The sequence below is a fragment of the Pseudorca crassidens genome, chromosome 12 (genome assembly GCF_039906515.1).
Source record: "Pseudorca crassidens isolate mPseCra1 chromosome 12, mPseCra1.hap1, whole genome shotgun sequence".
NCBI classification, from domain to species: domain Eukaryota; kingdom Metazoa; phylum Chordata; class Mammalia; order Artiodactyla; family Delphinidae; genus Pseudorca; species Pseudorca crassidens.
In genome coordinates this window covers 9,586,083-9,830,887 of record NC_090307.1, presented here as the reverse complement: position 1 = coordinate 9,830,887, position 244,805 = coordinate 9,586,083, and the positions used below count along the sequence as shown (strand labels likewise).

Sequence of the window (244,805 nt, the reverse complement as noted above, 5' to 3'; positions counted from 1 at the left end):
AGTGGATTTCCTGAGAACAGAGACTGTGCACTGTACGTGTGTGTGTGTGTTTCTATGGCAAGAGTCTTCTCTATAGTGTACAGAACCTGGGAAAATTCATGCCATATGCTTTCTTACTTCACTACTCCTGATATTTTTGTAAAGATTATACTGCACTAAAACAGGTGTATAAGACAGCTTTGAAGACAGACAAAACCAGTTAAAAACAATTGGGGTAGGGTGATATGAAAAGACCATCTGTTGAGAGCACAAGCCCCTTGTCTTTGTCAGTTGGGAGCGTGGTGTTTGCGATGGAGAGCAGATACAAGCTTAATGGGAAGCAAGATGCAGATACAACTATTTCCTCTCCTTTCTCAAATGTCAACAAGTCAAGATCCTACAAAACTCAGGGAACAGAACAGGAGACCTGATTTATCATATCCCAGTATTTTTAATACCTGCTGTCTTGAAGTGAATAATTGTGGTTTGAAGAGCTATATTGAGTGTGTGTGTGTCTGTGTGTGTGTGAGTGTGCTTGAGCACCTTCAGTTGTTTTTCTATGTAACATAATTTTTCTTAAGACAAAAATATGGGCAAAAAGAATGGACATAAATGTTCAGAATTCATTGTGGATTTATGAAATAATTCTTAAATCTCTAAAGAGCAATTCAGTATACTCATTTATACTAAAAAACAGGTCATTTTTCATTTAACATGTTTTGTTGGTATGTTGCATACTTGTGCTCAGGGGGGTGCATTTATCATCGAAGACAATACGAATGGTAATCTCCGGATTAGTGTAGCCTGGCAGCCCTGAGGTTTTTCAATGGAGCCAACAAATAGCACATTTCTCTGAGGTATGAATTAATTGCTGAATAAGAAACAAACACACTAAATAGTCAGTAAATAGAGAATGAAAATAATCACTCTACTGATACTTGAAATACTTAACAACTGCACGGTGAAGGCTTAGAACATTTAGAATAGTAGCATCCAAGCTTAACAACTGCAAGGCCACATGGGCCATATTTGCTGAACATGAGCCCTATGTGTGTTGGTCAGAGTGACCTTGCTCTCTCCTACCCACCAGAAGAGTCAAGTAAAGACAAACCACGGGGAAGAAAGTTTACAAAGCTGTTACATCTCACCCACTTACATCTTGGTCCTTGTGGGATGAGATGCAGAAACAGATCAAACAATCCCCCTGGGAGCTCAGGACTATGGAGGAATTAACTCCACTCACCCAAGAAGGGGACTATTGACTTTGAAGAAACAACCAGGTAACATATGTTACATCCAGGGGAGGAATAAAGGCTGAGATGAGCTTAGGAAGGCTTAAGAAAGAACCATCCTCCAGAAAGAAGTAACAGGAGAGGATGAAAGTGTTCCTTCCTACAATATCTCATCTTTTCTTTTTCTTTTTTTAAGATGTTGGGGGTAGGAGTTTATTAATTAATTAATTTATTTTTACTGTTTTCGGTCTTCGTTTCTGTGCGAGGGCTTTCTCTAGTTGTGGCAAGCGGGGGCCACTCTTCATCGCGGTGTGCGGGCCTCTCACTATCACGGCCTCTCTTGTTGCGGAGCACAGGCTCCAGACACGCAGGCTCAGTAGTTGTGGCTCACGGGCCTAGTTGCTCCGCGGCTTGTGGGATCTTCCCAGACCAGGGCTCGAACCCATGTCCCCTGCATTAGCAGGCAGATTCTCAACCACTGTGCCACCAGGGAAGCCCCCAATATCTCATCTTTAATGTTATATCTATAGCATGAATAAAATAAATAGGAAAGCTAGAGGAAAACTAGGTCAAAGGAAAGGAATATTGACTCAACCATACCTGGCATGTTTAGTTGACTGGACATTGATTTTATTTAAAGGAATACAACTGTTCTAAAAAATAGGGCTGAATTATCCCCCAAATATAGCAATTTTATCAATTACTAAAATATCTTAAAATGTATAGGTATGGACACAGAACTTTATAATAGACCTACAGAATATACAATTTTCCTATGTAAGTAAGCTCTTGCTTTCTTTTACATCAACTTTGAAAGGCCATTGTATATTGTCCACATTTTTAACAATAAAGATACCTGTATTTTTAAAAATTAATTAATTAATATATATATATATATATTTTTTTACTGTGTTGGGTCTTTGTTGCTGTGTGCAGGCTTTCTCTAGTTGTGGCAAGCAGTGGCTACCATTGCGGTGCATGGGCTTCTCATTGTGGTGGCTTCTCTTGTTGCAAAGCACGGTCTCTAGGCATACAGGCTTCAGTAGTTGTGGCACGTGGGCTCAGTAGTTGTGGCACACGGGCTTAGTTGCTCCATGGCATGTGGGATCTTCCTGGGCCAGGGCTCGAACCCGTGTCCCCTGCATTGGCAGGCAGATTCTTATCCACTGTGCCACCAGGGAAGTCCAAGATACCTGTATCTTAAAAAAGTTTTAGTATGGTAAAATGCAGCAAAGTCAGAGCTAGAAGACACACGTGCTGTTAATACTTAATAGTAACAAAACAACAAATGCCAATAACTACAGGACACTTGATATGTGACAGGCACCAAACTGAGTACTTTATATATATATTTACCTTTTAACACTTGTAATTATCCTATGAGATAGATACGATTGTTATTCCATTTTATAGAGGAGGAAACTGAGTCATAGAGGCATTTTGGAGATTACATAATAATTCCACTTGGCAAAGTTATTTCCCACTGGGGCATGGATAGAATTCTTAAACTGCTATACATGTATTCTGAAATTGAACAATTATGTAAACAGATGAAGGATGGTAGAAACCAGAGTTCTCAGTGTTGGAGTGGGAGATAACAGGTAAGCCAGGGAGGAGGCCACAATGACCCGTATGGTTGTGGATTAGAGCTGGATACAGCAGTGTGATGTCATGTTTTGCTTAATACACACACAGATGGTTACATACAGACACATTTATAGATAATAATATGTACACAGGTTAGTACACACATATATTTCCTTGCTCTGTCAGCTGGGATCACCCAGATCTTGGTTTATGGTAGCTCTCTCCCTGAAAAGGAAATAGGACTCCTTCGAGATATGGCTGGTTCTAGGACTACGGTAGGAATATCCAAGATAAACCTGGAGCATCTTATAGTGCCAAAAAGGAAGAAAGTGCTAAAAAAAACTATCATAATGTCAACAGGGCACAGGAGAAAATGAAAGATCACAGGTCACAGGGCCACATGACCGATGGCCAAACCTGGAAAATTTGAACAACAAAATAGAAAAGAGGTAATTGGAGGATAATCCAAAGTATATAATACCGGTGAAGCAATACGGATAGCGTGAAGGAAGAAATGATTGTCGGAAATTGTGGGGATGACAGGTGTTCTACTTCCATTAAGTATAACTAGAAAGAAAAAAAAACTCTGTCTCTTATCCATGCTCCCCTCCCACCCTGTTGATTTTACCAACTCAAAACAGCTTCCTGACAAGGCAGAGCCTCAGGCTGCCAGGCTGTGTTCACTTTTAATGACTGTTTTCTTTTTGAAGTACGAGCCAAGATCACCTACTGAGAGTGAGGTGACTTAGAAAATAGGAGTGAATTAACAGGACTAGTGTTAAGAATAGCTGCTCTGGGGAAAAGAATGGAGATGTGACCAGGGTCCTAAGATACATTTTTGAATGTCATTGAGGGCTTAGCTGAGATTAGAGGCAGTTATTTAAAAGAAGAACCATTTGTATTATAATGTGAATATTTTCGATCAAGTTCCTAAATTGTTCAAAAATAATCTCTAAAGTCTACACTTGAGACGTAATAATTATTATATTTCCTCCTATTCTGAAGTGCTCTTAACTGTAAAATGCACCATCATTCTAACAACTGCTTTTTATTCTTTCATGCAATAAATGTTCCATGACCTCATGAAGCTCACTGTCTATTGAGGTGAGAGGGTGGCTCATAAAGTAAATATGTAATTATGATACATTTCAAGTGATGATCATTTCTACTGAGAACTGTAAAGCAGGAATACAGGAAGGGCAGATGTTCAGTTTTTCTGCTATAACTAGGTTGGTGTATTAGACTTCATCACAATGGTCGCTTGTGGGCAAAGACCTAAAGAAAATGAGGGAACAGGTGTGCAGATTATCTGGGAGGCATGTATCCAGGTTCAAAGGAACAGAGAATTCTGTGCAGCTGGAGAGTGAGCAAGGGGTAAATAGTAGCTGGTGAGTCAAGGGATTAGAAGGTTCAGGTACCCAGGGCTTTATGTGCCATATGAAGACTTGGCTTTTACTCTTAATGAGATGAAAAACCATGGAGGGTTTTAAGCAGAGAAGTGACAGTCTGACATGTTATAAAAAGGTCACTCTAGTTTCTGTATTAAGAGCAGACTGTAAGAAGGGAAGAAAGGAAGCAGGGATATTAGCTAGAAAACTATTAAAATAAAATAGACAAGATGTTCATAACCTTGTCTAGTGTGATAGTAAAGGAGAGGATAAAAAGATGAATTATTGTTATAGTTTGATGATATAGACAAGAGAATACAATTACCATTTTGGTCTAAGCATCTGGTATAGAAATGCTATTAACTGGGGAGACAGAGGAATGGGGTGATTAATTCAGTGGTTAAAATTTTGAGATGATTATTAAACATCCTAGTAAAGATGCTGAGTGCACTCCTGCATATGTCAGCCAGGGAGAGACCCAGGCACTACATATAAATTTGGGAGTTGTTGGCATATGAATTAAAGCCATGAGAATAAGATAACCAATAGAATAAAGCTATATGGGAAAGTAGGTCTGGGACATTCCAATGTTTGAGGGATAGGAATAAAGGGGGAATAAGCCAAAAAGACTTAGAAGGATCAATGGAGATGCGGTAACAAAAACATCAGAGTATTGGTACTTTGGAATGCAAGTTATAAAAGGGTATCTGAGGGGACTGAGGGACCATGCCTTCAAATGCTACTTGTAAGTCAACTAAGATGAAGACGCCAAATATACCGTTTGATTTAGCAACGTGAACGTCACTGGAGATTTTTTCATAAGTGTTGGTGGAATGGTGGGGGCAAAATGTGGTTAAAATGGATTAAAGAGAAAGTAGGGGGAGAGAAATTAGAGTGAGTCTAGTTCACGCTCTTTGGAAGTTTTGCAGTGCCTGGGAGGAAATTAGAGAAGTTTCTGAAGGGAGATGTGGAGATAAAAGGACTTTTGTGAGAGAGATCAGAGGTATTATTACATGTTTGTTGCTAAAGATAATCATTCAGTTGGCTGAGAAAATTTCACAATGCATGAGAATCCAGAATTATATGCTTGGAAAAGTGGGAGGGAATATGGTATCTAGAGTTCAAGCTTAATTTTAGACAGTGGCGGAAAATGCATCTGGATTAATATGTTTGATGGCAGGATTCATGGACAGCGAGCCTGGGAGGTGGGTATTGTGATGTTAAGAGCCTATGGATGTTCTCTTCTGATTGCTCTTATTTGCTTAGTGAAGCGAGACCCAGTTATATGTGAGAATAAGCTTAGATGAGAAGGTATTAGGTATTTAAATAGAGAAGGTAAGATACAAAGTCATCATCTAAGAGATTGAAGTATGAGTGTATTAGGAAAATACAGAATGAAAGATGGAAACTTTAGTAACTTTTGGAAAAAAAAAACCTCTCCCATAGTAAATGGACTCATCAAACATGAAGTTTTAGAATTCTGTGGAAAAAATTCTAAGAATCAGATGAATATGGCAATGAGTATTCTTAAATACTCAGAATTATCTATTTTTGCATTCCTGTAGTCTCATAGAGGCTATACTCTTCTCTTCAATCAGAAGATTGTTGGAAGCCCATAAATCAAGCTCTGAAAAGCTTTGGCTCTGACTCTGGTCCTGCGCTTCGGAGGACTCTGTCACATTCTTTTACCTTGATAGTGTTGTCTTATTGATTAGATGATACATGTGATTTAAACGTGGATTCAAGCGCTTATAAGAACCCTGGGTTCCAAAGTGGTGAGTTGTGATTGATCCAAGTTTGTGCCAAAGGGATCTTAGGTACACACAGGCGAGCAGGGACATTTTAGTGAGGGTCACAGTGAAAACCATTGAGCTCAGGATCATTTGGCAAATAGACAGTGACCAGATTAAGGCAGAATTGATGCAAGTTAATACTTGTGTTGCAAACAAATCATTATAATTCCAAGAAAAAATATATAAAAAGATGGGATTGGACTTGATGCTTATTTTTGCATTCCTTCTCTTAATGCTGAGATTTTAGAAAGATATTTTAGGGTCTATATATAATTCTATTATTTTAAAGTGATTTCAAAGTGTTCTAAAAGAGAGTATGTTCTTGAAGTCACTTTAAAATATCTTTTCAAAAATGTATGCAAATTTATTATAGGATTTGTTTTCCTGGACATTTTTAGTGTTATTTTAGCAATTTCATATATTTTCTGCTTAAATATGGACACATTTCTATGACTCATCTATGTTTTCTGATTGTGCAATATAATTATCACTATTTTTCATTTGTGTTAATAGTCCCTTGGAAATTAAAATAAATTGATCTCACATTTTTCAACATTTAATTTTTGAATACATAATTAAAAATGAAAATTATATGGAATATATATGTCTTAGTTCATTCGGGTTGCTATTACAAAAATTCCATAGCCTGGGTGGCTTAAGCAACAAATATTTATTTCTCACAGTTCCGGAGGTTGGGAAGTTTAAGATCCAGGAGTTGGCATATGGTGCATAGATGGCCGTCTTCTCCTTGTCTCCACACGTGGTGGAAAAATCAAGAGACTCAGAGGTCTCTTTTAGAAAGGCACTAATCCCACTCACAAAGACTCCATCCTTATGACCTAGTCACCTCCCCAAATCATTACATTGTGGGAGGGGGGGAATGCAAACATTCAGTCTATAAAAATGTATAGACATATTTATATACCTATGTATACACACAAATACATAATATACCTTCACTCAAATACATATATGTATTATGTGTATATGTGTGTATATGTATACACACATAATACATATTTAGTATATGTGTGATATGGTATGTGTATGTATATGAATACATATACATATTCAGTAGTCATGTCACAAATACAAATAAAACTAGTTTCCCTAAACATATTAATTTATACACTAAATCCCTTTTTCTGGATAAGCAGTAATGTTATCTTAGTTTCAATTTTCTTAGGGTTTCAGTTAAGTCCTGTGACTGCTCCAGCACCTCTGCTGTACAGCAGGCACAGAGGGTGTAGATGTCTGGTGTAGAGGTCATCCAGCCTCTATTCACCCAACACCTGGTCAGGACTGCTCCGTGACTGCTTCCCACAGACCCCACAAACTCCTTTTGAGCCCTGTCGGCACGCCCGCTTCCAGGCGGTAGCTCCTTCTGTGCTTCCCTGCTCCTTTTGTGCACACATAGATCATCGGCTGCTCCTGGGCCATGGAGGTTGGGGGAGTTCGGTGACCCTTTAAGGTCCTGTCTACTTGGATCCAATATGAAATTGTGGAAGATGCTGTCTTCCTGGGTACAATACTCAGGGGGCTTTTTCTCTGAAATTTTTCCATCTTCACTGAACTTTACTAGGAAGCAAAATGCAGGTCCCTTCTGCTTGTCCTCTTTCCTTTCTTTTCCTTTCTTTCTTTCTTTTTCTTTCTTTCTTCCTTTCTTCCTTCCTTTCTTCCTTCCTTCCTTCCTTCCTTCCTTCCTTCTTTCCTTTCTTCTTTCTTTCTTTTCTTTCTTTCTTTCTTTCTTTCTTTCTTTCTTTCTTTCTTTCTTTCTTTCTTTCTTTCTTTCTTTCTTTCTTTCCTTTCTTTCTTTCTTTCTTTTTTTCTTATTTCAGAATCTCATGGGCAACATGATGTGTGTAACTATTTAGCTATTTCTTTTAAAGTAGCAAGTATTAATAAAAATATTGGCATCAAATATGCAACCCTCCAATGTAAAGTGAATGTCATCCTATAGTATGGAATTTTGTATCAGTTTAATCCCTTGCTTCCTTTTATATACCTATCAGATCTGTGTGTGTGCGCGTGTATATGGATGTGTATGTGTGTGTGAAAAAGAGACGGGAAAGAACAAGTATACAAATGAGCAAACATTGGTAACTGTGGTTGTAGCTTTTTTGTTTTTTATTGCTTATTTGATTTCGTCCTTACATCTTGAGGGTTTGTTTTAAAGGGAAGTCTCCAAACCAAATTATTCTCTATTTTAAAATTTGAGATCTAATCCAACACATAGTAATATTGCAGTCTAATAATATGGACATTCAAGACATGAAACCTTTAGAGTTTATCTTAATATAAAAATTATATAAGCATGTGTTTTAAAGAGTTAAAAAAAACTTGAGTTTTTACTATAAACTTTTTTTTAATGTCAAAAATAACAGTTTCCCTGTGTCTCCTTTCTCATATGTTTTTCCATTTTTCTGGACATATTTTTAAAATAGTATGCTTATATTCAAGTACCTCAACTTCCCACTTGCAGACAATGCTTACTAACTAATTTGAAAGATGAGGATTAGCTCTCCTTCATTACGACCCCCCTCCCATGCCTGTCCATTTCCAGGTCTGTGCCATATCTTCCTGTGCTGCATATTCAGAGCTGATGGTCAAAATACTTAATCACAGGTACAGCCCTTGTTCTGGCCAATCAGAGTGGACACAGCCCTGAATAACTGGATTGGCAGTACCAATGCTTAGTGGTAAATAACATCTCTCACTGGATCTTAAATGTTGTTATATGAGGATTCAGTGTTTGTATTAATATAATTATGTAAATGTTCTTTTTTTGAGCCATGTAGTAATCACTGCTGCTTTTCCTTTCCTGCACAACCATGTGTTTTGACTGGAACTAATTATTGTCTTGTTTTGCTATGGTTGTAGTATGTTTGCATGTTTAGTTTTCTATTTATTTATTGCTAATTCAAGATATATTTTCACATATGAAAATTTGTTCACATGTATTAAATACTCTATTTCTTTTTTTTGTAAGAAACATCTCACAGATCCTCTGTGTTAACTCTGACCTTAATGACGTGTTGAAAAACTTTGGCTGGAAATAATTTGCTCTTGGATTTCTGTCTTCCAGTGTTACTATTTAGAAGACTGAGTCCATTCTGATTCTTTAAACTTTTCATTAATCTTTTTTTTTCTTCTCTGGGGGAGATTGCAAATTATTTTCATTGCTCACAGTGTTCTAAAATTGTATAATGTGATTTGGTTCTATTTTCAATCATTGTGCTGAATGCTTAGAAGGTCCTTCTAGTGCAGACACTTAGGGCAGCAAGTCTTGATCCCAGCAGACCTAGCTTCAGGCTCAGTATATTCTAATGTGAGAGGAAATATTTCGTCACTTCTCATCATGGACCTGTATCCAAAGTTACCCACTGTTCTGATAAACTGAATGTCATGATAACATGGTAATTATGATCTTCAGCAGAACAGTCAGAAAAATCTCCATATTTGTATAGAACAGAGCAGAGGGAGACAGGAGATAGTTCTGATAAGGTTTGGAAGAAGCCATCAACAGGCAGGCTGACTCCAGAAGGATTACTTACTGGACATGCAGAGATGTCCTCGTGTCCTTCAGTCTTTTAAGTGTCCTCGGTTTGATTCATTCTGGGGGGACTGATTCACACAATCTCCACAGGAGGTCGGAGACTATGAAAAAGAATAACCTGAATATATGTATCCAGAGCATTTCTTTCTTATATAAGAATGACCAGAAAGCTTAATTAATAATAATAAGGCTCCTAGCAGAATGAGGTCCGAGACAAGGTTGGTGGATAGCTTTCATAGATACTAAAATATAGAAAAGTGTACCAACTGTTGAAACAAGTGAGAATGCAGTGAGTGCCATGAATCACCTGCCCAGGTGAGAACAGCTACATTCAGGAGGCACATGCTCAGCTAATGGATTAGTATGTGTCCTTGATGAGAGGCACCCCAAGCCACGTCTCACTAATTTAGGGGAGAAATGGAATTTGTTATTAGGATTTTGCATAGTTCACAGTATCTGGGAGGGTAGGAGAGCTAAGGCTCAGGGGAACCGAATGAGAAGCAAGGTCCAATGTCACATCCCAGAGCAGAGCCCTTGATGCTGCTGTAACCAAATGGTCCAGTCTCAGCGACTGACTGGCAGCTCTGAGGGCTCGGGCAGCTTGGGGACTGGGTGCCCCTCAGAGAACTGCTCCAGCAGGAGCCACCACTGCTGCCACCTTGAGTGCAGAGCAGGTCCTGCCCTATCCCCCCTCCTCACCAGAAGGCTGTTCGGCTGAGTCAGGCGGGGGTTTCTGAACCCACATCTCAGGCTGGCAATGTCATGATAAAGAAGGCTGTGGAAGCAAAACTTTGACATCTTCATATTCTCTTTATACCCTTCAAGGAAGGAGTGTCTAAAAGGTGGGGATCTCCAACACTGGAGAGTATACAGAAGTGAGGTGACCAAAAAAACCTTTGATCACTCAGGTGCAAGAATTTTGAATGTGATCATTAATTTTTTTTAACATCTTTATTGGAGTATAATTGCTTTACAATGGTGTGTTAGTTTCTGCTTTACAACAAAATGAATCACATATATATACATATGTTCCCATATCTCTTCCCTCTTGTGTCTCCCTCCCTCCCACCCTCCCTATCCCACCCCTCCAGGCGATCACGAAGCACCGAGCTGATCTCCCTGTGCTATGCGGCTGCTTCCCACTAGCTATCTACCTTACGGTTGGTAGTGTATATATGTCCATGCCACTCTCTCGCTTTGTCACAGCTTACCCTTCCCCCTCCCCATATCCTCAAGTCCATTCTCTAGTAGGTCTGTGTCTTTATTCCTGTCTTACCCCTAGGTTCTTCATGACACGTTTTTTTCTTAAATTCCATATATATGTGTTAGCATACGGTATTTGTCTTTCTCTTTCTGACTTACTTCACTCTGTATGACAGACTCTAGGTCTATCCACCTCATTACAAATAGCTCAATTCAGTTTCTTCTTATGGCTGAGTAATATACCATTGTATATATGCGCCAATTTTCTTTATCCATTCATCTGATGATGGACACTTAGGTTGCTTCCATCTCCTGGCTATTGTAAATAGAGGTGCCATGAACATTGTGGTACATGACTCTTTTTGAATTATGGTTTTCTCAGGGTATATGCCCAGTAGTGGGATTGCTGGGTCATATGGTAGTTCTATTTGTAGTTTTTTAAGGTACCTCCATACTGTTCTCCACAGTGGCTGTATCAATTTACATTCCCACCAGCAGTGCAAGAGGGTTCCCTTTTCTCCACACCCTCTCCAGCATTTAATGTTTCTAGATTTTTTGATGATGGCCATTCAGACTGGTGTGAGATGATATCTCATTTTAGTTTTGATTTGCATTTCTCTAATCATTAGTGATGTTGAGCATTCTTTCATATGTTTGTTGGCAGTCTGTATATCTTCTTTGGAGAAATGTCTATTTAGGTCTTCTGCCCATTATTGGATTGGGTTGTTTTTTGTTATTGAGCTGCATGAGCTTATAAATTTTGGAGATTAATCCTTTGTCAGTTGCTTCATTTGCAAATATTTTCTGCCATTCTGAGGGCTGTCTTTTGGTTTGTTTATGGTTTCCTTTGCTGTGCAAAAGCTTTGAAGTTGCATTAGGTCCCATTTGTTTATTTTTGTTTTTATTTCCATTTCTCTAGGAGGTGGGTCAAAAAGGATCTTGCTGTGATTTATGTCATAGAGTGTTCTGCCTATATTTTCCTCTAAGAGTTTGATGGTGTCTGGCCTTACATTTAGGTCTTTACTCCATTTTGAGCTTATTTTTGTGTATGGTGTTAGGGAATGAAATGAAAAATACTCTAGATGGGATCAATAGCAGAATAACTGAGGCAGAAGAATGGCTAAGTGACCTGGAAGATAAAATTGTGATCATTAATTGAGGTCCTATCAGATGTCATATATATATATATGTAGCAATACATGAAGGCTTCATTAACTAAGGAATCTTTAAGAACTACAAAATATTTGTTGAGAATGACAAAACCCGTACTGTGTGATGAACTATTTATGTTTTATTCAGTAGTTAACATAAATAGGAATGTAAACAACTAGCATGCAACATAGAGAATAGATTTAATAGTATTTTCCAATTCATCCTCATGGAATTCATTCCATGATGTGACCCAGTAGCACAAAGCCTGCCTGTCTATAGAAGTCCCAGGCTTAGAGGTTTTAAATGCACAGCAGTACGTAAATAGAAGAATAGGGTTTCTTAAGATAGAGTTTTTGCGTAAGCTAGTATTTTTGTCTCTAATTATAGGAAAAGAAGGATGTCAGTATTTCCAGATATTGTAGAAATAAAACTGATATTATTTTCTCCCAATTTTTAAAGATTTCTTATCAGAGGAAGTTAGCTCAACTGGTTCACAAGACTTAATTTTTTAAAAATCTGAAAGATATGAAATGTAGCTTGTTTATAAGTCATTATTCAGCAAACAAAAACATGATAATTTTCAAAATTTTGCCAGTGAAATTGACTACAGGAAAAAGATGAACCAAACTACTTAATTCTAATTGTCCAGGTATTACTATATTATTTCTGCTAATAATTTACACTAATTTCTCAAACCCTAAATCATCACTGTTTGTGTAGTTTATGTTTGCTGTGTGCCAAACACTGTAATTAGTGTTTTACACATACTAGTTTATTGACGCAGCATTGACTAAGGTAGATGCTATTATTCCTATTGTTAACTAGTTTGTAAATCAAGACAGAGTCTTTAAGTAACTTGCTAGTAAGTTGTCAGGCTGAAGCTTGAACCGAGACAGTCTGACTGTTTTACTGCTGAATTTGTGCTACAAGGTCATGATTAGCTATGCTGGTTTATGCATCAGTGCTTTATAAGTCTGAAAAGTTTGTGTTAACAATCTGAGTCAGAGTACATCAATATGGAGTATCCACTGGGTTTCTGAGATTTCTAGTGACTTACCTTCTTCTGGGAATCAAGAGAATTCACTGAAAGGCAGAAACCAAAGAGAAATTTATAGTATAATTCCAGAATCCTGCACCTGCACTATTCCTGTCCAGTGACTCGACTCTCATTTGACATGTGAGTCAACCCCCTGGGGACAGGACATGGACAGAAGCCCAGTAAGATGTTTTTCATTCAGGTAACCCCACCTTCATAACTGCAGTCATTTTCTCTGCTACACTCTGGTGTTGTGATCTTGAGTCTGTCTGATCTGTTAAACAGAGAAGACACGGAATAACATTTCAACATAGCTTATAGTTTAAACAGAGTACAATTCATACTTTCAGGATCTCATTAAATCTAGCCCATATCCTTGTTCTTTCCTGCCTTACCATTTAATAAATGTTTAGTTCCGAGGTAGATTTTTCCTATAACCTTGGTTAGTACAGGATTCTTTACAATACTGTGATGACTCTAGTAAGTATTTGAACTATTGAAGCTTCTCAGTGTTTCATTATTAAACTGTAGCCCCCATGTTTTCAGGAAAGCTGGTCGACCTCTAGCTATCATAGGACTTTTCATGTAACAACCTCCTTGATTCTTCTGGTATAGGTACATTTTCCTTTCTCTTTCTGTAAATACCACACGGTGTTGTTTTTTTATATTTAAATTTATACTACAAAATGATAAGCTTTTATTGCATACATTTATTTGAGAATGCAGTGAACAATAAGAAAGAATAATGATCTATAAAATTTAGAGAAAAAAGGGCTTTTAAATACTGAATAATACAATTATTGACATGATTTATAGATACAGTTACAAGTCTGCACTGCATTTTGCCAGAGTAGGCAAAACCAGAGCTTATCTACATAGATTTAATAGGAGATTTGTTTCAAAATGGTTATTATTTAACTTCACTTACTTTCCATTTATATTTTTATCATAGCCATCTTTTCCAATATAAGGTACACTTTTCTAAAGAAATCACTCAATGAACCTGCAAAATATTATAGCTTATTCGAACATGATTTTTAAATTGTTTTGTGGAGGTGCTATATTTACTGGTTAAGTATAGCACTGGGAAGGACCTTCAAGATGGCAGAGGAGTAAGACGTGGAGATCACCTTCCTCCCCACAAATACATCTGAAATACATCTACATGTGGAACAACGCCTACAGAACACCGACTGAATGCAGGCAGAAGACCTCAGTCTTCCCCCAAACCATGTGGCTGACAGGGTCTTGGTGCTCCAGCCAGGTGTCAGGCCTGAGCCTCTGAGGTGAGAGAGCTGAGTTCAGGACATTGAACCACCATAGACCTTCCAGCCCCACGTAATATCAATGGCGAGAGCTCTCCCAGAGAACTCTGTCTCAATGCTAAGACCCAGCTCCACTAAACGAACAGAAAGCTCCAGTTCTGGACACTCCATGCCAAACAACTAGAAAGACAGGAACACAACCTGACCCATTAGCAGAGAGGCTGCCTAAAATCATAAGAAGTTCACAGACACCCCAAAACACACCACCGGACATGGGCCTGCCCACCAGAAAGACAAGATCCAGCCTCATCCACTAGAACACAGGCACCAGTCCCCTCCACCAGGAAGCCTACACAACCCACTGAACCAACCTTAGCCACTGGGGGACAGACACCAGAAACAATGGGAATTACACATTTGCAGCCTGCGAAAAGGAGACCCCAAACACAGTAAGTTAAGCAAAATGAGAAGACAGAGAAACACACAACAGATGAAGGAGCAGGTAAAAACCCACCAGACCAAACAAATGAAGAGGAAATAGGCAGTCTACCTGAAAAAGAATTCAGAGTAGTGATAATAAAGGTGATCTAAAAACTTGGAAATAGAATGGAGAAAATAAAAGAAACGTTTAACAAGGACCTAGAAGAACTAAAGAGCAAACAAACAATGATGAACAGCACAATAAATGAAATTAAAAATTCTCTAGAAGGAATCAATAGCATAATAACTGAGGCAGAAAAATGGATAAGTGACCTGGAAGATAAAATAGTGGAAATAACTACCACAGACCAGTATAAAGAAAAAAGAAGAAAAGAATTGTGGACAGTCTCAGAGACCTCTGGGACAACAGTAAATGCACCAACATTCGAATTATAGGGGTTCCAGAAGAAGAAGAGAAAAAGAAAGGGACTGAGAAAATATTTGAAGAGATTCTAGTTGAAAACTTCCCTAATATGGGAAAGCAAATAATCAAGTCCAGGAAGCACAGAGACTCCCATACAGGATAAATACAAAAAGAAACATGCCAAGACACATATTGATCAATCAAAAATTAAATACCAAGGGCTTCCCTGGTGGCACAGTGGTTGAGAGTCCACGTGCTGATGCAGGGGACGCGGGTTTGTGCCTCGGTCTGGGAAGATCCCGCATGCCGCAGAGCGGCTAGGCCTGTGAGCCATGGCTGCTGAGCCTGCGTGTCTGGAGACTGTGCTCGACAGTGGGAGAGGCCACAACAGTGAAAGGCCTGCGTACTGCAAAAAAAAAAAAAAAAAAAAAAAAAAAAAAAACAAAGAAAAAATATTAAAAGCAGCAAGGGAAAAGCAACAAATAACATACAAAGGAATCCCCATAAGGTTAACAGCTGACCTTTCAGCAGAAACTCTGCAAGCCAGAAGGGTGTGGAAGGACAGATTTAAAGGGATGAAAGGGAAAACCCTACAACCAAGAATACTCTACCCAGCAAGGATCTCAGTCAGATTTGATGGAGAAATTAAAACCTTTACAGACAAGCAAAAGCTAAGAGAATTCAGCACCACCAAACAGCTTTACAACAAATGCTAAAGGAGCTTCTCTAGGCAGGAAACACGAGAAGGAAAAGACCTACAATGACAAACCCAAAACAATTAAGAAAATGGTAATAGGAACATACATATCGATAATTATCTTAAATGTAAATGGTTAAATGCTCCAAGTTAGAGACATAGAGAGGCTGAATGGACACAAAAACAAGACCAATATATATGCTGTCTACAAGAGACCCACTTCAGACCTAGGGACAGATACAGACTGTAAGTGATTGAAAAAGATATTCCATGCAAATGGAAATCAAAAGAAAGCTGCAGTAGCAATTCTCATAACAGAAAAAATAGGATTTAAAATAAAGACTGTTTCAAGAGACAAAGAAGGACACTACATAATGATTAAGGGGTCAATCCAAGAAGAAGATATAACAATTGTAATTATTTATGCACCCAACAATGGAGCACCTCAGTACATAAGGCAAATGGTAACAGCCATAAAATGGGAAATCGACAGTAATACAATAATAGCAGGGGACTTTAACACCCCACTTTCAATAATGAACACTCATCCAAAATGAAAATAAATTAGGAAACACAAGCTTTAACTGATATAAAACAAAATGGACTTGACTGATATTTATAGGACATTCCATCCCAAAACAACAGAATACACTTCTCAAGAACTCATGGAACATTCTCCAGGATAGATCATATGTTGTGTCACAAATCAAACCTTGGTAAATTTAAGAAAATTGATATTGTATCAAGTATCTTTTCTGACCACAATGCTATGAGACTAGATATCAATTACAGAAAAATAAAAGTGTGAAATATATAAACACATGGAGGCTAAACAACATGCCACAAAATAACCAAGAGATCACTGAAGAAATCAAAGAGGAAATCAAAAAATATATAGAAACAAATAAAAATGAAAACACAATGGCCCAAAACCTGTGGGATGCAGCAAAAGCAATATTAAGAGGGAATTTTCGACCAATACAATCCTACCTCAAGAAACAAGAAACATCTCAAACAAACAACATAACCTTACACTTAAAGCAATTAGAGAAAGAAGAACAAAAGAAACCCAAAGTTAGCAGAAGGAAAAAAATCATAAAGATCAGATCAGAAATAAATGAAAAAGAAATAAAGGAAACAATAGCAAAGATTATTAAAACTAAAAGCTAGTTCTTTGAGAAGATAAACAAAATTGATAAACCATTATCCAGACTCATCAGGAAAAAAAAGGAGAAGACTCAAATCAACAGAATTAGAAATGAAAAAGGAGAAGTAACAACTGACACTGCAGAAATACAAAGGATCATGAGAGATTACTACAAGCAACTCTATGCCAATAAAATGGACAACCAGGAAGAAATAGACAAATTCTTAGAAAAGTACAATCTTCTGAAACTGAACCAAGAAGAAATAGAAAATATAAACAGACCAATCACAAGCACTGAAATTGAAACTGTGATGAAAAATCTTCCAACAAACAAAAACCCAGGACCAGATGGCTTCACAGGCGAATTCTATCAAACATTTAGAGAAGAGCTAACACCTATCCTTCTCAAACTCTTCCAAAATATAGCAGAGGGAGGAACACTCTCAAACTCATTCTATGAGGCCACCATCAGCCTGATACCAAAACCAGACAAAGATGTCACAAAGAAAACTACAGGCCAATATCACTGATGCAAAAATCCTCAACAAAATACCAGCAGTCAGAATCCAACAGCACATTAAAAGGATCATACACCATGATCAAGTGGGGTTTCTCCAAAGAATTCAAGGAATATTCAATATATGCAAATCAATCGATGTGATACACCATATTAACAAACTGAAGGATAAAACCCATATGATAATCTCAATAGATGAAGAAAAAGCTTTCCACAGAATTGAACACCCATTTATGATAATAACTCTCCAGAAAGTAGGCATAGAGGGAACTTACCTCAACATAATAAAGGCCATATATGATAAACCCACAGACAACATCATTTTCAATGTTGAAAAACTGAAACCATTTTCTCTAAGATCCGGAACAAGACAAGGTTGCCCACTCTCACCACTATTATTCAACATAGTTTTGGAAGTTTTAGCCACAACAATCAGAGAAGAAAAAGAAATAAAAGGAATACAAATCAGAAAAGAAGAATACAACTGTCACTGTTTGCCACTGACATGATAATATACATAGAGAATCCTAAAGATGCTACCAGAAAACTACTAGAGCTAATCAATGAATTTGGTAAACTAGAGGATACAAAATTAATGCATTAAAATCTCTTGCATTCCTATACATTAATGATGAAATATCTGAAAGAGAAATTTAGGAAAGATTCCCATTTACCATTGCAACAAAATGAATAAAATACCTAGGAATAAATGTACCTAAGGAGACAAAAGACCTGTATGCAGAAAACTATAAGACACTGATGAAAGAAGTTAAAGATGATACCAACAGATGGAGAGATATACCATGTTCTTGGGTTGGAAGAATCAACATTGTGAAAATGACTATACTACCCAAAGCAATCTACAGATTCAATGTAATCCCTATCAAACTACCAATGACATTTTCCACAGAACTAGAAGAAAAAATTTCACAATTTGTATGGAAACACAAAAGACCACGAATAGCCAAAGCAATGTTGAGAAAGAAAAACGGAGCTGAAGGAATCCGGCTCCCAGACTTCAGACTATAATACAAAGCTACAGTAATCAAGACAGTATGGCACTGGTACAAACACAGAAATATAGATCAATGGGGCTTCCCTGGTGGCGCAGTGGTTCAGAGTCTGCCTGCCAATGCTGGGGACACGGGTTCGAGCCCTGGTCTGGGAAGATCCCACATGCCGTGGAGCAACTGGGCCCGTGAGCCACAATTACTGAGCCTGCGCGTCCGGAGCCTGTGCTTGGCAACAAGAGAGGCAGCGATAGTGAGAGGCCCGTGTACCGCGATGAAGAGTGACCCCCGCTTGCTGCAACTAGAGAAAGCCCTCGCACAGAAACAAAGACCCAACACAGCCATAAATAAATAAATTAATTAAAACTATTTAAAAAAAAAAAAAAAGAAATATAGATCAATGGAACAGGATAGAAAGCCAGGAGATGAACCCACACACGTATGGTCACCTTTTCATTGATAAAGGAGGCAAGAGAATACAATGGAGAAAAGACAGCCTCTTCAATAAGTGGTGCTGGGAAAACTGGACAGCTACATAAAAGAATGGAATTACAACACTTCCTAACACCATACACAAAAATAAACTCAAAATGGATTAAAGACCTAAATATAAGGCCAGACACTATCAAAAGCTTAGAGGAAAACCTAGGCAGAACACTCTATAACATAAATCACAGCAAGATTATTTTTGACCCACCTCCTAGAGAAATGGAAATAAAAACAAAAATAAACAAATGGGACCTAATACAACTTAAAAGCTTTTGCACAGCAAAGGAAGCCATAAAGAAAATGGAAAGACAACCCTCATAATAGGAGAATATATTTGCAAACGAAGCAACTGGCAAAGGATTAATATCCAAAATATACAAGAAGCTCATGCAGCTCAATTCAAAGAAACAAACCCAATCCGAAAATGGGCAGAAGACCTAAATAGACATTTCTCCAAAGAAGATATACAGATTGCCAACAAACACATGAAAGGATACTCAGCATCACTAATCATTAGAGAAATGCATATAAAAATTACAATAAGGTATCACCTCACACCAGTCAGAATGGCCATCATCAAAAAGTCTACAGACAATAAATGCTGGAGAGGGTGTGGAGAAAAGGGAACCCTCCTACCCTGTTGGTGGGAATGTAAACTGATACAGCCACTATGGAGAACAATATGGAGTTTCCTTAAAAAACTAAAAGTAGAACTACCATATGACCCAGGAGTCCCACTACTGGGTATATATCCTGAGAAAATAATAATTCAAAAAGTGTCATGTACCACAGTGTTCATTGCAGCACTATTTACAATAGCCAGGACATGGAAGCAACCTAAGTGTCCATCGACAGATGAATGAATAAAGAAGATGTGGCACATATATACGATGGAATATTACTCAGCCATAAAAGGAAACGAAATTGAGTTATTTGTAGTAAGGTGGATGGACCTAGAATCTGTCATACAGAGTGAAGTAAGTCAGAAAGAGAAAAACAAATACCGTATGCTAACACATATATATGGAATCTTAAAAAAAAAAAAAAAAAGTTTCTGAAGAACCTAGGGACAGGACAGGAATAAAGACACAAAAGTAGAGAAGGGACCTGAGAACATGGGGAGGGGGAAGGGTAAGCTGGGACGAAGTGAGAGAGTGGCATGGACATATATACATTACCACATGTAGAATATAGATAGCTAGCGGGAAGCAGCCACATAGCACAGGGAGATCATCTTGGTGCTTTGTGACCACCTAGAGGGGTGGGATAGGGAGGGTGGGAGGGAGATGCAAGAGGGAGGAGATATGGGGATATATTATATGTATAACTGATTCACTTTGTTATTAAACAGAAACTAACACAGCATTGTAAAGCAATTATACTCCAAGAAAGATGTTAAAAAAAAGGAGTAATGATACACACAGCAACTTGAAGAACTGTAGGTATTTTTCCTGAGTGCAAAAGAGATAATCCCAAAGGTTACAGTCTACATGATGCCGTTCATGCAACATCCTTGAATTGACAAACTTACAGAATGTAGAACAAATTAGTGGTGGCTATGAGTTAAGAAGAGGATGGCGTAGGTTGGAAGTGGATGTCACAATTAAAAGGCAACTGTTCTTTGACTATATTAATGTCATTTTCCTCTCTGTGATATCATACTATAGATTTGCAAGGTATTGTCTTTGAGAAAACTGGATAAATGGTACAAAGAGTCTCTGTGTTATTTGTTATAACTGTGTGTGAATTTACAATGATCTCAAAATAATAATGTTAGTTTAGAAAAAAAAGGTAAAGAGCAAGACAACTTTTTCCAACATATGATATCCAGGCAAATCCTGGTCAAGAAAAAAACATTTCTCATGTTGTCAACTCTAACATAGCTAGAACGCTGAGCTGAAATGTGGGATTGGTGAAAAGAATCAATTAATCGTTAAATGCACTTTTGCTTTCTGAGATGTTCCTCTCCTGCTTTTCACTTCCCTTTTGTGTGAGCAATCACTTTCCTGGCATGTAACATCTCCATTTTGTTGTTGTCGTTTGTTTATTTTTAATTTCAAGCTTTGACTTGGAAGGAAGCTTGAACTTTGAGTATGCAAAATTCACAGGGCTCAGATCACACCCACACCATTCAACTTTGCCAAGATTCTCTTTACTCCCAGCAAAAGGTGTAGTGAAATCCTCTCCCAGTTTTACCTGCTGTTTCCAGAATGTCCAGCTGTGCTTTCAGGCTGTTAGGATCACTTCAATTTGGGGTATTGATTTGCTTATTTTATTCTTGGTTTTCTAGTTCATGAATCCATTTCTCTGCTATTCAGTTCCTCTAACATAGTTGCCAGAATGATGTGCCCTTTCTTCTATTAGTGGTTTGACAGTACCTACCTCTCCCTCCAAACACATACACCTCACAGTTTGGAGTCTGGGAAGATAGCTGATGATGTCATTTTGTGGTATACAATGGGTGTGGGTTAGGTACTATATAGTTTTGTTGTTCAAATTGCTCTTTCTACATTTGTGCAAGGACTTATTTGTGAAGATTCAAAACGATGCCACTGCTACCCCTGCCATCTTATCTGAGTTATGATTTGTGGTATTTCTCTGTGATGCTTACGCACTTGTTTCAAATCTTAGGTGATCAAAGAATGAGATCGACATTTTTTTTCATCCTTCTTAAACACTTAGCTGGAGTTCAATTTTTTTTTTTTTTTTTGCGGTATGCGGGCCTCTCACTGTTGTGGCCTCTTCCGTTGCGGAGCACAGGCTCCGGACGCGCAGGCTCAGTGGCCATGGCTCACAGGCCCAGCCGCTACGTGGCATGTGGGATCCTCCCGGACCAGGGCACGAACCCGTGTCCCCTGCATCGGCAGGCGGACTCTCAACCACTGCGCCACCAGGGAAGCCCTGGAGTTCAATTTTAAGATAAAAGCTGAACCTCATATATAGGAGATCACCCACCAGAAAAAAGACTATGCAGAGACTAACACTATAAAATGCATCTTATTACTTACTTGTATCCAGTTTTAGCTCTAAACTATCTCTGGAGTTCAAGAATCTTGGGCCACACCATGGGAAATGGCTTTGAAGTTTTTTATCTAATAATACTTTATGAAAATAATAGATTTTTAATAGCCCCCTCCCAATTTAATTAGTTGACAATAATGGAGCACAGTACTTTGGAGTAAACCTGTGCTTTAAACGTGCTAATTTATTATCCTGAGTGTCTTACTTTTATTCGAGATTTCAACAGTTGTGTGGGGGGGTGGTAACTGAGTCAGCAGGCACACACACTGCAGTCAATGTGAAGAAGTGCTTACACTTTCAGATCTGTCTCCATGAAATGCAGAAAATTACTTAAAGTTAGCTAAGAAGAATGAATGAATCCTTGACTAAAGGAGCATTTTTAAGGAAACCGAAATCCCAGAACAAATTACAGTGCAGAGAGCATGGCAGGCTGTTTCTCATTTTTCATTTCACTTACTCTTTTACCACATTTTTTTAAACCAAAGTAAAATGATTTAGGAAAAAGAAGAAACTCAAGGAAAATCTTAAAAATCAAAACCAAAAGAGTAGACCTCAAAATCAGTAGAAGCGTCGCATGGAAAATATATCCCAGGCTGGCCCTAATTATATTTTGGCTGCTACCTGATCTCTCTTTCTTTCTTTTCTGTATGTTTCAGACTCAGATTCCTCTAACTATGTCTGAGAATGGTTCTGCTGAAGTGTAGGCTTTCCTTTTTCTTAACTTCCAAATGCAACAACATACTGTTGTCAAATTTAATTCAGAGACTTTCTAAAAATTTGATAAATCTGCACCTCATTTTTCCTCTACATTGTGATAGCTCATTGGCTTATTATGTAGTACATGTACCTAAGATTGAATAAGTAAATTCTGCAAATAACATTGTGAGATGTGATAATAATGCTTTCGTGTAAAAATATTTAATGTTTTCAACCAACCTTCTAATCCACTCATAGTCCAGCTCTTCTGCACTTACAGGGCTTAAAGTGTGAGTGAGGACAGGACAGATGTGACCTGTATCCCTCAATGACACACAGGGAGAAACTAGACTCCTTTATTGTCATCCTTGTGCACCAAGGAATGAATGCTTACCGGATTGCCTGCTGTGGTATCACCATAATGTTCCTCTGAACCAGATAATCTCTAACCTAACTAAACATATACAAGAAAACGAGTGTCGTCTTTTTTTTTTTTTTTAAGGTAAGAGAGATTTTATTTCTTTTTCAGATTTTTTCAAGTTACATTTATACAGGTTTAATTTACATACAAGAAATTTCACCCTTTTAATGCTACAGATTGAGGAATTTTGACAAACTTGTACAGGGATCCTTGTATTTTTTATTTGAATTTTATTTTATTTTTTTTATACAGTAGGTTCTTATTAGTCATCCATATTATACATATCAGTGTATATATGTCAATCCCAATCTCCCAATTCATCCCACCACCACCCCGCTGCCACTGCTTTCCCACTTTGGTGTCCATACGTTTGTTCTCTACATCCGTGTCTCAATTTCTTCACTGAAAACCAGTTCATCTGTACCATTCTTAGATTCCACATATATGAGTTAATAAATGATATTTGTTTTTCTCTTTCTGACTTACTTCACACTGTATGACAGTCTCTAAATTCATCCACGTCTATACAAATAAACCAATTTCGTGCCGTTTTATGGCTGAGTAATATTCCATTGTATATATGTACCACATCTTATTTATCCATTCGTCTGTCGATGGGCATTTAGGTTGCTTCCATGACCTGGCTATTGTAAATAGTGCTGCAGTGAACACTGGAGGGCATGTGTCTTTTTGAATTATGGTTTTGTCTGGGTATATGCCCAGTAGTGGGATTGCTGGGTCATATGGTAGTTCTATTTTTAGTTTTTTAAGGAACCTCCATACTGTTCTCCATAGGGGCTGTATCAATTTACATTCCCACCAACACTGCAAGAGGGTTCCCATTTCTCCACACCCTCTCTAGCATTTTTTCTTTGTAGATTTTCTGATGATGTCCATTCTAACTGGTGTGAGGTGATACCGTATTGTAGGTTCGATTTGCATTTCTCTAATAATTAGTGATGTTGAGCAGCTTTTCATGTGCTTCTTGGCCATCTGTATGTCTTCTTTGGAGAAATGTCTAGGTCTTCTGCTGATTTTTTGAGTGGGTTGTTTGTTTTTTTTAATATTGAGCTGCATGAGCTGTTTATATACTTTGGAGATTGTCTGCTGATTCGTTTGCAAATATTTTCTCCCATTCTGAGGGTTGTCTTTTCATCTTCTTTGTAGTTTCCTTTGCTGTGCAAAAGAGTTTAAGTTTCATTAGGTCCCGTTTCTTTATTTTTATTTCCATTACTCTAGGAGGTGAATCAAAAAAGATCTTGCTGTGATTTATGTCAAAGAGTGTTCTTCCTATGTTTCCCTCTAAGGTTTTATAGTGTCCAGTCTTACATTTAGGTCTTTAATCCATTTTGAGGTTATTTTTTGTATGCTGTTAGGGAGTGTTCTAATTTCACTCTTTTACATGTAGCTGCCCAGTTTTCCCAGCACCATTTATTGAAGAGGCTGTCTTTTCTCCATTGTATATCCTTGCCTCCTTTGTCATAGATTAGTTGACCATAGGTGCGTGGGTTTATCTCTGAGCTTTCTACCCTTTTCCATTGATCTATATTTCTGTTTCTGTGCCAGTAACATATTGTCTTGATTACTGTAGCTTTGTAATATAGTCTGAAGTCAGGGGCCCTGATTCCTCCAGCTCCATTTTTTTCCCTCAAGATTGCTTTGGTTATTCAGGGTCTTTTGTGTCTCCATACAAATTTTAAGATTTTTTGTTCTAGTTCTATAAAAAATGCCATTGGTAATTTCATAGAGATTGCAATGAATCTGTAGATTGCTTTGGGTAGTACAGTCACTTTCACAATGTTGATTCTTCCAATCTAAGAACATGGTATATCTCTCCATCTGTTGGTATCTTTAATTCCTTTCAACAGTGTCTTGCAGTTTTCAGCATACAGGTCTTTTTTCTCTTTAGGTAGTTATATTCCTAGGTATTTTATTCTTTTTGTTGCAATGGTAAATGGGAGTGTTTCCTTAATTTCTCTTTCCGATTTTTCATCATTACTGTATAGGAATGCAAGAGATTTCTGTGCATTAATTTTGTATCCTGCTACTTTACCAAATTCATTGATTAGCTCTAGTAGTGGCATCTTTAGGGTTCTCTAAGTATAGTATCTTGTCATCTGCAAACAGTGACAATTTTACTTCTCTTCTCATTTGGATTCCTTTTTCTTCTCTGATTGCCATGGCTAGGACTCCCAAAACTATGTTGAATAATAGTAGAGAGAGTGGACATCCTTGTCTTGCTCCTGATCTTAGAGGGAATGCTTTCAGTTTTTAACCAATGAGAATGATGTTTGCTGTGGGTTTGTCATATATGGCCTTTATTATGTTGAGGTAGGTTCCCTCTGTGCCCCGTTTCTGGAGAGTTTTTATCGTAAATGGATATTGAATTTTGTCAAAAGCTTTTTCTGCATCTATTGAGATGATCATATGGTTTTTCTTCTTTAATTTGTTAATGTGGTGTATCACATTGATTGATTTGTGTGTATTGAAGAATCCTTGCATCTCTGGGATAAACCCCACCTGATCATGGTGTATGATCCTTTTAATGTGTTGTTAGATTCTGTTTGCTACTATTTTGTTGAGGATTTTTGCATCTATATTCATCAGTGATATTGGTCTGTAATTTTCTTTTTTTGTAGTATCTTTGTCTGATTTTGGTATCAGGGTGATGGTGGCCTCATAGAATGAATTTGGGAGTGTTCCTTCCTGTGCAGTTTTTTGGAAGAGTTTGAGAAGGATGGGTGTTAGCTCTTCTCTAAAGTTTTGATAGAATTCACCTGTGAAGCCATCTGGTCCTGGACTTTTGTTTGTTGGAAGATTTTTAATCACAGTTTCAATTTCATGACTTGTGATTGGTCTGTTCATATTTTCTGTTTCTTCCTGGTTCAGTCTTGTAAGTTTATACCTTTCTAAGAATTTGTCCATTTCTTCCAGGTTGTCCATTTTATTGGTATAGAGTTGTATGTAGTAGTCTCTTAGGACGCTTTGTATTTCTGTGGTGTCTGTTGTATCTTCTCCTTATTCATTTCTAATTTTATTGATTTGAGTCCTCTCCCTCTTTTTCTTGATGAGTCTGGTTAATGGTTTTTCAATTTTGTTTATCTTCTCAAAGAACCAGCTTTTAGTTTTATTGATTTTTGCTATTTTCTTTGTTTCTATTTCATTTATTTCTGCTCTGATATTTATGATTTCTTTCCTTCTGCTAACTTTGGGTTTGTTTGTTCTTCTTTTTCTAGTTCCTTTAGGTGTAAGGTTAGATTGTTTATTTGAGCTTTTTCTTGTTTCTTGAGGTAGGCTTGTATACCTCTAAACTTCCCTGTTAGAACTGCTTTTGCTGCATCCCATAGGTTTTGTATTGTCGTGTTTTCATTGTCATTTGCCTCTAGGTATTTTTTGATTTCGCATTTGATTTCTTCAGTGATCTCTTGGTTATTTAGTAACGTATTGTTTAGCGTCCATGTGTTTGTGTTTTTTACGTTTTTTTCCCTGTCATTGATTTCTAATCTCATAGCGTTGTGGTCAGAAAAGATGTTTGATATGATTTCAGTTTTCTTAAATTTACTGAGGCTTGATTTGTGATCCAGGATGTGATCTATCCTGGAGAATGTTCCATGTGCACTTGAGAAGAAAGTGTAATCTGATCTTTTGGGATGTAATGTCTTATAATATCAGTTAAATCTATCTGGTCTGTTGTGTCATTTAAAGATTGTGTGTCCTAATTAATTTTGTGGTTGGATGATCTGTCGATTGGTTTAAGTGAGGTGTTAAAGCCCCTACTATTATTGTGTTACTGTCAATTTCCTCTTTTATGGCTGTTAGCAATTGCCTTATGTATTGATGTGCATCTATGTTGGGTGCATATATATTTATAATTGTTATATCTTCTTCTTGGTTTGATCCCTTGATCATTATGTAGTGTTTTTCCTTTTCTCTTGTAACATTCTTTATATTGAAGTCTATTTTATCTGATATGAGTATTGCTACTCTAGCTTTCTTTTGATTTCCATTTGCATGGAATATCTTTTTCCATCCTCACTTTCAGTCTGAATGTGTCCCTAGGTCTGAAATGGGTCTCTTGTAGACAGCATATATAGGGGTCTTGTGTTTTTATCTATTCAACAAGCCTGTGTCTTTTGGTTGGAGCATTTAATCCGTTCATGTTTAAGGTAATTATCGATATGTATGTTCCTATTACCATTTTCTTAATTGTTTTGGGTTTGTTTTTGTAGGTCCTTTAATTCTCTTGTGTTTCTCACTTAGAGAAGTTCCTTTAGCATTTGTTGTAGAGCTGGTTTGGTGGTTCTGAATTTCCTTAGCTTTTGCTTGTCTGTAAAGCTTTTGATTTCTCCATCGAATCTGAATGAGATCCTTGCTGGGTAGAGTAATCTTGGTTGTAGGTTCTTCCCTTTCATCACTTTAAGTATATCATGCCACTCGCTTCTGGTTTGTAGAGTTTCTGCTGAGAAATCAGCTATTAACCTTATGGGAGTTCCCTTGCATGTTATTTGTCATTCTTCCCTTGCTGCTTTCAATAATTTTTCTTTGTCTTTAATTTGTGCCAATTTGATTACTATGTGTCTCAGTGTGTTTCTCCTTGGGTTTATCCTGTATGGGATTCTCTGCACTTCCTGGACTTGGGTGGCTCTTTCCTTTCCCATGTTAGGGAAGTTTTCGACTACAATCTCTTCAAATGTTTTCTCGGGTTCTTTCTCTCTCTCTTCTTCTTCTGGGACCCCTATTATGCTAATGTTGTTGCGTTTAATGTTGTCCCAGAGGTCTCATGCTGTCTTCATTTCTTTTGATTCTTTTTTCTTTATTCTGTTCTGCAGCAATGAATTCCACCATTCTGTCTTCAGGTCACTTATCCATTCTTCCTCAGTTATTCTGCTATTTATTTCTTCTAGTGTATTTTTCTTTTTAGTTATGGTGTTGTTCATCTCTGTTTGTACTTTAGTTCTTCTAGATCTTTGTTAATAATTTCTTGCATCTTCTTGAGCTTTGCCTCCATTCTTTTTCTGAGGTCCTGGATCATCTTCACTATCATTATTCTGAATTCTTTTTCTGGAAGGTTGCCTATCTCCAATTCATTTTGGTTTTTTCTGGTTTTTTTTTTTTTTTTTTTCCTGTGGTTTTATCTTGTTCCTTCATCTGGTACATAGCCCTCTGCCTTTTCATCTTGTCTATCATTCTGTGAATGTTGTTTTTGTTCCACAGGCTGCAGGATTGTAGTTCTTCTTGCTTCTTCTGTCTGCTCTCTGCTAGTGTCAGAGGGTCTCCTGCAGAGGCAGGAGGTGACTGTGGCTCACTGCAGGGACAAGGACACTGGCAGAAGAAGGTCTGGGAAGTACCCCTTGGCATGAGCCCTCCCAGTCTGCCATTAGCTACACCAAACAATCTGAATCCTACAAGATCTTTTTTGATACACCTCCTGCTAGTGTTGGAGCGTCTCCTGCAGAGATGGGAGGTGGCTGTGGCTCACTGTGAGGACACTAGCAGCAGAAGTTCTGGCAAGTACTCCTTGGCGTTAGCCCTCCCAGAGTCCGCCATTAGCCCCACCAAAGAGCTGGGTTGGCTCCAATGTTGGGTCACCTCAGGACAAACAACCAAGTGTCTTCTTTTAAACTTGATAATTTATGAGGGCTAAGGGTGTTGCTTTGTAAACTTATTCCAAAAGTCTTGCAATTCTTCAGGATATTTCATCAAATAGTTTTCTTAATAATCTCCTTATGTTCACTTAGTGATGGAGTACTCTTTTATTTAAATGTGGGTTTCATTGTTGGAAGGGAATAAGGAAAACTCATTTTTATGACATGCTTATTATGTGCCAAGTACATTCCTTTTACATTGTCTAAATCTGTTCCTCATGGAAAACCTTTAATGTACATATTATTTACTTTTTCACACATGATGAAACTAAGGTTCAGAGATTTTTAAAAGCATACTCTAATTCATCCAGCAGAACAGGAATTCAAATTCTAGGCTGTCCCTAAAGTTCATGCTGTTAAGTAATCTGAAGTCAGGCAAGTGAAAATTATATTTTTCAAAGGCAGCGTTTGAATGTGGTACAGTGCAAGATTGTGTTACATGGTTCTTAAACATGGAACAAGTTCTGAAGTCAACAACTTTTCACACGTCTTGAATAGCACCATCATGGATTCTCAAATCTTCCTGAACCATAAATCCCCATTAATAAATGGCGGCCATGTGCACACACACACACATTCTTGCATATTCTATTAGGAGGTATACTGATTCTGGATTAGGGATCCTTGAAATAAATGAACAGTATCCAAAGGCATTTAATTTCAAAAGACATCGCTGATTTATATTGTCTGTCTTGAAAGATCATGCTCATTCCTAGTCACAGTTTAAATAGACTCTATACTTGATACAATCTGTAGAAAAATGTTTACTACTCAAAATTCATTGTCTTCATGATTCATCAACAGTCTTTAGCATTGTTTGTTCACCTTCAGTTTCTGCTACTGTTTACAAATAGTTTGGGAAAGGAAGTGGGGTGCTCTACCGCCAATAATATTATTATCTGTATTTTCTTATGGTTTCTTGTGAAGTTCAGGTATAGGAGGTGGTTGAAACTAATAGCTAAATGAGCTATGATGGTTTTGCTGTGGATTTCATCAATCCAATACTTTAATGCCATTAATATAGATAGTTGAGAGCTATATAAACATCCACCTTGCAAATGGATTTAAGTTAGAGATTTTAGAGCCATCAGAAATTACATACATCTTCCAACCCACTAATATGGACTGGTGTCATAGAGTGGGGCTAGTCCATCATTGAAATATATTAAATAAGAGAAAGAAGACACATTTTTCAGGCTTAAGAAGATACACTCTTGATTTTTGTTTTTAATATTTATTTATTTATTTTTGGTTGCATTGGGTCTTAGTTGAGGTACATGGGATCTTTCATTGTGGTGCATGGGCTTTTCTCTAGTTGTGGAACTCGGTCTCCAGAGCATGTGGCCTCAGTAGTTGCCGCATGCAGGCTTAGTTGCCCCGTGGCATGTGGGATCTTAGTTCCCCGAACAGGGATTGAACCTGCATCCCCTGCATTGGAAGGTGGATTCTCAACCACCAGGCCACCAGGGAAGCCCCCTGGGATATACACTATTGTTGATTATCAGCAAACTAAATTAAATGTCAGCTCATCTCAATGTATAAAAATACCATCATCATTATCACAACTTATATACCTCTTCTGTTGTTCTGGTTTAGTATTAAAAAAAAAAAAGTTCAGCTCTACCAGTGTTATCTTGGGAGCACAAATGAGCCATGGGTGAGACAGAGATAGATTCTAAGTACTAGCAACATTGCTATCATGCTGTTAACATACTCTGTCTCTCTCTGTAGGGTAGAAATATGTCAGTGCTGTTACTTTTGCCAACATCCTACTCATATCACCAATCTTTGATGTTACAGCTAAAGAAAACAATGCTCATAAAGTATTTTCAGCCTCATTCCTTAATCAGTAGCTGAAAATGTTGAACCTTTTCACAATGATCTTAAAATTGAGCTTATTAGAATAGGTTTTAATAACTTACCTTTTTTTTTTTTTTTTTTTTTTTTTGGTGGTATGCGGGCCTTTCACTGTTGTGGCCTCTCCCATTGCGGAGCACAGGCTCCAGGCGCGCAGGCTCAGTGGCCATGGTTCATGGGTCCAGCTGCTCTGTGGCATGTGGGATCTTCCCGGACCGGGGCATGAACCCGTGTCCCCTGCATCAGCAGGCAGACTCTCAACCACTGTGCCACCAGGGAAGCCCCATAACTTACCATTTTTAAGTAATTTGTATGTGTGGTGGTGTGGGCAGCCCTATGAGTTTTATGACTGATGGTAAGAACTTAACTTGTCTTAAATGCATTCTTACTTTACTGTGAAATTTCTCTTCTATTTCACTTGATGGAAATATACTTATTGAGATTATAAAACCTAAGTAGCAGAGAAAAGAATTTCTAATCTTTTTTTTCTTGCCTCCCTTTCACTTATTTTTTACACACTTAAAATATTTTAAGAAAAATAAGTATAAAGAAAATATGATCCTACTCTATTTTTAATGCATTTCTGAGAGGTACTGCTATTTTTCTCTTCTATCATAACACACTCTGGGATCACGGTATTTAATTTCTCTGATCTCTCTGCTGTTTCAGTTTAGCATCACAGCTCCACATTGTGTTGGCTGAAGATCATTTGATCTTTTACTTTTTTCCATATTCACCCCTTCCACATTGTCCCATTTCTAAGTCTGTTGGATGAAGATCATTCGATCTTTTATTTTTTTTCCATATTCACCGCTTCCACATTGTCCCATTTCTAAGTCATAAGTATTGAATTATTATTAACACTTTCAAGCTGTTTTTTAAAACAATAGGCGTGGTGATTTGAGGGCTTTCTATCTTCGGAGAGAAAAGAAAAAAGCTAACTAGAAAATACAACTCTGTATCTCCAGGACCATATATAGAGAGTTAATGTAAGCAGTGAGTTAGTGAGAACTTGTGAATAAAGGAATAAGAGAAAAAGTAAAGATCTCATGATTTTTTTTTTTATTATGGGAACTATTTCAGTGTCCATAAATTGTATAGTACTTAATGGGAATGAAATAATTCACTTGGGACCATGTACATTTACCTGAAGAGAACAAAATATCCTTTACTGCAAGATGTCTGTGTGTCCAGCTGGAAAGCTCAAAGGAAAGAGGAGGTTACTTCTTGCTTATATACCAGTCTGGATTGGGTGCTGCTGGTTGAGAGAGTGTCTTCTCCATCTGGTCATTCAGGGACCCAGGCCCGTGGTGTGCAGTTGCCTTCAACTGGTTATTTCTAAGGCTTCTAGGGTCCTCAGAGTTCCAGCCTACACAAGGCAGGAAAAGAGCTTGGCGGAAGGTGTTTGAGAAGTTGTGCGGGTTTTGTCTGGAAGTAATGATGTTCCCATCGTTGAAAACATAGTTACAAGGATGTTGATGCTTACATGCAAGGAAACCTGGGTGACGTGGTCTAGCCACACACTTGGAAAGGGGAGAAAATTCTTACGTAGAGAGCTGGCCGTCTCCAGAGATGTTTCTGAGAGTACCTTATTAGTCTCTTTAATCATCTTCTTACATAACTAAAAGAATAAACCTGTTTAAAGAACAAAAAAGATGCCAAATCACAATCAATACATTTTGTCTATATAGTTTTGCTATTTCTCTCTTTAGAGATTCACTGAATGAGTGAATATTGTGTTTTTAATATGTATTTTTTTGTTTATTTTGCCCAGAGGCAAAGTAGTATAATTATGTTTCTTGAGTTTATGTCTTTTCTTCTTAATTCAATTATCAAGCCTTTGGAGGCAAGAGGATTTTTTCCTCTTTATATGCATAATGGCAAAGATTGAGGCATGCAGTAATAATCTCTAAATGTAACTGAATTATTCAGAGCTTCTTATTTTATTTTTCAAAGAGAAAATCAGACTTAAGGGCTATTTATAATCCTTCAATGTGCTTATGAACTTAAGTGACATCTGCTGATATTAGAAGTTACCTTTAATCAGGGTGGGGTTCCATGATTAAAACACTAATTGTTGCTGATACGCTGCTAATCAAGGATTAAATTACAATTCAGCAGAACAAATTTAGTCATCAAAAGAAACAGAAATGCCTGCAACATAAAAAGGAGACTATACCATTCAGCTGAACAGTTTATTTTGTAGCTTCATAATGGGTCCTTTGATCAGGTCTAGGGCAGAGATTCCTGTTCACTCTGCATCATGGCACACAGAGATAACGATAATGTAAAAGGCAAGGTTTTTCATGTCCACTTAAGTCTGGCCTAGCTGCTCTGTCGTGTGCATACCTAGTATTTTAGGAGTCTAGATGGGAATTTCTTGTGTTGACAACAATTCCAATTTCTTACCATTGAGATGCTGAATAGATACCATCACAAAATGTTTGGGTGCTATGTCATAATTTTAGGAAAGAAAAGAAAAAATCTTACACTGACATACATGTCTTGTTTTTGTTGAATAGGTGATAGTAATGGAGAAACATACTCAAAATTCTCCATCCGTTGCTATACAGTAAACAATAAAATTAAATAGTAAGTTTAAAATTTAACCTGAACTTGTTGAGACTCATTGTCACAGGATGGCACGATTACCTTGTAAAGTTGTTTTCCTGTCTTAGCATGACTTATTTGATAGAGACCCAGGCATAATAAAGATTAGAAAAAGTTTTCTGTGCTGTTGGCTCAGCAGAAATGGAGAGGTGATTTGTCATTATAAACCATATTGTTGATATTCAGAAATTTTTTTTTCCTTACTGAGAATATGAGTTGCCTAATGGTAGCATCTGTTGTTGGCCCAGTAGGCAGGCAATGGGCTGGAAGTGATGACAGCTTGGATGCATGAACCCCTGGCAGCTCTTGAGTGGAGAGCTGGCCCAGGCACTCTCAGGGGGTTAATAGTTCAGGCTCTCCAGGACCAGAACATGGAAACAGTGGATTTCTTGTGTGTGTGTGTGTGTGTGTGTGTATGTAGCTTGTGGGATGCATGGACAGCAGGCGCAGCTGTTCAGAAGCTACAAAGTACCTGCTGCCATGAACTTCATGATGGTTTATAAGGAGGGAGTTACTGAAAGATTTGAGCATTGCTCTATGTCACTTCAGGTCTCAGAAAGGGACTCCATTTATTTACTGACAGTAATGATACCAACAATTCCTGAAATTCAGTAAATTATATAACAAATATTAGAATGAATTATTTACATTAAAATGTATGCCTAACAAACAATTTTGTAATGTATCTTTTTGTTTATATTGAGACTAAAAGAGAGCATATTTACTCATATGTTAATCTATTTTAGCATGCAGGGTGATAAATATAACATTGTCCCTTTGTATAAGCATGTGTAGATGAAATAGGATTATTCTATTCACATAAATATGACCATCGTTTTGTAAATTAAAATACCGCCTGTTTACCTCATGAATCAAAAAGTACAGGCTTAATTAATTTTTGTTAGTCCTGTGTGATGTTCCATTGTATAGCGTTGTGTATTTAGTCATTTCTCTATTGAAAAATATTTTTCAATTTTTAAACAATTGTTGCTTGCTTTTTGTCACCATCAATATAATCAGTTTTCAGTATACACTCTTGAGCTTATATTTTATATTCTAGCATTTTAATTTCTTTTGGAAAGTTTTCCCAAATAGAATTTCCTGATTATTTTCTGTTTTTGCACATCCTTGTCAAGACTAGTTATCAATTTGTGTTTTGTTTTCTTTTTTAATTTTGGCAAGCTGGTAAGTAAAATTATAATATCACTGTTACTTTAATTAACGTTTCTGTATTATCTAATGGAGTTAAACCTATATTCGTATAGGTATTATCTATATAAATCAACTCTTCTGAGAGTTTCCTCGTCATGGGCTTTTTAAAAAAATTTCATTTTAGCCCTTTTTAAAAAAAATAAATTTATTTTTTTATTTATTTTTGACTGTGTTGGGTCTTCATTGCTGCCCACGGGCTTTCTCTAGTTGTGGAGAGCGGGGGCTACTCTTCGTTGCTTCATTTTATACAAACTATTTCTAAAGAATAATGTATACCATTTACTAGTTTAATGTATTACATATCTATTTTTTTCTTTTGCTTTGTTTATGGTATATTTCTCCATGCAAATATATTATGTGTAATTTGTAGTTAAACTACTATTCCCCTTTATGACAACTCTATTCTCTGAATAGCTTAGAAACCCCCAGCCCCCCAATGTTATAGAAATATTCTCCTAAACATTTTTTATTACTTATTTTAAAGATGTTTATATCTAATCTACAATAATTGACATGAAACTTATTTTTCTATATTTTTACAAGGTGAAGGGCTAATTTTCTTATTTCTCTTTGAGCAGCTACTCTTAACCACATCCTATATTTAATAACTTTTTATGTACCGAACTGAAATGATACCTTATCTTACACAATGCTATATACTATATTTGGATCATTTCCTAGACTCTCTATCCTGTTCAACTAATCCATCCATTTTTTTCTTAATACCATATCATTTAATACAGTCACTCATATTATAATTTAGTATCCTTTAAAGTAAGCACTTTCCATTTTTATTTTAATTTAAATTATCTTATAATATTCTGATTAGAATTATAATAAGTTTACATGAACATTTAAATAATTAAATCATGACTGATTTCTCTGTTAAGGACCTGTTACTTTATATTCATTCAATAAGATTTGATAACTCTCTTTGTCTTCATATATATCCTATACTTTTCCGATTTAATTTATTCAGGGATATTTTACACATATTTTTCCATTTTTATTAAAATGTAATTTCCATTTGAAATTCAAAAAGATTCTTGCTAATGTATTAAAACTGTTGATTTCTGTATATGCAGCTAGTCTTCAGCCACATTAAAAATATCTAGTTCATCATGTTTGCAGAGAAGTCTTTTCTAAATTTATAATCATAGGGTCTTCCCTGGTGGCACAGTGGTTGAGAGTCCACCTGCCGATGCAGGGGACACGAGTTCGTGCCCCGGTCCGGGAAGATCCCACATGCCGTGGAGCTGCTAGGCCCATGAGCCATCGCCGCTGAGCCTACACATCCAGAGCCTGTGCTCTGCAACGGGAGAGGCCACAATAGTGAGAGGCCTGCGTACCGCAAAAGAAAAAAAAATTTATAATCATAAAATGCAGTTAAATTTATTTTGCTAAACATTAATTTTCTTACCTTATTGCACTGGCTAGAACCCCCAAAATAATACCAAAAATCTCTGGTGAGTTTTATTCTTGATTTTACTGAACCTGGATTTAGCAATTTATTATTTGGTATGCTATCTTTTGGAGAACTTCAGCTAATATTCTTTATAATATTTCATTGTTTTATCTATATTCTGATGCTACTGAGTTTTAAGCTGGGAATAACTTGTATTTTTTCTCTTCTATTGGTGTATATTGAATAAACATTAGTATGTTTATAGATAATATTGTTACATGTGAAGTTTAGAAGTTACATGGATACTGCATGTATAGAATACTAATGTAAAGAAAGCACTAAGATGAGCAGGAATTTATATACAATTTAAAACAAAGATGTTTTGATTTTATCTCAGAATGATAAATCTCAAACAATTTAAGTTCTATAAAGGTTTTAGCCTTGTCAGATGGTCTATGCGTTGAGGAACAAAAATACTTAGTTTGGAGTTATTTAAAACATTAAAAGCCACTATACGATTTAAAATAAATAAAGGTTTATAACCTCATCCCACAAAATAACTTTTAGGTTTTACGTAATTTTACGAATTATTCTAGCTTCAACAAGTATTAGAAGATTCTCCATTATATTAAAGAATGTTGGAGAATTTTGTTAAGATTCTTAAACTTTGTTTCAGATTTGCTTCAAATTCTGAAAAGGTATTTTTGCATCAAATCTTCTTAAAAAGAATTCAATATTGTTGTCTCACTCTCTGTGACAAAATATTCATATATATATGTACATTAATATATATATTTTTTTTTAAGTTTTAATTACCAATTCCACATTCTTTTAAAACTTTTAGTTTAAAACTTAAGTACTATGGAAGAATTTTCTCAGCAGAATGGAGATTTTCTCCATTAGTTATTTGACACCCAGTGTTCTGTCCTGTTTCAAAAATCCTTTCTTGAATTTTATATAACTCTTTTAAAAAATGAAGCTTCTAAAAGGCTTCACTTAAGTCATTCTTCAATACAGCAGACATATATTAAAGTGTGAGCAATTTCTTTGAAAAAATATCAGACTCATTCAAACCATTCTGGTGATTCAAATGGATTGATACTCAGAGAATATAACTGTGTGGAGGATGTAGAATAGTTTTTGAACCAGTTATAAATATTTATAAATGAATTGTGAGGGAGATCTTTACGAAGAAAATGAAATGTGTTGCCATTGGCTAAATACCATTTTCTTTGTTAATTATAAATATTGAGGGTTCTGTAGGTTCATTCATGTTTAACCTAATCCCTGGATAAGCAAAATATATGACAAATCGTAGTTCTGAAATATTGAAAACACTGTGACATTTTTATTTTCCCTTAAGCATGAATTGTACATTAATAGGTAATTTTAAGAAAGAAATAATGCAATTAAGCATTTAAATCATCTTTTCCTAAATCACATGTTTGGAATTTGGAATTAAAAAAACAAAAACAAGAGCAAAAACAAAATCATGGTTAGTCATGTTGTTGAAGTTTGCAATTACCCAAAGCAAAGAATTGTTTACTTTAAATCTTAACCTCCACATCCTGGTAGGCAGAGCAAAGTCAGTGTCTCACAGTCTCTCTTCACATTATTTTGTCTTTGCTCCCAAAAATCTTAACTCTGATTATGTGCTGTAGAAATAAAACAGATATAAAATCAGTTCAAAAACAACGCCCCAAGCCAGTGAAAACAAGTCGAACATTTTTTTTCAGAGAGAACATTTAAAATGTTGCACTAAATCAACTAAATAATGTAAAGATAATAGCATATTGCTACTCTCATTTGCTACTCTAATTGTTCCACATTTATGGAGTTCTGCCCTGGGTAGTTTTAATAGCAGCTGTTAACCACTGTCATTAATCAGTAACCTTATTACAGTTCAAAATGGAATTGTAATTGAAACACTTGAACAAGTTAAAATTGACAATAAACTTACAGTCGGATAGGATTTGCTTAATGAACTTGATGTAATAAAATTTTAATTGTTGTTGAGCATTTACAGGATATATTGCCTAAAAGTTTTAAAATTTATAATTAACCCATAACAATTCAAGGGAGTAAGTTCATACCAGAAAGCAAAAGGCAAGTTACAATTAAACATAACGTTATTCCCAATTTTATGGAAATAGTAATGATTTTACTCTTCCTGCAGTCTTCTACTCTTCTATTTTTTTTCTTCTTTTCTTGATAGGTGAATTTTTTTTTTTTTTTTTTTTTTGGCTGCCTGTGAGATGTAATTTGTGTGGCAAGAAGAAATCTTGCTTAACTCCACATATCTTATTCACTGGCCACAATGTCTGAATATTTATGAGAATACATTATATCCAAGTTATTAGATCTTAGAGTCAAATGTATGGGATCTGTTTCTCCACACACCACATTCACGTTTAATACCTGTGGACACCAGTATCTGTATCTCTAAAATAGCAATAGCTATCTGTTTGTTGTGAGAATCAGAGTAGATGGTAAACATATAATAAATGTTACTTTATTATTATTTAAAGTTTGGAATTTCCACTTAAGTGATCTCATTTAATCTTTAAAATAAATTAAATCCGAGTAGGTATTTTCAGGTGATTGTCAAGAAACTAGCTGATTAACTGAATAGAACCCATATTAGGTACCTGGTGACCTAGCAGGATTGAGATGTAAGTTGTGAATAAAAAACGCCAATCTTTAGAGTATGAAACACAAAGTCTGACCATGCAGAGCACTGCAGAATTATTCTTGGTTAGCAGGGTGGAAAGTGAGGTTTGTAGTCCACAAAAGAATATAGAGTTGGGGGCTTCCCTGGTGGCGCAGTGTTTGAGAGTCTGCCTGCCGATGCAGGGGACGCGGGTTCGTGCCCTGGTCTGGGAAGATCCCACATGCCGCGGAGCGGCTGGGGCCGTGAGCCATGGCCGCTGAGCCTGTGCGTCCGGAGCCTGTGCTCCGCAACGGGAGAGGCCACAACAGTGAGAGGCCCGCGTACCGCAGGAAAAAAAAGAAAAAAAAAAGAATATAAGAGTTGCTGAAAGTGAATCCAAAATGTCTGAAAAGAAGGTAGATATTGAAAGCTGTTCATTCATTCATTCATTCCTTATTTAGCAATGTCCCCCACCCCCTTCCTAGAAACTCAGCTGACTTTAAAAATGTGGGAAACATGCCTTGTTTGCCTGAGGGAAGAAAGGTTAAACAGATAAGCTTTTGATCAAATATTTATTATTATGTTTCTTAAATACCTTTCTGAAACTCTCCATAGTCTAGAAAAGAAAATAGACTTCATTAGAAGACTGTACTTAATATGTCATTTTTCTTTTTAATTTACAAAAGTATTACATGAACCATTTTCTTTAAAGTTGTTTCAAGCAATGTTTAGTCACCTACATGCAGTAAATGCAATGGATTCTCTTTACAGAGATATACACTCCTCCTACTTCTGTGCCCTTTTCCAGATAAAACTCCTAACAGTTTGTTCAAGAAAAAACTTCCTTGTCTCTTGGGAAGCTCTCTCTACCTCTGATTTTGCTTACATTGTTATAAATAAATAATATGTAAACAAATACTTTGTAATACATTTTGTAAACAAATTTGCTGAGTTTGGTGATTTGACTCTCTCCTTTAAATATATATCTTGGGAAGCTTTCATGTCAATACAGTATTTTTTTAATGTGATATGTATGTGTGTGTGTGTGTGTGTGTGTGTGAGAGTATTTATATATAATACTGTGTAACATAATTTATTTAAGCACTCCCATAAAGATGGCACTAAGTTTGCTTCCATTTTTCAGGTGCTGCTCACCCACATCCTTACCTTTGAGCATAAGCATAAGCCTTTCTGTAGTGTATACTTCAGAAGCAAAATTACTCATCTTAATGGTGTTTATATCATAATTCTGACAGATGTAGCCATATTCTCTAAAAAAGTAATTAACAGTCCACAACCCCATGAAAGTATATCATTCACTAACAATGGATATTATTCATGTATTTTAATATTTGCCAATCCAATAGAAAATTAATTGATGCTTCAATTTGTGTTTTCTCAGTTATTAGTGATCTGAAGCATATTTTTACACTTGATTATTTGTATTTTTATATTTTGTGCAATACTATTAAAACCTGAATTATATTGTTTTGTCTTTTTATTGATATTTAGCCTTTTTTATGTATCTACATATATTCTGAAAATCTTTTTCTTTATATGCTATGATTTTTATGTCTTTAACAGGAAGAGTTCTTCAACTTGATGATTATGAAAACACTGTCCAATAATTTTTATTTTCATAAACTTAGACCTTTTTTCTTTCTTTTTTTTTTTTTTTTTTTTTGCGGTACGCGGGCCTCTCACTGTTGTGGCCTCTCCCGTTGCGGAGCACTAGCTCCGGATGCGCAGGCTCAGCGGCCATGGCTCACGGGCCCAGCTGCTCCGCGGCATGTGGGATCTTCCTGGACCGGGTCACGAGCCCGTATCCCCTGCATCGGCAGGCGGACTCTCAACCACTGCACCACCAGGGAAGCCCCCTTTTAAATATAGGCATTTAATCCATCTAGAAATTATATCTTTGGTTGCTGAAGATAGAGAGTACATTATTAGCCAGTTGTCTGAGATACAATTATTGAATATATCATTTTATCAGTAAAATGAAACGACATTTCATCACATACTAAGAATCCTATGGACCCTATGTTGTGTCATATTGATTTACTTAAATATTTATGAACAAAACAATGTTTTAATTAGGAAAGATTTGTGGTTACCTCATAGGTAACAACTCATTCATTTTGTTTTACAAAGTTTTCATAGTTATTCATGCTCATTATATCTTCCCAGTGAATTTTAGTATAAGCTGACTGAATTATTCATAAAATATTTTTGGTTTGTTTATTTTGGTTAGCTTATTTCGAGAAAACTGACTTCTTTACATTAAGAATCTTCCCATCCAGAAACATACATGTCTCTCCATTTGGTTACATTGTCTCTCATGCATTTCGATAGCATTTAATATATAATTCCCATGGGTATGACAGCTCTTATGAGGTATCTTCCAAAGTACTTGAGTGATCTGTGTGCTCTAGTAAGTCTTTCCTTGTTTGTTGGTTCTTTCAGTTGTCTATATTTGCACCTCACTTTATGGTGTTTGATTTTTCTCAAAAAATGTGACAGATTTTGGATGTTTGCTCATCTTTTCATTTTACTCTGCATGAAAATCATGATGTTCTATTAAATGAAGTGTCCATAATTTGGTTACTTGGTATCAGATATCTCTTTTATTACTGAAAATATTTATTTGGACATAGATTTTAAATCTTCTTGAAGTGTGTCTTAATGGATAGCTTCATTTACTTTCATCTGTTTTCTATTCATCTCAATTTTGAATCACATATGATCAAGCACTTTTCATTTACTTTGGAGCTCCTAAAAATACTATAGACAATTTATTTTCTCAGGAATAAGTATATTTTTAGAAAGAAGCTCTTTATATGCTATTTTTGTCTCTTTTGTACTTTGCAGATTCTTTTAGGCTTCATATTCCTGTTGATTATTTTGAAGTGCTGCAAATACATTTCAGCTCACACTTTCTCATAAATATTGTGGGTGGCTTTTATTTAGATTACTTCAGTTTTTACAGCTGGTATAAGAATCTTATTCCTTTGAGCTGAGATATGAGGATTACATTAAATGAATTTTTATTGTCAGTTTAAACAATTAGTATCAAGAAGAGGACTAACCTGGATTCATGAGATATTTTGTAAAGCAATTTTCTCTACATTGAAACTTCATGAGCAGAGGCAAATGTTTCCATATTTGATTATTTTAATGTCTCTTCTATATTCAAAGTATAGGCTAAGATTTTGAGATTCCATTTCTGCTTCTTTTATTGCAGATTCAGGAAAGTGACTAGTTCTCTTAAGATGTACCCCTCTCACAGCAAATGTACGTCTGTGTAAGGGTGGATGTGAGACAGCAGTTGGAAGCTGCATAGATGGGAATTTGCCAAAAAGTTTTATCTTTGGTGGACTTAGCACACCCCTACAGAGCACATCTGCTGCTGTTTTACAAAGTTAACATGATCACAAATGTGCTTTGTTTATCCTAAAGTCTTGTCTTCATCTGTCACATCTAAAAGTAAGTCAGAATGCTCAGCTTTTCAGGAAAGTAGTGTCCTTGATTGGAGTAAAGTCATGTGCCAGGACTACATTGTTTAGCGCTTAGCCCTGCTATTCATTGGCTTAATATTTGTTGTGTTTATGGTTAATTTTTCATTCTTGGTAAGTAACTTGGAAGTTTTCTGATCTACATAAAATTGTCTTCAAATGGATTCAGGCTATATTTCCTAAGATTCACCTTTTCCTCTACCCCGGCTCTCCAAATAGCAGTCGTTTAAGTTATTTTGCATCAGTTTACTTATTTCCATAGCACACACTTAGGTGTACACACATTCTTTCTTGATTAACACTACCTGATCCCATCTATAATATATTTAGAATATATCAATATGTGTGTGTGTGTGTGTGTATTCACATATAGAACAACATTAAATACAGGGAGATCATGTTAAAAGGACAATAAGTCAACAATGAGATATTGAGTACCTTTTACATACTATGTGCACAGTAAAATAAAGAAGGAAAGGAGGGAGGGAGGGAGGGAGGAGAAAGAAAGAGAGAGAAAGAAAAAGAAGAAAGAAAGAAAGGGAGAAAAAAGAGAGAGGGAGGGAGGGAGTGAGTAAGAAAGCGTGTAAAGACATAGATATATAGGTATATAGGCAGATAGATAAATAGATGATATCAGGCTGACTGCAAATGGGTATGAAGGATCTTTTAAAGTGATAGAATGAATAGAATAATTCATTTTGGTGGTATTTGCACAGCTCTGTAAAGTAGCAAAATAAGCTTAGTGTATAATTTAAATGGGTGACTTTTATGGTATGCAAATTATTTCTTAATCTGTTATTAAAAGAACACTTGAAATCTTGCAATAAATATATTAAAAATTAATAAATCTATTCAGTAAACAGAACTTTATTGAGTATACACCTCACACCAAGCATTGTGATAACGATTTTAGACTTGATCAGGAATAAAAGTGGTTATTAAAAGTTTTCAGTCCAGGGCTTCTCTGGTGGCACAGTGGTTGAGAGTCTGCCTGCCGATGCAGGGGACACGGGTTCTTGCCCCAGTCCGGGAAGATCCCACGTGCCGTGGAGCAGCTAGGCCCGTGAGCCACGGCCGCTGAGCCTGCGCTCCGCAACGGGAGAGGCCACAACAGTGAGAGGCCCACATACCGCAAAAAAAAAAAAAATCTTTCAGTCCAATAGAAGCCTACTATTGAGCCTGTCAAAGGTTTTCCTCATTTCTTTTAGCAATTTGTCTTAATCTAGTACTTCCATTTATCTTTTTCCATCTCACTGGTGAAATCCTTCATATGGTCAGAAAGTTTTGCACCTTTTCCACTAGTGCCTTAACCTATTAGTCACAGTTATTTTAAATTCCCTGGCTGACAGTTCCAGCATCTGGGTCATATCTGAGTCAGGTCCTATTGAATTTTTGTCTATTGATACTAGAGTTCTTTTTTTTCTCCTTGATTTTTTGTCTTTCTGAAAAAGTTTGGCTGAAACACAGATAGTGTGTCTATTTATTCCTTGAAATGAACCTGTATTTTCTTTGCTATGCTTTTGAAGAGTATGAGAGTGGGGATTTGAGTCCATCTCATCAGGAGTTGAGCTGGGTTTGAGTTCTGTTGTTATAATGGCTTCCTACAATGAATCACTGGCTTCAAATTCTTCTAGCATTACCTTGCCCATAGGGTGGGGTCTAATTATCACAGGCTTTTTCTTATTGTCCCCTTCACTCTCAGGGTTAGGCTAGTCCTTTGTGTCGGCAGCTCGAGAGGGTCTTTCTGTAACCTCTGACCCCTCTCCAGAAGTAGAGTGCTGTTGCCTGTTTCTGCTTCTAGTCTGGTGGAGGTGGGCAGAGGCAGTCTGTTGTCATGGTTCAGCCTCAGGCTTAGGAGGGTCCTGAGTCTCGAAAGAGGGACTTTTTCAGTAATCCTGACCTTCCCTGGTGCTGGGGTATCTCTATGTGCTCAATATGTTGTCCTTTTCTCCACTCAGGGGTAGAGATTATTTTCTTCCTATTCTCTGCTCTATTCCTGGGAGTGATGTTTCTCTTCCCCATGAAAATTAAGACTTTTGACCCATATGCAAGAAGAATACAAATGAGATGTATTACTTTTTCACTACGGTGTCTATTCTTTTCTTCTAGACTTTCCTATTTGAGAAGCTTTCTCCAATCTTTTATTGTGAATATTCTGTCAGCGTCCATGAATAGGTGCCAATACCACTTTTGCCCGCAGTTTGCTGAGGTTCTATACTCTCATGGTCACCTACACTCAGCTTTTTGGAATTTGTTTTTAAAAATTAGCTGAATTATTACTTGTTGCTTAAATAACAGTCCCTCTCCCTCCCAAGTTCATCTCCATGTGAATCAGTGTTGATGTCTCCAGAGAGATGGGAAAAAAAAATTAAAGGAATAAAAAGATAGTAAACAATGTCAGTAAACTGAAGTCTATTCAGCAAAGAATGATGAGGATAAAAAGATAACTAAAAATCAAGGTATAAAAGAAACAACAAATTAACTGGGGATGTGTGATATGTGAGAAAATAATTTCAAGAGATGATAGAGAACTCATGTGAATGTAAGGGTACATTTTGCCCTTGTAGTTCAATGGAACAGAACAAAATATATAAATTTGAAATTGTGAGAATATATATTTTAATTAAATATAAAGAACATTTTTCTAAAAGTGAATTGCACAGTAATTCAAAGGAATGTTTTAGAATTTCATCACAGCATATTAATCAGGATTGGAAAAAGTGCTTGTTACTGGTAACCTATGGAAAGGAAAGCAGGACTTGAATTTGCTGAGACAATTTTCAAACAAAATAAAAAGTATTAAAGTCTTTATGACTACATGACCAATTAATAGTCTGTGTGTCTCTAATAAAACACTATTTTTTAATAGACCTTATTATATTGTGCAAGTATATTAAAGATAGAGCCTTATCTCCTAAGACAAATCATCTGTGAGTAGTGTTTTTTCCTGTCATTTTAATATACTAGAAGCACAGTGGAATTTCCTGCTGTGGTTTCTTGCAATGCAATTTTAGGATAACCTTTGGTCACTGGAACATCCATCAAAAATAGGACAGACAGTAATTTCTCTCAACTCCAACTCATTAAGTCATCAGTTCTGACTAATCAGATTCTTAAAAAATAGTTTTCTAATGAACATTACTTTATATTGACCATGATAGAATATTTATGTAATTACTATTTAATCTAACATGTCACTCATAATTTTCTGTAGCATAATCTATTCTTCTCTTGAATAATGCAACACTTTGAAAACTAAACTAAATGATTCAACTAAATACTATGATTCAGGACGTTATTTACCCTTGAATCTTTTTAGTCAGTGACTGACAGACTCTAGCCCTATGCAATTCAGCATGTACTCTCACAGTGACTTCTGTATTATAAAATCAATATTTTCTATTCAGAATAAGAGTGGTTAACAAAGTTTAGCTTGAACAAATTCTCAAATCATACTAGGTAAATTTACTGATAATTTATGGAAGCGCGAATAGCAAACCTAAGTATTCTAGAGCAATGTAAACAATGTGTTAAATTTCCCTTGTAAAATGGACATAGTGCAGATAAAGGACAGAAATCCAGGACATTTGGGTTTAACAAACATAGGCTCATTAAGTTTTACTATCAGAAGTTTATTGACATCCAGGATAATTTTGCCAAAATAAATAACACACTCAATTGCCCAAATAAGGGTGAAATGACAAATAGTGCCTACATTGCTTCTGGAAATTTTCTTGTGTCAATGCATAATTAGAATTTTTTAAATGGTTACTTATACTAAAAGAGGAGTATCTGAAGTAGCAATCACATACTATAGCCAGACATAGAAATCGTAAAACAATTTAAGTGTAAACAATTAACTGCATACAGATACTTTATGATTTTGTGGGGGGAGAGCTGGGTAGATTGTTTTTACATTCTAAGTTTTTGTATGTGATTAAAAAAGAAGAAACTTACTAGAATGATGCTAAGATGGTTCACGGAATCCAAGCAAGAGCTGACAAACCTGAATAGGGCAAAGGTGAAACCCAAGGTCACATCTTTCATTTTACTAATGGGAGTCAATGCACCTCCCCTATTGGACAGGTATCTGGTGTTAACAGGATGTTAACATCTTACGACTCATGACTCAATGTGGATCAGCTTGAAACAATAACCCAGAGCTGAAGACCACCCTGTGTAGAAGGAGAGCAGTCACAAGAGTCAAGGAACTCGGCACAGATACAGATAATATCAATAGATCCTGAGATGGATCAATTGATTGAAAGATTTTTATTAATGTAAATTTTAATATATAGAAAGAAGTGCCTAAATAATGTACAATGTGTACATAATTTTATACATATTATCATTAATTAAATATTATTAAAGTGAATACCAGTAATCCACCATGCAGGTAAGAGATTTGATTGTGGCTAGATTCTCCTTTTATTATTGGGGTGTTAAACAGAATCCAAAATAAAGGCCATGCTTTGAATAGACCTCTAGACTATACACTCACAACCAGGTAACTGAAACATAAACTCTCTTGGTTTCCCTGAAATGCTGACTCTGACCGTAACCAAAACTTAAGCTTTCTTCATGTCAGCGTGACCTTCCAGCTTCCTAGTCAATCCAATACAGACAAGTAAGCTGAGTGCTGCCACCCTAAAAGGAACATAAGTTTCTAGTAACTAAACACAAAACTATGTACTCCCTCATTCATGTCTGTAAACTGAGCAGTAACTGCTAAGAGCCAAGCTTCTTAACCACTTTTGGTTTTGAAATCCCCCTGTTCGGGAACAATCTGTTTCTCGCTCAACAGAATATTCATGTCAAGTGAAGCTCTCTGGATTTTCCTTAGAGAGAGGCAACCCTATCCTAAACTGCTTACATAGAGGTTTGCTTGATTTTCCTTTTTTAATTTGCTTCACCGACTACGCATATAACACTAAACAATATACATGTCTGCAGTTTTCATTTTTCTTTTTCTCATCATTATGTTCCTCGGTTCATCAGTATTGGTGTAATAGCTATAGTTCTTTATAATTACTTTTTCCTGTGGCTTTACTAATTTTCACTCCAGCAGAGATATTCTTGTTGCTCTATATCCTGACCAACACTAGATATTATTGGACTTTTTCCTTTTCAACTATTTTCCCTTCTTTTTGCAGAAAAGTTAAAATCTAACCCAGGTTTGTTTGAATTAACTATTTCCCTCAGGGCAAAGCAGTTTCAGAATCCCGGTCCCTCACTTAGCCCTTTTGATTCTCATTCTCCATTATACTTTTGTTTTCTTTCTTAGTTTAATAGTTTCTTAGTATTTTGTCAATTCTTCAATGATTTTAAGTACCTGATATTTCGGAACACCCACTGTCAAATTTTTTAAATTGTATTCATTTGAGGGTTCAGCCAAATTAGTTACCTTGCCGTTGCTAGGAATAGAAGTCCGGGCCTTTATTTTTCTCCTTTGAACTTGATATAATTGTCAAGTCATATAAGTAACTGTATACTTTTTTTGAATCTTCTATTTCATATGTATGGCAAGTGTTTTATAAATCCCTCCTACATTATTTTTTATAAGAGCCTTGTTCACACACCATAAAATTCACCAATCTAAAGCATGTAATTCAATTGTTTTTATATATTCATAGAATTGTGCCATTTTTACCACTATTTCAAATATTTGAGAATATTTTCATCAAACCCCTCCCCCCATATTTTGAATCTTCATGGCCATTTACAATCCTAATTCCCCTCTGCCCTTAGCCCCTGGCAACCACTAATTTAACTGCTATTTCTACAGATTTGCCTATACTGGATATTTAATATAAAAGGAATAATACATTATGTGATCTTTTGTTACTGGTTTCTTTCATTTTGCAAAATGACTTCAAGATTTATCCGTGTTGTAGCATGTGTCAGTACTTCTTTTTACTGCTGAGTAATACTTCAGTGTATGGCTGTAACATGTTGCATTTAAACATTCATCAGTTGATGGCCATTGTCTTTCCCCCACTGTTTGGGTATTTTAAATAATGGTGCTATAAATATCATGCGCTAGTTTCTTAACACAGGCTGACATTGTTTCTTAAACTCTGATACCATAGAAGTCTATAGACGTTTACAATTTAATATTCGATAATTTCCCTTTCTTAGGCACTCTTTGAACCAAAAATACTCTTTCACATCTTTACATTTCCAAACACATTATTTTCCAGGCAAATGATGTGATTTTAGTAACTGTTTAAAAATGCTCTATTAAGATGAGTTGCCCTCTCTTACTGTCTGCTATACTCTTTTTCTTTCTTCGTGTTTTTTAATTTAATTTTATTTAGTTTTTATACTGCAGGTTCTTATTACTCATCAATTTTATACACATCAGTTTATACATGTCAATCCCAATCGCCCAATTCATTACACCACCACCCCCCACCCTCCCACCGCTTTCCCCCCTTGGTGTCCATACATTTGTTCCCTACATCTGTGTCTCTATTTATGCCCTGAAAACCAGTTCATCTGTACCATTTTTCTAGGTTCCACATATATGCGTTAATATACGATATTTGTTTTTCTCTTTCTGACTTACTTCACTCAGTATGACAGTCTCTAGGTCCATCCACGTCTCTACAAATGACCCGATTTCCTTCCCTTTTATGGCTGAGTAATATTCCATTGTATATATGTACCCCAACTTCTTTATCCTTTCGTCTGTCGATGGGCATTTAGGTTGCTTCCATGACCTGGCTGTTGTAAACAGTGCTGCAATGAACATTGGGGTGCATGTATATTTTTGAATTATGGTATTCTCTGGGTATATGCCCAGTAGTGGGAATGCTAGGTCATATGGCAATTCTATTTTTAGTTTTTTAAGGAACCTCCATACTGTTCTCCCTAGTGGCTGTATCAATTTACATTCCCACCAACAGTGCAAGAGGGTTCCCTTTTCTCCACACCCTCTCCAGCATTTGTTGTTTGTAGATTTTCTGATGATGCCCATTCTAACGGGTGTGAGGTGATACCGCATTGTAGGTTTGATTTGCATTTCTCTAATAATTAGTGATGTTGAGCAGCTTTTCATGTGCTTCGTGGCCATCTGTATGTCTTCTTTGGAGAAATGGCTATTTAGGTCTTCTGCCCATTTTTGGATTGGGTTGTTTGTTTTTTTTAATATTGAGCTGCATGAGCTGTTTATATATTTTGGAGATAAATCCTTTGTATGTTGATCATTTGCAAATATTTTCTGCCATTCCAAAGGTTATCTTTTTGTCGTGTTTGTAGTTTCCTTTCCTTTGCAAAAGCTTTTAAGTTTCATTAGGTCCCATTTGTTTATTTTTCTTTTTATTTCCATTTCTCTAGGAGGTTGGGTCAAAAACAATCTTGCTGTGATTTATGTCAGAGTGTCCTTCCTATGTTTCCCTCTAAGAGTTTTATAGTTTTATAGTGTCCGGTCTTACATTTAGGTCTCTAATACATTTTGAGTTTATTTTTGGTTAGGGAGGGTTCTAATTTCATTCTTTTACATGTAGCTGCCCAGTTTTCCCAGCACCATTTATTGAAGAGACTCTTTTCTCCATTGCATATCCTTGCCTCCTTTGTCATAGATTAGTTGACCAGAGGTGCTTGGGTTTACCTCTGGGCTTTCTATCCTGTTCCATTGATCTATATTTCTGTGTTTGTACTAGGGGCATACTGTATTGATTACTGTAGCTTTGTGGTATACTCTGAAGTCAGGAAACCTGACTCCTCCAGCTCTGATTTTTTCCTTCAAGACTCCTTTGGCTATTCCAGGTCTTTTGTGGCTCCATACAAATTTTATGATTTTTTGTTCTAGTTCTGTAAAAAGCACTACTGGTAATTTGATAGGGATTGCATTGAATCTGTAGATTGCTTTGGGTAGTACAGTCATTTTCACAATATTGATTTTCCAAACTAAGAACATGGTATATCTCTCCATCTGTTGGTATCATCTTTAATTTGTTTCAACAGTGTCTTGCAGTTTTCGGCATACAGGTCTTTTTTCTCCCTAGGTAGGTTAATTCCTAGGTATTTTATTCTTTTTGTTGCAATGGTAAATGGGAGTGTTTCCATAATTTCTCTTTCAGATTTTTCATCATTACTGTATAGGAATGCAAGAGATTTCTATGCACTAACTTTGTATCCTGCAACTTTACCAAGTTTATTGATTAGCTCTAGTAGTTTTCTGGTGGCATCTTTAGGATTCTCTATGTATAGTATCATGTCATCTGCAAACAGTGACAGTTTTACTTCTTCTTTTCCAATTTGTATTTCTTTTATTTCTTTTTCTTCTGATTGTCATGGCTAGGACTTCCAAAACTATGTTGAGTAATAGCGGTGAGAGTGGACATCCTTGTCTTCTTCCTGATCTTAGAGGAAATGCTTTCAGTTTTTCACCATTGAGAATGATGTTTGTTGTGGGTTTGTCATATATGGCCTTTATTATGTTGAGGTAGGTTCCCTCTGTGCCCCATTTCTGGAGAGCTTTTATCGTAAACGGGTGTTGAATTTTGTCAAAAGCTTTTTCTGCATCTATTGAGATCATCTGGTTTTTCTTCTTCAATTTGTTAATGTGGTGTATCACATTGATTGATTTGAGTGAATGGAAGAATCCTTGCATCCCTGGGATAAATCCCACTTGATCATGGTGTATGATCCTTTTAAAGTGTTTTTGGATTCTGTTTGCTACTATTTTGTTGAGGATTTTTTGCATCTATATTCATCAGTGATATTGATCTGTGATTTTCTTTTTTTGTAGTATCTTTGTCTCATTTTGATATCGGGGCGATGGTGGCCTCTAGAATGAGTTTGGGAGTGTTCCTTCCTCTGCCATTCTTTGGAAGAGTTTGAGAAGGATGGGTGTTAGCTCGTCTCTAAATGTTTGATAGAATTCACCTGTGAAGCCATCTGGTCCTGGACTTTTGCTTGTGGGAAGATTTTTAATCACAGTTTCCATTTCATGACTTATGATTGTTCTGTTCATATTTTCTATTTCTTCCTGGTTCAGTCTTGAAATGTTATACCTTTCTAAGAATTTGTCCATTACTTCCAGGTTGTCCATTTTATTGGCATAGAGTTGTCTGTAGTAGTCTCTTAGGATGCTTTGTATTTCTGCGGTATCTTTTGTATCTTCTCTTTTTCATTTCTAATTTTAGTGATGAGTCCTCTTCCTCTTTTTCTTGATGAGTCTGGCTAATGGTTTATCAATTTTGTTTATCTTCTCAAAGAACCAGCTTTTAGTTTTATTGATCTCTCTGCCATTGTTTTGTTTCTATTTCATTTATTTCTGCTCTGATCTTTATGATTTCTTTCCTTCTGCTAACTTTGGGTTTTGTTTGTTCTTCTTTCTGTAGTTCCTTTAGGTGTAAGGTTAGATTGTTTGTTTCAGATTTCTCTTTCTTGGGTAGGCTTGTTTTGCTATAAACTTACCCCCAAAAACTGCTTTTGCTGCATCCCATTGGTTTTGAATTGTCGTGTTTTCATTGTAATTTTTCTCTAGGTATTTTTTGATTTCCTCTTTGATTTCTTCAGCAGTCTCTTTGTTATTTAGTAATATATTGTTTAGCCTCCATGTGTTTGCAGGTTTTTCTTTTTTTTAACATCTTTATTGAAGTATAATTGCTTTACAATGCTGTATTAGTTTCTGCTTAAAAACAAAATGAATCAGTTATATATATGCATATGTTCCCATATCTCTTCCATCTTGCATCTCCCTCCCTCCCACCCCTCCAGGCGATCACAAAGCACGAAGCTGATCTCCCTGTGCTATGCGGCTGCTTCCCACTAGCTATCTACCTTACATATGGTAGTGTATATATGTCCATGCCTCTCTCTCGCTTTGTCACAACTTACCCTTCCCCCTCTCCATATCCTAAAGTCCATTTTCTAGTAGGTCTGTGTCTTTATTCCTGTCTTAACCCTAGGTTCTTCATGACATTTTTTTTCTTAAATTCCATATATATGTGTTAGCATACGATATTTGTCTCTCTCTTTCTGACTTACTTCACTCTGTATGACACACTCTAGGTCTATCCACCTCATTAAAAAGAGCTCAATTTCGTTTCTTTTTATGGCTGAGTAATATTCCATTGTATATATGTGCCACATCTTCTTTATCCATTCATCCGATGATGGACACTTAGGTTGTTTCCATCTCCGGGCTATTGTAAATAGAGCTGCAATGAACATTTTGATACATGACCCTGTGAATTATGGTTTTCTCAGCGTATATGCCCAGTAGTGGAATTGCTGGGTCATATGGTAGTTCTATTTGTAGTTTTTTAAGGAACCTCCATACGGTTCTCCACAGTGGCTGTATCAATTTACATTCCCACCAATAGTGCAAGAGGGTTCCCTTTTCTCCACACCCTCTCCAGCATTTATTGTTTCTAGATTTTTTGATGATGGCCATTCTGACTGGTGTGAGATGATATCTCATTGCAGTTTTGATTTGCATGTCTCTAATGATTAGTGATGTTGAGCATTCTTTCATGTGTTTGTTGGCAGTCTGTATATCTTCTTTGGAGAAATGTCTATTTAGGTCTTCTGCCCATTTTTGGATTGGATTATTTGTTTTTCTGTTATTAAGCTACATGAGCTGCTTATAAATTTTGGAGATTAATCCTTTGACAGTTGCTTCATTTGCAAATGTTTTCTCCCATTCTGATGGTTGTCTTTTGGTCTTGTTTATGGTTTCCTTTGCTGTGCAAAAGCTTTGAAGTTTCATTAAGTCCCATTTGTTTATTTTTGTTTTTATTTCCATTTCTCTAGGAGGTGGGTCAAAAAGGATCTTGCTGTGATTTTTGTCATAGAGTGTTCTGCCTATGCTTTCCACTAACAGTTTGATAGTTTCTGGCCTTACATTTAGGTCTTTACTCCATTTTGAGCTTATTTTTGTGTATGGGGTTAGGGAGTGATCTAATTTCATACTTTCACATGTACCTGTTCAGTTTTCCCAGCACCACTTATTGAAGAGGCTGTCCTTTCTCCACTGTACATTCCTTCCTCCTTTATCAAAGATGAGGTGACCATATGTGCGTGGGTTTATCTCTGGGTTTTCTATCCTGTACCATTGATCTATCTTTCTGATTTTGTGTGAGTACCATACTGTCTTGATTACTGTAACTTTGTAGTATAGTGTGAAGTCAGGGAGCCTGATTCCTCCGGCTCCGTTTTTCGTTCTCAAGATTGCTTTGGCTATTCGGGGTCTTTTGTGATTCCATACAAATTGTGAAATTTTTTGTTCTAGTTCTGTGAAAAATACCAGTGGTAGTTTGATAGGGATTGCATTGAATCTGTAGATTGCTTTGGGTAGTAGAGTCATTTTCACAATGTTGATTCTTCTAATCCAAGAACATGATATATCTCTCCATCTATTTGTATCATCTTTAATTTCTTTCATCAGTGTCTTATAATTTTCTGCATACAGGTCTTTTGTCTCCTTAGGTAGGTTTATGCCTAGATATTTTATTCTTTTTGTTGCAGTGGAAAATGGGAGTGTTTTCTTGATTTCACTTTCAGATTTTTCATCATTAGTGTATAGGAATGCCAGAGATTTCTGTGCATTAATTTTGTGTCCTGCTACTTTACCAAATTCATTGATTAGCTCTAGCAGTTTTCTGGTAGCATCTTTAGGATTCTCTATGTATAGTATCATGTCATCTGCAAACAGTGACAGCTTTACTTCTTCTTTTCCTATTTGGATTCCTTTTATTTCCTTTTCTTCTCTGATTGCTGTGGTTAAAACTTCCAAAACTATGTTGAATAAGAGTGGTGAGAGTGGGCAACCTTGTCTTGTTCTTGATCTTAGTGGAAATGCTTTCAGTTTTTCACCATTGAGGACGATGTTGGGTGTGGGCTTGTCATATATGGCCTTTATTATGTTGAGGAAAGTTCCCTCTATGCTTACTTTCTGCAGGGTTTTTATCATAAATCGATGTTGAAATTTGTCGAAAGCTTTCTCTGCATCTATTGAGATGATCATATGGTTTTTCTCCTTCAGTTTATTAATATGGTGTATGACGTTGCTTGCTTTGCGTATATTGTAGAATCCTTGCATTTCTGGAATAAACCCCACTTGGTCATGGTGTATGATCCCTTTAATGTGCTGTTGCATTGTGTTTGCTAGTATTTTGTTGAGAAGTTTTACATCTATGTTCATCTGTGATATTGGCCTGTAGTTTTCTTTCTTTGTGACATCCTTGTCTGGTTTTGGTATCAGGGTGATGGTGGCCTCGTAGAATGAGTTTGGGAGTGTTCCTCTCTCTGCTATATTTTGGAAGAGTTTGAGAAGAATAGGTGTTAACTCTTCTCTAAATGTTTGATAGAATTCGCCTGTGAAACCATCTGGTCCTGGGCTTTTGTTTGTTGGAAGATTTTTAATCACAGTTTCAATTTCAGTGCTTTTGATTGGTGTGTTCATATTTTCTATTTCTTCCTGATTCAGTCTTTGCTGGTTGTGCATTTCTAAGAATTTGTCCATTTCTTCCAGGTTGTCCATTTTATTGGCATAGAGTTGCTTGTAGTAATCTCTCATGATCTTTTTTATTTCTGCAGTGACAGTTGTTACTTCTCCTTTTTCATTTCTAATTCTATTGAGTCTTCTCCCTTTTTTTCTTGATGAGTCCGGTTAATGGTTTATCAATTTTGTTTATCTTCTCCAAGAACCGGCTTTTAGTTTTATTGATCTTTGCTACCATTTCCTTCATTTCTTTTTCATTTATTTCTGATTGGATTTTTATGATTTATTTCCTTCTAAATTTCGGGGTTTTTTGTTCTTTTTTCTCTAATTGCTTTAGGTGCAAGGTTAGGTTGTTTATTCGAGATGGTTCCTGTTTCTTAAGGTAGGATTGTATTGCTATAAACTTCCCTCTTAGAACTGCTTTTGCTGCATCCCATAGGTTTTGGGTCATCGTGTCTCCATGTCTATTTGTTTCTAGGTATTTTTTAATTTCCTCTTTGATTTCTTCAGTGATCACTTCGTTATTAAGGAGTATATTGTTTAGCCTCCATGTGTTTGTAATTTTTACAGATCTTTTCCTGTAATTGATATCTAGTCGCATAGCGTTGTGGTCGGAAAAGATACTTGATACAATTTCGATTTTCTTAAATATTCCAAGGCTTGATTTGTGACTCAAGATATGATCTATCCTGTAGAATGTTCCATGAGCACTAGAGAAAAATGTGTATTCTGTTGTTTTGGGATGGAATGTCCTATAAATATCAATTAAGTACATCTTGTTTAATGTATCATTTAAAGCTTGGGTTTCCTTATTTATTTTCATTTTGGATGATCTGTCCATGGGTGAAAGTGGGGTGTTAAAGTCCCCTACTATGAATGTTTTACTGTCAATTTCCTCTTTTATGGCTGTTAGTATTTGCCTTATGTATTGAGGTGCTCCTATGTTGGGTGCATAAATATTTACAATTGTTAATATGTTCTTCTTGGATCTGTCCCTTGATCATTATGTAGTGTAACTATCAATAAGGTAATTATTAATATGTATGTTCCTATTCCCATTTTCTTAATTGTTTTGGGTTCGTTATTGTAGGTCTTTTCCTTCTCTTGTGTTTCTTGCCTAGACAAGTTCCTTTAGCATTTGTTGTAAAGCTGGTTTGGTAGTGCTGAACTCTCTCAGCTTTTGCTTGTCTGTATTGCTGGGTAGAGTAATCCTAGTTGCAGGTTCTTCTTCATCACTTTAAATATGTCCTGCTAGTCCCTTCTGGCTTGCAGAGTTTCTGCTGAAAGGTCAGCTGTTAACCTTATGGGGATTCCCTTGTGTGTTATTTTTCCCTTGCTGCTTTTAATATGTTTTCTTTGTACTTAATTTTTGACAGTTTGATTAGTATGTGTCTTGGTGTATTTCCCCTTGGGTTTATTCTGTATGGGAGTCTCTGTGCTTCCTGGACTTGATTAACTATTTCCTTTCCCATATTAGGGAAGTTTTCAACTATAATCTCTTCAAATATTTTCTCAGTCCCTTTCTTTTTCTCTTCTTCTTCTGGAACCCCTATAATTCGAATGTTGGTGAGTTTAATGTTTTCCCAGAGGTCTCTGAGACTGTCCTCAGTTCTTTTCATTCTTTTTTCTTTATTCTGCTCTGCAGTAGTTATTTCCACTATTATATTTTCCAGGTCACTTATCCATTCTTCTGCCTCAGTTTTTCTGCTATTGATCCCATCTAGAGTCTTTTTCATATCATTTACTGTGTTGTTCATCATTGTTTGTTTCATCTTTAGTTCTTCTAGGTCCTTGTTAAATGTTTCTTGCATTTTGTCTATTCTATTTCCAAGATTTTGGATCATCTTTACTATCATTATTCTGAATTTTTTTCCAGGTAGACTGCCTATTTCCTCTTCATTTGTTAGGTCTGGTGCATTTTTATCTTGCTCCTTCATCTGCTGTGTGTTTTTCTGTCTTCTCATTTTGCTTATCTTACTGTGTTTGGGGTCTCCTTTTTGCAGGCTGCAGGTTCATAGTTCCTGTTGTTTTTGATGTCTGTCCCCAGTGGCTGAGGTTGGTTCAGTGGGTTGTGTAGGCTTCCTGGTGGAGGGGACTAGTGCCTGTATTCTGGTGGATGAGGCTGGATCTTGTCTTTCTGGTAGGCAGGTCCACATCTGGTGGTGTGTTTTGGGGTGTCTGTGGACTTACTATGATTCTAGGCAGCCTCTCTGCTAATGGGTGGGGTTGTGTTCCTGTCTTGCTAGTTGTTTGGCATAGCATGTTCAACACTGTAGCTTGCTGGTCATTGAGTGAAGCTTGTTGCCGGTGTTGAGATGGAGATCTCTGGGAGATTTTTGCTGTTTGATATTATGTGGAGCTGGGAGGTCTCTTGTTGACCAGTGTCCTGAAGTTGGCTCTTCCACCTCAGAGGCACAGCACTGACTCCTGGCTGCAGCACCAAGAGCCTTTCATCCACACGGCTCAGAAAATGCAGAACCTTGGGGGAAGAGTGAGACGGTTCCTGCTCTCTGGAACGCCACCTGCTGGAATCTGTTTGTGTTTTTTATGGTTTTTTCCCCTGTAATTGTTTTCTAATCTCATAGAGTTTTGGTCAGAAAATATGCTTGATATGATTTCAGTTTTCTTAAATTTACCAAGGCTTGATTTGTGACCTGGAGAGTGTTCCGTGTGCACTTGAGAAGAGAGTGTAATCTGTTGTTTTTGGATTGAATGTCCTATAAATATCAATGAAATCTATCTGGTGTAATTTTTCATTTAAAGCTTGTGTTTCCTTATTAATTTTATGTCTAGATGATCTGTCCATTGGTATAAGTGAGGTGTTAAAGCCCCCCCCCACTATTATTGGGTTACTGTCGATTTCCTCTTTTATAGCTGTTAGTATTTGCCTTATGTATTGTGGTGCTCTTATGTTGGGTGCATATATATTTATAATTGTTATATTTTCTTCTTGGACTGATCCCTTGATCATTATATAGTGTCCTTCCTTGTCTCTTACAACATTCTTTATTTTAAAGTCTACTTTATCTTATGAGGATTGCTACTCCAGCTTTCTTTTGATTTCCATTTGCATGGAATATCTTTTTCCATCCCCTCACTTTCAGTCTGTATGTGTCCCTAGGTGTGAAGTAGGTCTCTTGTAGACAGGATATATATGGGTCTTCCTTTTGTACCCATTCAGTGAGCCTGTGTCTTTTGGTTACAGCATTTAATCCATTCACATTTAAGATAACTATCAATATGTACATTCCTATTACCATTTTTCAATTGCTATGGGTTTGTTTTTCTAGGTACTTTTTAACTATTGTGTTTCCCACGTAGAGAAGTTCCATTAGCATTTGTTGTAGAGCTGGTTTGGTGGTGATGAATTCTCTTAGCTTTTGCTTGTCTGTAATGCTTTTGATTTCTTTTTTGAATCTGAATGAGATCCTTGCTGGGTAGAGTACTCTTGGTTGTAGGTTCTTCCATCACTTTAAGTATATCGTGCCACTCCCTTCTGGGTTGTAGAGTTTCTGCTGCGAAATCAGCTGATAACCTTATGGGAGTTCCCTTGTATTTGTCATTTTTCCCTTGTTGTTTTCAATAATTTTTTTTTGTCTTTAATTTTTGACAGTGTGATTACTATGTGTCTCAGTGTGTTTCTCCTTGGGTTTATCCTGTATGGGATTCTCTGCACTTCCTGGACTTGGGTAGCTATTTCCTTTCCCATATTAGGGAAGTTTTCGACTACAATCTCTTCAAGTATTTTTTCGGATCCTTTTTCTCTCTCTTTTCCTTCTGGGACCCCTATAATGTGAAAGTTTTTGCGTTTAATGTTGTCTCAGAGGTCTCTTAGGTTGTCTTCATTTCTTTTCATTCTTTTGTCTTTATTCTGGTCCATGGCAGTGAATTCCACCATTCTGTCTTTCAGCTCACTTATTTTTGTTGTTTCATTGTTTTTGTTTAGGAAGACATTGATTAATATTCAAATGAAATCCAACCATGAATATTAATTTTTGCATTTTATCAACATTTAACAAAAGGATATATATCCTTTCAATAAGTGTACATCTATGTATTTTCCCAAATTGATGTCACCTGTGTAACCAGCTCCTAGGTTAAGAAATAGAATATTATTGGTACCACAAAGGCTTCTTTCATGCTTCCTTGTAGTCTTCCTTTCCCCCCCCAAAAAACACCATTTAGATTTCTAACAGCTTAAGTTAGATTTTCCTATTTTTATCCTGTATTTGGATACAATATACTGTATACCTTTTTTTTTTTTGTGTGGTACATGGGCCTCTCACTTTTGTGGCCTCTCCTGCTGCAGAGCACAGGCTCCGGACGCACAGTCTCAGTGGCCATGGCTCATGGGCCCAGCCGCTCCGCGGCATGTGGCATCTTCCCGGACTGGGGCACGAACACGCGTTCCCTGCATCGGCAGGCGGACTCTCAACCACTGCGCCACCAGGGAAGCCCCACTGTATACCTTTTTTGATTTACCTTATTCAAAATTATATTTTGTGACATTCATTCATGTTGTTGTGAAGCATTTTAGATTATTTACATCATTGCTGTTCAATGTTATTTTGTGTCATTGCATGACAGCTTATCCATTCTTCTGTTGATGGACATGTGTATAGTGTCTAGTTTGGGACCATTACAAATCATGCTGCTATGAACAGTTTAGTATATTTTTTGTAAGCATATGGACATATTTCTTTCAGATTTGTATCTAGAAATAACATTGCTTGGTAACAGTGTAAGTGTATTTTTAACTTGAGTTGATGCTGACAAGCAGTTTTAAAAATATCAATTTATACTCCCACCAGCAATTTGTGAGTGTGGTTGCTCAACAGCATCCTCCCTGATACTTGGTATGTTCTGATGCTTTATTTCAGTAAATCTGATACATGTATATTGCATTGTGGTTTTCGTATTTATTTTATTTTGTTTTGTTTTATTTTATTTTTTCCTAAATGTCCATCAACAGATGAATGGATAAAGAAGATGTGGCACATATATACAATGGAATATTACTCAGCCATAAAAAGAAATTGAGTTATTGGTAGTGAGGTGGATGGGCCTAGAGTCTGTCATATAGAGTGAAGTAAGTCAGAAAGAGAAAAAAAAATACCGTATGCTAACACATATATATGGAATCTAAAAAAAATGGTACTGATGAACCTAGTGGGAAGACAGGAATAAAGACGGAGACATAGAGAATGGACTTGAGGACATGGGCCAGGTGGGGAATGGGAATGTATTTTTAACTTGCATTTCCCCGATCGCCAATGAAGGTGAGGACTTTTTAATATAGTTATTAGACATTTGGGTATTTTTTGTGAAAACGTTCAAATCTATGAACGTTTTGCGGGGGGATGATATTTTTAATTTTTTTTAAAGAAGGTCCTTTATGTGTAGTGAAGTCTGGGACAATTTGGTGGATACATGTATTGCAAATATATCCTTCACTGTTGACGATGTCTCTTTTAGTGCCTAGCAAATGACATCAAAACTTACAGTTAAAAAATAAAAAATCATCAGTTTAGCCAGGTGGTCCCATCTGGTCTGCGGCAGGCTCCGGTGACCTTGGTTGGTCCCACGTGTCAGTTGTAGGCGCCGAGCTTACTGATTCTGGTCTGTGACCTTGGTTCTTCTTTACACGGCCTCTCATTTTCCAGATGACTAACTTCAGCCCCTTCACATGGCAGCCAAAAGGTTCCAAGTGCAGTAAGAAAGGGCGAGCCCTGATGCGCAAGAATGGCTCTTCAGTTCTCTCTTGCTTCATGTTTCCCAGCACCCTATTTGGCCAGATAAAGTCATGTGGCCAATGCAAATTCAAGGGGAAGGAAAACAATTGATGAGAGAATCTGCAGTGTCAGGATAAGGATGCAGAGAGAGAAAGAATATATCCCATTTTTACAAGCTACCACTGTCTCTGGTTGCAGATATTTACATTCTAGGCTCATGCAAAATATACTCGCTTTTATGCATGATCCCAAAGTCATCAAATTCTGGCATAAAGCTCAATGTCTAGAATTTCACAATTTGTATTAAATTTGACCGTATCTCCTCAGAGATGGCTGCTGTTGATCTAAGGAATATGAACTATTAAACAAGCTATCTGACCCCATCACACCCACCATGCAGTGGTAAGAAAGCAACACGATGACTGTAATAGACTCTTCCATTCCTAAACGGGAGGAACAAGAAGCACATAACAGTCTGTAGCTCCATAGGAGTGCTGAAATTCCACAAGGTAAAAAGGTGACAAGACCCCCATCTCTAGGGACAAGAAACATTCCTGATTAGACCCTGCTTCTAAGTTCAGGAAGTAGAAGCTGGATATAATAGTAAAAATAAAAGCAAAAGTGACAAAAAGATAAACTAATTTCAACAGAGAAAATAAGCAGGCACATACTTGCAGATGACTTGGCGTTTTCTGCTTGCTTTCAGCCTCCACCAATTTGGGGGCTTGGAATCTTCTTGAAATTTGATAAATCTTGTTCCTTTTTGGTCCAAATTGGTGGTCCAGTTGCTTTCCAAGTCTTTTAAAATTATCTATCAAGACTTCAGCTTTTGTGAAGAAGGAGTAGATATAATTTTTGCTTTTTCTCTTTCTAAGTACAATTAAAAACCCTGGACATTATATATAAGACAAACATTAGACTCTGAAAAGTGGAGAAAAAGCAAACTGTCTATGGACATTGGGACTCCAAAATGGTGGGGCAGGGATTTCACTGGATTTTCTTTTAGTCTTGTATAATTTGAACAAGGAGCTAAAGAAGGCAGGAATTTTGAAATATCAGAAGGGTCAGACTCAAAAATCTCCCCAAAGGCCTTCTCTTTCTCACCATAGAACCAGGAAATAGGCAGCCTAGCAAGATGGTAAACTTTTAGAAAATAAGCACTGTAGTTAAACAGTCCTCCAAAGACAAGACTGTGACCCTGTCCAATTGAGCAAAGGCCAAGGGACCACCAGACCTCTACCTTCCCCAGACAGTAACAAGCTGTGGGAAAACTCCTGCCAAGGTGGTGTCAGAAAAGGCCAAATAGGGAGGCAAAGCTTCTTTAGCTTATGGTCATTATTATTCAACCTAAATCTTAACAATATTCACCGCTTAATAAGGAAACAGTCTTCATCAACATTTATCATGAATATTATTACGCTAGGGCTTTCTTGTGACCTTCTTATAAGTTTTATCAGTAGTATATTTTCTGTTTTTAAAATTTATCAAATGTATTTTTCTTTCATTTTGTGGAATTGTTTTCATGTCATTGTTTTTATCTTGAAGGTTGCATGTAACAGATTATTATTTTTTTTACTTTCTGTAACGGTTTACCGAGAATAATTAACCTTTTCTCTCAATTTTAAGGATCACATGGAACTCTATTTATAAATACACATATGCACACATACACGCAACTACAAACAAAAGTAGAGGGTGTATATGTGTTTGTGCATCTTTGTGTGTCTGTATCATACATAAGAGTAGGAGATGAGAGGAAGTCATAAGACTGGGAAATAGAAGTTCAGATTGGTCATGTTTGCTGATTATAAATATGGTTGATACGACTTGCCATACAATGTTTCTCTAATGGAGGGGAGGTATCAGTTGTTATTACCTTTAAACACCAATAACAATATATCCTAATAAATATGCATAAGACATGCATGACTAATATCAGTAGTTCACAAATACAGACGATTATCTATATGCAGATTTGGGAGATAATATGAAATTCTGATATTTTACCTTCCAAAAAAAATTCTTGATAAACATTGGAAATTTGTAAAAGCATTTTTATGTTATTTTATTTTTAGAGTGTGCATAACCTAATCCAGTCCTTTTTTTCCCATAGTAATTATATTTAAACTTCTTAATTAGCAGGAGATTATAACTCTTGTAAATAACATTATGCTAGTGTTTTAAATAAAATTAAGAAAATATGATTTTACAACGTATAAATATTTATGCACTTTAAATAAATAATTTATATTAATATACTCAGAGAAAATAGTGCTTTAAATTGATTATGGAAAGTATATGCTTTAGGGCTTCCCTGGTGGCGCAGTGGTTGAGAGTCCACCTGCCGATGCAGGGGACACGGGTTCGTGCCCGGTCCGGGAAGATCCCACATGCCGCGGAGCGGCTGGGCCCGTGAGCCATGGCCGCTGAGCCTGCGTGTCCGGAGCCTGTGCTCCGCAACGGGAGAGGCCACAACAGTGAGAGGCCCACGTAAAGTATATGCTTTATTACACAGTAAAATTATGACCATGTAAACATAACTAAACCCCCCCAAAATGCAACCTTGAAGAAAATATAGCACAATAAGATTTCCTAAAGTATATAGGCAATAATAATCTGTTGGTTTCTCCTTGCTATTTCTAAATATTTTTAAAAGATCAATTTTTCAGGGTCTCCATGAGATTTCATGGAATTTGATGTTTCACAGATTTGATAGCATTTTTTCTTATTGAGTATAGCTGTGTGAAATCTAAATTGTCCTCAGGTATTCTGTCTTCGAATGAAGTTATTGCAAGTACTTTTCTCATTTTTGACATTTCTCTGACAGAAAAATCCTCTCTACAGAAGTAATGGAGAAAAGCATTGCTTCAAGAAAAATAATTATAAGCTGTGGTTTAAACATTAAACACCAGGTTTGAGTTTAAAAAGAAATCTGAAGTTGACCTTTAAGATAAGGTTTAATGTCTTTTATTAAAACTAAAACACAGAGGCTGAGGGGAAGATGGCGGAAGAGTAAGACAAGGAGATCACCTTGCTCCCCACAGATACACCAGAAATACATCTACACGTGGAACAACTCCTACAGAACACCTACTGAATGCTGGCAGAAGACCTCAGACCTCCCAAAAGGCAAGAAACTCCCCACGTACCTGGGTAGGGCAAAAGAAAAAAAGAAAAAACAGAGACAAAAGAATAGGGATGGGACCTGCACCAGTGGGAGGGACCTGTGAAGGAGGAAAGGTTTCCATATACTAGGAAGCCCCTTCATGGGCGGAGACTGTGGGAGGCTGAGGGGGGAGCTTCGGAGCCATGGAGGAGATCACAGCAACAGGGGTGCGGAGGGCAAAGCGGGGAGATTCCCGCACAGAGGGTCAGTGCCGACCAGCACTCACCAGCCCGAGAAGCTTGTCTGCTCACTCGCCGGGGCGGGCTGGGCTGCGAGCTGAGGCTTGGGCTTTGGTTGGAGGGCAGGGAGAGGACTGGGGTTGGCTGCATAAACACAGCCTGCAGGGGGTTAGTGCACCACGGCTAGCCGGGAGGGAGTCGGGGGAAAAGTCTGGACCTGCTGAAGAGGCAAGATATTTTTTCTTCCCTCTTTATTTCCTGGTGCGCGAGGAGAGGGTTTTAAGAGCGCTGCTTAAAGGAACTCCAGAGACGGGCGCGAGCTGCGGCTAAAAGCGCGGACCCCAGAGACGGGCACGAACCACGGCTAAAAACGTGGACCCCAGAGACGGGCGCAAGCCGCGGCTAAAAGCGCGGACCCCAGAAACGGGCATGAGATGCTAAGGCTGCTGCTGCCGCCACCAAGAAACCTGTGTGCGAGCACAGGTCACTCTCCACACCACTCTTCCAGGGAGCCTGTGCAGCCCGCCACTGCCAGGTTCCCGGGATCCAGGGACAACTTCCCCGGGAGAACGCACGGCAGGCCTCAGCCTGGTGCAACGTCACGCCGGCCTCTGCCGCCACAGGCTCGCCCTGCACTCCGCGCCCCTCCCTCCCCCCGGCCTGAGCCAGAGTCCCCAAATCAGCGGCTCCTTTAAACCTGTCCTGTCTGAGCAAAAAAGACGCCCTCCAGTAACCTACACACAGAGGCGGGGCCAAATCCAAAGCTGAGCCCCGGGAGCTGTGCGAACAAAGAAGAGAAAGGGAAATCTCTCCCAGCAACCTCAGAAGCAGCAGATTAAAGCTCCACAATCAACTTGATGTACCCTGCATCTGTGGCATACATGACTAGACAACAAATCATCCCAAATTGAGGAGGTGGATTTTGAGAGCAAGATTTATGATTTTTTCCCCTTTACCTCTTTTTGTGAGGGTGTATGTGTATGCTTCTATGTAACATTTTGTCTGTATAGCTTTGCTTCCACCATTTGTCCTAAGGTTCTATCCATCCCTTTTTTTCCTAAATAATTATTTTTTAATTTAATAACTTTATTATACTTTATTTTACTGTATCTTCTTTCTTTCTTTTTTCCTTCCTTCCCTCTTTCCTTCCTTCCTTGCTCCCTCCCTCCTTTCTCTCCTCCTTTTCTTCTTTCTTCCTTCCTTCCTACTTCTACTAATTCTCTCTCTCTACTTTTTCTCCCTTTTATTGTCAGCCATGTGGATGAAAGGCTCTTGGTGCTGCAGCTAAGAGTCAGTGCTGTGCCGCTGAGGTGGGAGAGCCAACTTCAGGACACTGGTCAACAAGAGACCTCCCAGCTCCACGTAATACCAAACGGCAAAAATCTCCCAGAGATCTGCATCTCAACACCGGCAACAAGCTTCACTCAACGACCAGCAAGCTACAGTGCTGGACATCCTATGCCAAACAACTAGCAAAACAGGAACACAACCCCACCCATTAGCAGAGAGGCTGCCTAAAATCATAGTAAGTCCACAGACACCCCAAAACACACCACCACACGTGGACCTGCCCACTAGAGAGACAAGATCCAGCCTCATCCACCAGAATACAGGCACTAGTCGCCTCCACCAGGAAGCCTACACAACCCACTGAACCAACCTTAGCCACTGGGGACAGACATCAAAAACAACAGGAACTATGAACCTGCAGCCTGCAAAAAGGAGACCCCAAACACAGTAAGTTAAGCAAAATCCACAGCAGATGAAGGAACAAGATAAACATGCACTAGACCTAACAAATGAAGAGGAAATAGGCAGTCTACCTGAAAAAGAATTCAGAATAATGATAGTGAAGATGATCCAAAATCTTGGAAATAGAATGAACAAAATGCAAGAAACATTTAACAAGGACCTAGAAGAACTAAAGATGAAACAAACAAACAATGATGAACAACACAATAAATGAAATGAAAAAGACTCTAAATGGGATCAATAGCAGAATTACTGAGGCAGAAGAACGGATAAGTGACCTGGAAGATAAAATAGTGGAAATAACTACTGCAGAGCAGAATAAAGAAAAAAGAATGAAAAGAACTGAGGACAGTCTCAGAGACCTCTGGGACAACATTAAACACACCAACATTCGAATTATAGGGGTTCCAGAAGAAGAAGAGAAAAAGAAAGGGACTGAGAAAATATTTGAAGAGATTATAGTTGAAAACATCCCTAATATGGGCAAGGAAATAGTTAATCAAGTCCAAGAAGCACAGAGAGTCCCATACAGAATAAACCCAAGGAGAAATACGCCAAGACACATATTATTCAAACTGTCAAAAATTAAATACAAAGAAAGCATATTAAAAGCAGCAAGGGAAAAACAACAAATAACACACAGGGAATCCCCATAAGGTTAACTGCTGATCTCTCAGCAGAAACTCTGCAAGCCAGAAGGGAGTGGCAGGACATACAGAAAGTGATGAAGGAGAAAAACCTGCAACCAAGATTACTCAACCCATCAAGGATCTCATTCAGATTTGATGGAGAAATTAAAACCTTTACAGACAAGCAAAAGCTGAGAGAGTTCAGCACCACCAAAACAGCTTTACAACAAATGCTAAAGGAACTTCTCTAGGCAAGAAACACAAGAGAAGGAAAAGACCTATAATAACGAACCCAAAACAATTTAGAAAATGGGAATAGGAACATACATATTGATATTTACCTTAAATGTAAATGGACTAAATGCTCCCACCAAAAGACACAGATTGGCTGAATGGATACAAAAACAATACCCATATATATGCTGTGTACAAGAGACCCACTTCAGACCTAGAGATACATACAGACTGAAAGTAAGGGGATGGAAAAAGATATTCCATGCAAATGGAAACCAAAAGAAAGCTGGAGTAGCAATTCTCATATCAAACAAAATAGACTTTAAAATAAAGACTATTAGAAGAGACAAAGAAGGACACTACATAATGATCAAGGGATCGATCCAGGAAGACGATGTAACAATTGTAAATATTTATGCACCCAACATAGGAGCACCTCAATACATAAGGCAAATACTAATAGCCATAAAAGGGGAAATCGACAGTAACACATTCGTAGTAGGGGACTTTAACAGCCCACTTTCACCCATGGACAGATCATCCAAAATGAAAATAAATAAGGAAACACAAGCTTTAAATGATACATTAAACAAGATGGACTTAATTGATATTTATATGACATTCCAGCCAAAAACAACAAAATACACATTTTTCTCAAGTGCTCATGGAACATTCTCCAGGATAGATCATATCTTGGGTCACAAATCAAGCCTTGGTAAATTTAAGAAAATTGAAATTGTATCAAGTATCTTTTCCGACCACAACGCTATGAGACTCGATATCAATTACAGGAGAAGATCTGTGAAAAATACAAACACATGGAGGCTAAACAATACACTACTTAATAACGAAGTGATCACTGAAGAAATCAAAGAGGAAATTTAAAAATACCTAGAAACAAATGACAATGGAGACACGACGACCCAAAACCTATGGGATGCAGCAAAAGCAGTTCTAAGAGGGAAGTTTACAGCAATACAAGCCCATCTTAAGAAGCAGGAAACATCTCAAATAAACAACCTAAACTTGCACCTAAAGCAATTAGAGAAAAAAGAACAAAAACCCCCAAAGTTAACAGAAAGAAAGAAATCATAAAAATCAGATCGGAAATAAATGAAAAAGAAATGAAGGAAACGGTAGCAAAGATCAATAAAACTAAAAGCCGGTTCTTTGAGAAGACAAACAAAATAGATAAACCATTAGCCAGACTCATCAAGAAAAAAAGGGAGAAGACTCAAGTCAATAAAATTAGAAATAAAAAGGAGACGTAAAGATTGTCACTGCAGAAATAAAAAAGATCATGAGAGATTACTACAAGCAACTCTATGCCAATAAAATGGACAACCTGGAAGAAATGGACAAATTCTTATAAATGCACAACGTGCCAAGACTGAATCAGGAAGAAATAGAAAATATGAACAGACCAATCACAAGCACTGAAATTGAAACTGTGATTAAATATCTTCCAACAAACAAAAGCCCAGGACCAGATAGCTTCACAGGTGAATTCTATCAAACATTTAGAGAAGAAGTAACACCTATCCTTCTCAAAATCTTCCAAAATATAGCAGAGGGAGGGACACTCCCAAATTCCTTCTACGAGGACACGATCACTTTCATACCAAAACCAGACAAGGATGTCACAAAGAAAGAAAACTACAGGCCAATATCACTGATGAATATAGATCCAAAAATCCTCAACAAAATGCTAGCAAACAGAATGCAACAGCACATTAAAAGGATCATACACCATGATCAAGTGAGGTTTATTCCAGGAATGCAAGGATTCTTCAATATATGCAAATCTATCAATGTGATAAACCATATTAACAAATTGAAGGAGAAAAACCATATGATCATCTCAATAGATGCAGAGAAAGCTTTTGACAAAATTCAGCACCCATTTATGATAAAAACTCTCCAGAAAGTAAGCATAGAGGGAACTTTCCTCAACATAATAAAGGCCATATATGACAAGCCCATAGCCAACATCATCCTCAATGGTGAAAAACTGAAACCATTTCCACTAAGATCAAGAACAAGACAAGGTTGTCCACTCTCACCACTCTTATTCAGCATAGTTTTGGAAGTTTTAGCCACAGCAATCAGAGAAGAAAAGGAAATAAAAGGAATCCAAATCAGAAAGAAGTAAAGCTGTCACTGTTTGCAGATGACATGATGCTATACATAGAGAATCCTAAAGATGCTACCAGAAAACTACTAGAGCTAATCAATGAATTTGGTAAAGTAGCAGGATACAAAATTAATGCACAGAAATCTCTGGCATTCCTATACACTAATGATGAAAAATCTGAAAGTGAAATCAAGAAAACACTCCCATTTTCCACTGCAACAAAAATAATAAAATATCTAGGCATAAACCTACCTAAGGAGACAAAAGACCTGTATGCAGAAAACTGTAAGACACTGAAGAAAGAAATTAAAGATGATACCAACAGATGGAGAGATATACCATGTTCTTGGATTGGAAGAATCAACATTGTGAAAATGACTCTACTACCCAAAGCAATCTACAGATTCAATGCAATCCCTATCAAACTACCACTGGCATTTTTCACAGAACTAGAACAAAAAGTTTCAAAATTTGTATGGAAACACAAAAGACCCCGAATAGCCAAAGCAATCTTGAGAACGAAAAACGGAGCTGGAGGAATCAGGCTCCCTGCCTTCAGACTATACTACAAAGCTACAGTAATCAAGACAGTATGGTACTGGCACAAAAACAGAAAGATAGATCAATGGAACAGGATAGAAAGCCCAGAGATAAACCCATGCACATATGGTCACCTTATCTTTGATAAAGGAGGCAGGAATGTACAGTGGAGAAAGGAAAGCCTCTTCAATAAGTGGTGCTGGGAAAACTGGACAGGTACTGAAACCTGTCCCATACACAAAAATAAGCTCAAAATGGAGTAAAGACCTAAATATAAGGCCAGAAACTATCAAACTCTTAGAGGAAAACATACGCAGAACACTCTATGACATAAATCACAGCAAGATCCTTTTTGACCCACCTCCTAGAGAAATGGAAATAAAAACAAAAATAAACAAATGGGACCTAATGAAACTTCAAAGCTTTTGCACAGCAAAGGAAACCATAAACAAGACCAAAAGACAACCCTCAGAATGGGAGAAAATATTTGCACATGAAGCAACTGACAAAGGATTAATCTCCAAAATTTACAAGCAGCTTATGCAGCTCAATAACAAAAAAACAACCCAATCCAAAAATGGGCAGAAGACCTAAATAGACATTTCACCAAAGAAGATATATAGACTGCCAACAAACAAATGAAAGAATGCTTGACATCATTAATCATTAGAGAAATTCAAATCAAAACTACAATGAGATATCATCTCACAGCAGTCAGAATGGCCATCATCAAAAAATTTAGAAACAATAAATGCTGGAGAGGGTGTGGAGAAAAGGGAACCCTCTTGCACTGTTGGTGGGAATGTAAATTGATACAGCCACTGTGGAGAACCATATGGAGGTTCCTTAAAAAACTACAAATAGAACTACCAAATGACCCAGCAATCCCACTACTGGGCATATACCCTGAGGAAACCAAAATTCAAAAAGACGCATGTACCAAAATGTTCATTGCAGCTCTAGTTACAATAGCCTGGAGATGGAAACAACCTAGGTGCCCATCATCGGAAGAATGGATAGAGAAGATGTGGCACATATATACAATGGAATATTACTCAGCCATAAAAAGAAACAAAATTGAGCTATTTGTAATGAAGTGGATAGATCTAGAGTCTGTCATACAGAGTGAAGTAAGTCAGAAAGAGAAAGACAAATACCATATGTTAACATATATAAATGGAATTTAAGAAAGAAAAATGTCATGAAGAACCTAGGAGTAAGACAGGAATAAAGACACAGACCTACTGGAGAACGGACTTGAGGATATGGGGAGGGGGAAGGGTGACCTGTGACAAAGCGAGAGAGAGGCATGGACATATACACACTACCAAACGTAAGGTAGATAGCTAGTGGGAAGGGGCCGCATAGCACAGGGATATTGGCTCGGTGGTTTGTGACCGCCTGGAGGGGTGGGATAGGGAGGGTAGGAGACGCAAGAGGGAGGAGATATGGGAACATATGTATAACTGATTCACTTTGTTATAAAGCAGAAACTAACACACCATTGTAAAGCAATTATACCCCAATAAAGATGTTAATAAAAAAAACACCAAAAACTAAAACACAGACAAAATACTTTTCTCGCTAATTTAAATAAAATTTCAACGTGCTGACACTTTAATAAAAGGAGATTATTTAATAAATGCAGACTTTTCATTTACTCAAAGGACATAATAAGGGAGTTAGAGATCTTTAAAGGATATAAAAAGGTTCCTGAATATTTAGTTTTGGGATTTTTTGGTCAGATCTATAAAGGGAAAGTGAGAAGTAAACTTACAGAGAATAGCTCTGAAATCTACATTTATGCATAATATTCATCTCATAAAATAAAAACCTCTCTCTAATTTATTCCAGTTCCTGTTGGAGGTGAAGAAATTATATATTGGTTTTAGAGTGAAAATGTTAGAGGCAAAGCAAAACTTTAATGATTGCATATAAATTTGGATAATTTACATAACTAATATTTTCAATTAAACCAAAAAATGTTTAAAAAATCACTATAGCTATAGCTTTATACCATGTTCCTTCAGAGAATGCCAAAGCATGACTTTTCATCAAAGTCACATTTAGATTCATATAAGTTCTGGCATTAGAAGTTTAGTCACTCTTTTGAAACTGATGGAAAAAATATAGCATTTTTTTGTTTTCTGGAGCATCTCTGCCCTTCATGCTAAGGAGTCCTGCATGAAAACCAGCTCTCTCTTTTTACCAGATCATTAGCCCAATTCTGTGGTTTAGAGCAAGAGTCCAGTTATTATATTACTTGAATGTGGTTTATCTCTTGTTTTATCGTCTTTACTTCCTCTTGAAATTAGAGCTGCAGAAACTGCAGGCTGAGCCCTGGGGAGAAAGGGACAGTGCAACTTATTTAGTAAGATGCCCTTTTGTCCTTCAAAAGGGTAGGCTTTAAAGTGCTGTGGGCAATGTTAACAAGTATATTTTAACTTCTTTTCAACAGAGGACATAGGACAGTGATCAGCCTTTTTCTTCCCTTTGCTACTGTGTTTTCACACACTAGTGGAGAGGGTTTTTGGGGGTCACTGCCCCCCACGCCCCAATGGACCCGTCCTCCAGCCTCACGTCTGACTGGACATGTCCTCTCTCAGAACTGGCCCATGCAGGTGTGACCTCCGCTGCTGCCCTTACCTCTCCAAAGTGTCCTACAGAAGCCCCAGATTCTCCATATTAATCACAATGCTTCTATCACAGAACAGCGTATGAAGCTTCCATTATCCTTTACAACAAAACGTACCTCACTGTGTTTTGAGGGGGGAGATGAAGTTCATGACCCAGAGATTAAGAAATGAATATTTAACTAAATCTACAGCTAGAGTGACTCACAACACTCTCCTGTAACATGTAGCTGCTAGAAGCATGTATTATACTCGCTGACATGGCATCCAGAAAAATAGGCACAGGGAATGATTTTTAAAAATTCTCTACATTACACAACGCTAATATTTTCTGAACCTTCTGCTTTTTCATTCTCCAACTTCTATTATGTGAACCATCAATGCCTTCTCTAATCACTGTGTCCCCTCTGCACTCATCCCTTAATCCTTTGTTCTCTGTCACCCACCTCCAGCACCCTTGGATGTTCTGGCCACCAAGACACTAAAGGCTTTCCTGACTTGTCACTTCATTTTTGCAGGGAGCAGTTAACTGCAGTGCACTCAGCCTCCCTTGAAAAGCTGTTTCCTTGCCAGTTTCTTCCATGATTCTTCAGTTCCAGCTTCCTTCCTATCAGACTCTTCTAAGATTCTTTTGTTGGGTTGAATTACCATTGCCAGTTCCTAATTATAAAATTACTTTAAAACTTTATACTTAGTTGTATATTTTTCCTCACTTTTATTCCCTCTTCCACAGAACATCCAAACTATGATTTTTAAATTTTTCAGCTCTTCATAAACAAATATCTAAAACACTTTTCTAAAGCTTAATTCTCTCACAGTGTTTAGCCGTGTCTAAGTGGCATCTCCATCAAGAATAGAGTTGTTATTTATTTATTTATATTTATATATATATATTTTTTGCGGTACGCGGGCCTCTCACTGCTATGGCCTCTCCCTTTGCGGAGCACAGGCTCCGGACGTGCAGGCTCAGCGGCCACGGCTCACGGGCGCAGCCGCTCCACGGCATGTGGGATCTTCCCGGACCGGGACACAAACCCGTGTCCCCTGCATCGGCAGGCCGACTCTCAACCACTGCGCCACCAGGGAAGCCCAGAGTTGTTATTTTTAAATGGAGGTAGTAGCTTGATAAGGAATGTGGTCGAAAATATGTTAAAATCACCTGTGGAACTTTTGAAATCAAATTTGAAACTAGTGAAAATGAGCTGCAGGCATTTTTGTGAGATTCAGCATGAACCCATCACCTCAGGTTACCCCAAATACTCAAAGAAGTAAAAATGCCTTTATTACAAGAACAGAGAGATTTCAGGGATCCCCATAGCAAATCTCACTAAATGCATTAAAACACCACCTGCTAAAAGTACTATTTCTCTTTTGAGAACAGTCCTCAAAACGGAATTCTTCTATTATAGTTTCTCCTTTTATCTAAAAAAATGCACTTTCTATATACCTTCAGAGTATGATCCACGTTGCTAATCAAGAGTATGACCATTCTAGGGCTTCCCTGGTGGCGCAGTGGTTGAGAGTCCGCCTGCCGACGCAGGGGACGTGGGTTCGTGCCCCAGTCCGGGAAGATCCCACATGCCGCGGAGCGGCTGGGCCCGTGAGCCATGGCCGCTAAGCCTGCGCATCCAGAGCCTGTGCTCCGCAATGGGAGAGGCCACAACAGTGAGAGGCCTGCGTACCACAAAAAAAAAAAAAAAGAGAGTATGACCATTCTAAATGATTCACACATTTCCATGAACGTCTCATGTCATTGCCTATATAAGCAACCATTTATTTTTACTGAATGAAGATTTCCCATTACCACAGGCATTTGACTTCACTATCTTTAAACTCAAGAATTTTCCTGCACATGTCAGAACCTTGGAAATCATGTCTACATGTAAAATATTTTTTCATTTGTTTCCTTATGCCTGTTGCTTTTCATTAAGTATGATTATAATTAGATAACTCATAGAATATACCTCACAGGGAGGCTGTCTCCTTTACCTTTTTTATGTTTCAATATGTTTTCATTCTTACTTTTATAATTCCATGCCTTTAAATCTCCCAACATCAGGGTTCCAGAAAGCTCTGGACTGATTACTCTTACTTGAAAAAGTGAAATCGTTTTCTATCTCCTTAGGTGAATATAAATCAAACGGTGCTCTGGTTTTAAAGCTTTCTTGACTTTTTTTCTTTCTCCCTTTTTTATGGCTCCCTTGTTGGATGTCACCTCCTGTAATCAGATGTTTCATTTTTTGGAAATTCATTCTTTATTATTCAAATACTGACACATTTTCACTCTTTTAATCTTTCTATCTGAATTCTTTCTTATCAATTATTTTTCTGAGTCGCAATGTGATTCTTTACAGTAGCTTTCAAACCTGGATATATACCAGAATCACCTAGGAATCTTTAAAAATATAGATTTCTGGATAATACCCTAAGATTAGATTGAAACTTAACAATCTGTGTGTTTAAAAAGCTCTGCTGGTGACAACAAAGGAGATAGTCTGTCACAGTTCCAGGAACTTGAATTTAGGAATTAAAACTGAAGAAGAAACCTGGTTTTCAGAGTATTATTGATTTGGAAACAGACAAACGTATAATAAATAACATGCAATATTCAGTAATCTCCACAAATGAAAACTAGCTTATTTAGAAAAATGCCTTTGCTCAATTAACCAATGACAATGGAGGCAAGACTATAAAATGGAGGAAGGACAGCCTCTTCAGTAAGTGGTGCTAAAAAAACTGGACAGCTACATGTAAAAGAATGAAATTAGAACACTCCCTAACACCATACACAAAAATAAACTCAAAATGGATTAAAACCTAAATGTGAGACCAGACACTATAAAACTCTTAGAGCAAAACATAGGCAGAACACTCCCTGACATAAATCTCAGCCATATCTTTTTTGATCCGCCTCCCAGAGGAATGGAAAATAAAACCAAAAATAAACAAATGGGACCTAACTAAACTCAAAAGCTTTTGCACAGCAAAGGAGACCATAAACAAGATGAAAAGACAACCTGCGGAATAGAAGAAAATATTTGCAAATGATGTAACTGACAAGGGATTAATCTCCAAAATTTACAACCAGCTCATGCAGCTTAATATCAAAAAAAAAAAAAAAACCAATCAAAAAATGGGCAGAAGACCTAAATAGACATTTCTCCAAAGAAGACATACAGATGGGCAAGAAGCACATGAAAAGCTCCTCAACGTCACTAAATATTAGAGAAATGCAAATCAAACTACAATGAGGTATCACCTCACACCAGTCAAAATGGCCATCATCAAAAAATCCACAAACAATAAATGCTGAAGAGGGTGTGGAGAGAAGGGAATCCTCGTACGCTGTTGATGGGAATGTAAATTGATACAGCCACTATGGGGAACAGTATGGAGGTTCCTTAAAAAACAAAAAATAGAGCTACCATATGATCCTTCAATCCCACACCTGGGCATATATCTAGGGAAAAACACGGTCCGAAAAGAAATATGCATCCCAATGCTCATTGCAGTGCTATTTACAATAGCCAGGACATGGAAGCAACCTAAATGTCCATCAATAGAGGAATGGATAGAGAAGATGTGGTACATATATACAATGGAGTATTAGTCATTAAAAATAATGAAATAATGCCATTTGCATCCAACATGGATGGACCTAGAGACTGTCATACTGAGTGAAGTAAGTCAGACAAAGAAAGAGAATTATCATATGATATCGCTTATATGCAGAATCTTAAAAAAGTGATACAAATGAACTTATTTACAAAACAGAAACAGACTCACAGACTTAGAGGATGAAGTTATGGTTACCAGAGGGGAAGGGTGGCAGGGAGGGATAGTTAGGGAGTGTGGGGTTGACATGTACACACTGCTGTGTACATTTAAAATGATAACAAACAAGGACCTACCGTACAGCACAGGGAACTCTGCTCAATATTATATAACAACCTAACTGTGAAAAGAATTTGAAAAAGAATAGATACATGTATATGTATAACTGAATCACTGCTGCACACCTGAAACTAACACAACATTGTTAATCGACTATACTGCAATATAAAAGAAAAAGTTAAAAAAAATTAATCACCACAGATGAAACTAACATATTTAGAATGATGCCTTTGCTCATTCCCCAGCCTTTGCTTTTGCAACAACATTGCCAGGCCCATAACTGACATCCCTGACACTCAGCTCTGCCCTCCGTACATGACCCATGCAGGTTCCAGGACGGTGATAACTTTGGGAGTTTCTTCACTCACTCTGCCCTAGACTTGGAGGGCTCTGCAGATACTTGGTAATCCTCTCTGTTGAACTGCTGTTAAGATTCTGCATTCTAGTGCCAACACTGAGATTTTATGTTAGTTTCCCAATTTTCAGTTCATTCTCCTGGAAACTTACATGCCAATAATAAAAACCTCACTGCCTGAATTGAATTTGCAAAGCCTTATTTCAAACCCATGTGCTCCAGTTTGAAAAATTTTGGTTTCAACTTTAGTCTGCATTCTGCGTTTCTTGTCTAATATATAGCTTTGATTTAGTCCTGCCATTTTCCATCCTTAGTCCTTATTTCTAATAATAACTGTTACCAGTTACTACATTTTTGCCTGTAAATAGCCTGTCTACCTAGGCTTATAAAACTATTCCTTAACTTTAGTTCCCATCATCATTTGCAATGTTTATTTGAGACACTGAGTATTTTGGACTGGACTGCAATAAACACTGCCTAAATTGCTCTTAGTTTAGGTGAACTCTTGGGCATTCTTCCTTGACTACTCGGGATAACTTCTATTGTGAGTTAGTCTTAGTCAGGAAATCCTGCCCTTGGCCAGAAGGTGAGGGTACTACTATCTCTCACTATCTTTCCATGAGAGTAAACTATGATGCATCACAGAAATCTATGAATATATTAAGAAAAGTTTAAGGCAGTATGTAGTATTTGCCCTTCATATTGTCATGGCCTTGTGAATATCACGTCCCTATGTACTCCAAGTTAAGTAGTTCTTTATACTATGAAATCAATTAGGGGATGCAAATTGAGTCATTAGATCAATGGCAATACAGAGGAATCAGTTATATACAAAACACACATCCATGAGACAGAAAGGTACAATCCAAAAATAGTTTAGTTACAGATGTAAATGGCAACAATTTGTTGCCTCATGAAATTACTAACAAAGGTTTTGCTTAGCTATCACATACACATCCTCATTTTTAATGAGCGAAGTTTGCAACAGTTACACACTGTGATAATGTAGGGTTTAAACTGTGAACAGCCTTTTAAGGGGTTGTGTGACTGCATAGCTAATGACTTCAGTATCTGATTGCTGTGTACTTCACATGCACATGTTCAATTTTTATCTGGAATTTAGAAGAACACTGAGTTGAAGCAATTACATCCCGCATAAAGGAATTTTAAATGCTTTTTTTTGGTAATGTCGTGAAGGCAAATTGGCTTGCTGCTCAGCAACAAAGATTTAATACGTGAAATAACAGATGGCGGGCAATCATTTCAAAGGAGAAAGTCATGACTAACAGCATAAAGATACTTGATTGCATGGATCTGAGCCTTTGAAACTGTCATGGCGAGCACCGATCACCCTGGAATCTTCATAAAATATATTTTCTGTTCAGGTTCTATGTTGTGTTATAAAGCTAATGGGAACTGAACAAGTAAACAGAACTTATACGGGAGTAAAACACTTTTAAAACCATGGCTCAGAGATAACAGTAAAATGTAGAGCAAGGATGTATGTAACATTAGCTGAGCAATGATTTTCTTATATAAATATAGGTCAGCCTTTGAGTGCTAGTGTCACTATTCCCAGGTAAGGATTTCCTGACCCCAATATGGCAGGTGATAGTCCTTGTTATAATATGAAGAATATGAGTGAAGGATGACATTTTTGTTCACCGTCTCCAAGATTCCATACTACATGCTAAGATAGCCCCTGGGGAGCTGAAAAGAAGCCTGAGGACTGTGAGCTGTGCTGTCATTTGTTGCTGTCTTGAATACAGTGCTACAGGGAGCTCTGTTCCTGTCCCAGCCAGCGCACCTGAACACGTATAAGACACGTGCAGCAAGTATATAACTTCACTAGAAAAAGTCTTTTCTGTATCCAAGTAACTGGAAAAAGTATAGATCAGACAATCATGTATCCTGCTGAACTGCAGATGCTAAATCTCATCCTAAAGGCAGTAAACTATCAAAATGTTGGACCCTAGATGTTAGAATCAGATACTAAAATACAGAACACCAGGGGTTCAAGGGAAATCTGGGAATCCTACCCAACCTCCAAAGCAACAAATGTAATGAAAGGGCTGTAGTATACTGAAGATAGAAATGACTCTTAAATCACCATGGCTGATTTTATCAATTATTTTCTTGAAGTGGTAGAATGAAAAGTTGGTGCAGTTCTGATTTAAGAGCAAAGCTGGATATAATTTCTTGCATTAGTACATGTCCAAAAAGTTCCTCAACGTGAAACTGGCAGCCAGTTGGCTCAGTTTGAAGAGGTACATATTGCCAAGGAAGCTCAGGACCAGGGACACATGAAACAAGGTATTTCAACCACTATGGCCTTGTTTGAGTCACTATTTGGCCTAATACAAAGTAGGGTGCTAAGAAGGTGAAGGACAAAATCTAAATATTGCCATTCAAGTCTCTGTCAAAGGCAACTAATTAGAAACATTTTATTGAAAAAGGGCCTTTCAGGTTACTCAGCTCATGCAATGCCCTAGGACTTATTCTTCATGTTAGTATTTTCAGACACTAGTGACCTTCCTTTCAATCTTCCTCTTTTCTCATCTATTGCTCTGTATCCACTATTATGTTCCAGAGTGGGTCTTCTGTTCCTTTCATCAAGCAGCTTGATGTTAAAAAAAATTCTTAAAAAGACTTCCACTAAGATCAGGAACAAGACAAGGTTGCCCACTCTCACCCCTATTATTCAACATAGTTTTGGAAGTTTTAGCCACAGCAATCAGAGAAGAAAAGGAAATAAAAGGAATCCAGATTGGAAAACAAGAAGTAAAGCTGTCACTGTTTGCAGATGACATGACACTATACATAGAGAATCCTAAAGATGCTACCAGAAAACTACTAGAGCTAATCAATGAATTTGGTAAAGTAGCAGGATACAAAATCAATGCACAGAACTCTCTGGCATTCCTATACACTAATGATGAAAAATCTGAAAGAGAAATCAAGAAAACACTCCCATTTTCCACTGCAACAAAAATAATAAAATATCTAGGAATAAACCTACCTAAGGAGAAAAAAGACCTGTATGCAGAAAACTATGACACCGATGAAGGAAATTAAAGATGATACAAATAGATGGAGAGATATACCATGTTCTTGGACTGGAAGAATCAACATTGTGAAAATGACTCTACTACCCAAAGCAATCTACAGATTCAATGCAATCCCTATCAAACTACCACTGGCATTTTTCACAGAACTAGAACAAAAAATTCCACAATTTGTATGGAAACACAAAAGACCCCGAATAGCCAAAGCAATCTTGAGAACGAAAAACGGAGCTGGAGAAATCAGGCTCCCTGCCTTCAGACTATACTACAAAGCTACAGTAATCAAGACAGTATGGTACTCACACAAAATCAGAAAGATCAATGGAAGAGGATAGAAAACCCAGAGATAAACCCACGCACATATGGTCACCTTATCTTTGATAAAGGAGGTAGGAATGTACAGTGGAGAAAGGACAGCCTCTTCAATAAGTGGTGCTGGGAAAACTGGACAGGTACATGTAAAAGTATGAGATTAGATCACTCCCTAACCCCATACACAAAAATAAGCTCAAAATGGAGTAAAGACCTAAATGTAAGGCCAGAAACTATCAAACTCTTAGAGGAAAACATAGGCAGAACACTCTATGACATAAATCACAGCAAGATCCTTTTTGACCCACCTCCTAGAGAAATGGAAATAAAAACAAAAATAAACAAATGGGACCTAATGAAACTTCAAAGGTTTTGCACAGCAAAGGAAACCATAAACAAGACCAAAAGACAACCCTCAGAATGGGAGAAAACATTTGCAAATGAAGCAACTGACAAAGGATTAATCTCCAAAATTTATAAGCAGCTCATGAAGCTCAATAACAAAAAAACAACCCAATTCAAAAATGGGCAGAAGACCTAAATAGACATTTCTCCAAAGAAGATATACAGACTGCCAACAAACACATGAAAGAATGCTCAACATCACTAATCATTAGAGACATGCAAATCAAAACTGCAATGAGATATCATCTCACACCAGTCAGAATGGCCATCATCAAAAAATCTAGAAACAATAAATCCTGGAGAGGGTGTGGAGAAAAGGGAACCCTCTTGCACTGTTGGTGGGAATGTAAACTGATATAGCCACTATGGAGAACTGTATGGAGGTTGCTTAAAAAACTACAAATAGAACTACCATATGACCCAGCAATCCCACTACTGGGCATATACCCTGAGAAAACCATAATTCACAAAGAGTCATGTACCAAAATGTTCATTGCAGCTCTACTTACAATAGCCTAGAGATGGAAACAACCTAAGTGCCCATCATCGGATGAATGGATAAAGAAGATGTGGCACATATATACAATGGAATATTACTCAGCCATAAAAAGAAATGAAATTGAGCTATTTGTAATGAGGTGGATGAAGTCAGTCAGAAAGAGAGAGACAAATACTGTATGCTAACACATATATATGGAATTTAAGAAAAAAAAATGTCATGAAGAACCTAGGGGTAAGACAGGAATAAAGACACAGACCTACTAGAGAATGGACTTGAGGATATGGGGAGAGGGAAGGGTAAGCTGTGATAAAGCGAAAGAGAGGCATGGACTCTACCAATCTCTATACACTACCAAACGTAAGGTAGATAGCTAGTGGGAAGGGGCCGCATAGCACAGGGAGATCAGCTCGGTGGTTTGTGGCCACCTAGAGGGGTGGGATAGGGAGGGTAGGAGGGAGGGAGACGCAAGAGGGAAGAGATATGGGAACATATGTATATATATAACATTCATTTTTTTGCAAAGCAGAAACTAACACACCATTGTAAAGGAATTATACTCCAATAAAAATGTTAAAAAAAAAAAAAGACTTAGGCTAAAAAGATAATTATTCCTTGAAAAATACAAAGTTTAAAACCTTATAGAAGACCTTTCATTTCATTAACAGTGACTAAAATTGAGGAAAGTCTTGCCTACCAGGCATTGTTGAAACGATTTCCAGTTTGTCAATTCATAATCTCATCTTGTGCTTATTCATAGAGCTGTTTGCTCAGTTTCGATGATTACATTTTAATTGTTCCCTTATAAGTAACTGAAAAAGTAAATATTTATTTTTTCTTTTTTTAAAATCAATGAATGAGCCTAAATATAGTGACACTATTCGCAAAGAACGTTCAGAGAAGTCTCCTACCGTGTGATTCTGTCTGGGCATTTAAAAGTTAATAACCCTGGGTCAGTTTGGATCTTCTCAAGGTTCATTGCTTTTAGAATTCAATGAGTTCCTTTTCTAAATCTAACTGAGTGACAAATGGGTGAGTGTTCTGTGTATTCTTTCAGCATCTTGTTGGTTCTCTTTATGCAGGATACAATATTTAATGAAAGATCAATATTTCCTGGCCACATTTCCTTTTACTTCTGTCATGTAGGAGTTGGTGGCTAGCAAGTCACTAATATCATCATTACCATGGTCTCCATCATCACTCAACCAAAGAATTAAATTATATAATGCATTTAGTACGTAAAGTGGTGCCTGATATATTGTATGTACATGTTACGGTCAGACAATAATCAATATTGATGCAAATATATAATGTAAAGATCATTGAATGGGGAGAGAAAAACATGGTTCCTATGTTTGAACCTACCACTTATAAGCTTTCTTATTGTGATCATGGGCCAGAGTCACCTGCCTTCTTGGATTCCCAATATCATCATCTCTAAAATCAGAAGGGTGAATAATTAGTTGACTACTGATGTTCCTTCCAGTTCTGTTAGTCCATGATTCTATGCATGTTCCATGCTGCTGAAGAATATCTATGGGCATTAAAAACTTTCAGGTATGTGTGTGTCTGATAATCTCTTTTGCGTTTCTATTCTGAACTGTGGATTTATCTCCAGAATGCACAAATGAACATCTGCACAGGTTTTGCATTCAATTTCAGACAGTCCATCTCTCTAGAAAAGACTTTTTGGTCCATCTGCAACCATGGGTCCCCAGGGGGATCCCCTGTTCTCTGTGCTTTAAGTGCCCAGAGGTGAAGGACATCGCTGATGGTTGTTTAGAAATCTGCACATGTCTTTTCAAATTAAGTGCCAAGGCAGCTGCTCAGTCCAAGGGAGGTCCTGGCCCCCCCTTGCTCTACTTCCTTTGTTCAGAACAGGGACACAAAGTGCTCTATCTTTTTTCTCCTTAATAATGCTCTGATGCATTCCAACACATATCTGTCCACCACTGCATCTCACAGCTGAAATAGGAGAAATAATCCCTCCAGTTCACCCCTCCTGATGCCCTAGAAGACCTTATCTCTTTCTTTCTTCTTTCTTTCTTTCTCTTTCTTTTCTCTTTCTTTTCTTTCTTTGTTTCTTCCTTTCTTTTTTGTGGTACGCAGGCCTCTCACTGTTGTGGCCTCTCCCATTGCAGAGCACAGGCTCCGGACACGCAGGCTCAGCGGCCATGGCTCACGGGCCCAGCCACTCCACGGCATGTGGGATCTTCCCGGACCGGGGCATGAACCCGTGTCCCCTGCATCGGCAGGAGGACTCTCAACCACTGCGCCACAAGGGAAGCCCTATCTGTTTATTTTGATGTGATTAATAATAGTTGAGAAAGCAGGAGATGAAAATGACCACAGAGTGCAATTGTAAAGCCTGAGTTGCTAACTTCTGGAAGTTGACTTATGTTGCTCCCAAGAAGAGGGTCATTGGAAGTCTTTGGATTCAGCGTGTTTCCACTGAGGATGGGGCTCACTAAGCATTCAATATTCACTTCCTTCCCAGACTTTCTCTGAATTACACTAACCTTTTCTATCATTTATGTACAAAGTACTGAAGGGAAGGTCTTTGATTAGAAAGATTTATTGTGTGAAAGGCTTTTTAAAAAATTCATAATTACTTTTTTTGGCTATGGAAAAAACTTTTTATTATTTACTTTTCAAAATGTTTCTAGGATATATATTCTGGACTCATATAACATTAATATCCTTTTTATTACTTGTTTAATTAGTTGCTTATTTACTAGTACTAAAACCATTATTAATAATGAGCATTTATTAATGCATACAAAGCTCTAGGGTAAGTATTTTGTGTTCTCTCATTTAATTTTCAAAACATCCCTGTAGGTCATGTACTATTATTATTTCACTTTGTTGTCTTGTAAAAGGAGATAGAGAAAGGTTAGACAACGCCAAAAGATCATAAAGTAGCAAAGGATGAATTGGAAACTGAATCTATCTCTGTCTCCCCAAATGCCCTGCTCTTAATTGCCACAGACAGTCACATGCGGCCAAGAGACTGGGGTAGAGCAGGGTAATTGTTTGCATAAACCTGTATTCCATGTGCTCTTTTCTTTCTTTCTTTTATTTTTTTGAGCTGTAAATTGACTTCATTCAGAAAATAAAGTTTTTAAACTGATATTTTGACTGCCCCCCCACCAATTTTAGGGTTTTTATGGTAATTTTTTCCTCTCTAAATAAAGTAAAAATCAAATACTTTGTGGGGAAAACAAAACATGGATCATAATGAAATGAGTATTAAAATAACATAGGTCTAATGAAAATAGATGAGTATTACTCAAGGTATCCAGTCTTCATTTGTGTTTATTTTCACCATGCCCCCTTTGGTTTATGTTCAAGTTTAGATTTCTTTGTTTTCATGATCAGATTTGAATTAAACATTTTGCTTAGACTGCCCAGTTATTGAGTATAGGGATGTTTGCAGATCAAACAATTATTAGTAGGCTATAGGCTATATGGGAAGAAATCAAAAATGCTCTATAGAGATTCATCTGATGTGATGTTTCTGGTGATTTTTCCACCAACTTATCTAAGAATCAGTGTATCCTGTAAATAGAAACAATTTGTTATAAACAAATATATAAACTGAATAGATTCAAAAGAGAAAATATAATAAATCTACATGAAATAAATTGATTCAGCAGACTAATAAGCATATCATCAGAGACGCTTCTAAGAACCCTTAACATTCTTCTTTCCTTTAGAACACCAGCTTTATTAGAAATTAATATGAAAACATGAGGCGAACACTGCTACCAACAATAGTAAAGCTGGTATGGCTTTCAGTTAAACATCCATGATTTGCTTCATTAAACATATTTCGTTGTACTCTCAGGTTTTTAAATATGTCTCCAAGAACATCTCATAATTTTTAAAAGATATTATAAGCTAATTTGCTTCATAGAAAGCATAATTTCTACGCATATTAAGAATGATGCTGCATTTTCAGTAACCGTATGTATCCATCAAGAGCTTCCTTAAGACGAGAATCTCCCTGTTCCCAATTCAGCTTCTCATACGCTATGAGGATGATAATTTGAAGTCAGCTTTTGAACATTCACTTTAAATGAAAGTCTCTTAACTGCATAAATAGATTAGCAATCCTTGGGTATCTTATAAGAAGAACTAATTATATGAAACGTGGTAATAAAATGTTAAATGTTTAAAAAGTCCTTTAAACATTAAAAAGGAAAAATCACACGTGTTCTAGGAAGATGAGAGAGAAAACATTCCAGATATCATACTGTAGGTTATATTTGGATGCAATCACACCATTCAGATAAGACTTCCTGAGTGAATTTGCGTATTTGTGGAGATTCTACCTAAAAATCAGAACATATATTTTTAAAAATTTTATAACAACTTAATTTTTTTGTGTGCATGTATTTTTTTTAAACTTTTTATTTTATATTGGAGTATAGCCAATTAACAATGTTGTGATAGTTTCAGGTGCACAGCAAAGGGACTCAGACATACATATGTATGTATCCATTCTCCCCCAAACTCCCCTACCATCCAGGCGGCCACATAACATTGAGCAGAGGTCCCTGTGCTATACAGTAGGTCCTTGTTCATTATCCATTTTAAATATAGCAGTGTGTACATGTCGATCCCCAAATCCCTGACTATCCCTTCCCCCTGGTAACCATAAGTTCCTTCTCTAAGTCTGTGAGCCTGTGTCTGTTTTGTAAATAGGTTCATATGTATCATTTCTTTTTAGATTCCACATATAAGGGATATCATACAGTATTTCTCTTTCTCTGTCTGACTTCACTCAGTGTGACAATCTAGAATGGATAAAGAAAATGTGGTACATATATGCAATGGAATATTACTCAGAATGAAATAATACCATTTGCAGCAACATGGATGGACCCAGAGATTGTCATACTGAGTGAAGTACGTCAGAACACATATTTTTAATTACACATTATACTTTCTGATCCATTTTACCTACAGTCGTTAAAACCGTATACATTTATAGGAGGGAGGTGCACAAATGTTAAAGCCCTGTTCAGGAGACCTGTGTGAGCTGGTCAGAACTGTTACTAACTTATCCCTTCCTCCTTACTGTGAGCTAGGAGCTTTGCGAACAATTGTGTTGTTTATCTTCTCTTCCTAAATCCACAGGAGGTTTGAGAAAACAAAGCAACTAAAGTCTTTAGAGTCACAAAGGTTTTGAAAATCAAATACAGCCAATTTCAATTGTGATTTAAGCAATTTCAAATGTATCCCCTTCTCCTGCACCTGGTATTGTTTGTTTACCCAACGAATATGATTATCATCTGTCTCATAGTCAGTAACACCAAATTCACTGAGGCCGGAGCCTCAGAGCCATAAGCGAGCAAGTGTGTGAAAAGTAATCAGAGGAAAGAATAAGATTATACGATTTTAGCTCCAGGACCATGGTAAGTAAACAGAATTAGATGCTTTCATTTATCTAGCATCTATGTTTTACACCAAAATATCTCTCTGAGTTTTGTAATACAGTATAAATAAATGAGACATTCTCACACCATTCCAAAGCAAAACAGACAGGCAAACAAAGAAACAAAAACCTAAGTCACTCTGAAATGTACGAAGCATTTTTATACCATTTTTAGGACAAGATGGAGACTATTTTGTGAGTTTAGGCTATTGAATGAGAGCTGCTTAGAAAATTATTCCTCCATTTCAATAAGAATAATTTTTTATTCCTATTTTTAAATCAATGATTTTTTTTTGCATTTAGACAAAGGCAATTGCTGTAAAACAAACTCTTTTTAAAAACAACACAACAGCATTATAATTAGTTATTTCTTTTCACTCAAAAAATTCAGTCAATTTAACTGTTTACAGAACAGTTTATATGTTTAACTTCAGTCATTTAAATATAATTTAAAAAGTGACGTAAGAAAGAACATTGAAATAGTCCTGCTTGGGAAGAAATGAATGGCAATTTTAGCTCTAGCAACAAATCCCCAAGAAATCAGTATTCACACGGTGTTATTTTCTGAGCTATATAATAGTTACTGGATTTTGTTTTCCTGTTGTTTACATGTACAGGTTTCCAAAGTAGTTTTCCACATTGCAAATATCTAGGTAATATAATTCATTATTTACCATGGGTTTTTAGAGAGCAATAGATTTTATTCCTAGATGTCCCTAAGGACGATTCTGATATGCTCTGAGCTCATTTGTTAAAAATATGGCAGGGAACTGGCAGGTAAAATCTTAAAATCGTTATGGCAATGCCTGTCCTCCATCTTTCAAAGTCCCTATTTCCCAAATGAAGCAAATACCAAGAGTGACATGAACCATGAGCGTGGCTTTCCAATTGCTGCACTTAGGATTTGTGGAGAAGACTGATTTACGTTGTTTGAGCAGTCCTTTCTTACTTTCACCGTGATAAACTCTTGAAAAGTGGGGTAGGCACTTTGTAGCACCATCCAACCAAGTTTGAGTGAATGGCTTCCTTCGCCATATTTACTGCAGGAAGCAGACACATCCACTTTGCAGAGTGCTTTCAGAACACCTCCTGCTCTGCTCTGTATGAGGATTAGGAAGCCCAGGTTCTAAGTTACGGTGCTGTGTGATTGTGGTCAGAACAGTCTCCATGTGCTTTAGCTTCTCATTAGTAAAAGCAGCGGGAAGGAAGATAGCTCTAAGCCACTAGTTCATTTTGAGACTTTTAACTGGAAGGGTTTGAAAATCAGAAACTTCTTTTTTATCTTATTCACAACTTTGTGTTGACTTGAATAGGATAAAGAAAACCATGAAGGATTGATGTCAAAGAGCTATGCGGTAGGCTTCTCCTTTGCTTTGATGTTGTTGGTTGCTGGTAAGGGAAGCAAAAGCATCTCAGGGTTTGTAACCACCAATGGATCAATATCAGCTGATTGATTCCTCTCTCACTGTCTCTGTGAGTTGCTGCCCAGATTAGAATCTGATACAAAAATTAGTCATGGTGTGACATTCAGAGGCAAATATAGATGTTAGAAGATATAAATACACTGAGCACTGACAGAGGAATATATACATAACATTGTATTTCCTTTATACATTCAAATTAATTAATTGATAGTAGTTGGAATACATGAAAAAAGAAGGATTTAGGCCTGGGGTGTCAATGTATATCATTTTACAATAAGTCCCTGAATTCAAGATGAACCCTTTATGTAATTATTTACATATTTTAGCAATCAAACTGAACAGAAGTCTTGGTAATTTCCAAATTGCATTTTTCAAGTCTAAGCTCTACCTACGACTATTATGTCTAAATCTTAAAGTTGAAGTATGGGGAGGGAGAAGATGCAAGACTATTTTACTTGCAGACAGAATCGAGGATAGAAAGTCCAAGGTGACTCTAAAGGCAGGAGTGAGAGGAAGATGAATGTGTTTGAACACATTCATTGTAAGAGAGGGAAAAAAATGGGAAGGAGAAAAAAGGCAGGAGAGACAAGAGGGTGAGAAGTAATGCATCTTAGTAAATTATCAAAAGTGCTAAAGGCAAAGTAATCTTGAGCCGTGACCTACTCGCAAGAACCTATTATTTAAGTTTTTCCTTCTACTCTAAAGTGAATTTTCCTGCAGGGTCAATTTATTATGTATTTTATCTTCTCAGTTTTTAATCTAGTTATTCTAATTGTGATGATGCTTTATGTCTCTCCCTACCTCTCCAATAAATATTCAGAGATAAAGGTACTACATTCTTAACCAAATGTTGTTCAGTTATTTCCTTGATTAATCTAAGTACAAATTTAGAACATATATTATGGTTGTCAGTTTTACATTATGTAAAAATAAAAATGTGTCAAATTCAGTAGGCACAGCAATAAATGTTTGAGTGATTTGATGAATAAAAAAACATCTGCCTGACGTCAGTAAATATAGAAAAATTAACAGTGAGAATCTTCATATTAACTGTTCACATTTTACTGTGACTTTGTGTAAACATCTTACTAAGAAATGATGAAACACAGTATCAGCATTTATCACCTGTCCATAATTCATTAGTCTAACTCAGAGTTTGGCAAACAGCCTGTTGGCTAAATCTATCCTACTGTCTGTTTTTATAAAGTTTTATTGGAATACAGCCATGCTTATTCATGGGGCCTTTCGCGCTACTACAGCAGAATAAGGTGGCTGAGACCACTTTTATGGCCAGCAAAGCCTAAAAGATTTAGAGACGTACCTCTAAGATGCTATGAGTTTGGTTCCAGACCATGGCAATAAAGTGAATATTGCAATAAAGCGAGTCACACAATTTTTTTGGTTCCAGAGAGCATATAAAAGTTATGTTTATACTATATTGTACTCTATAAAATGTGCAGTGCATTATGTCTAAAAAGACCAATGTTCATACCTTATGTCTAAAAAATACTTTTTTTGCTAAAAAAGTGTTAACCATCATCAGAGCCTTCAGTGAATCACAGTAGTGACATCAAAGATCACTGATCACAGGTCACCATAACAAATATGACAATAAAAAACTTGGACATATTGTAAGAATTACCAAAATGTGACACAGAGACATGAAGTGAGCAAATACTGTTGGAAAAATGGAGCCCATAGACTTTCTTGATGCAGGGGTGCCACGAACCTACAATTTGAAAACATGGAAAATCTGGGAAGCACAATAAAATGAAGCACAATAGGGGCTTCCGTGGTGGTGCAGTGGTTGAGAGTCCGCCTGCCGATGCAGGGGACACGGGTTCGTGCCCCGGTCCGGGAAGATCCCACATGCCACGGTGCAGCTGGGCCCGTGAGCCATGGCCGCTGAGCCTGCGCGTCCGGAGCCTCTGCTCCGCAACGGGAGAGGCCACAACAGTGAGGCCCGCGTACCGCAAAAAAAAAAAAAAAAAAAAAAAAAAAAAAGAAGCACAATAAAATAAGGTATGCCTGTACTGTCTGATCGTTTACAGAAAAGGTTTGTTGACCTCTGACAGCTACTATGCACAGGAGGGTTCTCTTTGTCCTGACTGTGGCTCTAACTGATTCAGGCCAGAAAATATGCCAAGGGGTTTGGCAGTGGCATTTTTACCACATAACAGCTACATTATTGATAGCTCACTGTGAGCCGGAATGGTCTAAGCAGTGTACATAAATAATAACACTTAATCCTTGTAATAATGAGATAAATATTATCACTATGGCCATCTTAGAGGTGAGGCAACCAGAGAGATTTTGTGACTCACCGTCAGTGTGTTGAAGCCAGGAATGGACCCTGAGTAATTTGATGCTGAACTTAAAAAAAAAAATAACAGAGAGATTTGAGTAAAAGTTATTTTGGGGACTTCCCTGGTGGAGCAGTGGATAAGACTCCGCCCTCCCAAGGCAGGAGGCCCGGGTTCGATCCTTGGTCAGGGAACTAGATCCCACATGCATGCCACAACTAAGAGTTCATATGCCACAACTAAGGAGCCTTCCTGCCACAACTAAGACCTGGTGCAACCAAATAAATAAATAAATATTTTTTTAAAAGTTATTGTGTATCCTCATGTTTTTCCTATTTTGCTGTCTTACAACACTTGCAGCTGGGACTAGACAACACAGAAAACACAGTCAAGAGTCTTTTTGAGAAAGGATTATGGGAGGGCGAAGACTAGGCTGCTGTGACAGAGATGACCCAGAGAAAAGTGAAGTTCATTCCCTCACTTCTAACAATCCCAAGGTGAGTGGTGCGGGTGGATCGATGGCTCTTTTCCACACTGCCCTTCAGAGAATCAGAACTACTCCCATCCATGGCTCTGCCATGTTCTAGGGGGCTGATGTGTCTGCATGGCAGAAGATGAGTGACAGTCATGCCCCTTCTGTCTGCAGATGTTGAAGAGTGTGTAAGAGCACACATCTGCTGTCCCAGAACCCATACCTAGTTGTGGTACATGTGACTTCAGCTCACAGACATTCAGGAGAATTTAGTCATCTGGTATCCTCCTGCCTGCAAAGAAGACTGGAATATTTAGGCTCCAGCTGAGCAGCCATGTGACCAGCCATGACCCTATTTCTGTGGGAGAGAGATGGATTTGGGGTTGACAAATGGCAATTTTCTTAAGAGCAAAAGAGTAAAAATTTTATCTTTTTAAGGTTTTTCAGTGGCATAACTGGTCCATCTGACTTTTGGTTCAGTTGTTCTTGAGCAGGAAAACTTTCATGATAGTTTATGAGGGGGAGAAAAAGCAAATGGACTGTTGAGTTTTAACTGGAAGAGGATCAGAGTGTGGGCCTTTCCTTGGGTCATCTCCAGAGAACATCCTTGGGTTATCCATCCGCTGTTCTACTTTGATTTTCAAAGCTCTATTATTATTACCTTTTTCCATCTCTCTGTGATCTCAATTTTTTTCGAAATACTTAATCTTATTAGACTACAGTAATGTGAAGTATACAAATATGTATTTTTAGCAAGTGTGTATCAATATATTTATAGTCTTCATATCTAACTTGTTTACTAAAATTATATTAAGTGATATTTATAGTTTATATTTCTTATGTGTCAGGAAGTTTTAAGATACTGATGGTGACTTTTCTTCTTATTTTCAATCTAATTCTTATTGTTCTACTGTATTTTAATTCTTACTGTGCATTAGCAAAACAGATTATTAGAACTGAGTATTTGGGAGCTGGAAAAGTGTGAAAAAGCTTCATAGAGATCAAAACAGAAATGAGTTGAGTCTTGAAGGGAAAATAAAACTAACAACTAAATATATGTGCAATATACACACATATGCACACATTTTCTAAGGGAAATTAAAAAGCTCTATAGTAATGAATATTACAGAGTACCAGTGACTTTATATCTGAATTTCATTTTCCTCTGATTAAAGTGACATTTTCCTTTGCCTAAGTAAGCTTAACCTGAAACTGTCTACATGAAATCATGTAACTATGGATCTCTCCTCCAAATCAGTGGAAGCTGCTTGATTATCTTGCTTTTCCAGGCATTGCATCTCTCCCATTTCCCTCTGCAGGCTCTTGGAGAAGTCAATGAAAATAAATGTATGAGTTGATACTTTCTTTTCTTCCTTTGATGTATACAGTGAGATACTCACAATGTAGCAACCCTTATACTTTTAAAAGAGAGAATCCTGGTGGGAAAAAAACCCTGAGGTATGCATCCCTGTAAAGCAAACTGTGCTTTAATTTGTTTCCTTGTTTTCTTTTTTAACATCTTTATTGGAGTATAATTGCTTTACAATGGTGTGTTAGTTTCTGCTTTATAACAAAGTGAATCAGCTATACATACGTTCCCAAATCTCTTCCCTCTTGCGTCTCCTGTTTTCTAACTGTTGAGAGGCATTTGAAAATACGTGGAGTGCTTAGATTAGAAAATACGTGGAGTGCATAGATTTCTATGCCTGGTAATTATTTCCCAGGTCAGGGTCAGATATGACAAAGTCCTGCAACAGAGAAAGAGGCTCGCAGGTGCACATCAAAAGACTGGCTTGCCTAGGATGCCGGAAGCACTGGTGTGGACGCTTGAGTAGAGTTAAGCTCTCCGGCCCAGGATGCCTCATTGGTCGGGTGGGAAAGAGCCGGGTATGGAAGTCAAGGAACTACCTTAAGGATTCAGTGAAATGATCCATGCAGAGTGCTTCGTGTTTGGCTCAGAATAAGCAGTGCATATTCTTAACCCTTGGAGTAAATTTCTAACATATTTTTGTAAAGCAGCAACGATCATACTTCACAGGTTCCTTCTAAGGCTTTAAAGATTATTATTGCTATAAAGTATCTCACCCTTGGTAGGTTGCAGATATTCTTATTCTCACCAGTCTCCACAGTTTTAATATTTTAGTTCTATATTTTTTAAAGTGCCTTCGATTTCTGAAAACAAAGTACACGTTTATGGTTTTGCATTTCTGACTTCTGGTTAATACTACATTAGTGTGTTCTCCTCATCACCTGCTGGAATTTCTTCAACCCATCAGAATCTTCTTTGTAGTTCTCCTCCTGCCACCTAGTAATGCTCAGTCCCTATATTCTGGGTTGGAAGCTGTGATATTACTTACTAAATCATCCTCTCTGTTCCCCAGTTATTCTCCTAAAAAATATCCTTTAGGGTGTTTTTGTTTTTTTTTTTTTTCCCCTTTTAATCTGTCCTCTTACCTTCTCTCTTTAGATAACATGTCATATATGTCTTGGGAAAGTTTCCTTTTACTGACTCAAAATTTGTGATTTTACTTTTTTAAAGACTTTGTATTTCACCCTCTCTCAAAAATCCATTTTAACTCAGATTTCTAACCCCCAAATTCACAATTGCTTAATTTTCAAAGGCTTTCTAGTGACATCTTAATAGAAAGAAGAAAAGATGGAAGAGGTAACATTCAAAATGTGTTATTTGGATTCTCAAGATTAGACCCATTATTCTAGAATTTCCTGAAATATGCATAGAAGTTCTTTGGAGAACCCATTCCTTTATGATTTTGTGAAACAGTTTTCATTGCTTTTTGGTATCTGTTGATCTAGAAATTACTCAAATATAGTGTGGACTTTTATATTTATGATAATATACAATTCAACTGAATATCTGAATAAATACATCACAATTTACTCAGAATTTTAAAAATTTACTATGCCTCAATGGCAGTTACAGCCAAGGTCCTTCCTCAATTACAATTGACTGTGATATTTTTCAAGAAAATAATTTTGCAGTTTTACATACAATGATGTATAGTATCTTTATGCAGTACTGGTTTTAAGTGTGATTATTTAAATTATTTTTAATATCATTACTTTCTAAGTATTCCAAGTGTTTTACTACATATATCAAAATATTTGAATTATTTTTTGATATTTAAGTATTTTTCTTTCTCATTCTGCTTGATTAAATATTCTTACATTCCAACCAATGCCAAAACTTAGCCCAGTTTTTCTTCCCTTTATCTTAACTACTTTTCTGTAAATGGGAATAATAATAATATAAACCTCAAATGTTGAATTCAGTATTAAAACTAATGCATATAAGTTGCATAGCATAGTGACTTGTATAAACCAGGCAATCTGTAACGATTTTGATGTAGAAAGTATAATCAATTCTATCAGTTTTATTCATGAGGGTTACAGAGTCATGACCCAAGCACCTCCCAAAGGCCTCACTTCCTAAATACCATCATGTGGGGCATTAGGATTTCATCATATGAGTTTGGGGAGGATGCAAACACTCAGACCATAGCAGATTCCTTACTCTGTTGTTGGAAATATAAAGTCTAAGTTGCACTAATCTACTAAAAAACACCTAAATCGATGATTTTCTAAATTTTTACACTTTATAGGTTTTGAAATCTGCTTCCTTCACATTTGTAGTTTCATCATTTTTAAAGTGTACAGTTAGTATCTGAACTCTTTATTTTGCTTTATATTTTTTTCTTAGAAAATAGCAGAGAACCATCTGAATGAAACATAAAATTAATAATAAACTGTTCCAAAAATTCAAATGGAGAAAAATGTCAGCTACGTAGGCGTCAAGAATAGTCGGAACTTTAAAAAATATCTATTTATTCTTTTTGGCCAGGGGAAGCAGTAATGGTAACAGAACATCTATATGGTTAATGATAAAACACATAAATAGAAACTAGAATCACCTTGTAGTACTCAAATCCCTGCTATACCCACCACGTACATTGTTTTTGGCTTTTGTTTCTTCAACTATAAAATAGTGGCTACAATATTATTTCCCTCATAAATTCTTGTGCAAATTAAATAAATTAATATAAACAAGGTGCTTAAAATAGTATCTAGCACATAATAAGCACTCAGCAATGTTACATATTATCCATGATATTGAAAATAAAATATAATATAAAATTTGATAATGATATTTGGACATTTTTGAAAAATGAAAATCAACCATGATCTGCCATCAATGTTTAAAGGGACAGAAATAAAATAATGATATTATTGGAATTATTTTGCTTTTCTAACACTTAACAGTGATTTTCTGTCTTTCATTCCTTGCTTGGACAAGAAAATCAGTTAATTTTTCAGCTTAGCCGTTTCCTTCTCTCCTTAAATAAATATATTCGATGAAATTAAGTTATGAAAAAGGAAGTAAAATTCCAACTGAGACTGGTATTGAACTTAATTCTCTAAACAAACAAGAAAAAAACGAAGAAATACATAAGGGTAATAACTTTCTAAGTAAATACTGAAACTTTCTGCTCTGGTTAAAATATAATTATATTCAGGAAGTAAAAATTATACTGCCTTTCAATACACAGTATTTTTTCTTTAAACATCTTTATTGGAGTATAATTGCTTTAAAATGGTGTGTTAGTTTCTGCTCTCTAACACAGTGAATCAGCAATACATATACATATATCCCCATATCTCCTCCCTCTTGTGTCTCCCTCTCACTCTCCCTATCCCACCCCTCTAGGTGGTCACAAAGCACGAAGCTGATCTCCCTGTGCTATGTGGCTGCTTCCCACTAGCTATCGATTTTACATTTCAATACAGTATTTTGATAGTATTATTTTATCTCCAAAACACGTAAGTGCACTGTCCAACTCTCCAGAACGAAAAAGAGAAATACATACTGAGAGCAGAAATATTGGTATAAAAGTTCAAACTGGTAGACCATTTATTCAGTACTGAAAGCAAGTGAGTTGTAATAGCCTCCAGTCTTGGCAGTGCGAGCACTAAAGGAAAACGCAGCGGAACCAGAGGAAATGAGGTCATGCAAGAGGGCAAAGGACAAAGATTAACAGTCACCGTTGCTGGGTAACAACAGGAGGGATTCGCAAAGACACTTACAATTCCATCAGTCTGGTCTTGTTTTCTTTCATCATGTACTCATTCTGGATAAACACAGTGCTCATTCTGGGAGAACATGAAAAACAAAAGCATACAAATGAATATATTGTGTCCATTATATAAAACATTTTATAATTCACCAAAGCAACAGTTGTTCCTTCTTTGTGAAAGTACTGAAAATATACTAAACTATTAATAAAAATCATTTTTCTTTAGCTTAAGTTCTGTTTTTTATCTAGAATATACAGAATCAAGAGTGAAAGATTTAACATGATAAACCATGTCATTTGAATGCAACCCCAGTTTATTACTGCACACTATGAAAAAATAACAAAGCTTAATGCTAAAATATAGATACTCCAGTGAAATAAAAGAAAAATGCATTTTATATGTATGAAAAACAATATTTACCTAATAAAATCCTGGAATGGAATAGGTGCAAAAACAGTAAAATAGGCACTGAAGAGAATAAGTTTTGAATACAGAAAGTATACTGAATATAGAAATATTCAGCATATATATAGATTTTCTTGAACGATTAGCATATAAAGCTGTATGCTTATATGTATGTGAACTGTATCGCTGATTTACAGTTTTTGATAATGACCAGGAAAAAAAATCACATTTCCCCACATTTCCTAAATTCTTCTCACGTCTTTCTACTCCATCGTTTACACGTTTGAGATAATACAAGCCACATGGCATTGTTTTTAAATGAGAGAAATAAAAAGGGAATAGTAAAAACTTAATCTCACGAAGTATCTCTAAAACACACTTTAGCAGTTTTCTGACAATGTGAAGAGAATTTCTGCCTCATACGAAGCGTGTATCACGATTACCCACTAATTTAATGCTAAGCTAATTTAGTAGCTATGTTTTCAGATCAGAGCAACTTTGCACAGTATCATGTAGGTATTACATTTTCCTTCTAAGCGTCACTCAATGAGTTCTTTTAATAATGAAATATTATTTTAAAGGTAAACAATGGGTACAAATATCATTTGTAAAAACAAATAAGGCAATTAAAAATAATGGTTCCTAACAGACTGAAGTATTAGTAGAGTGCAGTTGGTCACAAGAGAAGAGGGAAGAAGCTGTTGGTGCTCAAAGGAAGGTAAATGTGAGCAACAGTGAGCTAGTACAGGAAGGAGTGCAAGTAAAGTCTTGCCATGTGTCCTCGTCTGAGCACAGAGGGATGTGAACTTTGGTCTCTCCTGGGCACTAGAGGCTCAGAGAGTGGATGGCTGTGAATTTTCATCTGAAGCCAGACACGAAGCCACAGAACGATGACAAAAGAAAGTCAAAGTGACTATTGCCTCGAATTCATTGTGCTTGCAATTACGCAACTCTTGAAAACATGACACTGCTTGATATTTTTTAAAACTCTGTATTTTACAATGCTTTTTCCCCCCAATTTTTATCATGGCTATTTTAAACACACAGAAAAATAGAATGATAAAATGAATGTCCCTGTTAACTCTATTTGATAATTGTTAACATTTTACCATATTTGCTTCATCCTTTCTGGCTTGATTTCATCTAGAATCAGAACAGCCTTATTTGTCAGTTTTTCCTTCTCTGTGTATTTAATAAATGGTAATTGCTCACTTATCACACAATTATTGACTAATATCTTTATCATGCAAGTTTTATGATTCAAGGAGCTGTAAGTATTACTTTAAAAGCTTCGGGATTTTTAGAGAGATTTTCCAACAAGTGTTAGTATAATGTAAGTGCAATCTCCATCTAAAGCAGTATTGGCCTCTCTTTGAATGTTTTATGAACTGGAGCTTTTTATTTTCTTCTCTGAAAATGTTCATTCATAGAAACAATTAAGCATGCCTTCCATGATCGGATCTTTCATGGATTGCTATATCTCAACACACTATCATTTGCTCATTTATCTCAACTGTATGCCCTTAGCTAGGCCTGTTAGACTCCTTTAATTTTTTCACAAGCTTTTCCTCTTTCTTAGAAAGATATTATTCAAATAGTCTCCTATCAATAGACATTTGTGTTGTTTTCATTATTTTTCTATTACAGATAGGGCTACAATTATTAATCTTGCTCATATGTAATTTTATTCTCATGAAGGTATATCCTTGGAATTGATTTCCAGAAATGCACTGACTGGGTCCAAAGCTAAATGTACTATAATTTGTAAGATATTGACAAAATTCCCTCCCTGCAGTTGTACCGTTTGCCTGTTTCCTCAACACTTGCCAACAGAAAGAGAAATGTTATCTAAAATTAATGCTAGTTTTAATTTGCATTTTTAATTTGCATTTACCTTTTCATGAGGGGAGGGTGGCAAGAGCCTTGGTCCAAAGATGTCAATAATACCATGGTACTGGGAGGTGAAATGACTACTCACAAATTCTCTACACAATAGACCAACAACAGAATGCTCTCCAAGAGCATCCTCTGGCATCAGAAGAGCTGTGTGTTTTACTATCATTATATTTAGAATTTATACTTATTGTTTATTAAGTGATTTATGAATTTTGTTAGATGTTATTTAATATTATATAAATAAGATAGATTTTCAAAGCATTTAGCAGCTTTTTCGTTAAGGTGGTTTTGAGTTGACAGCCATATAACAGGTACTCTTCAGTATTCCCTCATGGATCTTTTCATTTTCAGAGTGATTCACCAAATAAAGTTTTATATAACCTCACCTTCCATCTGAAAGCACTGTTAGCCCATCTTTGAATGCTTTATTGCCAAAGACTTCTTGCTTCTCATCCTAAAGTTTCTCATGCATGAAAAAATCAAGCATGTTCTTTATGCTCAAGTCACTCATCTTTCACATATTTCAATTCACTATCATTTGCCCCAATTTTTATTTATAATATAAGCACTTTTCTAGGCTGTGAGACTCACATTTTCTTCACAAGTTTTTTCTCTTCCATAGATGATATTTTCGCTGCATATTGTGGGAAAATGATGGTGATTATGCATAATATTTTAAAGAATGCAATCCAATTCAGAGTACAGCCGATTATCTATTTGGATGATGAATTTTTAGGAAAACTGGTGTTGTCATTATAACAAATAATAACTTCATGTAAATTCAACTAGCAAAGGATATCTTTATTATCTCAATAATATCGACTAAAATTTCATTATTTTAAATTAAGTTTTTAACATCTTATTTGATTTTAAAATTGTCTAGAATATATTCGCTGCATGACAAATTACCCCACAATTTAGCAGCTTAAAAATTCATTTTATTTTACTCATGCTTTTGTGTACTAGGTATTTGAAGGTTCTAGCTGAGCACACTTCAGGTGTCTCATATAGCTGTAATCAGATGTCGTCTCGGACAGCAGTGATCTGAAGGTTTGGCTCAGCTAGATATTCCAGAATGGGTCATTGCAATGCTGGCAATCGACGCTGGCTGTCTGCTGGAAGCTCACCTGGGCTATTGACCGGATCACCTGCACATGGCTTATTAACCATGGCAGTAGGGGGAGATAACTGTTTCAACCATCTTTGGAAAGGACCATCTGCCACGTTAAGCTCCTATCGGTATGTATTTAATATTATCACATTAAACCAACACATTAGAAAGACAAAGACATGTGTATGTATATATATATATACATACACATATCTTGATTTACACCTTCCTTAGGGCTGAGGAACATGGGTACACTGCTTTGCTGTATCTCCTGACTGCTGCAGTGATTAGTCAGTTCATTTCTAACTTGATCATGATTTTTTCCCATGTAACTGATGACTTGAACTACTGTTGTATCTTTCTATCCCTTCCTGAAATTTGAACCGAACAGGCAAATACATGTAACTGTCAACATAAATGCAAATGATTAGTTTTCCTATAAAATAATGGCATAGTTATCAATATTGCAAAGCATAGAAAGGATTTATACTTAATTCAGATGAGTCATTGCATCTAGAGGAGTTTTGGGATAAGAGTGGATGGGGCAAAATGTTATCCAGTCTCTTCTGTAATGTATATTGGTTTTGGAAATTCTGGGTTATGAGAACACATTTTAGTTTAGCTACTCTCTTTGTATGTACTTTCAAAAATTTTCAATATAACATGGAACGTTTACAGTTATAATAGTAATAACTGTGTATAATATTTTTTTCTTTAACACATACAATTTCACTTTTTAAATACAAGGTATAATTTAAATTATATATTACCTTATTTTCATTTTGCTTGCTTTTTAAATAAATATGTATTTTGTTTTAAATTACTATTTCCATGTATTAGAAATATAATTACCAAATATTTCGATAAAATAATTGGTATTATATTTTAAATTTAATCCTGTAAAAATATTATACATATATTTTACAGACGATTTCTATCAAAATAACTGCAAGTAGAATGATATTATTTTTCCACTTTTATCATTTCAACCTTAGCAGTCATGGCTCCTTGAGTTTGAGTACATTTCTTCCCTCTAATCTGCAAAACTTTCAGAATCAGAAGAGTCAGACTAATGACAATAATGAGACTCCTGTCTGGAAAGCACTGATAATGCTCCATGTGCATTAATGACATCCATGTAACTGAACACTGTGAGACTTAAATGGATCTTGGAACCATAAAACTGTAGCAAGCAATTTCCCATTTTTCTGCCGTGTGGAATGGTGCTTCTTAGCAGTATTTACCTCCTATGAGCTTCTGAATTCAATATGCATGGAAAAGCAGATCATATTTAATGGGGTCACTTTATTAGTTTAAGAGCTAAAATGTTATCCTAACTGAATACTGATCTGTTCTCAAATATATAAATATAAATAACTTCCTCTAGAGGGGTCATTCTGATCAATATTGAGTCTGACATGGGCTCTTTTCATAGAGGTAATGGAATAATGGTGAAAGGTGCTCTAAGCCCAGAATTTTAACTGAGTTAATGGTAGCTAGTTCTCCAGAACCCAGAGGAAAACAGAAAATGACCGAGAAAGGCAGGGCAAAGTAAAGTTTAATTCCACAAATGGTAGTAATTTAGTAAATAGTTTGTAGCATTATTTAGGATGTGTCCAAATACATTTTAGCCTTTAAACATGAATGTCCAACAGATTTTTTACATTCTTTGTATACCTTTCCAAATGAGTTATTTTGGTAATACCATCTCCTCATCTATAACCCACTGCATATTTTAGACCAAGTATTAAGAGTAATTCTTAATTAGAGAAAAGGGCTGGTGTTGACACTGCACTGTCCAGGTCCTCCATCATCTAATAATAACAGTGGACATTTATAGAGTGCTTATTAGGTGCCATATCTGATCCACAGTTCAACGCATTTTATATACATTCTTATCCACTCAAATTTTAAAACAGATTGTAATATTTGGCAAGGTACACAGCTGCGATTTTTGCCATGCAAATTCAAACTGAAATCCAAGTCTGAACTATTGCTTCACACTATCCCTCTAGTTTCTTTATTAATTCCCAAGTCCCAGAATTATATTTCCCACAACTAGACAATTAACCATCTGCCCTTCTCTTTCTACTTGAATTTCTGAAGAGTCTACCCCTGCCATTATCTTCAAATTTCACCCAAAGTCTTTGGACCCCTTATCTTCAGTTCTAGTGCAGGTTTTTCACCCTTGGTCTGCTCTTATAGTCATGCATCCAAATCGTACCATCACTTGGCTAACTGGCCATTGTCTCAAAGTGAACACACTTCAGATCAAATACATTTTCTAATTTCTGCAGTACTATTTTTTCTATTCATTAACATTTTTTAATCAACACCACACAGTTTCAAAAATCTCTGTATTATTTCTAAATAGCTTAAGGTGGAAAGAGACTTGGAGAATAATCCTGGGTTTAATGCATGACTCTAGCCATGATTGGGTTTATAATATCTACCAGGCAAAGTTCATGCTCTCATGGAACTTAGTATACTATAATCGGAGAAATAGATTTGAAACATGTATATATACAAATATCTGTAAAATTAAAACATAATACTTGCTATATATGAAAATTTCACAATTCTGTCATATAGCACAACAAGCGGACTTTAAAATGAAAATAGTGCAACAAGGGAAGATATTAAGAGGATTTAATATTTAGTATGGGGAGGTATCATATAACATATCTCAAGGCAGTAACATCTAAACTGCGACTTGAGTGATGACTACAAATTCAGTGAATTCAGTAGGTGGTCAGTGTGTGTTTGTGTGTGTGTGTCTTTAGTTGGATAAGTTGAAAAGAGAGCTGAAGAATGACTCCCTGGTATTTTCCTTGCACAATTCATTTCATGAATGGTGGTGCCTTTCACTCAGCACTGGAGAGGATACAATTTTAGAGTAAAATTGTGATATGAGGCAACAATAATTTTTTCCTAAAATGATATTTTTTTCACATATATTCTACTGTTAAAATTCTTCTCCAGGCTATCATCTTGTGTCTAGATGACTTAACATAGCCAACTCACTTTTAATTTTAAGTTTTCCTCATCTGCCACTTCCATATCCCTAAACATACAATTTGATACGATTTGACCTACAGAACCTATACAGATTTCTATTATTTTAGGGAAAGAATATATGTTTTCTTTCAGTGTCCTTGAACAATTAATCTTGAATGAACTGTGTCCTCAGGATCTTAGATCTTCTCTAAGCCACATGGCTGAAATAACACTGATATTTTTACTTCTTAATATATACTAAACTTATCCCTTTGCACCAGGAACTGACCCAGGCTTTTAATGTTGTGGAACAGCTCTCTTTCTTCTGTTCACTTGCCTCTTCTTTCCTTAGGGAAGACATATTCATCCCTCAGGTTTCAGGTTATATATCTTTGAGGCATTTTGATTCATTCTGCCCAATCTCAATTATACTCCCTTATCATACCTTGAGTTTTCTTTGATAGCAATCATTACTATAGTTTATAATTATGCATTTATTTGTATATTTATGTTTAAAGTCTATTTTCTCCAACTAGAATATAACTGAGCACCATGAGAAAAGAATCTGTTGTGTTACCAGTGTCCAGCACATACCAGGGACTCAATAATAGTGGAAGAAGCTTGAGATAGGCATATTTTATGTTCCCTTCATGCATAACATGTGCTTCTTCATATTTCTGTGGGTTTGATTATATGAATTTTTTTGTCAGAAATATCCTCTCATCCTTTTGCCCATTCTCCTATCCATGCTTTAAAATTCAAACCAAGATTAGAGGCTTCATAATATCTAACACAGATGTCTCAAGCATAGTTTCTTTCTACCAATTTCTATGGCGCTTGCAGTCCCTGTCATATAATTAAATAATTATCCATATGTTGTCCTCCAATTGTTCCCTTGCCAAAACTATGAACACGTGGTTGATGTCCTATGTATTCTACATACTTTTGCACGTCTCTCAATACCTGCAGAACTACTTTGGATAAATGGTGCTTTATAATAATCTTTATTTTAATTAAAAAATAAATTACTTTACTTGCCTTGATGTTTAAGTTATGAATAAGAACTGAGCAAGCCCAATGATTGTATCAATTCAACACTCTATGAGAAAATTTACATACTCAACAGAGTGAGGGGAGTGTAATGAGGGACAAATTACAAATGAAATCAACCAGGGTGATGAAATATACCCACGACCAGCCTGAGGGGTAAGGAGAAGAAACAGTTGCCAACATCTGGAGTGAGAGCTTTAGCTCTTGCTTCAGCAGTGGGAGAGGGCCCCCTCACGGGAGCTATCATCTCCAGGAGAGTAATGGAGCCATTGTCAACCCTTAGCCCAGCAAGCAATACACCAACAGAGTGAAGATACCATTCTCACTCCACTTTCCCCCCAGTTTCCAGATAGTCTTTCTCATTGGCTGAACTCAACTGAGTAAAATGTCCATCATGGTCAACCACCCAGGGAATGGAGCAAAGTGGAGATGACCTGAAGGCACAGGGAAAATATCCAGGACATGGACAGCTAAGTTTGGTACCAGTCTACTTGCTATAACACAGAGCCCCCAATATACATTGTCTCAAGCAAGACAGGACTTTGTTTCTCTCCTGTATAACTCTCTGAAAATAAATGGGACAGCACTGGTAGTGCCCCTCTACCTTTCTAATCACAAAACTTCTACCTCTGGGTCCAAAGTGGTTGCTCCAGGTCCTGCCACCACTCTTTATCCCAAGCAGTGGGAATGAGAAAAGGGCAAGGAAGCACATTGCCTTGAAGAGCTTGATGTGAAGGAGGCACCTATCACTTCTTACATTCCATTGCCCCATACAAAGTCATCTGCTGCAAGTACAGCCCAGCTAAATCCTGGGGATTTTACTATTTACAGAAGAAGAAAACACTAATGCTGGTGGGAAACTATCTGGGGTGATCCAGGCAGAAGAAATGCCGTGTACAAAGGCACTAAGACAGAAAGAAGCTTGTTGGAACACATTTATGTGTGAAGAGAATAACGATTCACAGCATCTGTAAACAGGCACACACACAATCCTTTACTGAAGTTTACACATCCTATCATATACTGTGCACAATAATCTTCCTAAAGTGCCTTGTTTTGAACAATTTTGGTACATGGCTGATAAAATGTGTGTGCTAAACATATATATTGAGTTTATTGCTGCAATCAAATAAAACCCAGAGCAAATTTAATGGATATTTTTCTAATGACATGCATAATTGTCTTGTGCTACATGCTAATAATGTAGATATAAGTGAAATGCCACTTCCAAATAATACTAATTACAGTCATTTAGGTGGAAAATCGAATCACATATTAAATTCTCTGATGTCTCTAAGAGCCATTTTCACTAAGAGTCTTTAATTCTCCTCAACATCCTTGTGAGGCAAAGCAGACACTGACACCAACAGTGGGATTTTACTTTTGAGAGGTAGGTTTATTTAACATTTTACTGGGTTTCTGCATGTTCATTTCATATGAGTGTTCTCCAGAACCTGTCATATGTCTAAAGGATCATTATATCGTCCTGCCCTCTTATCAGAGTGAAGGGTAAATTTATAGTGGAGAAAGGGTGCAGATTTAGAAAGAGGCAATAAATGGGCAGAACTTCGGTCCTCAAATCCTGCTCTCGTACATTTCACCCTCCTTCATTCTTCATACTTAGCAGATGTCTGCCTCAGGCACAGGATAATCGCAGGACCCTTTCTTAAAACTGTCTGCACTGCTTGTGATTGGCTTGAAATGTCAAATGATTGACTAAATCACTCCCTAATTAGACATAAAATCCACACTATGCAAATTTCTCAAAGTTAATAAATTATAAAATAGCTTCATTTACTATGTAATTGACAAAACCAGATGCCTCTTGCCAAGGGAAGAGCACTAGGAAGCAGTAAATCACTGTGCTTGAAGGGAGGGGGATTTTGCCTTTGAGGAATAAAGGGCACAAGAGGAGACCTAAATAAAAATCATCTATTTTATAATGAGTTCCTAAACTCATTATTTTTTTAAAAAAGGTTCTGTCTGTCCTTATATGGATACAGGTGCCTGGTTGTGCACACACAAAATCTTTTTTTTTTTTTTTTTTTTTTGCGGTACGCGGGCCTCTCACTGTTGTGGCCTCTCCCGTTGCGGAGCACAGGCTCCGGACACGCAGGCTCAGCGGCCATGGCTCACGGGCCCAGCCGCTCCGCGGCATGTGGGATTCTCCCGGACCGGCGCATGAACCTGCGTCCCCTGCATCGGCAGGCGGACTCTCAACCACTGCGCCACCAGGAAAGCCCCAAAATCATTTTAAAAATATTTCTTGGCCATATAAAATTTTAAATACTGTGTTTGAAATATTCTTTTCCAAATCTTTGAAATTCTGATTATATTGTGTCAAGTTGATTTAATTAACAAGTAAGTGCCAGGCACTATGCATTTATGTGTTTTATCACGTATCTCCTGTATGTGGTCACTGATTTTGCTCATGACTGCAACTGCTATATTTCAGTTTTCTAGGTAATCATAACTGGTTATTCTACGTTAGTATTTATGTAAACATGTTAGGAAAATATGGTTGACTGCTGAGCCACATTGTATACTGTGTTTGCATTTGCCATCTTGAACAACTTTTGTATTGTCCCTGGGAATAATAACTACCTCATTTTCCTTTTCATTTCCTGTGTTCCTTTCAGTATTTCATTCACCCAAACACCTGACAGAGTTACAAGAATCTAATTTGAGAAAATCAAATTAGCCATCACTTCTGGTTTTGAAATCACTTTCTTCCTCGTGCTTTGCTCTAGACTTATTGCACCTTCTGTCATCCTGGAGTTTCCTCTATCAAAGAGGGATGCCCTTTGTAGGTGGTATCCCTTTTGTCCTGAATCTTGTCTTTCTTTTTCTGAGATAACAATCTTTTGAATAAAAATATCCTCTTCTGTTAGGATGAGAAAGGCTATGTGTGCAGTAATTATTTTTAAAATTTATATTTGAAGCTGCCATTATTCTACCCTTCCTCCAACAAATGAAAACATACTTCATTTCATAAATGGGCTGGAGATTTTACAGTGTTAAGGATAATTTCCCGACATGCCCAACTGTTCCCCAAGCTTCAAAAAAACATGTCAATATGTTCTATGGGATGTAAAACACCTGTATAACTTATTAAGACTAGAAGTTCCAACTCTATGACATAAATCACAGCAAGATCGTTTTTGACCCACCTCCTAGAGAAATGGAAATAAAAACAAAAATAAACAAATGGGACCTAATGAAACTTCAAAGCTTTTGCACAGCAAAGGAAACCATAAACAAGACCAAAAGACAACCCTCAGAATGGGAGAAAATATTTGCAAATGAAGCAACTGACAAAGGATTAATGTCCCAAATTTACAAGCAGCTCATGCAGCTCAATAACAAAAAAACAAACAACCCAATCCAAAAATGGGCAGAAGACCTAAATAGACATTTCTCCAAAGAAGATATACAGACTGCCAACAAACACATAAAAGAATGCTCAACATCATTAATCTTTAGAGAAATGCAAATCAAAACTACAATGAGATATCATCTCACACCAGTCAGAATGGCCATCACCAAAAAATCTAGAAACAATAAATGCTGGGGAGGGTGTGGAGAAAAGGGAACACTCTTGCACTGCTGGTGGGAATGTGAATTGGTACAGCCACTATGGAGAACAGTATGGAGGTTCCTTAAAAAACTACAAATAGAACTACCATACGACCCAGCAATCCCACTACTGGGCATATACCCTGAGAAAACCATAATTCAAAAAGAGTCATGTACCAAAATGTTCACTGCAGCTCTATTTACAATAGCCTGGAGATGGAAACAACCTAAGTGCCCATCATCGGATGAATGGATAAAGAAGATGTGGCACATACATACAATGGAATATTACTCAGCCATAAAAAGAAACAAAGTTGAGTTATTTGTAGTGAGGTGGATGGGCGTAGAGTCTGTCATACAGAGTGAAGTAAGTCAGAAAGAGGAAGACAAATACCGTATGCTAACACATATATATGGAATTTAAGGAGAAAAAGTGTCATGAAGAACCTAGGGGTAAGACAGGAATAAAGACACAGACCTACTAGAGAATGGACTTGAGGATATGGGTAGGGGGAAGGGTAAGCTGTGACAAAGCGAGAGAGGCATGGACGTATATACACTACCAAACGTAAGGTAGATAGCTAATGGGAAGCAGCCGCATAGCACAGGGAGATCAGCTCAGTGCTTTATGACCACCTGGAGGGGTGGGATAGGGAGGGTGGGAGGGAGGGAGATGCAAGAGGGAAGAGATATGGGAACATATGTATAACTGATTCACTTTGTTATAAAGCAGAAACTAACACAGCATTGTAAAGCAATTATACCCCAATAAAGATGTTAAAAAACAAAAGACTAGAAGTTCCAAATAACTTATGTGTATTATGTGTAGTTAGGTTGTATTAGAAATATAAGTTGATAAATCATAGTAGAAAATCCTATGGAATCTCAATTATATGTCCCAACTCTATTGTTGAAGAAAAGAAGCATCATAATGTAATAGAGTAAAAACAATATATATATTGATGTAGAACATAGTTCTAATAGCCAATATTTAATAGACAACTCTTAGGATAAGAACTTCTTTATTAGTTTAATAGGTAAGATATATATTTTAAGCCAACTTGGACTGAATTGCACTCAGCTTTTGAGGAATATTTACCATAGAAGTTGGAAATTTTTTGAAAAATGAAAGTACCAAATTTATGTAGAATTTTAAACTTGCTGGAACTGACATCTCCAAATTCTACCAAGATCTTCAGATTTCCAAATCCAAAGGAAGTTAAATATATGCAGTTGTATCTTATGAATGCAAGTGAAAAATGCCATTTGCTAATAAATAACTATCCATTAATGTGATAGATATAGCATGTATTCATAATTCAAATTTGAGAAAACAGCCTCAGGCAGCTTTCTTTCTCTTTTCCTGATAGAACTCAGTATTTTTACTCAGTATTTCTATCCTGATTTTAGAATATCTCATACAATTTGTTTATGTATCTATACCTATCCTATATATCCACATAAGATAGAGGAAATACTTTCTATTTCTGTATGAGGCACTGGTGTCTGGCACAATATCTAGACCAGAGTAGTTACTTAGGAAAATTCAGTTGAGAGACTATGTCCATGAGATTCTATGTTTCAGGAACACAAAGCAATAGAATCATCAGCTCACTGAAATTTCCTTTCATTTATCTGTAAGGGGATCTGTGTGATGTCTCCTGCTTAGATGTGTATATCACCAGTATTTCTTTATGCTTTCCTAGACACTGTCTGATCCTCCCAGAATCAGATTTTTAAAATTTCTGGTCACAATGGAGATCTCATGGAATACAGTCCCCTCACATGTAAATCCTCAACCTCTGAGGGGTATAAAGGACCACCTCTCAGATATCTGAGACTGGAGTTTCCCTGAGACTAATATATTTCATGCGTATATTGAAGGTTCACAAACAGAGATGAATCAAGTTCTCTGAGTCAGAGAGGTTATTGTAAGTCTTGCTTGGATATCTCTGACTGCCCTCCTGTTTGCCAGTGCTTTCATTCTTCTGCTGTGTTGAATCCTTCACCTTTATTAGAGCCTGTGTGAGTACACAGGAATAATTGTTGCAACTAGTGTAGTTGGCAGGGTTATTGAAACATCTCAAGATAAATGGCAAAGGCTTTCAGAGGAAGTAAAAAATGAAAAAGGAGGATGAATCATCTCTAATGCCAAGTTGGCCCTTGAATCATCCCTGATTTGAGGTTGCCCAAGCATTATGATCAATTACGGAAATGGAACGTAGAATTATACATTCAGTGTCGGGGGAAATAGCAAAATGTATAAAGAACGAGCTACAAACCAAGGGCAAATCACCAATTAATTTGGTTCCTTGGCTGCTTTTAGTTATATTAGTGAAAGTCACAGTGCAGCCAGTTATCCAAAGTGCTAGATATGTCTAGCTGAAGCTAAATTATGACCCTGATTAAGAATTGAAATATTATTGTGAAGGGTTTGCAGAAGTATCAGGGAGTGATAGATGTGACTGATTCCACCTCTCATTATACAAAATACTATGAAGATTAGAGATTCTGAACAGGTGACTCCTGAGACTAGGGGTTATTTTGTCAAGGAACTGACTCATTTTGTGGACAGATATAAACAGCTACCAGAAGACTCCTGTTAAAGTGGATTTTACATATTATTAAGTAGGGCAAAGTTCACTAGCTCTGCTCACAGCTGAAAGGAGGGGGACGTTTGAGTTAACACAGGATTCTCAGTAGGCAACTATTCACCACTGTGTGTGTGACGGATGAATCCTTCAATCTCTCCCCTAATTTATTAGTCTGTATTGAAGGAGTTAGAATAAAGTATAAGGAGAAGGAAAGCTGCTTTACTCTTCCTGAATAGATCAGTATGCTGAGAATATAAAGACTGATAAAAACATGTTTTGAGTTGTTAAAAAGAAATCTTTGTTAAAAAGAGTAAATGCATCAGGAAGATTAAACCCAGGGGAAATATTCAGATGGCTGATTAAAAATGGAATGAAAATGGACCATCATTGACCTGACTTTTATTTAATGTGCTGGTGGTCCGCTCTAAGAGACTAGGTGTCCAGACAGTAAGTCTCCTCTACCAGTTCTTCAGTCTGCAAGAAACTCAGTTGATCTGTTCTATATACAAGAGCCTCGATAAGGTTTAAAAATCTGAGAAAAATACAAATCAAAAATCTAGATTCTTTTAAATTTTCTGAGAAAAATCAAAAATCGAAATCAAAATTCTAGATTCCAGTGAAAATGGTATGGGGTGATAAAGAGGGCTACCATTTTCTGTAATGGGGTGGCCAAGGTTCCTTGGTACACCACCGAGATATGGACCCAAGGCCATTCACATTAGCGTGAAAAAGTGGGAAAGAATCCTTATTGGCATTACTGGACATCAGAGCACAATGTACATTCCCTAAATTTGTGATGGAGTTTAAAGAGTAATGTGATGAAATTTGAGGGTTATGATGATTTGACTGCAAAAGTCTTGAAAGGGAAAATATGCCACAGAGTCGAACTTGGTAAAAGACAATTATGCATGATTTTTTGGATACCTTGCCCTGAACTCCTCATTGAAAGCATGTTATGTCTGACTGGGAGTCTTTTTTTCCTTATACTAGGCACTGGGAAAAGCATTGTCCTGCAGGTCTACTGGTCATATGCTTTTAGTTGAATATTTCTGATGGGAAACTTTACAATTACCAAGGAGCACTCAGGTAATTTGAAGCAATATAGTTACCTGCGGTGGGATGGGGAGGTCAAGGGGGATTTTGCTCTTACTTAAGGTGTGTTAGAGCAAGTATATTTGATTCTTTTACAGAGCAGGTATACTTGATTCTTTTACTTACTAGTTCAATACAGCCTATAAAAACAGCTGACAGTTCTTGGAGAGTAACAGTGGACTGCAGATGACCAAACAAAAGTGATGCTTCCAAAGATGTCACCTATACCAGAATGGTGTTAACAGGGCTTCCCTGGTGGCGCAGTGGTTAAGAATCCGTCTGCCAATGCAGGGGACATGGGTTTGCGCCCTGGTTCGGGAAGATCCCACATGCCGCGGAGCAACTAAGCCCGTGCGCCACAACTACTGAGCCTGTGCTCTACAGACCGTGAGCCACAACTACTGAGCCCGTGCGCCACAACTACTGAGCCTGTGCTCTACAGACCGTGAGCCACAACTACTGAGCCCATGAGCCACAACTACTGAAGCTCGCATGCCTAGAGCCCGTGCTCCACAACAAGAGAAGCCACCGCAACGAGAAGCCCGTGCACCACAACCAAGAGCAGCCCCCGCTCGCCGCAACTAGAGAAAGCCCGTGCACAGCGACGAAGACCCAATGCAGCCAAAAATAAATAAATTTATATATAAAAAAGAAATGGTGTTAACAAATCAAGCTTTGTCACAAACTGCAGAATATTGGTCTTCTGTGCAGATCCATTTGGCTAATGCTGTCTTTTGACTCCTACTTCCGAAGAAAGTCAAAGAAAGTTTGCATTCATGTGATATGGCCAAGAATACATGTTTTACTGTGTGCCCACAGAGATATTTGTCTTCTCTTGATTATTGTCATAACTAGGTAAAAGGAAGGCATGGTATAATAATGATATCTCAACTTAAAATCAAGTTGAGCTACAAATGTGGAATAATAGTATGACCACCTGGGGATGGTTGCATCACCTTGCTAAAATACATCACCTTGCTAAAATACATCACCTTGCTAAAATACACCTTGTGTCATAGATGGTGGAATTCACAGGAAGAACGTGGGCATGAGCCACTATTGGGAACATTCCTCAAACAAAAATAAATTGTTATTTCTGCCAGCAAGAAAATATTAAAAAGAGGTACAGACATGATTGGGTTCTTTTCTTTTATTTTTTTAAACATTTTTATTGGAGTATAATTGCTTTACAATGGTGTGTTAGTTTCTGCTGTATAACATAGTGAATCAGAGTCATGTACCACAATGGTCATTGCAGCTCTGTTTACAATAGGCAGGACATGGAAGCAACCTAAGTGTCCATCGACAGATGAATGGATAAAGAAGATGTGGCACATATATACAATGGAATATTACTCAGCCATAAAAAGAAACGACATAGTTATTTGTAGAGAGTCAGATGGACCTACAGTCTGTCATACAGAGTGAGGTTCCTTTATTTTTGAAGCATGATGTAGCAAATTCGGGCTTCTACTAGCTCCACTCTAACAATTACATGAAAGAATGTTGAATCTGAATGGGGCTAATGGGGTTCTGTTATGGGTTGAATTGTGCCCCCTCATTCCTCAAAAAAAGATCTCTTGTACTGACGTGCTCACCCCCAGCGCCTCAGAGCGTGACCTTACTTGGAAACAGAGTCATTGCAGATGAAATTAGTTAAGATGTGGCCATACTGAAGTTAGACGGGCCCCTAATCCAATACGACTGGTGACCTTATAAAAAGATGTCATGTGAAGGCAGAGACATATAAAACAGCATGTGACGACAGAGGCAGAGACTGGAATTTTGCAACTGCAAGCCAGGGGATGCCAACAATTGCTGGCAAAGTGCTAGAAGCTAGGAAGAGGAAAGCAAGGTTCCAGAGAGAGGACGATCCTGATGGCAACTTGGTTTCAGAATTCTGGCCTCCAAAACTGTGAGACCATATACGTTTATGTTGTTTTAAGCCATTGGTTTGTGGTATTTTGTTACAGAAGCTATGCAACTAGTACAAGTTCTGAACAACAGGGCATATTGGAGCTTCACTGCTCAGTTGACCTCTTTGGCTTCTCACAATGACAGTGTGTAGATGGTATTATCAGAAATGCTGTGATCCTCGCCTCACCTTTTCAATTAGAAAAAGAAAAGATAAATTCCCTCGATGGGCAGAATTATTAATAGTGGTCTTGTAGTATCTAAGGAAATAAATTACAGTAATAATAGAAATACTAAAGTATTGACCTATACCAATTATTTTTCAGTAGGCACTGGACTGGCCATATGGTCTTGAAAATGGACTTTGAATGGTTAAAGGAGAAAAGGCACATTTGTAGAAGATGCTATGGTGTGGAAACTGTTATGAACATAGAGGAAAAATTTAAGTGGGGCATATAGGGAGGGAATTCTCCTGAATATGGAAGTGTCTGGTAGCAGCAAGTGGTGTCCTCATCTGCTCTTTGAAAGTAGCATCCTTGGTACAAAAAATGAGCACTCACGGAAAAATGTAAGCAATGTACATGGACAGAAAAAGATCATTTCCTACTGGGTCCCTCAAAAACTAGAAAATTGACTAAAATTGTTATGCTGCTTGACAGGAATATCAGACACTAAAATCCATCATGACACAGACCATGAAAATCTGATTAGTCCATAGTGTGGGCAAGTGGATTGCATAGGTCTGTTACAGACAGCTCTCTGTGGATACTTATGGGTCTTAACTAGAATCAAGACTCATTCTGGGTTTGATCTCTATCCCCAGAGACAGAAGCAGATGTTTCTAACCCTACTATATGATTAACTCAGAAAATATTTTATTTCGGAATCCCTGCTTAAATATCATCAGCTAAAGAAACCGGTTTTACTGCAGGGGCAGGAAAACATTGGCTAAAAAACATGTACAAGGTATCACATACCTTATCATATACAAAGTAGCAGACTGTTTGAAGGTTGGAAAGAGTTACTAAGATATGTATTTACAAAACTGAGGGACAAGAAGTGTCTAAAGGGATGACTTAATGACTGCATGGATGCATGCTGAAACTTCATAAGCATAGAAGTAAAGAAATATCATGGTTGCATGTACTGTTGAAGTAATGTGGCGAAAATAGGGAAGAGAGGGTGGCAGTTATATGGAACTTGCATACGCTTCCTCGCCACTTCTACAAATATATTTTTTTCTCTGACTGATCCTATAGTAGGTCAGGGACCTGGTCGCATTAATGAGTTCCAGAGCAGGGACTGATTTTTAATATGACACAATGACAATACCTTTAAAAATGACTGCCCAAATTCTTCATACAAGTTTGAAATGATTGTTTTTAACTCCTCAACTCTATATTGATATCACAGTTACAGCTTCTTTCCTACCCAGTTGAGGAGATCATGCTATAAACTTTTAATAATTTAAACCTACTCCATATGACTGGGAAGAGGTAGAAGAGGGAAGCATTTGCAAGAATCATATTGGTGACAATTAATACCGGTTGGCCCCTTGGCTGAAACAGAGGCTTCAGGTAAAAATTAGTGATAGGTGGAACAATGGGAAGTGACCACAGGAAAAAAGGGTAAGACATAGTTGATGCAAAAAGACAAAATAAAAATTAGTTTTGTATCCCCCCGAAAAGTTGAGAGCTATATTCTCAGGTGCCTAGGGGCTAAAACTGTATCAACGGAAATTTCCTATAATTGAAGCAGAAGGTTCAGGACATGGGTTCCAGTGAAATTAAGATTGTTCAATTTGGATTTATCTGTGGGATGCACTTTGATGAAGCTAATGATGTCTGTGGAAGAAAGCAGTACAGAGAATCCCTTTGCAGAGGAAACATGAAGAAACTATTGCCTCCAGAATGAATAAAAAAGCACTCGATTCAACAATAGAACCACTAACAAATGTGTACCAATTAATTCAATGGATAATTTGTAAGGAATATGTCAGGAGGATGAGAAACAGTAGCTTCTGATACAAAATATTGGCTCAAATTACTGAAATAAGTAATGACAAAGAACATGGTCCGGTTTTTCTTGCAAAGAACATGGACCGGTTGTTGTTGATGAACAGCAATATTACTTAAATTATACTATATGCAATCTTCTCAACAATCTGGAAAAATATTTAATCCCATTTTAGAAGGAAGAGAATTGATACGTCCATAGGTTTAATAGCTTGTCAAAAATCACATAGCTAGCCAGTGAAGAAAGCATAATCAAAACTCAGCTTTACCAAAATGAAACGTGTGTGCATGGCCACATGTGTGTTTTATCTCTGTGCCATTCAAATGTTTAAATAGGTAAGATAACCCTGAAACAAAGAATCATATTTTTCTTTAATTTATTGATTACATTTACTATTTTCTCCTGTTTTTAACATTTATTTATCCAGATTAATATTGTTTCTTGACCTCCACATCTGCTGAATAGTCACTCTTTAGCAAAACATAAAATTAAACACTAAAGTTGATTTTATTTTTTCCTTCCCTAATGGTTACAGTTTTACTATTCCTTCAGAATCTCCTGGAAACATAGAAACATCTGCTATGCTTTTGGATTAACTTCAGTGTCCTTGTAAAAAGCACTTCATTAATAAGCGTTTATGGGCAAATACTGACACCAACCTGGTGGAACAAGATAGAGAATGAATAGAAACTCTGTTGCTCAAAATAGTGGTAGTGTGGCTCGGACAGCTATAGCTTTCATTCAAACTTGAAGAAAATATTTATCAGCACATAATAGGAGATGGGAAATATTTTAGGTTCTTGGGGTACAACAAAAGCAGACAACAAAGATCTCTGGCCATCACCAACTTTACATTCTCCTGAGTATGGCAATCAATTTAAGTGGCATTCTGTGGATCTGACTGATTGTAAGAATCCAGGGGAGAGGACTGAACCTTGTCCATCAACTGGTCCATCAGTGGTAAGTTGAATGGTTGTTAAAGGAGGTGTATCATGATCTTAAATTTGAAAGTAGGATATACAAAAGTGTGAAGAAGAAAAGGAAAAGGAAAAGAACTTTGCATTTATTTTATATCCTTTGCCAAGCACTCTTGTTTCAGCAGAGTAGCCTCATCTGTTGCTTTCTGAACCCCAGATATTTTCCAATTTTTCACAATTTCCTGGAGTTCTATGAGGTTAAATACATTTCCTAATATCCCACAACTTTTAAACCAATGTCTTAATGTGGGGAGAATGTGGATAGTGACCACTTGGATATTCTGAATGGAAAAATACGTATGTTCACACACACAGATGCAGTTTTTATAGTTTCAGAGGATTCATGGATTGCCTAAAAATCAATATTAATAATCAGATTAGGAATTTGTGTGTTATGTAGAAGGGCTAGTAGATCAAACTTTTAAAGCATCCTACAGGGCAGTAGAGAACAGCCTTTCTCTGAGGAGGTGTATCTCTGATACCACATGTTTAATTAATTAAGATGAATTTGCACACTGGGTGTCTGGTAAGTAAGAATGGTTGCCTATCTGTGACTACTTTAACCACTAAGAATAATGTGTTTGTATATGTGATATGTGACTGTAGACAGCTTATATACAGTATACAGTATATTAAGACAATTTTATGAATGAGACTTTATTTTCAAAATCTCAATCTTTTAAAAAATTAATAGCCCATAAAATTTTAAACAGTTTCCTGTTATTCATATTCAATTCATAAAAGGTCACTTATTTATATTATGAATCAACTCAAATTCATCATTTAGCCTATGCTGAATGCAGGATATTGGGAAATGCATCTGGTCCTTGCCATGATTTTTTTTGTAACTAAACAGCTACAGCTGTGTAGTGGCTCATGCTTCAGCAATTTTTTAGATTGATATGGTTGTCTGGGACCAAATCACTGTGCTATAAATAACTAGGCCAGAAGGCAATATACCATAGAGTTCTGAGTGCAAAAAGTGGATGTGATTTAGTCTATCGGTGGGAAAGGGAGCCCGTGTTCCACCTCTACTAAGAAATGGAGAAGAAATACTGAAAAAGTGCCCCAAGAGGAACAAAATGCATCACAGATGCTGCTGGTTACAACACAACATCTGCTCGACTTCTGCATCGCTAGTAATAGGACTCCAGTCTTATTGGGGAGTCAATGAACCAGCTAAATGCAGAATTACTGTATGAGTCAGCAGCTCCACTCTTGGATATATACCCATAAGAACTGAAAACATGTTCAGACAAATACTTGTACATGAGTGCTAATAGCTGCACTATTTGCAGTAGCCAGATGGTAGAAACGATCCATATATACATCACCAGATGAATGGATAAACAAAAGGTAGTACACACGTACAATTTAATATTATTCATCCATGAAAAAGAGTGAACTACAGATACATAGGTGAACCTCCAAAACATTATGCTAAGTAAGAGAAGCCATAAATAAAAGGCCACACACTCTATGATTTTACTTACATGAAATAGCCAGGAGAGCTAAATCTCTAAACACAGAGAGCAGATTAGTGGTTTATGGGTACCAGTTGGGGAAGGAAGGTCAGAAGGAAACTAGGTAATACATATGGTAATGAATATGTTCTGGAACTACATAGGGATCCAGAGTTCCATCACCTCATTGAGAATGTACTAAATGCCACTGAATTGTACACTTTTAAATGTTTATCTTATGCTTTGTGAACTTAACCTCAACTAAAAAAAAAAAAACTCCTGAAAATAAAGTTTGTGCCAAGGGTCACAGTGAGAAAAAGGAGAATGATCCAACCAAAATATCACATTTTCAGTTTTCCTGCAACTATGTGTGGCCACACGATTAAGTTCTAGATATTAAAATGTCAGTAGAAATGTGATGAGGGATTTCCGAGAAATACCTGGTTACACAGGCATTTTTCAAGTATCATAGTATATAAAATTATATAACACTATCATAGTATATAAAATTATATAACACTATCATAGTATATAAAATTATATAACACTTTAGAAATACGTGGGTTTTTTTCTCTCATATCTTACATAAAAAAATGTATTTAAACCTTTCAAAGGCATCTTCGAGGTAAGAGTAGTTGTCATTGCCAGAGGCATTTTTTATGCCAGCTCAGTTTCTCAGAGTACAATGCCCCTTCTTTCTAAATTGTTTAAAATCGTGAATACTTTAAATCCATATGTGATGCTGCCATCAGATAATTTGCCAGCCTTCCAGCACCCACTCGTAAGATAACTTACCTTGTGATGTATCTTTATGATCTCTCTACCACAGATTTTTATTACATTGTTGTGTGTGCAGGTGTGATCTACAAAAGATGGATACAATGATTTACCTGGGAATAGATTCTAAATATAAATTTGGTTAATGTCTTTTTCTCTTTGTTTATCTTTTCTACCATGTAACTTCCATAAGCACGCTAATTGTTGTTTTTTTAAAATTTCTTCATTTTTCAGTGTTTTTGTATTCTATTGTAAATTGTAACAATATACACAGAGCATAAAAATTAACATTTTAACCATTTTTAAGTGTACACTTCTGTGGCTTTAAGTACATTCACATTCTTGTGCAATCATCACCACCATCTCTAGAACCTTTTCATCTTCCCCAGCTGAGACTGTACACCCATTAAACACTAACTCCCCATTCTCCCCTCCTTAGAGTCTTCGGTAAGCATGATTTTCTTTTCTTCTCTATGACTTCAGCTGTTCTAAGAACCTCACAGAAGACGACTCATACAATATTTATCCTTTTGTGACTGGCTTATTTCACTAACAATGTCAGGGTTCATCTACACTGTAGCATGTGTCACAATTTCCTCCTTTATTAAGGCTGAGTAATATTCCATTGTGTGGATGTATCACATTTTGTGTATCTATTCATCTGTTGATGTATACAGTTGGGTTGCTTCCATCTTTTGGCTATTGTAAATAATGCTGCTGTGAATGTGGATTTACAAATACCTGTTTTAGTCCTTACTTTCAGTTATTTTGGGTATACACCAGGGAGTGAAACTGCTGGCTCATATGGTAATTCTATATTTAGGTTTCTGAGAAATTGCATAGCATTTCAACCTGGTTTCGATTGAAGTCTAATGAATGACTTCATGTTATGACCCAAATCTGCTTTATTATTAAAAATAATGCAGGTGAAAGCGTGATATAAAATTTGTAATGACCGATTGATAAAATTAGACTTATAGGTGGATACTTTTGTGAAAATGGAAAAATGTATTTTATATACAGTTCTACATAGTATTAAACCTTGTTTGAAGTTGGGGACACAAGAAACTGAACTTGGAATTGATTTATGTTTGGTATTTTTTAAAGTATACCATCCTACGTTATATACTTTCCTCTCTTTTGTTGTTCTTTGTAATACACAGCTTTTATTAGAGCAGGTTTTAAAAATGCTTTCAGGAACTGGCAAATAACTAGCCAACAGAAGCATAATCACTGTTTGTGCCCTTGAATATGTGGATCTCATTAAATAAGTATGAAATATATATTATTTCAAGGACACTAAATTGCTTTGCTTATCGAGCTATATCAACACAAATTGGCTTTGCCATTTGATTGCTTTGAAAAAGTACCTATTTAGCATCATATAGCTTTGTAATATACACTGCTTGAGGTAGTGTGCAGTCTTCTATTTCATTATAAAGGACAAAATTGCTTCTTTATAGCAGCTTTTGGATTAACTTTATTTTTCTATGCAAAATTTTTTTTTATTGGAAGTTAAATTAGTTTTATTCTGAAAAGGTCATAGGCTGAGCTACACAAGAAATGTAACAGGGAAAACAATCATTCTTTGATGACTTTCAATTGCTTCTATGATTATTGAATTCACATTTCAAATTCTTCACATTTTGAATTCTCCACCCATAAATTTGTCAGTTTTGCCTATCAACAAATTTCAGTATTACTGAGATTTTCTAATTTATTCATTTAGAAAGTTTCAAGGTATTGTCTCTTTAAGTCTCTACATTTGTTGGTATATCTACTTTTTCTGTTTTTAATTATTGATGTGTATTTCTTCTTGCTTAAATATATTTGTTCTAGATCTGTTGAGTATTTTTCCTTTACTCTAACTCAATTTATTATAATTTTTATTACTTTTCACTTTTTTACAAAACAGTTTTGATTTTATGCTAATTATGTCCTTTATGCTTTCAATGAAGTTGCATTTATTACTTTTTATAGAATTACGTATCTTTCTTCCACTTAAATTATAAAAACAAAACACCCATGTGGCAGTTTTTATTACTGTTCACAATATCCATTTTTTCTTCCTACTGATGATTATATTGTTCTGCCACCTATAGTCAGTCTAGGCTGTGTGGTTCCGTTGGCCAAAGAAATGTGAGATGTGACACATGTCACTTCTAGGCAGTAGATTTAAGAGACCGATCATGACTTTTCCCTGCACTTGTTTTCCTCTGCTGTGGATACCAGAACTATGACTGCATCAATGTAATCCCAGTGTGGAGACAAACCTTACATAGGGGAAAAGACCTAGCCAACCAATGACACGTTGTATGCTGACAAGTGAATTGTTGCTGCTTAACTTATTAAGGTATGGTGTTGTTTGTTACTGCAAAATCAAATAGTGTCTCTTGACTGAAGAGTCTCTTACATCATTAATGGGCTAAGGAAAAGAGACATTCATGTTATTTTAAAAATACATCAATAAAGATAAGAATATTCCATTTCAAAACTCGTGGCTCTCAGTCTGTAACCCCAGACTATAACCCCAGTCCAATGATGAGAAAAACATCACACAAATTCCAATACACAGGCATCTTACAATACAGTGAACTAGTACTGCTCAAAACTGTCAAAGTCATCAAAAACAAAAAAAGTTTGAGAAAATGTTACAGTCAACAGGAACATAAGGAGACATAAATACTAAAGGTAGTATGATAACCTGTATGGGATCCTGGAAAAGATAAAAAAGCATTAAATAAAAACTAAGGGTTTAGGAAACAAGATGGCAGAGTAGAAGAACATGCTCTAACTCCCTCTTGCGAGAACACCAGAATCACAACTAGCTCCTGGACAATCATCGACAGGAAGACACTGGAAGTCACCAAAAAAGATACCCCACATCCAAAGACAAAAGAGAAGTCACAATGAGATGGTAGGAGGGGCGCAATCACAGTAAAATCAACTCCCATAACTGCTGGGTGGGTGACTCACAGATTGTAGAACACTTATACCACAGAAGTCCACCAACTGGAGTGAAGGATCTGAGCCCCACGACAGGCTGCCCAACCTGGGGGTCTGGCAAAGGGAGGAGGAATTCGTAGAGAATCAGACTTTGAAGGCTAGTGGGACTTCATGACAGGACTTTGATAGGACTGGGGGAAACAGAGACTCCACTCTTAGAGAGCACAGACAAAGTAGTGAGCACATCAGGACCCAGGGTAAGGAGCAGTGACCCCAGAGGAGATTGAAACAGACATGCCTGTTAGTGTTGGAGGGTCTCCTGCAGAGGCGGGGGGGGGGGGGGGGCTGTGGCTCACCGTGGGGACAAGGACACTGGCAGCAGAAGTTCTGGGAAGTACTCCTTGGCATGAGCCCTCCCAGAGTCGGCCATTAGCCCCACCAAAGAGCCCAGGTAGGCTCCAGTGTTGGGTTGCCTCAGGCCAAACAACTGACAGGGAGGGAACACAGCCCCACCCATAAGCAGACAAGTGGATTAAAGTTTTACTGAGCTCTGCCCACCAGAGCAACAGTCAGCTCTACCCACCACCAGTCCCTCCCATCAGGAAACTTGCACAAGCCTCTTAGATAGCCTCATCCACCAGAGGGCAGACAGCAGAAGCAAGAAGAACTACAATCCTGCAGCCTGTGAAACAAAAACAACATTCACAGAAAGACAGACAAGATGAAAAGGCAGAAGACTATGTACCAGATGAAGGAACAAGGTAAAACCCCAGAAAAGCAACTAAATCAAGTGGAGATAGGCAACTTTCCAGAAAAAGAATTCAGAATAATGATAGTGAAGATGATCCAGGACCTCGGAAAAAGAATGGAGACAAATATCAAGAAGATGCAAGAAATGTTTAACAAAGACCTAGAAGAATAAAAGAACAAACAAACAGAGATGAACAATACAATAACTGAAATGAAAACTACACTAGAAGGAATCAATAGCATAATAACTGAGGCAGAAAAACGGATAAGTGACCTGGAATACAGAATGGTGTAATTCACTGCTGTGGAACAGAATAAAGAAAAAATAATGAAAATAAATGAAAACAGCCTAAGAGATCTCTGGGACAACATTAAACCCAACAACGTTCGCATTATAGGGGTCCCAGAAGGAGAAGAGAGAGAGAAAAGACCCGAGAAAATATTTGAAGAGATTATAGTTGAAAACTTCCCTAACATGGGAAAGGAAATAGCCACCCAAGTCCAGGAAGTGCAGAGAGTCCCATACAGGATAAAGCAAGGAGAAACATGCTGAGACACATAGTAATCAAATTGGCAAAAATTAAACACAAAGAAAAATTATTGAGAACAGCAAGGGAAAAATGACAAATAACATACAAGGGAAATCCCATAATATTAACAGCTGATTTCTCAGCAGAAACTCTACAAGCCAGAAGGAAGTGGCATGATATACTTAAAGTGATGAAAGGGAAGAACCTACAGCCAACATTACTCTACCTGGCAAGGATCTCATTCAGATTCGATGGAGAAATCAAAAGCATTACAGACAAGCAAAAGCTAAGAGAATTCAGCACCACCAAACCAGCTCTACAACGAATGTTAAAGGAATTTCTCTAAGTGGGAAACACAAGAGAAGAAAAGGACCTACAAAAACAAACCCAAAACAATTAAGAAAATGGTCATAGGCACATACATATCGATAATTACCTTAAATATGAATGGATTAAATGCTCCAACCAAAGACACAGGCTTGCTGAATGGATACAAAAACAAGACTCCTCAATATGCTGTCCACAAGAGACCCGCTTCAGATCTAGGGACACATACAGACTGAAAGTGAGAGGATGGAAAAAGATGTTCCATGCAAATGGAAATCAAAAGAAAGCTGGAGTAGCAATACTCATATCAGATAAAATAGACTTTAAAATAAATAATGTTACAAGAGACAAGGAAGGACACTACATAATGATCAAGGGATCAATCGAAGAAGAAGATACAACAATTATAAATATATATGCACCCAACATAGGAGCACCACAATACATAAGGCAACTGCTAACAGCTGTACAAGAGCAAATTGACAGTAACACAAAAATAGTGGGGGACTTTAACACCTCACTTACACCAACAGACAGATCATCCAAAATGAAAATAAATAAGGAAACACAAGCTTTAAATGACACAACAGACCGGATAGATTTAATTGATAATTATAGGACATTCCATCCAAAAACAGAAGATTACACTTTCTTCTCAAGTGCACACAGAACATTTTCCAGGATAGATCACATCTTGGCTTGCAAAACAAGCCACAGTAAATTTAAGAAAATTGAAATCATATCAAGCATCTTTTCCGACCACAACGTTGTGAGATTAGAAATGAATTACAGGGAAAAAAAAGTAAAAAACAAAAACACATGGAGACTAAACAATAAGTACTAAATAACCAAGAGATCACTGAAGAAATCAAAGAGGAAATCAAAAAATACCTGGAGACAACTGACAATGAAAACATGATGATCCAAAACATATGGGATGCAGCAAAAGCAGTTCTAAGAGGGATGTTTATAGCTACACAAAGCTACCTCAAGAAACAAGAAAAATCTCAAATAAACAATCTAACCTTACACCTAAAGGAGGCAGAGAAAGAACAACAAACAAAACCCAAAGTTAGCAGAAGGAAGGAAATCATAAAGGTCAGAGCAGAAATAAATGAAATAGAAACAAGGAAAACAATAGGAAAGATCAATAAAACTAAAAGCTGGTTCTTTGAGAAGATAAAATTTTTAAACCATTAGTCAGACTCATCAAAAAAAAGAGGGAGAGGACTCAAATCAATAAAATTCGAAATGAAAAAGGAGAAGTTACAACAGACACCGCAGAAATACAAAACATCCTAAGAGAGTACTACCAGCAACTCTATGCCAATAAAATGGACAACCTGGAAAAAATGGACAAATTTTTAGAAAGGTATAAACTTCCAAGACTGAACCAGGAAGAGACAGAAAATATGAACAGACCAATCACAAGTAATGAAATTGAAACTGTGATTAAAAACCTTCCCACAAACAAAAGTCCAGGACCAGATGGCTTCACAGGTGAATTCTATCAAACATTTAGAGAAGAGCTAGCACCTATCCTTTTCAAAGTCTTCCAAAATATTGTGGAGGAAGGAACACTCCCAAACTCAATCCATGAGGCCAAAATCACCCTGATACCAAAACCAGACAAAGATACTACAAAAAAAGAAAATTAGAGACCAATATCACTGATGATTATAGATGCAAAAATCCTCAACAAAATACTAGCAAACAGAATACAACAACACATTAAAAGGATCATACACCATGATTAAGTGGGATTTATCCCAGGGATGCAAGGATTCTTCAATATACATAAATCAATCAATGTGATACACCATATTAACAAATTGAAGAATAAAAACCATATGTTCATCTCAATAGATGCCGAAAAAGCTTTTAACAAAATTCAATACCCATTAATGATAAAAAGCTCTCCAGAAAGTGGGCATAGAGGGAACCTACTTCAACATAACAAAGGCCATATACGACAAACCCACAGCAAACATCATTCTCAATGGTGAAAAACTGAAAGCATTTCCTCTAAGATCAGGAACAAGACAAGGATGCCCACTCTCACCACTATTATTCAACATAGTTTTCGAAGTTCTAGCCATGGCAATCAGAGAAGAAAAATAAAAGTAATACAAATTGGAAAAGAAGAAGTAAAACTGTCACTGCTTACAGATGACGTGATACTATACAGAATCCTAAAGATGCCACCAGAAAACTACTAGAGCTAATCAATGAATTTGGTAAAGTTACAAGATAGAAGATTAATGCACAGAAATCTCTTGCATTCCTATTCACTAATGATGAAAAATCTGAAAGAGCAATTAAGGAAACACTCCCATTTACCATTGGAACAAAAAGAATAAAATATCTAGGAATAAACCTACCTAGGGAGACAAAAGAACTGTATGCAGAAAACTATAAGACACTGATGAAAGAAATTAAAGATGATACCAACAGATGGAGAGATATACCATGTTCTTGGATTGGAAGAATCAATATTATGAAAATGACTACACTACCCAAAGCAATCTACAGATTCAATACAATCCCTATCAAATTACCAAGGGCATTTTTTATGGAGCTACAACAAAAAATCTTAAAAGTTGTATAAAGACACAAAAGACCCCGAATAACCAAAGCAGTCTTGAGGGAAAAAAACGGAGCTGGAGGAATCAGATTCCCTGAGTTCAGACTATACTACAAAGCTACAGTAATGAAGACAATATGGTACTGGCACAAAAACAGAAACATAGATCAATGGAACAAGATAGAAAGCCCAGAGATAAACCCACTCACCTACGGTCAACTAATCTATGACAAGGGAGACAAGGATATACAATGGAGAGAAGACAGTCTCTTCAACAAGTGGTGCTGGGAAAACTGGACAGATACATGTAAAAGAATGAAATTAGGGCGCAGTGGTTGAGAATCCACCTGCTGATGCAGGGGCCCCGGTCCGGGAAGATCCCACATGCCGTGGAGTGGCTGGGCCTGTAAGCCATGGTCACTGAGGCTGCACATCCGGAGTCTGTGCTCCGCAACGGGAGAGGCCACAACAGTGAGAGGCCCGCATATCGCAAAAAAAAAAAAAAAAAGAATGAAATTAGAACACTCCCTAACACCATACACAAAAATAAATTCAAATTGGATTAGAGACCTAAATGTAAGACCGGACACTATAAAACTCTTAGAAGAAAACATAGGAAGAACACTCTTTGACATAAATCACAGCAAGATCTTTTTTGATCCACCTTCTAGAGTAATGGAAATAAAAACAAAAATAAACAAATGGGACCTAATGAAACTTAAAAGCTTTTGCATACCAAAGGAAACCATAAACAAGACGAAAAGACAACTGTCAGAATGGGAGAAAATATTTGCATATGAATCAACAAAGGATTAATCTCCAAAATATATAAACATCTCATGCAGCTCAATATTAAAAAACAAACAACCCAATCCAAAAATGGGCAGAAGAACTAAGTAGACATTCCTCCAAAGAAGACATACAGATGGCCAAGAAGCACATGAAAAGCTGCTCAACATCACTAATTATTAGAGAAATGCAAATCAAAACTACAATGAGGTATCACCTCACACCAGTTAGAATGGGCATCATCAGAAAATCTACAAACAACTAATGCTGGAGAGGGTGTGGAGAAAAGGGAACCTTCTTACACTGTTGGTGGGAATGTAAATTGATACAGCCACTATGGAGAACAGTACGGATGTTCCTTAAAAAACTAAAAATAGAATTGCCACGTGATCTAGCTATCCCACTACTGGGCATATACCCAGAGAAAACCATAATTCAAAAAGACACATGCACCCCAATGTTCATTGCAGCACTATTTCCAATAGCCAGTTCATGGAAGCAACCTAAATGCCCATCGACAGACGAATGTATAAAGAAGATGTGGTACATATATACAATGGAATATTACTCAGCCATAAAAAGGAACAAAATTAGGTCATTTGTTGAGACGTGGATGGATCTAGAGACTGTCATACAGAGTGAAGTAAGTCAGAACGAGAAAAACAAATATCGTATATTAACGCATATATGTGGAACCTAGAAAAATGGTACAGACGAACCAGTTTGCAAGGCAGAAATATAGGCACAGATGTAGAGAACAAACGTATGGACACCAGCTGGGGGGAAAGCGGCGGGTGGTGGTGGTGGTGGTGTGATGGATCGGGAGATTGGGATTGACATGTATACACTGATGTGTATAAAATTGATGACTAATAAGGATCTGCTGTACAAAAAAATAAATAAAATTCAAAAATTAAGGAAAAAAAGGAAGCTTTTGCTCACACACACAAGTTATCTTTTTGCTTAAAATTTGAATCTCTAAAACATTATTGTGATGATTATTATATAACAACCCCAAATAGTTAAAAGCCTTCCTAAAGTGGCTTATCATAATTCTTTCACATATTTTAGTGAGGGAATTTATTTTAAAAATATCTTAATAATAAAATCAAGTATGCAGCTGTTATAAATGAGATCAAGATAGGTTGATAAGTTACAACAAATATTTTTTTTCTGTGTAATGCATTTGCATTTATAGATATGAATTAAAGTAGCCATTTCCTTATTAGAACTTAAGAGAGAAATATGAAATGAGGTTTATTTTCTTAACGTTCAGAATTTACTTTCTTATTATTTCTACATGAGCATGATTGCAACATTATCCCAAATGAATTGTTCAGTACTTCCACTGATGTAGTAGCTATGTGCTTGAAATATTTTGCAAAATTTCTTGTTATCAACTCTGTTATTTTTTCTCCTTTTACTTATTTTCAGCCAATAAAGCCATGTGAACCAATAAAACAAACAAACAAAAATACTAAGGAACTATGAATAAATTATGAACAATAATTAATAACATTTTCTTTAAATAACAAAAAATATCTGGAGTGAAATCAAAGAAATATTCAAATGCTGATCCAATAATTGCTTTATCTTTCTATCAACTGGGCACCTTCAGTAATATTTCCTAAGAAAGGAACTTTTACCCCCATGTCTTGAGTAACACCTGGTACATAGTAAACACTTAATAGATGCATGTGAAATTAAGGAATGAAGTAAACCAGACATTATAGAAAGGTGACATAAAGCCCTCCTGGATTTGGACTTTTCCCTTTAAAAATAACAAGATTCAACAACAAAGTTAGAGTAAGAATGGGAATTATTACTGCAATTTATTTGTTCATGATCAACTCAACTCAAGGCTTATTCCATAGTAATACCTCAATGGATAAACTAGAGTTGTTTCTTTTATACTCCTACCTACTATACACAATGATCATATTGCTTGTCCTTGACAAGAATTTCTCTATTGTCCATTTTATTTTCACTCCGTGTATTTTCAAAGCAACAACTATGCTTCATATCAATCTTAACAATCCACCCAATTGAGGATGATGCTGGTGACGTTTATCTGGAATATAGTATATGATTCTAGAGTGAGCTATTTTTGAAACATCTGTAAACAACTGGACTATTGAAATCTAGATGTATTTCTATGCTATACTGTATTTAAAAATGAGGAAATGAAATATGCTATCTACACTAAATGGCATTCCTAAAATAACTGACATTGAAAATGTTGTGTTATAAACATGAGCTAAACATGAGATAAAATGCAAAATAGCCTAATGTTTAATTCACTGTGACTCTAATTTCCTGTAAACAGAAGCTCAAGTATAGAACGACCCTTATCTCTTTTATAGTTGGGAGAAACAATACTGGTACCATCTGGATTTCCATAGGCGTTTTAGCATGTGGAAGCTGTACCTTAGGAATCCATTATTGAATATTTCAGGAAGTGGGTTTCATATTCCAATATGTTTTCACTGCATATTTCTTATGCTGTATTTGGGAGTAACAGAATTCGTAATTGTCACATATAGAAACTTTATTTTTCTCTTTATTCTTTTCCCTAATTTTGCACGGCAGATGTTGGTAATCAAGTGATATGTATTATACAAAACTACATTCAGTCAATTTTTAAAGAATATTTATTATTGTAAGTAACTGCCACTAAATACTTAAATATATACTGATCTGTAGATTTGCAGCTCAACACAGCTACAACTGGAGCTACTGTTCGTTTCTGGCTTTCTACACAGTTGTTAGTATCACAAAAGGAAACCATGTAAACATCCAGAGCAGCAGAGTATGCTATCCTCAAGTTAAGACTATTAAACTTTCCTTACAGGCAAGGATTGCTTTTCTTAGGATGGCATACAGCTAAAGAGTTTACATTTTGGAGTCAGACAGGTCTGGTTCCAAATTCTCTCCCTGCTGTTTGGCCTTAGACTTGTTACTTAATCTCTGTAGAGGAGGCCCATCCTTGTGCCTTCAAATAATGATTGTAAGACTTTTTTCCAAAATGTCTTTTTTTATGGAGTAGTGATAAAGACTGTAACACAGGCAAAGCATTTAGCAGAGTGATTGCCTCTTTCTAAACCCTTGCAAGTCCTAGCTTCATAATCATTAGTATCAATGTCTTTGAATAAAAATACCCAAGTGATTCAAGAATTAGCATGTGAAAGTGCCCACAAGCACATGTTCTCTTGCAAAGGAGACTCCTGAATTCATTTTGCAGACAGCTAGGTTGGCTGTGGGTGCATTCCAAGGCAGTGGGAAGGATTGGGCTGTGCAGACCTTCTTAGCAAGTCTGGTCCAAACATTAGGGGGTCACCATGGGCTTACAGTTGTGCTGAGACAGGGGTCCTCAAAGCCCTGCCACCTTAGCCAAACTCCACAGCAGGATGCTTTTCAGCTGTGAGTAGCATCCATTATTCTCAATAGCTAATCACTTTTTATGAGTGCTAAAGCCTGAAAAAGATGTATGCAGTACAAACACAGGTTTTTTTTTTTTTTTAATGAAATTTTGCGTTGTGGATCAATAAAAACATCAAAAATAAAATCTAACTTTTATTCGCAAAATACAAAAGACTGACAAAAATATCAATAGTGTGTATATACCAAAATATTTTTAAAAATATATTATTTTTTTGTTTTTATACGAAGGGTGGATAATGATCCAACTTCAAATTATTCCCTTGGTCAACTTCAGATTAAACATTAGCAAAATGAAAAAAAGATAAATAGAAGATTGGGATTTCTAAAACCAGTCAGAAAGTTCATCTGTTTGCAGCTGGATCAAAGTGTCTAATTATACGACATTCATTAAGCATTTTTTTCTTAGGCTCTTAAACTGCACTGGTTCTTCCTGCAGTTTTTTTTTTCTTTTTTTCACATTCAAAGGGAATAATTTTCTTTTTTTTCATTTTTTGAAATAGAATTTATTTCTTAGAGAAATCTTAGATTTATAGAAAAATTAAGCACAAAGTGCAGTTTCTGAAAACACCCCTCTCCCTTCACAGATTCTCCTACTATTAACAACTTGCACTAGTGTAGGGCATGTGTAACAACTGGTGAACCAACACCCATACATTATTTTTAATTAAACTCCATAGTTTACGTTAGGGTTCACTCTTTGTGTAGTATAATCTATGGGTTGTGACAACTGTGTAATGACACATAATCACCCTTACAGTATCATATGGAATGGTTTCACTGCCTTAAAAATCCCTTGTGCTACACTTATACATCTCTCCCCCCACCAAACACCTGACAATCACTGATCTTTTACTGTCTCTATAATTTTGCCTTTTCCAGAATTCCATATAGTTGGAATTATACAGTATATAGCCTTTTTACATTGGCCTCTTTCATTAGCAATATACATTTAAGTTTCCTCCTTTTCTTTTTGTGGCTTAATGTATCATTTGCAAAGACTGTATTTGTAAACCCAATTGAAAAATTTTTAGCAAGACTAACAAAAAAAAGAGAAGAGGCAAATAACTAAAATCAGAAATAAAAATGGAAACATTACTTCCAACCTTTCAGAAATAAAAGAGTATAAGAGAATATTATGAAGAATTGTATTCTAACAAATTAGATAAAGTGAAATGGACAAACTCTTGGAAATAGCCTAAATTGACTCAAGAAGATATTAAAAAACACTAAATAGACTTAAACAAATTAAAGAAATTGAGTCAGCAATGCAAAAGCTTCCAAGGAAGAAAAGTCCCTAACCAAATGGCTTCACTGGTGAATTCTATTAAACATTTCAGAATTAACACAATCCTTCTCAAAATCTTCCAAAAAAAATAAGAGGAGAGAATGCTTCCTGACTCTTTCTGTGAGGCCATCATTATCCTGTAACCAAAACCAGATAAAGATATCACAAGAAAATTACAGACCAATATCCTTTATGAATATTAATGTAAAAATCCTCAACAAAATACTACCAAACTGAATCCAACAGCACATTAAAAGGATCATACACCATGATCAAGTGGGGTTTATCCCAAGAATGCAAGGATTCTTCAATATGAGCAAATCATTCAATGTGATACACCATATTAACAAATTGAAGAATAAAAACCATATGATCATCTCAATAGATGCAGAAAAAGCTTTCAAGAAAATTCAACACCAATTTATGATAAAAACCCTCCAGAAAGTAGGCATAGAGGGAACTAACCTCAACATAATAAAGGCTGTATATGACAAACCCACAGGCAACATCATTCTCAATGGTGAAAGACTGAAAGCATTTCCACTAAGATCAGGAAAAAGACAAGGTTACCCCCTCTCACCCCTATTATTCAACATAGTTTTGGAAGTTTTAGGCACAGCAATCAGAGAAGAAAAAGGAGTAAAAGGAACCCAAATCGGAAAAGAAGTAAAATTGTCACTGTTTGCAGGTGACATGATACTATACATAGAGAATCCTAAAGACGCTACCAGAAAACTAGTAGAGGAAATCAATGAATTTGGTAAAGTACCAGGACACAAAATTAATGCACAGAAATCTCTTGCATTCCTATACACTAATGATGAAAAATCTGAAAGAGAAATCAAGAAAACACTCCCATTTACCACTGCAACAAAAAGAATAAAATACCTAGGAATAAACCTACCTAAGGAGACAAAAGACCTGTATGCAGAAAACTATAAGACACTGATGAAAGAAATTAAGGATGATACAAACAGATGGAGTGATATACCATGTTCTTGGATTGGAAGAATCAACACTGTGAAAATGACTATACTACCCAAAGCAATCTACAGATTCAGTGCAATCCCTATCAAACTACCAATAGCATTTTTCACAGAACTAGAACAAAGAATTTCACAATTTGTATGGAAACACAAAAGACCCCGAATAGCCAAAGCAATCTTGAGAAACAAAAACGGAGCTGGAGGACTCAGGCTTCGTGACTTCAGATTATACTACAAAGTTGCAGTAATCCAGACAGTATGGTACTGGCACAAATACAGAAATATAGATCAGTGGAACAGGATAGAAAGCCCAGAGATAAACCTATGCACTAATGGTCACCTTATTTTTGATAAAGGAGGCAAGAATATACAATGGAGAAAAGGCAGCCTCTTCAATAAGTGGTGCTGGGAAAACTGGACAGCTACATGTAAAAGAATGAAATTAGAACACTCCCTAACACCATACACAAAAATAAACTCTAAATGGATTAAAACCTAAATGTAAGGCCAGACACTGTAAAACTCTTAGAGGAAAACATAGGCAGAACACTCTATGACGTAAATCACAGCAAGATCCTTTTTGAGCCACCTCCTAGAGAAATGGAAATAAAAACAAAAATAAACAAACGGGACCTAATGAAACTTAAAAGCTTATGCACAACAAAGGAAACCATAAACAAGACCAAAAGACAACCCTCAGAATGGGAGAAAATATTTGCAAATGAAGCAACTGACAAAGGATTAATCTCCAAAATATACAAGCAGCTCATGCAGCTCAATATCAAAAAACAAAGGACTCAGTCCAAAAATGGGCAGAAGACCTAAACAGACATTTCTCCAAGAAGATATACAGATTGCCAACAAATACATGAAAGGATGCTCAACATCACTAATCATTAGAGAAATGCAAATCAAAACTACAATGAGGTATCACCTCACACCAGTCAGTATGGCCATCATCAAAAAATCTACAAACAATAAATTCTGTATAGGGTGTGGAGAAAAGGGAACCCTCCTACACTGTCGGTGGGAATGTATATTGATACAACCCCTATGGAGAACAGTATGGAGGTTCCTTAAAAAACTAAAAAGAGAACTACCACATGACCCAGCAATCCCACTCCTGGGCATATACCCTGAGAAAACCATAAGTCAAAGAGTCATGTACCACAATGTTCATTGCTGCACTATTTACAATAGCCAGGACATGGAAGTAACCTAAGTGTCCATCATCGGATGAATGGATAAAGAAGATGTGGCACATATATACAATGGAATATTACTTAGCCATAAAAAGAAACGAAATTGAGTTATTTTTAGTGAGGTGGATGGACCTAGAATCCGTCATACAGAGTGAAATAAGTCAGAAAGAGAAAAACAAATACTGTATGCTAACACATATATCCGGAATCTAAAAAAAAAAAAAGTGGTTCTGAAGAACCTAGGGGCAGGACAGGAATAAAGACACAGACCTAGATAGTGGCCTTAAGGACATGGGGAGGGGGAAGTGTAAGCTGAGACGAAGTGAGAGAGTGGCATAGACATATATACACTACCAAATGTAAAATAGATAGCTAGTGGGAAGCAGCCGCATAGCACAGGGAGATCAGCTCGGTGCTTTGTGATCATCTAGAGGGTTGGGATAGGGAGGGTGGGAGGGAGATGCAAGAGGGAGGAGATATGGGTATATATTTATACGTATAGCTGAGTCACTTTGTTATACAGCAGAAACTAACACAACAATGTAAAGCAATTATACTCCAATAAAGATGTCAAAAAAAAAAAAATAGATCAGTGACCTAATAAGTGCTAAAACCTTAAAACTCTTAGAAGAAAATGTAGGCATACATCTTCATTACCCTGGATTTGGCAATAGATTCTTAGTTGACACCAAAAGAAAAAGTGATAAATATAAAAATTAAAAGCTTTTGTTCATAAAAGGACATTAGCAAGACTGTGAAAGCACAGTCTACGGAATAGGATAAAATATTTTCAAATCACATATGATAAGGGTTTAATATCAAGAATATATAAAGAATTCCTAAAACTCAACAAAATATAAAAAAAATTCAATTTAAAAATGGGCAAAGAAATTGAATAAATATTTCTCCAAGGAAGAAATACAAATGGCCAATAAGTGCATGAAAAGATGCTCAACTTCATTAATCATTCCGGTAATGCAGTTCATATGTACAACTGTTTATGACTTTATATCTTCTAGTATAGCTATAATTTAAAAAAGCAGAAAATAGCAACTATTGGTAATGATGTGGAGCAATCGGAATGCTCATACGTTGCTGGTGAAAATGTAAAATGTAGGAGCTCTCTGAAAAAGTTAGACAGTTCCTCAGTAAGCTAAAGAGAATTACCATATGGTCCATATGTTCTATTCCTAGGTATATATACCCAAAAGAATTGGAAATAGAGACGAAATAGATAACTTGTGTGCCAAAGTTCTCTGCAATATTATTAACAATAGCCCCAAAGTGGAAACAACCCAAGTGTCTATCAACAGATAGATGGATGGATAAAATAAAAAGTGGTTGTTTTGGGTTTAATTTTGTCCCTCCAAAATTCCTAACCTCTAGTATCTCAAAATGTGATCTTATTTAAAAATATCATTGTTGGAAAAGTAATTAGTTAAGATGAGATCATACTGGAGTAGGTTGAGCCCTTAATCCAGCATGAATGGTGTCGTTATACAAGTGGCAAATTTGGAGATAGACAAGCAGAGAGGGAAGACAATATAAAGAGGCAAAAGGAGAAAATGACCATCTACGAGCCAAGGAGAAAAGCCTGGATTACATCCTTCCTCACAGCTCTCAGAAGGAACCAACCCTGCTGGCTGCTTATTATGGACTCCCAGCCCCCAGAACTGTAAGACAATAAATTTCTGTTTAAGCCACCCAGTTTGTGGCCTTTTGTTATAGCAGCCTAGAAAACTAATACAATGGTATGTACATACAGTGAAATATTATTTAACCATAAGAAAGTGATGAAGTTCTCATACAGGCTACAACATACATGAACCACAAAAGCATTATGCTAAGTGAAATAAGCCAGACACAAAAGGACAAATATTGTATGATTTCATTTGCATAGAATATTTAGAATAGGGAAACTCATATAGAGAGAAAATAGAATAAACTTTACCAGGGGCTAGGGTGAGGGGAAATGAGCAAAATGGCCTTAGAGTCTCTGGGGTGATGAAACTATTTGGAAATAATGATGATGCTTGAAACTAATTCCACTGAATTATACACTTAATAACGGTTCAAATGCAAGTTTTATGTTATGTATATTTTACCACAAAAATTCAAATATATGAAAAAAAGAAGTACAATGGGTTAGAAAGCTTCAGAGTCCATATTCCAAATGGGAGAGTTTAAAACAATCTTGGAGTCTTTGGATTTATGTACAAAAGGAGTCTTTCTTGTTGACTAAAGTGCTGCTTTGGATTGTTATGACTCAAGTACTGGGCACAGATTGGTGAAAGCAGAGGGTGGAGGTTAAGAGTTAGTGAGGGACCCAGGTCAGCAAGGACAAATATTCAATTCTGAGTAGCCATAAACCTTTGCTAAAATCTTTTTTTCCAATTAATTAATTTACTTATTTTTGGCTGCGTTGGGTCTTCATTGCTGCATGCGGGCTTTCTCTAGTTGCAGCCAGCCGGGACTACTCTTTTTTGCGGTACGCGGGGCTTTTCATTACGGTGGCTACTCATTGCAGAGCACAGGATTCAATAGTTGTGGCGCACGGGCTCAGTAGTTGGGGCTCGTGGGCTCCAGAGCGCAGGCTCAGTACTTGTGGTGCACGGGTTTAGTTGCTCCACAGCATGTGGGATCTTCCCAGACCAGGGCTCCAACCTGTGTCTCCTGCATTGGCAGGCAGATTATTAACCACTGCGCCACCAGGGAAGTACTTGCTAAAATCTTAATGTAGCAGTTTATGTGAATGGAAAATTCACTCATATCTACTTAAAATCTCTTGAGTTTCCTTTTTCAGTTCCCTTCATTATCCCCATATTTCATGCCCCTGCTTTAAAAAAAAAAACTAAATTAAAAGAAATATGTAGTTGGGAAAGACTGAAATAATCATAATAAATTATAATCAAAAGATAGACATCAAGCACTGTTCTTTTTTTAATGTGATGTCAACTCATTTAAAGTTCATATTAGCAATTTAATTTTTCTATCAACCCTGAGAAGCAGGCATTGTTCTGTCAATTATGAGAGAGAAATTTGAGGCTGAGAGTATGTAAAGTCTGCAGGCCAAGATGAGGTGGAAATGGGATTAAGACCAAGTCTGTCAGACTCTGACATCCGTGGTTATTTCATTGTATTCTGCTGTGGCTTCCTGTTCAAGGAAATGCACAGTAATGAGAGGGAAGGGATAGACCTGTATTCAGAGCTTGTGGTAGGTTAGAAAAATGGTTATCCTCCCTGCTCCCTGGGGAGACCCTTGATTACTAAAATTTTAAAATTGCTGTCTTTGGGGGAAAAAAATCACCTTATAATCATCAATTATCAAGAATATCATAAGCCCTAAAGGGTGTAAATCAGTTCCTTTTGGGTAAGCAAAAGCAACACCTGTTTGCAGGGCCTCTCACCGCTGTGGCCTCTCCCGCCACGGAGCACAGGCTCTGGACGCGCAGGCCCAGCTGCCATGGCTCATGGGCCCAGCCGCTCCGCGGCATGTGGGATCCTCCCGGACTGGGGCACAAACCCGTGTCCCCTGCATTGGCAGGCGGACTCTCAACCACTGCGCCACCAGGGAAGCCCACCTGTTTTTTTAAGACAGAAGGCAAGTTACTTAATTAATATTAAAATAAAGTAGAATAAAGACCGTTATACTTAAATTTTAGCAACTTAAAATAATTTCAATCAATAGTGCCATGGAAAGACTGGAAAATCAGAAATTTCCATATCAAAGTGTCAAGTGGGGTCACAAAAAGAGACAAGTTAAGGCAGTGAGAGAAAAGGTGAGAGAGGCATGAATGTGTGTGTTCATATAACAGTTTTGGGGGAAAGAATGTAAAAGTGTCTGACATATGATTGACTCGATGTCTGAGTGACTTCCCTCCCTACCTCCCTCGTCCCTCCCCCCTCACCTACCTACCTTCCTTCCTTCCTTCCTTTCCTTCCCTCCTTCGTTTTTCTCTCTCTATTGCCATGAAAATACGAAACTAAATCAATCTTTCATAAATCACAAAATAAAACAAGTAACGTTCTGTAAGGAGCATCTGGTGTTCTGGTGTAGAGTTGCCAAGTGTCTTTTGAATATTCACTCAGCAGGGTATCTGCAATTTAAATACCTTGTTATAGTTGATAAGGGTTGTCAAAGAAGCACATTAACATGCCTTAGGGATTAATTTTGGGCTTTACAGATTTCATGTGTGTGAATAAGATAAGCCTGTAACATGAGTGGCACAATCTCAAAAGGCTACACTTACATCTTTCATGCAGTTAGAGTTTGAACAATCAAATATATCTCAGGTTGTATTTTAGTAAAAATAATTATTCAAATATATACTACTGAAGATGTTATTAAACAGTTAATTCTACACTTACATATTTGAATTAATTGTAATATGTTCATATAGACATTTCTCTTTAAAGGTAAAAACTAGTTTAGCATACAGTTAACAATGCATTACAATAAGTCACTAATAGGTTAATTTAGAAAAAAGGTAAGAATTGCTTGAATTAAGCAAGTTTTGCATCTCATTGCTACTTTAGAGAAAACCTTTAGTTTAACTTTTATGTCTTACAAAACTCTGCCTATGCTAACAAAAAAATGGTGATTTCTACGTAGGAACATCTGAAATCAACCCCCCAAAGAGAGAAGAGGATAGAAGAGAAGTAATATACACATTGGAGACTATATTTTTTCCTCAGCATTTTCAGTAAGTCTGAAAATAAGACAAATTGCCTTTTATATTACCTGTTTTGATATTTCTTTTCCTACATTGTTGTCACTGAATGTGGGATTTCTTCTATAGTTAAGAGATATATTTGTTTCAATGAGTCACGACCATCCCTGGTTTACCATATGACTAGTTCACCACACTCACCAACTGCCTGCAGGTATGCATATCCACATTCTCTGCCTTGAGGAAAAATCAACATATCTTGAAAATCAAAGCTATTGATATTATTGTAAGTTTCTTTCAGCTTTTATTTTATTGCAGTGCTTTCTGTTTTGTATTCCATAGTTGTAATATTATTGCGTATAAGATTGCTTCCATGAGGGCAAATAATTTTGATAAGTAAGCATAATTTTCACAGAATGCATCATTCTATTTGCATGAAAACTTATTAGCACTCCAGTAGGATTTTTTACACCTTTATATAGTTTAGCATTGATTTTATATTATCAAAATTGTACAAATAAAAAATATTGTCTCACTCTTCAACTAATAATTTCCCCTGTGGGTTCTTTATACTTGAGAATGAATTAGTATAAATGATTAGGTATTCTATTAAAGGTAGTTTTTAAACTGTGTTTAGAATAAATCTTAATTTAATCGAACTAATGTTTCTCATCAAAATGCCAGTCTGTATTCTTTTGAAAATGACACAGGATATACAGAATTATATGTAGCATTCTTAGCACACAACTTATCCATAAATGTTAGTTTATTGATCTGGTTTTAAATCTCTAATATATTATATTTTACACACACGCATTCCTATACAGGATTTAAAAAAATGCTAATAAAAGAGCATATCCATTTAATTTTGGTATTCACCTATATCTGCCTATGATGGCCATGGGCTGCTCACCGACACTCTAGTTTATGAAGTCAAATATATATATATATATATATATATATATATATATATACACACACATACAACAACATAGATGGTTGTTGACAGAGGTCAGGTGTTAGTCTGTGGCCACTGGTCAAGTTGTCTCACTGAGCAGAGACAGCAGTCTGTGTGCATTACAAGTATAATGCACAAAAGGGAATATCATTGTTAAAATTGTTACTGTAGTTCACTGAATATTGATGTAGAGGTCCTTAAACACATATGGCCGTTGTACAGTGTTCTGGTGGTTTTGAAGGTAAAATGTCCTCTCTTACCTAAAGAACCAAAATGATATATATGATAGACGTCTTTGTTCTCTGCTTTTATATATATATATATGTTTTTGAATATCATTTTATGTAATAATTGAAGGATATATCTACATAAGACCAAAGTACATCTGTTGCTTTGCATTTTGGACCTCTTATTCTGGTAACAAAAGTAGTTTATTTTCATTTGGTAATTACCCCTTCCCCTTTCTCAGTCTATGTAATTTGATTCCAACCCTACTCACCCATGTGTTGATGAATAATAATAATTGTGTGTATATAATATATATACATACATATTTTTTGACTGATACAAATTTTATTTTTCATGCTAAAACTTTTAAAAATTTGATTTTGTCATGCACAATTACAAGAGGAACAGTTACAAGTGAATTTGAAAAATAGTATTTGTGGGCACTTCTATTTGTTTTACTCTCATAAGCATGTTTTGTTACAGGTACAGCAACAATAGTTACAATTACAGAACTGCTCAACTTGGAAATTTAATAAGTATGTTATGATGGAGGCTAATATCTAATATAAACAAAGAGTAAGTGCCCAAACATAGTCTCACACTCTACATTATTCTAACGTATACACTGTGAAAGGACTCCCCCACGTTGTTAGCATATCCATCCCCTCACTTTTCTTTTTTGGTGAAAACATTTAAGTTCCTCTCTCTTAGCAAATTTCAAATATACAGTACAGTATTATCAACTATAGTCACCATGTTGTACCTTAGATCCTCAGACCTTATTCATCTTATAATTGGAAGTTTATACCAACCACACCCTATTTCCCCTAGCTCCCAGTTAGCCCTTGACAACCACTTTTCTATTCTGTTTCTATGACTCTATGATGTTGATTTTTTTGTTTGTTTGGTTTTGTTTTTGTTTAGATTCCACATATTACTGACACCAGGCAGTAATTGTCTGTGTCTGACTTATCTCATTTAGTGTAATACCCTGAAGTTCCCACCCATGTTGTCACAAATGGCAGGATTTCCTTCTTTCTCATGGCTGAATATATATATATATATATATATATATATATATATATATATACAGTTGACCCTTGAACAACATGGATTTGAACTGCAAAAGTCCACTTATACGCAGATTTTTTCAATAAATATACCATTGGCTCCCCTTATCTGCGAGTTCCATATCTGGATCCTGTACTATTCAACTGGTTGGCTCCACAGATAAGGAACCTGTGGATTCAGAGGGCCAGTGATAGGATTTGAGCATCTGTGGATTTTTGTATCCAAGGTGGGTCCTGAAACCAATCCCCCTTGGATTCTGAGGGACGACTGTATAGATATATACCACATCTTTGTTTTAGTTAATTCATCACTTGATAGACACAAGTTGTTTACATATTTGCTGAGTGTGAATAGTGCTGTAATGAACATGTGTATGCAGATATGTCTTTGAAAACCTGTCTTCTTTTCCTTTGGCTATATACTGAAGAGTGGGATTGCTGGATCAAATGGAGTTCTATTTTTTTTTCTTGAGGAAAAATATTTTATTTTTTCTATCATTTGGGGGTAGCCTCCATACTGTTTTCCATAGTGCTGTGCCAATTTACCAATAATATTTAAAACTAAAATGCCATGTGCTAGGCACATGCTAAGCCAGTTATTCCATTCCATTTCAATGCTTTTGATATTGTCACATCATCTATGCTAGTTCATTTAGAATCAATTCCAGAAAATTCTCTGGAGTTACTCAGAAAAAGGCTTGCTTTGTAGTCTAGGGTTCTAAACCATAAAATTACGTAAGACTACAGTTGCTGGTAACAACTATGAGGGGAGAACTGTCAACGAGCAAAGCCAATCCAGGAAAATCAGAAGCAAATAATGAATGAGACTGTCTTCATGCTAAGGCTTCAAGTCCCTGACCTGATACCAACCAGTTACATGAACCAAAAATATTTTGTCTTAAAACTAAATTTGAATTAATTTTGTATCAACTAATATCTGAGAAAACTCTTAAGACTGTTTTGTATTTTTCCAATTAATCTGATTTAAAAATTCAAAAGAAATTTTTGCATAATAGACCAAATCATCCAAAGATTGACTGATGTTTAGTTTATACCAGTTGTCTTAGTTTTGCATGAAAACTGTGGAGAAAACACAGTATGTATTTGGAATTAACTCTGTGAAGAAATAATATTAATTCAACTCTTCCTCTTCTTGCCTTTTTGTTATTTTTTCAGAATCAAATAGTCATTATCTATTCCTACACAGTCACTTTAAGTAGTCTATCTAAATAGGTATCGAGAAGTAAAGTACAATTTTATCTTAAAATAGAAGAAGAAAACATATTTTTAACAATTGCTATGAATTAAAATGAAAATTTTATTCACTTGAAAATAGCACATCATGGAATTAGCAATGACTATTGAAATGTAAGTATTTCGTTTTGTTAAAATTTCCCATCAGAATCAGATTCAAAGAAAAAATTAAACCAGAGAGTTTCATAAAATCAAACAATCTCCATTGGAATGAAGTTTCAAAACAATGGGAGAAAACACTACCATTATATCCTGGAATAATAATGATACGGTATTCATGTAAAAAAAAAATCAGAATAGCCTTTCATTTCTTTGAGCGGGAAACAGAGGAAAACCAAAAGGAAGCATGATAAATATAAAAAGTTAGGAAATGATGTGTTAGAATTTCTCTTGTGAGGGCATAAACTGAAATGCAATTTTCATTGTTCAGATTAATGTATTTAATTTATAGTAGAATTAGGAAGAAACCATTCCCTTTCAATGGAAATAAGATTGTAGGACCACAGAAATAGTGTTAGAATCAAACATTACGTATTTTAACTATGCAAAGCTAGACACTTATTCCTTACAGTATTTGAGGGAACTTTACAAAAATAATCATGTGCTTAAAATAGGAAATATCTGTCAGAGGGAGATGAAAGCACATTTTGCCCAAGAGCCTTCGTTTCCAGCTCCACTATACTACAACAGGCCCCTGAGTGCAAATGGCATCTGCCATTGAGCTGTATCTCTGAACTCTGGTTATTTGGCCATTTGTGTACATGTTTTTCTTTCTGAGAGTTAATTCATATATATGAAGACCCACAAAATGGCCGCCCCAGTGTCCCAAACCACGTCGCAAATCTACACCCAGATCAGCCTGTCAAAGAAACAACATGCACCAATCACCATCCTCCAACTCAGCCTTACTAGCTCCCCTTACCCTGGAAAATAGAACCTGCTACCCTACAAGAAAATCCCGGACCTCCTAGCCAATCACGCCCCGTTTTGCTTGTATCTTCTAATGCTCCGTAAAACTTGGTCTTGCCCCAAATCCCTCAGGAAGGGTTCTCCACTGCTTGCCAGGCACTGTACTCCCCCAGTCCATGGTTGTTTTCCTTTAATAAAGGACATCAAACTCATCACTAAATTGTTTTAGTTTTGTCATTTGACATTTCATACTATCTTATACGTCCCTTACGGTAAGCATCCAGTATTCCTGACTCACTGCACTGAACCTAGTTATTTAATTTTTTAAATGAATATATTCAAATAATTGAGTGTTTCTTTCACTATAAAACGCATCCTTGATTTAAATGTTAACTCTCTGTTAAATACCTTATAATCCTCCTAGTGTTATCTGGAAATGGATCATGTCCCTAGACTCATATCACTGCTAATTTGGTGAATTGGAGCTAAGTGGCTGAGGTTCTTCAGGACATGAAATATCTGCAGAAATGTCACTGGGCACCCGGAGCAACAGAAATGACTCATCACATTTTTTTCAGGGGAGGTGGGTGATTTGCATACCCTTCTCCTCTATCAGTTAAGTAACAGTTAACTGACATAACTTAGAGGTGCTGTATCCTAATATATTTTTTCTCTAACTGCTGTGGTTGGGAAGTTTTGCAAGTCAATCTATTTTGCTATTTTAATAGGAACCAATCAGAAGCAGCTTATATCTCACTATCTCAGATCAACAATGAATTCCTGTTACCAGAACTAACTTTCTAAAACACAGACATGAGAAGACTGAACAGAATGTACAAATTTTAGCGTGGGATAAATGACACCTCACAATTTGGACTAAGTTTACTTTTTAACACTCAACCCAAGCCTCAAACCATTTCCAGCTTCAGTCTGAGATAGTCCTTGTCTGTCAAGAGCACTGCATTATATAGCAAAGAACTTAGACTTCCCTTGAGTCTACACGCACTCATTTTCTTACTGCCATGCCTGATGTCTTTGTGCCTCTTTCCTAGGGTTTAACTGCAAGACTGAATACCATTACTCTTATTCCACTACTTTCCATTAACCTTTAAGCCAACATAATTTGCTTCTTTAACACACTAAAGAGGATTTACAAACTTGGAGGTTCCCCCAAATGATCTGCAATGCGATATAGGATTCATGAAGCTTATGGGAAGAATTGTGCAGTTAGTACCTATTCAGTTTCTCCCATATCCCTCCCTAGAAAGCAGCATCACATATTTCAATCTGACTTTATCCAATTCATTAATAGATATCCAAATTTCCAACAAATTCCATATGGTAGATATAGTTAATTATACTTTTTTTACTTCGTAGGGAAAGTTTCTATGATGAATAAAAATGTATTTGAAGTCTTTCATGTCATGGGACTTCCCCAGAGGTCCAGTGGTTAAGGCTCTGAGCTTCCAATGCAAGGGGCGCAAGTTCAATCCCTGGTCGGGGAACTAAGGTCCCACATGCCATGCGGCCAAAAAGAAAACAAAAAACAACAACAACAAAAACCCTTAAAAAATAAAGTCTTTCATTTCCATTCTATGGTTACATCCACCTAATGACATAACACTTTTTCCATCCCCTTTCAATTTTGCTTTAATTGAAGAATTATGCAGAATATAAATATATATGTCATTGAATTTTCTCAACAGAAATGTATCTAACAGCCCACAAAGTCAAGGACTGAGACATTACTAACACCCCAAGCCTTTCTTGTGTGTGTTTGTCCCATTCACTCTCCTACTGCATTCTTCTAAATGAGACTATTATTCTGCCTTCTAACACATGGGTTAGCTCTGCCTGTTTTGAATTTTATCTATATGAGTGCCTTGGCAGGCATTTTTAGTGTATGGCTTCTTTCAATTAGCACCATGATTAGGATGTTTAGCTATACTTTTTGCATGGAGTTGTAGGTTTTTCTTTATATAGTGTCCCATTGTATGAATGAACTACACTTTTTAGTATGTATTTCACTATTGATAAAACTTGGGTTGGGATTAACTTTGACACTTTTGAATTAATGCCGCTATACATATTCTTATCTAAGTCTTTACGTGAGGATATCATTCATTTATTCTGAGTATTTACAACAGTAGTAGAATTGCAGGCTCATAGGACTAAATTCCTTTTTGTTTTTCTTAAAACATTTTTACAAACTTTTCTTGAGATTAGAGCACAGTTTGTGCAAAGTTAAGATCCTCCCCCCATTTGTCTTGAGAATTTATGCAATTTTAATATTTACTTTAGTACTATATGAAGCTATGGCCAATATGGCCGATGATGGGTTTGACAAGTGTGGAAATAGAGGTACTTCCTTGGAGTCAACCATCTGGGGTAGAGAGTTTCATCTGTTACATTTTCATGCCAAGTAGGTGTTACTTCATCATAAAATGACAACAGCCCAGAAGAGGATAAAATTACTGGATTTTATCCTTCTTGCCCCAACTGAAAATAAACCACAATCTCTCCATGTCTGCTGCTTTTTTAAAAAAAATAAATTTTAAATTTACAACGTTTTAATTTATAGAAAGATAGCATAGAGATTTCCCATATGTTCCACACTCCTTTTCCCCTATTATCAATATCTTTACATTATGCGGTCATTCTTTACAATTAATGAACTGACTTTGACAATTATCTGACAAAATATTATAGCATTTAATTAAATTGATTGTGTGTGTATGATGTTATCTCCATATAGCAGTGGGCGGTGCAGAAATGTAGACTCTCATTACAATAAGTAACTAGAGGGTTTGATTCAAAGAAGAGAAAAACTAAAGATAAATGTAAATGAAGGAAGATAGTGAATGAATACATAGACCATAGGAAAAATTAAAGAATCTCAAAAATAAACAAACTGAACTAGAAATAATACAACAGTATTCACAAGAATGTCCAAAATGTTTCACTGATGGAATGTTTTTTTCATATGTGTTGAAGTTTTAGGTGCATGTTTGAATAGATTGTCTAGATCAGAGCCAGACACGCAATAGAACATTCTGAGATGATTATCTGAACACTTGAAATGTGTCCAATGCAGCTGAGGAACTGAATTTCTAACTAATTTTAATTAATTTTAAATTTAAATAACTGCATGTGGGTAATCACTACCGTACTGAACAACACAGGAAGAAATATCGCAAGTAATACTTTTATTTACTTTTCTTTGCTGTATGTCTTAAGAACACATTGCTATTCATAAGTATGAGAAATAGACATATGTATCTCTGTTTTGGTTTTTCTTTTAGAATATTTTTACTTGTTTTATTTTAGGCCGCACCATGTGGCTTGCAGATGTTAGTTCCCAGACCAGGGATTGAACCTGTGCCCCCTGCAGTGGAAGCTCAGAGTCTTAACCAATGGACCACCAGGGAAATCCCTGTATCACTGTTTTTATTGAAAATAATTTTTAGTATCACTTTTGCCTCCTTATGAATGTTAGCCATGCTTAGCATAATAATACTGATGTATTTTTACTTCACAGAAATTTTCAAATTGATTACTGATTATTCATCTACTTCTTGATGTCTATGAAACACCTATTGTCTAGTAAACGTGTAGAATTCACATTATTCATTTAAAGATTTTATATTTACTCTCAAACTCATCTAAATTACGTAACTGATTTTGCTTTTTCTTATCTTTCATGTTGTGTTTTATTTTGTTTTGCTCTACTGTTTACATAACTGACTTACATCAAGGGCATGTATATTTTGTTTACCATTGGATCCTGAGTACAGGCATGGTGCCTACCTATGCAGTTTACGTGGTAAATATTTATTGGTTGAAAGAATTAAATATTGAATAATAAAGCTGCTTTAAAATTTTTCTTTAGAGTAGAATATAATTAAATCAATAAATATTGAATAAGTCTGAGGAAATATGTAAACACTTTGCAAATGCTGATATGCAACAATGGGTCATTTTTTAAGTGAGCTTTATTTTTCTCTTATCTTTTAATAGATTATTTAAAATATAAGTACAATTATCTAAAGACTTAAAAGGTGATCAAATTTATGTCTCTTATGTTTGCTCATTTTCTAAGGAGTTTCTGTATAGTCTCTGTATATGCTAATTGGGTGGGTAGAATTTGAACCACCTGCTGTAAAATGAATACATTTAGCAACATTTTCCATGTAATAGGACTAATCTTACTTGCAATTTCTCTTCTATTAAAGTGGTAATGAATGCAAGTGGTGTTCTAAACAGTTTATTTTCATATAGTTGGTGAAGTTTAGCTGGCTGCAGAGTATGAGGGGAGGGAATGATTAAGGCGTCATTATTGCCATGGGAAAGGTGTTGCCTCATAACTAAGCAGAGATCAGAATCATAACACAGTCGGTTTCTGTAGGTGGCCTGTCTAAGAAACACTCCTGTAATGCCCTGTAAGATTTTGTGGACTATATCATGGAGAAAGAAAACAAAACTCTGCTTGAGTGAAAAAAAAGGTAAACTAAGCTAGCAATAAACAGCATTATTAGGTTTTGTTTGAGTTTCCTATGTGGTAGCTCTGTGAGCTTGTAAAGTAATTTTATATCTTATTGTCTTAAAATATGCAGAAACTCGAAATGACTATACCTCAAATAATTTGAAAAAAGACCTAATTTGACTTTCAGATTGTTAGGGGGTTAAAGTTTCATGCTCCACATATATATATATATATATATACACCATTTATCACTAATTTACTGAATGTAATATATCATTTTCTAAATTTTCTGTAAATTGTTCTGTTCTTGAATCAATCTCTCTCTTTCCATATATAATATATTATATAATATTATAATATATTAAAATGTATCAAAAGAAATATATATATCTTCCATTTTTATAACTTACCATAAAAAATCCTGTAGTTAAATCTCTTTGTTTGCTTTGTACTGCATCTATTCTTGCACAGCTGAACATGGTTAAAAACAAACAAAATCTGCAACCATGCTGACCTATCAGAGTTTGGGGGAGGGAGTTAATAAGGAGAGTACAGTCTCTTTGAGTAAGGAGCAGAGCCTTGTATATACATAATTCATGAAAACTTGTCCCAGTAAATTGGGTTTCCCTATCACCAGATAGATAAATTGGAATGCCCTAGTTAAGGAAACTAAAAAATAACAGCTTTCAGACTCTGTAAATGTCATGACATTCTGATTACTGAATGCTTCAGAGTGAGCAAAAGTAAACATACTGTTGCTAGTACATAATCAAAATCCATAGTGGGAAATAATTGCTAAAAATCCATTTGGAGGTGCTCAGTGGTTCCCTATACCTCACCTTTATAAGGTTACCAGGATTACATTGCTTAAAAAGAAGGTATGTGAAGGCAACGTCCACTGCTAGATCAGAAAAGTTTCTCCACCAATGTTTCCTCAATATTACAGCCAACTTGTCCTGGTGTAACGTGTTGTCACATGAAGGATTTTGGCAATTACCCATCTAAGGTTATCTGGTGCTACCAAGGAAACCATTTGGTTTTACTAGGTTTTATAAACCTCAAGATTCTTAAAATGTTTAAAACGAAAAACATAGCACTGTCTTATGATGATAAAGTATGTACATCTAATACATATATAAATTATCATATAAATAATGGGGGATGGATAATCCCCTATGTTTAAGTTTCTACATTTCCCATTAAGTGACACAACTCTAAGTAGATTGCACAAAGTTAAGGATGTAAGTTTTTATCTGTAGAGCAACCACCATGGTATAATGCAGAGGTATAGTTAAACCTCTCAATAGACAGATTAAATAGAAGAAGACACAAAAAGAGACACAGAAAACAGATGAAACAAAAGGAAAATAAATTGTAAAATTGTGAATGTAAATCTAACTATATTGATAATTACCTTAAATATCAAACACTCCAATTAAATCATGTTCTAATGAATAAAAAAACTAAGATCAATTATGTGCTGGCCATAAGAAACATGCTTTAAATATAAAGACACAATAAAGAAGTAAATAGCTGGCATGAGAGAGCAGCATTTTAGAGATATGAAAGTGGATATTATAAACAACTTTATGCCATCAGTCATTAGATAAAATGGACATCTTGGATTGAATGGACACATTTTTTGAAAGAGATATCTTTTTTGTTTTTGTTTTTTTTTAAATTCTCATGTGTATACACCCAGCAGTGGAATTGCTGGGTATTATGGTAATCCTATGTTTAACTTATTGAGTAACTGTCAAACTGTTTTCCACACAGACTGCATCATTTTACATTCCCACCACCAATATAGGAAAATTACTATTTCTCTATATCTTCACCAATATTTTTTTCCATTAAAAAATAAGTTGGCTAATCTAGTGGATTTGTAGTGACATCTCATTGTGCATTTGATTTTTATTTCTCTACTAAAAAACCAGTGAGAAGTTGGACTCATTGTCCTAAAAACCAGTGCCTGGAACAAGAAAAATAACATCCAAGAAAACGGCTTAACTATCCAGAGCTCCATCCAATATTAATAGGACTTTCTAATTCTAATGCCCATCTGCATCTCTTCATTCCTTGAATACCCATGTCTAATTATATATTTTTTCCAAAACTATAAATCCTCAAATTTCCAATTATGAAAACAATACACAGGCATAGAAAAAGGAATTACAGCACAAAGAAGAAAACGAAAGTCAGCAGTAATCACACTATAGTTGGTTGACAAATGTCCCCCCCACAGATTCATATCCACCAGGACCTTCCGAATGTGACCTTATTAAGAAATAGGGTCTTTGCTAATATAATTAAGTTAAGGCTCTCTAGTTTAAATCAACTTGGATTAGGATGGGACTCAAATCACATGACTAGTGTCCTTGGAAGAAGAGAAGACACAAAGACATAGGGAGAAGGCCATGTGAAAACGGAGGCAGAGATTGGAGTTATGCTCCCATAAGCCTAGGGATGCCCGGAGCCACCACAAACCGAAAGAGGCAAGAAAAGATACTCCTCTAGAGCCCTGGGAGGGTGTGTGACCCTGCTTGACACCTTTGAACATCTGGCCTCCAGAACTGCGAGAGAATACATTTCTGTTGTTTTAAGCCACTCGGTTTGTGGAAATTTGTTGCAGCAGGTCTAGAAAACTAACACACCTATTATCCCCAGATAGCTAGGTCAACTGTCTGAAGTACTTTTCAACATTTTTTTGTATGAATATATTTATGCATATATGTATGGTATATATTTTTATATATGATATATATTTATATATATGATAGAGAAAAAGAGAGGGTAACAGATAGAGAGATGGAGTCAGTAAATGCAAATCTAATTTTAAAAAATAACTTCTCCCTGGATGTGGTTTATAGATACAGTGGAATATTACTCAGCCATAAAAAATGAAATCTTGCCATTTGCAGCAACATGAATCGATCTAGAGGGTATTATGCTAAGTGAAATAAGTCAGCGAAAGACAAATTACTTCATGATCTCACTTATATGTGGAATCTAAAAAACAAAACAAACAAACAAGCAAAACATAACAAAAACAGACTCACCAATACAGGGAACAAACAAGTAGTTGCTAGAAGGGAAGAAGATGGGGAGGTAGGCAAAATAGGTGAAGAGGATTAAAGGTACAGACCTCCAGTTACAAAATAAATAAGCCATGGGGATGTAATATACAGCATAAGAAATTTGGTCAATAATATTTTAATAATTTTGTATGGGGATAGATGGTTACTAGACTTACTGTGGTGGTCATTTCATAATGTATGCAAATGTCAAATAACTAGGTAGTACACCTGAAACTAAAACAATATTGTATGTCAACTATATTTCAATTAAAAACTTTTAAAATAAATTTACAGTATTTACAATAATTTAATTAAGCTGACCTAGAAAAGGTCAGTGAAATTAAGGTGTAACCTTGGTGCAAACAAATGTTACACAGGTATTAGAGACTAGAAAGAAATGATCAGAGAGGAAATACATAATAGCACAAAGGGGTTCTAGCAAGGAAGAAAACAAAGCAATGGGTTTAAATCCTTCTCAGGGAGTGAAGTGGAAAGATTAAGCTCTGAAATGGATACCTAATACATTTTATATAATGTTGACATGCTTGTAAATTGACCCTTGTTACTACCAAAATGTTTAGACATTTTGAAAGCTATTGTGGAAAATTTTCCCTTTTTATTTATATGTAATCTGTTATCTTTTTTTTTTTTGAATTGTTTTGGTTTACCTGATGCTTTTTTTTTCAAAAGCATTCAGAGTGGAACTGTTGTTACCTTTGAAAATGAAGAAAACTGCTTTTGTCTAAGTGTGGAGTTGTGAGGCTGTGAATTATACCTTACCACAAAATGTTTTCTCAAAATCCCCTGGGCATAGAATCATATCTACTGCTCAGGTATATGGGGGAGGGTGAGGACCTGGGGTGGGGAGAGAATTTGCATTTGTTAATATAAGGGAGAAATTAGAATAGGGGAGGGAACACCTAGCATTGATTTAATTTTTTTACAATTTTGAGAGCATTTACTCTTTGAATTAAATTGTACTGCTGTAGAATTCACCTGGCACATTCCAACCTGTCTAAGAGTGAATATACCAGGGATAAATCTCTCTAAAATACATTCTGTGAAACTCTGCCGTTCATTTCTTCTAGAATGTGAAATGTCTTCCTTCTCTGCTTATATATGTATATATATATATTAGTTTCTCAAATAGATATATGAGTATTTAAATAGCCCTGTAATGTTAGAAGCCACCTTGAAAATATAGCTCTTTTTGATTCCTATAGAAAGTTACAGGAATTTTTCAATTTGATAAGAAAATAATTAAAGCTTATTTTGTTAAATAAAATAATTATAGCAGCTTCAAAGCCTACTATTATTTAAGAAACATATTTTCAACTGTATTCACTTGAAATAATTTTTGATAAAGTTTTATTGGAAACACCAGTGATTAATATTTCATGATAAGTAGATGTGTTTAGTTTTATTTGTGAGATTAAAAAAGAGAAAAGAAGGAAAAAGTAAAGAGTAGAGCCTCTGAGATATGATAAAATAACACCAGAGAGCTACAAGTCACCTAAAATCCCACAAGCCAGTGACTGGGAAGTGTGTGTATTACATGGCTGAATAGGAACGAATTTAAACTCTGTCACATGGTATTAATCAGGGGTAGCAGCCATTGTTCAGTTTAATAACGTATTCTACCAGTGTTGATGACAACACAAAGAAATTCATGAGCCATACAATTTCAGGAGTCGCTTCCCTTTTCTGATAATAATTACATGGGCTTGGGTTCTACAGCTCTAGGAGGTTACAAAGAAGTTCAATATCTATGAGCAAAAAGGAATCTCTTCCCAATCTACACAAGAAAAAGAGATATAAATTGTCATATACAATTTTGGGAAGCTATAAAGTTGGTTGTGTACTTTAAAAAATACAAACAGAAAAAATACATTCATGTAGTTTTACATTATGTAATGTATAATTGTATATAATTAAAGTCTTATTAATATCCGAATAGGACATTTTTGTTTGCATTATATTCACGGTTTAGTGTCTTACTGTAACATAGCAGTGACATAATCTTATATATATAAGACTACTGAATTATAAAATTAGTAAAGCATTTTGAAGTGTTCTTTTAAAAATGTACCATGGTTTTACACTAGTGTTGGATTAAGATTAAAAGTCTTAGTGGGTAATTTTGATCTCTAAATGAGATCTGACAAGCACATCCGAAGATGGTATCTTGGTCCACGAGGGCTACTATAACAAAACATCACAGACTGTGGAGCTTATAAACAGCAGAAATGGACTTCAATGCCTTGCTTTCTCCTCACAAGGTGGAAAGAGCAAGGGGTCTCTTGAGAGTGTCTTTTATAAAAGCAGTAATCCCACCATGAGGGCTCTGCCCTTAGGACCTAATCTCCCAAAGGCCCCACCTCCTAACACCATCACCTGGAACAGTAGGTTTGCAACACATGAATTTGAGGGACACAAACATTCAGAACATAGCAGATGGTGTCTGTATCCAGCACTTCCTGCACATATTTTATTTGAGCTGAGGTGAAATCACAAGCAGCAATTTTGTGTTCTGCAGTGAAATTAAACCTATGTGAACTTTGATAATTAGTTATTCAGTTATTAAGTTCATGGGCCAATTAAATAATGATGAACCTCATCCCATACTTATCCCCACCAAGTGAAATGTTCTCTCTCTTTTAAAAATAATTTAGCATCTTCTGAAATATTTCATATTTAAAACATCCTTACAACAGTGACATATAATGTCTTTTTCTGTAAGAAAAGCAAATGTTCATTCAGCTTTTTCTCACTTGTCAATATTGCATATCATACCACAGATGTCTTAAAAACCATCTAAAGAGAGAACATTTGCTGTATATTGATTTCATTTATGTCTTTAAAGAGCTGTTTATGCTAATATATGAGGCATGTAAATGTTTACAAATGCAAGTTTATAACATATCTCAATTTCAAAAGAAAATTTTTTAAAAAGATTTTCATCCAACTAATATTAAAAGTGATTTAAATTTTCTTTGGGGTGAAAACATTAGTTTTACCCTTAAAGCTGACATATTTTTCCTGGAACCCAAGCGAGAATCATGAATTATAAATAAGCAACAAGACTATTAACTATGAAAATAAGTTAAACTGCATAGGTTAAATATATTATTTTCAGTGAACATTGGTGCATATATTACAAGGAAAAAGCAAACAACTAAGTAAAAACTTTAATGAAGTTCCACAGCATACGTGAAGTATGTGTAGTACTTAAAAAATACATGTATAGCTGATTCACTTTGTTATAAAGCAGAAACTAACACACCACTGTAAAGCAGTTATACTCCAATAAAGATGTTAAAAAATAAATAAATAAAATGAAATGGAAAAAAAAGTACATGTATATACTATGTTTGGTCTTACTGGTAAATAAAAAGCAAGCCAAAGTATGAAATATATTTGAATCAGTAGCATGAAGATAATGTATATATCGGTAAAATATGTGTAAAGAAATGAACATGGATGGATTCCATCATTATATACATTTTTGAGATTAATATTATTAATGGGATACTTTGTGTTGTTGTATTCAAATATTAGGTAGTAACGTCATGGCACTAGTTCACCAATAGTAAATGCATACTTATTCAGTTGAAATTTTTTTTATATTCCTTGACATTTGGTATGAAATTTGATATGATTATTTAAGAAAATTTGTTAATTTTTTCTTAAATAATACCCTAATATTTCTTTGTGTAGGCATAATCTAAGAAATAAATTGGGGCTTGGATATTCATGATGTAGATGTGATGGATAGGGACAATTTTCTTTCTGGTCTTAAACAACTTCTATTTAACATGTTTAATCATTTTCTTAAAGGTTAGGAGGTTTTGATTTTTTTGTCTTACTTTTTTTTTCAGTACTACTAAAAATGAAACTTTTTTTTTTCAATTTAAGGAACACCAGACATCACAGAACTATCAGCAAAGTAACTCACTTTCCCTGCTTGCTACAAATGGAATGAATGTAGCCCAGGGAAGGAAAATGTGGGGATATATTTAATTTTGTATAAATAAATGATCTTATCTATAGAAAACATTGGAACTGTGTGCACTGGTAGATTTGAAAGGAAAACTGGAATGATCAAGAAGGATACAATGGATATTTTAATACTAATAAAGTATAGACAGGTACAATTTTGCAATTCAAAGCCAATTAATTATTGCCTAAGTAGTTCCAGAAAATGAATATGGCAGATTTTCCCTCGACCTAATTCCCTTCCTTATTTGTGCACCCAGAAACTAATTAGTTATTTTCAGTAAATATGGTTAGATTTTAAATCCAAGTACCTCTGCCTTACTGACACTTGTTTCAGAAATACTTCTCCTAAGTGGAGTCATTTATTATCATTTATTTATTCTGATTCTTATAGTGTTGGCATAATTATAAGGGGGATTTATGCTACTCTTATTCAAAATTGTGTTCTCTCAAAAGCTGAGAATAATAAAAGAAATAGCATTATTAAGTAAATTAGCATGTCCAAGTATGAAAGAACAAAATATCAAAATATTGATGATTCAATGCAAAACACTTTATCTGCATCAAAATAAAACCCTAGCCTTTACGAAGATCATACATTTTTCCTAAATGACAAAGTATTTTAAATTTTTATTCACATATTCCAGAAAATTCCCTCTTGCACAGCATGGGAAGCATTATAAAGAGAAAATGTTATCAGATAGACCTGTGGGTAATATCATAAGAAAGTTGAGCCCACAAATAGCAAATACACCTTCAAAATAAATGAACATCATAAACAAATCTGATATTCACTTATTTGCATAGTAATAAGCTAGTTTGTTTCTTTGTAACTTCCACTCTCTTGAAAAAGGAAAACAAAACCCTCATTGTATCACACTTCTGTGCCTATTCTGCACCTGTACCCATAGTTGGCTGGAGAAAAATAAAACCCAGAAACGTGAATATCAAGTTGGTCCTATTTGCTGAACTGGCATTATACTGTATTACAATTCCCAATTGCATTTGCTTTCCTGTTTTCCTAAATGGCTGCCTCCCATATTCTCTTCTCTCCTCAGTTTTCCCACATCTCTTCATCCTTTCACACACTCAGGTGATAACCTTGCTTCTTATTTCACTAAGAAAATTCCAGTTATCGTATGAAAACTTCCACAACCTTCCAAACCCACAGTTCCCCTGCATCATTGCTCATATAATGTCTTCCTGTCTGTTAGTGTGAGAAAGTACCTCCTTCTTAAAAAAAAAAAAAAAAAAAAAACCATATATAAGAATGAAGCATAATAAACTATCAATATTATTTCATGTAAAAGACTTCAGCTATTAAGAAAATCAAAACATGTTTATAAAGTCCACATAGCTAAGCAGTTCTTTTCAATTCATTTGTGTGTTCAGGACCTTCCTCTACAAGAAGCATGTGTGCCACTTATGCACTAAGTATTGTCCCAGCCTGTCCTCTTAAAGGCTTCACTCCACTTATTTTACCCCTGTCACTTGCATCCTCACTTCTCTCTCGTCTGGATCACCCTCATCGTCATTTAAACATATGCCCTTGTCTCTTCCATGTAAAAAGGAACTTTCTCTTGACCTCAGCATTCACTCCAGGTCCATCTTCTTTCTAAGCTTCCCTTTATTCTATCTAATATGTGTTTCCTAGTCTCTATTAAACCACACATACAGCCTACGTACTATTCTTGTGAAGGCCCTTGATGACCAATGCATGACTAAATCTGAGAACAAGCTCATTTTTCCTGTTACATAACCCTCAGCATTATTGAGCAGTTAATCATTCCCTTCTCCTAACAGCGTCTTTCCCTGACCATGCCTTCTTGGCTACCCTCTTATTTCACCACTGCCCATCCTCATTCTCCTTTGCTGCTTCCTCTACTTTCTCCTAATTTACTAATTTTGGAGATTTCCAGGCTTAGACTTTGATACCTTCTCTTCTATACCTACATGTATATCCTTGAGGATCCCATCTAGAAATATGTCTTCAAAGATATCCCAAGTTGGTATGTTGGCCCTTTTAACTCCAATCTCCTACATCAGCTGATATGTGACCTCTCCGCCAGTCCATCTAATAAGCTTCCTAGCCTTACCATATCCAAAGCTGAATTCCTGGTCTCTTTGCTATAACCTGATATAGTTGTATACTTTCCATTCCTCATAAGGAAAAGCAAAATGAAGTCATTCCATTCTTAGCTTTTCTCACTTGCAGCCAAAACCAAAATGAAGTCATGCTTAGCTTTTCTCTTCTGATCTATAAATCCTCATCTCAACCTTCAACATATTTAGAATCTGACCACTTGGAAACCACTGGTCCAGCAGGTCCAAGCCTGCAGTATCTTCTTAGACCAGCTGTCAGCATGATCTTATTAACATGAAAGATAGATGACATCATTCCTTACCTCTAACCCTTCAATGGCTTCCTATCCCTCTCAGAGTAAGCGTTAAATCACCTCTCCCGCTTGTACTCCTATCACTCCTTCCTCCCCACTCTACTCTGCCTTGGGCACAACAGACATGCTCTTTCCTCCAGGCTTTACACATGCCAGACTATCTATCTGGAAAAGTCTGTCCCCAGATCTCCAAATGGTTTGCTCACTCACCTTACTCCAGTCCTTGTTCAAATACCACCTGCCCACTGAACCAACTCCAATTGCTCTCTTTAAAATGTATTAACAACTCCACCATCCCAGGAGTCCCCACTACCTTTTTTCCTCCTTAAATCTTATCACTTTTTAGGATACTACAAGATTGCTTGTTATGTTTATTTTCTCTCTTTCTAAGCAGAATGCAAACTTCACGAGAGGAGGATTTTTGACTGTTCTGGTTCCTTCTATAGTCCCAGAACTTAGAATAATTTTTGGCACAAGATAGGTGATCAACAAATCCTTCTTGACTTATAAATGATTTAATGAATTAAAACAAATGACATTTAGCCTAATATGATATTTTTTCCATTATACAAAAAAAGTATTAAATTCTTTTTTTGGGTAAAATATAGTCACCATAAGAATTTGGTGAGTGAATTAAAGTTTTATAACTTCATCAAGGAAAATATAATTATTTTTAATTTTGGAAAATATAACGAAAGTAAATATATGCTTAAAGAAGTTTAATTATGTTTACACAAATAATGCAATTCTACTAGCTGTAACTCTGAAGTTTTGATATTCATGAAACATACATTCATAACACTATGTATGAGGACTTTTCTGGTGGTGCAGTGGATAAGACTCTCCGCTCCCAATGCAGGGGGCCCGGGTTCAATCCCTGGTCAGTGACCTAGATCCCACGTGCATGCCGCAACTAAGTGTTTGCATGCCACAACTAAGGAGCCCACGTGCTGCAACTAAGACCTCATGTAACCAAATAAATAAATTAATATTTAAAAAAATAACACTATGTATGGAAAATTATTAATCCCCTTTTCATTGATTTCTATGACATTTTCAAATTTTCGCATTGTATCCTATATATTTAGAGAAATATTCAAAAATATTATATTTGGAAGTCAAGTGCTTATAATGGCTATTTTATTAGTGCACATATTAAAAATAAGTACATAAAGCTATCCCAAGAAATATGTTTATTTTATTTTTTTTCCAAAAAAGCATGTGCGTGCATTATTTTCTATTCTGTATGACTGGGCAGAAGTGGGGAGGGAAGGGGGAGAAATGAATGAGAAGTAGTAGAGCAGAGAGGGGGAGGTGATGTGAAGAAACTCAGTGGATAATTTCTAAATAACACATCCACCTATCTCATTTTTTTTTCTTGGTTTATGGACTTGGCCTTAAGACGTTCCATAATTTTAATTCTAATTTTCAGTAGCTTGAAATAATTATATTTATAGCTAAATTAATGTAATGTGGAAATATGGGCAATGAGAGCTCCCAAAGGAATAATAATTAATTTTGCTATAATGTTTTAGATTTATCTTTCTATTAGCATGAAATTTAAATCATATTCTCCCTTATGAGTACAAAATAGCTTATCTGCAATTCTAGCTCACTTGAATCAATGATTACAACTGATAAAACTGTATTTCATGTTTCAGAGCAAATCTACTGATAAGTTTGTAAAACTAAAGCCAATGGCACAGCTGACTTTACGAGAGATGTTATGTCTCTGTTAGACCCCTTCTATAATCAATGGATTTAAAATTTCAGTTTATCTTAAGTTGAGCTACTATTAAGAAACTGATTGTAATTATGCTAGTATACTAAGAAATCACTGGGTTGCATATGAGATAGAACATATTCTCTTCTTTACATGGCTTGGATATCATCTATAAAGAAACAGTTAAACAACAGGTACCAAAACACATTTTACTCTCGAAAAAAAATTAACAGCTATATATGACTAATCTGCAAAAGACAAAACATAGGAATAAGAGAAAAGTCATTGAATGTGTATTTCTGGTCATATTTTGGATGTAAAAATAATTTAAACATATTGTTCTATTGTCGATTTTTAAAGAAAATTATCATACTCAGAATGTAAAGCAGTAAAAAAGCAGCAGTTGTAGGTCAAGGGGGCTTCAGGGAAGATGGCGGAAGAGTAAGACGCGGAGATCACCTTCCTCCCCACAGATACACCAGAAATACATCTACACGTGGAACAACTCCTACAGAACACCTACTGGACGCTGGCAGAAGACCTCAGACCTCCCAAAAGGCAAGAACCGCCCCCCCCCCCACGTACCTGGGTAGGGCAAAAGAAAAAAGAATAAACAGAGACAAAAGATACCGACGGGACCTGCACCAGTGGGAGGGAGCTGTGAAGGAGGAAAGGTTTCCAAACACTAGAAGCCCCTTCGCGGGCGGAGACTGCGGGAGGCGGAGGGGGGAGCTTCGAAGCCGCGGAGGAGTGCACAGCTACGGATACGGAGGGCAAAGCGGGGAGATTCCCACACAGAGAATCGGTGCCGACCGGCACTCACCAGCCCGAGAGGCTTGTCTGCTCACTGGCCGGGGCGGGTGGGGCTGGGAGCTGAGGCTCGGGCTTCAGTCGGAGCACAGGGAGAGGACTGGGGTTGGCGGTGTGAACACAGCCTGAAGGGGTTAGTGCGCCACGGCTAGCCGGGAGGGAGTCCGGGGAAAAGTCTGGACCTGCCGAAGAGGCAAGAAACTTTTTCTTACCTCTTTGTTTCCTGGTGCGCGAAGAGAGCGGATTAAGAACGCTGCTTAAAGGAGCTCCAGAGACGGGCGCGAGCCGCGGCTACCAGCGCGGACCCCAGAGACGGGCATGAGACGCTAAGGCTGCTGCTGCCGCCACCAAGAAGCCTGTGTATGAGCACAAGTCACTATCCACACCCGCTTCCGGGGAGCCTGTGCGGCCCGCCACTACCAGGGTCCCGGGATCCCGGGGCAACTCCCTCGGAAGAACGCACAGGCGCGCCTCACGCTGGTGCAACGTCACGCCGGCCTCTGCCGCCGCAGGCCCGCCCCGCCTCCGTGCCCCTCCCTCCCCCCCCCCACCCTGGCCTGAGTGAGCCGGAGCCTCCGAATCAGCTGCTCCTTTAACCCCGTCCTGTCTGAGCGGAGAACAGACGCCCTCAGGCGACCTACACGCAGAGGCGGGGCCAAATTCAAAGCTGAGCACCTGGGAGCTGTGAGAACAAAGAAGAGAAAGGGAAATCTCTTCCAGCAGCTTCAAAAGCAGCGGATTAAAGCTCCACAATCAACTTGATATACCATGCATCTGTGGAATACAGGAATAGACAACGAATCATCCCAAATTAAGGAGGTGGACTTTGAGAGCAAGGTTTATTATTTTTTCCCCTTTTCCTTTTTTTGTGAGTGTGTATGTGTATGCTTCTGTATGAGATTTTGTTTGTATAGCTTTGCTTCTGCCATTTGTCCGAGGGTTCTATCCATCCGTTTTTTTTCTTAATAATTACATTTTATTTTAATAATTTTATTTTACTTTATCTTCCTTCTTTCCTTCCTTCCTTCCCTCCTTTAGACAACGAATCATCCCAAATTGAGGAGGTGGACTTTGAGAGCAAGATTTATGATTTTTTCCCCTTTTCCTCTTTTTGTGAGTGTGTATGTGTATGCTTCTGTATGAGATTTTGTCTGTATAGTTTTGCTTCCACCATTTGTCCTAGGGATCATCTCAATAGATGCAGAGAAAGCTTTTGACAAAATTCAACACCCATTTATGATAAAAACCCTGCAGAAAGTAGGCATAGAGGGAACTTTCCTCAACATAATAAAGGCCATATATGACAAACCCACAGCCAACATTGTCCTCAATGGTGAAAAACTGAAAGCATTTCCACTAAGATCAGGAGCAAGACAAGGTTGCCCACTCTCACCACTCTTATTCAACATAGTTTTGGAAGTTTTAGCCACAGCAATCAGAGAAGAAAAGGAAATAAAAGGAATCCAAATTGGAAAAGAAGAAGTAAAGCTGTCACTGTTTGCAGATGACATGATACTATACATAGAGAATCCTAAAGATGCTACCAGAAAACTGCTAGAGCTAATCAATGAATTTGGTAAAGTAGCAGGATACAAAATTAATGCACAGAAATCTCTGGCATTCCTATACACTAATGATGAAAAATCTGAAAGTGAAATCAAGAAAACACTCCCATTTACCACTGCAACAAAATGAATAAAATACCTAGGAATAAGCCTACCTAAGGAGACAAAAGACCTGTATGCAGAAAATTATAAGACACTGAAGAAAGAAATTAAAGATGATACAAATAGATGGAGAGATATACCATGTTCTTGGATTAGAAGAATCAACATTGTGAAAATGACGCTACTACCCAAAGCAATCTACAGATTCAATGCAATCCCTATCAAACTACCACTGGCATTTTTCACAGAACTAGAACAAAAAATTTCACAATTTGTATGGAAACACAAAAGACCCCGAATAGCCAAAGCAATCTTGAGAACGAAAAATGGAGCTGGAGGACTCAGGCTCCCTGACTTCAGACTATACTACAAAGCTACAGTAATCAAGACAGTATGGTACTGGCACAAAAACAGAAAGATCAATGGAACAGGATATAAACCCCAGAGACAAACCCATGCACATATGGTCAACTTATCTCTGATAAAGGAGGCAGGAATGTACAGTGGAGAAAGGACAGCCTCTTCATTAAGTGGTGCTGGGAAAACTGGACAGGTACATGTAAAAGTATGAGATTAGATCACTCCCTAACACCATACACAAAAATAAGCTCAAAATGTATTAAAGACCTAAATGTAAGGCCAGAAACTATCAAACTCTTAGAGGAAAACATAGGCAGAACACTCTATGACATAAATCACAGCAAGATCCTTTTTGACCCACCTCCTAGAGAAATGGAAATAAAAACACAAATAAACAAATGGGACCTAATGAAACTTCAAAACTTTTGCACAGCAAAGGAAACCATAAACAAGACCAAAAGACAACCCTCAGAATGGGAGAAAATATTTGCAAATGAAGCAACTGACAAAGGATTAATCTCCAAAATTTATAAGCAGCTCATGCAGCTTAATAACAAAAAAACAAAAACCCAATCCAAAAATGGGCAGAAGACCTAAATAGACATTTCTCCAAAGAAGATATACAGACTGCCAACAAACACATGAAAGAATGCTCAACATCACTAATCATTAGAGAAATGCAAATCGGAACTACAATGAGATATCATCTCACACCAGTCAGAAATAGCCCGGATATGGAAACAACCGAAGTGTCCATCATCAGATGAATGGATAAAGAAGATGTGGCACATATATACAATGGAATATTACTCAGCCATAAAAAGAAATGAAATTGAGATATTTGTAATGAGGTGGATGGACCTAGAGTCTGTCATACAGAGTGAAGTAAGTCAGAAAGAGAGAGACAAATACTGTATGCTAACACATATATATGGAATTTAAGAAAAAAAAATGTCATGAAGAACCTAGGGGTAAGACAGGAATAAAGACACAGACCTACTAGAGAATGGACTTGAGGATATGGGGAGGGGGAAGCGTAAGCTGTGACAAAACGAGAGAGAGGCATGGACATATATACACTACCAAACTTAAGGTAGATAGCTAGTGGGAAGCAGCCGCATAGCACAGGGAGATCAGCCTGGTGCTTTGTGACCACCTGGAGGGGTGGGATAGGGAGGGTGGGAGGGAGGGATACGCAAGAAGGAAGAGATATGGGAACATATGTATATATATAACTGATTCATTTTGTTGTAAAGCAGAAACTAACACACCATTGTAAAGCAATTATACTCCAATAAAGATGTTAAAAAAAAAAAGTTGTAGGTCAAATAGAAAAATAAATGCTATTATATAATTAAATATAATGCTCTTTTAAGTTTTAATGTAAAATATTGTGTTAAATTCTATGGTGTACATATTTTCTATTTTGTTTTAGAAGGCAGAATTTCCATAATTAACACTGCAGTAAATCTTATATCTTCAATGAACTTTGCTAGAATATTTGATAGAATTTTGGGGTGGATAGAAGAGAGAAACACAAGGTTTGCTTCTATATTTGCCAGAAATGGGTACATATTATCAAAGCAAGTTGCCAACATGCTTTCCACATTCTTATGGAAATCAATGGTTTAAAGTAACTGTTTATGTCTTTATGTGTGCAAGTGTGTTACTGTTTTCAAAAATATTCACGCTCACATTCTCTATTTTCCTAAGAAAAGGAAGGAACATATGAGCAGCCAGTTAGCAGTGTTGTATCTTTTCAGTATAGCTGTTGCTAGAATAAAAGCTTAATTTATGTGTAACGATAAATATCTCACATCTCTATTTTATAAATAAGGAAATTATTAATTCAACATTGATAATGTTGGATATTGCCTAAGACTAAAACATATTGTGTGTTGCAAAATATTCTGATAATCGAAGATAGAATACATACGACTTTGATGTGTCTATATCTGTAGATAATTGTCCCTCTCTTCTCCCCCTCCCTCCCCTTTCTCATTTTCTCTTTCTCATCCCTCTATCATGTATTTCCCTATGTATCTATCTATTCATCCATCTATCTCCATTTGTCTATGCATCCTTTGGTGAGTCAAAGTAACTTTTTTCCTTGTTGGTAAATCAATGTTATTAAACAAACAAACAAAAAAGGCTCCTGTACCATGACAGGTACTTATTGAAGAGAGGAAAACACTATTAAGGGTTCAACCCAAGGACACAGAAGGAATTTTGTCATTTTATACAAATCAGGGACATTTTCTCCACTTTTAAGAAATGAAAAAGTGTTGACCTATGACAAACAGTGTAATATATATATTTACCAACTGCCAATACACAGAATAGATGAAATGAGTCTTTGAATGATACCTTAGATGTTTTCCTTCCTTTTGCAATCTTTCAAAAAAGAGTTATGGACAACTTTTCCTACTGGGATTCTTCAGGACCGTTGTCTGGTAAGTATAGCTTTCAACAAGTTAGGATAATTTTTGCTTCACCTTTGACTTTGTTAGAGAATATAGTTTTATTTAGAAAATTGTGGTGGAAACTTTTTCCAGCAATAACATAAATCGTTTTCAATGTGATCACTAAGTCTAGAGAAGCATAATTTTTTAAAATTATTATTTTATTTCCATTAAGAAAGGTTAAAAGAGTAAATGTTCTTCTATAATCCACTTTTAGATGGTTTTCACAAAAGTAAATGCACATTTGTTTACTTAATATTACATCAAACAGTTATTGAAATGAATTGTGTCATGAGATACAAGGACTATAATCTGTAATCAGTCATTGATCTTATTCCTAATTCAGTGCCTAATAGATACTAGATGCTCATAAGTCACTTGCATGAACAGGTGAGTGAATGAATGATTGCAAATATTAAGTAAGATAGAAAGTTACTCAAATAATGACCAATTTAAATCTGGATTTACTGAAAATATGAACTAGGCAATAGGTGTTCACTTTCAAAACTAATCATTGCACATTTCCATTAAATAGAGAACTGTTTGAGTGCATTTAAAATGCTATTTAAGTTCTCAAAATTTGGTGTGTATTAAGCGTTTGTCAGAAACACATTTATTATAAAAATTGTGAGGTAGCCAAAGCTGAAAAATCATTATGACTTTAGCATTTAAAACAAAATACGTGGAAATCTAGACTGTTACTAGATTCTGGTACTTCAAATCACTTTCTCCCCTATTTAGTCAGTGAGAGGTACCCGAAACCATCATCAGCCTAACCTTTGAGGTGACCCCCCCTGCAGTGCATTCCTCTATTTATTGCTACATGATTCTGAATTTAGGAGAGGATTCAAATTGAAGTGTGGACCCTCAAAATTTCTTGAATTAAAAGAACACTAACGTAAGTCTACTACTTCCTTACCTTTTGAAATAATTCAGATTATACTTAAGACTAGGCTATAACCTGAGAGATTCATGTCATTACTGGCCTCCTATCTCCACTAGACATTGTGCTGTTATTTGAATTAAACTTAATTTATAAAGACTGAGTCATGCTTTGTGATCAAGATTGAAAATGAATCACTCCAGGCTAATTCTTGACCTTGCACAGGAAATACTGTTAAATGAGTTATCAGTGCCACCTGGAGAAGGAAAAATTTTTGTGATGAATTCCTGGAGTGAGAATATTTTCATTTCCTGACTTGTAAATAAAAGCAAAAGAAGACCATGAATTTGAAAGTCTGTGGGTAATGAAAAAGTAAGGGGAAAAGAGGGGAAGAAATCTAATCGCTTCTGACAAATACAGACCAAAATATAATTCATAGTCGGCCTCCCTGTGCACCAGAGACAGGGAAAAGTGTTAGCTATAGCATTTTGTGCACCCTGCTACTAAGCTGTCAATCACAGCCCCCAGATACTAATTAGAGGAGGCCAGGTGAGAACGACCCACCTGAGTCTCCTTGAAAACCCTAGCTGGGAAGCATTTCTAGTGTAAATGCAGAGTACCATGAATGTGTTTTCAAATAACTCATAAAAAGAAACCTAGTGTTCTTTCTACTTAGGTTTAGAGCATCACTTTACGTACTCCTTCTGGCTTTGCAGAGAATTAGAAACTGGAAATCATTTTCAAACAAACATTCTACCTGCTGGCATAGAACTATTAAATTCATTGGGCCAATACATTTCAAATGAAAAGTTTATAGTATAAAAATAAAGTAAAATGATTTTTACAGTTCTTTTCGGGCACTGGAATTGCAATCTATATAGGGAGATAAAAAGGAAATGGAAAACAGTAAACAAACGATACACTAATTTAAACTGAAATGAAAATGCACTTTCTCATATCTACCTCCTGGCATTGAAATTATCAGTAACAGACTTAGAAAAGGGAAGAGTGTGTATTAAAAACAAAAAAGGCAATTTATTAATGCTTACATACAGTGAATAGAAGTAGATATCGTCCTTATTCATTGAAAGTAAATTTAACAGGCTTTTGTGTAATAGTAAACTTATGATTAGTATGATAGTTAAGGGAATGTAATTCAGAGCCATGGCATAAAACTCTTCTTGTTAAAGGTTTTAAATGTAAAATTCCAGTTATTAGCAAATGTATCTTTCCCATCGTAGGGTTGATAACATTTGACTTCATAGTTGTGATAAATTTATATATAACAGTTTTGAGTGCCAATTATGTCTCTGATGTTTACTGGGGAAGTAAACTATTATTCCTTTGCCCTTCTTTGATTTATTTTGAAGACTAGGATCATGGGCAAGGAAATATTCATGAGCGTAGACCAGTTCCTCTAATGCAGCTAATTCTGAATTTTTGACACTGCACATTGTAACTTACTGTCATATGAACTTGCCAGAATGCTCATGCTTCAGCACCTCTCCTCAGACTTGCTTTGATAATTATCTTCAGCAACATTTGCCAAGAGAAAGCGAGGACATCCTCCCTCTGGCTATGTTCCATGTAGCTAATTTTACAGAACCATAGATTGGCATATTTCTGTGCCACAGTTTTCTCTACAAATAGGCATCATACTGACAGTGAAAATTAGAGCTATCCATACTCCTGCAGTATCCTTTCAGTTTTATGCTTCAAAAATTTTAATTTGTGAAGTAGATTGCTTATAAGCACAATACGGGGTCTCTTTTTTCTTATTAAGTTTCACTGATGAGATAAATACATGAATACGATGACTCGTATTACCCTTAGCTTTGTTAGAATAGCTACAAGTTTCATTTGTTTTTGTTTATTGATCACGGTTTGCATTAGCTTTCCACCTAGGAAATAATGCCACTTTAGCCTGTTTACTGAATAAGAGCTGACATGGAAATATTGGTAAGATTGATTATTGATCTTGTTGCTCGTTTTCATGGATTCTAGTCTCTTTAATTGAAAAAAATGCACTTAAGGAGTCCTTTGAAATGTTTTATCATAAATATCTAAGTTTTTGATGTGTTAAGAGGGCAAGAAAATATACCTGAAATATGAAGCTTATTCCCTATAACAGCACTAACAAGACTTCATAAATATCTCGTCCTGATATATATTATCTTTATGTTTTTTGAGACAAAAATAGCTGTTAATATTGAGGCTTTCAATCATACATAATTCTGATTAGGAGAATATAATAAAAATCGGAGGTGTTCCCAGAAGCATCTCTCTGGTCTGTTCTCCTTTAGTGAAAAGCACTAATTATGAAAGGTTTTACATTGAATAACTAAGTCAACTCCAGGGAAATCTGAGGATATGTTAGATCTGCCACCTTCTTATTCTTTTTTAGCTTTATTTTGGTATAATTGATATATAAAAAATTGCACACATTTAAATATATACATCTTGATGAATTTGGACATATGCATACACCATCCATGATACCATCACCACAACTAAGGTACTAAATATGTCTACGTCTAAAAATTTTCTTGCATCCTTTTGTGTTTTTTTGTTTATTTTGTTAAGGACACTCAACGTGAGATCTACCCTCTTAATATATCTTAAATTGCACAATACTTTTTAAAATAGCACAAATTTTAAGAGTATTGTTACCTATAGGTACTATGCTATACAGTACACTTTTTGAAGTGATAGGTATGTTTTCTATTTTAATTCTATTGTTATATATACATAGATATTGCCAAACTTAATAAATTGTATACTTAAAATGGATTAATAAGTTGTGTGTAAGTTAAAACAATAACTTTTAAAAAGTAGATGTGTATCATTTTTACACAAAGATTACACATTTTAAAACCTACATATGATTCTGAAATAAAACGTATATATTCATTAAAAAAGCATTTTTGTCAATTTCAAAGCCTGTCAAGATTCTTACCTATGTTGACATAGGAAATAACTGTCACAACAAATGACACATATATATGCTGCCCATAAGAGTAGGGGAAATTGACCTAATGAAGATTGGAGTCACATACAATTTACAGATTAGCAAAGATTAGGGAATATGTGTTTATCACTTTAGGGCTAGGTCCATAAATTAAGTGAAAGTTAAGTTGCTTTGTTCATGTATGTATTATGTGGCATCTCAAGATGAGTAGCTGAGACCTTGGGAAATTTTAAAAAGTGCAGTAAATAGGTCGACATTTCTGGCCTGACCAGTCTGAAACCCAAACTTCCACTAAGAGAATCATACAGGATTCACCTAATACAGATATAAATTGTAATAGCAGCTTTCAAGTTATTCTTCTAATTTGAAAGTTTTTGAAAAAGCAAGTTCTTCCTCAAATTTCACCTACCAGTTAAATGCATGCTGCTCTAGCTGAATTGCAGTGGAGGCTTGAACACCTGACGTTTTTGTCTTTTTCTCCATCCTTTAAGGAGTTGGCCCCTTGGACTCTGGTTCACAGTTTGAGTGCTGCTTACCTAAACCAGTCTCTGTAGGAAATCTTATTTCCACATTTGGATTTATGAAATCAACAAAAGGATTAGTTGAGGATGATTTCACTCAAACTATAAAAGGCAAAATATATACAGTTTTTTCATTTAGGTAATTTTGCATGTGACAGTCCATTACTGGCATTCTATGGTATTTAGAGGATTTCCAATTCTTATTTCATAGGAATTAAGAAGAAAAAAGGCTCCAGTTAGCTGTGATTAAGGACACTGCCACTGGTCTGCCTTTTTCTGGACTCATTATTCTTTTATTATCCATGATTTGTGAAATTTTGAGGAGGGCTTGCTACCTTGTTTCCTTATGAATTGAATTAGTCACTATGATTTAACCCAGGACATTCTCAGTTCTTTTTAGTAGGGTCATTATTTTTCCAAGGTTCTTAGCTAAATGCTTGTTGTCTGTCACTGAAGATTAGGAAATCTCTACTGCTTGGTTTGCCTAGTCCTGTGACTTTCTGACTTGGAGCGCTCTCCCGGTAAGAAGCCCAGCTGTCCCTGCATTCTGTTTGCACTGCAGGACTGAGAGTTTTCTGACTCCTTTTCTTAAGAAGAGAATTATTCACATTGAGCCTGTCCTTCAGAAGGACATCCCTCACTCAGCAGAGTCAGGGGTATCATGACACTGTCTACACAGCAGTAAACGCCCCCTGAAATACTGTTTACTTCACACTTGTCATATTTTAAAGTTCTGTTATATGCCTATTTTTTAAATTAATTTTTATTGGAGTATAGTTGATTTATAATGTGTTAGTTTCTGCTGTATAGCAAAGTGAATCAGTTATACATATACATATATCCACTCTTTTTTAAATTCTTTTCCCATATAGGTCATCACAAAGTATTGAGTAGAGTTTCCAGTGCTATACAGTAGGTTCTTATTAGTTATCTCTTTTATATATAGTAGTGTGTATATGTCAGTCCCAATCTCCCAGTTTATCCCCCTCTCTTTCCCCCTTGGTAACCATAAGTTTTCTATGTCTGTTACTCTATTTCTGTTTTATAAATAAGTTCATTTATAGCATTTTTTTAAGATTCCATATATAAGTGATATCATATGATATTTGTCTTTCTCTGACTTACTTCATTCAGGATGACAATCTCTATATGCCTATTTAAATTATGATGATATTAAGATTTTCTCAGTTTACTTACCTTCAAATAAGTGTGTGCTTGTATATTATACTTCGCATTTAATTTTGACTATATCTTCTTAAAACTTGTGCTCCGCATATCAAGTGTCACAGGTTTTATAAATTTCACCATTCTTTACCCTTGTTTTATAACTGCATCATGTTGCATAAATTTTACAGCATTTTACAATATTAAGATGATCAAAGTCACTTTTACCTTTTTGAAATTTTTAATAATTGTACTATACAATGGACAATAAATTTATTCTGTTCAACATAGTTTATTAATAATGAATAATTTCTTGCTCTTTCAACACAATTTATTATCTCAAAAATAATAATTTAGAATTCCTTACTAAATATGTAGACATATATCTCTCAGAATCATTTATTTATGGTTTAATCTAAAGCCTTTTTATAGTGAGCTATCTATTGGATCTAAACATGCAATCAAATATGTGCTTAACTAGTGAGGAGTATAGGGGAATATCAGATATAGTATGAGGTAAACTCTGGTAAATTAATGATAGTATAATATAGATGGATACAGAGACTTTCAAATTAATATAAGTAGTGATAACTTTAGGTAAACAAAATAGGCTCTTTTTAATTATCTCATTAATTATTAAGATCTAGAATCATGGCCACTACTGGGCATATACCCCGAGAAAACCATAATTCAAAAAGAGTCATGTAGGGCTTCCCTGGTGGCACGTGGTTGAGAGCCCTCCTGCCGATGCAGGGGACACGGGTTTGTGCCCCGGTCCGGGAAGATCCCACATGCCAGGGAGCGGCTAGGCCCGTGAGCCATGGCCGCTGAGCCTGCGTGTCCGGAGCCTGTGCTCCGCAATGGGAGAGGCCACAACAGTGAAAGGCCCGCGTACCGCAAAAATAATAATAATAATTAATAATAATACATCAGGAAGTGAAAATCCCATGCTGTCTGCTGCCTTATTTGTATGGTCCCAAATAAGACAGTGTTGGGCAAAGTACACCTAAGTAAACCCCAAAAGAAGAGACTCTATTCCCTTTATTGCTAGTGTGGGTCATGTCAGTGTTTGATAAATGACTGGCCAACACAAAACATATGTTCTCACATGTTTAAGATCTGAGCTGATAGAACGGAGAGTTGACATGTCTGACACTGGCTTGTGCGCCTCTAAATGACGAAGAAGAGATACTATCAAAAAATGTTATTTTGCTGGAACCTAAGTCTTCAGATATACAGAGCATTTTTAAACTAAAGTTGAATAGTACATCCTGAAGTACATAAAGTATTTTTATAACTATCTATAAATAATGTTGGCAGAAAATATGAGCATTGACTATTTCCAATTCAAAAATATTTTTAATGTCTGCTTAGATTATTTTCTTATCTTTTCTCTGTTGAAATATGCTTGCATATGAATTAAACACAAACTTGCTATTTTCTACAAAAGAGGGGCAAATCTGCTCTCCACAGTAGAAAAGAAAATGAAAAAGTGAATCCAAATTCATAGATTTTTTCTTCTGGAATATATCACTGAGTTTTAGGATCTAATTTCACTTCCTTTCATTCTACAATTATTTACATACCTATATTGAACTTGAATATTAAAAATATTAGATGAAATATATAATATGAAAATGTGTAAAATGCCAATATCAAAGTAATTGCAGTTAAAGTAATTACAATCTGAAATATAATATTCAATATATAAATTTTATACTATGTTACATGAAAACATAATATATAATACATGAACATATAACACCGTAAGTTACATGACAGCATATTACATAATTCTCTGCTAAAATACTTCAATAGGTTCAAATAATATTTAGTATGTAATTATGTTAATCAACTACTTTATTGACTACTAAGTATAATACACTATTTTAAATCTGATAGCAAGAGGAAATAAAATTTTAGTGATTATCATATTTTAATGTCAATTACACTTTTGGCTTTATATTCTCAAGGATATATTTTTTATCTTGAATATTAGAAAAAAGAGTAAAGGCTATAAAACGTGTTAGAAGGAACTACTAAATTTTATTTTTAATAAAAATAATATGTAATATTTCTGTTGAAAAAAGAATGAGTTACTAGTTCTGTTTTTAATCTCATAGATTTAGAGTCTCAAAATTTTAATGTGCATTGAGGCACAAGAGTGAATTGTGATTAACATTCTCTCGGTCTCAGCACTGTAAATGCCACTGCTATCTGTAAGAGTAGCTTCTAGTCCTTTGAGACAGTTAGCAGAATCATATCTAGTAGAAGGTAAAAATGTTCCTTTTCTTTGCTCTAGGGAAATTGTGTTTATAAGAGCATATCCATGTGCACAATGACGTGAATTAAAATTGACTGAATCAATAAACCTCAAACTTTTTTCTTTTCAGTGTAAACTTCTGAGTAAAAGAAAAAAAAAAAAAAAAGATTGAATAGCTTCTACTGTCCTGAGGAAGAGCAAGGGTCACTGGTAAACTTGAATGAGGATGCTGGTACCCTAAAATAACTAAGGTTACCAGACAAGCTTGGGACATGAGATTAATAAAACAAACTAGAGCACACAATGAAAATATTCTTGCTGCTTGTTTTACTGTTCTTTTATGAAGCCAAATTACATACATACAAGATTAAGTGTGTGTGTGTGTGTGTGTGTGTCCTCATGGATGAAGTTGGTTACCTTGGGAAGACAATGTAAAAGCATAATAGAAAGGCCATGGCATCAGATTGAGTGAACTTTTAAAACCTGTGTCACCAAAGAAGAATGTACAAGTGAACCATTATGTAAGTAAAATGCTTAAAGTAGGATTGAAAGGCTGGCTCTTCAGGAAACTGTTGATAGTGTCTTTTCCTTTCCATGTTGTGAGAGATGCACCCTCCACAAACCCAGGCTCCTGCATTCATAGGTCTCTTTCTAGTCTTCCAGGTTTCCCATACCACATAGTCACTCTTGCCACATTATGCTAGGTTATTTTTAAAGGGATTCACATTTGTTCACCTACTATATCTGGAAAAAGTCTTCCTTCTCTTGACTTTTACATTTACATTTGAAATGTGAAAGTTCTTTTTTGCCCCAAGCTGGCACATATGTTCTGTTTTGGAATAAATAACAATAATTCAGGGGAAAACCATATATGATTTTGCATTCTTTGAAGAATCAGTAGGAGATAGTTGATAAATAGTTGAAAGTATGGACATAAAGGACCACTCTAGAAAGATATATTTGGGGGTCATTATCTTAATTGAAATCATTAACATGATTAACATAAGATGAAACCCTGAAGTGCATCATGAGAGAGAGGGCAAGAGAAGAAACAGAAGCCTGTGAAGAAAATACAAAGAAATTACAGTGACAGGAAGATCAAGAGAGTAGCATTATCAGAATGGTAGAGAAGAGAATATTTAAGGGTAAGTAACATTATTGCCTCAGGAAAGTGAGGTAACATAATCATTGTTGCACCGCAGAAGAACTCATTGGATTATGTATTAGTTGGAGACACTAATAATGTCAACAGACATGATTTCAGTAAATCGGCAGAGGATAGATTATAGTCAGTGAAAAGGCAAGAGTTCTAGACCAGTTCAGCTTAGATCTGAAGTGCTCTATTTTTGTTTGTTCAAAGAACAGCATTTTAAGAGGTACTTAAGACAGTCAAGACCATATCCAGAGAAGAATCATCATGATTTGAATGATTCAAACTTTTTATAGCAAAAATTATAAACATAGAAGAAGAACATAGGAGAAGAACATAAGAGAGAACAAAGAACATAGGAGAAGAAATTAAGGATATTTGGTGAAGGAAAAAAAAAAACACTAGAGATGATGAATAGTTACGTAAAAATATTTGCAAGACTTTTATACCTAAGAATTGTATATGTTTCCAATATCTCCACAAGAAACCAACAGAACCGTGTTTTTGAAATTAAAGGACATATTTTATATTTCTTATAAAAATGTTACAAGGAACGTAAAGTAGAACATATCCATTAGTTTCTCATTTCAGTGGGCAGGGCTGGTGTATTCCCAAAATAAAGCATAAGAAAAAATAGTACATTTAGTTACCATGAAAAGGTTAACACCTCTATCACCTCACATAATTACCATTTTTTTGTGTGTGCTGATAACAGGTAAGATCTACTTTCTTAGCAACTTTCAAGTATAGAATACATATTGCTAACAACAGTCACTATGCTATATACTAGATCTTTTTGCAATATAACCATGTTTCAAATCATCACTTACGTGTGCTTTCTTTTAATTATATCTCAATAAAACTGGGAAAAAAAGAAAATGGTATATTTGGAAATTTACACAGGAAAACTCAAAAACAGTCGAAGTCTTTTATATATCCTTCACTCTCTTATGCATTTCCAGTAGTGAAAAATGTTGCCATCATATACTGAGGAAATTATTTCTCGTGTTCAAGCATCTATGGTATAAAAACTGCATATTACCCCTGAAAATATTGCAATGAAATAGATGCAGCTTTGGTTTATAAAAGGTTGTCTGTTTACTGAATTCCTGAGAATAATTTAATATTACTGAGGGAATACTACATTGATATACCTTAGATATATACATATATATGTGCATGTCCACATGCATATTGATGAGACAATTTCTTTATTTTTATTATATGTGGTATACCTCTATTACATTATTATATGTAACACTGTCTCTTCTCTTCAAGAAAGTTAGTTAGACAGGCTTATAATTAAAATAATGTATGCAGTGTGATAGGTGTTTCATTATCTGTATGGTTACAGAGCATTTATCTAAACAATGGAAGTTCAGTTAATTTTCCTAGAAAAAGAGGAACGGAAGCATTGATCTGGAAAGGATCAGAAAGAAAGTGGTATTTAAACTGCAATTTGAGATGATGGAGGAAATTTTTAATTATCAGGAAGGAAATATGAGTATGAACAAAGACGATATTATAAAAAATATAGCATGCTTAAAGAACCAAAAAATTATTTGGAATGTCACAAGCAAAGGATGTGACAAGGAAAGTTAAGTGTGATGAGGCTGAAAGTATGGGGTTGTCTTGTGAAATCACACAAGTGCTGTAGCCTGACCTTTAGAGTGTAAATCTTAAAGAAATATGAATTTTAAGGACAAACGGTTAATTATAATAAAAGGTAACAATATATAGATTCTCAATAAGAGATATTGGGAAGTAATGTCTATACATTAAAAATATACCTAAACAAAAATAAATTTCTTATTTGTCCCCAATTTATTATGAACTGTGCAATTAAAATTCAGCAAAGTAACCTGTGTCTTTTAAAATTTGTTTCAGTGGTTGGACTTACACTGCAATAGCTTTATAAGGTCTGGTTTCTTTCTTAAGAAAACATGGATGGGAAGAAAATGTAGGACAACATGGTCTGAAACTGACATTTGTCCTTAAGCTTAAACACAAATGACTCACCAAAATAAATATAATGCATAATTCATCAGTGGTACAATAATCATATTAATGAGCCATATCTGAAGTCAAAAGATTATAAGTGTATTACACAGGTATTAACTTGTAAATTGCTGCTAGATTTATGGAGTTAGCAGATTGAATGCAATCTTATTAAATGTGTTAATGATGTTTAAGTGGATATGGAAAGGAGAAAAATTCATTATGAAACACTAAGCTTTGCTAACACAGATTTCCTTCAGGATAAGGAAATAAGCTCATGCTATTTTCAGTAGACAGCAATATATTCTTCCAAAAGCAAAAGCAAAGAAAGTATGTTTCCTGAATTACAATCTTCTAATATTGTTCTGACACTTAGATATAAAAAAAACATTAGCCCAGTTCATGTGATGTACATATAAGACAAAATAATAACAAATATAATTTGAAAAATCCATGAACATTTTAATGTGTAGAATAATGTACACACATTCTATTTAACTATAGAAATATGTTTATATTGCAAATGAAAGCAAATTTCAAATTTAAAACAAGTCATTCAATGATGTAGTTGGTAAAAAAAGGAAAGGCAATTACTTTCAGGTAATTTATGTAGGAAAAAAAGGTCATATTTATTTTATTCAAATTATGATTTCTAAATAAGTAATTTTATACACTGCAAATGAATTATTTTCTAAATAATCAAGGAAAGCTTACAGATATAAATATTCAAATAAGGAGAAGAGAGTGTATATAAAAAAGAGGAAGGTGTATGAGAAATAAATATTAACACCCATGTACATACACACATTGAGGACCATATCTGAAAAAAAAACTGCAGAGAGACTTCTAAATACACCTCTGACTCCTAGGAAGCTAATCTTGTTTGTTCCCTGCTTAAAAATATGTTCACTTCCAAGGTATATTCATTTCATTTATGGATAATAGTCTAAATCCTCTTTCTCAAGGCACTGATTGAAATAGTTGGATTTTCCATAAATCTCCAATATAGAGATTTAAGGATAGAATATTTTTCCAAAAATTCTATTCTTAAATCCTTATATTGCTGATGTCTGTATACATAGACTCTATGTCTATATACATAGTGAAGATTCTTGAAGTAGTCTGCCTTACCCATTATAAAAATAAATGATTGGTCCATGGGCTTAAGGGATAGGTCCAAGGAATTTTGTGAATGTTTAAGGAAGAGTAAAGATAATAAGACAGATTTGTTAGTTTTATTTATTGGAGTATAGTTGCTTTACTATGTTGTGTTAGTTTCTGCTGTACAGCAAAGTGAATCAGCCACATGTATACATATAGCCCCTCTTCCTTGGATTTCCTTCCCATTTGGGTCACCACAGAGCACTGAGTAGAGTTCCCTATGCTATACAGTCTGTTCTCATTAGTCTCATATTTTATACATAGTGGTGTATGTATGTCAATCCCAATCTCCCAATCCATCCCACCCCCCCACCTTGGTATCCATACATTTGTTCTCTACATCTGTGTCTCTATTTCTGCTTTGCAAATAAGTTCATCTATACCATTTTCTAGATTCCACCTATATGCGTAAATATACGATATTTGTTTTTCTCGTTCTAACTTACTTCACTCTGTATGACAGTCTCTAGGTCTACATGTCTACAAATGACCCAATTTCATTCCTTTTTATGGCTGAGTAATAGTCCATTGTATATATGTACCACATCTTCTTTATCCATTCCTTTGTTGATGGACATTTAGGTTGCTTCCATGTCGTGGCTATTGTAAATAGTGCTGCAACGAACATTGGGGTACATGTATCTCTTTGAATTATGGTTTTTTCCAGGTATATGCCCGGGAGTGGGATTGTTATGTCATCTGGTAGTTCTATTTTTAGATTTTTAAGGAACCTCCATACTGTTCCCCATAGTGGCTGTATCAATTTACATTCCCACCAACAGTGTAAGAGGGTTCCCTTTTCTCCACACCCTCTCCAGCACTTACAGTTTGTAGATTTTTTGATGATGGCCATTCTGACCAGTGTGAGGTGATACCTCACTGTAGGTTTGATTTGCATTTCTCTATTAATTAGTGATGTTGAGCATCTTTTCATGTACTTCTTGGCCATCTGTATGTCTTCTTCGGACAAATGTCTATTAAACTATTATAGATGTTGAATCTATACATTCCCTACTATTTTTAACCAAATGTTGTACTGTTTCCATAAATGGCAATGACACGCTGACACATGCTTGGCACTCAAATTATGTGCAGAATAAATGAATGCATAAAAAAGCAAATGCTTTTAACAAAGTTGGCCATGTATTTTTCTTACAAAAATCCAGAGAAAATCACACTCATTATTCAAGTCTGAGTTCCATAAAAAATATAAAATGGCAACTTTAAATCAGGAAGTAGGGACTTCTCTGGTGGTGCAGTGGTTAAGAATCTGTCTGCCAGTTCAGTGAACATGGGTTCGAGCCCTGATCCAGGAAGATCCCACATGCCGTGGAGCAACTAAGCCCGTGTGCCGCAACTACCGAGCCTGTGCTCTAGAGCTCACAAGCCACAACTACTGAGCCCACATGCCACAACTACTGAAGTCCCTGTGCCTAGAGCCTGTGCTCTGCAACAAGAGAAGCCACCGCAATGAGAATCCCATGCCCCACAAGAGTAACCCCCGCTTGCCACAACTAGAGAAAAGCCCACGCGCAGCAACGAACGCCCAACACAGCCAAAAATAATTAATTTAAAAACAGGTAGTAAGAAATAATATTTCAAAACATCTGCATTTTTAATACGTTTCTTTAATTTTGTCATGAACATTCATTTTGTTTATCCTGACATATGAAAGCCCAGTGGGTGCCCATGCCTCATTGCTTTAACATATGCTGTTTCAGTTGCTGAAAAGAATATGAGGCAACAGACTTTGGGGGGAAATAGAGTTTCTGTCCAGCTGTAATAAAAGCATTAACATGAAAGATCATGTCCAGATAAGGTATTCTGGACCTCTGTTATCAGGATGAGAAGAGCTCATTTTTAAAATGATCTCAACTCTTGTTGATTTAATGTCTCTGTCATAGCAACTCTTTACAAATGCTTTTAGAAACTCTTAGATTTTATGGTAAAGAAAAACATGAAGCAGACTGCTGTAATGTAGTAAATTTTTACTTTTCCCTGGCTGAATATTTTAATAATGCAGGCAAATAACCAGAAAAAAAAAAAAAAAAAACCTCTTACATAGCAAAGGTCAAAATTATTGTTAAATAATACAGAAGAAACCTTGGGCTTTTAAAAATAATAATTTTATATTATTTTTCCAGACCTTAGAAAAGATAACTTTTTACTTCAATCTGCGATGCAATCTTAAAATTAAACTCTGACAAAAGTATACTTATTATGAGAAGACCATACTGTCATTCAGATCAACTCTCCTGATTAAGAAAACAAAAACTAGACACGCTGAACAAATTATTATGGGGAAAAAAATTGTGATGCAACACTGAGGTAGGCAGTCAGTGATGATATGAGGGGTGAAGATCCAGACTAGAAGGAAGGACCAGATATATGAGTGTAACGTTCGATGCTGCTTTTCCCACTGAAGGATCTTGTTTATCTGGAAACTGTAGAGGGAAGGCTGAAAAAAGCTGAATAGAGTATTTGGCAATCTCCAATGTCTGTACTGACAAAAGTGGGAATTCAAGCCCCACTAAAGAAGAGAGAAACCTATGAAATATGCTAGAATTAAAGTTGGGATCCTTGAAGGACTGCACATTCGTAGTAGGGATGAACCAGAAATAGAGAAGCCTCACAAAGAATTTAGTTCAGAAGAAAAGTATATTCTACATGTGTATGCAGCTAATGGTACAGCCTTAAAATACAGTAAGCTGAAATCGGATAGAACTAAAAGGAGAAACAGGCAAAACCATAATCACATTGGAACACTTTACACATATATCTCACAAACAATAAAAGAAGCAGCCAGAATATATTATTCATGGATACTAGAAATTTGTCATTCTCAACAAATTTCAATCAATCAAATTTGTACAGGTTGCATTATCAGATAACATCTTAAAATGTGTGGATGCAGCCTTAGCCACGCTAGGAAAATATATAACCTTCAATATATATGGTAGAGAGGAATAAAGTTTACAAATCAATGACCAAACAATAGTTTTGAGAAGACAGAAAAGGAAGACCAACTTAAACTCAATGATAAATTAGTGTTATAAAAAGCAATATCTGGGCTTCCCTGGTGGCGCAGTGGTTGAGAGTCCGCCTGCCGATGCAGGGGACACGGGTTCGTGCCCCGGTGCAGGAATATCCCACATGCCGCGGAGCAGCTGGGCCCGTGAGCCATGGCTGCTGAGCCTGCGCGTCCGGAGCCTGTGCTCCGCAACGGGAGAGGCCACAACAGTGAGAGGCCCGCGTACCGCAAAAAAAAAGCAATATCTGACATAAGTTCAACAAAGCCAAATTATGATACTTGGACAAGATTAATAAAATTAAGAGCACAATACTAAGACTGAGCAATAAATAAAGGAAGAAAAGTAGAATCACGCATCATGTGGAATCACACGCATCATGAATGAAAAGTAGAATCACACGCATCATGAATGAAAAAATATCCATTAGTAGTAATCCTAGAGACAGTAAAAAAGATAAAAAGAGGACAATCTGACAAATTGAAAAGTCTGATGAAGTGGAAAATTTTCTTGAAAACTATAATACCCAGTTTGGCTCAAGAATACGACAATTATGACTTACCCTAAAGAAACTGAATCCATATTTAATAAACTTTCCTACAGTGAAAATCCAAGGTTCAAAGAATCTCTCAATGAATTTTTCCAAACACTGAAAGAAGAAACACTATGAGTATCTTACAAACACTTCCAGAGAATAAAAAATAAAGGTCCAATGTCCAGCTAGATTTATCAGGCCAATGCAACATTGATACCAAAACCATATAAAAACATTACTAGAAGGGAAAATTGAAGTCAATATTTACTATAAATATATATTTAAAACTCATGAACAAAATACTCACAAACATTCCAGTAATGCAAATTCGTTTAACATATGAAAATAAAACAAAGTTATTCACTACACTAGCTGAATGAAAGTTGTAAGAGCCTCTCAATAGATGCCCAAAGCATTTGATAAAGTTCAAAGTACATAAGCACAGAGAAAAGGCTTAGCAAACTATGAATGGAAGGGACTTGTATCATCTGATAAAGCATAAATCAAAAGAAGCTACAGAAAACTTCATATTTATTTATAAAACTTTTCCCCCTGGGATTTAGAATGAGAAAACAATGTTTTTTGTCACCACTTCTATTAAAAATTGAAGGTTCTAGCTAGCTCCATTAGAAAAAAAAAATGAGGATTGGAAAGTAAGAAATTAAAATATCATTTTTTAATAGAATATGTGACTATAAATTTAAAACCCAAATTAATTAGAATTTATAAGGGAGATTAGCCAAATTACTGGATACAAGGACAATAGGGAAAAACTGTGTTTTTTTCAAAATCCCATTCATACCTATTAATTATTAAATGTTATAAATTCTACTTACTATCAGACCCAGTATTAATCATACCTCTCTATTTGACCTTTCAAGGCACCACTACAGTCTGGTACTTTTAAACTTCTGAACTCATTCTATTCTTTTAAGACTTCATTTTTTTTTTAGAGCAGTTATAGTTTCACAGAAAAATGGAGAGGAATATACAAAGGTTTTCCGTATTCCTCCTGCCTCCGCCATTATCAGCATTCCCCACCAGCATGGTGGATTTGTTAAAATTGATGAACCTACACTGACACATCATCATCATCCAAAGCCCACAGTTCACCTTAGGGTTTACTCCTGGCGTTGTTTAATCTATGCGTTTAGGCAAATGTATAATGACATGTATCCAACACTATAGTGTCAAACGGAGTAGTTTCATTGCACTAAAAAATCCTCTATGCTCCACCTGGTCACCCCTCTGGCAACCACTGAACTTTTCTTTACTGGGTCCATAGTTTAGCCTTTTCTATAATGCATATTGCTGGAATTATACCATACGTAGCCTTTTCAGATTGGCTTCTTTCACTGGACTCCATATCTTTTTAAAAATCCTTCCTTCAATTTATTTTCTGTTGTATTCAGAGTAAACTTTCCTAAGAAAAAATGTTTTATGGAATTATACTCCCAGGTTGTTATGGTAGGTTGTGACAGAAAAATGTTCCACTAACAATAAATAGAAAAAGTCAAGTTACCAAAATCTGGTATTTAAAAGACATCAAATGGTTGTAAAAGCAACAAAGGGCAGATGGACTAGAATTACAGAGTAACAGCCATCAAAACTAAGATAACCGGGCTTTCCTGGTGGTGCAGTGGTTGAGAGTCCGCTTGCCGACGCAGGGGACACAGGTTCGTGCCCCGGTCCGGGAAGATCCCACATGCCGCGGAGCGGCTAGGCCCGTGAGCCATGGCCGCTGAGCCTGCGCGTCCGGAGCCTGTGCTCCGCAACGGGAGAGGCCACAACAGTTAGGCCCGCGTATCGAAAAAAAAAAAAAACTAAGATAACCATCACCAGAGTTTTTGTTGCTGTTTCTTTCTCTTCTTTTTTTTTTTTTTTTTTTTCATTTTCTAACTCTGGATAATATAGGAGAGGAGTTTGCCGGACGAAAAAGAAGTAGCCCTTAGAAGTTTCAGATGACTGAAGTAAGTATAAAAAACTTGAAGGGACTCAAACACATGGATCATTTTCCTGATGAGATGTTTGCTGAAAGCTAACACTGTGAGGAGGGTAAAGAGCTAGGACAAAGATAACCAAATCTACTAGCAAAAACTCGAGCTCACCATCCAGAGTTTAAAAATACATAAGGGACAAGAGACCATGAACAAAAGTCAGCCGTGGAGGGGTGGAGGGGTGGATGTGAATTAGATGCCCAGAAGCTTTAGAATATGGAACTTTTACCAAGAGATTAAAAAATCGATAAATATGTTCCAAAAAGCTAAAGAAGAATCTAAATTGTTAATTTATAAAAGTAATTTTAAAAACAAATGATAGGAAATGTAGGTAAACATGTGAGGTCTCTTCTTTTGGAAAGCCTCTCTAAGGGATTCTGTTGTATTAACCTGAAAGATTATGTCTCCAAACTCAAAAACCAAATTATTAGCAAAAGAAGTTATTTCTTGGAAGGTGGTGAGGGGTGAGAGAAGAATATGTGAAGCACATTTGACAAAGTTTCACTTTTTTAAAGTGAGTTCTTAAAATGTATATGATAATGATAAACGAGTTCCCCCCAAAAAGGCAAAGTGTTAAGAGTAGGAAAAATACAACAAATGCTTAGTACTGCTAATAAAAAATGTGAAAATTTCTTTACCCACATTAATTAACAAATACTGGAATTTTTAAAAAGTGAAATGCAGTTGTTTAACCTATACACTGTGAAAGATTTAAGACAACTTTGTGTTTTTTAATAGATGTGCAGAAATAGGAATTCACTTACAAATCTGGAAATTAATACTGTTGCACATTTTCTTGAGGGATATGTGGACATACACCACAGCATTCTTAAAACATAAATATAAATTGAAGCAAATTTTCTAATTCTAGTAATTTATTTGAAAACATCTATCAGCTAAGAATATTTAATCGAATGGGTGAGGCTCTTTTTTTCCCTCACATAACCAGCACACTGGGGGTTGTCAGCGGGTGGTGGTGATGTACCAGATGTGATATCAGGGTGGTATATTTCTCATTCTCTTGGCATTTTCCATGTGTTCCAAGTTGGCTGACACAGCATTCCACATCAAGAGAGGAAGGAGAGAAAGCATCCTTTTTTATTTATAATCATTTCTGTTGCCCCGCTTTCTCCCTTTCTTCTTGCTTAAACCTCTCACTGTATGTGATCATATTAATAATCCTTTAATATATTTCTCCATGCTAATTTAAAAAGATATGTAAAAACATATGGATGACAGTTTTCATTGTTTTACAAAAATAGATCACATTATTACAATCTATAACTCCATGATACTCATGGGAATTCCTACAAGACAACTTTGTAGATTAAATTTATTTTTAATAGCTTAATGTACATTTACAATAATTAAACCTCCTCAGTGCATGGATATTAAATTTATTTCAAATTTTTGCCCCTTCCAATAAATTCCAACATATTGGCATTTTTATTTCATGGTGAAAAGTGAAATTACTGATTCAAATTGTAAGTGTATATTTACTATTAATATAACGTACAGATTGTTTTTGATAAAAACTCTATTTCACATTTTCACAAGAAATGAATAATTGAAATTTCCCTGAAACACTGCCAAACTTTATTGCACTTATTTTTATCAATCTAATGGGCAAAAGGGATGGTATTTATGTTTTTTTTAATTTGCATTCATTGGATATTAATTATGATGATCATTTTCTACATATTTAGTTGTAATTTCTTTGACATTCTGGAATCTGTTAATAACAGTTTTCACACATTTTTATTGTGTTTTCTGGAGCTTTTTGTATATTAAAAATATTAACCATCAAATATTTTCTCCCAAGTTAGCTATTTTTCTATTGATTTTTTATGGTCACTTTTGCTATATGAAATAATTTAATGTAACTTTAGTTAAGGAGATCTTCCCAACCCCTAATTTTAGTTTCAGTCCTTAAATTAACATCTAAGACTTTTTTTGTTTTTTATGGTATAGAATTGTTATTGAACACATTGGAATATAAATTTATATGGTATAAGTATGTGTATACAGTTGACCCTTGAACAACACAGGTTTGAACTACGCAGGTCCACTTACACGTCGAGTCTTTTTCAATAAATACACACTACAGTACTACACCACCTGCAGTACATGGAATCCGTGGATATGGATCTGTGGATATGGAAGGCCAACTGTAAGGTTGTATGTGGATTTTCGACTGCAGGGGCTCAGTGCCCCTAACCTCTGTGTTGCTCAAGGGTCAGCTGTGCATGTGTATTTTCTCCACCAGATGTGACCTACTTGAGAGCAGGAACAATTTCAAACTGAGGACTAAAGAGACAATTTTTTTTTTTTTTTTCGGTAGGCGGGCCTCTCATTGTTGTGGCCTCTCTCGTTGTGGAGCACAGGCTCCGGACGCGCAGGCTCAGCGGCCATGGCTCACAGGCCCAGCCGCTCAGCGGCCTGTGAGATCCTCCCAGACCGGGGCACGAACCCGTGTCCCCTGCATCGGCAGGCGGACTCTCAACCACTGCGCCACCAGGGAAGCCCTAAAGAAACAATTTTTAATGAATGACTGAGGACTTTATATCTGTCCAGGTCATGGAGCAAAATACGTATAATGCCACAGTGTATGATCAGACTAAAGAATCGCTCTCTGCAATCAAAATGCCAGTGAATTTTGCATATTTTTGGTGTACCAGTAGCTTGGAAAGTACAATGTGCAGTTTTCACCTGACGCTGTTTACCTTGACAGCTCTCACAGCAAAAACATCCTATTTTTGCAGCTCAATTTTTATGAGTCTGTTCTTTACCACCCTGCTTACGTCTCGGGGCCAAAGCACTGGTCTTCTATATTTGGCACGGGGAAGGTTGTAGAAGGCCAAGAGAAAGTCTGTCTTCCCTCCCCATCACTGAGGACTTTTAGCTTGGACGATTTTTTCATACAAAGGAGATCAAGACTAACAAACCAGTCAGATCTGAGGGTCAGTGATTAATAAAGCAGCAGAAAACTATGAACAAGAATTTGGTCTCTTAGCTCTGCTGGATTCAGTCCGTTGATTACCAAGAGCTGAAACATCCTATCGAGAAAGTCGGTGCTTTTGTTTGTGAACCAGCAGGCCCAGGTGTACCGTGGTGAAGCCGCACCAGCGCTATTCAAACCTGTCAAGGCTGGGTCCTGGCAAATGTATAAAGTAATGATCTGGATCTATTTTCATTTCAGAATGTGAAAAGTATGCCATGGAATGTTCTTTTTTGTTGTTAAGAAAAAGAGGAAGAAACATTGTTTTCCAAGAAGCAAGAGTAACTTAATTTCATCACACCAGAGACCTTTGACGCCTCATTACAGGCAGTTTCCCCTTTCACTTTCTCGTCTTCTCTTGGGCACTGAAAGATGAAGATAATGTTTAAATTCTTCACTAGATTCTCTCACAGTTTATAAATAAGACCTTCATTTAAAGATGTTTTCCAATGTAAATTTATGCAGCCACTATGGAAAACAGTATGGAGATTCCTCAAAAAATTAAAAATAGAACTATCATATGATCCAGCAAGTCCACTTCTGATATTTATCTGAAGAAAACAAAAGCACTAACTTGAAAAAAATGTATGCATCCTCATGTTCATTGCAGCATTATTTATAATAGCCAAGATATGGAAACAATCTATGCATCCATTGACAGAAGAATGAATAAAGATTTTGTGATATATTATTTGTGGAATATTATTGAGCCCTAAAAAAGGAATGCGATTTTGTCATTTGCAACAACATGGGTGGACCTCGAGGGCATTATGCTAAGTGAAATAAGTCAAAGAAAGACAAACACCATATGATCTCTTTCATATATGGACTCAAAAAAAGAAGTCAAGCTTATAGATACAGAGAACAGATTGCTAGTGGCAAAGGCAGGGGGTGGGAAGAAATGGGTGAACTGCTGCTGTTTTTTTTTTTTTTTTAGTTTGAATGAATTGTTTAAAAGTTAAAGACATTTTCTTCCTTTAAAGTCTATCAAAGTGTGGAATCTTTAGATCAAGTTTACACTTTAAAAATACATATTTTCTCCTGGAAGTGGTGTAAATATTGCACCATCGTTTTTAAAATGCATTAGCATCTCTTCATTTTCTACACCTTGTTCTCTCTAACATCTCATTTTGACCTTAGGTTATCCAACTTTGTGCAAATATGCAAAAGTTACATATTGATATTTTCCATCTTTTTGGGTGTAAGAATCCATAGAAATGAATGGTATTTTCTTCCATGCAGTACCACACTAACAGCTCTTTTCTGTAGTAAAAATTAAAAAACAATCTTGCTATGTACGTAACATGGTTGTATGGTCTCACATTCATCAATGGTGTTCTTTATGCTCATTCTTTTCTCGTACAGTGAATTGAAATAATTTCTATTCTATTCACATTTCTAACCACAGTCTCTTTAAAGGTGAAAATGTCTTTAGTTTCTGGGAAGAATCTTTGTGTAACCTAATATCCTGCTAGATAACAATACATATGTGTGTGTGTGTGTCTGTTCCATCTTGGTGCTGAGTGCTGAGCCTTCACTATTCTGTTTTTATGGCATCACTAGGAATTAAATTTAAAAGTTTATAAGATAATTGGGAAGTATGCTGTAAGTCTATCTTTGATTATTTTGGACTAAAACCTGCATAGGTGGCAAATGCGTTGCCATATTTCCCCATTTGAGCACATATCCTGACACTGTATTAAAAACAAAGACAAACCAAAAATAGAGAACATGGAGTAAGGTGCTAAATGTTCCCAGAAGCCTCTTTGTTGTGAATATATGCACATTTACTGTGTAATATTGATGTACTTCTAATGAATTGAATCTCACCTAAACACTTTTATTGTATTGTACTTACTCTGCTAAACCATGGTTATGATATTTCCAGAGCTTCTATCGGATCAAGTTGGCCCAGTAAATGTAAATGCTGAATCATTTGGCAAAATGGCAAATATTGTGTTTATGGGAATAGTGCAGGCTGTTGCTTTTTAAAAACAAAAATTTTAAGTTAATTCTTGGTGAACCAAGGCAGAAAAAGTATAGTCTTAATAATTTCTCTTGGCGATTTTGTTCATTTAGCATTCAACATTTTCCACTTCCAAAATGTGCCTAATACCTAGATAATTCAGGAAGTTAATATGTATACAAAAGTATTTCTATTAATAACGTTAGAGAGTGATAAGCATTCATTTTATAGCCGCCTACTAATGTACATATTACATCATTTTAAACTTCAGGACCTTATGGACGAATCAGAAAACCAAAATGAGAAAAGACTGAAAACTGCAAGAAATTAAAAGGCAATCATTCTATTACCTATAATGCAGATAGATTACTACTATTGAACATCATATATAAATTATGATATCAATTGCTAGGGTTGCCATAACAAAATATGACCGAATAGGAGGCTTAAACAACAAAAAATTATTTCTCATAGTTGTAATGTCTGGAAGTTCAAGATCAGGGTGCTAGCAGGGTTGGCTTCCTCTGAGGCTTCTGTCCTTGCCTTACATATGTTTATCTTCTTGCTGTGCCCTCACCTGGCCTTTTCTCTGTGTGCTCACATCCCTGGTGTTTCTTCCTCTTCTTAAAAGGACACCAGTCCTACTGGATTACGGTCCCACCCTTATGACCCCATTTAACTATAATTACCTCCTTAAAGGTCCATCTCGTAATATAGTCAAATGGAGGGGAGGTGGTTAGGACTTCAACATATGAATTCTGGGGGTACACAATTCAGTCCACACAGTTACTAAAGCTAATTGAGACATTCTTCAAGTGTATAATAGGAAACAAGAAAGCAATTTTATTTGATTTGTATTTGATTTACTCTATTTAGCAAAAAGAAATCTAATTTTATTAACCGATTAATAAAGCCCACTATGATTCAGGCATTGGTGTTTTAGTGATGTTTTGGCCTTGAAATTGCTTCATTCTCTACATCGATACATTTAGTTTGAAAAGATATGTCACTGTTCTCTAAGCAAAAGAGACCATGTATTTTTAAAATATGAATTAAAAAGTAATAATTACTTTTTAGATGGTCTCTTACAATAGAATATAAGTAGGAAACTTACACTGTATGTATATAAATGAATGTTTTACTTTCTTCAAGGTTTTTTCCCCTGATTCTTGAGGGCATAAAATATTAATTCACAGTAGCACTGGCTTATTGTTTTCACATAAACCTCAGGGGGAGAAAACAAAGACAAATCAACAGCAGTTTAAAATAGAATAAGCAATTGGATCTTTTAAATGAGAGATCCAATTTAATATTCTGATTTTCAGTGGAAAAACATTTTCTGGAGTACAATAACTCTATAGAAACACTGCAAGTATTCCTATCAAATACAACATCAAATGTCCTATTTCTCTCTTTGATTCCTAGTAGGACAAATCTTTTCCTAAGATCAGAGAGCTCTAGAATTGGACTAGACATTTGAACACCTTTCGTATAAAAAGCATCCAATTTTGGTGATGAGTTAATGTAAAAATATAACTTGAGATCAAGAAACATATAGGCATATTCAGTATCCTATATACTTCTTGAATCTAGTTTTTGAATATGCTGTTGTATCTTACTAACATAACTTTATCTTCCTATAATTTTATTATGTTTCTGCTGTAAAGGAAGGACATGGAGAGAAAACTAAATTTTGAGGCTCCGTTGGACTCCTTTAAATAATCAGGAGTATATTTGGTTATTGTTGTTTATATTTAGGATGGGTAAGGCTTTGCTTTTCTGGAGAGCTATCACAGTGATGGTGGGAAAATACCTGCTTGATTTTGAATTACTGAGTTAGGGAATCTCTCTCACAAGGACCCAAATCTTATTGGTACCATTTTTGAATAGCTCTCTAAAAATGGATTTTATATTTAGAAAGTCTACCAACCTTATCATCTATAAATGTTACAAAAATGAAAGATGATCAAATAATAAAACAATAATTAAATGGAAAACATTCAGAAACCCTTAGCTTCCTTGTCCCAAACCACTGTCATTATATTCAATTATGTTAAGATCAATCCCATTTAAGATCCACAAATTATCATCTAATAAGTTATTAAGAGTGCCCCATGAACTTGGAATTTTACTCTTTGATTCCTAGGTTCTATTTTATTTGAGCTAAATACCACGAGATAAATACCACAATATAATTAAAAAATTCAAGTTGCATTTATTAAAGATGTACATAAACTGACACGGGGTGTTGGATTTCCAAAAATGACAGAGAGAAACTCTCCTTCACGGAACATCACTGAAAAAGACCTTATCAAATACAGTAAAACTCCAAAGAGTTGATTCATAGAATCATATATCTCAAATAAAAAGCAATAATATATATAACTTTCTCCTGACTGCTGAACATCCATTTCATCAAGAGATTTAAAGGTAAGAATTCTTAGAAATATTCCAGAAGCTATGGCTTCAGATGTCATTAAAACACTGACAGCAAAATTTTCCCCTTAGGGAAAGAGAACTGTATTAGGCTTTTCTTGCTGTAGTAAACAGTTTGTTCTAGTCAAAGACACTCCAGCCTGCTTTGTAGGAACTGTTTATTTCCACTCAAACATTTTTCTCTCCATAAGGGACTTACTTCAGTTGAGATAAATTATGCTTGCATTTCCAATGGATTTTGTGCCCCTTTGAGTCTCTACTTCACATGAACACACAACTTGTTCCAAAGACCAACGGATCAGCTGGTCTTGAACATTCATAAAAGCCTTCAATTCCTCTGAGCTAGCCAAAGGGGAATTTGAGCTATAGCAATATTTCTTGTTTGAACTATATGAATACTGTAAGTCAAGTGGAACAGCTCATGAACAGGATAAACAAAACAAAGCAAAACAAACCAACAAAACCTTTTTCTCTTGAGAAGTCCAAGGTGATATCTGGAGAATTTTCAGTGCATGAATTAGATAATCTAAGCTCCTAGCTTTGGGGTCTATTGCAAAATGAATAAATATTTTTTTCTGGTAATCACTATGTTAGAATTGGCTGATTTATCTTCTCCAAGATCTTAAATGATCTTGCAAAAACGTTGTCCTGTAGATGATCCAATAACTCATTTTGCAAAAACAAACAAACAAATAAAGGAGAATGAAGGACTTGCTCTCACCCAACTATAAGAAGCATTCTTTGGAAAATCTCCTGATCAGCAAAATCTTTAAAAATGTGATAATTGATTGATGCTGTCCAGCTTAACTTTGCCTGTCCTTGGCCTGAAAGGGTAACAGAGAATATGAAAGGAAGGCCTTTCATCCAGGAGCTGCCTCACACTTGGAACTAGACCTTGGCATTTGTTCTGCTGTTGAACATAAACAATTTCATAGACTGTTAGCATCAGACAAGGCAACTACAAGAACATGATGGAATAAAATAAAGACAAGACCACTTCTGTATCGATGTTTGAACACAGGCAGTAATAAGAAGTTTCCCAAATGGCAAAAATGACTAAACATCCCCAGTTCCTTGCTAATATGAGTAACAAAATTCTTTTCATTATCACAGTTTTCATCTCTTTTTCTTCCTCCAATCCATTAAGATAAAATTATTAAGACATCCAATCACAGGATTAATGGCAATTCCTGACAGCACAACATCCACACCCTTGAACATTTCCTAGGATCACCTATGACACCTATGGATACACCTATGATACACCTATGGATACACCAAACGTTAGTATGTTTAGCTAACACTTTCTGGCCAAGACACCCCACAGTTCCTCTAGAGAGGGGTCCCTTCCACTGAAAGGAGACAATAAACGCAAATGTGTTTGTCTGTTCCTGGTAGTCACTGGCTGCAGGATATCAACAGCAGTTTATATTTGAACACTTATATAGACATTGCTCTTCAGAAAGTTCGTAAGAGTGAGTCCCTCAAGCTTTAAAATACTCTCAGAAAACAATAAAGGTGTGATCACAGGATCATCCTGCCAACTGCGATGGTGAGGTCTCATCCAAACCTTTGCCAACAGAGAAGTATTATGTAAAATATTATGTTTAGATATGATTTGTGAACTATTCAAAAAAACCATATTAACAATGTGAAATGTTTTCTGTATAAAATTATTTCAAAGCGATTCAGGAGAAAATCAGAGAAGCTCTGGCTGGTGTGAGGTCACACTTCAAGTAAGTAATAGAAAACCATTTGAATCAGATCTTCTGACTGCAGATCTGCTCATTTCACAATCTGTGCTGCCTGGCAGCATGTGAGAGGAAATTCATATCCTTTTTGGATAAGACATCATATTTTAAGATCAAGGAACAATCTCCAACCAAACACTGTTCACTTCTTTGCACCATGCTGACTTACTCCGCAGAAAGTACTGAAAAAAGTGATCATGGTGGTAAGGTGATATAAAACAGTATAAGACGAATAAAGTTAAAGAAATTAAATATGTTACAATTGGAGAAATAGTTATTCAGGTACTTAAAATACTCCTATGGTGAAAGAAATAAAAAATGTGTTACAATGTTCCAAGTATAGAACAAGGGCACCGGATTAGGATGTTCATAGGGAAATATTTCAATTTAACATAATCACAGTCACTGTAACAACTCTTCAAGGCAGAAAGTGCTGTCTCAGAAGATCAGTTACTGTCCCTGCTTGAGATGAGCTGGGCAGCTGTTGGCAGGAAGGTGGTAGAAATAGGTTCACTAACTGAAAGGGTATTTAGAGTAATTCATGTTTTTCAAAACTATGTGTCTATAATTTTAGGGTTTGGATAAGAGGATGGAGGACACACATCACTAAGTTATGTGATATTACTACTAAAGATGGGATGTAAAGTGGTCCTAAAGTTTTTGAGATATAGAAACAAGGTAGAATAAAAGTGTAGTTTGAGGTAACCATAGTAGGTAACTAGATTATATAGCTCTATTTTTAATATTTAAAGAGTTAAGGATTCAAATGTTGAATACTCTATCTAGCTGTGTAACCCTGGACAAGTATCATAAATACTAAAAGTTATTTGTGCAATAGACATAGAAAATTGTGCATACTTTTTTAGGTTTCATGTGAATATAAAAGGAAATAATATAAAGTACTATGTAGCATGGCTGACATTTAGCAATGCATTACTATTTATTATTTTTTATTATTAAAATTTGGGTCTGTATGGCTGAGCTCACACTATAGACTTTAATGTGTATAGATTTATTATGAATTATACACTTTTTTCTGGAAAGAGTAGACAGGCTTAGTCTTGTTTCAAACTTTCAATTCTCCTGAAATTATTAAAGACTGATAACAAAACACTTTGCCACTGTAGGCAAGAGAATGTCTTTCTTCTGAGCTAGTCTAATTGTAATTGCCACATGTACTTCTGGCCGTTTTCATTCTTTCTTTTTTTTTGTCTTTTTTTGGCCATGCTTGCGGGATCTTAGCTCCCCGACCAAGGATTGAAGCCCGGGCCACCGCAGTGAAAGCACCAAGTCCTAACCAATGGACCACCAGGGAACTTCCCAGTTTCTTTCTTCTCATTACTGTTTCACAGTCAGTATCTTCTAATGTATTTAATAAGTGTTCATTTAAGCACCTAGCGTTTATCAATTTATTTTCACAGAAGTAAGCTTATTTTGTAAAATGCTGGATGTCTGCCATGTTTATTATCTAAACATGTAAAGATTTTTCTATATATCTATTAAAGACAGAGTATGATGGTTTGGCATTCTCATTTAGCTGCTGGGTTCTGCAAGCTTTTTTTTTTTAAATAACCTATGAACTCAGCGTGTTGCTGTGATGAGAAGACCTCTGTTCTACTCCCATGATATTAACAGTCACTTTTGATGATGTCTAAGCTGGGATCATCAATGTGCACAAGATGAACCACATATCTTTGATAATGCATTCTGAAACATTTTGACTGAGTACGGTTGTTGATGAAAGACCTTAACACTTGTTAACACTTGAGGGCTCCACATCTATCATGTTGCAGGCTACGTCAAGCACCAACATTAGGTATTTCTCTCAACATTCACATTCATGCAGTCATTGTCTATGGAGGGATTTAAACCACACATTTCTACTTGATTGCTAATATCTGGGGACAAATGTGCTTGGTTTTCTGACATTAATATATTGTATCGTACTATAGTCCTTTGTTCTATCAACTTTATCAGGAAGTAGTTAAAATTGGTCAGAAATAAATTGCCGCCCCTGAAAGAAATGTGGGGTGTAACGAAAAATCAAATCTTCAGTAAGTATATAAATAGATGAACAGATTATTTTGAGTAGAATGTCTTTCCACTTAATAAATATAGTGGACAGGGGAAAGAATTTCTTGTTCCAACAGATTATGATGAAGTTAAAACAAAATGCTTTTTGTGAAAGTGCTTTGCAAAATAAATGATTTATGAATGTTTTTGTTATAGCCAACAGTAACACCACCATCTCAGCATCACCTTTGATTAATCTTTTAGATGTTACATAATACGTTTCAGATTTCAGGATATAATTTTCTCCATTCTTTAAATTCTTAAAGTAAGGCTGAGAGCTCACTAGTAGAATTTGCCAATTTGAACTATCTCTACAAACTATTCACCTGAATCTCCTGATTTTAATACTGTAAGAATATTAAAGTGATAACCTAGAATTTTCTCATCTATTTTAGACCTTTCCAGCTTCAAGAGCAATGAAAACAATATTTCATAGAGCTGTCTTTTTCTAGACAATTAAAAACCTGGCTTCTCATAATGACTTAGTGGACAGCAAAATATAGCCTTAAATTTGTCACCTAATTAGTTTACAGTTGCTAAAAAAATAACTGACATTGGACTGACTATACAAATAATTGTTTTCCCACATACTTTAGCCATTCTTCTGATAATAATATGTATTTCTATTGTTTTATTCAACCATGTCATTATATATTTTGCTCATTTCTTCTCCCCATTACTCCTATTCAAGCTATATTGTACAACTTTCACTTACAAATGTATTGAGTATCCTTCAAAAAGTGCTTTGTGACCATCTTTAAAACCTTTACCATAGATGCAAGTCAACAAATTGACACTAGAAATTTTAGATTCCATGAGAAATGGATCCACACCTACTGAAATGTATCATATACATCTAATTTACTTCTAATAAAAGTAGTTTTATTATGAATTTTTGTCACTTCTGCTTCCTCCTTTGTTAATTAAATACCAAATAAAAGTTTTTTCTAACATCATATCAAGGCATTACCTTTTACTTGTTAGGATTGCTTACTCAGTTTGTTTCACTAAAACTTGAAAAGGGAATCAAACTGTAAATGTGTAACTGTACTGGTATGAAATCAAAGCATTAGACCTTCTCTATAAAGTGCACAAGAATAATTTGGGGTCATTTCTCCAGAAAATGTTAATAACAATTTTCTTTATTGGCTGGAAAATAATGGCTTCCCCAGTTCATCATCACAACACTCTCTATAAAGATCGATGTGGACACCGGTATTTAATTGTAATAACAAAATTTCAATGACTGTCATGACTGGAAAGTTCTCCATCACTTTTTATGAATTTATCAAATTCACTGATTTGGGTGTCATGGGAACAGTGTCCAGGTACTGGATTTGGTCATGGGATAAAAGAAACACCATAGGCTTTGATCTTGTCTAAACTTGGTTGGTGATGTTAGATAGTCATCTACTCTTCTTGAACCTCAGATATCTTCACTACAAAAACATGGGAATAATCCTATCTGCTCTATCTATTTTGTGAGTATTATGAACAATCAGTAAAGCACAGAGAGTCTTCAATATTAGACAGCAATGAGAAGCTTGTATCTCTACACATACAAATATGGTTTGGAAGCAAAGAAAATATTTTTTTATAATTTAATTGTTTGAAGCACTTTTAGATCACTTGTTTAAAAAGGCTATGAAGGAGATACTAAAATTATAAAATGAAATATCAATGTAAGGCATTTTGGAAAATATAAACCTCTACAGGAATGTGAACGGTTATTGTCATTTGTATTTTATACCCATTTATTACTTTTTACATATGCACAATTCAGACATAGAATACAAGAAATTTGATTTTTTCTTTTTCCAGTAAAAACATAAGAGAATTTCAGTGTTATAGCATAAACTACTACTCTTTAATGCTCAAGTAATATATCATAGTAGTTGTGTTGCTATAATTCACCACTTGTGTGTATTTCAAAGGAACCCTATTACTGTTCAACTCCTAGTAGTTTTACTGTGCTTTGTTAAAAAATTCAAGGGCTAAAGAATAAACAGACAGAGTATAGATGAGGCATCTTGACCAAGCAGTGTAAGGAAACACACTGTTTATTTGGTTCAGTTGCCACAGTCCATCATTGTTATAACCACTAAATCCAATCATGTTTTAAAGTATTTTATGCTCCAGTATCAAGCAGCACTTACTACACACCATGCACTGTTTTCATCTATGACTGATGACAATAGCTAGGGAAAAAGCCTTTTTCAGGAGTATAAAAAATGGCTTTACATGAAACTGATGTATTATATTGGAAACAGATCTAATAGGCCAAGGAGACATGACAAATAATGCCCAGGGATCTAGCCGATCCCATTTGTTTTCAGTGAATTCTTGATTCTCATGTGCGTATTTTGGACTTCCTGAAACAATGACATTTTAAAAGGAAATAGAACAGAGTCATAATCAAATCTTACAATGTTCTTGGTGTCAGTAGAGCTCAGCTTGCTTACAGGGGGAGTTAGCTCAGCAATTTGGACTTCTGGTGGGATATTCATGTCTTTGTCATCCCTTGCCTGTGACTGGTTGTTGCTTATTTGATTTTACCTCCTTAAGAGAAAATGAGAATGTGGTTGGAGCAGTGCCTGGCTATGTTTAAACTCTTAATGAACTATAATACACCACTCCATGTATGAAATTTGATGAAAATTAATTCTCCCACCATATCCTCACAATATTGACATCAACAGAAATAGAGCAATTATTCCAAAGACAGTGATTTTCTTATTAATATTGCACTGCTCAACTAAAGTGGGAATATAAAAGTGAAGACTGGATTTGAATTCCTAAACATTTAGAAGCCATGAACCTTGAATATAGTCAGAAATGTTTTTACTAGGTGAACTAAAATCAATCTCTCAATTTGATGCACAGTAGGGATGAAGGTCAACACTGAACAACCCAGAGTTGAGGTTTTGAAATATATGCTTTTAAGAAACTAATTGGTTTCTTGCATGTCCCTTTCTAAGTATGCACTCACAGTAGCTTATGGATTGATTTGAGGACATTCCCACTGTGCTGGGACCCTACGAGTCCTCCCTGACCCTCAAAGCAGGTCTATAACTTGGAGTAACTGTGTTTGAGCCATACTTTCAGAAGTTCCTAATCTCTTGTTTTCGTTACCATTGAGCACTTTAGAAGTGAGAGTCATCTCTCAAACAATAAGTAAATTTAAATAGTTGAGGCTGAAAATATGCTATTTATTGCATCAAGTGAAGTTTGTTCAGGCATTCATGTCCTTTACATGACTTTATAGAGATTCTTTATTCCATCCACCCCCACTAGACACCCTTGAAGGAACATCTTACCTACCTTTTTTTCACAGTGGCATCACCTGTCCCTATATTACTGTGTGGCACAGGGTGAGAGCTAGATAAACTTTGTTGAATAAGAGAATAAATGAATAAACTCCATTCTCAATCATGCTTTATATCTTGTACTCCTCTGTCTTCTTTTATTTCCTCAAAATCTGACTTCAAAAATTTTTATAAACAAATGTTTTCAATTTAGTGTAAAGATGTTTTAACTGTTAAGATTGTGTCAACTTGATGTTAACACTGCATCAGCTCTCCCAAGGATATTTGCTCTTTCACATTTTTCTATCAATGAAAGAACTTAAGAAACTGCCACCCACATGCAAGAGAATAATATTTGTTAGCTGGTAGGTGGGTGCCTTTTGTGTAGTTGTTGCATTTAACTACATGTTTTAATACTTACAGAATGCATTAGAAAGTGGATTATTAGAAATCAAAAATAATTAAGGAAAGAGGAAAATTAAAATTCTCCAAAGATATGATATACAAGAATATTTGCAAGTGTATCTTCTGAGCAATTTTACATATGATAAATGACTTCTTTAAATTATAATTACTATGGCAAAAAATTGACAAGCCATGAATTTTTATAAACCAAATTTTCAAATGGCTCTGAAAATACTTTTCATTTTTTAGAAATAAAAATCACATTTAATTTCAATTTTGGGAGAAAATCTGATGCTTAATTAAGCAATATACTTATTGCTCATAGTATATTTTTTATAATTTATTATTCTTGGTGCTACTCCAATGTGACAACAGATCTATGAAGGATAATTTTATCTGTATTTTTCTTAGAAATCAGAGCATTTAAGAATTTTAGTTTCTTTAGTTTAGTTTCTGTATCAAGGAAGTGTTATCTAGTTTAGATTACTTCCATTAAATAAAATTTAAAGACTATGATTTATTGCCTTTGTAAGACATCAGAACTGAATTTAAAGATGAAATTTAATAACACTGCCTAGTTCCTTCTTTTACAGGAAGTTGAATCTGATATTAGTCCTTTGAGTAAATTTGTTTTAAAACTCACATCCTCTTGACAGGTAATTTTTTTTTTCTCATTGGTCTTTTGGGAATATATAAAGGTCAAAGCAACACTGGTATATTTAAACAGACAACCAGCCACAGAAAATATAAAATGAATCATCAATATAGAACATGAATATTTTTATTATGGATTAATGTTTACTTCAAGCTGGAATTCAGGAGACAAACCAATTGCTTTCAAGTAATGAACAGCACTGTTCTCACCTCTTATCAGGGATAACTCAGTGCTTTCTAGGTAACATGAGACTGCCTATTTTCTAACGTTTAATCCCTCTTAGTCCATTGGATTAAATTATTGAGCTCTCATTTTTGGTTAAATCAGTGGCTATCAGAAACAATAAATTACTGGGGAGACAGGAAAACAAAAAAGCAAGAAGAGAGACATTAAAAGGTAATAGATAAAAGTACTTAGAAAAAATCTTGATTGTCAGTCATTCTTGGGTATTTTAACATATTGCCTGGAGAGCCAGCCACTTAGAGGTGGAAATTTGTTATTTTCGCCCTTTCTATCCTCTGTAAAAATATTAGTTTTTCAGATAACATCATTAACTTTTTTTCCTCTTTTCAACTTTTGTTCCAGGGTCTTATTTTATGTCACGTTTCTTGCTGCAAATACATTTACTCTTACGCCTCCTGACAGCCTGAATTGCAGCATGCAGCTGGCACGGTGACCTCTGCAGCTGGAATGGGAATTGATTGGCAGGCGGCCTGTGTGTCTAACCCAGGAGAAGTGTCTTCACACACACACACATACACACTCCACACACACTGCCTCCTCCCCATGACCACACACACACACACATCCATACACACTTAGTGACTTCAGTTGGCACCAACTTTGGGGAGTCTCGTGGAGGCTTTCACCACCAGGGTCTTCCAGCTGTCCAGCTGTTGAGTCACTTTGGAGCATCACACGAAGCAGGAGTTCACCAGCAGTTGTGTAGTCTGGCAGCCTAGGCAATGTACCTAGGAGGCCCAGGGGAGGTGATGCGGGTAGTTGACGCATGAGGATTACTTACTCTAACTTTCTAGTGGACCCGTAACCACAGCTCTTGTTGGTTTTTCTGGTCATACTTTTGCTTTGAATTCATTTCTTCCTTTTTGCTATTGATCGCAGCTCCTCTTTAAATATAAAGTTTCTAAATCACTTAATGTGACAGATCCCTTCTGGTGCTATATCTCAAGGCCTTTTGAATTTGCAGTTAAAGTAGCAACCAAAAATAAATAAATAAAATAAAATAAAATAAAAAGCTAGTTAAAATTCCGAACCAGTGATGCATTCATTGCTCAGATATGTTCCATAAGCTTTCAACCTCTTCTCATCATACAGACACATTTTAAGGCATTCAGAGTAGTGTTTTCTTTCCCTTGTATTAGAATTTCTTCATCCCTGTTCATATACACCTGGTTTCTGCAAGGGAATTTGGATTTCCAGAGATAAGCAGATTCAAAGCACATATGCATTTGTGCTTATTTTCCTGAATCTCTTCTCTCATATTTAGAATTTTTGGAGATTATCCCTTTATGTTGGCCCCTTCAAGTGGAATATTTTCCCTGTGAATAATGAACTGAAAAGTTCTACATATGCTCCTATTGTTTTCAAGATTGGAACAATTTTCAATTGATTTAATAAATATGGATACCATCCCTTTATACTCTGAGTCATAATTATGTACATGAATGATAGCTGCAAACTTCTATTTATACGCTATTCTTGAATGATTTAAAGGTGTATATCTATACTTATTTTCTTTTTAAAATGTACAGGCACAATAAATTTACATAGTTAAGTAAAAATGGATAAATATAGTGAACTTTTAAAATCCTGTGTTTAAAAATGTCATCACAATTTTATTGATCTGAGTTACTTTGAGAGTGAACATCTCGAGGAGGGACAGGTGGGAAGAGACGGGACATTAGAGTTTGGGGCTTGAAGAATTTTTCTCTAACAACAACAACAAAAAGCTTTTAATTATTGATTTTGAGAGCCAAAAAAATGTGAATAAAAATGCAACTGAGCAGCTACAAACAGACAGATGGGGTCTGGGAAAAGGCAAAGCTGCCAACCATTTGAGGAGAAAACGATGACAGAATCTAGTGCATGTTTTTAGCACAAAGGTGAGAGACAAGCTCTGTGACATATGTTATGCAATGTCTCGTAGACACTAAAAATGACATGGACGACACAGAAGATGAACTGAGATCTTTTTGTTTCCTCTACTGTCAGAATCACTGTAGAAACAAGAAAATGGTGTAAGGAGAAATAGCAAAAAAAAGAAAGATCTTGAAATGTTTAAGATATTTTCAAGATTACATTGGAAAGCTAAATAAGTTCTTGCTCGTACATAAGAAAGTAATTCTGAAAGTAATCTGCAGAGGAGAGCTTTGAGCTCCCAGGTGAATCCTGAGCTGTGCACTTAATCTTTACTACCGTAAAATATTGCTTATCCATGTCACTGTGTAAGTTAATGGGGAATGAATGTAATAGGAGAGCAATTTGTACAAACAAAGATAGAATGTCAAACTCCCTTGATTGAGAGGCTTATATCACTGTACAGTAGCTGTAAAAAAGCCTGATCAAATAGTAACCAGATAAGATGTTGCCATGGAAATACCCTGCTAATGAAGGCGTATTGGAAATGAAGACATATACAATGAATTCTTTAAAATCTTGAAAAATGAAAACACACTGAAAATGGTAAATACACTCATGTGTATACATGTACATATACAAATATGTGTACATATATACACATGTATATATGTGTGTGCATATATACATATATGTATTGTAATATTTATATAATGCATATAATATATACATTAGTGAAAAAGTCAAACTAATTTGCTCCTTGGTTTTATAAAAAATTTACATTTGTATGAGAAGGACTTAAGGAATTGTTCAGATGCTATAATGTGGGTCTCTGGCCCTAGAAGGAGAAACTGAAGAATATAAATCAGGCAATTATTGAGATCTGGAACAAAGAAATTTACATAAAAGCCTAACAAACCAGCCAGCCCTCATAATGGAGAGGATGGAGAAAAGAGGTATTGAAGATGAGATTTCTTTCTGGTCCCCCTTAGCACAGTCACAATTTATCACACGGTAATAGTGAGTTAAAAAACAGATCCTCTAGTCAGGGGAAAAGGTTATTTTCACATTATTATCCATGTTCGGGCAGGAAGACGATAGGAATAGGGGTGCATGTTACCCATAGGAAAGAAATACTTAGAGGATTAAGCTAAAATGAGCTAAGAAATGCAAAGACAGAAACAGTCAGGGGGTGAATGACATATACACTACAGCAAGTTTTATCAGATTTGTTTATGAGATCACATATGATTTTCCCTAAAAGCATGGGTAGGACTATTTCAGAGTCCTGTGAATGGTTTCCTAACTCTGAACACTGATATGAATTCTGCCTTCTGTATGATACATATATGATTTCAAAGTTTCCAATAACATTAGGTAATGATTGATAATCATCCAATGTTTCAGGATACTAAATCTAAACTATGTATACCATGTGGGACCAATATCAGAAGGTCATCATGGAAGCCCGATCAATCGTCATTTTGGACTGAGAGAGGAAGAAAAAGAGTGAAGGGCTAAAATCTTTCCACCATGTATTTGAATGGGACAAAAATACCCAGAGGAGCCCACTAGCTGGGCCATGCACTGTATCCCCATGAGTTTCTTCTGTATCTGTGAGAAGTGTACTACTCTTTGCAGTGCCATGAATAAGCCTTCAACAGTTATTAAAATATGCACATTGCTTTGCAGTTAGGTGAATTTTCAAAATAATTAATTACACTTAAGTCATTCCTCCATATGCATTTTCCAAAATGTAAAGACTTATTATCAGTGTTACAAACATCATAAATTATAAAATAATGGGAACGTGTTATATTTGATTTTCGGAAGTACCTCTATTGTTTATTTTTAGGAAAACACTCTTTTATTTCTATTTTTAAGTCTCTTTAAAGATCATCCATTATAAATTCCCATAGAATACAGAAATATTCCCAAGCCAAAGCAAGAGGGATACTCTCATATCAAAATCTGTGGTTCCCTAGGCTTAATATTTCCAGCAAAAAACAAAACAAAAAACCTTACTTTTCAAAAACTACATATTTTTAGTCCCGAAAGTATTTATTAAAGTGAATTTAACTGTGTCAAGATAAAATTTACCTCTCTGAGAAGTACAAACCCTAATCAAAGTTCAGTTTTTTGCAGATATTCCAACTGAATCTGTTGCTTCTTCCAAAATAGAGCTTTTTTATAGTAGTTGGTTAATTCTAAGGCAATTCATACCCTGCAAAGTTCAGGAGGACTTTGATCACATACCACCCCTTAGCTTTCCACCTCTCTCTCAGTCTTCTTAGTCTGAATTCATATTAAAGCCATGTCATTCCTTGCTTATTTCATTGTTACTCTTGCGCTTCTCCTACCTTATTACCAAGTTTTGAGGTGCACAGCTGAACTTGCTTGGTTTATTTGAGTGATATTGTCTCATTGAAAGTTAAATTATGTTAAGCTAACATATGTAAGATAAATACTGAAAGAGATTATCATTTGAGAAAAGCAATTTTTAAGCAGGTGATTTTCTATTGACTTGAGACTATAGATTTCTAATTCAGAAAAAAATAAGTTATGAAACAAATTTTAAGACTGAGACAAAATAGCTGCCTCACTTTTCTGTGAGAAGATTGTTAACATTATTAGGAGAAATTCAGTGTAATTTTTCCAGTGTAATCTGGAAATATGCTGAAGGTGCCCAGAAATGCATTTTCTACTATGGTTTATTGCTTTATTAGTGTTTGCTTTAAATTTTAAATTATGCTTTAGACTGCTGCAACTGTTATAAATTTCTCAATACAAAAATGTTACTTTTGAGGAATTTTGCACAAAGATTGTGGTAAACATCATGAGCGTTACTTGGCAAAGCCTGGAAATAAGTCCAAATGCCAGCAGGTATATGAATCCCTATTCTCCCAGGGTTCTGTACTAAGGTGGGCTTGGGTTAGTGCTTAGATGGATAAAGCATAGGGCTGTGTTTCAAGAGGGTAACTCCTGCCTCTATGTCAGTTACATTTTAAGCATCAGGGTGACATTTTAGCTCAGGAAAAAAAGGCAGAACCTTGAACATGACTTTAGATAAGTAATGAAAACCCTACAGCCCAATACCTGGAGAACAGGAATCTATGTTGCCATGGGAATTGAGTTAACGCATATTCCTCTCACTGCAGGGAAGAGAATGCCAAGCCCCTGAGAAGGCACATTTGGGAAAGATGGACATAGTGACCACAATTAGCTTGTCCTCTGGCTCACAGAGAGCTCCCAGAATCCACCCTGGGGTGTTTCTCTTGGTCTCCACATAGAACTCACATTCCCACTAGAAATGGGCTGGTGACATTCTCGATACTCCCCACATCTCACGACACCATTCTAAGCAAAAAGAAGAATGCTAACAACAACAACAAAAATCTACAACTTATATTTCAGCTAAACTAGAAGAGAGAAAACACTTCAAATTTGCATCTTTTAAATTGCTAAATCAACTGAGAGCAGCTCATGCAGCATCGCAGGGGATTGCAAAGTATGGAGGGGACCTAGCAGTCTAGGTGTCAGGAATCAGCAGATAACTTTAATGGCAGAAGGAGCTCTTCTCTGACTAGGAACTGCCATGAAAAGGACTGACTGAAACAGGACAAACTCCGCTACCAACGCAGAGAAAAAGCATACAAAGTTCCTGAGGGTTCCAGAGACAATAAATCTCAGAAGAAAGGGAAAGGAAGTGGAATATCTTTCAACTTGAGTTTTTCCTGGTGGCAACATTCACTGAAGGAACTAGGTTTGTGGTTTTCTTTTACTATGTTAAATATTTTCACTCCACCCTCTTCTTGCTTGTGTGGTTTGTGAAGAGAAGTCCTATGTAGTTCTTAACCTTGTTTCTTATGGACTAGGTGTTTTTGGTTTTGTTTGCCTCCTTTCAAGATGTTCTTTTTCTCTAAGGTTTTGGCAGTTTGAATATAATATGCCCAGGGGTAGATTGTTTAGTATTAAGCCTGCTTGGTATTCTCCAACATTCCTGGAAATGAAGCTTTATGTGTGTCATTATTTTGTAAACCACTAGCCATTATTACTGCAAATATTTCTTCTACTCCAATCTCTCTTATTTCTCCTTAGGATGCTCTAATTACATGTATAGTAAACGTTTTGAAATTCTTACATGGTTCTTGGATATTATTTTGTTTTTTTTTTAATGAGTTTTTTGTTTGCATTTTAGTTTAGGAAGTTTCTATCGAGATATATTCAAGCTCACTGGTTCATTTTTTAAATTGTGGTAAAATGTACAAAACTTAATCTTTATCACTGTAACCATTTGCAAGTATATTTCGGCAGCAGGAAATATATTCACAAGGTTGTGTAAATTTTCCCATTACCCCCAATATAAACTCTGCACCTATTAAATAATAACTCTCCATTTCCCCTTCCCTCCAGCCCCTGTAAACCTCCAGTCTACTCTCTGTCCTTACCAATTTACCCATTCTTTGTGTCTCATATAAATGGAATCATATGATATTTGTTCTTCAGGGTCTGGTTTATTTCATTTAGCATGATGTTTTTAATGCTCATCCATGTTATAACATATACTGAAATTTTATTCTTTTTATGGCTGAATAATATTTCATTGCATGCATATACCATATTTTGCTTACACATTGATTTATTGATGCACACTTGGGTTGTTTCCATCTTGTGGCGACAGGGAATAATGCTGTTAGGAACATTGGTGTACAAGCTCACTGATTCCTTTCTACACTGTGTCCAATCTACTGCTGAGCTCACGGGAGGCAATTTTTGTTTCCGTTACAGTGTATTTTTTTTTTTTTTTTTTTTTTGCGGTATGTGGGCCTCTCACTGCTGTGGCCTCTCCCGTTGCGGAGCACAGGCTCCGGACACGCAAGCTCAGCGGCCATGGCTCACGGGCCCAGCCGCTCCGCGGCATGTGGGATCCTCCCGGACCGGGGCACGAACCCGTGTCCCCTGCATCGGCAGGCGGACTCTCAACCACTGCGCCACCAGGGAAGGCCCGTTACAGTGTATTTTACTTCTAGTATTTCATTTTGATTCTTAAGAGTTTCCACCTCCTACTTACATTACACATCTGTTCTTGTGTATTGTCTACATTTTTCATTAAAGACCTTAACATACTAATAATTTTATTTTTTTGTTTCTGAAAACAAATTTTATTTAAATAAGTGTTTAAATACATTACATAACATTAAAACTGAAGGGGAAAAAAAACAAAAAACCAGCTTGTTACTTCACATGGCATCGGGCAGCTGTTGCTAGTAAGTTGCGAGCTCTACAGCTACATGACTGATACATCGGTTTGAAATTTGTTCCCTTGTCAAAAGGTTAACTCTGATAGACGGTTGGCCTCACATTCTAATTTGGACATCGATCAGCTAGGATATGTCTGGTCAAAAAGACCTTGGTGGCAAGACAGATGTCCTATCACCTCACTAGAAGGAAGGTGGCTGCTCTAAGCTCTGTCCACCTGGTCACGTTGGAGATACCAGGGGATCTTTCCCCTGATGACCAAAGACTCCCTCTAGCAGTACAGCTGCCATTGCTGCCTCACCCCATCCTCCACTCTCATGGCTCAGTGACTGAATAATTCTATTTTTAATCAATTACTTATTTGTCAGTTACTTAATTTAATTTTACTTTAAATTCTTTGGTGATTCTACAATCTGTGTCTGGCTCTGATGCTTGCTTTGTCTCTTCACACCGTGTTTTCTCTACCCTTTTAATATGCCTTGTAATTTTTGGCTGAAATCTGGTTATGAGGTATCAGATAATATAAACCAAAGTGAAAGACCTTTCTTGTGGGTTTTATGTTTATCTGACTAGGAGTTCAGCTGTATTTCATATTTATTGTAGCTACAGATCCCAGAGGATTCAAATTCCTCTGATGTTCTTGTTTTTAACTCCTCTGCTATTTCTGGGCTTAAGAGAACCTAAGAACTCCTGCCTAATTAGAATCTGGGCCCTGCAGCTTTCTAAAATGTAATCCACTTTTATAATTCCAGATTCTCGTTAATGTGGTGGTAAAGCATCAGGGAAGGAATTCTACAACCTTATGATTAAATCTCAGTTTTCAGTGGGGCTGTGCCCTTGGACTGTGGCCTTTACACGTGTTTTTTAGCTCCCTTTCACCTCTTGGGTGAGACAGACAGGTAGGCTAGAGGGGAGGAAACTGGGTAAATGTCCTCTCCCCTCTCTGGGTAGGAAAAGACAGCTGGTATAATGCCCTTTCTCCTGGAGAGGAGGCCTTTGTGATGGAGACTGTTCAGAGCATTTTTCAAAATGGTTATTTTCCCTTCCTCCTGCCAGGAAGTGTGCCTTTTAAAACAATTTCAAAATTATCAGCATCACTCCTCATTTCACAAAAGAATTTTACAAAGACATGAAATAGTCACAGAAGCTTAGTATTTCTAAAATTTTTGCTGGCGATCCACAGACCATTCTTAGGCAATTGATCTTTTAGAATTGGTCCTATAGAAAATGGAGCTGGTTATAGTTTGAAGAGGTGTGTTTATTGACTATTTATTTGAATTTTTAATAGTGGATTTTTCAAAATTGTCATCGACCACAAGGATTAGAGTTAAATATTCTTTACTTAGTTCTGTATTTGAGTTAAGCAGGTTAAAAAGCCTGAAAGGAATCCTTTGCATTGTTTGCCATATTTTGGCCTCTCATAGTGTGTTTCTACAGCAAGAAGAAGATAACGTAATTCATTATTTAATTTTTTTTTTAGCATAGATCTTTCTCTGCTATGGCTGATTTTTAATGATGTTGAAAAGGTATCTAAATGAGGACAATCCTCTGTCCACAAAACGTCAATGTTTTAGTCATGAATTTGTCTATCGTTTCTTAATAGGTGTGCATCTTAAAGGAATCAGGATACTTTACATTGATTATGGTAAATATTTTTTCTGAAAATGTATTATAAAGGAAGAAATAACTGTTTTTTTTTTTTCTATATCACAACTGAGTCTCATTAAAAATGCTACACTTTGTTGGATAGAAAGGTTTAAAATAAATCTGCTATTGTTTCATGTTAATCCCTGTGGCCCAATTGGTAAGAATCATGCATTTGAAAAGAAGCAGGACTCCCTGGGGCTACATGATAAAGAAAAAGTAAGTCTACAGACAATCAATATTATAGCACCATGTACCACAGCACTGAATCTTTGTTGTTTAGATATAGATTCAAGAACAGTAACCACTGCAAAAATTATAGTATACTTATGCATTCTGGCAGGACAATATCAATGAAATATTCCATTAATTTGACCCACATCTAACAAATTACATGAAGCGTAAATCCTAGCATAAAATCCAAGTCACTTTTTTCCTTCAGTTTTAAGGTGCATGGTTTCTATGTTGCTTGTATAATTCAAACACAGGGACACTTATTTTATAAGACTTGTAAAACTGAAAATTTAACCTAGTTTCTATGTAGAACAAGACAAAAAAAAAACTCACTAATTAAATTTAACAAAAGCATCAACTCTTTTTTCTACTGAATTAGCACATTTTTGGAGTCACATTTCTGACCCTAAAAAGGAGCTCACATCTGTTGGAAGTAATGATATATTACTGTAATATGGAATCATATTGAGCCAAAAAATCAAAGGTGGCAATGGAAGTGGGATCAATGATGGAGTTTCTGTGAAAAAGACTTTAAACAGAAAAAACACCCTAATATATTTAAAGATGTTATTAATTTTGAACAAAATAATACAGTAGCTAGACAATGGATAATAAACAGCATTTAACACAAACACCAGTATCTCACTGCACATATTCTATAAGCTGTGAAAGTTGTTAAAAGATAAACCGAAACTGTATTTGAGCAAAAATCAATTCCAACTGAGCAGTGCCAGACCAGAAATGGTTATGAGGGCTCTTCCCATAGGAGCCAGGGGAAAGCGTGGAAACAAATGAACAACATACTGATAAAATGACTCAATAGGTAGTAAGCATATTGCATGGATTGAGGCTATTTGCCAAAGGTCCTTGAATCTTCTAAGTGAATTTTATTACAGGAGGCAAAGTGGAATAATTTGAGGAAGGGAGATACTATGGTTTAAGTAACATACTAATATTTCTTATTAGTATTATTTCCAAACAAAGATATCTTTGCCATATTTTAATGCAGTTCACATGAATCCTTATGTGTCTGGATGAAGAGTTGGGTGGTAAAAAAAAGAGAAGAAAAGTTGGATTCAGAGATAGAACACAAAACATTTTAGTACATAATTCCACATAGTGAACATAGGACTGGGAAGAGTGAAGGATGATTCATAGCCTATGAGATGTAGGGGTTAACAAAATTAGAAAAAAAAATTACTGGAACGGGAGAAATGAGAGAGAGAGGCAAATATTTGGTCCCATTTATGATCAAGAAAGGTCCAGCAGGCTGTGTAACACATGGGGACAGAGCAGGAGAGGGGTCAGGTCTAGAAATATAAATCAAAGTCAACCTGGTAACACTGATATTTAAAGTCATATGAATGGATAACCAAGAAAAATAAGGGCACAACATTTCAACCCTCAGGAGCATTGTTTCTTATTGTTTAACAATAAGAACAGGTATAGAAAAGCATACAAGTGATTTCATTTGAGAAAACAATGTACCATTTCCAGGCTTTCAGTATGACAGGGATCAGAGTGATAAAATGGCATGTTGAAAAGAAGATGAATGGAGCAAGAATTTCTTCAAAATGCCATTTACTCACACATGCTTAAAGGCAAAGGAGAATGTACTGTTTGCAAGATAGTGTTTAATTGCCTGAAAAAAGAAAGCAGACTCTGTGAGGGAAAGTGCCTTCAGTCACTATGACACTTTTTAATAACTGCATCTTATCTTGAGTAAACTACTTTAATAGAATAAATCACTCACGGAAGATTAATCCTTTCAAAAGGCACTGTTTAGGAACATCTTCCTTCTTATATGTTTTAGTACCTTCTTTTATAACTTCAGCAAGTTTTTAACAGACATATTATACTTGCAATAATCTGTGAATATACTTCAATATTCTTGGAGTGGGAAGTTATAGGAATTCTAGGAATTTATTATTTTTCTGTTTGGTTTGATACATAGACATTTCAATGATTGTGATTACGCTGCATTTACCTTGGCTGCATGACTCGCTAAAGAGAGAATGCAGAATCCCTGATTCTCCATTTAACATTTATCTTTCAGATTTGAATTAGTTTGGTGTACTAAGAATCTGAGAATCTGCACATGGCTGTTGGCAAGAATTTTCAGACTTGGAGTTTGCATAAATGCATGCTTTACTTTCTATGTAAAAAATTAGAATACATAAACTGTAGTTTTAAAATGTACTTATTTTTAATAAATTAATTCAGCATTCAAAACCATGCCAGGTTGAATCTGAGAAATGAGCCTTAGGGAACCGTTGTATTACAAATCTAGATACTTATTATTACTTAACTAATTTCAAACCACAAAGCTAATCAACCACATGATAGCTTCCTATATTTTCATTAAACTCTCAAATTAAAAGTCAAGTATTCCACTGCTACAAGTTTTTACATTCCAATATAGTTTGTTTGATTAAGCTTTCTCATAAAAATTCTCCAATGATAGATTTCCTTTACATGAATAATAATAACACTTAATGCTTATTGAGGTTTTACCGTGTTTCAATTACCTCCTAATCCTTTTTATTGTTTAACTAATTTAATTTCAAAACTTATTTCAAAAGTTATTATTATCTGTATTTTACATATTTAAAAGTATGAACAAATAGATTAAACAGTTTGAGCAAGGTCATATGTGTATAGATGTGAAAATGCATTTGTGCATATATGAATGTTACATTTTACAAGATATAGTCGTATGGTTAAAACTTCTGTAAGACTATTTTTCCAGATAAAAGAATGTCACCAAATTTCCATATATCAGCTATGATAGTAAAAGATGACAGTTACAATACAAATCCAGAAACCTTAAAAGAGGTTCCTAAAAATTATGTCACAATGATTGTTACCATTACAGATAGTTTAGCAAACAAAGATCTTTGGCTGCAGAGATCATATCCATATGGCCAACAATTACTTAATAAAATATTACCTATAAATTCCCTGAATTACTTTGCTACATTCTACTACAAATCTTCAAGGAAGAGCTTTATAATTAACTGAGACTACTTCAACTCTTCCATTTATGAACTTCAGCAGCTGGTACCATTTGATGCATATAGAAACTGTTTATTCTTCCTTTTTTATTTAGGAAACATATAATAATTGTTTGCTCGGTGTCAGAATATGTACCAAATACTGGACATACAACATTACTAACACATAATTTAATTAAATGCGCTGACAACTGAAAAGTATAACCGATAAACCTCTGTAAAAATAGATTAGCAAAGATATGAAGTAACAAGGGGGCACAACTAAACTTCTTTTGGAGGTGAGAGAGGTCGAGGAAGTATTTTCTGAAGTCCTGGAATGTCTACTGGTGTGGTCGTGAAGGGATGGGGGATGGGCATGGACAGCATCTCCACCGAAGAGATTATTACCAAAGTCTTTCAGAAATTTTTTCTAACAAGTATAGTATTTTCACTAGTATTTTTAAATTTCCTTTCCCAATATCAAATGACATATATTTTATTGGCAACAAATTTCAAGAGCATGTCCAATGCAATGACCAAAACAGATGATTTAGTTTTATTTAATCCAGCAAATCTAAACAAACTCCTGCATAAGCTTTTCCTTAGCTGTGTTTTGCTGTTGGTAGCAGGTGAATTTTAACTGTTTCCTGGCTGTGTACAATAGACCTCTGACCAAATTGTTCCCTTTTGGCGTACCATTTTAGAGACCTTGAGAAACTGATTTAATCTTCCTGAAAATATTTGACTCTGATGTTAATAGTACTACTTAGCACATGGACTTGATATGTTATTTAAATGAAATATGTAAATCATTTGGAACAGTTTAAGGCATAGCAGGCACCCAATAATTAAATACTAATGTTAATATTATTATTCTCTAAATATCAAGTCTAGTAAAATACAATTTACTTACGGTAGACATTGACATATATGTAAATTGTATCATTCTTATTTCTCACTAGCTATTTAAAAGGCAATGTTAGTTAATTTAAAAGTTAATCAAATGCTCTTATATGACTCAGATAATTGTTTTTTATAATGCCCTCCAGAAATTGTCTATGTTATAAGCAGAAACTCATTTTAACTGAAAATTACAGCATAGCTGATCTTTCCTTGTGCACTTTGCAATAGTCTTTGTGCCAAAGCAATAAAATACAACATAGATATGTAAATGAATTTTGTTTTGCTCTTAGTTATTTTTCTGTCTTTTAGTTTATGAGATACTTTCAACATATTTTCAGCTAGTGTATGCATTACAGTTCAAATTATAAGAATTATTGCATCAAAACTACAATAGTTAAAAGTATGGTATCCATACATTCACCGACCATTCATCCTTTTGTCATAAAAGGATTCAGTCACACCATTTAATGATTATTTATGATATGGCAGATAAATATCATTAGCACATTATGATATATCATAATATATCAATATCATATGTCATTTTAGCATCTGGGAATACAGAGATGAATTTATTTAGTCCCTATTTTAAAAGGAGAATGTGTGCATGTTTTGTTTGGATGGGATTTTCAGAGTTTAGAAAACAAAGAGGAGAACACACATTAATGATCTGATGTAGTATGATATATTCAATACTAGAGAGGTAATTACAAAATACTGTGGAGAGCAGATAAAGGAGGAAAAATACTGCAGATGAGAATTACGGAAAGAGTGACAGAGGAGTTTGCATTTTAATTGGACTTTTAAGAAAAAGTATACATATATGAAATCCAGGTGTCAGCAAGAAGTTAGCTAGAAATTTAGATTCATTGCCTCAAATCCCCATGCAATACACTGTACATGTCCAAAGCCCTACCGTGATTTCTGGAAATTTAGACTTTTAGAGACACTTATACTTCTAGGCTCCCACTTCCACAGAGTTTTTTTACCTGATTTCATAGCACCAACCCCTTCAGGTACTACTCAAAACAAACAAACAAACCAAATAATTTTTAAAAATATTTATGGTTATGTTCAGAGAGCATAATGTGATTTGTGATTTTTATTTTTCCTGAATCCATTAACGTGAAGCATGTTTTGATGGGGTTCCATTGTGATATAATTCCATTTAAATGTAAAGAAAGTCAATGAGGGCTTCCCTGGTGGCGCAGTGGTTGAGAGTCCGCCTGCCGATGCAGGGGACACGGGTTTGTGCCCTGGTCCGGGAGGATCCCACATGCCGCGGAGCGGCTGGGCCCGTGAGCCATGGCAGCTGGGCCTGCGCGTCCGGAGCCTGTGCTCCGCAATGGGAGAGGCCACAACAGTGAGAGGCCCACGTACTGCAAAAAAAAAAAAAAAAAAAAAAAAAAGTCAATGAATCTGAGTGAAATCTGCTTATATTCTTCAATAAATCTTACTCTTTCTCTCTAATCCACACTTGTATAACTAATACAGTTCATTGAAAAAAAGCTGGGTTCCCTGCACAATAAATGATATCGAATATTTATTACAGATCTCAAAGGACACAGATGGATTTTCAGAGCCCTTGGTTGACTTGGCAGTGATGGCCATTAGAATTTTTCTGTGTGTGACAGGTATACACTCAGTCAACTTAATGTGCATGTCAGAGCAAATCCTCATATAATACATACAATACCTAACTCTGCAGGGCCTTCATATAAGGTTTATGTTCAATAAATCTGCCATTTACACAGAAAAGAGAAGATAATGGATCACTATCTCTATGAAATGAGAAAAAAAGAATATCCCAGTCCATTTTTCTTATTTTCTAAATATACATAAATAGAGCCAAATTTAATTTTAAAAGTTTTGGTCTGATGATTTAAACTGGAGTAATCTCTTTTTTTACGACCTTATTTCCCCAGTGTTCTTGGTGGCAATATTTCAAGTCAATTCAGGTTAAATTAGCTGACAGGAATTTTAGGCTTTGAGATCTCCTGTATTTTCTAAATGCAGACATGAACATTTGTGGGTCATTTATACTGCATCAAATTGTGTTCTATATTTTTGGCATGCAATAAAGTTTAATTGAATATTTTATACACATTATTTTGATGCGCTCTGTTTTTTTCCTTACCATATATAGCGTGATCATCTAAATTATTTGAAACAATTTAGATTCTAAGCAATTTGAGAAGTCTTTTTTTTTTTAGTCTTTTTTTTTGAGTTCCCACACTATTTAACACTTTGCTTAGACAATTATTTATAATTGATTTAATTTTTTTTTTTTTTTTTTTTCGGTACGCGGGCCTCTCACTGTTGTGGCCTCTCCCGTTGTGGAGCACAGGCTCCGGACGCGCAGGCTCAGCGGCCATGGCTCACGGGCCTAGCCGCTCTGCGGCATGGGGGATCTTCCCAGACCGGGGCACGAACCCATGTCCCCTGCATCGGCAGGTGGACTCTCAACCACTGCGCCACCAGGGAAGCCCATAATTGATTTAATTTTATAAATGAGTTGAGCCTTTTAATAATGGATGTAATATGAGTTGGGTAACTACTGGTTTAATTAAAGAGTGAATGAAAATCAAAATAACATCTAATATTAAAACCCTGTTGTAACATCTTGAGGGAGCTATTGAATTAACTGCTTCTTCACTGATTTTACACTTTCCATCAATTTTTCCTTAACGTTGGTGTCAAATACTTGGACTTACTATCTTGTGCGGCCTTTCCATCCTGTGTGGCCCTTAACAAGAAGATAAGGGCCAAATGCAGTTTGCTTGCTTATATTTCCCCAGAACTTCACAAAGGACCTGGCACTTTGTATGTATTCAATATTTATCCAATTAAGGATTAATTTGGCCTAAATGACCTCACCTTAATTTGGCCTATAAGATTGCACATGAGTTGGTCCCTCCCTAAATTTCTAATTTCATGCTGTGCTTCTGGTGACACTGATTTTGTACCTTCTCCTGCTGCTTTACTAATCCCAGCCGTATTGTTATCGTTTCCCTCTTAACAACCATTGCCTTTGCTCTTTTCTCTGCCTGGCATGCTCTTCACAAGATTTTCAAGTGCCTTATTATTTTTCATTAGTCAAACCTCAGTTTACTGTCTTATTTTATTCATGGTACATTTTCTTATCTGAAACCTCCTTGCATATTTATTCTTTTATCTGCTATCACTTTAACATCCTGGATGACAACTTGGACCTTCTTCATTTTGTTCACTCTTGTCTTCTCAAAGTCAAGAACAATATCTGGTACACATTAGGTACTTAACAGAAAATACTGTATAAAGACACACATTCTGGCATATGATAAATGATTTGCAAAGTATACTGCAGGAATTGTCTATGCTTCTCTAAGTTTTAAAGCAGCACTATTTAATGGATGCTCCTGGGGGCATTCCTGAGGGCCACTGAAACACACTTAAACAGAACAAAGGAGCACACACTGAGCTTGAAACACGGAAAGATAATCCCACATAAGGTGGTAAACCAAGAAAAGGCTCTGTGGACTCTTGATCTCTGGGTAAGGAAGTGTTCAAGGCCCAGGGCTCATTCTTATCTGACAGAGCAGAGGTCATAAAACTATGCAAGGGACTGCCTTTCCCAACAGCGTAGAACATCTTCAATTGTTGCAGTCAGTCTCCTGAAATCCAAAGTAGGCGTGTTCATCCTTCATAAATCTGTGTGATTGCGTTATTTGGTTCTCTGTGATTGAATTTTAAGATATCCTCATATATTTTAGATATTAGCCCTCATAAGATGTATGGTTTGCAAATATTGTCTCCCATTCAGTAGGCTGAGTTTTCACTTTTTTGATTGTTTCCTTTGCTGTGAAGAAACTTTTCTAGTTTGATGTGATTCTCTTTGTCTATTTTTGTTAGGGGAACCACTCACTAAAACGGCCCACCCTGGCCAGGCACCATAGTAACTACTTGCATGAGTTATCTTACAACAGGATGTCCTGGTAAGGAAAGTGGAACTAACAAGCTACCACCAACTGGAAGAATTCGGGAAAGATCAAAAGGAGAGAGGAGACGCCAGTCCATATGTCCTACCACCTCCCAGAATCCTTCTTGCTGGAATCCATCTTGGCTGAGCAATGCATGTGCCACCAGGAAGGACCCTGAGTCAGAGTGATTGGCCAGACACTTGACCGGAAACTAACCCCTTTACCATAAAACCCGAGACTGCGAGCCACATGGCAGAGCAGTTCTCCTGGGCTCCCTTACCCTCCTGCTCTCCTCCCGGGAGCCCCTTCCCAATAAAATCTTGCTTTGTCAGCATGTGTGTCTCCTAGGACAATTCACTTCCGAGTGTTAGACAAGAGCCCACTCTCGGGCCCTGGAAGGGGTCCCCCTTCCTGCAACATTTTTGCTTTTTGTGTGTGTGCTTTTGATGTCATTTCCAAAAAAGTATTGCCACGGCCAATGTCAAGAAGCTTTTTCCAAAGTTTTCTTCTAAAAGTTTTATGTTTTCAGGTCTTACATTTAACTCTTTAATTCATTTTGAGTTGGTTTTTGTGTGGGCTGTAAGATAAGGGTCCAATTTCATTCTTTTGCATGTGACTCTCCAGTTTCCCAGTATCATTTATTGAAGGCTATCCTTTCCCCCACTGTATATTATTAGTACTCTTGTCAACAATCACTTGACCACAAATGCATGGGTTTATCTCAGGGATAAAAAATGGGAAACGGGCCTGAATAGACATTTCTCTGAGAAGATATTCAAATGGCCAACAGTATTTGACAAGGAGCTCATCATCACTAATCATCAGGAAAATGTAAATTTAAACCACAATGAGATATTACTTTATACTTGTTAGAATGGTTATTATAAAAGAAAACAAACAAGTGTTGCTGAGGATGCAGAGAAAAGAGAACCCTTTACACTGTTGGTGAGAATGTATTTTGGTTAATCTGCTATGGAAAACAGTATGAAGATTCCTTAAAAAGTTAAAAATAGAACTACCACATAATCCAGCAATCCCACTTGTGGGAATAAATTGAAATGAAATCAGGATCTTGAAGAGATATCAGCACTCTTATATTCACTGAATCATTATTCACAATAAACAAAACATCAGAGCAGTCTAAATGTCTGTCAGCAAATGAAAGGAAAAAGAAAATGTAATATATATAATAAAATATTATTCAGCTTCAAAAAAGAAGGAAATCCTGCCGTATACGACCACATGGATGAACCTGGAGGACATTATGCTAAGTGAAATAATCCAGTCACAGAAGGACAAATATTGCCTGACTCCACTTATATGAGGAATCTAAAATAGTCAAATTCATAGAAACAGAGAGTAGAATGGGTGGTTACCAGGAGCTGGGAGAGAGGGAAATGGGGAGATGTTGGTCAAAGAGTACAAAGTTTCAATTTTGCAAGATGGTAAGTCCTAGAGATCTTAACTTTGTTAAGAGGATATATTTTATATTGTGTTCTTATCACAATAAAATAATAAAATAAAAAGGGTAGGAGGAGGAAAGTAGTAGAGGTAGTGGATATGTTTATGGAATAGGATTGTGGTGATGGTTCCACAGATGTATACTTATCTCCAAACTCATCAAGTTGTATACATTAAATTCGTATGTGTTTTGTATGTAAATCATGTCTCAGTAAAGTGATTTTTAAAAAAATAAATAAATGTGATATTTCTCATTATTTCTAATTTTCTAAATTCACAGAATATTAATCCCCGTTATTATATTTTATTCTTTGCACTGGTGATGAGGTATGTATGTTTACTAACTGTATTTTTTCTATAGTGTCTGTGTGGGTACACACGGATGTGGTCATGTCCATTGCAGTGTGTAAAAAAATTATTGCTATATACTAGTAAGACTTTATCTTTTGTCTCCGCAACGCTGAGAAAGTAGTGAACCTGTTGTAGTATGTGTTAACATGAGTACCATTAAGGGAATAGTCTTCCTTCTCTCTCTCTCTTTTTTTTAAAAATTTATTTTTGGCTGCATTGGGTCTTTGTTGCTACACGTGGGCTTTCTCTAGTTGCAGTGAGTGGGGAGCATGGGCTCTAGGCGCATGGGCTTCAGTAGTTGTGGCACGTGGGCTCAGTAGTTGTGGCTCACGGGCTCTAGAGTGCAGGCTCAGTAGTTGTGGTGCATGGGCTTAGTTGCTCCGCAGCATGTGGGATCTTCCCGGACCAGGGCTTGAACCTGTGTGCCCTTCATTGGCAGGCAGATTCTTAACCACTGCACCACCAGGGAAGCCCTTTTCCTTCTCTTTTAAGAGTAGAATGTACAGTATATTCTGGTCCATTCACACCCAGCATCATTGTGAGTGGTGGCTATGTTGCAGCGGAGACCGCAGGCCTGCTGAACTGAGGCTCTGATTTGTTTCAACAGGTCATCCACTGGTGTATTCCTGTGAGATTGGCCCAACCGGGAGTGCTGAGCTACAGAAAAAGACCTCTGTGATTAGATGATATTTAATGTAAAAGGATAATCATTTAGGATATATGTGTCTCATGAGAAGAAAGAAATATAGCAACTGAGTTTTACAGGTGTATTATTGAATGCCTGACTGACATAACAGAGAATTAGATTCAAAGAAGCTTTTAAATACATCATGTGAAAATTAAGTTACAATTACAGGTCTGATAATAGCGACAATTTTCCAGGTAACCTACCCAGTCCCAGATACTATATTATTCACTTTAGATCCATGATCTACAAAATCCATACATATTAATCGATCAATAGTTTAGTTTACTGTGTAAACTAAAGTCACTGTGTAATCATATATGGTGCTCATTCATGTCAAATGCTATAAGAAAGCTCAAGTATAGGCTGACATGATCACTGCTCTCATGTTGTTTATATATTATTTGAAAGAAGACAATAAAACATTTTATAAAAATAAATTATTTAATTGAGAAGTACAGAATGCTCTGCAAGAACATAATCAAAAAACAACAGCAATCTAGAGGGTGAGATAAGAATCCCGTCAGAATAGATCAACATTACCCTGATACAGAAAGGGTGGATTTTATTATGGGAAGTGGTGTGGGGAAATGACAAAAGATTTAGGGAGAGAAGGCAAAGAAAATATTTTGCAGGCAGCCATCCAAGGTGGCATGCGTGGAGTGAAGACTCCCTGGCAGGCAGTGCTGGGGAGTTTCTGGTGTGTTTGGAACGTGAAGTGGGCAGGGCTAGGAGGGAGAAGTGATGCTGGAGTGTCAGCAGTGACGTCACCGCACACCTTATAAGACCGGGAAAGGAGGTTTTAGTTTTCTACTGAAACCGTGTACAAGCCCCTGTGTCCTTGTCTTTTGAAGTAAAAGGCTGAGTTGAGAGTTAATGATGGGGAAATGTGAAGCTGTAGAAACAAAGAACAGCTGTTGGACTGGGGAACTGGCAAAAATTTAGACCGTAAATCTGCCACATAGCAGAATCACCAAACTCCCAGTTCCCTGAAAGATATCGATAAAGGCCTGACACACATTCCTAAGCTGTGTTTACAGGAAGCCGACCCACCAGATGAAAACTGCTGACTGCAAGAACATAGACCCTAGACTGCTTGGAACCAGAAAGTTGATGATGCTGACTCACAATTACCTCACCACCAACCAATCAGAAGAATGCCCATGAGCTGACCACGCCCTGTTCCTTGAGCCATTACTATAAGACTCCTCACTACCCACTCCAGGATGGGACACGCAGTCTTGAGGGCATTGGCCCCCTGTGGCCCCTTTTGCCTGGCAAAGCAATAAAAGCTATTCTTTTCTGCTTCACCCAAAACTCTGTCTCCAAGATTCAATTCAAGGCCGGTGTACAGAGGCTGGGTTTCGGCAACACTACCCGGGCAATGAGTAGCCACTGATAGACTTTGGGCAGTGGAGTGATAAGTGTGAAAAGATATGTGTTTTGGAACCATCCCTGAGAACATAGTAAGGAGAGTAGCAAGAGCGAAAGGAGGGAGAAGTCACAGGAGGCTGTAGGTTTCAGGTGAGAAATGGTGGCAGCATCGAGAGGGTGACAGTGAGGATGGACAGGAGTATTTAGCAGGCAGAGGGGATAGAATTTTGTGATTCCATGGATGTGGCGTGTGAAGAGCTCCACATCCATGGAAGAGTCTCTATGCTTTTGACTTTGACACTGAGTAGTGATGACATTTGCACAGGTAAGGAACATCAGAGAGGTGAGGCTTTACAGAGATAAGTGATACATTTATTTTACACGTTGAGTTAAGGTGATTTTGAAAAGGAACCAGTGAGGATAGATGATAAACAATAGGGTATAATGATCCAGAGCTCAGTAAAAATGTCTGGGCCATTATCAGCACCCGTTATGCTATGGAACTATCGTCCCATGATAACTGAATCATGGAGTAGATGTTCTCATCTAGGAATGTAGTCTGACAATGCAATCTTAAGGAAAAACCAACATTCGATGAATAGAAAGTAAAAAAAAGAAATTTGTAAAGTTGTAGCAAGAGAGAGAGAAAGAGGTTATCTCTGTTACATCTTCACTGGGTGGTAGGACTGTTAGGATGTTACCGACACGTCAGTAAGAGGACAGAAAGTGTAGGCATTCAAGCACTTTGACGGTGGAGATTAAATGATAATGAGACCAGTCAGCACCTAGAAGAAGATGTGGCTTGTGTGTGTGTGTATGTGTGAGATTCATTTTTTAAGGTTTGAAAGACTTCAGCATGTTTATATGTTTATTCAGAAAAGCCAGTAGGAATTAAAGGTAGATTCTACTGTATAATTTTAAAGATGAGGAAATTAATTGGTTTAGGAGGACTGAAGGGATTTCAAATATCAAATTATGAATTAAATACAGACATTTAGATAGGAGAGATACAGATGGTAAATGAGCACATGAAAAGATGTTAGACATCACTGTTCATAAAATAAATGCAAATTAAAACCACAATTATATATCACTACCCTCCTATTAGAATGGCTAATATATATATATATAGAGAGAGAGAGAGAGAGAGATAGACAGACAGAGACAGAGAGAGACAGAGACAGAGAGAGGAGAGAGACAGACAGAGAGAGACATCACAAAGTAGTGGTTATGGAACAACTGGAACTCTCTCACACATTGCTTCTGGGACAGCAAAAGCCACTTTGGGGGCAATGGTGGCAGTTTCTTATAAACTCATACATACACTTAAAATATGACCTGGCAATCTCACTTCTATGTGTTTACCCCAAAGAAATCAACACTTATGCCCACACCTGTATGTGAATGTCAGCAGCACATGGAAACATAATACTCCGACAATGGAAACAAGGGAAAGACCAGCAACTGATGAATAAATAAATAAAACTTGGTAAATCCATAAAATGGAATTGTTCTCAGCAAACAAAAAGGAATAAACTACTGATATATGGAACAACATAGAAACACCTCAAAAATATTTTGCAAGTGAAAGACAGGCACCCTCTGATTTCATTTACACAGACGTAAATCATACTGGGGACTGCCACAGTTGGGCTAGGGGTGGAGGACTGATTGCAAAGGACACAAGGGAATTTTTGGGATGATGGAAATGTTCTATATTTGCTTGTAGTTATGATTCCATGATCGTATACATTTGTCAAAACTCAATGAACTGTACACCTAAACAGTATAAATTTTACTGAGTGTAAATTATATCCCAAAGAAAGTAATTGATTATATTGGGTTAAATAGACATGAACATGCTTGTATATATTTAGATTCTTTTTTAAAATTTTTTTTCAGCTAGTTTTATTGAGATAAAATTGACAAATAACATTGTATAAGTTGAAGGTGTACAGTATAATGATTTGACTTACATACATCATGAAATGATGACCACAGTAAGTGTAGTGAACAGCCATAATCTCATATAGATACAATATCAAAGAAGAAGGAAAAAATCTGTTTTTTCCTTGTGATGAGAACTCTTAGGATTAACTCTTTTAACTTTTATATATAATATAAAGCAGTGTTAGTTATACCAATTATGTTGTAGCTTACATCCTTAGTATTTATCTTATAATTTTAAGTCTGTGCCTTTTGACCACCCTCATCCAACTACCCCTCCCCTCACCCCCTGCCTCTGGTAAACACAAATTTGATCTCTTTCACTATGAGTTTGTTTGTTTGGGCTTGGAGGTGGGGGGTTCAATTGACCTACAGCACTATGTTAGTTCCTGGTGCACAACATAGTGATTCGGTATTTCAGTACATTACAAAATGATGATAGATTTTATCAAAACTAAAACCAAGTCATATGTGAAGAAACTATTTGGGCACAGGAACAAGTTAATGGGTGCATTAAATTTTTATTCAACGTCTTCATCCAACTATCGTGGAAATCATCAAGCAACAACAGAAATGATAAAAATTCATAATTATTAGTGTTATTAGTTTTTAACCCATTGTTACAAAAGACGGAAACTCAGACACACTCATTTATAGACTCATTTCTGAGGATAACTGGCCTGCCTTTATTGAAACACAAGATCAACGAGCACAAAATGTATGTCTTTGTTATAGTAATCTTTTGCAATATGAAATTTTTTGCTGTCAATCTTTCAGAAGATTCTTTTGGTCTGTTTATCTGCATGTTCAAATATGCAAACATTGATGCTCATAAAAATAAATGTTCACTGTCTACCTTTGTCACTTTATTTCTTAGACAGTTAAGTATCTTAAACAGTATTTATCTTTGTAGGCTGTTCAGTTTTATAGCTGGGGAGATAGTTTCTATACATTAAGAAAGGGTGAGACAGTGAATGTAATTTCCAGAGAAAAAGGAACTAAGTATGCACACGTGAAATTCATGGCACAATTTTTATCGTATGTATTTTCCTATTATCCATATTTACATCTTCACAGATAAGAGAGAGTAACTCATACATATAATAACAAGATGATGAATTTTATGTATTTTATTTTTCAAATGAGGTTTGTAATACTCTCAGCCTGAGAGAATCTCCATAGTTATCTGAGATGGCAATCTAGTTCCATATAAATGCAAATTAACATTGTTTGTCTCAGAAAGCCCTTGCATCTCAGATTAGTCATAAAAATTTAAATCACATTATGTCGGTACCAATTCCTCAATCTAAAACTCATTGGGAGATGGGTAGGAGAAATTCCTCTTTTCTTTTCTTTTTTTTTTTGTTAATAGTGACCATTTATTTTGAAGTGACACAGAACAGTTCAAATTGAAATCCTCAGGTTTAGAATCTTTATTTTTGAGAAGTAAAACATTTATTTGAGAGTAACCACCTTAATGCAAGGATTGGGGGGTGGAAGGAAAGAAAAGCTCTACTTTACAGAAGGATACCCAAAATGCAATAGCTCAGGCAAAATATCTTTTTTCCTCTCTCTCAGAATAGTCTAGTTCTCTATCCAAACAAAGATGGATGAGTGAGCATGAAGTGTACAAGTGAATGAAAAAGATGGCATCAGCACAGCCATTATTCCTGGAAAGAATGCGACGGCCAGTCAAGTCCCATGGTCACCTTTAATACTTTACTCAGGCTTATGCCCATGTTTCTATACTGTACTTTAAGACTGTCTTTTCTCTGTGGAAACACTTTTCTAAAAGTTGTTTAGCAAAACAAATAGAATAAGATTTATAAAATACCAGACATTTTTTAAATGGGGGGAAAAAATGGAGGTTAGAAAGTAAAAGCACTTCTCAGATGGGTAAGACTAAGAATGGGTATTAAAATTAAAACCTATACTGGTGCCAGGCTATTTATATTTGACTTTGTTAAATTTTCTTAACTACGATATGGAGGGATGGTGATGATAACGGTGGTGATTATGATGATGGTGGTGATGATGGTGGTGGTACTGGTGGTGTTTTAATACTAAAAAGTTTAGAAAATAAATTCCATATTTGCCAATTAACTAAGATTGAAAAGTTAAACATCTAGCTATTTTTGAAACTGATGTTCAACTCCAAGCTTATGATTCTAAACTCTTTTTTCTATTTTTCTCTAAGTAAAAAGAAATTAGTTTATATTTAAGAAGCAATCTGAGTCTAACAGTGAAAAAATCTCAATACCCAGGGAGACTTCATATCACCGTGGTTAAATCTACTTTGGAATAAAATTTAAATAATTTAGCAGAACTTCCCAAACCACAGAAATGAGATTTTCAGTGGCTCATGATGGTTTTGGGCATTTAATATGATCTCATACTTCTCCAAAGTGTTTGATTACAGTAGCCCAAAGACCACAGCATACGGGGAACAGATATGAAGGCTCTAGCACAACTACTATTTAATCCAATTTCCCTTCTGAAATACAAAGTACTAAAGCATATTGTGACATTTAAAAAGCACTAAATCGCCACATGCCCCAGAGCAACTAGGCCCATGCGCCACAACTACTGAGGAAAAAAAAAAGCACTAAATTGGGGGACCTTCAAGATGGTGGAGGAGTAAGCTGTGGAGATCACCTTCCTCCCCACAGATACACCAGAAATACATCTACACGTGGAACAACTCCTACAGAACACCCACTGAACGCTGGCAGACCTCAGACCTCCCAAAAGGCAAGAAACCCCCCACGTACCTGGGTAGGGCAAAAGAAAAAAGAATAAACAGACAAAAGAATAGGGACGGGACCTGCACCAGTGGGAGGGAGCTGTGAAGGAGGAAAGGTTTCAACACACTAGGAGGCCCTTCGCGGGCGGAGACTGCGGGTGGCGGAGGGGGAAAGCTTTGGAGCCGCGGAGGAGAGCACAACAACAGGGGTGCGGGGGACAAAGAGGGGAGATTCCCGCACAGAGGGTCGGTGCCGACCAGCACTCACCAGCCCGAGAGGCTTGTCTGCTCACCCGCCGGGGCGGGCGGGGCTGGGAGCTGAGGCTCGGGCTTCGGTCGGAGCGCAGGGAGAGGACTGGGGTTGGCGGCGTGAACACAGCCTGAAGGGGGTTAGTGCGGCACGGCTGGCCGGGAGGGAGTCCGGGGAAAAGTCTGGAGCTGCCGAAGAGGCAAGAGGCTTTTTCTTACCTCTTTGTTTCCTGGTGCGCGAGGAGAGGGGATTCAGAGCGCCGCTTAAAGGAGCTCCAGAGACGGACGCGAGCCGCGGCTAAAAGCGCGGACCCCAGAGACGGACACGAGACGCTAAGGCTGCTGCTGTCGCCACCAGGAAACCTGTGTGCGAGCACAGGTCACTCTCCCCACATCCCCTCCCGGGAGCCTGTGCAGCCCGCCACTGCCAGGGTTCCATGACCCTGGAACAACTTCCCCGGGAGGACGCACGGCGCCTCAGGCTGGTGCAACGTCACGCACGGCGCGCCTGGTGCAACGTCACGCCGGCCTCTGCCGCCACAGGCCCGCCCCGCACTCCGTGCCCCTGCCTCCCCCCGGCCTGAGTGAGCCAGAGCCCCCGAATCAGCGGCTCCTTTAACCCCGTCCTGTCTGAGCGAAGAACAGACGCCCTCAGGCGACCTACACGCAGAGGCGGGGCCAAATCCAAAGCTGAACCCCGCGAGCTGTGCTAACAAAGAAGAGAAAGAGAAATCTCTCCCAGCAGCCTCAGGAGCAGCGGGTTTAAATCTCCACAGTCAACTTGATATACCTGCATCTGTGGAATACCTGAATAGACAGCAAATCATCCCAAAATTGAGGAGGTGGACTTTGGGAACAAATGTAGACTTGGGGTTCGCTGTTTGCGACTGACATGTTTCTGATTTTAGGTTTATTTTAGTATAGTTTTAGCACTTGTGATCATTGGTGGGTTTATTGGTTTGGTTGCTCTCTTAATTTAATATTATTACTTTTGTTTTTTAATTTTAATAATTAAAAATATTTTTTTATCTATTTACTTCTTTTTCTCCACGCTTTTCTTCTGAGCCATGTGGCTGACAGGGTCCTGGTGCTCTGGCCTGGTGTCAGACCTGAGCCTCTGAGGTGGGAGAGCCAAGCTCAGGACATTGGTCCACCAGAGACCTCCTGGCACCACGTAATATCCAATTGGTGAGAGCTCTCCCACAGATCTCTGTCTGAACACTAAGACCCGGCTCCACTCAACGACCAGAAAGCTACAGTGCTGGACACCCTATGCCAAACAACTAGCAAGACAGGAACACAGCCCCACCCATTAGCAGAGAGGCTGCCTAAAATCATAATAAAGTTACAGACACCCCAAAACACACCACTGGACACAGTCCTGCCTGGCAGAAAGACGAAATCCAGCCTCATCCACCAGAACACAGGCACCAGTCCCTTCCCCTCCCCTCCACACAGACAACAAGAACAACAGGAACTATGAACCTGCAGCCTGCAAAAAGGAGACCCCCAAACACAGTAAGGTAAGCAAAATGAGAAGAAAGAGAAATATGCAGCAGATGAAGGAGCAAGGTAAAAACCCACCAGACCAAACAAATGAAGAGGAAATAGGCAGTCTACCTGAAAAAGAATTCAGAGTAATGATGGTAAAGATGATGCAAAATCTTGGAAACAGAATAGAGAAAATACAAGAAACGTTTAACAAGGACCTAGAAGAACTAAAGAGGAAACAAACAATGATGAACAACACAATAAATGAAATTAAAAATTCTCTACAAGGAATCAATAGCAGAATAACTGAGGCAGAAAAACGGATGAGTGACCTGGAAGATAAAATACTGGAAATAACTACCACAGAGCAGAATAAAGAAAAAAGAATAAAAAGAATTGAGGACAGTCTCAGATACTTCTGGGACAACATTAAACACACCAACATTCGAATTACAGGGGTTCCAGAAGAAGAAGAGCAAAATAAAGGGTCTGAGAAAATGTTTTAAGAGATTATAGTTGAAAACTTCCCTAACATGGGAAGGAAATAGTCAATCAAGTCCAGGAGGCACAGAGAGTCCCATACAGGAAAAATCCAAGGAGAAACGTGACGAGACACATATTAATCAAACTATCAGAAATCAAATACAAAGAAAAACTACTAAAAGCAGCAAGGGAAAAGCAACTAACATAAAAGGGAATCCCCATAGGGTTAACAGCTAATCTTTAGGCAGAAACTCTGCAAGCCAGAAGGGAGTGGCAGGACATATTTAAAGGGATGAAGGGAAAAACCTACAACCAAGATTACTCTACACAGGAAGGATCTCATTCAGATTTGACAGAGAAATTAAAACCTTTACAGACAAGCAAAAGCTAGGAGAATTCAGCACCACCAAACCAGCTTTACAACAAATGCTAAAGGAACTTCTCTAGGCAGGAAACACAAGAGAAGGAAAAGACCTACAAAAACAAACCCAAAACAATTAAGAAAATGGTAATAGGAACATACATATCAATAATTACCTAAAATGTAAATAGATTAAATGTTCCAACCAAAAGACATAGACTGGCTTTGGATACAAAAGCCAGTGGATACAAAAACAAGACCCATATATATGCTGTCTACCAGAGACCCACTTCAGACCTAGGGACACATGCAGACTGAAAGAGAGGGGATGGAAAAAGATATTCCATGCAAATGGAAATCAAAAGAAAGCTGGAGTAGTAATTCTCATATCAGACAAAATAAACTTTAAAATAAACACTATTACAAGAGACAAAGAAGGACCCTACATAATGATCAAGGGATCAATCCAAGAAGATACAACAACTGTAAATATTTATGCACCCAACATAGGAGCACCTCAATACATAGGTAAATGCTAACAGCCATAAAATGGGAAATTGACAGTTACACATTAATAGTAGCGGAATTTAACACTCCATTTCCATCAATGGACAGAACCAAAATGAAAATAAATAAGGAAACATAAGCTTTAAATGACACATTAAACAAGATGGATTTAATTGATACTTATAGGACATTCCATCCAAAAACATGATAATACATTTTCTTCTCAAGTGCTCATGGAACATTCCCCCCGACAGAACATATCTTGGGTCACAAATCAAGCCTTGCTAAATTTAACAGATAAACAATGTTCTTGGATTGGAAGAATCAACATTGTGAAAATGACTATATTACCCAGAGCAATCTACATATTCAGTGCAATAGCTATCAAATTACCAATGGCATTTTTCACAGAACTAGAAAAAATTTCACAATTTGCATGGAAACACAAAAGACCCTGAAGAGCCAAAGCCATCTTGAGAAAGGAAAACAGAGCTGGAGGAATCAGGCACCCTGACTTCAGACTATACTACAAAGCAATAGTAATCATGACAGTATGGTACTGGTACAAAAACAGAAATATAGATCAATGGAACAGGATAGAAAGCCCAGAGATAAACCAATGAACATATTGTCAGCTTATCTTTGATAAAGGAGGCAAGAATATATAATGGAGAAAAGACAGCCTCTTCAATAAGTGGTGCTGGGAAAACTGGACAGCTACATGTAAAAAATGAAATTAGACCACTCCCTAACAGCATACACAAAAATAAACTCAAAATGGATTAAAGACCGAAATGTAAGGTGAGATACTATAAAACTCTTAGAGGAAAACATAGGAATAACACTCATTGACATAAATCACAGCAAGATCCTTTTTGACCCACCTCCTAGAGAAATGAAAATAAAAACAAAAGTAAACAAATGGGACCTAATGAAACTTAAAACCTTTTGCACAGAAAACGAAACCATAAATGAGATGAAAAGAGAACCCTCAGAATGGGAGAAAATTTTTGCAAACGAAGCAGCTGACAAAGGATTAATCTCCAAAATATACAATCAGCTCATGCACCCCAATATCAAAAAAAGAAACAACCCAATCCAAAAATGCACAGAAGATCTAAATAAACACTTCTCCAAAGAAGATATACAGCTTGCCAACAAACATGTGAAAGGAAGCTCAACATCACTAATCATTAGAGAAATGCAAATCAAAACTACGATGAGGTATCACCTCACACTAGTCAGAATGGCCATCATCAAAAAATCTACAAACAATAAATGCTGGTGAGGGTGTGGAGAAAAGGGAACCCTCTTACACTGTTGGTGGGAATGTAAATTGATACAGCCACTCTGGAGAACAGTATGGAGGTTCCTTAAAAAACTAAAAATAGAACTACCATACAACCCAGCAATCCCACTACTGGGCATATACCCTGAGAAAACCATAATTCAAAAACAGTCATGTACCACAATTTTCATGGTAGCTCTATTTACAATAGCCAGGTATGGAAGCAACCTAAGTGTCCATCAACAGATGAATGGATAATGACGATGTGGCACATAAATACAATGGAACATTACTCAGCCATAAAAAGAACTGAAATTGAGTTATTTGTAGTGAGGTGGATGGACCTAGAGTCTGTCATACAGAGTGAAGTAAGTCAGAAAGAGAAAAACAAATGCCATAAGCTAACACATAGAAATGGAATAAAAAAAAATGGTTCTGACAAACCTGGGGGCAGGACAGGAATAAAGACGCAGACGTAGAGAATCGACTTGAGGACACGGGGAGGGGGAAGGGTAAGTTGGGATGAAGTGAGAGAGTGGCATGGACCTATATACACTACCAAGTGTAAAATAGATAGCTAGTGGGAAGCAGCTGCCTAGCACAGGGAGATCAGCTCGGTGCTTTGTGACCACCTAGAGGGGTGGGATAGGGAGGGTGGGAGGGAGATGCAAGAGGGAGGAGATATGGGGATATATGTATATGTATAGCTGACTCAGTTTGTTATAAAGTAGAAACTAACACACCATTGCAAAGAAATTATATCCCAATAAAGAGGTCAAAAAAAGAAAAAAACATAATGGAAAAGAACATGAAAAAGAATGTATATGTATATATAACAATCACTTTGCTGTACATTAGAAATTAACATAATATTGTAAATCAGCTGTAATTCAATAAAATATTTTTTTTAAAAAAAGAGAAAAAAGTAAAAATAAAATAAAAGTAAAAGCCACTAAATCTCTACCCTTCAAGTCCATGGACTCTTTAAATCTGGCCCAGTTGACTCCCTCTACTGCTTTTCTGCTAGCAAACGATTTAGTTCCATAAATTGAGGGAGTATGTATTGTAGGTTTGACAAATCAACCCGAAAACATTGTCCTCGTTCATTGTTCTCTGCAGAGAAATGGATGCAATCACAGAAGAATGAAGAAGATCCTTCAGTTTGTGCCTGCCACCCTCCCACATATACACACACCCACACATCCTGGGAAGAAAAAGAAGTCCAGCTGCCTTGTAAGTACATTGTCTACTTACAGAAGATAAATATGTGATAGTGCTCAAGCTATACAATTTTAGGAAAAATGAGAGACATTGAGAGCCCATGAAATGTTTGCTACTATATTTGGTCTGCCCTACTCCCTCTTGCCATTTTATATGTATGGAAGTAGTTTTCAAGGTAAAGACCAAAAGCCAAGGGACTAATGTGGATATAGTTGTTGTTCAGCTCTGGTCAATTTAGCTACGTTTGTGATGGATCAAGCATCCTTTCAAGAGAGTTTCTGGTTACAAAGACATATTTTTGTTTATAGTGACTACTTGCAGAGCACGAATGATTATACACTTGAGGTACAATGTCCTGGAAATTTTCTCTGGTAAGTGAAATGTGTTAAGAAATATAGTAAATACATCTTGATTTCCTCTATTCAAAAAAAAAAAAAAAAATCGAGTGACTTTAAAAACAGGTAAATCAAGGAGACTGTGTGAAAAATGAAGAGGCCAATCCTTCTTAACCTGCCATCGCCGTGATTCCCGAGTTGGAAAAGTAAACAATGTTGTCGTCTCCTTCACATTCATCAACTCTCATCATGGCTCTGTCTCCAAGCCTCAGAATCTTAAAGACCAGAGATGCCTCAAATTTATCTTTGCCTTTCCATTCTGACAAATGCAACTCTCCTTTTTTACCTTGGCACCCTAACTGATCTTCTCTTTCGCTCTTTTCAAATTGACCCCCTGCATACTTGGCATACTCATATCTAAAATGTGTATTATACTCTGTCCCATTTCTCTCTTTTAAAGAAACAAATAAGTAAATAAATACCTTTCAATGAAACCTCGCATGAGCAGGACAAAGGCTGAGCTGATACCGGACAGCACGCGGCCACAGCAATGATCCACGTTCCCTCTTTCCACCACCACCCCTGGCTCACTGAACACGGCAGCAGTCCGGAACGACGGGTGGTCCACATGCCATGGTATCCCAAGGCTCCTAGTGGTTCTTACAGTTGATTGTTACTGACTTTCTGAGTTTGGAGGGGGCTGTGATAAGCCATACTTACATAACCAGGAGGAGGAGACTGTGCTGGTGAGATTGGGTTTGGAACCTAAAATTGTTGACATGAAAGTTTATTCTTTTCAAGATCTCTGGAACTACTTATGCTTCTGTCAGAATAAATGACCTCTGCACTCCCATTGTCTTGACTCCCTTTTCAAAATCTGCACCTAACAAGAAGGGAGGAGAATGTGTTTCACTTAGGTTGCAGAATCTCCTTTTCCAATTTTCTTTGGGTCCAGGCTTTGGGCTCAGACCTTGAGCAGTGAAAACCCATACTCCCCACATGGCTGGGTGGGTGGTTAGAATATAATGGTTCGTTTTCCTACTGGGGGAAGTATATGAATGATCTCTTCTTCTTTCTTATGTAGGTACATTAGCATCAAGTTTCTTATATTGGTAAATAAATACATAAATATACGACAAGATAGTTTTCTATTCCTCCCACATCATTTCTCTTCCCTTCAGAGTAACCTTCCTTGTAGAGTAGACTTAACTGGTCTCTATCAAAATTTTCATTATTCTTTTATTTGAAATAATCACTGAATGATTAAATGTACCTAAAATTATGGAGGAAAAATTGGATACATCTATGCATTCACTTGTGTTACCTTCGTGTAACACATTACAGGAACACATTAGTCAACTGCTTACAAAGTAAATGATGATATAGACAAACAGAGAAAGGGTAACCCTACTAACTTTTCTTGTCAGTCCTGCCTTATTCATCAGTAAGCCAAAGGTAGAGAATGTCCATAGAATGTGCATATTTCAAGATGTCAGATAAAAATAGTGATGTTACTTTTGTGCAGTGTTTACACTGTTCTGCCAAGAGTGAAACACATATGCAAGCCACAAGCCTCAAGATACAAATTGTACAATTTTGGTTGAGTCTGTGTGCTAGTTAAATGTTCATTTTTGCACTTGACACTATTCTTGTTCAATATAAAGATGAACATAAAACATTTAGATTAATCATTTAAAAATTTTAAGTGTAAATGAATAAAATAGCAAATGAAAAGAAATGCCATGACTAACAAAGAGAAACAGTGCAGAAAAAAAGGGGGAAAACTCTTTATTTCTTAGAATCTTTAGTAGCACCTTTCCATGCTTTTTGAACAAAAGCACCACAGTTTAATTTTGCACTGGGCCTCACAAATTACAGAGATGGCTTTGCCTCCAGTCTCTCCTTGGGGGACAATTTCAGATTCTTTTAAAGACAGAGAGAACTAATTCTAATTTCCAAGTTTATTGAAAATATGGAATAGGACTATAGCAATAGAGAACATTATCCTGAAGCTATAAATAAACAGAGTATTGGCTACCATGTGTTGAGTTCACTTCACTATTTGGATAATGTAAAATTGGTCTTGTCTGCCAAATTGAATTAGAAATTGTTGATTATTAAATATAATGATGAGTTTAAATTGATTATTCAAATGATGCTAAGAATATATAACATAGTAAAAATCAATTCCAAATAATAAGTTATGGCAGAATTAAATAATTCAAACCAAATGATTCAAATCAAGTGTGATTTTTGCCATTCGTATTATTTACAGATTAAATGATACTTCTTTTAACATATGATAAGAATGGGAATAATTATCTTACAGTTATATATATATCATATACCATGCATAGACAAATGAATATCTATATTAAATGTTTGTGTTATAGTTTTTTAAAATTTTATATAATTTAGTATATGCAAAAAAATATCAATGTAATGAATTTTACCCTGACTCTAGTTGTGAATTTTTGAGAAGAAAAATATCCAAGGAATCAATTAATTAAGTTCCACATTTTGTGCATGAGGAAATTAAAGGACAGAATTGTTGAATGACGTGGGATCATGGAGTTGCTAGGAACTGGGACTAGAAACCAATTATCAGCTCTGGAGAAAGAAGCACTATTTCATGCTGTTCTCCTTAGAAAAGCTTTTGGAAAGAATTGAAATTCAATATAGATTTTGAGTGTCTCCACTTTTGGTGTCTTAAAGGTTATGAGATTAGATGCTGGCTAAGAATAAGGATCAATAGAGCTTACAGCCTGTATAACAGGAAATAAATAATGGGGAACTAGTGAACACTGACTTCGCTGAGAATGTATCTGCTCATATTTTATGCATCCTCAGTTGTGCTTACATAGAGATGAGCAAAAAGATAAACACCAAGATTAAGAATATCAGACCGGACAGTAGTATGCTAACTCTATGTTCTGCAAATAGGGTCTGAGAAGCTAGAGCCAGTGCCCTCATGGAAGCACCTCCTTAAATCAAGGGCACAACAGGTAATCAAACTATCAACATTATGTGTATCTGAAAAATCTACTTATAAATTCAGAGGAAAGAGATACATTAATGGAATTGACTTTAAAAATAATAAGGAATAACCAGAATGTTTGAATCTTGGCGTTTTCTATGTTACCAAATTTAACTGAGTTCATTGGAAATATTTTTGAAATATTTCCCTCATATTTGGGTACTCATAGAAGTAAAAGGCTTGTTTACAAGGTAGTTACTAGTTATATATATATCAAAATAAGTGCAAATATGTGTTATCCATCTATATATATATAATGTGTAAGTATTTAAGTGTATATATATGAATAAAACGGTGATAGTTGCTATGAAGAGAAGCAGTAGAGTGGAAGCTGGGAACAACAGAATACGGCTAGTTTAGGAGCTCAAAGGTGACTGCCTTGGGGAAGTTATATTTGAGATTTAAAGAAGAATGGGTGTTTCCTGCACAAGGAAGGAGAAAGGGTATTTGAGATAGGTGAGCAGTATGTGGTGGGAGCTTTCTATTTCAAAGAACTGAAAGAGTGCAAATGTGACCGTTGTAGAGAGAATAGAGTATGTTCCACACAAGATGAAGCTGGAAAGAAAGGCAATGACCAAAAGTACATACCCAAAGAGACACATGGAGGATTTCGATTTGTACTCTAAAAGTAGTGGAAAGTCATTGAACAGCTTTAAGAAAGAGAATGACATCGTCGTATCTGTATTTAGAAGGCCCTACTCTGGCTGTATCATGGAGAAAGATTACACCAGAACAAGAAGGTAGGTGGAAAATTCAGCTAAGAGGAGATCTGTAACTTGACCTTGGGATGCTTCAGGTGGATTGGGAAAAAAGATTGACTCCAGAGATACTGAAGAGGAGAAATTAAGTTGATAATGTATTTATTACTGGGAGGAAAAAAGTGTGGCATCAAGTATGGGTGCTAGGGATGTGGCTTTTATAGACTTCTGGTTACGTTCAGAGATGTGGAACAATGGGAAAAGAAGAATTGTGGGGGAAGATAATGAGTTTAATATTTGAGATATTTGGGGACACATTTCAGGTATGTAACTGGGTATGTTAATTAGACAGTATATATACCAGTCCTGGGTTTACTGAAGAATTTGGAATTCATGGTCATATATATTTTAACTGAGGCTGTGAATATGAATGAGATTGTTTAGGGAAAATAAGAAGAAAAATGTAGTCAGGACCAAGTCCAGAGAACTCCAAGATATAATACCTACATGGAAGAAAATGAAATAAATTCACCAAAAAAGATGGAATAAACATGAGAGTATATTTAACCATAATAATAATTATTATTATTACTATTTCTGCTATTATAATTGTCATTATCTGTTGTTATGTAGCAACCAGAATAGCAGAGGGGAAAGATCAGGAGAGGTTGGTTTCAACAAGCATAAGAGAAGATTGTTTAAAAAATAGATAGACTGTCTTCTCAAAAATAAAATCAAATACATCTTAGACCTAAATGTAAAACTCAAAACTATAAAAATTTTAGAAGATAACATAGGAGAAAACCTGGATGACCTTGGGTATAGCAATGCATTTTTAGATACACCAAAGGCACAATCCAGGAAGGAAGGAATTTATAAGCTGGACTTCATTGAAATTTTTGAATCTTCTGCTCCACAAAAGGCAATGTCAAGAGAATGGGAAGACAACCACAGACTTGGAGAAAATATTTGCAAAAGATACACCTGATAAAGGATTATTATCCAAAATACAAAAAGACTTCTTAAAACTCAGCAAGAAGAAAACAAACAACTCAAAGAATGGACCAAAGACCTTAACAGACACCTCACCAAAGAAGATAGATGATAAATAAGCATAGAAAAAGATTCTTCACATCAAAAGTCTTCAGGGAAATGCAAATTAAAATAATGAGATACCTCTACACACCGATTACAATGGCCAAAATCTGGAACATTGACAAGACCAAATGCTGCCAAGGATGTGGAGCAACAGGAACTCATTTATTGCTGGTGGGAATGCAAAATAGTACAGACACTTTGGAAGACAGCTGGCAGTTTCTTACAAAACAAAACATACTCATACCATTAGATCTAGCAACCATGCTCCTTGGTCTTTACCTAAATGGGTTGAAAACTTATATCCACATGAAAATCTGCACGTGAAGATTTATAGCAACTTCATTTATAATTGCCAAAACTTGGAGGCAACCCAGATGCCTTTTGCTTAAATGAACAAATTGTGGTACATTCAGACAATGGAATATTATTCAGCGCTAAAAGGAAATGAGCTATGCAGACATGAAAAAAATATAGAGGAACCTTAAAAGCAAATTACTAAGTGAAAGAAGCCAATCTGAAAAGACTAGATACTGTAAGATTCCTACTATATAACATTCTGGGCTAGGAGACATTTAGAAAGATCAGTGGTTGTCAATGGTTAGGGTTTGGGAGAGAGATACAGAGGCAGAGAAAAGAGGAGTTTTAGAGCAGTGAAAATACTCTGTATGACATTATAGGAAGGCATACATGTCATTATACATTTGTTCAACCCTACAGAATGTACAACACCAAGAGTGAACCACAGTGTAAACTATGGACTTTGGGTGAATATGATGTGTCTGTGTAGGTTCATCAATTATAACAAATATACCAACCTGGTGGGGGACGTTTATAATCTGGAGGTTGTGCATGTGTGAAGTGTATCAGAAATCTCTGTACCCTCCTCTCAATTTTGCTCTAAAATTAAAACTGCTCTAAAAAAAACCTTAAATATTAGATGGCCAATATTTTTGAATGCTACCATGAAGACAAGCAAGATGGCAGACACGATTCTGATATGAGCAAGGACCTAAGTAAGATTACAGATAAGGCCCTCAAACCATTTGCCTAAACAGTTAAGTGTAGAGCAAGCTAATGAACAATTACAGAACCTATGTTTTATCTTCATAACTTGATAAATATACCTCTAAAAATAAATAAATAAATATACCTAACAGTGTGGTTTTTATATGACTGAAAGCTGCCAAAAGGGCAAAAATGATTGAAATTACTTATTATTGCGCATGTTGAGGATTGCGTTGATGTGCCAATTTAGGTGAGCAATAAATAAAATATATACTTTAAAAAGAAATTCTGTATCTTTATTAAAGTATTTTACTGATTTCATTTTAGCAAAGGATATAATTATTCTGTTGTAAAGGTTTTCACATAATTCCTATTCTATTGATAGCAATGCCATATTAGACAATGTTTCTTGATTCACTGTCAGTCTCAGTTTTGGGGTTAATTTTAATTCCAGAGAAAATTTATTAATTACTAAGTGTTTATGAAATTTTTAAAACAATTTGATGTAGAAGTGAATCATCAGTTTACATATTATATTCAGATATTGCAATGGATTGCACACAGAAAACTTTCATTATTAGGAAAATATTACAAAATAATTTCATGTCATAATACAAATCTATTAGATAAATTTTGATTTTCACTCTCTTACAGCAATATCTAAATATACGTATTAAGTTAAATGCACATTTATTATTTCACAGCAATATGAATTATTCAATAAAACAAAATATTGTTCAGCTACCTCCTGCAAATATTGTGAAAACCCATTAATTTGTGGGTACTTCCAGAACCATGAATTGGAAACTGAAGAAAAGTAAAAGTTGCTCAGCAACACAAGAAATAGTACTTTTTATGCAATAAACTTTGAAGAACTTATGCTGAGACGAAAGACTTAGAAAATCAAGTAATTTGTCATTTTTTTCATCTAAATGCTTCTAGTGCTCAAGTGCTCTGCACAACATAGCAAAGAATGTATCTGATTTTGGCAGCCACGCAAAACATAACTCTCTCCTCCATTCTGACACAGTTGCTTTTTATTTAGAGAAGATAGGGCTGACAAACACCACAGGGATAAGAATGGATATTTATGGTTATAGCATTTCCTGTCCCACTGTGTTGGTTTTTGAATGAGAAAGGCATTTTCATGTTTTCAAAAATATTTGTCTTGAATTTATGTAATTATGATATGCAGGACTCTATAAGATGGGGCCCCAAGAGTGGTTCTGCAATTTGAGGACTGAGAATGTCCAGTAGATTTACCAACACTAGGATTTAAAATCTGTAGCAAAAATTCCTTCAGTAGAATGATGGAGATGAAACTCAGAGTTGAAGAGTGAACAGAATATTGACTTTAAATGGAATACAACCTAAAAGTGGAGGGAGAGTTAATTGAAGGGATATGTGTTAGAGAAAGTAGACTTTACATTTTAAAAATGCAAAGTTTAAAGGACACTAAATTAGAGTGAATATGTGCTGGCTTCCACAATTATTTATTTGTTCGTTTGTTTCTGATATCTATCAAATATTTATACAGGTTCTTCTCATTCACATGAAGCTTCTCATAAAAGTAGAAGGCAGAGGAAAATGTATTAAGGCCATAGTTTTACAATGTTTTATTCCATAAATTATTAATTTATGAGCTTATTTGGTGTAAGTTTGTGACTTTCAGGCAACCTGCCTGTCTCCAAACCAATGGAAATAATACAGAATATAACCATTAACATAAAATATTTATGGTCAGTGTCGGAGGTACTGACTGATTTGTATCATCCATAGTAACTCAAGTTGGAATGTTGATTGATTCCTGTGTTTAATGCTTATAGTAGAAATGCATTCAATCATTTTCTATGCATTGACTACTCACACATGTAGTGCCAAACACATAATTCAAAAGAGAAAGCTATTGCATATGCAGCCAAACAGTGTTATTAGTTTTACTAACTTAGAAGGATGTAACATGTTTTAGACAAACAGATTAATAAAGAAATAGAAAATAAAAACATATTGAGGCAAAATATGCTTACTTATAAATAGGAGGACTCTTAAAGCATAGTTGGCCCTGATTATAGGGCAAAATTTGGATCTGCTATGAGAATTTTCTCCATTTACAAATTTAACTGGAGAATTCTTAAATTATTTTTAGAAAGTTAAAATGTTTGGAAAAATATTTCCTTCTACATTTCTAATTTCCCAATTCAAATTATACAAATGTATGTTCTGACTTGATTTAACACATTTTCAAGTATTTTCAAAGGTACAGATGAATGAAGAAAAGGTTTTTTATTTAAAGAATACTGAATTTTTTTAATGGAAAATAAAATACGGTGGCAAGATTATACTTTCCTAGTAGTGAAGTAACCTGATATTATTTTAAAAAGTGAGAATATACACACACCACTATTAAAAAAAAATCTGGATTCCATGATATTGATACACTAAATCCTGAAGAACCTAACTCAATATGAAGCTTGTACCAAAACAATTAATAATTCATCCAAAGTATATACAGTGGTGGAATTACATTTGCTTAAACATTTACACTTAAACAGGTGTTGTTATCATTTAAAGAAGAGATCTATTAAAAATGGCATATCAAGGGTTCTGATTTCTCCCCATCCTCACTAACATTTGTTCTTTTCTGTTGTTGTGATGATTTGACAGCCATCCTAATATGTGTGAAGTGATATTTCATTGTGTTTAATTTACATTTTCCTAATGATTAGTGATGTTAAGCAACTTTTCATGTGCTTGTCAGGCATTTCTATATCATCTTTGGATAAATGTGTACTCAAGTCCTTTGCTCAGTTTTGTTTTTGAGTAAACTGGCTAATTCTAAATTTTATTTCTTTTTTTTTTATTGAGGTATCATTGTGGACTATTGGTAAGGATGTAAAATGATGCAGCCATCATGTAAAACAATTTTGCAGTTCAGCTTCAGTTTTGCAAGAGAAAAAAGTTGTGAAAATTGGTCATACAACAATGCGAATGTACTTAACACTACTGAACTGTACACTTAGAAAGAAATTAAGATGGCGAATTTTATGTTATGCACTTTTTATCACAATAAAAAAAATCATAAAATAAACACATTTGAAAAACATGGCAAACATCATGATGTAACAGCCTACAAGTTCATCTCTAAATTTTAGAACATGACAATAAGAATCAAAGAAAACCATACAGGTTCTATAACATATTTGGTAATATAAAAATTGCATGTAGGGTTTTCTACACAAAGAAAAGATGCATGTTTTGGACACTCATGGCATTTTCCTGTCTATCTTGTTTAATCTATACACTAACTCTGTGAGGTAGTCTTAAATTATTATCTTAATTGTATAAAAGAGAAACTGAATGTCAGGAAGATTTGTCCAACTTTACAGCTGAGTGAAATTTAAAATAGAAAAAACCCCAAATGAAAGTCTTTGCTATCGAAGTAACAGTTACTCACATTTCTCTGCAAAAGCAGAGTGGAAGAGTAGAGATCGGCAAGAGGACATTTTATGATTTTTTTCCCCAGACCCTTAAAAATCTATTTCAATTTATTTAAAGGCAATCCGACTTTCTGCTTTTCTTTTCCTCCTTTGAGGAATCATAAGAATTTTAAGAGAAGTCTGGAAAGTGACCATATTATTGAGCTTATTTACATTATCATTTAAATTTCAAGAAATGGTCAATCAAAAGATAATTTTTCAGTTGTTATATCAATAGTCTATATAAAGCGATTTCCACAACTTCTCTAAGATACTTCAGCTATTAACTCTGTCAGTCTCATAAAATCTCACTTTCTTGACTAGTAAATTAATCTCTCTTCCTTCAGATGTATGTGATAATAGTTATTATATACAATAATTATATTAATTTGCACGTAATGAGTCCATATTAAATGCTTGCTTGAATTATTAACTGTATTAATCTTGTTATATTACATTTCCCATTTTATTAGTTACAAGATAAAAGTTTAGTATTACTCTAGGTAATATCTTATACATTCAACACTAGAAACTATAAAAATTATCTACACTATTCAGTGTGAGAGAAAATGATTAAGAAAATCTATATACAGTAAGCAGTGCTCTGTGTGAATTTGGAAATACAAGTAGATCTGTCTCAATTAATGCATATCTCCCTCAACTTGCTCAATATTTATATATGATATAACAGACTGTGAAAACCAGATTTATATTTAAATATCCAAGGTATCAAAATAAATAATTTTATTGCAGGTTTAGATAATGTGTTCTTGCATGTAAGCTGATTTCCTAAATACCAACTTTTATAGTCTTAAAGAATAGGTTTACAATAAGTATTTTAACAAATTTTTTCCTAAAATCCACAGGAGTAGATCATTTTAATGAAAACTGTATTTTCAAATTAACTTAAGGCAGCATTCGAACTCTTTGTTTTAGCACTGTAATGGGAACTTTAAGAAGTGTTGGCCTTACACTAATTGTCCCCAGAAAACTATAGTTCCTGATCTCTTCTGAATGTAATTTAACATCTAAAAAATAATATTACAAATTTTCCTTCACGGTTACTTTTCAACTTGTGGTGCTGTTAGCATTTATATTTCCAGGAGCCCTCTTTTAAAATGTGTTGCTTATAAATACCATTGTGTGGGAAGCATCCTAGGAGATATGATAGAACTGCACATAATAGATTAAATAGGCCTTATTTTTTATGCCTTATTTTTTCCAGGTTTATTGAGGTATACCTGACAAATATTGTATATATTTAAGGTGCACCACGTGATGATTCGATATACCTATATATTGTGAACTGATTACCAAAATCTAACTAATTAACATATCCATCATTTCACATAGTTACAATGTTGTGTGCATGTGTGTGGTTAAGATCAACTCTTTTAGTAAATTTCAAGTATAAATACAATATTATTAACTATAGACAGCATGTTTTACATTAGATCTCCAGAAGTTACTGATCTCTCATAACCAAAGCTCTGTACCCTTTGACCAACTTCTCTTCATTTCCTCCTGGCAACCACCATTCTAAACTACATGGATTTTTAATGTGTATCTGAATGTGTAAGAACGTCTACTTGAAATAAAGTTATCATGTAATCTATTTTGTCTCCTTACATGTTTGTTTTTGTTTTGTTTTTAATTTCTTCTTTCTTGGCTATATTCTGAAGAGTTGAGAATATATTGATACCATAAATTACACTTGTATATCACAGTATTATTATACAGACAAGTAACAGAGGTCCAGAAAAGTTCAGTAACTAACCCAAGGATGTATAATAACTGGTAGTCTAGAAAGAAGTCAGATCTACCTTGCAGTTTCCTGAGAGACAGGGGCTCCTAAGGAAGACATTGCTCTGCCTAGTGATCAAGCTGATGGTCCACTGTGAGTTTTCCACCATCCTGGAGAGGCCAACAGTCCCTGCAAACCTTCACAGAGCCTCAAATTCCCTTGAAACTGGTCTTTTCCAAGGAGATAGAGCCATCCAGTGGACACAGAATTCTAATTTAATATTGTACACTATTTGTCATGCTGGATTGTATACCAGCCTCTGACGAAGTTCAGGGCTAATTCTGTTATCTCTTTTTACCTCAAATATCACCAGTTCATTCCTCAGGTTACTGATTTTTTGCAGTATCCATTGCCATCAGAACCATCATTCCCAATATTCCTCTTCTCTCCCAAGCTCGCCTTCTCTTCCAAGCTCATGCCCTGTGCTTTCTTCAAGTCATTAAGAAATTGCTCCTATATTCTCTACTTCATGAGTTCACCTTTGTGCTTAAATGAAAGGCTGGCTGGGTCCATGAAGACCTGTCTCTCCAAGAACCTCTATTTCCACATTTCTGTGGAAGACAGTCTAGCCCTCTTGACCCTTGAACTCCCACCACCATTTGTTTTATTTACCACACTTTACCCACATTTTCTCAAAAGTTTGCACTTGGGCTTGCCATCTCTAATAACTACCATGTTTAAAATCGCAACTTCAAGTATTCCTTTTTTCTAAACTTGTACCTGCTCTCCTTCCAGCTTATTTAGTATGGTCTGTCTACTCTACCACTTATGCAACTTCATGACTACCAATTTTGTATCTACCTCCCTCCTAATTTACCTGTTGAGCTATGCCCCAAAGCTGGTCAGATTCAAATATTTGCATATTTACTTAATGCTTTACCAGCTGAACATCTTGAGTCAATTATCTAAAGGAGTAAGGGGATATGGAGCATTCCTTATCACAGGTAAGCAATCATGGGCTTCTTCAGGGGAGGGAATGAGGATGGTTGAGTTTAGTGTTGAAGAGATAGGTAATGACTCATGAAAGAAAAGCAACAACATTTCAAAGGAGGTAAAGCAATTATCTAAGCAGTGTCTAGTGTTTGTTGTCAATAGAAGAGTGTGTACAGCATGAGGAATCATTATGGTAAATACCACAGAACTAAATTAACTGAAACGTTCACATGTTTGCAATTGCTGCCCTATATCTTAGACAAGGTAGAAATGTCTTGGCTACTGAGTGTAATAAAATAAGTAATAGTCCTCTGATGTGTAATTGAATCAATACTACTAGAGCCAATCGACATCTTTCATGAAAAAAAAAATTAGAAAAGATTTTGGAAATCTAGAACCATGGAGACAAATAGATTTACATAGGTTTTTCCAGTTTTTTTTTCTTAAATGGGATTATGCTTCTTTTAGTTTGAAAAGTATGAAAAAGTTTAAATATATTTACATTAACAAATGACCTTATGTAGTTTTAAAATGGTGGTATAAGGCAAAGTTTTCTCAAGACATGGATAGAAGGAGATCTTTTGAACTCCTCAGCTCCTGGATCAGTTTTGAGTAAAGACTTATTTGTCCTATGCCCATCTTAATTAAATATTTTACCTTCTTCACAATAAACACTGAAGACACTAAACACGTAAGCAGACCATAGGCTCCGGGGTCAGGATATTAGAAAACAACTTCACTGAGGAATAATACAAATCTATTCAGATAACAATCACAACAGCCAATCCAAGGGACCCTACTACTAGGAAATCAGGCAAAACTAAATAAGCCAAAAAATGAACAGACTCAAATAAAGATCCAATCTCAATTCAGCAAGAGCTCACCAGCCAGCTGTGGATAGTGTGGCATGTTGAACTCATGTTCAACAGCATGTTGAAATAGAGACAAAGGGCAAGGCAGACCTGCTCAATGTCACTAAATTGGGTCTATGGCAGTGAGGTCTTATGTCTATAGAAACTTCACTTTGTTACCGTTCCATATGGTATTTTATACCTCTTTGCACCAAGTAAACCACACAAAACAAGGAGCATCTCAGTAAAAGTAGGTTAGAAAAGACATTTTAAATAGGGGATTATGACAGATGATTCTGGGGAGGATTTATGGAAGTAGGGCCTTACTCAGGATTAGATATGTTCAGGAAACTAGAGCAATTCTGCAATAGATGATCTTAATAACATTATTTAGAATAGGGGAAGAATAAAGTTAAAACTATATGTGCTGAAGAAGAAATAGTCACTCATATTGGTCAAGATAAGAGGATGACTTTTTGTGTTGCTCATTACCGTCACAGAATGGTTTGTCTAAGTTTGGTATTCAGTAAAATTATTACTGTTCATTAGGAAAACATTGAGGATTAACTTTAAGTGCCAGGCCAGCTGCTAGAAAAACCAACACCTAACTCTTAGATACAGGCTAGCGCCCATCTTTCAGAGCTTTCTTTTTCCCATTAATATCAGTTTGAAATCTCTTAAGTAAAATTTCAGTTCATAAGATTTATCCATCATCTAGTAGCCCACGTCACTTTTGTGACTAACATTACCTTACTTGGAATGCACATTATACAGCTTGTCCTCTATGTAAAGGACACAGTCGTTGGCGAGAACAAGCAGAAGTTAAAGAATGTTTCTTCCAAGTAACACATGTAAGCACATATATGCCTTTATGTTTTCCATTGCATATGATAAAAATATAACAATAAATTAAAGGTCTTTTATATTCATAATTAAGATATCAGTATTCCTTCCAAAGCAACTTAAGGCAACTCATAATAAGATGCATATACTGTGAAACTCTTATGATAAAAATGTATATAAAACTCTTATAAAAAATATATGCACATAGAGCTTTCATTTATATCCAAAGGTAATCTCAGGAACATGGAAGAGAGAGAGAGTGAGAGAGAGACAGAGTCAGAGACAGAGTGGGAGAGAAAGGTAGAAATAATTTAATAAATCTGGCTAACATAAAAACTGTTATTGACCACTAAATTTATCATTGAATTTCTGGCAACAAACAAGAGAAAAGAGTTATATAATTTCATAAAGAAAAATTTTTTGCCTTTTAACTAATTCTAAATGTAGTTTAAGAGCTACTTTTATCAAAGATAGGCAGGAATATTACAGACTATTTCATCAACAAACCAAATAAAGAAAATATACTTAATATATTCATGGAACTTTATGACTGAATTCTCAATAAAATTTCAAGATAGAGAATTAATTAAAACTCAGGAGAGTAATTTATTTAAGTGGGAGGAGGAAAATAAAAGAAGAAATTAATAAGGGCCAAGTATGTAACTCCTTACAGATGGTCATATAAAATAATTTAATTTAAAATATCTATAAAATAAATAGATTGATTTTTAACTGCCTTTGTAATACCCTTGCCTCTTTTTCAAATGGGCTTAAGGAAATTATTAGCAGCCTTTTCAAAGATAAAACTCTCAGACAGGAAATTGAGAAGTCTATTATTCCATGTAATTAGTGAAAGACAGAATCCTACCTGAGGCTACCACATGTGAATTTGAAAGAAGGAATGTCTAAAAAATAAGTTTTAAATATGCTTCAAGTAACAGTTTTATAGCAACCAAGAGTTCTAGTGTTCCTAGCATCCCAACACATCATAAAAGATGGAAGACATGACGTTTTCAACCTCAAAATTCAGAAGGAAATGTGGTCCACAGCAACGATCATAGACTTGGTTATGCTTCCATGAACACCTGGACTTGAGCAGCAAGTATTTCCTGACTCATTTCCATGATGAATTATCTTGAAAATATCTCCTTACATAATAGGGCAAGTGGTCTGCAGGATGGAGTTTGGAGAATTGATGTTCTGACTTTTAGAGAATTTCCAGAAAGGTATTTCTCTCAGCATATGGAAAAATCTTCATGAGACAGGTCTTCGTCCATGTAAAATGGGAGTTTTAGCATAAGAAAAAACGATTCACGTATTATTTGCTCTTTGCTATAGCTGGACAGCTCTTCGCACATCTGGTTGCCACATCAGGGTTTCTTGGGTTTGTTTTTTTAGTAAGTTAAATTAAAGAAGCCACATTTAAGACACAGATTCTTTTTTTCTTTTAATCACTCCAGACTGAAATCTGCCAGAGTACATGATCCCATAGTCTCAAAGTAGGATTGCAATATTGATTTTGTAGAAACATCAATAACCTGGGATCTATTTTGAGTGTAAACAACTTCACCTATAAGTTTCTGTGATGCTAAGGTTTGCTCGCAGATTGACCAGAATCAAGCAAGTAAGCCCACTGATTAAAACTATGGAAATAAGATAATCTATATTCTCATTAAGAAGACTGGATAGCTTGAAAGATCAGAAGGCAACATTGTTCCTGCTGTGCACCTGCTATATCCCTGAAGTTGGGTTTATGGTTGTAATTAACATAGGGGAGATTAGAGTCTTTAGTCTTCAGCTCTGGATCATTATTTAGAGTATAATATGCTACTTTTACTTTTGAATTTCAGAAAGAGCTGACAGAGTGGTGAGGTGCCCTGTGTGATAAACCACATGCAGGACTCAGGAGGTTTGAACATAAATCGTGGTGAATAATAGCATCTCAGCTATTACGGGAAGGGAAAATTTTAGGTTTAGTGAAGCCTTGGCAACTCCAATTTTCTCACTCTTCCTCATGTTTTCCAAGGGAATAGAGGAGCTAATAAAAAAACAAACTTGGATATAGCAAAGCAGTAAAAGCAACAATAATTCATGGTATGCTGGTAAACAGAGTCCCAGAGCATGGGGACCTCATTTGTAGTACTTGCCAATGTCCATGGTGTGAACACTACCATCATTACAGATTTTGAGCTACCACCATGACATCACTAAGTATATCATTCTGAGAGTTCTGAAGGAAGATATATGGAAAAAGTCAAAGAAAATCAAACAGGATTACAATGGTTGTGTTTCTTTGTTAGGTTATAGGAGTCTTTTTTTTTTCTCTTAATTTCCCTCTCTCTTTTCCTTTTTCTTTCTTTATTTCCTAAATTGCATGTAATGCTTATATAACATATTTACTATAATATAATATTAGTATTTTTAATAGGAGTTTCACAAGTTTTCTTTATTAGGAAAACATTAGTAAAAATAATTATAATAAAATAAATATTGTTATATAACCAAAAACATAATCACAAAAGGAGTTTGAAGCTTAAACATCACACACAAGTTGTTGGAAGAAGCAGATGTCTAATAGATTCATCGATTTACTTAATAAAAATAAATAAGAAGCTCTACTGTACTGCAGCTATGCTTTTGGTCAATGGAGTTTCCCCTTCCTCTCCAGAACAGTGTTTTACAAATTGTGGTCCCTGGATCAGCAACATCAAGACCTGGGAATTGATAAAAATGCAAATTCTAGGGCTCTGTTTTAGACCTACTACACTGGAAACTGGGTATGGATCCCAGCAATCCGTGTTTTTAACAAACCCTCCAAGAAATTCTGATGCATTCTTGAGTTTGAGAACCTCTACTCTCGGACACATGTTCTAAGTCACTGGAACACAAGGAATTCTTCAGAGTGAAGAAGTGTTTGCTGAGATGTTCCCAAAATCACTGGAAGAGAATCAAGCAAGTTTGCTACCTCTTATCCTTTTCTGCAAATATTTAATATTTTAGATTCTAGGCATTAACCACCTAAGTAATCAGTAACAAAGCCCAAAAATATAGTCAACATGGGGGCTAGAATTCAGCCTTAGTTCGTTCCATTTAAAATTGTAAAAAATTAGTTAACAGAAACCTTAACTAAATAGAGCTGGGAGACCAGAAGGGGATGCTCTCATGTCCTGCAATGATAGAGTCCAACAGGAAGAAGAAAGCTCCCTCTTCTTGCCTGGCAAGAGTTCAGCCAATGAGAGGTGGTTACAGTTCAGCCAATGAAAAGCCATGGACTCCTTATTTACTGTAGATCTCCCAACTTTCTCTTCGTCTCTATAAAAAGTGATCTTCTTTCCCTGCCCCACAGGGACTTGCACAGGGCTCGTCATGGTTACAGACCCTGAATTGCAATTCTCTGTTGATGCCATATAAACACCTCTTTGCTGAAGAAGTATCTGGCAGTTTCTTTTAGGTCAACAAAATACACTACTAATCACACTTTTCCCAAATAGGTTATGTTGAATTAAAGGTAAAGCTTCCCCCAAACATTTTAATATTTGTAGTTTGATCACTATCACAGTATCACATAGTTATTAAAATAGATTCATTTTTGTACTTGCTTGAAAATAAGATTCTTCAAACTCAAAGACTATTTCTTCTACATCTATGAATATAGGACATGTAAGGGGCTAAGTTAACAGTTCACAATACTCAAAGTTTTATATTTCTCACTGTAGGTAACAGAAACCTCAGTAATTTGTATAACATATATTATGTAACTTTTGTGTATCTTACTCAAATCTAACAGCATTTTAAATAAAATTAAAGTCAAATTCAATTCAGTTTACAATGATTTTTAATTATGTATTAATATAGACACACTGGCAAAGGGTTGTGTACTTGTCTGTTATAATTTTAGAAAGTAAAATAGATATTAATTAGTATGTCAGTAAGGGAAAACGCCTTCTACATAATTGCAAAACCAGCACATTCTCAGTTTATATGCTTGTCACTGCAAGTTTAGAAGAAAATGTATTTCTTTTTAAGTTTCAAATCACATTTTCAGACCAAAAAAAAAAGGTAAGAAGGCTATAGCCCATTACTTGAGGGCAGAGTCAGATTGACTCATTGCAGCCTTATGGTACCTTCTGTTTGCAACAATCAAATGAAAGGGCACAGGCACAATTCACAGTGAGGATGAGCTCAGCTCTAACTAATATAAAATCTATGGACATTTAAATTCCTGGCTGTCAAATGAAAGAAACTTATAAACAAAGGAAACTGACCAAAACCCATAAACCTATCTGTTAAGTGGTAGATAGCAAAGCTTTTGATTTAGTCATTAAATTAGAACAGTATAATATTGGTTCACCTGGCTTTATTGGCTGAAAATAAGGAAAAGGAGCAAAAATAAGAGTTGTTAACAAGAATTTTTGCTAAATATTTCAAACACATAGCTGCTACATCAGTGAAAGTACTGAACAATTCATTTGGGATAATGTTGCAATCATGCTCATATAGTTATAATAAGAAAATAAATTCTGAACGTTAAGAAAATAAACCTCATTTCATATTTCTCTCTTAAGTTCTAATAAGGGAATGGCTATTTTAATTCATATCTATAAATGCAAATGCATTACACAGAAAAAATATATTTGTTGTAACTTATCAACCTATCTTGATCTCATTTATAACAACTGCATACTTGATTTTATTATGAAGATATTTTTAAAATAAATTCCCTCACTAAAATATGTGAAAGAATTATGATAAGCCACTTTAGGAAGGCTTTTAACTCTTTGGGGTTGTTATATAATAATCATCACC

At 36.1% G+C, this 244,805-nt stretch overlaps 1 long non-coding RNA gene across 3 annotated transcripts; it reads right to left on the bottom strand.

Moving 5' to 3' along the window:
• Positions 1-31,595: 31,595 nt before the first annotated feature.
• LOC137203211 (uncharacterized) lies at positions 31,596-157,411 on the bottom strand. 3 transcript variants are annotated; one of them, XR_010932985.1, is made up of 6 exons: positions 157,135-157,411; positions 94,650-94,715; positions 71,011-71,087; positions 45,882-45,930; positions 37,309-37,417; positions 31,596-32,170 (listed from the first exon to the last, which is right to left on the bottom strand). It is a non-coding gene; the product is annotated as an uncharacterized lncRNA (long non-coding RNA). The 3 variants fall into 3 exon arrangements; XR_010932984.1 differs by lacking the exon at positions 157,135-157,411 and adding an exon at positions 156,486-156,591; XR_010932986.1 differs by lacking the exons at positions 31,596-32,170; positions 157,135-157,411 and adding an exon at positions 156,486-156,591 and having other exon boundaries at positions 37,089-37,417.
• Positions 157,412-244,805: the final 87,394 nt, after the last annotated feature.